The sequence below is a fragment of the Mesoplodon densirostris genome, chromosome 1, assembly GCF_025265405.1.
Source record: "Mesoplodon densirostris isolate mMesDen1 chromosome 1, mMesDen1 primary haplotype, whole genome shotgun sequence".
NCBI lineage: Eukaryota > Metazoa > Chordata > Mammalia > Artiodactyla > Ziphiidae > Mesoplodon > Mesoplodon densirostris.
The window spans coordinates 22,499,284-22,787,641 of NC_082661.1; the positions used below are offsets into that span (position 1 = coordinate 22,499,284).

General features: G+C 38.1%; 1 long non-coding RNA gene across 1 annotated transcript; it reads left to right on the forward strand.

Moving 5' to 3' along the window:
• The first annotated feature begins 12,395 nt into the window (after positions 1-12,395).
• Positions 12,396-27,034, forward strand: LOC132492960 (uncharacterized). The gene is made up of 3 exons (XR_009532944.1): positions 12,396-12,770; positions 18,025-18,160; positions 25,344-27,034. It is a non-coding gene; the product is annotated as an uncharacterized LOC132492960 (long non-coding RNA).
• Positions 27,035-288,358: the final 261,324 nt, after the last annotated feature.

Sequence of the window (288,358 nt, forward strand, 5' to 3'; positions counted from 1 at the left end):
TCAAAAACTTCACAGTGCATCTGAATCATCCTGAAGGCTTGTTAAACATGAATTGCAGGGATTTCCTCCCACCCTCAGCTCTGTAAGGTGTTACCTGACAATTTGCATCCCTAACAAAGTTTCCCAGTGATGCTAATGCTGCTGGTTCAGAATGCACTTTGAGAAGTGCTGACCTAACTGTTAGCTGGTTAAACTGATTTCCATGGGTTGTTGAATGACTAGTGGCTTTCGCCTTTCCTGAAGGCAGGAAGCGAATAGAAATGTCACTGCTCTGAATGAGGAATGGAGGAGTCATGGCTTGACAAGCAGCACAAGGTAGGGTAGGAACTAAATGTAGGCTGGGAGTTTGGAGTGATGGAAAGCAATGTGAGACTGCTGGGAGGCTGTGTGAATGGACACAAATGTATGATAGAATCTAGAAATGTGCATGGGTGGCCCTCAAAGTCAAGCTCACCCACAGGGTGTTTTAACCTAGAGCCAGGCATGTAGTGATTTGGGTCAAGGAGGACAGTGGAGATCAGTGTCCATTGTTTCTCTATTGTCCTTCTTGCTTTGCTTGTTAAGTTTCATTGATTGGATAGCTGTGTGAGGTCCTGAATCTCCAAAGTTCTCCTTTGATGGAACTCAGGCTTCTGAAATGACAAGAAAGGTAACACAATGCCACTTCCAGAGAAGTTCTCTGTGGTGCAGATTTGGGGTGATCACCTGGTTGGGGGAGTATTGTAATAAAAATTTCATAGATGGGAGGATTCTTCCTCACCTCCCAGCTGTTTGCTCTAATCCTGGGATGTAGTTCGTAAGCCTCTACCCTTCTATCTCAGCAACAATGAGGTCATCTCTGGATCCAAAATAATTCTGAGCTTTCTAATTAGAGAATTTCAAGGCAGGCAGGAAGAAAAGTACTTCCATTTCCCTCTCATATGGTCAAATTTTATTTCTATTGATGGCTTAGACTCCAGTATCCTGGGTCTCATCAGAAGCTAGAAATCTGAAAGTAAGGACTCTGAAGCCAATATTCTCTAAATATTGCAAGCAAAATGATGTCAGCTCCATTGACTGGTAGGGTTGCCTGGTTGAGTGTAATGGACTGTGGTTGAGAAATATAATATTAAAGCATATCTTTATAAGATTTTACATGGAAAAATTGGGAGGGACACTTCTGGGTAAGTATTCCAGGTTTTGTTTGTTTTATTTTTTCTTTTTGCCCTGATCCCTGTCTTTACAGCAGGCTGACATGGGTTGATTTATTTACCACTGCCTAAAACCCTAAAATGACCCTTTCTGTTTATCAAAGTGGCCCTTGTGTCTTCTGTACATCACTACTCATACAGTCTTCCAAAAGTGACAGTTACATATAAAGGGCTCATGCCTTCTCCATTTAGAGGCATCTCAATTTACAATCTATCAAACACCTGGGCTGCAAGAGATCTGACATTATTGAAACAGACCAAAGCTACATGCCATGTCTAAGTTTTATTTTCAAGACAAAGATTGCAATCTTGGAATTAGTCTTATAGGCCAAATTTTCTTTAAACAGAGAGCAGGATCAGTTCTGAAGACAGAACACTGGAGTCTACCTGGTGAGAGAAGATGACAAAGTTAGGAAAGTCAGGCATTTTAAGCTTGTATTTAAGTAAGTTTGAGGATAATTAGAACTCTATGCTGTGAATGAAGTCATCTGGGGGATGGGAGTCAGAATCAACTATAAAATAATTTTTAAAATGTCTTTTCTGTTTTATTTTGGGATATCTACCTTAAAATTTATACAACTGCCCTTCAACCCAGGTATACTACACACTGTGATGATAATAACAATTATAACAGGGATTAAGCTAAGGGCTTTACCTATGTTAACTCTAATATGTGCATAGCAGACAATCTATCGTAATGAATAAGTAATGACAGTGAGGAGAAATTAATTTCTTATACAAGGGGAAACACATGTTTATAACATTAACTCTGATGTTAGTGTTGTTCAAATGAATTTCTAAGCCCAAGATGGAGCTGCATGTGCCCAGGGTGCCATGTCAGCAAACTGAAACTTAGCTAAGTCTCACATCCCTGTAAATGCTCCACAGTGAGCCTCCTGCATGTTTGGTAGCCAGTCAGTAATGCAATAGGCTCCTTCCTTCAGTTTCTCTAGCTCCTGCCCCCTCCCTCCCTCCCTCCCTCCCTCTCTCCTTCTCATTTTCTTCCTTGTTTTCTATCTGTCTCTTGGTTTGGGCCATTAGTCCCCCCTTCACAGAATGATAGAATTTCCCTAATCCCTTCAAATGAAGAAGCTGAAAGAGTGAGAAAAAATAAACTTCCAAAGGGTGAATTTTATTTCAGGTTATACAAGTTAAATTGGATTTTAATGCTTATAGTATAAGGAAAATACTTGCAGTTTTGCCATCTGGAATGGCAGAGGTGTGAAATGATGAAAATAGACTGTGCTTGTAGGTGTGGAAGAAACGATGGTGTTTGGGAGGGGCTATTTTCTGCCTGAGCTAGAGTGAGAGAAATTATAAAGAGTTGCTTCAGCCCTTTATTCTATAGCTGAATTCCATTTATTATTCACTGTGTCTCCCAGGCATGATGTGGCTGAAACCAGGACTCCATGGTTGATTTCTGCAGCCACAAATCTGAACTTAAGGCTAGTTGAGTCAGGGACTTTTGGGAGGAGAAGAGATGCTTTTCCAAGGCTGACATCTCAGAAAATTGGAGCGCTCTTTACAAATATCTTTCTCATAACATGGAACGTTTGCCTTTGTTTCTGGCTTGGACAGAAAAGGAGAGAACAATGGAGAGGAAGGAAAAGAGTTGCAACATGAAGAAATCATTTTCAATTCTGTGATAACCTGGCTGTCTTTGAAGTCTGAGTGTAAATTCTAGTTATCCCCTTTGTTATCTGAATCTACATATTTATCCCTAACAAACAGATGACAATGTCCTGAGAAGTTCAGGGAGTTATTTCTTTTTGAACAGGTGAGCTAGTTCCTAATGGAAATCTTTTCTCATTTGCATTGGAGTGATGGTAGTCATGTTTGACTCTGACTCCCCACTACCTATTATGCTGTAATAAACAGTAAATGTTTATTAAGTTAGTAAATGAATGTACTGACTAGTTATTTAATGGTTTGTTAGTATCCTATTGCTGTGTAACCAATTACTGCAAACAGTGATTTAGACAACACCCATTTATTATCTTACAATTTCTATGGATTAGGAGTCCAAGTACATGTTGGCTGGGTACTTTGCTCAGGGAATCACCAGGCTGAAATCAAGATGTTGGCCAGGGATTCAATTCTCATCTGAGGCTCAGGATCCTTTTCCAAGGTCACAGATTGTTGGCAAAGTGCATTGCCTTGCAGCTCTATTACTAAGATCCCGTTTTCTTGCTAACTGTCAACCAGGGGTAGCTTTCAGCTCCTGGAAGTTGACCTCAATTTCTTGCCTCAACAACCTTGCCTCCATAGGTAGTTCACAACAAGGCCACTTGCTTTCTTCCAGTCATCAGGATTGCATCTCTCTGACTTCTTAATTCCTCTCTAGTCTGCTAGGAGGAGGTAATATAATACAACATAATAATGGGAGTGACTATTCTATCTCCATATGCCGTATATAAAATAACCGAATCAAGGCAGTAACTGTCCATCATATTAACAGGTTCTGCCTCAGAAGGGAAGAGGACTATACAAAGGGTTGGGGAACTTGGGGCCATCTGAGAATTCTGCTTATCACAGGTGGGAGATACCCATCCTCTTTTGTGATGAAAAATATGTATTTGATTTATGCATGAATTTCATGTGGCTTGTTTAAGACATGGCCAGGTTTGAATCAGCCATTGTGGTTCATCTACTTCTTACATTTTCAAAAAGTTCTCTTTGTCATTAGTATGGCAATAATTAGTAAAAATATTACTAGTAGCTTTACTAATTTAGTAAAAATTATCACCTTACCCTATGGCACAGAAGACACAGGCCAAACTTACCCAAATTTGCACTGGTCGTTTGGTTTCTCAGATAGTTCTATTCTTGGTCACAGGGAAGACACCTTCATACTGATCTTTTTGTTTGTTTGTTTGTTTTATTACCTGCTGAATTTTGGTAATCCTTTGGTAGAGAAATAAACTGTTCACATCACACACAGACACACACAAACACACACACACAGCTTTGCCATCTATGGTCTTCCCATGTGGCCCCAAACCTTTATCACTATTCACTGGACATTGACTGATCATCGGAACCAAGATAAGACAGCAAGGTTCCCTTGGAAATAGAATTTAATAAGTATACTTTGTGAAAAGGTCCCTGTGTGGTCATGTATGTACCAGCCAGCGTGAGAAACACACACTTAGATAAAAATAGTCCTTCCTACAGAGACAAATATAAAATGCCTAAATTTTCTGGGGAGAACAACACCAGACTTCATTAGTAGTAAGATGTAACGACATTCTCAGAACGTTTTTCCGTGTAGATTTTTATCAAACCTAGGGAATTATTGTTCTGTTACTGAAAGTAAGGGCCACTGGAAAAGTAGAAAGTAGCCTGGAAAGAGAATCTATATAGCATCATACCACTTGGTCCAGTCCTCCAAAGATATGATTTCTTGGAGGAGCTGAGGCCAGGCCATGTTCTTCCTCCAGTTTGTTCACCCTGACTTGGGAATTATTTGGAAACCTTCAAGGTCACCCCTTTATGTTTGTCCATAGTGGCAATATAGTCAAACGTTCCCAAGGTAGACACAATGATAATAATCAAAACTTCTGAGAGATGACATAAGACATAAAATAAAATGTACTTCTCTCTTCTAGAATAGAAGCTACAGAGGGAAAAATGCAATGAGAGAGATATTGTTTGTTGGACTAAAATAATTCAAAGTCATAAGTACAAGAGTCGAGGAAGACTCAGGTATATCAAAATTCTGGAGATCTAATGTCCAGATTTCCAAACTGACTGAGACGTGTACTATATAAAAGCATCCAGAGCTATATAAAAATATAAATGTGTTAGTTAAGCCATTATAGGTATTCTGAACCGATTGGTGGTCAATTTTCAATAGAAAAAATCATACCCTGAAAAATGGAATTTTACTACCGATACATAATACCTTAAATAACATAATTTTTTGTACATGCAATATCATTTATTATTTGTTTGCATTATGGATAGTTAATTTCATTTTATACTTTGAAGACATTTGCCTTAATTATTTGGGTAAATTTGAACAGACAGTCAAATAATAGGTGTTACCTAGAAACAAGAATTAAAAGTCATTTGACATAAGCTTGTAACTTGGTTAATGTGGAGATTTTTCAACACAGTAATGTTTGGTCACTTCACTGATGATAAAAATATTGTTGTTTGCATTTTGAACTCTTCTTGTTTAAAATGAAATAGATTTTTGAGAATCTAGATTTGGTATCTCTGGTTTTTTGATGAATATCTGTGCTTGTGATATTTAGGAAAAAGCATCCAGTTAAGGATAAGAATAGGGTGAGAAGGAAGAAACAGATATGCCTAATAACCTTTAGAGCACTTTAAACTTTTCAAAGACATTCACATATTAATATTTTTTGAGTACACACACTCTGTAGGAATATAGGGCAGTCATTTTAAGTATAAGACAATGACATTTAGAGAAAGTAACAACTTGCCAAAGATCATGTTACAAGTAAATGAACAGAAACAGGAATTCATATTTTATTCAGACATTACTACTCTTAGATAATTCTATAGAACTGCATCCCATCAATATTAAAAATCACCTAGACCAGCCATTTATTACACAATTCTATGGAATGTGTAATATGTTCCATATAACACGACTAATGTGTGGCCGACTTAGAATTTCAAAAAAGGACTTAGACTGAAAGGCAGAAAATCTTCACTCATTATACTGAATTGCTATTGCAAAATTATTCCATATCATTACAGAAGGTTTTAAAAATTAAACTCACAACTGATGTTGCCTTGAAAATCTGGCATTCATCAATGCACAGACTTGCTATTAGCTCAGCTTTGGCTCATTAAACATCTTGAATTTGAAACAAATTGTTTAAGATGCAAACATGTGTGAAATCAGTGTATTGACTAAACATGACTCATGACATAAAACAAAACTTTATCTCTCACTCTTCCTTTAAAATGTTTAAGATCAGATATTTCTCTGGCCCTGAGTGAAAATTCCCCAGGTCCATGACTTTTATATTCACTTTTTGGTAAGAGGGAATTCTACTTTAAGTCACAAAGCAATCTCACATCAGAAATTAGGATGTCCAATCCAATTTTAATCAAAAGTTTGAACTTAATTTAGCATTGAAATCTGTCTCTGCCCCCAGTTATAGACTATGTCAACTCAAAACCCACAGTGAGAAAGGGAATTCTATTCTGCCACTGTCATGACCACTACTCAACTTATACAGATATACTCTGTTGGAATAGAAAGGCCCCAAATCTACTGCATCTGCCTTCAATTAACCTCATTCATCTTTGGATAAGCTCCTTGAAGTTAGATGGGTAGAACCGATACCTTCTTTGTTGACATGGCCTGTCACTATTCCTTACAGAAACATTTGGAAAGATACCCATTTATCTTGCTGTGCTTCCTCAAGCTGATGATCCCAAATAACTTATAATGGACAATTTGGGCGTTCCAATTCATTCTTTTCATTTATACCTTTTAGAGTTGGCTTTTTGAATTCAGTACATCGTGTTCTCTTTAACCTGGGCTAGTACGTCAGAGAACTGTATGGGTTGGTTGAGGATGATCCATTTCAAGACCAATGTATGAAATGACAAGACTAAAAGTATGTTGAATGGTTTCAAGACTATGTGATCTAATAATTTTAAGACTTTGCCATAAAAGGAATATTCTGGAAAATCTCATAAAGTTGAGTTTCCTGGATGTGTAAAGTTTTTCGATAAATTTAGAAAGTTTTCTGCCATAATTTCTTTGAATATTTCATTTGCTCCTTTCTCGGACTCCTCCTTCTAGATCTCTTTTACATATATGTCCAGAGAGTTAGTTTCCCACATTTTTCTAAGGCTCTGTTCATTTTTCTTCATTCTTTTTCTCTCTGTTCTTTGAATTGCATAATCTCCATAGATCTGTCTAAAGTTTTTCAATGCTTTCTTTTGTCAGTTCAAATCTACCATTGTGCCCTCTAGTGAATTTTTATTTTAATTATATGTACTTTCCAACTTCAAAATTTCCATTTGGGTCTTTTTTATAATTTCTATCTCTTTTTTTATATTGACTATTTGATGAGATTTTGTCATCATTCCATTTTTTAACTTTAATTACAGTTTCCTTTAATTCTTTGAACATATTTATAATGACTACTTTTAAGTCTGTTAAATATGACATTTGATTGTTCCCACGGGCAGTTTCCATAATCTGTTGTTTTTGTTGTTCTTTTTTTGTTTGTTTGTTTCTGGTGTATGGATCATACTTTTCTGTCTCTTTGCTTGTCTCTCTCTTTTTTTTTTGGAATTGGACATTTTGGATAATATATTGTAGGAATTCTATGCACTACTCATAGAATTTCCAGCAATTCTATGCACTACTGCTTATTATTATTTCCTTGTTTGTTTAGTGATAGTCTGAATTATTTTAGTGTAAACTATCAGCCCACGCCACCCCTGCTCATAAACACACACACACACACACACACACACACACACACACACACACACACGGTGTGAAGCCTGATTTTGCTCCTCAGGGGACATAGACTTGGATATGACCACAGTCAGCCTAGGATGACAGTGATCATGGTAGATCTCTCCTTGGCTGTCTCTTTTCCTGATCACACACAGCTGTTAGCTCCATTAATTCTGGCCAATTACTCTGTTGTTTTCAACAATGCCTTGGGTCATAAATTCCTTTACAGACTAATCCAATCAAATTGGGACTCCTTTGAAGGGACAGTTCCTGAGGTCAGGGTTTGATATATGTCCCTCCCAAGAGAGATCATCCCAGCTGGCACTGTCCTTATTTCTCTCCACTGAAATGAGGACAATCACAACTCCCATGCAGCCTTTATCACCAATGAATCTACTGATCTTTTTCCAATTGCCTTTCATCATAATTTGTACTGATTTTCAGAGTGCCGTTAGGCTTGAACTTCTCCATACTTCATTGCAATTGAAATCAGTTCCTTAGGGGTTGGAGATAGGATTGGAGCTCTCTGTTCTCTGGCCTGCCTCTGCCTGTGAGCAAAATATCTGAACCACTGGTCTAGTTCTGGAGGTGGGGACAATGGTTGGCTTTTTTATGAGTGAAATTCCACCTTGAGTTGCTGAACGCTCAGTTGATACAGGGTGGGGAATACTAGCCCCAGATCTCCTCAGATCACCACCTTCACTGAGGAACTCCCACCTTAAGAACCCATTCTTTCTAGTACCTTCACAATTTTTTCTGTAAATCCACAACTGTACTAAAGTAGTTTGATTTTTAAATGTGTTGAAAAAAAATTGCCCAGCCTCAGTGAATTCCCATAAATTGACATAAATGAATCTCTTGGACCACCTCTTTAAGTGATCTAGGGAAATGTATCTGGAAGGTAGGGAAAAGTAACATTTATATGGAGGAAAAAAAATCCAAACCATCTGTATCCTCACCAAGTTTCTGTCTGGATATCCATTCTTTTCTTCTAGGAGGATGACAAACATCTAGGGCTAGAATATTAAGAACACTATTTCAAAATCAACATTAGTCCTTCCCCTTCAACGTTGGTTATGCCCTCTTTCCTCTTTCCTTTGCTTTATCCAGCTCTGTATTTTTATAGGGGCCTACTTGTATTTTGACATTTTAATCTAGTTTTCCACCTGTGGAATAATTTTCACACTCTCATCATGGCTAGAAAGGAGTTAGGAAGGTTTGTAGAAAAGATATTAAACAAATGCTTCTGCAAATTCTGAAACCAGAATTTGTGAGAGAAGAGAGAAACAGCTATTCTGGTCTTTAACAAATAGCATTTGTGGTTTGGGAAGGGAAGAGGACCACAGGTTCCTTTCTTCCATATACAAACCACAACTGGTGGGCGTGTTGCTTTATTAGTAGGGTACAGGTCAGTTTTCTAAGAATAAGTCCTTACTTATGGGTTTTAGAGACATTTTTGGAAGAATATTCCAGGTTTTTTAATGAGTGAACTAAGCTACCATTTAGGACGCTCTCTTGTTCATGAAACACTAAAATTTAATGGCTGAGATGGCTTCTTTGCTTGATTTTGCTCCTGTTTTAGATTGTTCTAAGGAATAACTCAGAAGATTATCCTAAAAACACATCTCACAAAAGAGCTTGTGTACAAGAACCTTCCATTAAACATGTTAGAAAAGGTTTAATTATTAATGAGTAAGAGTTACATTGTTATCTTCAAAGTGGCCCCATCACAGATCCAGACATTATATTTTTCAATGAAGTTACCATGGAAGAAACAAAATTTATATTTAGAAGAGGAACTTTTACATTTTGTTATAACAGCTATTATCTTTCTGGCACTCATTTATTGAATGTTGAGTACCTACATGTGCATACAGGAGTATTACTAGTTTTGTGAAGACTGCAAAGGAATCTGAAGACATTTCACCCTTCTAGAAATAAACTGTCTACTTGAAAAGGTTTGGATTTTAAGAAGTACTTTGCAATTTTCAAAGTCATTTTTCCTCCCTAAAATCTCCGTTTGAACTTTATAATAGCAGCAGCAGGAGAGCTGGCTTGGTAGATATTATAGTCATACAATTGAAGAATTCTAGTCTCAGAAAGGTTGTAAAGGTCATTTAATCCAAACCTTTTATTATTTTTTTTAAACATCTTTATTGGAGTATAATTGCTTTACAATGGTGTGTTAATTTCTGCTTTATAACAAAGTGAATCATTTATACATATACATATGTTCCCATATCTCTTCCCTCTTGCGTCTCCCTCCCTCCCACCCTCCCTGTCCCACCCCTCTAGGTAGTCACAAGGCACTGAACTGATCTCCCTGTGCTATGCAGCTGCTTCCCACTAGCTATCGGTTTTACATCTGGTAGTGTATATACGTCCATGCCACTGTTTCACTTTGTCCCAGCTTCCCCTTCCCCCTCCCTGTGTCCTCAAGTCCATTCTCTAGTAGGTCTGCATCTTTATTCCCGTCCTGCCCCTAGGTTCTTATCATACCAATTTTTTTTTCATTTTAAAACAGTACCAGATGACAAAATGTTGCAAAAATGAAATTCTTCTATACCTTTTGTTTAGCTGCCACACATATGAACATCTTGTATAACCTCAGTGGAATTTCAAAACTGGGAAATTAAATGTGATATGATACTGTCAACTGATTTTTAGAACTTATTTAAATTTTGCCAATTCATCCACTAATGTCCTTTTCCTAGGCTAGGATCCAATCCAGGATCACACCTTCTGTTTCCTTTTTTTAAAAAAAATAATAAATAATAATTATTATTTTGGCTGCGCTGGGTCTTCGTTGCTACGCACGGGCTTTCTCTAGTTGTGGCGAGCAGGGGCTACTCTTCTTTACAGTGCATGGGCTTCTCCTTGAGGTGGCTTCTCATTTTGGAGCATGGGCTCTAGGCGCGCGGGCTTCAGGAGTTGTGGCGTGTGGTCTCAGTAGTTGTGGCTCGTGGGCTCTAGAGCGCAGGCTCAGTAGTTGTGGTGCACGGGCTTAGTTGCTCTCCGTGGCATGTCGGATCTTCCCAGACCAGGGATCGAACCGGTGTCCTCTACATTGGCAGGCAGATTCTTAACCACTGCGCCACCAGGGAAATCTCACTGTTTCTTTGTTTCTTAAACCTTCTCTAATTAAGGGCAGTTCCTCAGTTTATTGTCCTTCACGATGCTGGTATTTTTTAATTGTACTGGTTCCTTATTTTGAGAATGTTCTCATTCGTAACCCATTCATTTTCAAGCTTAAGCAACCAAACATGGTTCTTCCCTGAGATCTCAAAGAAATTAGTGGCAGAGCACCTTGTACACAAATAAAAGACTGCTAGTTTTATGGAGAGTTCACCCCAAGGTTTCAGAAAGTATGTCTTCCTGCAAGAAGGGTGAGGGTTGATACAAGTAAATTGTATCAACAATTTGTATAATATATGTAAATTATATATATATTAGATTACTGATTTCCTATGGAGTCTTGGGTTTTATGCTAAGCCCTGGGACTATAATAGTGTGCAAAAACCAAAACGGTCCCAAGCCCACAGTTTTAGCTCCTTTTTGAGTCCCCCCAGGACTTTGTAGTGTTTTGGAGGACCTGGAAGTGTATGCCTATGTAAACACAAAGAACATTCAGAACATGGCTAGCAGCAAAGTGCTCTTTCAAATGAGATTATGCAAAAAGACTGGTTTTAGACAGAATGAGTTTTTTTTTTTTTTTTTTTTTTTTTTTTTTGCTGTACGCGGGCCTCTCACTGCTGTGGCCTCTCCCGTTGCGGAGCACAGGCTCCGGACACACAGGCCCCGCGGCCATGGCTCGCGGGCCCAGCCGCTCCGCGGCATGTGGGATCCTCCGGGATCGGGGCACGAACCCGTGTCCCCTGCATCGGCAGGCGGACTCTCAACCACTGCGCCACCAGGGAGGCCCCAGAATGAGTTTTATAGAAGGTGAAGGAAGGGGAGTAAAGCATGGTGACTGATGGAGAAACCCCTAAATACAAATACCATCACCATCATCGGAGAGATGGAGGGACAGGTAGGTAAGTAGGTGGTCGGTGGGTGGGTAGGTAGGTAGATAGATAGGAAGAAGAACTAATATATCTATGTTTATCTGTATTTATAGATATATCTAAGACAGATCAATCTGTTGATCTATCACACACACACAACCCCACCGCATGTCCTCTAGTAGCCTCCTGGCGTCTCTCCCAGGCCAAGAAACATAGGCTGTGCTCTGGGTTAGATCGAGGTGCCAATTCACAGAGACAAAGGGGTAAAAGTAGGACTCCCTCAATCCCTCTCTTCCCACAGACACTGGTGAGAGTTCTGACAGTTGAGGAAATCTGGGCAACTTGCAAAGAGAACAGAAGGAAACGAACAAAAGGAGAGCAAAGCAAGAGGCAGCGCGCGGGAGAGGGAGGGTCGGCAGTACTTGCCGGGGGTCTCCGCCAGCAGCCGTGCCCTCTCGGAGTGCGTGCCCCGCCCCTTGTGGCCCCATGCGTGGGCTCCGCAGGCGGCCGCGCCCCGGTCTCCGAGACTCCAGCCCGCGTGGTGGCGCCTTGCTCCTCGTCGGGGCCGCCACCTGCTCGTCAACCCCTCCGCCAGCCCCCACCGCGGCCCAACTTGACTGGAGTTGGGGTCCTGAGCGCCTGCCCGCTACAGCCGCCCGGCGGAGAGCCCCGCCCCGCCATCCCAGGTCCGAGACCCCTTTCCGCTCTCGCGATGGGAAAAGTTGGCGCCGGCGGCGGCTCCTCAGCCGGGCTGAGCGCGCTCCTCGCGGGCGCGGGGCGCGCGGTCCTCCAGGTACCGGGTACCTGTGGCGGCGGCTCCTGCTGGCTCCTGTGGTACCAGAATCCCGACCCCGGGGACCCCCTCACCCGTCGCCGCGAGGACGGGCTCCTACCATCCCCTCCCCTTCCCGAGCGGGGCGCCGTGAGCAGGAGCAGATGGAGCGGCAGTAGCCGCCCCTGGGGACTTCGGGAAGCCGGAGCGTAGGCTCCGGAGCGAGGAGAAGAAGAAGCTGCAGACTTCAGGGATGGAGGCGCGGAGGCTGACAGCCAGCCTGGGAGCGGTGGCAGGGACTCCACCACACCAAGGCTGCTCCGTTGTCCTGACCGCCCCAGCCGGTGAGTAGAGAAGTGCTGAGGGGGCGGGTCGAAGAGGTGAAGGGCGAGGGGTGGTGGGCTTTAAAGGGGGCTGGAGAAGCCGGTGTGAGGCTTCTGACTGGGGGAGTGTGCAAAATGGAGCCTCTGCCCACCTCCCTGAGGAACTGTATCACCTCAGAACGTGCCAGCGTCCCTCCCTCAGGGACTTCCATCTTCTACTCCCAGCACCAACCCTGAAGGAAACTGCCGAGTTAGCACCTAAATCCTACTTCCTGTCACAATGGCCGGTGGAGTCGAAGACCAGGCAAAGAGTAGGATATTATTAAGTATTTGGAGTGAGGGGGTCATAAGGTTAACTTTTAGGGCAGTCCGTCATTCCCTGGAGTGATTTTCCCTTTACTTGCTGCAAGCTTACTGATTTCTCTAGTTAAAGATGACATATTTATAGGCTCGATGAAAGGGAATGAGAACTGACATGGGCAATCATTGCTGTTTAGTGCCATCCTTATTTCTTGGCATTTAGGGGTTGCAAGTTACAGAGAGAGCCTGTATCAACTTCTAAAGGCCCCAGCGTATGCTTGTGTGTGTGTGTGTGTGTGTGTGTGTGTGTGTGTGTGTGTGTGTGTGTGTGTGTAGAGCCGGGGCTTTGTAATTTGTGTATTCTTGATTGTTCTCCAGTGTGATCCAGTCCTAGAAACATCAATACCCCAGTGATAACAACCCCTGATATCCACCACTGCCTGACTTTCTGCAGTGAAGAGCATGCACACAACAAAAAATGGACCTTTTCTTATGAGGTGAAAGAGGTTAATAGATTGCAGGCGGCTGACACTTAGGGACAGGGGGTATGTGATGGGCTTCTGCTGGACACAGAAAGGTCAGTACGGGTGAAAGTTGGTAATTTGGGGCCATGCCAGGAGAGGTTTTAGATTTGAGGTAATAAATGGGCACCTCTTCAATCTGTCAAAGCTGTCAACAGTGAACGGGGAAACTCTTATTGGCAGAAATAGTAAAACAATAGCTTTTCTGGTAATGATTAGAGACCATTGAAAAAGTATGTGAAAGTTCTCTAGGCTACCGTAAATCAGGGATTGAGAAATTATGACCAACAATAGACAAAAAGTAAACACATATATAAATAAGTGGGGATTCAGTCAGGAAACTGAGTGTTTACTCTTTGGAACATGCACAGGTTATCCAGCCCAGCTACTTCTACCATGCCTTCATTTATGAAAGAATCTCCAGAAACCGTCCCAGAGACATAACGTTGAGTTGTGCTCGTTGTTAGCTTTTGAAATAAATGTTTTGAACATTTTAGAATAAATATCTGCTCATTAGTAATTCTGTTGGTACATAGGTATAGATAGTATTGATGCAAATCATGATACCAGCACTCAGTACTGACAGCCCTATCCCAAGAGCATTCACCTGACCTAATGTCTGGCATTGAGGACACCATTTCTGGTTTGTATGTTGTTCATATACAAGTTTACTAAAATAATTGTGGTAGATATTCTCTCCATCAAGCTCCTGGAGACCTTTGCCCTCACTCCCTTCTTTAATAATTGCATCTTTAATATCATTATCACTAAACTTATTCATCCCAGTTAAATTTGAATTTCTAAAACTTTTGCACTTCTTCGGTTAGTTCCTTCAGAATTTCTGGCTTTAAAGGGAAGATTCAGACACATCAAAGGACTCTGAAAAAGAAACATATGCTGTTATCTAAGCTGCAGATTATCCCTTACCTAGTCCTGAAAGATTTTATATAGAATAAGAGAGAGAAAAAATACATCTTTGGCAAAGCAGATGCTTGTTCATTTAAGAAATGACTGAAATGTATTGTCAGATTGTGTGTGTGTGTGTGTGTGTGTTACATGCATGCTAATATGTTTGTGCTTACAAGCCAGATAATGACAGTGTGGGTCAAATCATGGATGGGTGGCATGTAGTAGTCCACTAAGGCTACTTATTGTAATAAATAATAGGAGTGGTGACTGTTAATGTTTGAGCACCCAAAATTTGCTAATTAGTGAGCTTTCTTTCTTGTCTGAAGTCTTCCATTTCTTAATGCCAACCCCCAACACACACACCTTTTTTAGTACGTGTGTACATGTCCTCATAAACAGAGCTAATCAATTGCATCTAGCCAAATTTATCTGTCTGAGCATGATGGAGAAAGTAACGTTTAAAGTTATTATTTTTGTCAGTTGGAGTATGGGGAATCAGAGGAAACAGATAGAGGTGACTTGAAATAGAAAGCAAGAATGGAGATTTGAATTCTAGTCCTGTTTATTTATCATGTACAATCAGCAAGTCGATATAATGATTTGAGTTTGAATTTCTTCATCTGTAAATTGGGGTCCATGCCAGTCGGGATTAGTTGACAGAATCATATATATTGATACAGATAAAAAGGGCATTGTTGTTGTAAAGTCATATACACGTGTGTGTCACTGCCATTTCTAACACTTTTTTCTCTCAAATCATTAAGAGGAATAGTTCATCAACCCTAAATCTGAAGACAAAGTCAGAAATTCATAATTTGCCACTTAGATTTCCTCCCCCAGAAAGAGGTGGGACGCAGGCACCACACATCTTTTGGACCTGTCTGATCTTTAGCTAAAAGCCAAGGCTAAGAAAGACTAATGATTATAATAACACCTGAGTTAAAAATATTAATTTATGGTAATTATAGGCTATCCATATAACTTGTCAAGAATTCTGAGTGGCTTCTTTGCCTCCCTCTCTCTCCTTTCTGTCTCCTTCCTGCTTGGAGCAGCCATTGGTAGATGTAATTTTTGCTGTGCACATGATGAGACCTTTCCCTATTCTGTGAGTGTGTGTTTGTGTGTTCAGAGGAATTCCCAAAATTTGAGAGCCATTATTTAAACCCAGGTACTGATATTTGCATCCTTGTCATACAGGACAGCCCTTCTTGATGGAAATGTGTGCAAGATCTGGATCAAATAAGGGAATCCCATGGCATCAGGGATGCTGAGTGCAGATAATTTGTCAGGGGAAGAACATGCTGCTTCTGCACAACTTATTTTATATGTGATCTAATTTTATAGGATGATATTTACTGTCTTGTGTGTGTGTGTGTGTTATTTTTTCTTCCATTGAGTTCCAAAATGGTAACCAGCATTAGCTCATTAATCCCTGTGAGATTCTTATTAGGTAGGTAGTAAGCATTAATATCTCTTTCTCACATTTTTACGCTGAATATGATTGAAATATTTTGTTTTCTCACCCCCGTCTCTTTCTTACTGGCAGTGTTTCTCAAAAACAGTCATCTGCAATATGCTATTTAACTTACATCATTATGATGGTATTAATGCTGCATATATCAAATGCTGCATGACTGTCTGATTGTTTGACATTGCATGTCTTCTCCTTCTGATATTTTTAGACTTGAGATGTAACCACACAACCTTGGTAATTAAGCTAGGTCATTTTTTGTTTTGGGGGTTTGAGGAGTTTTTTTGGTAAAATGCTTTATTGTCATCATTTATTTAATTTTCACAATAATCTTGTGAGGGACACATTCTCACACCCATTACACAGATCAGCAAACAGGTTAAGAAAGGGTAAGTAACTTGGCTAAGGTGTTAGGGAGGGTGAGGAACAGAGCATAATTTGGAACCTGCTTTGATCTGACTCCAAAATCTATCCTTGCCTTACAGATTTTAATGTAGAACTTAGAAATCAGGACCTTTTAAGATTGTAAAATTATTTATCTTGAGTGGATTTCAGAGGAGGTTGAGAAGAGGTAAATCCTGGTTAGGGAAGCTCTACCTACTTGTGAAAAAGGAATGTTTTTAACATGTGCCTGTCACATTTCATTCCTTAGTTCCAAAAGTGACTGCACTGTTCCCCCACTTCATCTTTAGAGAGTCTTAAAATGAACAATTGGGTGATATACTGAGCGTAGGGTCACAAGCAGATTTTGAGATCTGGTCTTGTTTAATACATTTCTGAGTTAACAACAAAATCTGATTTTATTTTGACATAGGCTGTGAAAACTGGGTTTAGTGATCATTTGTGTAAGATCTTTTCACCTGACCTTTTTTCTTTTTTAATAAATTTATTTGTTTTATTTATTTATTTTTGGCTGCGTTGGGTCCTTGTTGCTACCCGTGGGCTTTTCTCTAGTTGCAGAGAGCAGGGGCTACTCTTCTTTGCCATGCACAGGCTTCTCATTGAGGTGGCTTCTCTTGTTGCGGAGCACGGGCTCTAGGTGTGCAGGCTTCAGTAGTTGTGGCATGCAGGCTGAGTAGTTGCTCACAGGCTCTAGAGTGCAGGCTCAGTAGTTGTGGCGCATGGGCTTAGTTGCTCCACAGCATGTGGGATCTTCCTGGACCAGGGCTCGAACCCGTGTTCCCTGCATTGGCAGGCAGATTCTTAACCACTGTACCACCAGGGAAGCCCTCACCTGACCTTTTAAATTTTAATAGAATTGGCTTTCTTTAGCAAAACTTTAGCAAACTTATATTTTCCTTTTCTGATCAAGGCTCTGGTCCTGATCAAGAATGCAAATGCAGTGTGGCATGGAAGGCAATTTGCTATTGAGGAAAAAAAGCATAAAATGTGGAGGCAGATGGACTTAGGTTTGAATCTCAGATCTCCTTACTAGCTGTCTTTAATATAGGGAGACTGTCTGCTGTCTGCTTTCTGATGACGCATAGATGGTTGTTTCTCTGACTGTCCATCCAGGTCTGACACAGTGTTTTAGTGTCTTCAACTTGAGAGGGTTGAACACTTTGTACTTATAAGTCAAGTTCTGGGGAAATAAAGGTGACACACTCATCTATGCCCTTGACTTGAGGGTGAGCAAATCTTATATTTCACATGATTAGGTGTGTCCCTGTTGTTCATATACATATGTATTTATAGAAATGCCTGAAGTTTGAATGCCACTATTTAAATCAGGTATGGGTATTTGCAGTAAGATATAAAGGTGTAGTAGCTTGTTTTACATCATCTTTGTGTTGGCAAATATGGAATCTCTAGCTACAAAATGCATAATTTAAGAATAGAAATTAACCCCTTTTTGAAATTGCTAGTACCATCTAGAAAAGATAATTAAATATTGACTCTGGGAATGATTCACATTTTTAGAGTTATGAATAGAGTATAACTGGGCACAAAATACATGGGGTGTCTTCTTTATTTATGATGTTAATAATTGCTAACATTCAGGGAGTACAAACTGTGTGCCAGGGACAAGCCAGCAACCTTATATAAATTATCTTATCGACTTTTAATTCCACAGATATTTGCTGAGTGCCTAATTTGTTCCAGGCACTGATCAAAAGGTGTGTGTGAAGTGGTACAAAAAGTTATGAACATTCCTATGAGGCAGTAGAAGATCCTTGTCGTCTGATGACAAAACTGCTAAAGAAGTAAAGGTGAGATGGGAACCTTCTGGCTGGGATGGTTGTGAAGGCTCATGGCAAGGGTGATGCTTGCATTGGACCATGAATAGTAGTGAGAACTTTAAAAGGGGAGTTTTGAGATGACTCTAAGTACATGGTGGGCAAAAGAACTTGCAAGAGCAAGTGTGGAGAGGAAAGAGGTTACAATTTCTTAATCTGTGACCTCAATTTTGAATGATTATAGATATATTGCATGCCCAATGAGAAACTGAAAATCTATGCCAAGAAAAAAATCTGTGCCATCCCTTAAAGATTTGATTGCCCTTATTTGCACCTTTAAATCTCATCTTGGATGTTGTAGCTTTTTTTCTATTATGACTTCTTTCTCAAACACAGTTTTCAAAAAAAAATCTATAGACTGTCATTTATTTAGTAAACTCTGTCAGAGACATCCTCAGCCAGGCTGCCCAGACTGCCACGTTGCTTTATGTCTTTAAATTTATATGCAAATTCTGTGACCTGCCTTTTTGTGTATCTTAATTATTGTCCTATACCTCTAGGAAGTATGGAGACTACACCTTTGTCTCCAGAGGGGAAATTGGACAAAGAGCATCCCTGCAATGGCCAAAGGTGATGGCCTGAAAGAAGTGTGAGGAGGAGCCAGACTCCTCAGAATATAATGGTTTCTGCAGAGGGGGAGGGCTCTAATCAGATCAGATGGATGCAATAGTTAAAACCTTGGCGAGAAACAGAGGTGAAACCCTGCTGTTCAACGTTTACAGTGAAAGAACAGAGCTTATTTTAAAGTGTTGGTAGGGATAAAAGGACCTGAATGCTCTGACATGAACTTTTACATGTACATAAAAGGTCTCATATCTGTCTGCTGAGATCTGCTGAATGTTTTTTTTTTTTTTTTTTTTTTTTTTGCTGTACGCGGGCCTCTCACTGCTGTGGCCTCTCCCGTTGCGGAGCACAGGCTCCGCGGCCATGGCTCGCGGGCCCAGCCGCTCCGCGGCATGTGGAATCTTCCGGGATCAGGGCACGAACCCGTGTCCCCTGCATCGGCAGGCGGACTCTCAACCACTGCGCCACCAGGGAAGCCCTGAATGTTTTTATACTACTTAAATCAGTAATGTACCTTTGCACTGTTCGAAATGACTCACTTTTGAAGAATTTTGTCATGTTACTTCAGTTTTATTTTTATCATAGTCCTAAGAGATTAGAAGGACAGATATGATTATTACCTACTTTTTGTGGGAGATGAGACAGGCACCACTGGATTACCTGTGTGATTTGCACTTCAGTTGTTGGAGGAAGAGGGGCTAAACCTTAGGACACAGCATTCCACTGATCCCTGGACTTGCTCAGGCTTTTTCTGCCATGGGTTTGAGACAGAATTTATGTTTTGGCTGAAGCCTGCACTCCTGTCCATCAGGGACCTCGGTGGTTGGGGAAAAGCATGGAGATTGGGCACAGGAGAACCTATACAAATTACATGTGCTGAGCTTTAGAGCAAGTTGCTTGGTCCAGGTTGGTCTGTGGGTCATTATTAGCCTTTAAAAAGGGCATATACCCTGAGAAAATCATAATTCAAGAAGAGTCATGTACCACAATGTTCATTGCAGCTCTATTTACAGTAGCCAGGACATGGAAGCAACCTAAGTGTCCATCAACAGATGAATGGATAAAAAAGATGTGGCACATATATACAATGGAATATTACTCAGCCATAAAAAGGAATGAAATTGAGCTATTTGTAGTGAGGTGGATGGACCTAGAGTCTGTCATACAGAGTGAAGTAAGTCAGAAAGAGAAAAACAAATACCATATGCTAACACATATATATGGAATCTAAAAAAAATAATGGTTCTGAAGAACCTAGGGGCAGGACAGGAATAAAGATGCAGAAGTAGAGAATGGACTTGAGGACACGGGAAGGGGGAAGGGGAAGCTGGGATGAAGTAAGAGAGTAACATTGACATATATACACTACCAAATGTAAAATAGCTAGTGGGAAGCAGCCGCATAGCACGGGGAGATCAGCTTAGTGCTTTGTGATCACCTAGACGGGTGGGAAAAGGAGGGTGGAAGGGAGACGCAAGAGGAAGGAAATATATATATATATATATGTGTGTATATTATATATATATATCTGATTCACTTTGTTATACAGCAGAAATTAACACACCATTGTAAAGCAATTATACTCCAATAAAGATGTTAAAAAAAAGTGACCATGCACAGCATTGCCAAGATTTACTGCAACTGAGGTGCCATTGCCTGTTGATACAAAGGTTATTTTAAGTGCCCACCATTGTAAATGACTCATCAGTGCCTTCTTTTGCACTTGTATCTAATTGAGACAGGGTGGGGGGGTGGGGGGAGAGTTTACAGACAAAGCAGAGAGGAGTTTGCTGAACACTGACAACTGTGCTCCACCCAGATGTGCTATCTACATGATAACAGAAGCTGACTTTTAACAATAATAAAAATCGCTGTATCTTTTAAGCAATTCTCTGTAAGCACATTGCAGAATATCACTACATTATTTAATTGAGACCTCACAACAACCTTGTGAAGTAGGTATTATCTCTGTTCTAATACTGTGGAAACCCGAGGCTCAGAGGAGTTAAGAAAGCTGCCCTAAATTACCTAACCAGTGACATATCTGGGATTTGAGTTATGTTCTAACTTTGACACTAAAGTTCTTTCTACTGGATCACGCCGCCCCTGTGTATGGGTTTATTTTGGGGTTCCTTAGAGAATTTATAAGTCAATTCAGAGTGATGGTAGGGAGAAGTCTTGGCATGAGAGGAAAAATCTTAAGTGTGCCCCTTTCCAAGTCACCCTGTTCTCAGGTCCCTGGCCCGTTTTATTCCTTTCATGACCTCCGGTTATCCCTGCGAATGACTCCCACAGCATCACTAATGTGTATTGTCTCCAGCTTGTTATCCTGGAAGATGTGTGGAAGCTGCCACTTGCTTTCTCCCTGCTGGCTGCTGACCCTAGAGAGGCAGCATGGACACCATGGACACTTGCCTTAAGATAGGGCTACTGAGACATGTTATCAGGTATTTGGTGAACAATATTGAGTTGGCCAAGAAGTTCGTTCAGGCTTTTCCCAGAGCCAAAGTTTTGAGGGTTCTGGTCACCTTCCCTAACTAGAATGATGGAGGATGTGGGAACCCAAACTCATGGTCCATCTGATTCGGGGCTTGCCTATTTGGAAAGTAAAAGGTCTTTGGTTTAGTCCTTCACTTCCTACCACTCTCAATTAGAATTATGAAAAGGGCATTTGTCACCCGGACTTGGAAGTTCTGCCTCTAATCTCCACCTGACCTGCCCTGTATTTTGCCTAGTGGGTCAAGGGATTTTGAACTGGGCTCTCTTACTGACAACAAAACTACCTTCAGGTAAGATCCTGAGGCCCCTGCTTTTAAGTGACTATCCTTTACCCTTTGAATTGTCTTTGTAACATTCTTGGTAAACAATTGACCATATAATTGTAGGTCTACTTATGAACTTCCTATATTGTTAAAATTATCATTGTTTTTCTTAGGGAAAAACACACCATCTCGAGTCCTATTATTTTATAGGAAATCTTAGTTTCATATAATAAATAAACAAACATAAAGTTTTATTGGAACACAACCCCATTCATTCATTTTTACGTATCATCTGTTTTTGTGATACATGATGCAACAGCAGAGTTGAGTAGTTGTATTGGTTTGGCCAAAAAGTTTGTTCGGGATTTTCCGTACGGAAAACAGGGACCATATTTTCTATCTGACCCTTTACAAGAAAAGTTTGCTGACCACTGGTCTAGATCATGGGGAGGAGATTTTTAACCATTCCTTTCATATTTGTCTATGCTGTTTTAAAATTTTTTGCCATGTGTATGTATTCCTTTTGTGATAAAGCTATTAAAACATTTTAAATGATTGTGCTACATACTAAAATGTAGCCTTTGCCCTTGAGGTTGCATGTACTGGTGGGAATAGACAGCTACACAAACAGAAAAATTGCAGTTTAGAGTGATAAGTGCATAATAAGCATAATAAGAATCGTGAAAAGTACTATGAGGACAAAAATGGGTGGGAAGCCAACTAATAATCCTCCTGGGAGAAGGAAGGAATGATTTTATAAGAAATTGGTATTTGAGCTGGCCCTTATTAATCCAGGATTAGGAATTTGCAAAGCCAGGGATGATTGGGAAGACGAGAGGCTATCTATACCCAGTTTTCCCTCTTTTTTATGAGAATTAGGTCCACCTTAGTGGTTCTTAGTACATGTAACAATACGTGATCGATCATTCTTCCTTTAGACTCTCCTCCATCTCCATGCCATTTGGGACCCAGACTAACAGTCTTTAAATATCATGTTTGATTTCCTTTTTCCTTTTAAGCATCGTGTCTCTGAGTAGACCAAAGTATCTGAGCTCCCAAACAGATAAAGACTCGCTTTAAATCTTAAACATTTGCTCTCTCATCTCTTCACAGCAGAATGTCACTAGCATGGTTGTGACAGTTTCTGCTTGATATTTGTGATATTGCTGCTTCTGCACAAGATGGAAATGGGTGATCCTGTCATCTTCTTGGGCCTGTGGCCTGAATCAGTGTGGCTCTTGGGGTGATTATGACAAGTCGGTTGTCATTTTCTGTTAGTGCGATGTCGCTTCCCTAGGTGGTGTGACGGTATGTGAAAGAGGGAATGACATCGCCGTATCCACAGTCACCTTGATATATACGTGTAAATGTGAGGGATGGTGTACCTAAATTAGGTCAGTGCATAGCTCATGATTGTAATCTCAACAGTTTTCTCAAAGCTGCTCCCAGAGAAAAAAATTAACTCATAGAGGACTTTACATTTTTTTTCCCAAAGACTCCTGTCCATCTCTTCTTCCTACTATGGATATTTTAGTTTTTTAAAGGTAACTGTACATTAAAAAGTATCATCACTGTGCTGCTTATAGGATTTTCACAAATGAACACACACACGAGTGTAGCCAGCACTCATGTCACTGCAGTGTTCCAGAGGCCCCGCTAATACCCTTCGTAGTCAGTTCCCTCCCCTAGGATAACCTTTGATATGACTTCAAATAGCATAGGATGGTTTTAATTGCTTTTATACTTCATATAAAGCTTATATAGTGGAATTCAATTCTATGTCCTTTTTTATATCTGGCTTTTTAATTCAGCATTATGTTTTTTAATTTCTTCCAAATTGTTTTTATTTGTGAATTATTTGAACTCTGTAATTTGAGATTTATACTCATATGTGTCTTTTTGATGAACATATAAAAAATAAAATGGGGGAGCCATTCAGAATCCTCTGCCCCCCACCCCCCCACAGTAAACCAGCAGTCAGTCCTCTCTACCAACAAGTGTCCTAGGGATACTATGAAGTGAGAGGTTTGTTTATTTAATTTGTAAGGAATTAATGAATGAGAAATGAAGCCTGCCCCTTCATTACTGATTTTCTTCTCTCACGTCTTGCCTCCTCAGAGTTATCCTTCATTTAAGCATCTCAGGAGAGAACTTAAGATTGGAATGGGGTCTTGATGTGGGAGACTGAGAGGGTATAAGAAATGGTGTATAAAGAGCATAGAGAGTATGTGACTGTTCGTGATTTGACCAATGCCTCAGAGCACTGACTTTTAATGCTCCATTCCCTCTGGAAGTTATGAATGTGGCTAGTGGAAAAACGTAATTAAGAAACCAGCCTGACTGTAGAAAACACAACTTTTGATTGAATTTGGTGGGTTTCTATTAATAGCAATATTCAACTAAAAGTATCAGGGCTATTTAGGTAATGGCAGGGACTTTCTTTCACTGATGGATTATCTGAGGAGGTATTATTTTCTATTTCAGAATGTATGGTGAGGTTGTTCCAAGAGTTGGCACCTCTGTATCCCCAGTGTCTCTGTCTACTGAGCCCCTTGCCAATCTAGTATGTGTAGTTGGCTTCCAGCTCAAGTTCATTTCTTCTAAAAAAACTGCTGTTTTAGACTCTTGGTGTTACAGACTTCATGTTGCTGACTTCAGAGCTTCACTGAAAACATCTCTGGAATTGCTAATTCATAAGGGCTGGCTGAGTTCATTCCTACCATAGTGGCTGCTTGTGTGATACATATTCATTCTCTGTATAGATGTAGATATAGCTCTATCTCTATCTCCAAAGGCTCTGTTTGGAAAGGCTTGGCTCTACCAATTTTACCTAATCTCTGGGTTTTGGGTTCCTCATGGTCTATGAGAAGGTAACATGGAGACCAAACCTTAGAGATGTCAACTCGCTTCCTTGAGAAGGGCAGTTACTTTTGTGGAAAGTGATCGTAGAAATCAGTAAAATTATATGAGGGAGACTAAAATGCCTCATTATAGTAGAGTCAGGATTATCCTATTTATGAGCTCAATTAATTATTAAAGGCTAAGACGTTTAGAGAAAATTTTAACAGCATTCTATTAAGGTCAAAGTGGCTAAGATTCAAGTTTAAATGGTTTTAGCGATTGCGTTATTTCAAGAAGTCTCTTCCATTTGGGGAGGTAATCTAAGATGTGAAGTGGAGAGACCTGGGCTAAGGGTCAGAAGACTTACGTCAGATTCATCCTCTGCTATACACTGGCTCTGAGGTCTCAAATATGGCACTTACATTCCACAAATAAGGAGATAAAAATACCATTTCCCGAGTCAGCTTCCCATAAGCTATGAGAGCATCCAACGGTGTGAGGGCCTGACTCACTGTAGATGACCAGTGAACTTTTAGTTCAGTTATATATGTCCATCTTCTCAAAGAGAGTTTGTTCAAGAAGTTTCTATGAGCCAGGAAGTTTCATGAGATGCTAATGGTCATGATTTGTGAGCATTGGTCCAGGATATTCTTTTTAGTTAGGGGGAAGATCATCAGTCTTCTGATCTAGAAGATTGGAGTTTTAGTTCTGATTTGTCCTTCATTTGTTGTGAAATTTTGGGGCAAGTCACATAACCTTCCCTGAGCATTCAGTTTCCTCCCCTGGGCTATAAGAATAATACCTTGGACAATTTACTGCAATTTCTCTGTGTATTTCCTTATCTGAAAGTAAGCACAGTGATAGTAGCCACCTCAGAAGATCTTCCAGAGACTAACATGATTCAACACCTGGAAATGCTCTAGCAGAGTGCCTGTTGCATGATGTGTGCTCAATAAACGTTAACTGGAATGATTTTCACTTCTTCCTAGAACTCACTTGAATGAAATCACCAACCATGGAAATTGGAATGCTGAGTATGCTGTTAATACAGTGTTAATGCCATGATAGTTACCTGAAAAAAAAAAAAAAAAAAGAAAAAGAAAAAAAAATGAAAACCTGTCTACCTGTCTAATGCTCCCAGTTTTACTTTACTGGAATTTTCTCCTTCTCTTTCTCCCTCTCTCTGTCTGTCTCTCTCTTTTTTTCTCACCATGATGTCCATTTGTGGTAGAGCGGCAACAACAGCAATAACAACAACTACAGTCGGGGGCCAAACTGCCAGAAACCAAGGATGAGAAAGACTACCCCTCCTTGCCCAGTACTCTTCTGTGCCGCTGGGTTTTCTCTGGCAGGAATGCTTCACTTATTTCCTCAAGAGCTGTAGAGCTGGGAGCACAGCAGTTTTCCTAGAACCAGAGGCAGTAGGCGTCTGCTTCCCTTGCGGCTCATGTTCTCACTCAGCAACCAAGCATGTCTTTATCCCGGTGGAAGTTCAGACGGCCTTTCCCTTCCTGTCTCAGCAGCTGCTGCCCCAGCCTCAGACCCAGTCATGACAAGTATGGCTGCTGCGTGGAGCACATCTTCTGAGCCCCTCAGAAAATTCAGAGAGCCTCTCAGAGAATAAAGCTTTGGATTGGACTGTGGCTTCGGCCATGACTCTTTTTCCTAGCAAACTGGTGCTGGATGAAACAAGGTGCAAACTGTAATCCAGTCACAAAGGCCAAAGGTTGAGGAAGAAATTGCCATTTCTCCTTCCTGCTTGCACTCAAGAGTCTGTCTCCCGAATCCTTGTTAGAGTTATTGGTATCCTGGCTTTATACATACACCCTGGTATTTGAGTGCATAAACTGGTGCTCACAGCATTGGTTTGAAGTTAGTGGTTCTGTCACCACTCTAGCTGTATGACTTGGACATTCAGTTAATCTCTGTGAGTCTCAACCTTCTCACCTGTATGATGGGAGTAGTCCTGTCTGTCCTGCTTACCTGGTCAAATAAAATCTCAGCTTTGTAACTCTGAAACCTTAGGGTCCCATACCTGGGTAGGAAGCTTGCCTGTTATTTAACACAGCTTTTGTCTGCTGCATGTGACCATCCCCTCACCAGCCTCCTGCACAGATGATCCTCCAGATTCAGACTGAGGTCTGACTGGTGGGGGAGCTGCCCTCCTCAGGAGCTCTGACTGTGGGAAAGTTGTGCCAGGCTGAAATCTGAACCCTCCAATAACTTTTACCTGCTGGTTTCTGCTTCATCTCTGGATCCAACAGTTCATTTAATCTCAAAGTCTTTATATTGAAGACTACTGTAAAAAAATACAGTCAATTTTTTTAAACTGGGTATCAAGTCATTTTTTCAGTTCCTTTGCCTGCTCTGCCCTTGAGATTCTGATCTGGATTGACTACGTGGAACAGAACATGGTACCCAGTGTTCCTGAACATTCTCAAGGGTCCTTGTGGCATCGGTTATAAAATTTTTCCTGATGATCCCTAGAAGAAAGTGTGATTATTACTAATGATAGGTGTCCCCACACATAGTGGGTCTACTCAAATCCTAGAGCCATAATTGTAAAAGCAGGTTTCTTAACATGTTTTAAATTATTTTAACTTGGAAATAATTTCCCCCTCTATTACCTTGGATTATTTTTTATTCTGAAAAATAATAAAGATGAATTAAATTTAATAAAAGACCTAGAAAAAAAAATCTAAAGAATAAAATGAAAGTTATTTGTAACCCATCTATTTGTAAAAAAATAAAATATTTTTATACCTTACGCCTTGGTCATGTTTCCACATATATGATTGTATATTTATGTGTAATTGTTGAAATTATGTAACATGTGGTTATGTGGCTCTGCATTTTGTTTTGCTGTCTTATTGAACATTGTATTGTCTTACCCCGTGTCGTCATCAATTATTTATAAGTATCATCATAATGGTTGCATCATAATATTCTATTGAATGAATGCACTGTAATTTACTCAATGAACCCTCTGTTGTAATCCCTAATTTGTAGCCAATTTCCAGGAGCTTCAGGGCTATTCTTTGAGAAATGGAAATAAGGGAGAAGGCAACACCTCTGGATTCCCACAGCAGGATTTTATTTTCCAAGTGCTGGAGTAATCCCTTCACTCCTCTCTTCCTACGTAGGCAGAGTTAACAGGACATATAGATCAGATCCTGTCAGAGCTGGAAAGCTAAAAAAACAGGTTGATTTGTGCATATGTATTAGTGTGTTGTATCCTCACTTCACAAATTCAAGTTTAAAATGCTATACTGGTGATTTCTGTAATCAACAAGATGTTTGGATTTGTTTCATTTACTGATGCAAACGGGCCCAGCAAGGGCTTGAACTGCCTCTTTCCTCTGATATCAAGGATTTTCCCTTGGTCAAGGAAATTGAAGAAATCCAAGTACAGTATCAGGGAATTTCTGTCCTTCAATATCAGGAAGAAAACTTTTAATGAACTGGAACCCAGAGCTGGAAATCGAAGTATCACAGATTTGTCTTCCATTAATATGATTTGGGACGATGTTAGAGCATAGCTCTGGCAGCAGAAAGGCTCCATTCTCATATAATCAGCTCAGTCATCTGGAGTCATTATTAAGGGGGCAGTATCCCCACTCCTTTGTAAACTTGCAGAGCCAATCACCAAGATAAGGGAATAGGAATCTCTATTGTCTACAAACTTCCCAAGTGAATTTTGTTAGGTAAATTTAAGAAATGGATTCTGACCCATACACAGAAAAAGGTTTCTAGGCCGTCAACTTAGGCTGAAAGAGAATTGTCCTATCCCTACACCTGTATTTCCAACCAGTCGTAACACCTTAGATATTGAGCTTTACTTTGGATTTCATCTTTGGTGATTATCAAGATTACACAACTGGAAAATAGTAGCTGCATAAACCTATAGCAAGGGTGATAGAAGGGATTTTTTCCAATTAAAACGTAATCATTTTTGAAAGAGGCATCCCACATCTCCCCAAAGGCCCTGCCATTAGTAGAAAACCAGCTGCATTCCTCTATTGGGGCCAATTCCACCCTTGTGGAATGGGTAAAAACTGTGTGTCTTCACCTCTGGGGACTGACTGGCTTGAGGCAGTAGCATATGGTTGACTCTAAACAAATAAAATAAAACCAAACAGAAACTTCTGGTTGTTTAGCCCCAGTAGAATCTCAAAACCTAATAGAAAAGGCTAAGCCCAGACACAGCTTCACTCCATCTGTGCCTCGCCTCCAGGCCAGGGAAGCATTAACCTTACTGGGTCTGGTCGCTGGGGTGCTTCCAGCACTGTTCAGATTTTTCTGATGTCACTGGTTTCTGTTTGTGCAAATGAGAAACTGCAAATTTTGTATCTCGTGTGCTTATTAGGTAAGATGAAAAGTCAACCGACCAAGACGACCTCCTGGTGCCAGTAGTGAGGGCGCCCATATCTCATGGGCAGTTCCTCATGGTGCTGGGCTGTGGTGAAGAGGCATGAAAGTTTTATGTTATTCACTTTCCCGTGCTATGATGTCAACAGCCAGGAGAACCAGGTCTTAAAACCTCTAACTTGGGTCCTAACACAGACAAAGATAATAGATAGGAATTATCTTATGAAGAGCAGGGCAGGAAGAAGTTTATAAGAAGCGGAAGTGGGAGAGAGAGATGGCCAGTCTTTTCACATTAAAAAAAATGGGAAGCATGGGTATCCTGAGTCTGCAAGTTGTGGGCTGCTTGAAAATAAAAGTTTCTCTTTTCCTTGTTGGACCACTTGCAAGGGGCGTTCATGCTTCCTGTTCCCTGAGCACTGTGAGGCTGTTGGATTTCGTGGGTGGGAGATGTAGGCACCTGGTTCCAGCAGAGCAGGCACCACTGTAAACTAGGGCATCCCTCCGTTGAAGTGTTGTCTCCTTCAAAAATGCAGATGGACCTCAAGGCCATTGGTCCATTGTGTATATTTCCTGGAGCATTAAGGAAATGAGAAGCAGGTTTCTTAAGCGTCTGCCCATTTTTCCTGTGGAGGAGGAGAGAGGTGTAAATGGCCCCAGTGAGTTAACTAACTATGCTGGATCCATGAAAAGCCTTTACAAGAGCAGCTGGTCTCTCCCAGAGGCTGGGAGCCAGTCAAGCCCAGAGGGTTATAGGTCTTAAAGACCCTTTAGGTAAAGGGTATAAATGCTGAAGACATGGCAGGCTCAGTGCCCTGGAGCAGGGCCTGAGGGAACAGGTACATGTTCTAAGTAGGAGCAGAACCACGGGTCAAAACCAGTGTGGGCACGGCCAGCACAGGACAGACTACAGGGACCCAAAGAGGAGGATAGGAGCTAGTGGGACAAAAATCCAGAGGGAGAGCAAAGTAGGTGCTCCTAAGTCTCATAAAAAGCAAATGACTATTGGAAGTTGCAAGGGCAGGCCTAGCAAGGAGGGTGGGGCACAGAATAAGAGGTCTCTTTCAATCTGAGTAGCCACTTGTTTCATCCCAAGAGCCTTTGTGTACTTCATCAGGCAGGGGTACCGTTTGGAGCTTAGGGCACCTTTGGGCCTTACATGTGGTATTAAATAAAAGCATCCATGAGGGATGAGGGCTTCCCTGTCCTGAAGGAAGCACAGCTTGGGATTCCCCTCCTGGAAGCCCCACAGATGGTGGCAGAGCAAAGACTGCTGTCTCCCTGGAGTCTGTTCTTAATGTTTGTGACCATAGTGTCCCACTGTGCCCCTCACATGCAGGACTCTTTCAGGAAAGTTTTGCTCAGTGGATGTTGGGTCTGCCCCCTCTGCCCCTCTGAGCAAAGTGCTCAGAAAAGAATATGAAAAGTGGGGCATCAGGAAGCTCTTAACAAGGACCAGACCCACCTCCAAAGAGCACTGACATATTGCTACATTTTTTTTTTAATATGCCTTGGGGAAAAAAGGAAAAAAGTTAACATCTGACTCTTGATATCCTCTAATTTTTCTTTCCTTCCTCCCGAACTGTTTTGGGAAGTTTCATACTAAAAATGGCAACATAACAGCAACTAAAATACTTATTTCATATTTTCTTGCAAACTTTTCGCTCCTATTTTTCTTTTGTGATTGTTGAGTATGATCCAAGCATAAAATGACTACACCAATTGAATGCTCACTCAGGACTGAAAATTTGGATGGGGGCAGCCCCTTGGAAACCTTTTAACTCTGGCCAGTGGTGGAAAAAGAGTCCGTGCTCCCATGTGATGGTGATTACTCACGATGGCCTGGATCTCATGACACTGTGTCTGATCAGTAAACACAACAGAAGAGCTGTGCTCCCTCTCAGGCGTCTCTGCCCACAGTGCCGTCTCCCCCATTGTCAGACGAACTGGCCTCAAGCCCTGGAGGCTGTGCCTGTTGGAGAATTTGCCATTGATGGGGCTTTTGTGGCAGAAGTTTTGCAAGCGGAACACACCTCCCCAATCTGCCCTAACTTGAGGAGAAAACTCTGGCATCATCTCCTCAATCTGCCTGGCTTAACTAATTGCAAACCTTGTTTTCCTTTCTTATAGCACTTTTTTTGGCTGATTATAAAAGCAATATGTACTTGATATAATAAATATTAAGCAACATAAATTATAAAAATCTAACATGATGATGACCCATTAAGCTGCCACTTATGGATAATCAACATTAACTAGTACATATTCTTCCAGTTATCTTTTGAGGCTTTCAGGAACATACAGAATGACTGCATATGTATTTATAAAATAATGTTTAAACACAAACATACAGAGATCAGTTCATACAATGCATATTATACGCTTTGCCTTTTTTTCATTGGCAATAGATTGGAGTCATTTTTTCCTATCCATCCATGCAAATCTACCTCATCCTTTCTTTTTAAGTAATAGATCTTATTTTTCAGTTTTAGAGTCATAGAAAAATTGAGCAGAAAGAACAGAGTACCCAGGTAACCACTCTGCTCATGTACACAGCCTCCCCTGCATTCATCATCCCACAATGTAGTGGTACATTTGTTATAATCCATGAACAAACATTAACACACCGTTATCAACCATAGTTTACACTAGGAATCATTCATTGTGTTGTACATTCTGTGGGTTTTGATAAATGTGTAATGACATATACTCACTATTATAGCATCATACAGAGTAGTTTCTCTGCCCTAAAGATCCTCTATGCTCCACCTCTTCATCCCTTCTTATCATAAACTCTTGACAACCACTGATCTTTTAATTTCTTCATAGTTTTGCCCTTGCCAGAGTGTCATATAGTTGGAATTGTATATTATGTAGTCTTACCAATTGGCATCTTTCAGTTTGCAATATACATTTAAGGATCCTCTGTGCCTTAATTTGGCTTGATAGCTCATTTATTTTCAGTGCTTAATAATACTCCATTGTACAGATGTACCACAGTTTATTTGTCTATTCACCTACTGAAGGACATCTCCCTTGCTTCCACATTTTGGAAATCATGGATAAGGGTGCTATAAACATTTGTGGGCAGGTTTTTGTGTGTACCTGGACGTGATTTTTCAGCTCAGTTGGGTAAATACCAAGGAATATAAGGGCTGAACTATATAATAAAAATACATATAGTTTTGTAAAAACACAAAATGCCAAACTTTCTTTCAAAGCAAATTGAGCCTTTTATGAATCTTCCTTTGGTGATATATCTAAAAATTCATTTCCAAACTCAGTCATTTAGATTTTCTCCTCTTCTAGGAATTTTATAGTTTTGTGTTTTACGTTTAGGTCTATGATCCATTTTGAGTTAATTTTTATGAAAGGTGTAAGGTGTCATGTGGATTTGCAGTTGTCCCAGCCTCCTTTGTTGGGAGACTCCTATTTCCCTGGAATGGCCTTTGCTCCTTTATCAAAGATCAGTTGACTCTATGTGTGTGAATCTACTTCTGGACCCATTGATCTATTTGTTTAAACTTTTGCCAGTACCACACTGCCTTGATTATAGTAGCTTTGTAGAAACTCTTGAAGTCAAGTAGGGTCAATCCTCCAACTTTTTCTTTTCCTTCAATATTGTGTCAGCGATTCTGGTCTCTAGCCTCTCCACATAAACTTTAGGATCAATGCATTGATATCCACAAAATAACGTGCTGGGATTTTGACTGGGATTGCATTGAACCTATAGATCAAATCAGGAAGAACTGACATCTTAACACTGTTGAGTCCTCCTATTCATGAATGTGGATTATCTCTCTGTTGAGTTTTCCTTTGATTTCTTTCAACGGTTTTGTAATTTTCCTTATATAGCTCTTTAAACATGTTCTGTTCAATTTATACCTATTTCTTTTTTTTTTTTTGGATGCTAATGTTACCTCATCCTGTTTAATGGCTGCAAAATAGACTATTATATGGATGTGTTTAAGAACCCTCATTCATTCTTAAGTGCATCTTTTTTTTTTAATATGTATTTATTTATTTGGCTCTGCTGGGTCTTCGTTGCGGCATGTGGGGTCTTCAGTTGCGGCATGCAAACTCTTAGTTGTGGCATGTGGGATCTAGTTTCCTGATCAGGGATTGAATCCGGGCTCCCTGCATTGAGAGCATGAAGTCTTAGCCACTGGAACAGCAGGGAAGTCCCAAGTGCATCTTTAATTTGGATGATTTTAAAAAATGAACAAGCAAAAGCATAGTTCATTCACCACCCACCACCAAATCAGAGATGGTGATACATTACTTTGTCAAGCTGGAGGCCCAGATAATAAAGGAAACCAATCTATATTTATCACGCAGGGTGACAGTTGTCAAGTATACCAGCATAAATAGCAGCAAACTAGATTGTATGAAGTGGGTAAGCCTACTCTAAAATAAGTACTTAAAAACAACTTAGCCTGGTATATAGATAGATAGACAGATAGATGTGTGTGTATGTGTGTGTGTGTGTGTGTTTCTAAGAACAACTGATTCAAAATAGCATAGTGGAATCTTAACATTCTTCTACAGTAATTCTCAGCTTACATTTTTAACCAAGACAGGGAAACCTAAAACTGTGTTTCACAATAGTAGTCTAAATTTTGACCCATTAGAGACCATTTCAGGATACCTTTGATTTATACTTGCTCAGATCTCTAATGTACTTCATAAGGTTAGACTTTAAAGGAGGCTTTTCCTTGAACATTTAGGAAGAGTTTTAATTTATTATTTGTCTGGTGTCCCCTTTATAAGTCTGGAAACCTCCTCTTTAGGATTTAGGCAGTTGTCTCCATGACATCCTGAAGGCTCTTCTGTCCCACCTGCTCAGGAAATGTGAGCCCTGAGTTGTAGCTGATTTGAGGTTTAGACAGACTGTAACTCAAGTGTGATGGCAACTCTACTGTTTGTTCACCAGGCTGTTAAGCCTGTCATTTCCCAAGGCAGCCTACAGAGCAAAGTTTTATTTAATTGTTCAAGCACAAGAAATAAAAATATCCAAGTCTTCTGCTTGTCTGAAGCTTTTTTCCTGGACCTTGTCATCAATTGTTGTTTAAGTTAGAGAGAAATAAACTTGTTGAGATGGCCCCATGAAGACTGAAGACCACAATAAAATTGTAATACACAAGATTTCAAAAAAGATGGTTTGGAGATAAAAATGTGACATGTGAGAAATGTTCTTCCTCACTTTTATGTATATATTTGAAAAAAATATTTAGAGAAAACGATCAATAGGCTAAAATTACAAAATAAATCCAGATGAACAGACCCTGTATCTTTGACTAGCTACTTTATCCTTAAAGATTTATTTACAAGACCAGCAATTAGTATGGGTCTAGCACTAACAGTACAGTCTTCTAACAACTGTCAGTCATTCTCATCGGATTGATTCAGAATGAGGAATTTAGACAGGCTGATTTAAAAGAAAGTGCATGAACCTAGAGTCTGTCATACAGAATGAAGTAACCCAGAAAGAGAAAAACAAATATCATATATTAATGCATATATATGGAATATAGAAAGATGGTACAGATGAACCTGTTTGTAGGGCAGGAATAGAGACGCAGACATAGAGAACAGATGTGTGGACATGGGGTGGGGGGAAGAGGGGGTGGGATGAATTGGGAGATCAGGATTGACATATATACACTACCATGTATAAAATAAATAGCTAGTGGGCACATGCTATAAAGCACAGGAAGCTCTGCTCAGTGCTCTGTGACAACCTAGATGGGGGGAAATGGGGGGCAGTGGGAAGGAGGTCTAAGAAGGAGAGATAGAGATATGCATATAGCTGATTCACTTCATTGTACAGCAGAAGCTAACACAACATTGTAAAGCAATTATACTCCAATAAAAACGGGTAGTATGCAAAAAAATAAAGAAAGTGAGACTGTGATCACCAGTCTTAAACATGATCTTAGCCTTGGTATTCAACAGTTGGTGAGTTTCCAGTTCTTTGGGGGGATCTAAAGGAACTCCCACAAGGATCCTATATGAGTCACTTTGATATATTTTTTAGCAATAGTGCTAGCACTTTGGACTTTGTGGATGATGGATGATGTGTTTGAGAGGAAGATGTGTTTTGCTATTTCCAAAGCCCTACTGTAGTTTGTAATTACAATGATAGTTAAAGGTGTAGATGTTAAGAATTAAATAGGGTGCATCATCTGTAAGACCACAGATGTCAAGCAGATATGGCTCATGTGTTAGGTTGGCAGGATCAGGAGGTGGTAGGCTGAAAAGTGATCACCTAAAGGGAGCAGCAGATGTCTGTCTCCAGCTAAGTGTTACAATATGCTAAAGAGAGCTCAGGGGAAGAGCTGAACATCTTCAGGTTTGTTTTGGGGCTTAGGCAAATGACTTGGTTTGGCCAATAGAATGTTAAAAATGGTATTTATTATTCATGCAGAATCTTGAAAAAACTGCTTGCATGAGTTCATCTCCTCTTGGAATCCTGCTACCATGAGTACAAGCTTAGGCTAACCTGCCTGAGGCTGGAAGACCACAAGAGGAAGGAAATGTGTCCTAGACAACCAGCCCTGAGCCAGCTAATTTCTAAACATGAGGGAGCCCAACCAAGATCAGTAGAAACACAACTGAAGCTGACTGTAGACACATGGTGAGTCCAGCCGGGCTGGGCCTAGATCAGTAGAATTGCTTAATCACCTCACAGATTCATGAAAAATAATAAATGTTATTGTTGCACAACACTGAGGTTTTATGGTTGTTGGTTAGACAGCATTAATGTGGCCTCAGATAACTGGTACGCCAGCCCATGGAAGTGGTCAGTAAATGTTAGCTATATGTACTCATGTTTCATTGACTCTAAGGTGCTTAGATGATGGTGCCTTCTTGAGTTTTCCAGAAGCTGTCTATAGAAGGTTTTCACTCAATAGCACTATAATTGCCACCTGGCTGACAGTGACTGTTATATCCATCGATTCTAAGATGCATCTGAATTTCAAAGATGTCAAAATGCAAAAATTCTGCTTATTGTAGAAAACATGACCAAGACTCCTCAGGATAGTGATGATCTTGAGTGTAGCTGAAGCCCAGGTCCTTGGAGCCAGAGCATGTTGTAAAAATGGAGGTAGTCAGCATGATACAATATCGAATCAGAATTTCAGGTTCCTGGAGCACAGGGGGACCTGGGGAGCGTGTGGCAAAAGGCCATCTCCATTAAAGCAGGTCAGTGCTGTCCTCTTTGACCTCCTAGGTGACCAGAGGAGGAGCAGATTGGGTGACTCATGAATATTCTCCAAGTTGCCTAAACATTACAGGGACAAAGTCTTCAGAAACAAAGCTTTCTTTCACGCTTGTAGTTTGAAAGTATAAATTATGTCCCCTTAGGTCTCCTAATGCTGAATTAGGATAGTGTTTAATTAAGCTGACTATAAATGGTATTGGGACAGCCAGGGTGAGTTTAAATATTACAATTAAAGGCACTTATTTTATCTTTTGCTTTTTATGTTTCCTAAGGGCTTGTATGCTACATAGAGACAAATTAATATTTTATTCCATTATCTCAATCTTCCTTAGTTTTTAGTAGATTCTGGTAAATGGGGTTAATATTGGACATTTACACCTTTAATGGATGTTTACAAGTGTCACAAAAAATCAGTACTTTCATTTCATTGTTACATATCATTTTGGACCAAAACATCCCCTAGGTTGAGTCCCACCCTTGGCTCCAAGTAATCTTCACCTGCTGACAAAAAATCATATTCTTCAAAAAAACCCAAGACTCTGTAAATACCTTCTCTGAGAGTTACTACAACAGTCTCCCCAAACTGTTTGAAAAAATGGTGGTGCTACAGGGATCCTGATTGTCCCTTTCATAGCAAAAGCCCTGAAGAAAGCAGTTCTCAGTTGAGAGCAATTAGAATGCTGTAGCTGAGTGCTAAGCTTATTCTGAATGCTTGTTCTGCCAAGGGATTCGTGTTACTCTCTTGTGTCCGTGTCTAAGAGGGTACCTTTGGCATTATTAATTATCGGGCTTGGGAATCAGGCTACTGAGTTATTCTTCTTACCTAAAGTACAGCTTTGGTTTCCTGCCCAGACCTCTTGTGATTTCCACGGAAGGCAAACTCAAGTCTGGCTCCACCATGTACCAGGACTGTGACCTTTCCTAAGTTCTCTGGTTCTGAACCTCAGTTTCTTTCTTTTTTAAATGGTTGGCAGTGGTTAGTAATGCTGTCTTATAATGTGTGGTGGAATTTAGAAACAGTAAGATACAGAAAGCACCTGTATATAAAGACAATACATAAAGAGGTTACTTCCCATCTCCCATCTTTCTTTTCTTTTATGTTTTTTTTTGGTTTTTTTTTTGTTTTTTTTCCCGAATTTCTCTCTCTGGGCCTGGCTACAGATGCCTGCCATCTGCTTGAATGTCCAGATTTGCTCCCTCTCAAGTGACACAAGTCTCTGTTCCTCTCGTTTGGTGGGAGCTTTCCTTTTTGATGAATTTCCTTGAAGGGACCACCAGCCTAGATTACCACTGCTCATCTTACTCTATGACACAGTTTCTCTATCTCTGAACGTTTGTGTTGCTGACCATTCCAGTAGGCATACTGTGATCTCTTTCCCTCCCCAGGGAAGCCCTGAGACACACTGCCTCCCCCTTTGTAGCCCTGGACTCAGCAGCAACCAGGTAAGGGAGAGTGTGGATGCATCAGTGCAGCCTGTCACTATCCCTGGGAATCTTGTTCAAAGAGAATTTGGTATAGAAATTGAGGCACCCCTATCATCTTTATAGAACAGTAGCAAAAAGGTGACACTGCTGAGATTAGGGACATTTGTATCCACTAGGATCACTGTAAACACTGACCTCAAGGTCTCTGAAAGGTCATGTGTCAAAACAGAATAAAAGTGAGCATCTGTTGAATATGTTCTGTGCCAGACTTTCTTCTAAGTGCTATATATTTATCATTTCATGTAATATGCACAACAGACCCATGATATGGATGGTAAAATAGCTTTATTTTACATTTGTGGAAATTGAGGTTTAGAGAAACTAAGTAAATCACAGAAGGTTCTATAGCTACTGAGTGACAGAGCCAGTATGTAACCTCAGGCAGTGAGACTCCACAGTTCTCTCTGCTTCCCTCCCTCCTGAAGCCATTCTCAGGTGGGCATTGGTCATTTTCAGATTCAAACAGACTCTTGGGAACTGTATGTGTTGGAGAAGTTCTGGGGAGCTGAGGGGAAAGGGACATCCATGGTTCTGTTATTAAGGGAACTACATTTGCAGCCACAAGTCATCAAATTCGGAACCTAGTTAAGGTTTTAGGTGTCAAGGATCAGTAGAGTTTCAGGTGTACTGTGTCAAGTGCCCAATGGCAGGGAGGGGACTAAATTCCTGTAGTCAAGTCTTTGGGCACCAATGAATGAAATATCTTCTGGGTATAAAGGAAAAGACAGGTCCACATGCCCTTCCCTCTGTTGGACTCTACCCTCTGCCCTATGGCATATGGAATTAGAGGACATGCATATATGAGCCAGATCTGATACTAATCAGAAGAAACTTCCCTCCTTATTATGTGAACAAATGTATATTAATTTAAAGTGAATCCTCCCAGTGACTGTAAATTAAAGGGCATCAGGAATAGTATATCTTGAAGCAGAAACATAGTATATTTATTTATATTCTTGGACTTCAATATCAAAACTACATTATTTAAAAACATAACCATGCAAGGAGATTTAAAGATGCTTCTGTTTGCCTCTCTTCAGGAAATTTCATCTTTAGCTTTGAATTCTTCATCTCCAAGGTCATCTAATAGTTTTTCCTTCCTTTTGGCAATGTCAGGGTGTGAAAACTATTTTTTTCAAACACCTGCTTTATTACATGTAAAAGAAAATGTTTTTTACCTTTGAAAAATGAAAATGTATTAGGATACACATATGCTAAATAGCTTATGCCTCAGAAACTATTCTTGTTTGAAAGTCCACAGAAATAAACTGTATTTAAAAGGTGGGAGAGAGATTTATTGGAAAAATATCATTAGCTTGGGGATAAGGCAGCAAGAACCTCAACTAAGATTCTACCAAAACGACAGTATGGTTTATGCATGTCTGAGCTTCAGGCATTCTCTTACTCTTAGTATCATTTAATCAAGGTTCAAAGTCCTAAAAAAGAAGATCCAGTTGACCAAGATCAGGACACCAACCCACATCTTGGCTTTTCCAGGAGATGGAAGAGGAACAATATGGCCTCCTTTGCTCTCATCAGGGGGAGATGGCAGAGGGATGTTGGGCTTAGGTACTGCCAAGATCTCACACTTTGAAGAATTGCCCACATAGAAAATGGACATGCTATAGAAACAGAGGTGAAGTGTTGAGTACTAACCAGCCAGAAACAAACAAAATTTTTTTCTAGAAAACAATGCAAAGATGATATATAATGTGCGTGTATGTGTTTGTATCTTGCCTTATATTACAGGTAGGTTTCTGAAAAGCTTTATTTCTTATTTCAGTTGTAAATGGGTAACTATTTATTTGTAATAATTTGGGTGCTGCATCTTTTCACAGCTAGTACTGAAAAACGGAGCCTCAGATTGATTTTGTTTAAAAGTTGAATTGACCTGTAATGCCTTTCTCCAAGGGAAAGAGGCTGAATATGTAATTGAGATCCCTTGGGAAAGAGGATTCTGAATTCTGCCAGCAGGAAGCTCCTCTTTTGAATAGATCTTGATGGAAGATTCCATCACGGATCTCATTACTTCAACCAGACAATTATCATTTAGGAACTGAATGTTCTGTAATCCCTTTCTCTTTTCTTTTTCTTTGTGCGTATGAGCATGTGAGTGATTTTTCTTTGCAAGACGCATGTGATTTCAACCCTGGCTAGAATGATTGATTTTATCCTCTTCTTTAAGGAATCATGTTTGTTAGTTGAGTGCCTGCTAAGAGCCTCTACATTTTCTTTACAGTCTACTTATGGTGATGAGGCTTTCCTTGAGGGCCACCAGCCCAGGGCACATTTTCTCTTCTCCATAAACCTGGGACACAGAAATCTCATGCTTGATATCTTGGTTCTCTTGTCCTTTCCTACAAGTGGATCATGCACCTCCTCCTAGTCCACTGTTTCTGGCAATTCTAGAGGCCTTCTGATAGGACCTAATCTGACCTGGTACTTAGGGAAACTGATGCTGTTATTTGTTTTTTATGCACGTAGATTACAAGCATGAAAAATAGCTTCCTTTATGGCTCCCAAGAAAAATCAATAACTGGTAACTGGGATTTTTGTGGGCAACTCTGAGACTCTGCCCTTACGAGCTGACCATCGAATGTGGCTGTAACCAAAGCCCAAAGCCTCCAGCTGGCCTGTAAATCAGAGCCAAGAGACTTAGGGGGCTTCTAGCCCTAGGGAACCCATGCTTAGGGATTTCAAGGCCCAGTCAAATTTTACAGAGTTCTAAAACTTGGGGCTGTATTTGCTAAGTTAGCACATTAAAATAAAAACAAAACAAAAAATAAACAAAACACTAAAATCAAATTTCCAGCAGTTAACAATGGATTTCAAAAGGATGCAAGCACATAATCTCCAATGAAAGGATAATCATTTATTTTGTATAAATTTAGTTTTATGAAAAACATGCTCTATTTTCTTATTTTTTCTTATATCTAAAACATGCATCATTGAACCCTTCAATATTACACTCTACAACGAAGATAAATCACACAAATTTAACAGTGAGTGAAAGAAGCCAGACAAAATATTGCTCATACTTCATAGCTCCATTTATAAAAATGATATAAACAGGTGACATTGATCTCTGCTGACCTGGGTCAAGACAGTGGCTTATCATCAAGGAGTAGATGGAGATTATCTGGAAGGGAATGAGGGCGGGCACATTTCTAGAATATTAGTAATGCTTTGTTTCTTAATCCAGGTGATGTTACATACATCAGTTCATTTTGTGAAAATTAAGCAAGGTTTCCAGTGTTTTATATTTATTTTGTGGTATATTCTACATAAGTTAAAATAAAAAATAAAGGCTATGTCGTCAAAGCCCTGTATAGACCAACCTGGCATTTGGAAAGCACTGATCTGGTTTGGTTTCCTTTTTGACAGATGAGGAAACTGAGGACCTGAGAGGGAAACTATCTGATTCAAAGTCATGAAGCAAATTAGTGACCCAAGTGGGCGTGGAATCCAGGCTTCCTCAGCTTAGTCCAGGGTCCTTGCCATGCTGCAGGCTCCTTCATCCTGAGATAATCATTATGCTTGAGGCATCTCTACCAGGCAGGGCCGAACTTACAGGAGGGTGCATGTTCAGGTGCCTGCACTTGGCAGACACTCATTCTATGCTTATTGACTGAGACCTAGAATGCATATTGCTGTCACTCATCTTCAGCCAGGGAGCTGGGTACTTCTTAATAGATAGCTGTCTCTGTCATACTTTTGGCCATTTTATTATCTAAGAAAAATTTTTCTTCCTTTTTCAAGAAAAACTTCCCTCCTTGAACACTCGAAGCTTTCCAACCATTCTTGTTTTATTTTCTCCTCTCACACTTGCATCACCTATCTTTTTCTTTCTACTGGGTCCCCCACACCCTTCTACCTATAGATATGCTCAGTGTTCCCCTGTCTTAGAAAATGAGATAAACAAAAGCAAAGCAAAACAAACAAAAGTAGCCCCTTTCTTTGTCCCTGATAGTGATTCATATATATTGGGTATCCATCCTATGTCCACCTGCCAACCCAGCCCACAGTCAGGCAAGTCTAGCCTCCCTCTAGAATTATTTCTTTACATCTTCAAATTGTTTGAGGAAGACAAGTAATCATTAATTCTTCCTGCTCCTTATCTCCAAGTTTCCCCTCAATCCATGGTTGTCTGGCTTCCACTTGCACAGCTCTGTGGACACTGTTCTTTGGAGTGATGACCATGTCTCCTTGGTCAGGTGTCCCTATATCCTAATTTTCATCAGATAGTTATAGTGTGTGTCTGTGGTCCTGGAACTTATTTCAGTGGATCCCTGTTTTCAAATTCACAAAAATCTCACAGATTGGAGAATAAATTAAGTGGTCAAGACCACCTCTCCATCACCATATAAATGGTCATTACTAAGTCCTCATTCTCACTGACACGTCACATTGGGTGCATGTGTCTAACACTTTTGAGCATAAGCTTTGACACAGCACTCTGGATCTGTTTCCAGCTCTCTTGTGTAGGAGCTGTGTGATCCTACACAACTTATTTAATCATTCTGGTTCTCAGTTTCTTCATCTGTAAAAAAGAAACTAGTAATAATGTACTTGCATGGGATCAACAAGAAAGGTATTGAAAGTGTGTTGTACTGGCACGGAGTTAGCAGCTAGTAAGTCAGACCAGTTCTCATTCTGTCTTCCTTGTTGACTCCTCCTCAAGTTCCCCCCAGTGTCTTCTTGTCTCAGGTGATGTTTCTTGAGATCCTCTGTCCTCTCACCCTTTACTCACAGCACACTCACTATGGTTGCCATGTTTAGAGTTTCTGTGTTTGACACTACGCTGGTGCCTTATGGTTAAGCTGTGGGCTGAGCAGCCTGACTTCATGGGTTTATAATCCCAACTCTGTCACTCAATAGCTGGGTTTACTGGGCTGGCCAAAAATTTCGTTAGGGTTTTTCCAAAAGATGTAACGGAAAAATCAGAACGAACTTTTTGGCCAGTCCAATACTTGGACAAATTATTTTACCTTTTGTTGTTTCGGCTACTATCATTATAAAATGAGGTTTATAGCCATTATCTAACTTCATAGCTGCTACCTACTTCAAAGCAGTTATTATAAAGATCAGTGAGCTAAGGTGTATATCAGATGCTTAGCACTGTACCTGGAACAGAGCAAGGAACCACAGAATGTTAGCTATTGTTATCCTCATACACCAGATTAGCTATTTTGGCCCTGCATTCCACCCTTACCGTAGTTCAGATCCTTATTCCTTCTTTCTGAACTAGAATAACTTCATAATTAGTTTTCCTGCCTACAACCTGCCCTCCTTCCATCTACTGTCCTTGGGAAATGAATTGAATTTTCCTGAATCACATTTCTGATCGTGTGATTCTTTGATACTAAGAAATCCTGTGGTTCCCCATTGTGTACTGATTAAATTTCAAACTCTTAAGTCCTGCTATTCAAGCTCTCCCCTATCTAGACCCTACTTATCTTTCAAACATTATTTCTCCTTTGCATACATTGCTGTACCCAATGGCACACCCTAAAGGACCCTTTCTCTCCTCCTCATGTCTGACTGCAGTTACCTCATTGGGGACGTTGTTTCCATTGTTCCATCCATCTCAGTATTCTCCCCTCTGTAAATACCCAATTACTACCATCCCTTGAAGTTCAACTCAGATGTCATCTTCATTCTGACTGCCCTGATGTGTCCTCTACCCCTAAAATGGAAGGATTCTCTCCATCCCATGTACTCCTCTGAGGTATTGTCTGCCTCTTTCCAATAGGTGCAACACTTTCTGCTTTGTGTTCTGTCTGAAGACAGTTATTTTTCCCCACAAAATCAGTTTGCATCAGTATGTCCAGGGAAGTAGGTGAAGGTGGCTTGATTTAATTAACCCCAGTTTGCAGGAACTGAACCTTCTGTGGAGGTTACTGCAAAAACCATAAAGGGCTCGAATCCTGCCTTGCAAAAACGTAAATCTGAATTGAGGAGAAAGAGTGCACATACATGAAAATGACTTAAGAACATTCTCAGAGCAGCACATGAACAGGTGCAGATTAATGAAGTGCACATGGAGTTGATCAGTGCTGAGGGGATGCAGAGCAGGGAGAGCTCATAAACCTTGTAGTAAAATGTGTGAAGGCTCTTCAAAGAAGGGGAGTTTTCTGGAGAGAATAGAAAGAAGAAAGGCAAAAGTATTGTCAGAAAAGAGAGGGACAGTTATCCTGATGGGTAAGAGTGACTGAGCAGGGTTCAGAATGTCTATTTCTTCTACTGCCTGAGGGGCAAGGTGGTCTCTGTATTGGAGAATTTTAGGTCCCAATCAAGATATGCTCAGGCCCCAACTTAGAACATTGAGGAACTCAGTCCTTCATGTTGGTACCTTGGAGTCATATAGCTGGGTTATATCTTCTTTTACTTACTAAGCATATGATCCTTGGAGTCAGATATACTGGGTTACCTTCTTTTACTTACCAGATATATGATCCTGGGGCCATCATTCCACCTCCCTAAGCTTCAGTTTGTCCAAAAGTCTTCAGTACAGCTTGAAGTTCAGAACACAGGATCTGGTGGGAGATTAAATTCTACCTCTCCTAAGTATTGGCTGTGTGACCTTGGAAATGTCTCCTAACCTCTCTGAGATTCTTCATCTTAATGGGATGGCCATGAGGGTAACTGAAATAGTGTACATAAGAGTCTGCCATATGGTAAAAATCAATGCATTTTAGGTGATATTATAAACATTATTTGTTACATTCTTAGGGTCAGTATCTTTATCTATAAAATGGGAAAACTAATAATCATTTGCTGTCTGAGACTAACAAGAAAGATGCATCATCACTGTATTTAATCAATTGTATAATTTTGTGATTAATATCTATCTTCAATGCTAGAATGAAATCCCAAGAATTCAGAGCTTTGTCTGTCTTACCTACCACTGGGTGTCTGGTACTAAAGACTGTTTCTAATACAGTGTGAACGAATATACAGACAATAGGAGTGACTAGGGAGAAAAAGTTTTAGTGGTAATTATGGGACATGCACAGCTGGTATATGGTAGATTTCTATGGACTAATGAATTGTGCAAATTATTTCCAGAGTTGTTGAAATGAGGCCATTTGCATTAAATATGCAGAGTATTAGTAATTAAGCTGTAGATTCAAACTTTCTTCAGTCTATGTTCTTCTGTTTTATTTTTACCTTATTTGCAATAAATTCATCCTCTTGCCCCCATATTCTCTAACTTTGTCTAATGATGCTTCTAATTTTCTCTTATGGATTTTATCACTTACTATACAAATTGGAAGATTTATGAGCAAAGAATCATCTTGGTTTTGAGAAAGTGCTTACTGTTAGAATCTAAGGCATGGTGTGTCTTCTGACAACTATTATAATTATTGGAAAACCTCAATTAGATTATGGGAGGGGGAGCATTTCCATAGGGTAAGTTCCACAGGTGAGAGAGAGAGAGAGAAAACGAATGAAAGAGAAAAGCAAAGGGAAAAATGTTTAGTCATTAATCAGCTTAGTTAGACTTGAATTTGTCAACTTGCCATTAAAAGTGGCTAATAACTTCATTTGCAAATATTATTTAGCATCTACCATATGCAATGTTGTGAAGTGCTGTACTGGGTATTGTGGGGATTTAGAGAAAAGAATGGGACACAGTCTCTGCTCTCAGTGGTCTTCTGTCATACTTGTGGAGGGAAATATGAATCAATAAAACTTGAGTAAGCCTCTGGAGGACCTTGATTTTTGTCCAGAGATGTAGGCCAGGATGTTGAAGGAGTTTAGAAACTAGTCACCTGAGCAATGATGAGAAAACCTCAGAGATACTGTCTTAGAAAGATTAAGTAGGAGCAGACCAGAAGTTTCAAGGACTAAATGGAAGTTACATAGAGGAGTGTCAGATTAATTTCATATTGCTCCAAGAGGAAGGATTAAGATTGATCTATTTATTATCTCATTTATTCATTTATCTATTAAATAATACCAAACATCGTCTAAATGCCAGGCATTTTTGTAAGTGCCATAGGGAAAAGAATGCACAAAAATCTGTACCCTAATGGAGAGGAATGCCCTAAACTAAGATACAGAGAAGATCAGCTTCAGGAGCTGGACTTCTTCAAGACCAGGACTTTTAAAAAATGGGTCATCTATGGATAGGGTCGAAAATCTTTCATAGAACTTTCTAATTGTTAATGCACAGAAAGCACTTGACACATCCATTTATTGATTTATTCAGCAAATATTGATACTACTGTTTACTATAATCCATGAAACATGCTACATACATGTTGTGAATACAAGGTTAAATAAAACAGACAAGGTCTCTGTCTTCATGGAGTTTATATTCTAGATGGAGGGAGAGACACAAACAATTATACAAATAAACATGGCAGTTTCAGGTGATGATACATGTAAAAATTGTGAAGCATAATTTATAATTGTGATCAGGAGAGTCTGAATGGGATATATTAAATTGTATAGTCACCTTGAAGTTGAGTTTCCCCCTTTAGTGATTGCCTTCAGCTGAAGAGAACTGCTTCACCCAAGGTCATGTTTCCTTCCAGGGGGCCATTGAGGGAGTTTACATGTAATGAATCATCAAGTTGTCCAGTTGGCTTCCTGAAATCTGCTTTCCTGTGACCTGTCACAGATGTAATTGATAAGGAGCTGACCATGCAAAAATACATTGCATCTACCCAGCCATTAGAATAAAATAATAAAATTGATGACAGTATGGTACCATTATTGATACAAGGCAGTCCAGAAAGATATGGTTCCCAAACAAACATGATCCCAGCCAGCTGCCTTCTCATGGATGTTCTCTCCTGACCAGATTGCCTTAATATTCCCTTCAGCTTGACTAATCTTCACACAAGTTTGCTTTTGAACATAGTTCCCTAACTTCCATTTTCTTGGAGCATTTACTTTAGAAAACTTGAAATTATAAGTACTTTTTCTGCCCCTTTGAGATGTAAATCCTCCTAGCACTTGCCAGTTTTATAACCCAGGAATATCTTTCTCAAGGATAGGAGCTATTCCTTTAATTATCAAGAAAGATAGCAGCCTAATTTCGCAGTCTCTGTGGAAGGGTAGGAGGCTGACTTTGATAAGCACCAGTTAGCAAACAGAGCTGGTCTAATCACATTGAGCAAATTCCTCCCTAATGCCCTCCACTATTTTTCAATAGCTCACCAGGTACTTAAAAACTCTCCTGCCTTTTATTTCAGCAGAGTTGAGCTCATTCTGCCTCCTCTTTTGCAATAGTCTTGAATAAAGTCTCCCTTGCCTGTTAAACTCTGTCTAGTGCAATTTTTTTTTTGACACCCCCTTTCTCTATTAGATATTTTGACAAGCTGGGCAGCTGGCAGGGGAAAAGTGACTGGAGTTTACCAGAGCTTGATTCTGCCAGCAGTAAACTCATGTTCTGGATTATTCTTTTGAATTCCTCCTGCTTAGTACCACAGGAGACTATAAGAGTCCCCTTAGTTAGGCTTCTGGAAGGACAATAACATTATATCTGCTGATAACTCAGAAACCCAATTTGATAATGAGATGGCAGAGAGCTGGCCTGGGAGAGCCAAGCATGGGAACCTAGCCTGGCTCTGGCATGGCCTGAATGAGCAGTTGAGATTCAGGCCTTAAGATCTGCATTAGCAAGCTCTAAAATTGATATTGAGCATCTTAGAGTATGGTGAACTTGGCTATTTCTAAGGACTCTCTCCCTGCTATGATTTCATATCAACTTCTCTGAGAATCGACTTGGGCTTCAGAAAGCTTATTTGTTATGATTTTATAATGGTCTAGAGAGCTGACACACTGAAATTTACTTTACAAACTCCTGTTGTTATCTAGTTTTGCTATCTTTGTTTGCTTTACTATTATTTTTTCATTAGGATAAATTCCCAGCACTGAGATCACTAGGTCAAAGTGTGTATCATTTTTATGGCTCATGTTACCTGTTCAGAGTATTGCCCTTTTGAAAGATGGAAAAATTTTATTTTGCTGCCAGCACTGGCTGAGTGCACAAGTATTTCACAGTCTTGTCCAGTTCTTTTTACTAATTTAAATTTGTTTTTTTTATTTGTTTGATGGGGCCTGGTAATTATTTTTATATAATTGCATGTATTTAATTGTGATCTAGTCTATTTGTTCCCTCTCAGTAGCATGACAAAGACTCTGGAGATATGTTTCAGGTGTCTGTCCCTGGGCCCAATCCTCCCTTTTAATCTTTTCATTGATTTCTCATAATCTTCTCTAGGTTTAAGTAATTATTTCTGCAGTATTTAAGTACTGCAATGTGAAAAAAGGTAGAGGAGACATCTCAGTGGGATAAGCGCCAAGCATGGAGATGGTCTCTAAAGCAGGACTCATTCCTGGGCTATGAGAAAGTGTCCCTTTAGACCTGGGGAGATGCATGTTGAGCCAACTTCCTGTATTCCTTCCATCATAACCCAACCAACTATGAGACATTATATTAAAACCAACTAGGAGTAGCTCAAAAAGGTAAGAAGCTTCCTAGGATTGCTTCAGGATAAGGAAGTCAGATAAGAATGAGAAAAAGTATCTTGACTGGTGGTTCACAGGCTAACTGTGCATATATGCGACTTAGGTTATTATATTTAAAAAAAAAACTATTGAATTCAGCATTTTGCAAAAAGATTACACATATTTTGAAACAAATTTAAATAATATACAAAGGTGTAGATTTTTAAATGATGAGTATTTTTCATTTTTAAGTCTGGAAAGCACATTGTGTTAAGGTTTTATGTATTTATATAGATTTTTAAATATTATTTGAAATATTATTATGAGATATTATAAGCATACAAGAAACATTAGAGAATAGTCTATTGAACACTTCTTTACCTATTACTAGCCAGCTTTATCAAATTTATCAAATTCCCATATTTCATATTTTTCCATGTCTTTTTTCTATGCTCATATACATTACTAGATGGGCAAATGTTTCATTCTTTCTTTCTTTTTAGTGTAATAATAGTCTGCATAAATTCTTCTCCCTACACTGACATTTTCCCAAGTCAATACTTCTAGGATAGTAGTTTGCAATACATTATAATCATGTGGAGAACTTTATTTATTTATTTTTTTATTATTATTTTTTTTTTGCGGTATGCGGGCCTCTCACTGTTGTGGCCTCCCCCGTTGCGGAGCACAGGCTCCGGACGCGCAGGCCCAGCGGCCATGGCTCACGGGCCCAGCCGCTCCGCAGCATATGGGATCCTCCCAGACCGGGGCACGAACCCGTATCCCCTGCATCAGCAGGCGGACTCTCAACCACTTGCGCCACCAGGGAGGCCCAATGTGGAGAACTTTAAAAAAATATTCCCATATCTATGTCAAAATGTTTGAAAATATCATTTAGGACTACTGTGTTGTTGCTTCTACTATGTCGTTGTTGGATATCTACATAATCTCAAATTATTTTCCCCAAATTACCTGATTATCACAAAGAGGAAAAGGGTGACTTCATAGTGAAGAAAACTGTACACCATCTTAATCATATTATGAAAGCTAACATAACCAATATTGGGACAAAATGACATCAGTGTATCATCTGATATGATGCCCTGAAAGCACACAACATCCGTTTTCTGGCATTCTTATAACAAAATGCATAAACTGGGCCTAATCATGAGGAGAGCTAAGACAAACTTAGCTATTGAAGGGCATTTTACAAATTAACTGGCTTAATTTTCAGGGCCAAACTCTTTTTTGAAAAAGTACAATGAAAGAAATACAAAATCTTTCTCCCATTTAGTGAGTTCTCATAAGGTATTTACCGAACTGAAGGTTCAGTAAGGTCGAAACTAGTCCCCAGCTGGTCTCTACTCAGAGCATATTTGAGGAACCTGTGAGATTTTGAATCTGATGCTACAGAGCAAGATGCTCTCCTTCAAACCACCTCATGGTGCAATATTCAGGGTTGGATCTCTCCATCAAAAGGATACAGGACTGACCTAGAGAGAGGGGCAGAAGCCTGGGACCCAAAGTCTGAGATCAATCCCAGATTTGTCATCAATGTACTGTGACCTCAGGCAAGTCACAGTACAACTCTTTATTCATTGTCTTCCCTTTCTAGAGGAAATAAAAATAGCTGCCTAATATAAGGAGGTTGAATTGAAAACGAGATAAGATCATAGCTGTGGAACCCTTTGGGGTAAAATGTTAAAGTTTCTACAGGATCAAAAGAAAATAATGTCCTGTTATCAGGTGTGTTGCATTAAAAGATTAAAACTTACATTGACTGAGAACAAAGTGTTCTCACCTTGTTCCTTACTGATAACCCCTCCTGAAGTCAGAATCTCAGATCCTACTACCTCTTTCTCCTCTTACTGTCCATACCCTTCTTCACCCTCCTCCTCTGCCTGAAGCCCCAGCTTTATTACTGGAAGCACAATTATATAACTCTTCCATAAAAAGCCCCATAGTCTCCTGCAGATAAGTAAAGAGGTCTTGTCATCCTACAGCCATAGTATTGTCTCATCCTACAGTTTCACTCCCAGCATATCTTTGTTGTTGATATGTGTTTTACTTACACAATTTGAATGCTGCAGGTAGTATGTACAGTTGAGCTTCCAACAGAAGTAGTTGGTGGCATAAAATTGCCTGAAAAACTTTCTTCAAGATCACATTGTCTTTGATTCAGTGTTTCTCTAGCTTATCACCAGCAGTCAGGATTTTTTTATTCTTGGGCGCAAAGAACAAGGTAGTTTCAACTAACTCCCTCCACCTCCAAACATTTTCATTTTACTATTCATTGAAGTCCATTCGGGAGAAGACATATGACTCTGATCAAGGGCTGATTATGGACAGATTCTGGATTCCTCATCATTCTAACACTGGGCTCTTCACTCCCTAAAAGGAGAAGATGAAGCCAGTTCAAGATGAGAACAAAGAAGCTGCCAAAAACTAGCAGCATGGCTTTAGGCAAGTTGTTTGATCTGTCTGAGCCTCTGGTTCATTATCTAAAACAAATGATAGTTTTGTATTGTGAAATTACCTTCAACTCTGGCACTTCTAATTCTGGCTTCAATGGGAAAGGAAATAAAATTTCCTACAACCAATCTGCATACACTCTGATCATATTTCAAATTCTCCGTGTGCAAATTGAGAGGAAAGGAGTGCTGATGTGTCAAATCCTAACAGAGGGAGCCTGATAAACTCTAGGGGGAAAGTGTGATTGGTTGGCCTTGTTCTCTCTCGCATCTCCTGACCTGGAGGACTAAATGGAAAGGGAGATAACAAGAGGCCATTACAGTGATGCAAGAGAATAAGGAGGAGGGCATAGAGCAGAATAGGAGCAGCAGGCACCCCGGCCAGCACCTGCCTCACCATGGGAGTTGGATAAACGTTTACAAAAAGAATAAATGCCCCTTCCCTCCTCCCTCTAGTGGGAGGAATTCCAGCTTCCTTGTATAAAGTGTTGTAGTGAGCTCTTCCAGGCTCTTTGACATTTAGGGCTAGAGGGTATAGTATGGGCCTTGGACTGCAGCACCATATGCTGTCAGTCTATATTATTCATCCATCTTTTCCTTCATTCACCATTTACTGAGCAACTTAGTGTACCTCCTATTGCTGGACTTTATTCATGTTAAAGATATAACAGTAAACAAGACAGTTACAGTCCTTGTTCTCATGTAATTTATTGTCTGGATGGCTCACCCCATCTGTACTCCTCAAATCATGCAATCTCTCTTAAAACCCTCCAGACCAGTTCATGTGAAAATTTTCCTCCCTGAACTGTTTATTTGCCCATTGCATTTACCATAGGAATTCACATTGAGTCTGCTCAGGCTGCCATAACAAATACCGTAGCCTGGGTGGCTTAAATAACATAAATTTATTTCTCATAGTTCTGGAAGCTGAGAAATCCAAGATCAGGATGCCACCATTGTTAGGTTCTGGTGAGGGCTGTCTTTCTGGCTTGCAGGCAGTCATCTTCTCACTGTGTCATCACACAGCAGAAAGAGAGAGAATGAGAGCAGTTCTCTGGTTTATCTTCCTATAAGGGCACTAATTCTATTAAGAATGCCCCACCCTCATAACCTCATCTAAACCTAATTACTGTCTCTCAAAGGCCTCATCTCAAATACCATCGCATTGGGGGTTAGGGCTTCAACATACGAATTTGGGGGAGAATTCAGCCAATAACAGGTATAAAGTGAACTATTTAATCTGCAAAATGGGCATACAAATCTCTGCTCTACACAATACAAAGAATTATTGTAAAACAAAATTTCACTTGAATATTTTCAGATTAACCCACATATGTCAAGGTGGCATGGAGCTTTAAAGCATTGTCATTAACTTTCATTTCTGCACCTGCTTTATTTGAGCAAATAGAGTGCTTTTCCCCAAGAATATTAAAGTCTCCTTGAACACAAGGATAATTCTTTCCCCATAGTATCCTCAGTGACAGATAACACAGTGCAGGCACATAAGTCTGAAGAGCGTAGAAAGAGAGAGGCTTCCGAGGTCCTTTATCAGCGGGTCTCACTGTGTTGGTAGAATCTAGCACTCTCCATCCTTCTTATCATTTGTCACTAGGATTTAATTTTTCTGAAGAATTAATACCAACATTTTGAAGAATCCCAAAGTTCAAAAATACCACCAGGGTAGAGCATGTTCTTATTTCAGAAACATAGTAAATAGAAGAAGATAAGCAAACTAAATTTTAAACAATGCAATATTCCTGTTGGATAGTCAGATACACTCAATATCTAATACTAATCACTTTGAATCCACATTTCAAATGTGTGCCTCGGCAAAATGCTGTTTCTTCATATTCTGAAGCTTCAAGAGTCATTCTCTAATGATCAAAGTTGGATGTGTGAGACCCCCTACTACCTGAAGTTTGTCTTAACCGATGGCTCGGAAATGCTAGGTTGCCTTTTCTGAGTTCCTATAATTACTAGTGAGAACTATTAAAATTGTAACATGAAGTACCACCTGGGTCAATCTCTTACCTGATGGAGTATCTTCTACTATATTTTCTAATGATGATTTAGCCTCCAATTTGGAACTTCCTGCTTTATAAGGTACTACACCCCTTTGTTGGATGGTCTTATGCTTAGAAAGCTCTTTATCTTATTGAGATGAAAGTTTCTTCCCTCTGATCTTTGCCCTTTTATCCTAGTTCAGCCACACATAAGGTCACTTACAGTCAGTGATAAAACTTTTATTTCCAAATCATAAGAAGTCTTTAAAAATTTTATATACACACATAAACAAATGTAAAAGAAGGAGATAGTGGAATATATTAGGCATAATCTCACTCTCCAAACATAATTACTTTTAACTTTTCAGTATATGTTCTTGCAAGTTTAAAAAAGCAATTTGGCATTTTTAATGTTATTATACTGTAATATTCTTCTGCAGGTACCCCACACACACACAGAGTTATCAATACAGTATCATCATTTGGGGTATCAGTGCATTTTCTTCTAAAAGTGATTATTAAATGTTTCATCATATGGATGTATCATAATTACCTAAAGTTACTCATGCAGGTCTTATTAAATAATAAAAATATTTTATGAAATGCTATTCTATTTTGGGTAGCCTATATTCCAATGACATTTACTTAATTTTTGTTTTAGGATAAAATGCTGGAATTGGAATTACTGATCAAAAAAATTTTTTCTTGATTGTTATTCAATAGCTAGGGCATGTCACCTAAATTTTATATTATCTGTAAATGAGATTAAAGATTCTTTTGTGTATTTATCTAAGTCTATAAAAAATGTTGTACTAGAAGGATCCAAGTAAAAATATTTCTGGCAGAATTCTAGATACAAATATTTAGGTTGACCCATTGAACAATTGATGGCATCTGTCAAATGTGTATATATATCAAATAGTGTCCTTAACTGTCATTGATGTTCTTCCAAGGAGACTACTATTTTATAAAGAGTCACCATCAGACTCAACAATGAATAATTTCTATAATGGATTTTTGTCCTATTTTATAAAATTATAACAGCAACAGCATATTATTTTGAAATGCTAATGTAAGAATACATAGTTCATTTCCCTCCTTGGCTCTTCTTCCTTCCGTATTGGGTGCATTTCAAAATCTTGTGGTTGCACAGTATTGGGTGGCAAAGAAAGAGAAACATAACTTTTCATTTTAAGAGCGTAATTCATGCTGGCTCCTAAAGATCACATCTAATTTTTCTCCTTCCCTCTCTGAACTTCTTATGTCTTTCCTTCTTTCTTTTCTTCCTTCCTCCTGGCCTTCCCTCCTCCTTTCCTTCCTTCCTTCCATGAACTTTCAAACTATCTTCTTAATAATTAGCTGTGGAGTTTTGAGAACTGTGTTTGGACTGTACTAGGTGGAATAAGTCCATGTTTTATTATTAGAATTGCCTGATCATGGTATGTATCCATTTACATTCATTATTATTAGACTTGTATTTGTTTACTTGTTTTGGTTCTTGTTTAATAAAACATTGGATATCTCCTTTCTTTCGTAGGAGTAGAACCAAAATCATAGACCATCAGGGTTGAAAGGGGTTATAAAGCATCCCATCGAGTGTTGGAATTTTTATTTAATATGGAGCCCAGGGATGGATGTGGCTTAAGTAAGGTCACAGGTCAGCCAGTGGTAGAGCCTGGACCAGATTCCAGGTCATTTTGATGCTTAGCTTAATGCTTTTTCTCCACCCTTCCACCTCCTTTTTTTTTTTTTTTCCTTAATTACTCTTGGTTAAGTCAATGATTACGAATCCTTTATTGCATCTTCTAAAGAGTCTGTCTTTTTCCTTTCTTTCTTTTAATTTCTCCTTTTCTCTTTCCTTCACTGCAAAAAAACTTAAAAGGATCCAAAGAAAACCTCAGATCCTTCCATAACAAAACCTGTCTCAATTCTTTCCTCTTTGGATTATACACAGACTACTGTGTATAATAACCAAGACGGCTCTTGCCTAATTTGGATCCTAGGAATATACATGATCTGCAGAGCATTCCGTCAGTGCTCACTGTGCATCAGGCCCTATGCTAAGTTATATCTGCACACATTGTATCCTTAAATGCAATTTTTATAACAATCCCATTAAAGAGATGGTATTATACCTAATTTATAGATTGTAGAAAACTGAATCTCAGAGAGGAAAGAAACATCTAAATTTTACAGATAATGCATGATGGAACTAGAATCTGAGGAGCAGTCTGTCAGACTCAGAGCCAGCTTAATTTCTTCTCTCTAGAGTTTGGGGTGTGTGTGTGTGTGTGTGTTTATGTACGTACCCCCAAGTATGTGTGTGAATGCATGTGTCTGAGTCCACATATATGTGATGTTTATGTCTGGAATGTGTGCATGTGTGCATCCATACACACACCTAAACAGGCATGTTAGGACAATGGTGAGACAATCTTGTCATTTCAAGGGAGGTGGCTAGTGATAAGAAAAGGAAGTGCCCTTTAAATAGTCTGAGCACCTCTCAACCCAAGTAGAGTAATGCTTATTCTCAGTCTTTTCCGGAGGGGGGATGGCCTCTCATTTCATTTTGTTATAGGAACATCTATCCCTAGCCTGCAGTTTATGAGGAACATTCTGTCAGTGGGCAGCAGCATGGGCTCACTATAATTAATCTCTTTCTCACCCCACACTTCTGAGAGTGAGAAACGAAAGGGCACTAAAGGGAGTGCAGTTACAACCCAAGAAGGGACATAAAATGTTACCTTTTTGTTCAACACGCTGCTCTATTCATGAGTCCTAGTCCTGCCTTCTTACCTCAGCAGGACAGGCAGGGTGTATTGCTGGCTGAGACCCACTCTCTGTGATTTGGTAGGGGTATTAGCTAAAACTTTGCTGAAAGTTAAGATTTTGTGCCAAACGTTTGTTTCTTTGTTTGTTTGTTTTCCTTATTCCATGTGTGTTAGAAGTAAGATGAATAAAGGCAAAGAAAAGAGATGAATTATTGGTGGAATTTAAACTTTGGAGTCAGGGAGTGGAGTGTGAGTCCCCACATTTCCATGTAATAACCTAGAGTGAGGTTAAGTCCACTTAACCTTTCTGGGCTCAGTTCCCCCATTTGTAGCATAAATATCATGGCACGCCTCTCCTGAGGTTTGAGGGAACTTGCATGGGTTAAGTATATATGCTGCTTAACAGAGCACTTGGCATAGTGAGGTAGGGACATTAGATAGTTATCAATTATGGGGGATCAATGCCATGTAGACATACAGGGTGACATGAGATTGAATCACAGGGACAATGAGCCTAATCTGGAGAGACAAAGATATGTTCCCAGAAGAAGGAGATGTGATGGGTAAGTAGAGGATTGGCTAGGTAACAGATATCAGGGTAGCACTGGGGCACTTTGAGGGTTTACATTTTCTCCAGGCAGAACGATTTTAAGTTTAACTTTACAATAAATATATGGGTTTCACTGTATCAAACATGAAAGGCCAAAAAAAATTAATAAAACCAATCACCAGGATTCTTTTCATAGCTGTTTGTGGTGGTTCCTCAGTAAGGAACTAAGGTCCTTAGTCTTATAGCCTCTGAGGAACTTAAAGGCTCACAACGACCATATGAGTGAGAATGGAAGGGGACCTGCCCCTGGTGAACCTTAAGATGACCACAGCCCCAGCCCGCAGCTGGACTGCAGACTTAGGAAAGACCTTGAACCAGAGGGTCCCAGATAAACTATATCTAGATTCTTGCTCCATAGAAACTTTGAGAAAATTATTCACTGTTTGTTCACGCTGCTTGCTAGGGGGAAATTTGTTATGCAGCTGTAGATACTTAATACACTGTTTGTTGCTGGGATCTAGACATACTCAGCCTCATTTTTTAAATATCTTCTCTTGAAGTTTTTGTGCAAAGTCCTGAAAAAGAGGGTCATGAAATCTCACCTCATAATTTTTCTTAGTAAAGAGACAGATATATAAAAAAAAAGAAATCATTAACCACACAACTTGAGACTATTGGTCTTTTTCATAGTCATAGATGTCTGAATGGAGTCATAGAAGTCTGCTGAAGGTGATGGACAAGGAAGCATCCAGTTATTCAGAAATTATGCCTTAACACTGATAAGGTCTCATGTCCAAACAAGGCCCTTGGGGGTTCTCAGGCCTATGATGCGCTGCCCCTTAGGCTAAAGAGTACGAGCAGAAGATGAGAAGCTACCTCCAGGAGAGCAGAAGATGCTGCCGTATTGATCTCAACACAGCCTTTTCTACCACTGTGGCTCCAGAAGGTGTTGGTGGATGCCACATATTGTTCCCCATGAGTCTGTTTCCCTGGCTTCCTTTTGTTCTAGGGTCCCAAACGAACAGAGGAGAACTGTAACCTCCTGGAGGCCTGTGGATTAAAATAACATTATTTTAAATGTTTTAACATTATTTTAAAAGAATAACATTATTTTATGTTAATAACTAAGGAGACCCTCCTTCCCTTGGGGATTTCTGATCCTTCTCATGCCCTGCACCTCCCACTTCTCTAAGGGGAAGATATACTGCCCTTAGAGTCCAGTTGTTTGTTTTTTTTAAAAAGAACAAAAAGATTTGTTTACAACACAGCCCAGTCCCCATCACTTCATTACTGCATAGGAGTAGAAAAGAGTGGTGTGGTTGGGAGTGGGAGTGAGTAAAGAGTATAGATTAAAATAAATGAACTGATAATTGTGGAGGATGAGTTAAGGTACATAGAAGTTCATCATTATTCTCTTCTTTTCTGGATAACTTTGAAATATTCCATAATTAAAATATTAAAACAGAAAGAAAGAAAAAACTCTTGTTATGTAGGCCTCAACAATTGTGGGAGAAGCAGGAAATTTGTATAGGCTTGATTTTTCTTCTCTGCATACATTTCATATATTTTTGTCTAGAAATAGCCTATCCTCATTCTTGCCTTTATTTCTGCCAGGACATGTTACTGGATATGTATTTTTTAAAGCAGCTCTAAGAATATGCTTGGCAGTAATATTTTCCCTTTAGAGAATATTTCCCATTAGAGCCAACAGTGGATGTGGACTCTGGTCTAGTTTTTATGCATTTCCAAGACAGTATACCACTCGTCCGAAGGTATGTGTGTATATGTGTGTGTGTGTGTATGCACACACACATATATTCTTATGGTATTTCTTCTTTTCTAGTACCATGGTCAGAGCTGAGTCCATAGGTACTAAGTTAATATGACTTTGCCTAGGTCTTATTTTTGTTAAGCATTTTCTTAATGAATCCTCACAATAAGCTCTGAAGACTATACTACTGTTAATTCCATTTTATAGTTGTAGGAGCTGGTCTGGTGAAATGAAGTCACTTGCCCATGATTTGAAAGGAGATCTACCAGAAAACTGATCAGTACACTTTAACAAATAATTATGTCGTTTCCTCAAAAGTTTTCCTTTTTCTTAAAATTTCCTCAAAAAAAAAGTTTTCCTTTTTCTTAAAATAGGTTTGTTTTTTGTTTTCCATGCAAAAGAAAGCAAGATGAGCTCTTCTTTTTTTACTCTTTTCTGAAATAGGAAACTACTGTAAAATGCCCAAGGGTCTGACAGTGATTGTGCTGAAAGGATTTTGTGACCAGCAACTTTAGGTCAGCTCAGGATATCCATCTGAAATAATGGGGAATAAACATAGGGAAGGAGAAGTTTATTTCAGCTCCAATCAGAATAAGAGCAAGTGGATCAATGTTTACCAAAAGAAACTTGTCTAGAATAGCACTTATTTCCTACGTCCCATAGGTATTACAAACTGAAACAGGAAATGGAAAGCTATTAAAATAAATGATCCAATAGTGTTCTTTAAACAACTGTCAGCACTTTGACAAAAAAGGAAACCCATACCCTCCTATTCTTTTATATTCCCTAAGTTCAAACTCACGTATCTTTTTTGGTAGGTCAGCACTAAATTTGGGTAATGACTGCTAAGTCCTAGACACTACTTAAAGGAAAGTAGAAGTTAAAAAGAAAGAAAGAAAGAATTTTCAAAGTATGTGGATGTTAAGCTTATAGGTAATCTGTAATTGGACCTAAGGGCAGTTGAAAATGTGGCTCTTAAAAAATATGGGTCAAGTATTACATTTTAATTTAATGTGCTGGATAGAAATGATTAAGTGAGATTTCCAGAATTCCTCTTTCCCATTTCCCCACGAACTTTAAAGAAGATGTTGTGCTTCTCAGTGTTTTTTCTTGCCCATGCTTCATGAAAGTGTCTGTTACAAAGGGCAAGGGGAAGAGGACAATAGAGGTAAAGTAAAAAAAAAAAAAAGAAGTTTTTTTTCCACAATATTTAGTTTTCTAGGGCTGGGGGCTTTTTAAAGGGGTTTTAAGGAAGACAGAGTAAAGGTTACTGTAGTAGGTATTTTAAAAGTATATGAATAGGGCTTCCCTGGTGGCGCAGTGGTTGAGAGTCCACCTGCCGATGCAGGGGACGTGGGTTCGTGTCCCGGTCCAGGAAGATCCCACATGCCACGGAGCGGCTGGGCCCGTGAGCCATGGCCGCTGAGCCTGCATGTCCGGAGCCTGTGTTCCACAACGGGAGAAGCCACAACAGTGAGAGGCCTGCGTACTGCAAAAAAAAAAGTATATGAATACACTCACGAGTGTGTGTGTATCACATTTTCATTATCCATTCATCTGTTGATGGATGGATGTTTAGGTTGTTTCCAGGTCTAGACTATTGTGAATAGTGCTTCAGTGAACACTGGGTTGCTCATATCTCTTTAAGACCATGATTTCAATTCTTTTGAACAAATACCCGGAAGTGGATTGATGGATCATATGGTAATTCTATTTCTAATTTTTAAAAATCTCCATACTGTTTTCCATAGTGGCCCTACCAATTTGCACTTTTACCAACAGGGTACAAGGGTTCTAATTTCTCCACATCTTCACCAGCAGTTACTATCTTTTGTTTGTTTGTTTGTTTTTGATGAGAGACATCCTGACAAGTGTGAGGTGAAATCTCATTGTGGTTTTGATTTACATTTTCTGGAAATGAGGAGTTATTAATCCACAGGCATAAAGTTTCACTTATATAAGATGAATCAGTTCTAGAGCTCTGCTGTACAACATGGTAGCTGTAGTCAACAGTACTATATGGTACAGATGAAAATTGATTAGGCGGGTAGAGCCCATGTTAAATGTTCTTACCACAGTGAATAAAAAAAAAAAAAAGGAACAGAAAAAAAAAGTACATGAAGAGATCTGAGTCATTTTGTAATATTTTTGTATGTCTGGAGTATGAGTCTTTAGTTAGGGGTTGCATTAAAGTGTTCCAGGCCAGAACCATGTGTGTCACAGCTTTTACAAGCAATACATCCAGTCTGTAGGAAGAGGTAAGCTATATTTATCCTCTACATTCTTTCCTCCTCTGCTGACTTTTGCTGGCAGTAGGAAGGGTTGATTTAAATGCTTGCTTGGTGCAGCAGAAAAGTCCTGAACATACTAAAAGTAAAATTTGGTAAATTAAATCAGTGTAAAGAAGGACTAACAGTTTTGAAGGACTCTGGCTTCAGTTTTCAAAGTTCTGCTTGTGTTTTTTGCAATTAAGTTCCTGAATTAAGGACCGAATTCCTTCATTCTTTCAAATTTTTGTCTCCAAGGAGACTCAAAGCAGACTATTCCCTCAAATATCTTGTCTGATTTACCCTCAGAGAGGCTCATTCACAGGCACCAGGATTTACTCAAGAGGTGATCAGTGTATTTTCAGATTATTTGACACTCAAGCTTTTGTTTTAGGCTGAGCTGTTAGTGACCTTGGGAGAAGTTCAGTAGAAGTGGTTGTGGTCCAGGAAGGAAGCTGGGACCACACTTCAGCAATATTGACTGGGAACAAAAAGTGCTGTGTTCTCAGGGCCTGGCAATGCGTCTGCCTAACACATCATTTCTATTAATTACATCAACACACACGTGTACTTTTCATACTAGACTGAATGTAATTCTCATCATGAATCTCGCACTCCTATATATGCTCTTAAGAATGTGGTCGGCTTAAGAATTCACATGTTGACTGCTAAGCCATTTACCCAAATGTGACCACAATGTAGTGCAGAAACAGAGTCAGGACTTGGGAAGCCTGTTTACAAAATTTGAAAAAAAAAATTATTTCCCAGAACTTTTACCTAAATGACCTGAAACCTCTCATTTAGGGACTTCACTCTCAATAATTATTGATAATTCTCTTATTTTCTATTATCTTGCAAAATTTTCTATAGAGCTGAATGAGCTGAAACAGAATACCCTCACTTACTATACATATGTGTGTGTGTGTGTGTGTGTGTGTGTGTGTATCCAAACAGGTTGGTTCATGAAGATCTATCAAGGGTATGTCAGTGTGTTAATTGCTAGTATTACTAGAGGACTCAGCTTTAAACTATTACACTGCATGTTTTGAGTCTCCCTTTGTAAGAGAAATTCAATTTGCAAAAGCTCAATTTCTATAAGTAGCTTTATAAGAATATAGCTAGGTTGTAAAACACATTAGGCACATGACAATGCATCAAGCAGAAACTTGGGTGAAATAGGGCACAAGTCATCTCTAACCCTTAAGCAGCCTTTATGCTGTTAAAAAAAAGCTCATCCTTTTTCTCCAGACAAGACAGTTTACTTCTCTTTGGCAGAATAAACTGATTTGTTAAAGAAAAATAGACATCTTACTGCCAGCTGTGTGAATGATTCTTAATAAATATACAAATACCTGATGTTGGTGATGTGCTGGTACCCTTTAGACTGTTAATGTTCTACAGTACACAGCTTGCACAGTGTATGCAATGGCTTGGTGACTTGGTGAGTGGGTGTGGAGAGCTAATGAGAAGGCCTGCCTGCTGAGGATTGAGAGGTGCTGAACATTTGAGTGAACATGGGTGATGCTCACATATCTTCATCTGGCAGAGGTGTAGTTCCTGGAGGTTACAGTGGCCTCTACGGATCCACTGAAAACTGAAATATTGATAAAAATATAAAACATTTCCAGCTGTATCAGATATCATCTTATATTAGATCCAATATTAGCAAGATGAAACAAGCTTTGAGGATTAAATACTTATGAAAGAAAGATTTAAGCTTGAGAAAAAGTTAACCCAATAATTTAGTTTCTTTATGACAGTTGGATAAAATTCCCCTTTTAAATGCTATCGGCCGAATATCTCAGTCAAGTTTCCACATGAGTGGAGGTGGGTAACCTCCTTCCTCCTTTGAGGCAAGGTCAAAGGTCGGCATTTGACTTAACCAGGAGCTCCATTTTCACCATGGGAAGAAACCAAAAAGATGAAAGTAACTGTGGTTGTCCCTGGGGCTGTCCAGATATATTATTTTCCCTCTTCTTCAGGGCATGTTCTAGGATTGCACTAGAAATCAGGTGTGGCCATTCGACTTGCTTTGCCCAATGAAGTGGAAATGGAAGTAACATGTGTGCTGGAGAAGGCCCTGCATCCTGGGCCTCCCATTGAGGTTGATTTAGAACAGAGCTACCAGCTAATGCATGTACTGTGAGAGAAGGAGTCTTTTAAGCTACTGAGATTTGAGGGTGGCTTCTCAAATGTTAGTGTTCATCAGAATCACCCAGAAGAATTTTTAAACAGATTGCTGAGTCTACCTCCAGAGTTTGTGATTTAGCTGGTTGGTATGGGATCTGAAGGTCTCTAACAAGCTGTTAGGTGATGACAATGCTGCTGATCCAGAGTCCACATCTTGAAAACTACTGCCTTAGGTTTTCTTGACCCAGGCAGAGAGAGAGATTCAGAGAGAGAAAGTTGGGTGGGAGTGTGGGCAGAGAGGTTGCTCTGATTTACTTAACTGAACATGTGTTGGTCTTTTATTATATAGTAAGCATTATATTTATTAATAACAACTCTAAGAACTATGTTGCACTCATGTCATCCATTTTACAGATGGAAACCCCCAGATTTATAAAACCTAAACTATTTCCCATGGTCCTTTTGTTAGTAATTGTCAGATATGGAATCTAAGCCCACCTGATATTAAAGATTGTGTTGTCATTATTCTATTTTTCTATGACTCAGACTGTTTAGGTGGTGTTTAATCACCTAAATGATGCTGGCTATCATAATACTTAGTTTTGAACATAGTCTCATTTAGTAAGATTATATTGAATTACTCCTATTTCAATATAATCATATTTCAATAAATTATATTTTCAGTATAATTAGGCTCTTTCTAGATATGGTGGAGCCACGGAGGTGAACAAACTTTAATATGTTTTCGTGGAATTTGTAGTGTGTTAGAATAAGGATCTCTAAAGCAAGGCAAATTATAACTGCCAGAGGACAAGAATAAGCAAAGGACTATGGGAGTCTAGAGGGGCAAGGGATTCCTTCCAGAAAGTGGAAGAGATCTTGTGAGCTGGGCTATGCAGAATGAGGAGTCTCTGGAGAAAAGTAGGAAGGAAACAGTGCATTTAGAATACTGAGCTATAATTCACCACTGAGAAAATTGGTTTGATCAGTTTTTTTTTTAATTTAAAAATATCCTTGGGACACTCTAATTCTTCTAAAGGTTAATGAATTGATGCATTGAGTGTTATGATAAGGATTAATTGAGATGGTGCTGGAGGAATGATGAGAAATTAAAAGTATTATATGAATTTTCTGTTAGGTCACTTTCCCATGAGACAGCTAAATCCAATGGCAGTGAGAGTACCAAATTCAAAATGATATTTCTAAGTAAATTGTTTAAATCCTCATTTTAGTTGTTTTTAAATCTGAAAATGTAATAGCTAACAATTCTAGAGAGTGCATACAGATGAAAATGATCTGTATAGATTGTGATTTAAAATATGTTTGACCTCGGGCTATGCCCAGTGGAGTAGCTTAGTCACTCTAATCAGGAAAGGAATTGGAATTTCTTTTGAAGAAGGATCTCCTAGCATCTTGTGCCTTCCATAATATAGCTGGTACTTGTTAAAAAGCTAACCTTTGCCAGAAATAAATGGAGCTGTTTGCAGTGTTAATATTCTTCAATCCTCCAAATACACTTTGAGAGCTTATTCAGGTGAATTCACACGTGTATCAGTCAGCATGGGCTAGGTTATTCTGATGTAACATATGAGGCTTAACAACAATGTATTTCTCACTCATGCAAACCAAATATGGGAAAACATTAACAATGTGTATTCAGTGGTAGATGTTTTGAACCTGAGTAATGTCTACCCACAGCATACAAATGGAGCAGTGAGAGAGAAATGAAACAGCTACCTAGATGGCCAGATGAGCAGAACATCACCAGTAATCAGAGGGCTATCAAGTTTCAAATCAGTCTCATTTGGCATAGCTATTTCTCTTCTGTGTGTTTAGCTTTTGTAACTAATTTAACAGAATAATTTTTTTTTAACTTCGAATTAAAAAAAAATAAATGGAGCTGTTTTCATGATGCCTTTTTCACACAAACATGTCACAGTGAAGTCAATGTGTAAGCTGCCTCATAAATTTGATTGGGTTTTGAATCTCACTGTGTAGTAATCACCTGCTTGGGGAATGTCCAAAATGTTGGTTTGAAACTGCCAATAAAGCCACTAGTTGACATCTATAAAGACGTTACTGTGAGATGCCCAGAATTTTGTTTTCTTCTTCACATCTTCTCCACAGTATACCTCCCTTTGCTTCACCAACACTTCTGTGATTCTAGGTATGTGAATGCAGGCAGATTTTACTAAACAGTCTGACTACCAACCCCAGTGTGCTCTCTGCAGGCCCCAGAAATGAAGCCATTAAGGGTGTGGACCCTGCATTTAGACTATTTGGACCAGGATCTGCAGCTCCACCTCCTACTAGGAGAGCAGCATCAGAGAATTATTCCTGTTTGAGGAAAGTAAGAACATGGATAGACTTTGGAGTCAGACAGTTACACAAACCTTTGTTTAAATCTGAGCCTTTCTACTTAACAGCAGGGGCATCCTTGAATGAGTTCTTTAACTTCCCTGAGGCAAGGGCTAGGAGGGCAGGGTGGGGAGAGAGGAGGGAGGCTTATGAAAGAGACAGATGGGGAGGACCTGGAATATGGCAGGGATTCCAAGAAGATTTTGATGCTCTGAGGTTACATTTGATAAGATTAGAGGGAACGATAGGATTGATGTGGACATTCTGGTGGAGTAGAAATCAACATGAAAGTTGGCCACTTTCAGAGGAGTATTCCATTAAATTCTCTGCAGGATTTCCACTTCTGACCTGTGTCTGCTGGATCTCTCCCAGTCACCAAGGTTTCCATTGCTGTGTGTGATCTCCACTTAGCCTACAGCATCCAAGATAAGGTTGAGGGTAACACCCATCAGAGGGAAAGAGGAAAAGCAAGGAGAGCTTTGTGTGTGTGTGTGTGTGTGTGTGTGTGTAGTTTGTGTGCGTTTTAATAAATAAATCTGAACTGCAAAACTCAGGTGTATGTATTTTTCTTGCAGTTGGAATTCATGGTAAAATGCTGCCAGGTCTTGTCTTTGACTTTCCTCACAGCCAGTAGTTTTGAGTTTAACAGTCATATTTAAAGTGAGTTAAATGGAATTTTTATTTTAATAATTACAGCACATATTGTCTATTTCCACTTTTTCACAGTCTCAAATTTCATCACATAGTGCTTATTTTCCCATATTATAATTCAAGATGTCATATTTTAAAATTTCAGTTGACTTGCTAAAACCTATCTGGTTCTGTCAGAGACTTGTTAACTAAAGAATAATAAGACTTACTCAATCCAACTTGATCCAATTGCTTGAACTGAAAAAAATAAGGAAAAACAAACAATTTTGACAAGCGGCACTGTTAGCAATGAGCTGAAGTATCAGTGGATTTATTGAAAAATCCTCTGTAGAAAATTTTTGTCTGTAGAAAATAAGGGTTAGCCTTCCAAGTGTATGAGAGAAAGCTTATCAATATTCTCCAAATTAACTCTAAAGAATGGCTGTATTTGTTGCAAAAGTAGATTTGTGATTTGAGAAACACTGTATTCAACATATTTAACTTTAGCACTTGCCAGAATATTTTACATAAAACTGTGCACTAAGAATCTCCAATGTATTTGACAACAGGAGTCTTTTTGCTCTTGGTCCGTGTTTTAGAGCTAATCTTCAGGGGAGGACATTTGAGAAAGCTGATTTAGATGGCTTGCATTCATATTGATTGTTTCAACCTAATGAGTAGGATAAGGCACATAACTAACCTTTAAAGAAAGATATTATGAAGGCTCATCACAGGGCTATAATTTGCAACTTGGTGTCTTTGTCAGAGAGAATACTAGATGGATCAAGGGATTAAGCCTAAAAAATTAAAAAAAAAAAAAAAAGCCTTGGAATACACTCTTACTTGTTGCCTACCCTGTAATTCTTCTATCTAATAGGGCTTCTTCCTAATAGCTTTTTTTTTTTTTTTTTTTTTTGCTAGGGATTGGGGTAGCAGTGCAGTGTTAATTGTAATAATTCTGTTGCCCCTTTTACAGCTTCTCTTGCCTCTAAGCATGGCCAGGTAACTCATTTATGGTCAATGACACAGAATGGGTACACTGTTAGTAAAGGCTGAACATTCTGAAGGAGACAGAGTTCCCAGGTACAAGACCTTTGCATTTGTAGTTGCATTGAATGTGCTCAGCCTCCTTGTGAAGGTGAGGCGAGGACAATAGGATGAAGATAGCAGGGCAGGATAGGTGGGGAAAATGGTTTCTTACTGAGCTACTGCCCTGACTATGGAGGTGCTCATCTCCACACTGCTGTAAATCATGAATGTCTTTACAGTAGACGTGTCTATTTCTTAAGCAGCTTAAAATACCCAATATGTATATTTAAGTTATTGGTATTCCCTGATGTAAGCTACTTTATCTCATTTTCTTTTTTTTTTTTTTTTGCTGTACGCGGGCCTCTCACTGCTGTGGCCTCTCCCGTTGCGGAGCACAGGCTCCGGACACACAGGCTCCGCGGCCATGGCTCGCGGGCCCAGCCGCTCCGCTGCATGTGGGATCTTCCGGGATCGGGGCACGAACCCGTGTCCCCTGCATCGGCAGGCGGACTCTCAACCACTGCGCCACCAGGGAAGCCCTATCTCATTTTCTTTATGCAGCCTCTGTTCTTCATATTGTAAGTGTTCAAAGACAGCAAGGACCTTTCTTTGAATGTTTGAACCATGACCAGGAAAGGTGATAACTTTTTCTAATGTATGCAGCATTCAAATAGTTTTGACTTCTCTTTACTTTTCTTGGATGATGGCCATGCAGGCCAAAGGCCCCTAAGAAATTTACCCATGTTCTTCTAAGCCACCAGAGTAGGACCTATAATTTTTTAATAAAAGAAAGAAATATAAAGGAAAAATACAAAGCATCTACTGTACAATGCAGCTAATAAATTAGGGTCATCATTTACTTTAAAAAGGAATTATTATTGGTTAAAGTTTTGAATTTCCTGGGACTGTTTCAAGTAGGAGTGTTCAACTAAGTTGTTCAGAGTCCTCCCTCCCTCCAAAGGATATTCATGAGTCATTTTATATTTTGCCTGCCTCAGTCCTGAAAAGAACCACCTCTTCAAGAATATTGTTTGGTTGGAGCATGGTGTTTAGAAACTAAAGTCCAGCTGTTAGGTGTTCTCATTACTAATATGGTGTCACAGCTACTGAACTCACACAAATGCACACATGTATAATTATCTCTACATCTATTTGTATATATATTTTTTTAAGTAGTTTTTAATAATTTCTGATTCCAGTCTACCAACATAGGGTTTATTTATTCTAGTCTTTACTCTTTTCTTACTTTTAGCTTCTTTCTCTGACAGTGAGAACTAACTCTCATTGAATACATATAGAATTGCTAACTCTTAAACAAATTTACCAAGCAGAGTACAGTTTTCGTGAGTTTTCATATCTTAAGTCTTAACACTCCCCAGTCAAAACAAGGTTTGCAAAGTTGTTTAGGTCAGCTCCTTTCTTTCTCATCCCCTTCAGAGGGGTGAGATGATTCTTTGGCAACACAGAATCATTTGTCACAGTCCTCACTCTTTCTTGAGTTCCCTGCATATCCTGGTATATTAAGAAAAAATTTTCCACATGGTAATACTCATTCTTTATGGTATACAATTCTTTATCATGGAAAAAAAAATGTCTGAAGTTATGTACTTACCACCACCATATCCCATAGAACAATTCTGTCACCGCTAAAAGCCCCTTGTGCTACTCTTTTCTAGTCAGTAACCCACTGCATCAACACTCCTGACCACTATTGTTCTGTATTCTAGCTGTGTGATTTCTACTATTGCAAACTAAATCATATGTTGTGTAGTCTATTGGTTATGGCCTCTTTCACTTGGCAAATTTTTTTTTTTTTTTTTTTTTTTTTTTTTTTGCGGTATGCAGGCCTCTCACTGTTGTGGCCTCTCCTGTTGTGGAGCACAGGCTCCAGACGCGCAGGCTCAGCGGCCGTGGCTCAAGGGCCCAGCCGCTCTGCGGCATGTGGGATCTTCCCGGACCGGGGCAGGAACCCGTGTCCTCTGAATCGGCAGGCGGACTCTCAACCACTGCACCACCAGGGAAGCCCCAGGCAAAATATTTTTAAGATTTATTCATTTTATTATATATCTATTGTGTGTTTGCTTGCTTATCTTCTCTCTCTCTGTCTCCTATCTATCTATCTATCTATCTATCTATTCTATCTAGTTTGCTATTTTTATGGCTAGTATTTCATTGTATGTGTGTACCATAGTACTTCACCATTTGTAGTATATCTGGGTGAATGTCTTGGGAAACACAGTAGAAACTAGTTTTACTCTAGGTAACTAGCTAAATGGGCAAAACATTTCTTCTGCTAGAACTTTAGAGTGAGGTTTGAGTGATTCTAAATGGGAGTTGGGCTGCTTTGAAGTTTGTTGTTGATATGGTTATCCTCAGTTTGCCGCAGGCTTTGAATTCCTCTAGCAAAACTTTGTATCTAAAATAGAGGTGCATTTGCCAGATAGCTTTTCTCAATGCCTGTCCCTTGCTGAGTTTTTGTAATCTACCTTACAAAGTATCTTTTCCCCCACTCTTGCCCCTCTCCTACCCATGTCCAGCATTATTTCCTTGTTTCTTGTTATTTGATGCTTGTTATCTCAGCAGTGAGAGGCATGTGTGGGGCATGGACTGTTACTCTGATCAAGCCTCTGTCTAAGCTGATGGCCTGGCCCTGGGTTTGCGGTCTTGCCAGTGCTCCTAATGCTCCTTGGCTTTAGTTCTGGGTCCAGCACCTAAGCCTGCCCCTCCTCCAGGGGGAGCTTTTTTTCTGTTTCCCTCCTCCAGCTGCAGTAGGATTTCACTGTTGTCCTTAGGGTATTGGTGTTCCCCTTTTGTGTTAGTAGTGTGAGGATGCTGTGACAGTTGTCACAGACAGTGGTGGCTTGAAACAACATGAATTTAATCGCTCACAGTTTTGAATGCTATAAGTGTGAAAAGCCATGCTCCCTCCAGGGCCTCTATGGGAAGAATCCATTTCTTTCCTCTTCCAATTTCTGGGACTGCCCTGGCATTTCTGGGCTTGTGGTCACATCTCTGCCTCTATGTTCATATCACCCTCTCCTTCATGTGTCCTCTTTTCTGTGTTTCTACCTTATAAGAATATATGTTATTGCATTTAGGGCTCACCCAGATAATCCAAGATAAATTCCTCTTCTCAGAATCCTTAATCACGTCTTTGCAATATAAAGTAATCCTCAGAAGGACTAGGGATCAGAGTATGGACATATTTGGGGGAGTGGTACACCATACAACACACTACATCTTCTAACACAGATAAAGGATTCATTCAGCAGAAAAGATAGGTGAGTCGTGAACAGGTGGAGCTGTGTGCCTCACTAGTAGTGGTTGCTATTTTCTCTCCCAGGTCTCTGTGTACCACAAGGGGCATTTTCTTAGGACTCTACAGCCTTTGCATGAGCACCTGTTGCGATTACTATAGAGAAACCCAAAGAATGCTCTGACTTCTCTAGTTTCAGTCATCCCCAGGGGCTTTACACTTTCTCATCCATTCACACTTGTCCTGCACCAACTTTCCAATTAAACTCTCATTACCAGCATCCACTTGTGTCTGTTCCACCTAAGCTAATGTTTGCATCTTGTCTTTCTTTGAAGGTATCTCATATATATATAATATATATTATAGTATATCTCATATCATATTAAAAACATATAGATATAATATATCATATATATATATTTCTTGTACCAGTTAGTTGCCTTACAATCCCAGCTCTCTGATAGAATCAAGAAAAGTTGTGAACCTGCATAGGTTATCATCATTGAGAAATATGTTTTGCTAATTTACCCTTTATAAAATGACATCTTGCTGTTTTAATTTGCAAATCTCTGGTTACTAGTGAAAATGACAATGTTTCATATTTGTTTAAATAGTTGAGAATCCCACTTAAATGTTTGTTTCTGCAGAAGAAGCATCATAAGGACATTTAAAGAAGGAGTGAACTAATGAGCAAGGCCATACATTTAACATTCCAGCAGTTATTTAAACACAGGCTAAACAACTACTTGGTAGAATCTGTTAGAGACAACGAGTAATTTTTTTCCATTCATTTATTTACTTATTTTTGGCTGCTCTGTGCAGCTTGTGGGATCTCAGTTCCCTGACCAGGGATTGAATCTGGGCCTCACAGTGAAAGCCTGGAATCCTAACCTCTAGGCAACCAGGGGACTCCCCAAAGAGTAAGATTTGGAATAAAGGGCCTTCAAGTCTCTTTGAATAAAAGACCTTCAAGTCCCTTTGAATCCTGACAATGTAGTTGTGGATAAAAGACTACATAGAAATGAACTATACCTCAAAGTGCTAAGTTCAAAGTAGAAGCGTTTTTGAGAAATGTTTCCCCTTTTCGATGTTACCTCTGTTTCCTCATTTTCACTTTACTGTTCCTTTGTCTTTCCTTCTCAGGAGCAAAATGTTGATATCAGTTATCTAATAGCCACTTTCAGATTAGCACCTACTAAAACATGCTATTTTAACCTAAAATTTGCTGTCTCTCATCTCCTTTGTCTTAAGATCCTATTTTTTCTTTCCGAAGGAGATTTCTCATCAATAAGTTGAAGTTCATTCCATTTTAAAGTGAAATAACTAAAAGCAGTGTTAAATAGGGGAAACTGTTGACTGTGAGAGATAACAGAATATTGGTCAGAAAAAAAGCTGGATCGAATAGAAAATAGAATCAATATAGCAAATTGCTGTACTAATTTCTAATGATGGCCTAATTTAAAAGACTGCATAATACTGCATGAAAATCCTTAGGTTTTGGTTGTTTCTGGGAAGCTTTGGAGAAACCACAATTAGAAAAATCTTTTTGTTTGCTTTTTTGTTTTAACTTTTCTTGAGGACTGTGATGCAGAGACTTGATGTTGTTAGGGTATAAGGGTAAATATCCCTCCCAGTATTCCAGGAGTCTATCACTCTAAGTCAGAGGACAAAATAATGGCGGGGGCCATCCCAAAGGATTCATTCTAAGAAAAAGAATCGCATAATGTTTGTAACTATTTCCCCTGTTTTATAAATGCCAGGGTCTGGAGAAGAGGAAAGAATCCTTCTTGGTTCCCATTTTGAGAAAAAAATTGATCTTTCTATTAAGAATTTATTTTGGAACTCTCTCGGGGCTGTTTATTCAGAGACCAGTAAGGTCTATAAATCTGTCTTCCCACCTCTGAAATGTCTTAAGAGGATTAAGCATCAGAAATCATCAAAAGATCTGTAGCTAGGGTGTTGACAGAATTGAATTCTCATCCTAGTTTTACCACTCATCCAGTTTTCATACTGGAAAAATTTCTCCATGTCTATGGGCACCAGATTCCTCAACTACAAAATGATAGAGGGGCTTCCCTGGTGGCGCAGTGGTTGAGAATCTGCCTGCTAATGCAGGGGACACGGGTTCGAGCCCTGGTCTGGGAGGATCCCACATGCCACGGAGCAGCTGGGCCCGTGAGCCATGGCCGCTGAGCCTGTGCGTCACAACAAGAGAGGCCGCAACAGTGAGAGGCCTGCGCACTGCGATGAAGAGTGGCCCCCACTTGCCACAACTAGAGAAAGCCCTCGCACAGAAATGAAGACCCAACACAGCCAAAAATAAATAAATAAATAAATTAATTAATTAATTTAAAAAAAATGATAGAAATAGAACTGAATAGTCGCGAGGATTACTGTAGAATTCTATGGGACAGCCGTCTTTTCTATCTTAAAGATTGCCGAGGAAAGCAATATCATACCTTCCACAATGAGGTATCCCCAAACTTATGGAGACAATGTATGCCTTGTGCTGTACCTAATTGTCTTAGGATATAGTATTTAAGGGATGTGAATCATATACATTCAAAGTAGTCCCCATTCAAGCTCCTTTACCATGTACAGTAACTGTACTGTCAGTCAAGACGTCAGTCGTTGTGAGAATGGTTGGTACCTGGTACTGCTGTGATCAAAAAAAGGTAAATCAGGGCTTTCCTGGTGGCGCAGTGGTTGAGAGTCTGCCTGCCAATGCAGGGGACACGGGTTCGTGCCTCAGTCCAGGAAGATCCCACATGCCAGGGAGCGGCTGGGCCCGTGAGCCATGGCCGCTGAGCCTGCGCATCCGGAGCCTGTGCCCCACAACAGGAGAGGCCACAACAGTGAGAGGCCCGTGTACCACAAAAAAAAAAAAAAAAAAGAAAAAAAGAAAAAAGAAAAGAAAAGGTAAATCAAATAGTGTAGTAGTTAATCATATGGGTTCTGTAGTCAATGACCTGATTTAGAATTCTAGATTCCCTCCTGCTAGTCCTGTGAGCTTAGGCAAGTAATTTAACCTCTTGAGACTTAAATTTTCTCACCTGTGTGAAATTATGATATACTAAACTGACCTACTGAAGTAAATGAGAATATGAAATAAGACCTTCTGTGTAGATCATGATGCTTGTACATAATGGAGATTCAATAAAATTTAGCTATTATTTTTACCCATCCAACCACTTTTAACTGAGGAGTCATAAAGTAGTATTTACAATATGACTGAAATTTTCAGATAGAGTGTGGTATTAAGGCATTTTTCCCACATTATTTGTCTTTTGTAAGAATAAACACTGACTCATATTCTATGAGTCAGTGTTTATTCTTTACCCTATTATGCCTTTATCCTATTATGTTTTGGGTTTTTTTTAAGGAATACTTTATTTCACATAATATTTCACTTGTGAGAAATTTAGAGACCTAAAGGGAGTGTTCTTACTGATTATTTGCTTTCCATTCTGTTGAAGAGGCGACTTCTAGGTAGCCTATTCAGATCTATCAGATTGTTAAACCCAGACCTGTTGTGTATTTATTCTTCAAATGGTTATTGAGTACTTACTGTGTGTCATGTAAATTTCTAGTTGCAATAGTGAATGGTGAGAATAGTAGGGAATCTAACTTTTCTCTAGCCTCAGTGAATGAAAGTCTGCTACCTACCTCTATTCATCACTATGAATGCCAAAATTCAGATTCTTAGGACCTGAAAAAGCTCTCCATGAGCTTTTTTTCCTTCCCTCTTCTTGGATTCTCCCTCTCTTTTAATTTTAGATCTCTAATTTACACCACTCTTTGCATTTTCTTTTTCCTGACTCTCTTCATAGAAGGAATGTTGCAGAACATGCAATTTTTAAAAAATAAGATACTGTCTATTATACTAATAAATTCTCTTTGGGTTTGACAGATACTTTCAGTGGGTCTGGAGAATTTATATGGAAATCAGCGGAGCACTACATCTGTCTAATTAGACAGATGAACTCATAAAAGAAGACAAGTGTCTCTTGGAATAGGAGCAGGATTGAGCAGGAGGGGAACTCCTGCTGTTTTCATAGGTTAATTTAGGGGCTGTTACTGCACAGACTCCAGTCTCTTGGGACACTTCCTTGCTCCACAGGAAAGGGGAGGATACATTCTTTATCACATCCAATAAAGAGCTCAAATTAACCTCCCCCCCGCCATGCTGTGACATAATTAATGTCAAATTTAAGAAAAGCAGGTTGCAGATTTCCCGAAGAATGGCAAAGACCTAACTACTTTACCGTATAGAGGTTCTAAACCCTGGTTGCATGTTAGAATCACCAGGGGAACCTTTACAAGTTCTTATGACTAGGGCCCTACCTAGGACCAATCACTGGTCATTCAGATCCTCTCAAATTCTATTTGAAGAATAGGGTATAGATCTCAGTGTTAAAAATACCAGAATTTAAAACCATTGGCCAGTGTTTCCTACCATGCCTGCTTGAACAATTTAGTAACATTAATGGACCAAATTAAAGTTCTTCCACCTTCTGTTTTGTAACATAAATACTCATACAAATGCTTAAAACTGATATGGACTCACACAAACACACGGCATAGACCAGGCACAGAGACAAACACTAGCATGTTTAGCAACCTGCATGGCATAGGCACACTCAGGCATCCAGACTCATTCCTAAAACCTTACAAACAGGCTCATAGATATATACGTTCAGGTATAAACAAGCACTAAGATCCCATAAGAAAGAAATCCACAGACACAGGTTCACACAGACTTAAGTATTGGTACACAGAGACACAAACATATACAACCACATACATATTTTGGATGCATTCATGAGGATGTGTGTATAAACTTAGTCCCATACACACAGAAAGACCATCAGAGTTACTCAAAAAGAGATAAAGGAAAATCACAGGATGAAACTCATGGTTTGTAAATTATGTCTCAATAAAGCTGTTGACAAATTAAGAAAGAGAATCCATTGAGATGTACATAGATACCCAGCAAACAAAGATATAAGAGGAGACACGCATATTCAGAAATTCTCCTTCAGTAGTTTTTGGGTCTTTTTTACTTGCCTGTGTTTGTTTGGGCTCTTGAAGTGCCACTGACATGTTATTTGCTGCCTCTTGGTGGATGGGCTTTTGCTGAGCTCACTTGCAAAATCCCTGGCCCCTTGTCCAGGTGGATCATGTAGAAGATATGATTGGAATTATAGCCTCCAATGAGAGAATTAGACATATTTTTCTGGAAAAGGAGATTTTACTGAAAATATTCCTTTCATGGGAACCTGAAAATTGGAGAAGCAAGTAAACTCAGGTTTCGATGCTGACATAGTTCCAGAAAGCATAACAAACAGCCTGTAATAATGATAATTAATAAGTAATATCTCTGTGACCTTTTATAATATAATAAGTTCTCTTGTACTTACTAACTCAGTTGATCATATCAGAGCTGTTCAATGTGATCTCATTTGATCTTCAGAGCAACGAAGCAAATAAGGATTATTATTATAAACATTTTATAATTGTCAAAATTAATGCCAATAAAGGCTGTGTAATATTTTCGAGGTCATCCACCAGTAAGTTGCTTGTTTGGAAGTCAAATTCATGTCTGATGGACTCAGAGTCGGTGCTCTTGGCAATTTTGCGGCATGGCCTCTGCAAACACTGAGTTTGGGGTCATTCTTGTGGCTATTCTGACTTTGCATATGAGAAAACTGAAGATCAGGGTGGTTAAGTACTTTACATCAAGCTCCTAGGGGCACACACAAGACTTGAATCTAGTATTCTGAGGCCTGTTCCAGGGCTGATTTCACCAGAGAAATGAGCCTCTGGACCATTCTATGAACTATATATGAGCTAGACTAGGTGAGGAGATTGAAGCTTAGGAAATATGACTGAACTGAAAGGGCAATGGCCGTGCCTTAAACATCCTTAGAAGAGCCTGGATACCCCAGAAGACAATGAGGCCTCTCTCCTTCTCTCCGTGCTCCTGTGTTGCTGCTTTGAGGACTATGAAACTGCTCTCCCTGGCGTTCGGGCCAGTGACATCTCAATAATCTCTTGAAGGGGAGAGGCTTCCCTGGCAGTCCAGTGTTTAAGACTCCCTGCTTCTACTGCAGGGGGCGCGGTTTCAATCCCAGGTCTGGGAACTGGGATCCCTCATACCGCATGGTGTGGCCAAAAAACAAAACAAACAAACAAAATAACCTCTTGGAGGGGATTGCATCCTAGTCTCAAGAACGGAGGTATGACCTTGACTTCAGGAAGAGGTTTTGCCTGTTTGCCATTTTCTCAGGGTCTGTATCTGGCTGGAATGAAAAAGTGCTCAATAAGTGGGAAACCACCTTGATTATATTTTAGAATTTCCTCTAAATTCTCTTATCAGAATCTGAATGTGATTATGAAATTCCCTGTTATTCCATAATTATTGAGGATGTATCAAGTGTTTGATGCTATATTAGACTCTGGATACAGAGTAAGAGTTCCTGTTCCCAACAAGCATATGATTAATTGAGGGAAAAATAATGATTAGATGTTATGAATGATTAGAAACCATCACATCATTCTTAACAAGGCAAGAGTTGGTTCTTGGGGGGCATAAAATCCTTAGATATTACAATGATTTGTGACCCTTCCTTCAGATCTCAACCTTATCTGATAATTTCATATTCCTTAGTATTTAATTCCATGGGTAAGTGATTAGGACAAAAAAAATACCTAAGGCCCCTTAGGGAGGTGATAATGACAAAAAGGTTGAGAAACAGCATTAGACCACACATCCCAGATCTGCATGTTATTCACTTAAACATTTCAAATTGTTATTAACTTTAAATATCAAGAAATTTTATATAAAAATCTAAGTTCCTGGTTTTGTTTAAAAACAAAAATCAGAAGATCTGGCAACTCTGGGTCCATAGTTCCCGTGGAATTAATTGGCCAGACTTATGTAGGCACTGCATCCATGTCCACCACAATCTCCAACATTCTCCCTTCATTATATTTATTCTCACCCATTTCACTTATTTATGTTACCCTTCTGGATATTGTAAGTATCTATTTACATTCCCAGTATTCAGATAAAATTAGTTACAGTATCAGAGACAGATGTTTTAGCAGTCTAAGGAAGGCGAAGTTAGCAAAGGTTTGAGTTCATAGATGGCTTCATAAGGAAAGTGTGAAATAAGCTTTTTATAACAAATTAGAATTTAGTGAAGGAATAAAGGTGGGAGGGTCCTTTAGTGGAGGGTCCATAAGAAGAAAAACAAGAGATTATGCAAAATTAAAGTCTCATGGATGAAAGACCAATTGTGCAAGGTAATATTTTAAAAATTGAGAATAAAATGTAAAATATTATGTTTATAATCTTAAATTTGCAAGGAATTTCCTTTTTAAGTGACATAAAAACCAGACACACTGTAAAGGAGAAAGTGGATAATTTGAATCAGTCAATGAAAAACATCTGTTCATCTAAGGTGTCATAGGGTAAAAGGCAAGCAAAATATTTTGAGATGATATTTATGCATAAAACTGAAGAAAGATAAGTATGCAAAATTTATAGAGATTGTCTACAAATTGAAATGAAACAAGATAACCCACTGAAAAAAATGAGCAAAACTTATGAAAATGTCATTCATAAAAGATAAAAGACAGATGACCAATACATACATGAGGACATGCTCAATCTGACATGTCATCAGGGAAATGCAAACTAAAACAATAGTAAGGTATTATCCCAAACTGAATGATTCTCACATAAATCTAAAGTCAAGTAACTCCAAAGGGCTGGGTAAGAATGTGGCAAATTTGGAAACTTCATATAGTGTGGGAGTGGGAGTTGGTACATTCTTTTGGGGGGCAATAGACAATATTTAATAAATTGTATTATTTATAGACTTTTTAACCCAGCAATTCTATGCTAGGTACATACCTTGAAGAAATTTTCACACATGTACAAAAGAAGATGTATACTTAAATGCCCTTTATATTATTGTACATGGTTGGTAAAAAATGAAAACATCTTAAATGATCCTCAGTAGCAAAAGTGATAAATATTGAGCATCTTTTCATGTGCCTCTTGGCCATCTGTATGTCTTCTTTGGTGAAATGTCTATTTAGGTCTTCCACACATTTTTTGATTGGGTTGTTTGTTTTTTTGATATTGAGCTGCACGAACTGTTTGTATACTTTGTAGATTAATCCTTTGTTGCTTCATTTGCAAGTATTTTCTCCCATTCTGAGGGTGGTCTTTTCGTCTTGTTTATGGTTTCCTTTGCTGTGCAAAAGCTTTAAGTTTAATTAGGTCCCATTTGCTTATTTTTGTTTTTATTTTCATTTCTCTAGGAGGTGGGTCATAAAAGATCTTGCTGTGATTTATGTCAAAGTGTGTTTTTCCTGTGTTTTCCTCTACGAGTTTTATAGTGTCCAGTCTTACATTTAGGTCTTTAATTCATTTTGGGTTTATTTTTGTGTATGGTGTTAGTAGTGTTCTAATTTCATTATTTTACATATAGTTGTCCAGTTTTCTCAGCACCACTTACTGAAGAGGCTCTCTTTTCTCCACTGTATATTCTTGCCTCCTTTGTCATAGATTGGGTGACCATAGGTGCATGGGTTTATCTCTGGGCTTTCTAACCTGTACCATTGATCTATATTTCTGTTTTTGTGCCAGTACCACACTGTCCTGAAGTATCACCTCACACTGGTCAGAATGGCCATCATCAAAAAAATCTACAAACAGTCAATGCTGGAGAGTGTGTGGAGAAAAGAGAACCCTCTTGCACTGTTTGTGGGAATGTAAATTGATACAGCCACTGTGGAGAACAGTATGGAGGTTCCTTAAAAAACTAAAAATAGAACTACTGTATGACCCAGCAATCCCACTAGTGGGCATATACTCTGAGAAAACCATAATTCAAAAAACACATGTACCCCAGTGTTCATTGCAGCACTATTTACAATAGCCAGGACATGGAAGCAACCTAAGTGTCCATCGACAGATGAATGGATAAAGAAGATGTGGTACATATATATATAATGGAATATTACTCAGCCATAAAAAGAAATGAAAATGGGTCATTTGTAGAGATGTGGATGGACCTAGAGTCTGTCACAGAGTGAAGTAAGTCAGAAAGAGAAAACAAATATTGTATATTGATGCATATATGTGGAATCTAGAAAAATGGTACAGATGAACCTGTTTTCCAGGGCAAGAATAGAAAGGCAGACGTAGAGAACGGACGTGTGGGCACAGTGCGGGAAGTGGAGGGTGGGATGAATTATGAGATTAGGTTTGACATAAATGCACTAGCGTGAGTAAAATAGATAGCTGGGGGAGCCTTCTGTATAGCACAGGGAGCTTAGCTTGGTGCTCTGTTATGACCTAGATGGGTAGGATGGGGTGGGGAGGGAGGTCCACAAGGCAGGGTATATATGTATACATATAGTTGATTCATTTCATTGTACAGCAGAAACTAACACAACATTGTAAAGCAGTTATACTCCAATAAAAAAATTGGGTCTTCCCTGGTGGCGCAGTGGTTGAGAGTCTGCCTGCCGATGCAGGGGACACGGGTTCGTGCCCCAGTCCAGGAAGATCCCACATGCCGTGGAGCAGCTAGGCCTGTGAGCCATGGCCGCTGAGCCTGCGCGTCCGGAGCCTGTGCTCCGCAATGGGAGAGGCCACAACAGTGAGAGGCCCGCGTACCGTTAAAAAAAAAAAAAAAAAAAAAATTAAAGTAAATTAAAAAGAGGATAAAATTAAAAAGTGATAAATTGTGATAGAGTCACAAAATGAAAAGCTGTAAAACTGTTAAAATAAATGTACTAATACAACACATATCAAATTAGCTCAGTCTCTAAAAACCTTCTAAAATCAAAATGCAGAGGAATACACAATATTATAACTTTTACCAAATACAACAGCATGCAAGATAAAAGAGTGAATAACATGACTGGTAAGGAACCTGTAGGAAAAAAGTATGTTTATGTGAAGGGAGATAAGGTTGCCAACATCTGGCCCAGGGTGCGCTGGGGCCTGGAGTAGGGAGGTACATATGTGAAAAGCTGAACTTTGCTGTAGAAGCTTTGAATGTTGCTGTACTTTCATCGTCTGATCAAGCAACTACTGGCAAGGTTTCTTTTCAACGCCTGGGGGAAAATAGCCATCATAGATTCATATGGAAGATGGTAGTTTCTAGTTTCAAAAAATTTACCTGAAGAAACAAGGGTCTTTGCAGCCAGTACTGAGAGACAGAAAAATCAGCTGATGTTCTCTTTGGTGTGGACATGAGGTAGAGGAAAAGACTTGGGCTCCCACAGATCATTCACTAAAGTAGATCAACTTTACTTCTTTCTTCAGATGCTTAAAATGACCTTCCCTTAGTGAGAACTATCCACACCTGGCCACTGCCTCTTGCATACATATACACCTTCCAAAAGCAGAGCTTTGAAAATTATACTTCCCTTTTCAAAGTATCCCAGATCTTTATTATTCTGTGAATAGAGCCCAGAACCTGCATCCTATGACTTTTTTTCCCTATTAAATAGACTATATTTTAGAGCAGTTTTTGGTTCACAGCAAAACTGAGCAGAAAGTACAGAGTTCGCTTACACCCCCGCCCCACGAAAGCACAGCCAACCCCACTGTTAACATTACACACCAGAGTAGCACATTTATTACAAACGATGAACCCACATTAACACCTCATTAGCACCCAAAGTTCATAATCTGCATTAGGGTTAACTCTTGGTGTTGTATGTTCTATCGGTTTTGACAAATGTATGTCACATTATTCACCATTATGGCATCATGCAATGTAGTTTCCCTGTCCTAAAAATTCTCTGTGTTCTGCCTATTCATCTCTCTTCTCCAACCCCTGGCAACCACAGGTATTTTTACTGTTTTCATTTTTTTTCGTTTCCAGAAAGAGATATAATTGGAATTACACAGTGTGAAGACTGTTCAGATTGGCTTCTTTCACTTAGTAATACTTATTTAAGTTTCCTCCTTTTCTTTTCATGGCTTGATAGTTCATTTCTGTTATTACTGAATGATATTCCGTTGTCAGGATGTACTGTAGTTTATTTATCCATTCACCTACTGAAGGGCATCTTGGTTGCTTCCAAGTTTTGACAGTTATGAATGAAGTTGCTATAAATAATACATGTCCAAGTTTTTGTGTGGCTATAAGTTTTCCACTCATTTGGGTAAATACCAAGGAGCACGACTGCTGGATCATATGGTAGGAGTATGTTTAATTTTATAAGAAGCTGCCAAACTGGCTTCCAAAGTGGCTGTACCATTTTGCATTCCCACCAGCAATGCATGAGAGGGTTCCTATTGCTCCACATTCTTGTCAGCTTTTGGTGCTGTAAATGTCCTGGATTTTGACCATTCTAACAGGTGTGTAGTAGTATCTTACTGTTGTTTTATTGTTTTTTTATTTTTTTATTTTTTTGCGATATGCGGGCCTCTCAGTTGTGGTCTCTCCCGTTGCGGAGCACAGGCTCCGGACACGCAGGCCCAGTGGCCATGGCTCACGGGCCCAGCCGCTCCGCGGCATGTGGGATCCTCCCGGACCGGGGCACGAACCCGTGTCCCCTGCATCGGCAGGCGGACTCTCAACCACTGCGCCACCAGGGAAGCCCTCTTACTGTTGTTTTAATTTGCATTTCCCTAATGACAAATTATGTGAAGCATCTTTTCATATGCTTAATGCCATCTGTATATCTCCTTTGGTGAAGTGTCTGTTAAGATATTTTGCCGATTTTTAATCAGGTTGTTCATTTTCTTATTTTTGAGTTTTAAGAATTCTTTGTGTATAGTCTAGATACAAGTCCTTTATCAGATATGTATTTTGCAAATATTTCCTACCAAGGAGAAAATGGTTCTTCTTCTCATTCTCTAGATGTTGTCTTTTGCAGAGCAGACATTTTTAATATTAATGAAATCCAGCCTCTTAATTATTTCTTTAATGGATCATGCTTTTGGTGTTATACAGCCTCTGATTTTTGACTCCAGCTTTACTTTCTACCCTCCCTCACCTATTCACCTGTCATGTCAACAGATTTTTACTGTGAACTTTGTTGTGAACACTCGGAATTGAGAGAGAGCAATACAGACAAGGGTGTTGTTCTCATGGAGCTCATATACCAGGGTAGAGACAGACCATGAACACATTGACAAGCAAATGAGAGAATTTCAGAAAATATAAGTGCTATGAGACCTGTAAAACAAAAATACAGTTTAACTAGGGACATTAGGCAGTGTGCTCAGGCAAGGCCATATTGCAGAGATGAAATCTGAGCTGACAAAGTAGGGTATGAAAGAGTCAGTCATTTAAACTGTGGAAGGGATGGGTCAGTCTTCTCTCCTGTGCTCTGGTCCAACTGGCCTCCTTGCCCTGAATACGTGCTATTCTTTCACGTTATTTTATGACAAACTATTGGACCACTAAAATGGGCATAAGGGAAAAAATAGATGGCATATGTTGGGTTAGTAAGATGCCATTTAAAACTGATGACTACAAAATGACCGAATTTTGTTCCTTCTTATGACTAATATTCCACTGTATATATGTACCACATTTTCTTTATCCATTCATCTGTCATTGGACATTTAGGTTGCTTCCATGTCCTGGCTTTTGTAAGTAGTGCTGTAATGTGGAATCTAGAAAAATGGTACAGATGAACCTATTTGCAGGGCAGGAATAGAGGCACAGATGTAGAGAATGGTTGTGTGGACATGGGGTGGAGGTGGACGGGGAAGGGGTGTGGGATGAATTGGGAGACTGGGATTGATATATATACACTAGCATGTATAAAACAGATAGCTAGTGGGAACCTGCTGTATAGATCATGGAGCTCAGCTCGGTGCTCTGTGGTGACCTAGATGGGTGGGATTTGGGGGGCGGAGGAGGAGGTCCAAGAGGGAGGGGATATATGTATACATATGGCTGATTCACTTCATTATACAGCAGAAATTAACACAACATTGTAAAGCAACTATACCCCAATTAAAAAACAGAAACAAAAACCCGATGACTAGTAAGAGCTTCCTAACCCCATCTTCTAATTTTATTTTTTTAATTTTATTTATTTATTTTTTTTTTGCTGTACGCGGGCCTCTCACTGCTGTGGCCTCTCCCGTTGCGGAGCACAGGCTCCGGACACACAGGCTCCGCGGCCATGGCTCGCGGGCCCAGCCGCTCCGCGGCATGTGGGATCCTCCGGGATCGGGGCACGAACCCGTGTCCCCTGCATCGGCAGGCGGACTCTCAACCACTGCGCCACCAGGGAGGCCCCCCCATCTTCTAATTTTAGAACATATATTTTGAGGGCAGAAGTTCATTATCTCTGGCACAATCTATCACTGCGTCTTATACATATTAGGTGCTTATAAAATGTATGTTGAATAAATGTTTGTATTTCGTTAATCTTTTTTAAAATATTTTTTTGATGTGGACCATTTTTAAAGTCTTTATTGAATTTGTTACAATATTGCTTCTGTTTTATGTTTTGGTTTTTTGGCTGTGAGGCATATGGGATCTTAGCTCCCTGACCTGGGATCAAACCCGCACCCCCTGCATTGGAAGGTGAAGTCTTAACCACTGGACTGCCAGGAAAATCCCTCATTATTATTACTGACTAATATTTATCCAGAATTTATTATGTGTCAATGCGAAGAATTGCTTATGCATGGTCTTATTTAGTCCTGTATGTATCCTGTGAATTAGAGATTATGATTATTTCAACTTTATAGAAATGTTTTCAATAAAAATAATCACTACAACAATAAGACCAGGTATTAGTCTTTGGATTAGAACAATTTGGAGAAGCACTTCCCTTTTAAAAACTTTAACCTGCCATTTCCTGTTGATCTAATGAAACAAATCAATAGTGGCCAGGGCTAACCTGCTGGGTTATTTCAGTTGGTCCTCCTCAAGTCATCACAGCTCATAGGTTATGTTCAAGGTCATTTTATCGGCCTATATTCTTTATCTCTTATTTCATCTTTTTTTCTCCTTTTCTTTCTCACTCTCTCCTCTTTTTTTTTTTTTTTTTGCATTGCACACTTCCACACCTTTCCAAAAAATGGAGAATGGAGGGTGTATTTTTCCCTTCTGCTTGCCTTTATTCTTGGTGTTATGACCTGCTTTGGCCTGTGGAGCATGGGGGGAGGTGACAGGGCTCCATTTCTAAGTCTAGACCTTGAAAGACCTGATGTACTTCCACTTACCCTGTTGTACCCATGGCATCTCCCTGAGAAGGGTTTTCCCTGAGTATCTTTTACCCACTCTATCTGGGCCCCAGAGTGATCTCATGCAAATCAGGGCTGCCCCAAGTGACCATACACCTCACGCCGCAGCGCAGGGTAGGGCAGCAGCAGCCCCGCAGCTGAAGCTGAGCCATCCTGTGAGAAATAATGCATATTGTTTCATGTCATTGTTGATGCTTGTTGGTTATGCAGCAATAAAATTCAATATGCCTACCTAATTTTTTTTTATTAGGAGTGGAGGTAGAAGTGTGTGAGGGGAGTGACAGGAATTCATATTTTCTGTCATCACAGCCTGTTTATCCCAAGGCACAGTGTCATTAGGTTTCCTTTTTATTAGGTTTCCTTTTTCTTTCTCTAGCCTTTTTCTTTTGCCTAAATCAAGTTTAATAGTGTTGTTAATGTGAGCTAGCACCGTAAAGTTTTTTGCAATAAAGCACGTCACAGTGTGCTGAATTAAGCCACAGAAGGAACAACCAAGGCGACAAGACAGAAAGATAGAGCTAAGAGGAAGCCGGTGTGGATGAAAAGGTTTGATTTGCTATCTGAGAATAGATAAGGTGTAGGCACAGGTTACTTTCATTCATTCTCCACATTGGCTGGCTCTTCTGCTGGTTCCAAGAATAGAGCTTCAGAAAGTATTTTTGGCAAAGAAAGAAACATTCTGAGGCACTTGTATATTATAACATCTAGAGCAGGTCAAGATATTATCAGATGTTTGTCAAGTAAATGAACAAGAGAATATATGGATGAATGAACAAATAAACTAACTAATCAATGAATGCATAGAAAATTGTCCAGAGAGAAGGTTATCAGTGGTAACAACAGTACCACCAACATTATGGTTTATTACACATTTGCAGTGTGACAGGACCCAAGCTCAGTGTTCTTCTTCCTTTTCCCATCAATTCCTCAGAATGCCCTGTTGATGTAGGTGAGATTGATCCTACAAATGAGAGCATTGAGGGTTGAGCAATTAGGTCAAAATGAAATAGGTAGCAAATGCTAGGTTTGAGATGCAATTCCTAGTTTCTCTATTCCAAGTCTCAGGTTTACAGAAACCCACTCTTTGAATCGCTTTTATTGTTGTTGGCTTATTCCTATGTTACAGATGAGACAACTTATGCTTAAAAAGTTATGGGAGCCTCCTCTAAGCCACTTGAATGAATGACAGTGGAGAGTATGGAGATGAGGAGGACCTAGGACTTGCTCCACAGAAATAGCAAAATTAGGGGAAAGAGATGTAATTCGAAGACCAAGGGTCCCAGGATTGGAAACAACACCAATGCTACATTCTGAAATCAGATTTTGATAGCCACAGAAGGCTCAGCCACTGGCGATCTTTGCTCTGCCATGCTCACTCTCCCTTCCAAAGGTGAGAATCTAACTATATTCTGCTGCTTACTTAGACTGCCTCTCCAGGAGAATGTCATTGCCTTTATACATCATGATTCTTGTGAAGAAGGGCTTTGATTTCTTGTCAACAAATATTCTTTCTTAACTCTCCTCACTGCCAAGTATGCTGAGAATTATACTGCTTAGTGCTTTGTTCCCCTAGTCTGAGATTTCTCAACCTCATCAACCTCATCATTACTAACATTTGCACTCATATAATTCTTCTTCTTCTCTTTCCTCCTCTTCCTCCCCTCCTTCTTCGTCTCCTCCTTCTCCTTCTTCTTCTTCAAGGTTGGGGGGCTGCCCTGTGAATTGTAGGATTTTTAACAGCTTCACTGGACTCTCCTCATTGTTGCAAGAACCTCCTATCCACCACTTCTCAATTGTGGGTTGTGACAACAAAAAGTATCTAGCTCAATTAAGAATTTAATTCTTAAGATTCCAAGGTGGTTATTAAGTCAGCTCATCAGTCAATTACATCTTTCTGTTCATGGGGCAGTTTCCTTCATCCATCAATCCCTTCAATCATTTGCATCCACCCAAGAGCAGGATGACTGGTTGGCCCCACTTTCACTGCCAGTTGTTTTTCAGGACAGACTCTTTCACATTTCACAGGTTCTGTGGTGGGGAAAATGCCATTTTGACCATAGAGATATCATTCTTTGTCCATGTCACATTTCATTGATGGGTCCATTAACCACTGGAAATGATACCCAGGAGGGAAATTCTCCTTAGGAAAAGTGTGGGTGGGTGATTTGCCATTGACAGTGCTTTCCTCTGGATCAGAGAAGCTTACTTGTGATGAATATTCTAAGACATTCCAATAAATAAAAGAGCTTCTATATATTTACCCTATTGTGCCCTATGTGCCTTATTCTTCTTGTTCCTTTATATTTATCATCACATTTTCTTAAACATTTTTACATTTTTCTCTTTCATGTAGAATCATGAGGCTTGTTAATCATGTGTTATCTCCATTTTATAGATGAGGAAACTGGAGCTCAAAAGGGTTAAGGGACTTGCCCTCCTGCTTTAGTAACTCACTCCTCCCATTTATCAAATGATGGCCAGAAGGATTGTATTTGTTTCCTAGGGCTGCCCTAATGAAGTATCCAAAGTACCACTAACTGGGTAGCTTATAAAAACTGAAATTTATTGTCTTATAGTTCTAGAGGCTAGAGTCTGAAATCAAAGTATTGGCAGAGTTGGTTCCATCTGAGTGCTGTTAGGGAGGACCTGTTCCAGATCTTTGTCCTTGGCCTGTTGATGGCCTTCTTCATGTTCACATGAAGTGTACACATGATGTAATCCTTGTATATGAGTCTGTCTCCAAATATCCTTTTTTTTATAAGGACATTAGTTGACATTGAATTACAACCCACCCTAATGACCTCATTTTAACTTTAACTCTATGAAGACACTATCTCCAAAATAAGATTTCATTCTGAGGTACCAGGGATTAATGAAGACTCCAACACATGAATTTTGGGGGAAACAATTTAATCCATAATAGAGAAATTCATTGAAATAGATCTGATTAAACCACTCCTCACTGCCTCTAGAATAATGTATGCATTTTTTATGATGAGCCACAAGCCCCTTCTTGATGTGGCCCTTGGCTCTAGCCTCAGCCTAATCTTTTCTTTTTTTTCTGTGTGTAGATTTTTTTTAATTGAAGTATAGTTAATTTAAAATGTGTTAGTTTCAGGTGTACAGCAAAATGATTGTTATATATACATATGTATCTTTTTTTCAGATTAGTTTCCCTTATAGATTGTTATAAAATATTGAGTATAGTTCCCTGTGCTATACAGTAGATCCTTGTTGGTTATCTATTTTATATATAGTAGTGTGTGTATGTTAATCCCAAACTCCTAATTTATCCCTCCCCCTCTTTCCCCTTTGATAACCATAGCTTTGTTTTCTATGTCTGTTTCTGTTTTGTATATAAGTTCATTTTTTTTTTCAACTCCACAGATAAGGGATATCATATGATATTTGTTTTTCTCTGTCTGGCTTACTTCACTTAGTATGATAATCTGTAGGTCCATCCATGTTGCTGTAAATTCAGCCTAATCTCTTACTACTGCACAGCAGGAACTCTAGCAATGCTGAACTACTTGGTAAAAATAATTCATTCTTATCAAGTGCTTAAAGACAGTCTGCTAAGTGCTCATATGTGTGCATAATGTAAATATATTATGCTGATCCTGTTATTACCGCCATATCATGGATTTATTTATTCATTACTTCATTCAACCATTCATTTATTCAAAATACTATTTGGATGCCTGTTATTAAGAAGCTTTATTCAAGATGCTAAGTGTGCCACTGCCAATAAAATGGAAAAAGAAAATTCCCTAGCCTCACAAACTTATATTCTAGTGAAAGAAAGCAGATAATAATAAATTAAAACATTAAACAACAGGAAGTGCTGTAGAGAAAAATGGGACAGGGAGGAAGGTGCTTCAGGGGCAAGTTGCAAATTTTAAAAATTATGTGAAATAAATTTCTACTTATGGGAAAGTTGCATAAACTCTACATCCAGAATCCACAAATGTTATTCTGAAATAATTTCAATTGTGTAAAGAAGTTGCAGGAAAAATACAAAAAGTCATGTATCCCCTTAATCCAGAATTCCCTGTTGTTCATTTGTCAGCATTTACTCAATCTTTCCCCTCTCTCTCTCTCTCTCTCTCTCTCTTTCTCTCTCTACACTTCCATATTTCACACACATGTGATACCATAACGTTCTTCTTGCCAGATTATACTACTGATAACCTTTAAATAATATACATTTATTACTTCAACAAATAAGTATTCTTAAGAGTTTTTATTAGGGTAATATTAATCTTATCTTAGCAAGAACTTGGCTATGCTTTTACCTTATACTTCAACATAAAAGTTGAATTATTGTTCAAATTATTGAGCACTGCACTCCGCTCTTACAAATTAGATGCTAATTAACGCTCCTTCACTTGCTCATTTATTTGGAATCTTCTTTTTTTTCCTGTCAGGGCCAATGAAAGTATGTAACTTCCATTAATTGTTTTTACTAACTCACTAAATAGATTCTAGAACAAAATAGTAATTTTGAAAATTATAGCTATCCAACACCACATTTGAAAAAGTTGCAATATTCTAAAGGATATTGTTAACTAGACAGTAATTAAAAATTGCAAGGAGAATGCTTCACAGCAAGATTTGTGATAATTTTAATGAATTTCTGAAATAAGATAAACAGATTTTCTAAAGGACATGTCTAACCTTGAAATTCCATGAAATTACAACCAGTGAAATGGTGGAAAGGAATATATCATTAAGCATGTTTTCATATGAGGAGTATTAGAAGATATCTAAAATGTTTGAGCATATTTAGAGTAATTAAAATTTGAATTTACAATACTTGTATTTCATAGTTTTAACAACTCTAACGTTTTATTTCCATTTTAAACATGAGACAGCTGAGCCCTGTGGCTATTCAGTAACTTATGCTCCTCTAATGGGAGTATTCCAGGCAGAGAGACACATGTGAAAATGTGAAGCCAAAGGAACATGGGGTGTGGGTAACAAACCCCTGCCTTGTGTGTAAGGATGGGGGGAAAATGGTCTGAGCTGAAGCCCATGGGGTAGGAAGGATGGCACATGCAGGGTTTTCCAGGAAATGTTAAGGATCTGGGGCTTCAGCCATTGTGTTTTGAAAAATCACGCTTGCCACACTGAAGAATGGCTTGGATGGGATGAGTGGGTGACAAAATGCAAGGCAGCTGCAAAAGTCCTGGGGAGATAGATGATGATGATGATGATGGTGGTGGTGGTGGTGGTGATGTTGATGATGATAGTGATGATGATGGTGGTGATAATGATGACTGTGATGATGATAACAATGATGATGACAACAATGATGGTGATGATGATAGCATGGTCCGCGGAAAGGGGGAGCTCATTTGTGAGCAATTTAATAGGAAAGAGTGATAGGGATCACACATTGATTGCCAGGAAGGTTGATGATGAGGAAAAGAAAGATGTCAGGATGATCGCCAGGGTTTTCAGAACTGCTCAACTGTGTGGGAGATGGCAGAGGGCACTGGAGAAAGAGAAATGGGAAGATAATTTTCTAAATTTGTTCTAAGATGTAAGCGTTGAACTGAGACAGATAGAAAAGGTATTTGAATGTACAGATGAGTTCACAAGAGGTGTCTGGACTGAGGATGTAAGTGTGAAAGCAAAAGTAAGGAACCTATAAAAAATTTAGTGTTTCTCAAGGAGTTCTTCAGACTACTCAGAAACCCTTGCATATTTATCTCATAACTCAGTGGTTTTCAAGCTTTAATATGCATTGGAGTCACCTAGATACAGTGTAGTAAGGAAGATGGAAGCTCTGAATTTCCACTACTTTAGTTTGAATAAGCTTGGACACTTTCTAGAATAAACTTGAGCAACTTAGCCTCTGTGCTTCAGTTTTGTTTTGTTTTGTTTTTTCTCTGTAAAACTGGAGATAATGCTTACCTTATTGGGTTTCTTGAAAATTACGTAAGAAAATAATAAGTTGGTTTATATAACGTCCTTAGAACACTTAGTAGCAATTAGCAAATGGTCAAAAAAGGCTAAGTTAGCCATTATTATGGTCCAGATAATTTATTAAAATGCAGATTCATGGACCCTTAACTCAAGATTCTGATGTAAATGTCAAGTTACTGGGTAGTGTGGATATTTCAGTGTGGATTTGGTTGTGCTTCGAGTTGCAGATAGAGGTTGAATTGGAATTCAGTGGTTCTGGCCAGGATAATTCTGAACCCTAACACGCTTATGAAATTAGTGTCTTTGTTCACTGGCCAGGATCTTTATTTTTAAATAAACAGACAAAGTCTCAGTGATGCTGGTCTATAGGCATGCTTGAGAGGGATTATATTAGATATGGTCTTGTGGTTCTCATTATGTCAGGGCTGGATGTCTGCCACAATGTTCAGTCCCCCTTTTACAGCAGACGTTGTTTTGCTGGGAAACAACTGGTCAGCCAGTGAGCACATTGCATGCTAGGTATGAATATATGACTAGTACTGACCAATAGATCATAAATGGAAGCGATGTTGTCATGGCTGGCCCAAGGCTTCTAAGAAGCAGTCTAGTCCTTACCCTTTGGTTCACCTATGCAGAGAACAATAAGCCCTAGGTGATGCTAGAGCCCTAAGATGAAAGGAATCTAGGGCATTGAATTGATGACAGGTTGGTTTGTTGTTACATGAATAAGAAAAAAAGATTACACAAATGAGAAAAAAGTTTCTAATATGTTATGTTAGGGAAATGTTGGCAATTACTTCTTATAGTAGTTGGTGTTACCCTAGTAACTGCTCTTGAACGTGAGATTTCTCCTCGAAGACAGTATTTATCAAAAGCTCCTTGGTGAACAGTATCGCTCCTTCACAATCAATATGTTAGACTATTAAGATACAAAGAGTAAAAATCTCTCTTATTTGGTTCTTGGAACATAACTCTATGTCTGAACAATCTGTGTTTCAGTTGTCACTGGTTGCTTGTAATTTTTTTTGTTGATTTAGAGTATAGTTATTAGAAAAAAAGTGTGCATTCAGGGGAAACTTTTACATTTTTCTTAGTAGAATTTGAATATAAATTACTAACAATTGGTAGCCTTCTGTGTAGTATCACCACTCTTCTCTGTGAGCTCGGGAAACATTCCAGTGGTTTTGTTTTCTGCCTAAAAGTAGGAGATGGATCTGCATCTCTTCTGACAACCAACTGCTTGTTTTTATTAAAAAAACAATGTTGTTTGTATGTGGATCATTACTTAAAGTAATAAAAAAATTGCCAAGCAATGTAAAAATCAATACTTGTGAATTATTATTCTTTTAAGACTGTTGGCTAAATTTACATATAGATTAAACTTAGAATTTATGAAATGTGATTTTCTTTCAATCTGATGGTGTAATGCCACTGCTGTTTTATGGACAAGGTTCCTGCACAGAATGCTCTATGTTTTTCCATGGGACTGAGGACATGGAAGACGGCATCACTGGCAGACACCATGGCATTAAATTGCAAATTGAATTTGAGATGGCAGAAAAAGGACGTGTTGGAGAGTGACTGAGAGTTGGAAATTAGAACTATTGTACACGGAGCTAACACGTGTTCCTGGGAAACATAATGAAGCATCTTCCTCTCGAAAAGAGGTTTACAGGGAGCAGGTTTCATTATTGAGGCCGTATGTCTGCTGTCAGCTTGTGATCAGCACCAACACAATTTGTTCTATGGAGAAGATGTCAGTCTCCTTCCCTGGAGGCTTGTTACACACACACACACACACACACACACACACACACACACACACACACTTGGGCTGGGTCCTCTCTCCCACATAGCCTGATTGTGGATAGAAACAGAATCAGACCCACATGTTTCACCTTGATTTTTAGTGCTTCACACACTAATGACTTTTACTTGCAACTTTGGTGACAGAATCTAACTTCTTTGGCAGACCCTACAATATTAAATTGCAAATTGATTTTGAGACGCAGCAAAAAGATGTGGCAGAGTTACTGGGGACTGGAAATTAGAATGACATGGAGTTAATACATATGACCTGAGAAACTCATAATGATCCTTCCTGCTCTCTAATGTGGATTTATGAACAGCAGGTTTAATTATGGTTTTGATTTGATATCAACCTTTGATCAACACGGACTCAGCTTGTTCTCTGCATGGAGAAGTCGCTAATCTCCCTTCCTGATAGTCTTTTACACACACACACACACACAGATCTTTCACACATAGCCTGTGGTAAAAGGGAAACCAAATCTTCATGTTTTCTCCTTGATTCTTTCATGCTTTATATCCCAATGGCTTTCTCATTGTGACTTTGGTGACAAAACCTAACCTTCTGCTTCTTTATTATATTATTTTTTCCCAATGCTGTGTGATTTAACAGTCAGTTTCTGAATGATCTTTTTTTTTCTTGAAACAACCAGTGTCGTAGACCCACACATTTTGCGTTCTTCCTTCTTCTCCCACTCTTCTCTGACATTGGCTTTGTGCCTTTTTCTTTCCAAATAATAGTTTCCTCAACTGTTAAAAGGGCATCTGTAATAAATTGTATTATGGATCTTCTTGAATCGTTGGGATGATGAAACAATATCATTATGTCTCTTTTTCTAAGTCTGTGTCTGTTACTTTTACCTTTGTCACTTAATTGCTGAGAGAAGCAGGGATGGATGGGGGGACTTTTCTACCAGCCACCAGCTTAACCTTCCCAAATGGACAGTGGGAATAGGAGTTGGAGCCCGTGGGAGAAGAGAACAGGAATTGACCAGCAAGTGATACCCAGAATATTAACAAATCAATCAGCGAGTTTTGATTACTATGTGATTTCTCAAAATACAGGTCCCAGCCCAGCAGTCTCACCTTGTTAAATACTGAGATTCTTAGACCTGACTCCAGACTCATAGCAAAAGAAGGTCTGGAACTGGGGCCTGGGAAGCTGCTTTAAAAACAAGATTTCCAGGTGATCCTGGCAGTCATGTAAGTATAAGAACCACTGACCTAATGTATACCTACTGCAGTGGTAGTTTTAAATGGGAACAAATAAATCAAATTCTCAAAATAAATGTTTTTTTCATTATATTAATGAAAATCCCTTTCCTCTTCCGCTAACCACATCCATATCCAGAGCACTCTTTTGCTGGAACTAAACAGAAGCAGCTCTCACTCCTCCCTCAGAGCCAGGAGAGTGATAAAGCAGCTCTGCAAGGTATAGAAGCAAGTGTGCTTTAAACCATTGCAAATTCCTCTTGTAAGTAGAAAGGCATAAGTTATGAATAAATAAATTACAAAATCAACAACAACTCAGTAAGCTCTAAAAGGAGCCTTGGGCCTCTATTCATTGGATCCAAGAGTAGCTATGAAATTGGCAAAGTAAGTCACAGTCCTTGCAACCTGCCTCAGAATTATTGCCAACTCTACAAAGTAGGTATGAAACCAAACCCTTTCCTTGTGGGAGAGTATTCTGTCTTATCAGTTCCAAGCCAAAAGCTACAGTTAAAACACCTTATTTATTATCCCCAATTTTATATGTGTTTTAACACCTGCATGATGTGATTCTCTTTCATTCCAGGGTTCATGTTCATCAGTGCTGTATTACTGATTTTTGTTTTTCACTAAATTAGGAACAAGCATCACTATAGTCTATACATTTATTTTCTATCCCCAGAGTAAAGAGTAAAGTTTTGGGGGAGGTGAGGTGCAAAAAATACCTTCAAATTTCTTGATTTTTCTGATGATTCTAGGCCTCTAGATGGACTGTAAGAGAACCAGAGATTAACTTGTGTGGCTAATATACTCACCTAAGTCATGTTGCCCATTCACTCTACATGCATAATATCTATTCTATGTGTTTTGATGCACATATGTTTTTACATACACAGTACACGCAAACATACACACACCCTCACTCACTCCAGAAAATGTGGAAACTGGTAGATAATTATGAGAAAACAAAATTTATGACTGGACTGTCTGATATTTGGTTCTATGAAATAAAAGTCTAAATTCTAATTGCGCTCAGCATCAGCCTGAGTCTTATTATCTCATTAACTTTTACTGAGAGTCAGTCAGAAGTCTAAGATTTGTATTGTTGGTTTTGTTTTGTTTTGTTTTGCTTCCTTTTGTTTGTCTAAAACAGGGAAAGCACACTCACGAAAATGGAAATAAAGGATGGATAGTTTTGCTTTGTTTTGTCTTCTTATATTTAGTCCCCTCTACCTCTTTCTTGATGCCTATCTCCCTTTCTCTGAATTCTATGAGCTAATACTGATTGGACATTTAGTATATTCTAGTATATTCCCTGGACTATGTAGCTTTATGCACATTGTATGACTATGCACATAGTCATCCACATGACTACCCAGAAGTGTTACTTGAATTTAGAAAAGGAAATGATTTACTCAAGGTGATAAAGCTAGTAAATGAAAGCATTCATTCATTAATTCCATCAATATTTATGGCTCACTTACTATGTGCCACTGACCTTGGTCCAGAGATGCAGCAGTGAAATAAAGGGCATAGACTCTGCTTCATAGAACTTTCAATCTAAGCGGGAGAAACACACACACAAATGCATATATATGGACTATAAATACTGTGGAGAAAAAATAAAACAACATAAAAATTAGAAGCTGGTAAGGGTGGCCTGTTAGTTTATGAGAGTGTGACAGTAACATTTGAATTAAGGGAACTGAATGATATGAAGGAGTGAATTGTGGATGTTTGGAAGATTTGAAAATCTTAATGTGGCCAGTAAGTGGGTAGGATTACTTCCTTGCCCTTCCCCGTAATCTCATTTTTTCCTCTATTCTATCCCTTATTCTAAGTATTCCATAATTTCTCTTTGTTTCCAAATGCATTATGCACTCTCTTAATTTAGAATTTTTACCTGTGCCATTCCTTTCTTTCCTACTAGAATTCTGTATGCCCAAGTTCTGTCTGGCTATTTTGTGCTTCTCTGTCACAGGATATATGTCCTGGTAACACAGTATTCAACAGTTGTCACTTATCTGCCCTCTTTTTCCTGTTAGAGAGTAGGACCCATGAAAGAAATAGTTTTGTACCCAAAAGAATGGAAAGCAGAGTTTCAAACAGATGCTTGTACACCAGCAATCATAGTAGCATTATTCATGAGAGCCCAAAGGTGAAAACAACTTGTGCCCCTCCTCTTCCTTTTTTTGTGTTAACGTGAGCAAGAAACTTGAAGCTTAGGGCCTCCTATGGGCAGCAACACTTAGCTGGAATGCCATCATAAAATTTGTAGTGTTGTTGTTTTACTTTTTAAGTTTTAAAAGTGATACTGGCTTCTCATAGGTGGTTCTACTAAAAGGTTTACATAAAAAGCATTTAAAATGATCTGATTTAAAGAAAATATTAAGAACAATAATAATACAGATAGATCAAGGATATTGCAAACACCAGGAAGGTGTTCTAAGAATGACTGAGGTGAATGAAAAGTCACCCCTAACTCTGGGGCCTCTGAACATCCCTGAGCTTGGGTCTGCCTGTCTCTTTGTCTGCAACGGTGTGGTTGGTATCTACATCTCCCTCTCTGTGTCCATGTCTGCCCCCCCACCCCATGTGCTGTGCCTGCCTCTCTCTCTTTCTTGCCCCTGCTTTCTGTTTGTGGCCCCATCTTGCAACTCCACACCTTGGTGCATCTCAGACTCTGTCTTTGCGTAACTGTCACCCCCACGATGCCTGGGGATAGGAAAAAGTGTTGCTTTTTTCCTGTTCCAGATAGATCCCCAATGAAAAGTTCACAGCTGCTTGCTTTATTTACCACCTCCAACTTTTCCCTGAAAACTTCTGAACTTTCTTCCTTCCTTCTTTAATTTGCAATGTGGATTCAGAGTGAGTGGATTCTGAAAGACGTTATGAAAATAGGAAGGGGTGACAACCTGTATCAGAAAGGAAGTGCATTTACTGATTTTATCTCCCCCCCTCCTCCAAACACACACACACACACACACACACAGAGTCCCTCTTATGTTTTGGAATTTAGACCAAACCACAGTTATAGATACCACACCAGGGCGGATGAACTGTTGTAATTGGCTGGATGATTAACTGAGTCCTCCACTGCAAAAGAGCGTCAGGCCACTTCAGTTGGGGTGGGGACCTTGGGAATGGGACATGAGGGTTTTGCGTGTGTGTGTGTGTGTGTGTGTGTGTGTGTGTGTGTGTACCATTTTGGAATAAAAAGACATTAATAATTTTTCCTTCTTTTTTAACCTTTGGAATCGTATTTCCAGAACAACTCCCCAACTCCCTTCCTTCCCTGTATTCAGCAACAGGGTGACAAAATGGATTGCAGGGGAATGAGAGGACTTTGGCTTATCTAAACTCTGTTTCTACTTCCATGTCACTTTTCATCCAAAGACATCATGATAAAATTATTTTTAAAAGTATAAACTGCACAGAGGTTTACAAAGCCAGAGCAGAAATGCACAGAGGCAAGATGGGGGTCAGACACAGGGCACAAAAGGTCTAACCTCTGACATTTCCCCCAAAAGACTCACTTTCATAGAGACAGAAACTAACGCACAGATGCATTCTGAATTAATCTCCAAGGAGAAGCTGTTCAAGCCTCACTGCAGACAGCTCGATGCAACAGGCTTTACACTTCACAGAAATCAAGACAGTCAGTAAAGCTCTGAATGGAATAAATGCCCCCCTCTTCTCCAGCAAGAATGTTGTGATGAATGATAGGAGAGCAGTCCAGGCTGCCAGATCTGCCCTGTGTTCAGGTTATCTTCTGGTCTGCATCCTTCTTAATCCTTTCCTTTGGCCTCGCTTTAGTGAGACGTATATTCCTTGGCTCTGCTGTTCCCTAAATCTTGGCCTTGCCACACTACACCTGACATATGGTCCACTAATTCCAGTATTGTCTTTCTGTCAGAGATGATAAATGGAATGGCATATCTGTCACCCTTATAGTGTTAGGGCTATGTCCCACTGATGTCTAGTATCTTGTAATGTTGTGGCTCAGTGGTTCACTTATGTATTATTTAAAAGAATCTTAAAACAGTCTTCAATCACTTTGTATTTTCAACCTGTTTTAAATCCTAGGTTAGTGTCTCTGTGGGTAAAGATGGCTTTCTTTTCCTGTCACTTGCCATATAATCGTTTAGCTCTTGTGAATGGTCCTTGGAACATCCCCTTTATCAGGTGAAGGGCAGATGGGAAGAATGCCGACCTCCAAGTCAGGAACCTAGGTTTTGTCCTCATCACCAGGTCCCTGAGTAATCTTGAGTAATCTTGGAGGATTTCCTCACTATTTTTGAATCTCAATTTTTTTACTTGACAAATGGAGCAACAAACTTTGAACTCCCTATATTATTATTATTATTATTATTATTATTATCATTATTAGGTCTCAGGTAGAAAATAAGTGTGAAAATTTATATTATTATTTAATTAACTTAGTTCACATTCTATACAAAATCATGTTTTATTTTATAGCCATACTTTATAGTATCTTTAGTAATTACATTTATCAAAGTAATACATGGCATAGTTAAAAGAAACTATTGATTTATTATGAAAAGCAACAATTTCTCACCCCACTGCTTCTTGCCTATACCCCCCACTCCCTGGAAAGATTTATTTGAGTAATTTCTGGCTTTTAATTTTAATAATTTCTGTTTTTAAGTGTTTTGGTTGTTAATTCATGGGTCTTCAGCAATATTCTTAAAACTCTGTGTGTTAATTTGTTAAATTTAGACATATTTGTCTTTATTTTTTATAGTTTTCCATCTCATCTTCACAGCGCACTTCTAATTATTTTTCTATTCCAAACTTATGCCCCAAAGAGAAACCAAGTGAAAGACAAAGATAATCTTTCCTCTTCCTTTCCTACATCCCGAGATCTATAGCATTTTTGTCCCTGCCTCTAGAGAGCCCTCACCTGAGAACAAAGGTCAACCTGGAGGAGTCATAAATGGGTATCAAAGGAAATGTGTGGTCCGTGTATGACAGGTGTTAGTGGATTATTTATGTATTCAATGGTCATACATGGAAAATCATTGAGAATCCCCTTCATAGTCATTAATTTGCCAAGAACACAGAAAGTAGCTTGGTGTCCTACTCAGGCAAAATTTAGGTCCTTCAGCTGCCATGAGAGTTGCTTTGACAGTAACATGTCTTTTCCTTTTTGCCAGCCTCTGCCTGTAGTTTTAATAGCAGCACAATGGAACCTGGATTCTTGCAACTGTCAAAATGAATGAGATGAAGCATGAATTCTATTGCTTTATCCTGCTGCATTTTGGGTTGGTTTTCTAAAGTAATTATTCACAAGATATAGCCCTTCGCTTTGCTTCTCCACGGCAGTGGATGAAGACTCCCTATAAATCAATATCCTGATCTTATCTAGAATTACATAGGAAGAGAGCCCTGAAGATGATAGGAGATGTTTGGGAGACAGAGATTTCTTAAAAGGAAAAGTGAAAAGAACTGCTTAGCTTATAGTGGAAAAGTTTCAGGAGAAACAATGCCAAGGAATATAAATGAAGGACAACATGAGGAAAGCCATTAGGATATCCCTGTTCGCTGATGAGTAATAGCTACAAAAAATAATGTTGATAAAAGTAAAGCAGTTTTCTGGGCACAACACTTAATCTGTAAGAATCCTGTTCCACTTGGCTAGTTAACAAAAGTTATTGTACCAGAGTAAATAATAATAGTAGTGATAGGTAAGAAGAGAATGGAAATTGAAAGGTAAATTAGTTGGTTCAAAATGTTCATCACTGCACTCAAGTCAAAAGGATTCATCTGACACAAACCTTCTTCAATACACATTGTTTGCCAGTCCAGCTAAGTAACCTTTTAATGCGTGGCAGGGCTACCTTCATGATAGAACTACTGTGCATGTTTTGGACTGTTTTGTGGCCTGAAAAAGTCTGTGATAAAAGATGTGTCCTACTGCTTTTACTCTTGAGGGGAACATAATTGATTGTTTTTTCTTAGCAGCCCTCCTTCTCCCCCCACTGCCAGACTCTTTGCTGACTAAGAGGTAGTAAGCATAACGTTTGTTTCCTTTTGGATTAAAACCTAAAAGTTTGCTGCCAAGACTGAAATGTTTTTGCAAAAGTTTCTGTGAAGCTTAAGAGGGGTGTGTGTATATGTTAAGATGAGAAGATGTTTCCTTGTGTGCATCGTATGTGTGCATTCCCTGTGGCACCTGAAAATTCATAAGCTTAGAAGCCCATGAGTACACCCCCAATCAGTGCTAATGTCTGCAGTCCGTGTGGTAGACAGACCTTAAGGTGGCTCCATGTACCTCATAGCTCAACATTTACACCTTGTATGGTCCCCTTCCCTTGACTGTAGGAGGACCTGCTTCTTATCCATTGACCATAGCAAAAGTGGTGAGAGCTTACTTCTGTCATTCTGTTACATTATATAGGACTCCTCTTGCTAGCTGACTCACTCTTGCTCTTCTGCTGGCCAAAGGAAGCAAGCTGCCTTGTTGTGAACTGCCTGTAAAGAGGGCCACACGGGAGGGAACTGTGGGCAGCCTTTAGGAGCTGAGGGTGCCCTCCAGCTGGTAGTCAGTAAGAAACTAAAGCTCTCAGCCCTACAACCACATGGAAATGAAATATATTAACAACCTGAGTGATCATGGAAATGATTTCTTCTCCAGTCAAGAATTCAGATGAGAATACAGCCTGGCCAACTCCTTGATGCAGTCAGATAAGACCTTAAAGCAGAGATGCTAGCAAAGTGGGTCTGAATTCTTAGCCCATTGAACTTATGAGACAATAAAGCTATGTTTTCTTAAGCCACTAAGTTTTCAGTAATACATTATTCAGCAACAGATAACTGTTACCACAGACATCAAACTATAAATAGGATGTTACAATTTATATAATTTGTATAAAAGGGGGGTTTGCAGTCAGATCTTCCTGGTTTTGAATATTATTAGCAGCCTTTACTAGCTGTGTATGTTCTTCAGAAACTTATTTGATATCTCAAAGCTTAGCTCAGATCTCCTAAACTTTAAAAAAATAAGAAAAAGAAGAAGAAAGGCATACTGTGATATTGTGATTTATAATAAGAAATACATATTTGTTCTTTGTCCTCATTTCTGGCACATAGTTCCTAAAATCCTTGTCATTTCCTAAGTGATGTGAACCATAAAGGTGTCTTTTTTTTTTAATGTTAATCAGGTGACTTTGGACCACACCTGAGGATGGGGGCTGGTTGCCAGGAGAACCAACCATGTGATTCAGGGGTTGGAATTTTTAGTCCCACCCCCACCTTCCACCTCTGGGGAGGGGAGAGGGGCTGGAAACTGAATCAGTCACCAGTGGCCAATGATTTAATCAATTGAGTCTATGTAATGAAGCCTCCATAAAAATACAAAAGGATGGAGAGCTTCCCAGTTGGTGAACAAGTGGCAATCTGGGGAGAGTGGCAGCTTAGAGAGGAAGCTCTATGCCCTTCTACCATACCTTGCCCTAAGCATCTCTTCCATCTGGCTGTTCCTGAGTCGTATCATTTTATAATAAACTGGTTATCTACCAAGTAAAATATTTCTCTTGAGTTCTGTGAGCTGCTCTAGCAAATTAATTGAACCTGAAGAGGCGGGGATTGTCGGAGCCTCCAATATACAGGTGACAACATGGACTTCCAACTGGCCTCTGAAGTGGTGGGGCAGGGGCGTGGGGAAGAGTCTTCTAGCACTGAGCTCTTACCCTGTGGGATCTTTTGTTATCTCAAGGTAGAGTGTCACAATGTAGATGAATCATAGGAAACCCAGCTGGTGCCCAAGATTTGAATGGTATGTAAGGAAAACCACACACACACACACATTGGAATTGGGTGCTCAGAACCTGTATATAGCTATAGTTAGTCAACTCACACTATAAACTAAAAAATGAGCTAATTAATATATAAGCTTTTAAGGAACGTTACCTACTTCTTATCTTTTGGATAATCTCTGGTTAATGGCTAACCTCACTTCCCACAGTATTTTACTAATACCTTTATATTCAGCCTCATAACTGGACTGTGAGATCAAGAACTAGAAAATCCTTTTCTTGTTCACCTTAAAATCACTAGCAAAAGCATAGCCACCCTGGTTAACAAATAGCTTTAATAAATAATTCATGAATCTACATTAGGGGTTCTGAGTATATCAACATGGTGTTTGTTGGACTTGACAAAGTGATAATTTATGTTTGTGTTTACTCTTTCAATCCCGAGGCTAACTGATGTGCCAATAATTTAAATTAAAATGGATAAAAATATTAAAAGTTGAGTTTTTGCAAATATAGTTTATGGAATTGCTGACCACTAGATGACTCATTGATGGTTACTGACTGACCATCAGTGTTGTCTGATGAATAGAACATGGTGTTTATCTCAGAAAAGATCTATATTTAAAGATCTAGGAGAGATCTAAAATATAGTAAGTATTGACCAGGATGTCTTTTCTAAATCACTTTTTACCTGAATCTTGAAGTTTAGGGTATATGATAGATCAAAAAATATGGCCACAGATTCTTCCCATCCCAGTGTGCACCCAAGTCTTCAGTGTGACATTGTCAGTCCTTTCATTAAGGCAAAGAGTCTATTTACTCAACCTTGAAACAATACCTTATGACTTACGTTGACCGACAGACTTACCCTGAAGTGACTTTAGGAGACTTCCAAAGCCAAGTCTTAAAAGGACTTGCAGTGTCCACCTTTACACTCTTGGACACTTTCCTGAGACCAACACACAAAGAAGCTGGGATAGCTTCATGGAGGATGTGAGACCATGTGGAAAACTGAGCTTCCCAGCTAACTGCCTGCAACACTTCAACCACGTAAGTCAGACCTGGAAAAACCAACTTTGAAATCACCCAGTCAACCCACAGAATCATAAATGATGTTGATAAATCATTTTTTATTATTTATGTAAATAACAATAAATCATTGTAACTTAAACCATTGACTTTCAAGGTGATTTGTTACATAGCAAAAACTAACTTTGACCCCTCCTCCCTAAATTTGCACACACATGTAAAACACTCAGATTCATTGCTAGTTACTCAGTGACTCTGACAGATATGTTTTCTATCCTATAAACATATTTAAGTCAAGGAAAAATAAAACAAGCAAACAAAAAAGTAGTAAGAACCATAAACACATTTTCTGAGGCTATTTTTTTTGTTTGTAAAATAAATGTCAGTGTTGATGTTTTAGTGAGGAAAATTGTAGAGCCTGAAATACAGTAAGGGTTTACCTGGTTTCATTTGCTTCTGTCAATACTTACGTTTCTTAGTTTCCTGCTTTAATCCTGCTATCACGCCATCGTAAACATCTTCAGTTCCCAGTGTCTGCATTCTTTCTCCTTGTTTTTTTGTTTTTGTTTTTGTTTTTGTTTTTAACTTAAACCTGTTCCCAAGAAGGGATCAGAATGTTACTCAAACTCTAGTCTGAATGTCAATCATTGCCAAAGACTTGTTACTCATTTAGTCTTTTCTGCATCCCTTCATTTGGGGTGCTATGCCTCTCAGACACAATGTGATAAAGCAGGGGGGCAGCTCATCAAAGGGCCTTGCCTCCCAATCAGGGCCATTAGAGTCCTCTTTTATGAGATAGGCTTAGATTCCGGGAAAGGTAGGAGCTCTATTCTTCTGAGATTGCAAGCAGCCTGTGAACCTGGAAGGTTTATTGTCTTTCCCACCAAGAGAAGAGAAACTGCCAGAGAATGAAAGTGTCCCAGAGAAAAGCAGGAGAGAGAGAGAGAAAGATAATGTATGGAAATGTATTTCTACATTTCTTAACATAATTTGAACCCCTAGATCCAGCTATTTCTGATTTTTTTAAGTTTTCAGTAACATAGTCAAATGATATTTTTTTCCTTTCAACAAGTTTGAAATTATGTTTCCATCACTCCAAGTAAGAAACCTTGTGGTTAATATACTGACATAGACTTTTCAGGTGGATTTGCATTACATTTAAACCCTTGTCTATTATAATTGATACAAATGCTATTTTAAATTAAAAGTCATTTCAAATATGAAACTAATAAGGATATTTATTTGGGGGTGCATCAAGGATTTTCATGGGATTCCTAAAATTACATCTGTAGAGGTATTAGCTCAGTCTCTTATTTTGCTGTCATTTAATCTAAGATTGCTAAGTACAAGATAAAAAGGTTTGAATAGAGTGAGAAGGCTTACTTTCCCTCAAGTCAGAGGGAATTCCTCTGCCTGACTACCTTGAGTTGGGACACTGTTTGTTTTCCTGTCTTCAGACTGGAACTACACCATCAACTCTCCAGCTTGCTGTCTGCAGATCTTGGGAACTGTCAGCCTCCATAACCATGTAAATTAGTTCCTTATAATAAATCTCTGTCTCTCTGTCTTCTGTGTCTGTCTGTCTGGCTGTCTGTATGTCTCTATATATACATAAAATATAATAATATATATAACATAATATAATATTATATACACACATACACACACTCACACACATACACATACACACAAAATATTGATGCTCTGCACGTGGGCATGCTCCCCCACCTGCAGTAGACCTTTTACCACTTCTGGATGTGGGCCAGGGGTATCATGGATCCATAAAACAAGCTTCATCTCAACATATTCACCTTAAAAAGAGTCTCAGAGTGTTGGTCTCTCCTCCACGTGAACATTTCTGTGACCTCCAACAGGAATTGAAACATTTAATGGCAGAGCTTCAGGGAAAAGTTCCCCTGTTTTTATTGCTGAGGTCCTTGGAAATGTCCGGGTTCTGATGCTTCCCAAGAATTTATTATCCAATTATTTATTAGATTCAAATGCCCTTCCCTATTTGCTTAGGATGGTTTCTTTTGTGACCAAAGGAATTTACTGTGTATTCTTCAGTCCTCACAGCTTTTGAGCAGCTGCTGGAGATTTGAATCCAGAGCTAACTGACTCCAAGATTTGGAACTATTTTTTTTTACATCCCAAACAGTATTAATGATACATAATTCCTCAGCAAAAAATAATACTCTGTAGATACTTGGTTTGAAGAATAATGCTGACACTTTGCTAATTTATTCTTTATTAATTTTGTTGATTTAAATCAGTATATTCAATTCATTTTTAAATTTAATTTTAAGTGGAAAGGAAAGACATCGTAATCACTTAAGAACTTTTTGTTCTCACTTTCTCCACTCCCCGATTACCAATAACTACATAACTAAGTTTAAAAGACTTTCTTGAGAGTTTGAAGACTGCAGGCTTTTCTTTCCTGAGGTTTTCTAGAAAACGTAAAATTATCCAAACAGCACCAGTAGGCAAATGTTGTGGTCCCTCCCTTCCACATCGTTCAGAATGGAGCCAGTTCTCACACACGATTAGTCACGCAGTGTGTGGGAATTTCACAAAAGTGACTGATAACACTGGGCTTTTTTCTTTTTCAAAGATCATTTTACTCTTGTAATTAAAGTCACTGATCCCAGCTCACCAGCACACATCTGCTGTTCATTGATAGCACCACAGGCAAGCCTAACTCTGCTGTGAAAGCAGCTGTGTAGCCACCTCCCAAAAAGATGTTTATCCTGAAATGACATTCTGGAAGTACAGACCTAATAGTGTAGGTTTGATGAAACCGGCAAGCTAATTTGCTCTTTCCCTGTTCTTGAATGGATGGTTCTGATGCCTTCATCTGTTCGTGTTTGAAGTATATTTATTTATTATATTTGAGAAAATACATATTAATGTGCTTAGTGAGCAGCTTGAGAATAAATATGCTTATCAGCATTTTACCTGAAGCTAATGGGCATGTAATTCCTAATCGGAATAATTTATTTAGAAGGATGATTATGACAAGGTGGGTTGAGCTGCAGCTGTCACATGACCTTTGATAGTGCCTCTTAGAGAAGTGATACCTTTTAATGTATCCATAAATGTTGCCCATTCAATGAGTAGCTCCTTGCATTATTGATCAGACACTTAAACTTACTCAAGTGTCTTGATGTCTCAGTCCTGTTGCAGGAGCCAAATTAAAGTGGTAGGATAATTAACTAGCTGTGTGACCTTTAATAAAGCACTTGACCACACTGAGCCTCACTTTTTTCACTGTTAAATAAAATACCTGCCCCATCCTGCCTCTAGATTGTTGTGACACTTAAATAAGATAAGCTATATGAAAACGTGATGATAAGCATGAATAATATGTGTTTGATATTATTCACATATCTTTTATTTTAACATCAGAACTTGGTGAAATAGAGTGGGGTTCATTTTGTGATTTTGGAGAAAATTGATTATAGGTTTGTAGTGTGCATAACTACTATGTTATTATAGATACTTTATATCCACAGATATGCAGATATTTATAGATATTGAGTATTTTATGGACAAATTATCTCATTCCAGGTTATTCTCAGTAAATTACCACCTAAAGAGCAATATGTCTTCTGAAACTGTAAGCCCTTTATACTTTGAGCCACATAAATGCCCAAAGTGTTTCTTGGAAAGAGCACCATTATTTTAAGGTGTTGGTCTTGAGTCCCGCACTGTTTTATCATCTCAAGGGTAGAAACTATGGTATGCTTTCCTTCTGCATTTCAAGCAAAGAAATAGAAACATTTATATGGAAGCATAGCACATATTTTGATTATTTTATTGTCAAGGAAAAACAAAATTTAAAAACATCTTTAGTTTTGTTGACTGTATTTAAAACTACCAAAGTTGCAGTCATAGATTCATATCTGGTTTATATGGATACTAAGAACATTGATCATTTACTTCTAGGACACACACATTAAAAAAAAAATTGGGGGGAGCTTGTGGAGCCAAACAACGTAGACAGCTCATTTAAAAGATGAACATGTTTGAACTGAGACATTCCATTTGAGTCAAGACTCTAAGAATAAAGCTGTGCCCAGAAATCCTAGAGTGCCTGGGTCTCCTTTCTTAAAGGATCTGTGAAGAAGTTCAGAACTAGAAAATGGGGTTTCATTAGAACGTAGGGGTGGGGGATATAGCTGAAGAGCTTCCGTGCATGGGTCTTATGAGCAGAATATAAAAGTCACAGAAGAGTGGCCTGGAACACTTTCAACAATGTGAGGAATCAGAAGCCATTCATCTCGTGGTCAAGGAGAGGAGAGCAGAAGTGCAAAGTACACCACTGAGACCACATCTATGATTAGTTTCACAGGGAAATAACCTTAATTAAGATGCACTGAATTAGGTGAGGGTGGTAGTAGGAAAGCTGGATTATTTATTTATTTATTTTAAAATTTATTTTATTGAAGTACAGTTGATTAACAATGTTTTGTTAATTTCTGCTATACAGCAAAGTGATTCAGTTATATATGCATATATAATGATGTATATATATTCTTTTTCATATTTTTTTCCATTATGGTTTATCACAAGATATTGAATATAGTTCCCTGTGCTATATACAGTAGGACCTTGTTGTTTATCCATTCTATATATAATAGTTTGCATCTGCTAATTCCAAACTCCCAATCCATTCCTCCCCCACACCACTTCCCCCTTGGCAACCACAAGGCTCTTCTCTGTGTCTGGGAGTCTGTTTCTATTTCATAGATAAGTTTATTTGTGTCATCTTTTAGATTCCACATATAAGTGATATCATATGGTGTTTGTCTTTTTCTTTCTGGCTTATTTCACTTAGTATGATAATCTCTAGTTGCATCCAAGTTGAGGTAAATGGCATTATGTGATTCTTTTTTTTGTGGCTGAGTATTATTACATTGTATATATGTACTACATCTTCTTTATCCATTCAACTGTTGACGGACATTTAGGTTGTTTCCATGTCTTGGCTATTGTCAATAGTGCTGCTATGAACATAGGAGTGCATGTATCTTTTTAAAAATTAATTAATTAATTTTTTTTTGGCTGCGTTGGGTCTTTGTTGCTGCACACAGGCTTTCTCTAGTTGCAGTGAGCAGGGCCTACTTTTTGTTGCAGTGCATGGGCTTCTCATTGTGGTGGCTTCTCTTGTGTGGAGCACAGGCTCTAGGAATGTGGGCTTCAGTAGTTGCAATGCATGGGCTCAGTAGTTGTGGCATGCGGGCTTCAGTAGTTGAGGCATGCGGGCTTCAGTAGTTGTGGCACGCAGGCTTCAGTAGTTGTGGCTTGTGGTCTCTAGAGAGCAGGCTCAGTAGTTGTGGTGCATGGGCTTAGTTGCTCCATGGCATGGGGGATCTTCCCGGACCAGGGCTCGAATCCATGTCCCCTGCATTGGCAGGTGGATTCTTAACCACTGAGCCACCAGGGAAGCCCCATATATCTTTTTGAATTATAGTTTTGTCCAGATATATGCTCAGGAGTGGAATTGCTTTATCATATGGTAATTCTATTTGTAAATTTCCCAGTAACTTAGGAAAGAAAGAACAAATGAGAAAAATTCTTTGAGGAAAATAGATAAAATGTTCAAATTTTTTGAAAAATATCAAACTACATATCCAATGTACATATTCAAATCCTTGGAGTCAAAAAAGTCAAAATGAATAAATACAAAGATAATTTTATATAAGCACATCATAGTCTAACTGATGAAAATCAAAGATAAAGATAAAATCTTGAAAGCAATAAGATAACAACAGATATGTTACAGACAAGGAAGAACAATCGGAAAGCTAGTAGACTTCTCCTTAGGAAAAAGAATATAGAGATGAGTTCTATCAAATATTTAAGGGAGAAATAAAATCCATCTTACACAAAACCTTTTAGAAAATAGAAGAGAGAACACTTTGCAATTTGTTTTATGAGACCAGGACAGACTATTACCAAACCCTGACAAAAGTGGTTACAATAAAGAAAATAACAAATGTCTCTCATGAACATAGCTGCAAAAATATTAACAAAATATTAGAAAAATAAATCCAGCAGCATATAAAATAGATAATGTATTATTATCAAGTACGGTTTATTCTAGGAATACAAAAATCAATCAGTGCAACTCACCATATTAAGAGAATTAGAAAAACAGCAACAATAACTATACGATCATCTCAATACAAGTATCAAAAAATAAAATGGATCTATGATTGGATAAATTGATGGATAGAGAAGGAGATCTGTGATAAAGCTTATATATTGAAGATAGAAATTATTTACTGGTTATATAGGTATTTAAATATTCTGTAACTTTAGAAATGTTTACAATATATTGTTGAGAGGGGTCATTGTAAGCATTTTAGAACACAATTTTTCTTTCTACTTGAGAATTATTTTCTAAGAATAAATTCCAAGAAATGGGATTACTAGGTTAAAGGATCTGAATAGTAAATAAGATTTTTAAGGTGATAGAATTTTTGCTGTAACATGAGGCTCTAGTTCTTACACATGCCCAGTGAACTGAGCATGTCAACACGACTTTCTTATTTTATGGTTGTAGAAACTGAACCTTCTAAGGGAGATTGACTGACTTGCACAACATCCAATGAACACTATGTATCAGGGGCAGACCTAGAGGAAAATTCTTCTGGTCTCAGGATTTTTCTGTAAACTGGGAGAGCAAAGGGAGAGTATGTGTTTTCCTTTTGTTTTAAAAAAGTATTATTGATTACTTCCAGTTTGTATAGTACTTTTATGGTTAATTTCAAGATTTGAGGAATATGTCAAGAGAGGAGAGAGAAGAAATTCATTCATTGCCTTAGATATATAATCATTGAATTAAAATAAATATAAAATGGAATAATAAAACTTTGCTTTTATTGAGCACTAAAATATTATGTGAAGTGATTTCTGAATTACATCATTGAATTCTAACTAGAATCATATGATGTTTTCACTATAAGATTTGAGAAGGAAGAAGCCCGAAGAAGTAGTACAATTTCCCAATACCAGACAGTTAGTAGGTTTCAGAAATAGGGTTTAAAACAGGGTAGTTGAGACACCAAACAAAGCATTTAACTTAACCCCATATTTAACGTCTCCCCACTACCATAAACTAGCTCTAATAGATTAAGAATATTCCAGGATTATTAGTAACACATTCTGAATTGTGTTACTTTAGCTTTCTCTTTGTTTTCTTAACTACATGTGAATAATAAAGTTCAATGTTAGAACAATTATAATGTTTTCTCCTGTAATTCACCTAAGTCTATAAGATGGGTTAATGGCAAAATTTCTCATTTTTAATAAGGAGTCTAGTACCCTGAGAGGTTAGATAACTTGCCCAAGATTGCTAAGTATGTCCTCATTCATGCAGACAGTTGAGCTCTGCTTGTCCCATGATAAATGAGCTAACGGCCCCATGCTTGTGGACAGGTAAGCAATAGACATAACTGCTCAGACTGTTTCAGGAGTGAATTACCATGGAACTTCACCATAACTGAAAATAAGCAATCAGTATTTCCTTTAAGTAAAACTTTCCTCTCTCCTTTACTGATAGTGGGGTTTGTAACAGCACTGTCTGTGACATACCATATATTACAGTATCAGTTATTGAGAGCAGGATATTTTTTTTTGTCATCTCTCTTCTGGTTCCAGATGACTTCCATAATTGGTTTATTAACTTTGTGGATGCTGTAGGAAAATTTTAGGATGTAAGCCAATAAGGGATCACATCAGCTAATGAAAGAAAACTTTTGAACATTATATTTACTGTGTGAAAACAACTATATTATGTATGTTGAAGCAGAAAACATGGATGTTGAGCCCAGAGTATCAGATATTTTAACAACAAGTTGATCACTAAGACAGTAAAAGTACTGTTATCTTTTGGAAGACTAGGACTTATAAGTAGTGAATATACTAACCAAGAATCAGATCTTCCTCTCAGCAACCTTAGAGAAAAATTTTGCAATTATAATCCCTTGTGGTGGGAGATTGATTCAAGCTGGTGGAGTAGAAGGACGTGTGCTCACTCCCTCTTGCGAGAGCACCAGAATCACAATTAACAGCTGAGCAGTCATCGACAGGAAGACACTGGAACTCACCAAGAAAGGTACCCCACATCCAAAGACAAAGGAGAAGCTGCAGCGAGATGGTACGAGGGGTGCAATTACAATAAAATCAAATCCCATAACCACTGAGTGGGTGACTCACAAACTGGAGAACAATTACACCACAGAAATCCACCCACTGGAGTGAAGGTTCTGAGCCCCACATCAGACTTCCCAACCTCGGGGTCTGGCAACAGGAGGAGGAATTCACAGAGAATCAGACTTTGAAGGCTAGTGGGATGTGATTGCAGGACTTCAACAGGACTGGGGGAAACAGAGACTCCATTCTTAGAGGACACACAGAAAATAGTGTGCACATGAGGACCCAGGGGGAAGACGCAGTGACCCCATACGAGACTGAACCAGACGTACCTGCTAGTGTTGGAGGGTCTCCTGCAGAGGCAGCGGGCAGCTGTGGCTCACCACAGGGACGAGAACACTGGGAGCAGAAGTTCTGGGAAGTACTCCTTGGCATGAGCCCTTCTGGAGTCCACCATTAGCCCCACCAAAGAGCCTGTAGGCTCCAGTGCTGGGTTGCCTCAGGCCAAACAACCAACAGGGAGGGAACTCAGCCCCACCGAAGAGGATTAAAGTTTCACTGAGTTCTGCTCACCAGAGCAGCACCCAGCTCTACCCACCACTAGTCCCTCCCATGAGGAAACTTGCACACGCCTCTTAGCTAGCCTCATTCACCAGAGGACAGACAGCAGAAGCAAGAAGAACTACAATCCTGCAGCCTGTGGAACGAAAACTGCATTCACAGAAAGGTAAAATGAAAAGGCAGAGGACTATGTACCAGATGAAGGAAGAAGATAAAACCCCAGAATATCACTAAGTGAAGTGGAGATAGTCAACCTTCCAGAAAAAGAATGCAGAATAATGATAGTGAAGATGATCTGGGACCTTGGAAAAAAGAATAGAGTAAAAGATCGAGAAGATGCAAGAAATGTTTAACAAAGACCTAGAAGAATTAAAGAACAAACACCTAGAAGACTTAAAGAACAAACAAACAGACATGAACAATACAATAATTGAAATGAAAAATACACTAGACGGAATCAACAGAAGAATAACTGATTGGAAGAACGGATAAGTGACCTAGAAGAGAGAATGGTGGAATTCACTGTCACAGAACAGAATAAAGAAAAAAGAATGAAAAGAAATGAAGACAGACTAAGAGAGGTCTGAGAAAACAAATAATGCACGAACATTCACATTATAGGGATCCCAGAAAGAGAAGAGAGAGAGAAAAACGACCCGAGAAAATATTTGAAGAGATTATAGATGAAAACTTCGCTAACATGGGAATGGAAATAGCTACACAAGTCCAGGAAGCACAGAGAGTCCCAGGCAGGATAAACCCAGGGAGAAACACACTGAGACACACAGTAATCAAACTGAGAAAAATTAAAGACAAAGAAAAATTATTAAAAGCAACAAGTAAAAACTGACATATCACATACAAGGGCACTGGCATAAGGTTAACAGCTGATTTCTCAGCAGAAACTCTACAAGCCAGAAGGGAGTGGCACGACATATTTAAAGTGATGAAAGGGAAGAACCTAATACCAAGATTACTGTACCCAGCAAGGATCTCATTTAGAGTTGACAGAGAAATCAAAAGCTTTACAGACAAGCAGAAGTACAGAGAATTCAACACCACCAAACCAGTTCTACAATAAATGCTAAAGGAACTTCTCTAAGTGGGAAACACAGAGAGGAAAATGACCTACAAAAACAAACCCAAAACAATTAAGAAAATGGTCATAGGAACATACATATTAAAATTCCCTTCAATGTGAATGGATTAAATGCTCCAACCAAAAGAAACAAGCTTCCTGAGTGGATACAAAAACAAGACCCACATATATGCTGTCTACAAGATACCCACTTCAGACCTAGGGACACATACAGACTGAAAGTGAGGAGATGGAAAAATATTCCATGCAAATGGAAACCAAAAGAAAGCTGGAGTGGCAATATTCATATCAGATAAAATAGATTTTTAAATGAAGAATGTTACAAGAGACAGTGAAGGACACTACATAATGATCAAGGGATCAATCCAAGAAGAAGATATAACAATTATAAAGATATATGCACCCAACATAGGAACACCTCAGGAAATCAGGCAAATGCTAACAGCTATAGAAGAGGAAATTGACAGTAACACAATAATAATGGGGGACTTTTAACACCTCACTTACACCAGTGGACAGATCATCCAGACAGAAAATTAACAAGGAAACACAAACTTTAAATGAAACAACAGACCAGATAGATTTAACTGATATTTATAGGACATTCCATCCAAAAACAGCAGATTACACTTTCTTCTCAAATGCACATGGAACATTCTCCAGGATGTATCACATCTTGGGTCACAAATCAAGCCTCGGTAAATTTAAGAAAATTGAAATCATATCAAGCATCTTTTCCAACCACAATGCTATGAGACTACAAGTAAATTACAGGGGAAAAAGGTAAAAAACACAAACACATGGAGGCTAAACAATATGTTACTAAATAACCAAGAGATCACTGAAGAAATCAAAAAGGAAATCAAAAAATACCTACAGACAAATGACAATGAAAACATGATGATCCAAAACCTATGGGTTGCAGCAAAAGCAGTTCTAAGAGGGAAGCTTATAGCTATACAAGCCTATCTAAAGAAACAAAAAATATCTCAAATAAACAATCTAACCTTACACCTAAAGGAATTAGAGAAAGAAGAACAAATAAAACCCAAAGTTAGTAGAAGAAAAGAAATCATAAATATCAGAGCAGAAATAAATGAAATAGAAACAAACAAAAAGAAAACAATAGCAAAGATCAATAAAACTAAAAGCTGGTTCTTTGAGGAGATAAACAAAATTGATAAATCTTTAGCCAGACTCATCAAGAAAAAGAGGGAGAAGACTCAAATCAATATAATTAGAAATGAAAAAGAAGTTACAATGGACACCACAAAAATACAAAGCATCCTAAGAGACTACTACAAGCAACTCTATGCCAATAAAATGGACAATCTGGAAGAAATGGACATATTCTTAGAAAGGTATAACCTTCCAAAACTGAACCAGGAAGAAATAGAAAGTATGAACAGACAAATCACAAGTAATGAAATTGAAACTGTGATTAAAAATCTTCCAACAAACAAAAGTCCAGGACCAGAAGGCTTCACAGGTGAATTCTATCAAACATTTAGAGAAGAGCTAACACCCATCCTTCTCAAACTCTTCCAAAAAATTGCAGGGGAAGGAACACTCCCAAACTCATTCTATGAGGCCACCATCATGCTGATACCAAGAAAAGACAAAGATACTACAAAAAAAGAAAATTATAGACCAATATTACTGATGAATATAGATGCAAATATCCTCAACAAAATACTAGCAAACAGAATCCAACAGCACATTAAAAGGATCATACACCATGATCAAGTGGGATTTATCCCAGGGATTCAAGGATTCTTCAATATATGCAAATAAATCAATGTGATACACCACATTAACAAATTGAAGACTAAAAACCATATGATCTTCTCAGTAGATGCAGAAAAAGCTTCTGACAAAATTCAACACCCATTTATGATAAAAACTCTCCAAAAAGTGGGCATAGAGCGAACCTAACTCAACATAATAAAAGCCATATAGGACACACCCACAGCAAACATCATTCTCAATGGTGAAAAACTATAGGCATTTCCTCTGAGATCAGGAACAAGACAAGGATGTCCACTGTTGCCACTGTTATACAATAAAGTTTTGGAAGTCCTAACCACGGCAATCAGAGAAGAAAAAGAAATAAAAGGAATATAAATTGGGAAAGGAGAAGTAAAACTGTTACTGTTTGCAGATGACATGATACTATACATAAAGAATCTAAAGATGCCACCAGAAAACTACTAGAGCTAATCAATGAATTTGTTAAATTTGCAGGATACAAAATGAATGCACAGAAATCTCTTGCATTCCTATACACTAACAATGAAAGATCAGAAAGAGAAATTAGGGAAACAATCCCATTCACCATTGCAACAAAAAGAATAAAATACCTAGGAATAAAACTACCCAAGGAGGTAAAAGACCTGTACTCAGAAAACTATAAGACACTGATGAAAGAAATTAAAGATGACACAAACAGATGGAGAGATATACCATGTTCTTGGATTGGAAGAATCAATATTGTGAAAATGACTATACTACCCAAAGCAATGTACAGATTCAATGCAATCCCTGTCAAGTTACCAATGGCATTTTTTACAGAACTAGAAAAAAAAATCTTAAAATCTGTGTGGAGACACAAAAGACCCTGAATAGCTAAAGTAATCTTGAGGGAAAAAAACGGAGCTGGAAGAATCAGACTCCCTGACCTAGACTATAGTACAAAGCTACATTAATCAAGACAATATGGTACTGGCAAAAGGACAGAAATATAGATCAATGGAACAGGATAGAAAGCCCAGAGTTAAACCCACACACCTATGATCAACTAATCTATGAAAAAGGAGACAAGGATATACAATGGAGAAAAGACAGTCTCTTCAATAAGTGGTGCTGGGAAAACTGGACAGCTAAATGTAAAAGAATGAAATCAGAACACTCCCTATACCATACACAAAAATAAACTCAAAATGGATTAAAGACCTAAATGTAAGGCCAGACATTATCAAACTCTTAGAGGAAAACATAGGCAGAACACTGTGACATAAATCACAGCAAGATCCTTTTTGACCCACCTCCTAGAGAAATGGAAATAAAAACAAAAATAAACAAATGGGACCTAATGAAACTTAAAAGCCTTTGAACAGCAGAGAAAACTATAAACAAGATGAAAAGACAACCCTCAGAATGGGAGAAAATATTTGCAAACAAATCAACAAAGGATTAATCTCCAAAACATATAAACAGCTCATGCAGCTCAATATTAAATAAACAAACAACACAATCAAAAATGGGCAGAAGATCTAAATAGACATTTCACTGAAGAAGACATACAAATGGCCAAGAGGCACATGAAAACCTGCTCAACATCACTAATTCTTAGAGAAATGCAAATGAAAACTACAATGAGGTATCACCTCACACCAGTTAGAATGGGCATCATCAGAACATCTACAAACAAATGCTGGAGAGGATGTGGAGAAAATGGAACTGTCTTGCACTGCTGGTGGGAATGTAAATTGATACAGCCATTATGGAAAACAGTATGCAGGTTCCTTAAAAAAGTAAAAACAGAATTACCATATGGCCCATCAATCCCACTACTGGGCATAATACCCAGAGAAAAACATAACTGAAAAGGACACATGTACCCTAATGTTCATTGCAGCACTATTTACAATAGCCACATCATGGAAACAACCTAAATGTCCATCGACAGACAAATGGATAAAGAAGATGTAGTACCTATATACAATGGGATATTACTCAGCCATAAAAAGGAATGAGATTGAGTCTTTTGTAGAGACGTTGATGGACCCAGAGTCTGTCACACAGTTGAAGTAAGTCAGAAAGGGAAAAACAAATATCGTATATTAATGTGTATATGGATGTGGAATCTAGAAAAATGGTACAGATAAACTGGTTTGCAAGGGAGAAATAGAGACACACATGTAGAGAACAAATGTATTGACACCAAGGGGGGAAAGTGGGTGGGTGGGGTGGTGGTGGTATGAATTGGGAGATTGGGACTGACGTATATATACTAATATGTATAAAATAGATAACAATAAGAGCCTGCTGTGTAAAAATAAATAAATAAATAAAATATATACAATCCCTTGTATTTTTATACCATTTTTCCTTTTATAATTGTTTTGACCACATTCCTAAAGGCAATACAGCAATGTAATATTATCCCCATATTTCTGAAGAGTAAAGCTTAGGTGATGTGACAACTCAAGATCATACAGTTCTCTTGTGAAGGAAGAAATGAGGTCTGATGATCATAAATCTAGAAATGTTATTATATACATATATTCTATATATTTGTGTGTATATGTATACATATATATTTTATTATATATCATTACATCTCTTGGATGCAGAATCTCTGCTTGATGTATAGGAAATAGGTGTTTCTTTTCCTTCATAGGGCCCCTTTCTAACACAAGGTTTAACAGAAAGAAGTGCTTATTTTTGTAGATTTCTTTTTCATATGACTCTACATCACTTGTAGAGGGAGGGCATTAAGTGGGAGAGAATGGAATCCTATAAGTTAGGATAGGGACCCATTAGGAAGACCCTGAGTTAGCTGGGACATTGAACAGCTAAATTCTGATAAGTCTTCTTTGCTAGTGGAAGAGGACTTCCCACCCCTAATGGAAGCAGCTTCCCCACGACCAGCAGGGGAGGCTTCCTCACTCCCAGTGGTATCAGCCTCTTCACCTACAGTAGTATCAGCCTTTCCATGGCCATCTGAGGAAATTAACCCCACATTCCTGAGGAATATGTATTCACTAGTGAGATGATGCTGGTTCTCTTCAGGACTCGCTCCCAATGTCTCTTTGTCTCTAGACCTATAACTAGGCTAAAATCCCAGCAGGCCCCTAAAGGTGAGGTACGATGTGAGGTAACATGCATGGGATACTCCAGAAGAGCCACTTTAGTTTTCTAATTTATACAGACAAATCTGGAGTTTGTTTCCAAAACATGTTTAGGAACAAATACTAATAATGTGGGATAGTGATGGAAGGAACATAAAGTTGGATCAGGCCGAATTTATTGACATGAGCTCACTAAACAGAGATCCTGCATTTGATTGTAGGAGGTAGCTCAGGTAGTTAGAAAGGCTCTAGCAGTCTGGTTGTTTGGCTGAAGCATGGATCAAAAAGTGGTCCCTGGTGAGCAAATTAAAAATGCTGGACATGTCTTGGTTGAATGAAGAGTAAAGGATTCAAAGATGTAGGGAGATGTGAATGTTTAAGACCTCACTCCCACTAGGAAGGTCCAGAAGACAAACCTTTTTCTAATACTGTGAGAAATAAATTTGTGAGGGGAGCCCCAGCATCTTTGGAAAGCTTTGTGATCACTCTAGCCTTGATAATGTTAGTATAATATAAAAGTCCACTTATCCATGGAAATTATGTATAAAAAATAATTAGGAATGATGCAATCTGAAATTTAGCTTGCTCAATGTAGAGGAAAGAGCTAAGGAAGAATTTGGAAAAACTCCCCAAAGCAACGAAAATAAAAAGCCAAAACATCACCAAGTAATAAAAGATTTATATGCATCTGTGTGCTAAGAAACTTCTTAAATTTTGTACACATGCTAAATCTCCCAATGACTTTAGTTATACTCAGATAGGTAGTACACTAAATGTTTTGTTCTTACATATTTTTTCACATCATCTGACTGATGGCATTACTGCCTGAAAGGAAATGCTAGAGAAAAGAGTTTTATTAGTTTAAACTCCATGATTACAGGTATTTACAAGAAACGTACTTTCTTTTTTCATGACTCAGTTTCGAAAACACTTGTGTTGAAATTTAGCTCAGAGCAGGTGGTTAGTAATAATTCTTGTCCCCACTCTCACTCCCCATGACTGTCAATGGTTTTTAGAAAATAAGAGTACCAAATAATTAAGTCAAAATGTTCTCATAATTCATGCCTCAGAATGAAAACTGATGACATTTTTTGTTTACTCACCCAATGATTTTTATGCATACTTTACAAAATAGGGTCATACAACATCTGGTGTTTAACCTGCTTTCTTCCTTAATGGTTTGTGACTGTTTTCTCTTGCAGTTAATTATTCTTTTAAAACTTGATTTTTATTGGCTCAGTATTTTTATCCATCATTCTTAATTACTGATGTTTAGTTAGCCAATACCCTCTTATTGGAGTTTGAATTTTTTCAAGTTTTTCATAACTCATAATGTTTATAAATATTTTGTGTATTTGTAATTACATATACAAGATAATAAATTCCTATATGGAGAATTGTCAGGCTAAACTGTATGAATAATTTTAACTTTTGATAAATATTGATTAATGCCTAAGTCTCTTCTCTATGGGAAAGAGCAGTTATTAGCAACCACAACATACACTCATACACATTTTAGAATTTGGATAGACCAAAAGTGACATTTAATCTTGCTTCTTGTGACTACAAGTAGCCATAATATTTTCCCTTTTTTTAATTGAAGTATAGTTGATTTACAATGTCACGTTAGTTTTAGGTGTACAGCACAGTGATTCAGTTATACATATACATTATATATATAATATATAAAATATATTATATATATATAATTCCTTTCCAGATTCTTTTTCCATATAGGTTATTACAAAATATTGAGTGTAGTTCCCTGTGCTATACAGTAGGTCCTTGTTGGTTATCTGTTTTATACATAGTAGTATGTATATGTTGATCCCATCCTCCTAATTTATCCCTCCTCCCACTTCCCCTTTGGTAACCATAAGTTTGCTTTCTATGTCTGTAGGCCTATTTCTGTTTTGTAAATAAGTTCACTTGTATCTTTTTTTTCAGCTTCCACATATAAGCAATATCATATATTTGTCTTTCTTTGTCTGGCTTACTTCAATTAGTATAGTCATCTCCAGGTCCATCCATCTTGCTGCAAATGGCATTATTTCATTCTTTTTTATGGCTGAGTAACATTCCATTGTATATATGTACCATATCTTCTTTATCCATTCATCTCTTGATGTACATTTAGGTTGCTTCCATGTCTTGGTATTGTAAATAATGCTGAAGTGAACATTGGATTGCATGCATCTTTTCTTTTATCAATTTTTTTGTCACTTAGATCCCTTAAGAAATATTGTATATTTATCCTTTATTTTATATTTATAGCAAAAGAGTGAAAAATTGTGACTATGCTATAAACTTTTAAATGACCAACCCAGGATTCATCTTTAGTCAGTTATAATTGCAGTTGGTATACCTCTGACTAGAGACGGGATTCAATTCTCACATAAATTATGTAATTGCTGTATAACTTGGGCCAAGTTTTCCCTTTATCTCTGTGCCTTAATTTTGCCATTGGGGGAAAAATAGAGACAAGAATTAATTGCATGCTTTGAATTTCATCAAGATGCCATGGAATGAGTAAGATCATAATCCACATGCTATCATGACTTGTTCGGCTACTTGTGAAAAGTGAATTTACACTTTTTCATTTTATCATGCTATGTAATAGTGATATGAGAAAATTTTATTTTATGTATTAAAATAAGACCCTCACAGTTCTGAGCTACATTGCCTGTAACTTCCAAGTTAGCAGGAAGGAAGTGGTTTTAGAAGTTATTAAGCACTTATTATGTGCCAGGTAATATGCTAAAAACTTCACACACATCACTTCATTTAATCTTAGCAAAAATCTTGCATGGTAGTTACTGTAATCATCCTATATGTTAGATGAGGAACTGAGGCTAGCACATTTTAAATAACCTGCCCAAGAACATGCAGTTAATAAGTATTTAAAATGGGAGTGAATTCCTGGAAGTCTGAATAACACTACTATGTGATTTGTACTTGTGAGTCTTAGAATAAAAGCATGATTTGAATTCAATGTACTGTCAACTCTCAAATACACAGAGTAAAACTAATGGCAGGTTAATCTCTTTACAACATCCAACGTAAAGGTCATCTTTCTCCACTCTCAGTGAGTTCTCAGAATACCTAAAATAAATTTAATATTAGCCTAAATCAACTGTAATTGGCTGTAAATCAATGATTGAGAAAATAAAATAACCAAAAATAAGTCCCCTGAAAATGCATTACAGTGACCAGGTGTCAACAAGATGGTGGACCAGGAAGTTACAACCCCTTCTTCTTCAACAGAGACAGGGAGGTAACAAAATATAGAAAAGAATACCTCTGTGAGAACCCTAAAGACAGGTTGAAAAGCTACAGCACCGAAGCTATTGTAAAACCGAAAAGGGATTCCAGTGAAAGAGGTAGAAAAATGTGCAGTGTTTGGCAGGCCCTTCCATGCCTCTCTCCTTCTTCAGCCTAGTGCCGAGCAAATGGGAGGATCCCAGACCCCGAACTAGGGCACATCCTTCAAGATAGAAACAGAAGAGTGGACTGGACAGTGCATCCAAAGTTCTGGCTTGACTGGGGAATGCGCTAGGGACTGGTTTCTGTCTCACCTGAATCAGAGCACTGACTGGACTGACCCCAGAGTTTGCAAGCCGCTGAAAACAGAGGTGAGCAATACATTAGAGCTGCAGTCCTGAAAGCAGACACCAGGAGGAGCAAGAGACCAGATCAGGTCAAGTCATAGAAGCTCCAGCTGGGCTAGCTGGTGAAGGTGGTCCCTGCTGCAAAGCCACATCCAGGACTGCTCTTCATAAAAATTAGGGATGAAACAGATTTAGTGCCCAGCCTCCTGTCTCCATTCCCTCTGCTGTGCCTCATCTTTCTCTGCATGTTGCCTCTCATCTTCTCTTAGGGTCTCAGGGTCCTGCTTCTCTCTTCTAAGAATTATTTTCTGTGTATGTCATCAACTTTGCCAGATGCAGTCAAAAAATCAAAAAGCAAAAACCAAACAAACAAAAACCCAACTTTTCACCCTTATAAAAATGTTTCAGGAAATATTTAATCCTAGTAATGATGGCATAACTTGGATAGATTAAACCTCCTGTAGACACCGTTATAAAACTGAGAGGTGGGAGAAAAAGGAGTTTCTGGAGAACAGTCAAAGTAGGAATAAAGCGAAGGGATATCAACCCATGAAAAAGTACAAAGGGTGAGATTTGCACGTTTGAGGCTTTTTCCTGTGAGCTTTATTTGGAAATAAGTATACAGTTATGCAATTACTTTACCCATGACCACCCTTCTCTGCACTCCTCTACAATTTGAAAGGACCCAGAGAAAGCATGGTGCTCCAGTACATTCCAGGAAGAGATTTAACTAATAAAGCAGACTGCATAAAAGAGAAAATGTCTCCATTTCTGTTCATTATAATTAGATTCATCTGCTCGCGGAGACATTTTCATATACTCTTAAGCTTAATATGATTTGCCTTAATGCTGTAGAGTGTGTGGTAGGTGGAGTTGATGGTCAAAAATAAAATAAAAATAAAGCTCAACTGCATACTTAAGCGGATCCTCATGACCCAGAAAGGTGCGATATATTTTTAACAGGACATGGCTGAAAGCCATGTGTCCATAAAGAGCAAAGTGGATTCAAAAATAATAATAACATACTGTTAAAGAGAAAACCACAGGCCCAAAATAGTGTCATTGTACTAAAGCCCCTTATACCAAAATTAGACTTAATACTGACCTAATTGCAGTTTTGACCTTCCCCAGAAGTGTAACCTTAGTCAAGCAGTTTAGAATTTTCTTGTCAATACCAATGAGGTAATCTATCACATAGGCCCCCTCCATCCCCCAGAGGAAGAAGAGAAAAATCTCTGTGATAAAGAACGCTGCCATTCTCTTCCCCCAAAAAGAAGACATCCGGGTCCCAAATAACCCTTTTGTTTCTTTGCTAATGACTTCCTTGCTCCACCCTCCTTTCTGTAGAAGCCTTCCATTGTGTACAGTCCCTGGGAGGACACTTCCAATTGCTAGATGGGATGCTGCCAGATTCGCTAATCTTTGAATAAAACCTATTAGATCTTCACATTTACTCTGTTGAATTTTTTTTAACAATATTAAACTTCTGTTTTCAGTTTAATAAGTGAGGCCACTCCTCCAAGGCATTAGAGCCCTCAATTTCTTCTCAGAGCACTGCCCCTACTAGAGGATTCAGTTACTATTTTGACAAGGGAGCAGTGATAACAAAAAATGGCTTTGTTAGAGAAGAGCAGAGTGGATTAAAAGCATGGACTTTGAGATAATGCAGATCTGGGTATAAATCCTAGTTATAGAAATAAGTAACAGGGTGACCATGACCCCATTACTTAATACTTTGCAGCTCAATTTCTTCATCTTTATAATGAGGATAGTAATTCTCTGATAGGGCTGTTGTGAGGATTAAATGGTAGAAATTCTGCATAAAGTGCTAGTGCCTATGTCTAATAAAATTTGGTAAACAGAAGATACCTCTTCAGACTGGTGCTGAGGCCCTCAATCTTTCTGTCCTCTTTCTTCTTCAATTATATTTCCAGCCAACCTTCAAAAGTTATTTCTCTGTTGTGTATAACTCCAAAGTATTCCTATCACTTTTGAAAGGAGCCTGCGTTTACACTGTGTAACAGGACGGATTCTGCATTCTTGTTCAATTGAAGCTTCTTTTGACAGCTCAGCAGAGATGGGCACTTTACTCCAGCAGTGTTTTCAACTCTCCCAACCCCTAGAAATTATTATTCAAACTTTTTGTGTGTGTACAAACAGGACAGAGCTTCTGCCTTTCCCCAGATCTCGAGTCCATCTATTCTTACACTTCTATTCCAGGAAAGTGCTTCAGGCTCCCTGTTTACCTGCCTTTGTTTGGATTTTATGCAAGCCTACATCTGTGATCTTTACCATAACCACAACAGCACTAGACAGAGTTTTCTGAAGGCTTTGTCTCCTGATATAAGTCTATTCTAAATTCGGAAACCAGAAGCTCCCTCACCTCACTTTGAGTGAAAATGGAGGTGTCCATTATCCTCTCTTTAGAACACACACTTGGCTCCATGAATGATAAAGGATGGGAGGAAAATGTCTAATGGTCTGATGAAGAAGAAACAGCAAATGATGAATCAGGGATGACTCCTGAGGAAGGATTGATAGCTTGGGGAAAAGGAAGATGAAAGCAAAAAAGAAAGATAAGACTCCAAATCTCTGAAGGTCTTAAATAGTTGAGGGGTATTTCTGGTTTATGGCTTGGTATATAAGAAGCTTGGAAGTGGGCACTCCTATTTCTACAAGAAGAAAGCTGAACAAACTAAAACTCAACAACTCTTAGATTTATCAGAAAATTAAGGTCATAAGGGAAAATACTGCCCCCAAACTTGGAGAGACAAATAGGCAGATACATAGAATCACAGCTTATTGGAGTAGAATTCCAGGATCACAAGCCCACCACTTGAGCCAGTAATGGTGTACAAAAACGTAAACTTCAATTAATAAACTACTGGGAGCTCAGTAAGGATAAGCTTAAGAGTTAAAAACTCCTCGTTATAGAGAGACTCCACACTTTCCTGAGATTTACCTCCAGGAGTTCCATTGTTCTCAGGGTGATAATCAGAAAAAAAAAGTCACCTGCTTCAGGCAAGAGGTGGGGGAAAGTAGCCCTTTGGAAGTATATCCAATACATTACCTTACCAAAAGCATGCCTTTAAGGGAAAACATTTCATTAGAGCCTGATCACCTTGAGTTTAACCAGAGACAAATTGACTAGGGGAAGGGAAATACTGAACTCCAGCCTCCGCTAGTACCCCTGTCTCATTTAAAAGTGTGTGAGGACTTCCGGGGAAGATGGCGGAAGAGAAAGACGCGGATATCACCTTCCTCCTCACAGATACATCAGAAATACAGCTACACATGGAACAACACCTACAGAACACCTACTGAACGCTGGCAGAAGACCTCAGACCTCCCAAAAGGCAAGACACTCCCCACGTACCTGGGTAGGGCAAAGCGGAGAGATTACCGCACAGAGGATCGGTGCCGACCGGCACTCACCAGCCCGAGAGGCTTGTCTGCTCACCTGCTAGGGCAGGCGGTGCTGGAAGCTGAGGCTTGGGCTTCGGTCAGAGCACAGGGAAAGGACAGGGGCTGGCGGCGAGAACTCAGCCTGAAGGGGGCTAATGTGCCACAGCTAGCCGGGAGGGAGTCCAGGAAAACTCTGGAGCTGCCGAAGAGGCAAGAGACTTTTTCTTCCCTCTTGGTTTCCTGGTGCATGAGGAGAGGGGATTAAGAGCGCTGCTTAAAGGAGCTCCAGAGACGGGCACGAGCCGGGCTAAAAGCGCGGACCCCAGAGACAGGCGTGGGATGCTGGAGCTGCTGCTGCCGCCGCCAAGAGGCCTGTGTGCGAGCGCAGGTCACTGTCCACGGTGCCCTTCCGGGAGCCTGTGCAGCCCATCAGTGCCGGGGTCCCGGGATCCAGGGAAGGCTTTCCTGGGAGAACGCACAGTGCGCTTTGGGCTGGTGCAACGTCACGCCGGCCTCTGCCGCTGCAGGCTCGCCCCGCACCCCGTGCCTCTCCCTACCCCCTGGCCTGAGGGAGCCAGAGTCCCCGAAGCGGCTGCTCCTTTAACCCTGTCCTGTCTGAGCAAAGAACAGACGCCCTCCGGCGACCTACATGCAGAGGCGGGGCCAAATCCAACGCTGAGCCCCTGGAGCTGTGAGAACAAAGAAGACAAAGGGAAATCTCTCCCAGCAGCCTCAGAAACAGCAGATTAAAGCTCCACAATCAACTTGATGTACCCTGCATCTGTGGAATACATGAATAGACAACACATCATCCCAAATTGAGGAGCCAGGAGTCAGTGCTGTGCCTCTGAGGTGGGAGAGCCAACTTCAGGACACTGGTCCACAAGAGACCTCCCAGCTCCACATAATATCAAATGGTGAAAATCTGCCAGAGATCTCCATCTCAACACCAGCACCCAGCTTCACTCAACGACCAGCAAGCTACAGTGCTGGACACCCTATGCCAAACAACTAGCAAGACAGGAACACAACGCCACCCATTAGCAGAGAGGCTGCCTAAAATCATAAAAAGTCCGCAGACACCCCAAAACACACCACCAGATGTGGACCTGCCCACCATAAAGACAAGATCCAGCCTCACCCACCAGAACACAGGCACTAGTCCCCTCCACCAGGAATCCTACACAACCCACTAAACCAACCTTAGCCACTGGGGACAGACACCAAAAACAACGGGAACTACGAACCTGCAGCCTGCAAAAAGGAGACCCCAAACACAGTAACATAAGCAAAATGAGAAGACAGGAAAACACACAGGAGGAGAAGGAGCAAGATAAAAACCTACCAGACCTAACAAATGAAGAGGTAATAGGCAGTCTACTTGAAAAAGAATTCAGAATAATGATGGTAAAGATGATCCAAGATTCTATTTCCCAGATCCAAAATCTTGGAAATAGAATAGACAAAATGCAAGAAACAGTTAACAAGGACCTAGAAGAACTAAAGACGAATCAAGCATCGATTAAAAACACAATAAATGAAATAAAAAATACTCTAGATGGGATCAATAGCAGAATAACTGAGGCAGAAGAACGGATAAGTGAGGTGGAAGATAAAATAGTGGAAATAACTGCTGCAGAGCAAAATGAAGAAAAAAGAATGAAAAGAACAGAGGACAGCCTCAGAGACCTCTGGGACAACATTAAACGCACCAACATTCGAATTATAGGGGTTCCAGAAGAAGAAGAGAAAAAGAAAGGGACTGAGAAAATATTTGAAGAGATTATAGTTGAAAACTTCCCTAATATGGGAAAGGAAATAGTTAATCAAGTCCAGGAGGCACAGAGAGTCCCATACAGAATAAATCCAAGGAGAAATACACCAAGACACATATTAATCAAACTGTCAAAAATTAAACACAAAGAAATCATATTAAAAGCAGCAAGGCAAAAACAACAAATAACACACAAGGGAATCCCCATCAGGATAACAGCTGATCTCTCAGCAGAAACTCTACAAGCCAGAAGGGAGTGGCAGGACATACTTAAAGTGATGAAGGAGAAAAACCTGCAACCAAGATTACTCTACCCAGCAAGGATCTCATTCAGATTTGATGGAGAAATTAAAACCTTTACAGACAAGCAAAAGCTGAGAGAGTTCAGCACCACCAAACCAGCTTTACAACAAATGCTAAAGGAACTTCTCTAGGCAAGAAACACAACAGAAGGAAAAGAACTACAATAACGAACCCAAAACAATTAAGAAAATGGGAATAGGAACATACATATCGATAATTACCTTAAATGTAAATGGACTAAATGCTCCCACCAAAAGACACAGACTGGCTGAATGGATACAAAAACAAGACCCATATATATGCTGTCTACAAGAGACCCACTTCAGACCTAGAGACACATACAGACTGAAAGTAAGGGGATGGAAAAAGATATTCCATGCAAATGGAAACCAAAAGAAAGCTGGAGTAGCAATTCTCATATCAGACAAAATAGACTTTAAAATAAAGACTACTAGAAGAGACAAAGAAGGACACTACATAATGATCAAGGGATCGATCCAAGAAGAAGATATAACAATTGTAAATATTTATGCACCCAACATAGGAGCACCTCAATACATAAGGCAAATACTAACAGCCATAAAAGGAGAAATCGACAGTAACACACTCATAGTAGGGGACTCTAACACCCCACTTTCACCAATGGAAAGATTATCCAAAATGAAAATAAATAAGGAAACACAAGCTTTAAATGATACATTAAACAAGATGGACTTAATTGATTTTTATAGGACATTCCATCCAAAAACAACAGAATACACATTTTTCTCAAGTGCTCATGGAACATTCTCCAGGATAGATCATATCTTGGGTCACAAATCAAGCCTTGGTAAATTTAAGAAAATTGAAATTGTATCAAGTATCTTTTCCGACCACAATGCTATGAGACTAGATATCAATTACAGGAAAAGAGCTGTAAAAAATACAAACACATGGAGGCTAAACAATACACTACTTAATAACGAAGTGATCACTGAAGAAAACAAAGAGGAAATTAAAAAATACCTAGAAACAAATGACAGTGGAGACACGACGACCCAAAACCTATGGGATGCAGCAAAAGCAGCTCTAAGAGGGAAGTTTATAGCAATACAATCCTACCTTAAGAAACAGGAAACATCTCGAATAAACAACCTAACCTTCCACCTAAAGCAGTTAGAGATAGAAGAACAAAAACATCCCAAAGTTAGCAGAAGGAAAGAAATCATAAAAATCAGATCAGAAATAAATGAAAAAGAAATGAAACGATAGCAAAGTTCAATAAAACTAAAAGCTGGTTCTTTGAGAAGATAAACAAAATTGATAAACCATTAGCCAGACTCATCAAGAAAAAAAGGGAGAAGACTCAAATCAATAGAATTAGAAATGGAAAAGGAGAAGTAACAACTGACACTGCAGAAATACAAAAGATCATGAGAGATTACTATAAGCAACTCTATGCCAATAAAATGGACAACCTGGAAGAAATGGACAAATTCTTAGAAATGCACAACCTGCCAAGACTGAATCAGGAAGAAATAGAAAATATGAACAGACCAATCACAAGCACTGAAATTGAAACTGTGATAAAACATCTTCCAACAAACAAAAGCCCAGGACCAGATGGCTTCACAGGCGAATTCTATCAAGCATTTAGGGAAGAGCTAACACCTATCCTTCTCAAACTGTTCCAAAATATAGCAGAGGGAGGAACACTCCCAAACTCATTCTACGAGGCCACTATCACCTTGATACCAAAACCAGACAAGGATGTCACAAAGAAAGAAAACTACAGGCCAATATCACTGATGAACATAGATGCAAAAATCCTCAACAAAATACTAGCAAACAGAATCCAACAGCACATTAAAAGGATCATACACCATGATCAAGTGGGGTTTATTCCAGGAATGCAAGGATTCTTCAATATACGCAAATCAATCAACGTGATACACCATATTAACCAATTGAAGGAGAAAAACCATATGATCATCTCAATAGATGCAGAGAAAGCTTTCGACAAAATTCAACACCCATTTATGATAAAAACCCTGCAGAAAGTAGGCATAGAGGGAACTTTCCTCAACATAATAAAGGCCATATATGACAAACCCACAGCCAGCATCGTCCTCAATGGTGAAAAACTGAAAACATTTCCACTAAGATCAGAAACAAGACAAGGTTGCCCACTCTCACCACTCTTATTCAAGCTAGTTTTGGAAGTTTTAGCCACAGCAATCTGAGAAGAAAAGGAAATAAAAGGAATCCAAATTGGAAAAGAAGAAGTAAAGCTGTCACTGTTTGCAGATAACATGATACTATACATAGAGAATCCTAAAGATGGTACCAGAAAACTACTAGAGCTAATCAATGAATTTGGTAAAGTAGCAGGATACAAAATTAATGCACAGAAATCTCTGGCATTCCTATATATTAATGATGAAAAATCTGAAAGTGTAATCAAGGAAACACTCCCATTTACCATTGCAACAAAGAGAATAAAATATCTAGGAATAAACCTACCTAAGGAGACAAAAGACCTGTATGCAGAAAATTATAAGACACTGATGAAAGAAATTAAAGATGATACAAATAGATGGAGAGATGTACCATGTTCTTGGATTGGAAGAATCAACACTGTGAAAATGACGGTACTACCCAAAGCAATCTACAGATTCAATGCAATCCCTATCAAACTACCACTGGCATTTTTCACAGAACTAGAACAAAAAATTTCACAATTTGTATGGAAACACAAAAGACCCCGAATAGCCAAAGCAATCTTGAGACCGAAAAATGGAGCTGGAGGAATCAGGCTCCCTGACTTCAGACTATACTACAAAGCTACAGTAATCAAGACAGTATGGTACTGGCACAAAAACAGAAAGATAGATCAATGAAACAGGATAGAAAGCTCAGAGATAAACCCACGGACATATGGTCACCTTATCTTTGATAAAGGAGGCAGGAATGTACAGTGGAGAAAGGACAGTCTCTTCAATAAGTGGTGCTGGGAAAACTGGATAGGGACATATAAAAGTATGAGCTTAGGTCACTCCCTAACACCATACACAAAAATAAGCTCAAAATGGATTTAAGACCTAAATGTAAGGCCAGACACTATCAAACTCTTAGAGGAAAACATAGGCAGAACACTCTATGACACAAATCACAGCAAGATCCTTTTTGACCCACCTCCTAGAGAAATGGAAATAAAGACAAAAATAAACAAATGGGACCTAATGAAACTTAAAAGCTCTTGCACAGCAAAGGAAACCATAAACAAGACCAAAAGACAACCCTCAGAATGGGAGAAAATATTTTCAAATGAAGCAATTGACAAAGGATTAATCTCCAAAATTTATAAGCAGCTCATGCAGCTCAATAACAAAAAAACAAACAACCCAATCCAAAAATGGGCAGAAGACCTAAATAGACATTTCTCCACAGAAGATACACAGACTGCCAGGAAACACATGAAAGGATGCTCAACATCTTTACTCATTAGAGAGATGCAAATCAAAACTACAATGAGATATCATCTCACACCAGTCAGAATGGCCATCATCAAAAAATCTAGAAACAATAAATGCTGGAGAGGGTGTGGAAAAAATGGAACACTCTTGCACTGCTGGTGGGAATGTGAATTGGTACAGCCACTATGGAGAATGGTATGGAGATTCCTTCAAAAACTACAAATAGAACTACCATATGACGCAGCAATCCCACTACTGGGCATATACCCTGAGAAAACCATAATTCAAAAAGAGTCATGTACCAAAATGTTCATAGCAGCCCTATTTACAATAGCCCAGAGATGGAAACAACCTAAGTGTCCATCATCGGATGAATGGATAAAGAAGATGTGGCACATATATACAATGGAATATTACTCAGCCATAAAAAGAAATGAAATTGAGCTATTTGTAATGAGGTGGATGGACCTAGAGTCTGTCATACAGAGTGAAGTAAGTCAGAAAGAGAAAGACAAATACTGTATGCTGACACATATATATGGAATTTAAGGGAAAAAAATGTCATGAAGAACATAGGGGTAAGACAGGAATAAAGACACAGACCTACTAGAGAATGGACTTGAAGATATGGGGAGGGGGAAGGGTAAGCTGTGACAAAGCGAAAGAGCGGCATGGATATATATACACTACCAAACGTAAGGTAGATAGCTAGTGGGAAGCAGCTGCATAGCACAGGGAGATCAGCTCGGTGCTTTGTGACCGCCTGGAGGGGTGGGATAGGAAGGGTGGGAGGGAGACGCAAAAGGGAGGGGATATGGGAACATAATACATATGTATAACTGATTAAATTTGTTATAAAGCAGAAAAAATGTGTGAGTGTGTGTGTGTGTGTGTGTGTGTGCTGAGAAGTACTTGAGAAGGACACAATCAAGGGGCACAGTGTCACAAAATGACAGAGCTCTAATCAGAGGACTATAGACTGCTTCCCTCCCTCCCACATCTTACCTCCGTATCAACAGGGCTTCTGTATAGGGAGATTACAACGGAAAGAACTGCACATCTCAGAAATTATTTAAGAAGTCTCTAGAGAAATACAGACAACAGGGAAGACAAGAGCAACAGAGGAAACTTGAGCCTCTGACACCTACAGCTATGGCAATCAGTAGACATAGGCTAACCTATAGCCAGATAAATATAAGACTTCTAGCTAAAGTCCTATTCAGCTAAGTTCATTTTACCCATTATGTTCAGCTTTCATCCAAAAATTACAAAGCATACTAATAAACAGCACAGTTTGAAGAGTCAGAACACGTATCAGACATACATATGTCAGAGATCTTGGAGTTATAGATTAGTAATTTCAGATTCCTGTGATTAATAAACTAAGGACTCAGTGGAAAACGTGGACCAACATAAGAGTGATGGGTAATGTAATCCGAGGGATGAGGATTCTAAAGAAGAATCAAAAGGAAATGCTATAAATAAAAACAGTCTAACAGAAATTAAGAATGCGTTTAATGGACATATCCATAGACTGGACATGGCCAAGGAAAGGACCTTAAATATATGTCAATAGAAATGTCCCAAACTGAAATGCAAACAGATTAAAGAATGACAAAGATGGAACAGAATATATAAGAACTCTGGGATAATTACAGTAGGTGTAGTATATGTGCAGTGGTGATACCAGAAGGAGAAGAAACAGAACAGATGAAGAAGGAGCAAGGCAGCTAATACAGCAGTGTGTAGAGCATGCTAGAGATAACTCCTAACTCTGAAGCCAGAGAGACATGGGTTCACATCTCAGTACTGCTGCTTCTCTCTGGATCTTTATTTCTCTATATATAAAATTGGGGGAAATAATACTATCTTATAGACTTGTATTGAGGAATAAAGGAGGTACTGCATATGAAGAATTTGGCATAATATTTGAAGTATAGAACTTGTTTAATAGAGTTTAGCTAATATCCATGTTTTGAGGGCATATTCTATCATAGATACTAGACTAGACCTGTTCATACGTTAATATATTTGGTCCAGATATCATAATGTTCTTACCCCCATATTACAGACAAGAACACTGAATAAGCAGAGAATTAAACAACTTGGTCAGGTCATGTACTGAATAAAGAGCAGAACTTGGATTAAAATTTAGATCTGTCTTCTTTCAGCATGCGTTCATTCTCTTCCCCACTCCACCAATATATGTCATTCTGCATGCAATTTAAAATACATATATCTACGTTATACAATAGTTACTCAAATTTGCCTGTTTCCAAATTAAAAGTGAATAAAAACAGGAAGAACGAAGCAGGGATGTTAGGACTGGATTATTTAAATATGACCATCTTCAAATGCCATATATAGAATACTAAATTCAGGGTATGTAAACTCTTTAAAAGATTTGATTGGTAAAATGTGCCATGTTCCACTCTAGCAATCAGGGAGATCCTGAGGATTCTCTGCTTAGTTTTTACCTTTAGACAAATGCCCATCTAAATCATTTGGAACAGTTGCCTTATCCTTTCCTTAGGACTGTATTTGTCCAGATCTGGACCTTTTGTCTTTTAATGCAAGTATTAGAGCCTGGACTGTACTTTTCCATCTTTGAGTTTCATAATTTAGCACAATTTCTAGCATACAGAAGATTCCATTATGAATTTGCTGAATGTGTGCTAGAAAAAAGGTATATGTATGTCTGAACATTTCTGCAGTCCCAGAAGATTTTTTCTGTCATTTTTATAATCAAGATGATTCTCTCCCTCCTTCTCTCTCTCTTTCTGTCTCCCTCCCTCCATCCCTTCCTCCCTCTCTTTCTGTCTTTTCCTCCTTTAATTTCTAAAAGGCCACTCATATGTTGGCTGATGTTAAAGATGGCTCACTACTTCATTCCTAGTGCTTCTTTTCTCTGATGTTAACATCTTATAACTAGCTTGATGGCTTTATGAAACCTCCTTGGAAAATCATTTCGGTATTTGTTTACTCTATATGTTGCTCTTTCTTATCTCTGTTTCACAACTCTGCTGCATTGTTTTGGTTCTAGGTAGTTTTCTTTTAATTCATGTATGTTTTATAATATTTTGTTTTATTGCAGAATTTATTTTCTTCCCTTCTACTTCTTTCCCAAGTTTGGAGGTTAATGCAGTCTCTTCCTTCCCAAGGCTTCTGTTATGTAGGTCTGCACCATCATGGGAACATTCTTAAAAAGTTAGGGAAGGAAAACTATGTTGGCCTCAAAACAACAAGTTGAAATATACAAAAGTGGTTGATTATCTTGGCTTTTGCCACACTTGTGGAATATTTTACTTACATATAAAATATGTGTAAGTAAATATTTTACTTACACATCACTCTTTAACACCTAAGATATGCTATGCTCCCTATTTGGTAGAAAATATCACATGAGGAACTTATATCTGAGAATAGAAAAAAAATAGATCAAATTATCTTGGCCAAAATTCCCATTCTTTTTTTGTAGTAATATTTTAATTCAGAAATTTAAATATACACTTTCATAGCCAACATTTTTTTTAAAGTGGCATTTCCAAAAAAGGAGGTAGCCAAAAGCAATAGCAAAATTACATGATTACAGTAGGCTGAATCTGCACATAATATCCCTTAAACATCAGAAAGTAAAATAATTACACACACACCTGTTGTCAATTTATTTCAAAAATTCTAATATTGGTACTCTAATGAACAAAAGTATAATCATCTCTTTGTGAACAACTGCTCAGAAAAGCATAAACACTGCTTTCATTTCCTCAGCATTATTTCCCTGGCACTATTCTTTAGCTCTTACAGCAATTACTTTGTTGGGTCACTTTAAGAAAAGTCTAAAAAGTAAGGCTTTAATATGACTGGCCACTGGTTATTGTTATAAGCTCTTTGTTGTACTAGATAAGCTTTTCTAATATTCAATGAAATGAGGTTTTTAAAAATATATATCATGTAATTCTTCCCCCTGTTTTCATTCATTTCTGTCATTCATCATGTTCCTTATAGATTTCTGTATGTGAACATGGGTTGGCCCTTTTCTCCAAATTGCCCAGAGGTAGATGTTAATGAAAATATTGACAACAATATGGAAGTGACTTTGAGAAGCTGTTTTGACATTCGGAATACACAAGAGTTCATGTGAATTGTAAAGATACTAAAGTTCATGTATTTCTGCTATGGTTTCTGCCCATTTTTTAAAAATCAGAAGATTTTAAGCTGAATAGAATGATATAAATATAATGATCTTGAAAGACCATGAAGATGAACCTCCTTTTAGGGAAATGAACAAATTCCTTTTGAGTTAATATTCAAAGACAAGTACATTAATAATATGTAAACATAACCCTTAATTTCACTCAAAGCTAGACTTTTGATGGTGGATTGTTAAAAAAAATACAGGACTTGATTTATAATAAAAACTACCGTTAAAAGTTTAGAGTTAGCAGATTGATACTGATCCATTTAATGGGTAGTAACAGACTTATTTATTTTCATCAGGTTTGCATTTGCACATTTATCTGTTTCAGAGGCCAATCCAATAAAGCCTCTTATTTGACATTACTTTCCTGTATCATGAAGTATTTGCTTTAGTTGAATTAAACCCTGATTGTTGCTACAGTTTCCTGAGGGCATTGGTATACTTGCCATTGCAGAATGATTTCTTTCCCAAGACCTTTTTCTTTGTCCCTTGAGGCTGGTATCCTTTCCACTGTGAAATGACCTGGGTTTGCAAGCAGGGAGATAACCATGGTATCTGACCGTACCACCACCTGATAACACCTGCTATGCTTAAATAACTTTCCAATTATGTGACCCCATTCAATATTATGATGAGAGACCTGAATGACATTTTCTCAGTTATTTTATCCACTTCTAAGTAGAAGTTCTAATTTTGAATGAATAGCAAAATGAATCTTTTGCTAACACAAACACTGAAGCCCCAAATTTTGAAAAGGATGATACTGAGCTTTGGAAAGGACAAAGACTCCCAACTTCCAATTATAGGTGATAAATCGTTAAAAATGAAACCATTATGTATATGCCTGTGCATTTATAATTGCCTAGACTTTAGTGAATTTGCAACCATAAATTTGCCTGTTTTCTGAAATAAACGTTTGAAAATCTTTTGCATAAGCAGAATGAAATGGAACAATGAAACAGCTTAATGCATCCATGTCTTGGCTTTCCTTTGCTCCATTCTGCCTGGTCTGCTTCAACACTGTCGGACCTATAGTACACATTTGAGAGGCAGCATAGCATAGAAGTTCATAATGTAGACCGTTGACACAGATAATCTGTATTCAGATCCCAAATCTGCCTCTAAGTACTCTCTGTGTCACACTGACCTTAAATGTAAAATATGAATAAAGGCAGTACTTGCTTATAAGATTATTGTTAGGGTTAAATGAAATAAAAATATGTGAAAGGCTTACTCAAACATGTGTCAGTTATTATTAATATCCTGCCATTACCATATTTGGTAGCCATTGAATGTTTTGCCTGCAAACATCCCGCCTCCCTTCTTGGTGATAATTCTTTTAATTTCCTTGGGAAACTCCTCCTTAATGCGATTTTGTGAAATCTGTGCTCAAGGTACTCTGTCTTACCCAAGCCAAAGCCTCCTAGGCCAATCAGATCTTCATTACAAATAATTTAAAAGAAAACAAACAGAGAAACATGTTCATTGATGACTTATTCATACACAATAGAGTACACAAATATTAAGAGTCCAGACAGGTGAACTTTCACACTCTTATAAACACATGAAACCACACAAAGATAAAGATAAAAAAATATTTCCTATACCACAGAAACCTGCTTCATGCCCATTCCTAGTGACTGCTGATAAGGTAATCAGTATTCTGACTTCTATTAACATAGGATAGTTTTGTATATTTTTGAAGTACTTTGAGTGTGATCATAAAATATGTGCTCTTTATGTTGTTTTGTTGTTGTTGATTGTTTTTTGGCAGCCATGTGTCTGAGGGACAACCATATTGTATGTAGTATTATTTTTCATTGCTGTGTACTACCTGATTTTAGGAATGTACCATACTTTGTCCATCCTACTATTGATGAACATTCAGATTTGCTAATTTTAAATAAAGCTGTATGAGTGCTGTGGTACATATCTTTTGATGAGACAATGTATTCATCCCCGCTAGTGTATGAGTAGGAGTTGAAGCACTAGATCGTAGACCATTGTGTGTAGAAAATTATCTTTAATAAATACTTCCGGGCTTCCCTGGTGGCGCAGTGGTTGAGAGTCCGCCTGCCGATGCAGGGGACGTGGGTTCGTGCCACGGTCTGGGAGGATCCCACATGCCGCGGAGTGGCTGGGCCCGTGAGCCATGGCCGCTGAGCCTGCGAGTCCGGAGCCTGTGCTCCACAACGGGAGAGGCCACAACAGTGAGAGGCCCGCGTACCACAAACAAACAAATAAATACTTCCAAAGAGCTTTCCAATTAAAGTTGTTCCGTATCCCTGCCAATACTTGGTATTGTTAGTCTTTTTAATTGTTGCATATGAGTGCAAATTAATGATAGCTTATGATTTTACTTTGTTATTTTCCTTAAGACTTCTTATGTTGAGTTACTTTTCATATTATTTTTTTGCCATTTGGATATCTTCCTTTATGAAGTATCTGTTCAAGTATTTTGCAGTTTTTGTTGCATTGTCAACCATTGTCAGTAATTTCTAGGAATTCTTTATATAGTCTAGAAGTGAATCCATTGCTGAAACATTCATTGCAATTATTTTTACCAAATTGTGGTTGCATTTTCACTTTCATTGATGTCTTTTGAAGAACAGAAGTTCTCAGTTTTAATAACATCCATTTTATCTTTTTTTCACTAATATTTTGTGTACTGTATAAGAAATTCCCAAAGTCATGAAAGTAATTTCTTATGCTGACTTCTAGATTTCTTGTTTTACTCTCACATTTATATCTATGATCAATCTCAAATAATATTTTTTGTATACTGTTTAACCCAGTATCTTTTATTAAAAAGATACCTTTTCCATATTAAATTACAGTGGCACCTCTGTCACAAATCAAGTGATCTCATATATTGATTCTGTTTATCAACTTGCAAAAATTATATTAAATTGGGCTACTCTTCTATCCTTAGTCCAACATTTATACCAACTTAATTATTGTAACTTTATAATTTAACTTATTATTCAGTAGTTTAAAACCCATAATATTGACTTCTTTTTAAGAATGTCTTGGCTCTTCTAGTTTGTTTGTATTTTCATAGAGAGTTTAGTATCAATCTCTCAATTTCCATAAATATAAAATGCTGAGACTTTGGAACATTTTTTTAAAAAACTCTACAGACTAATAGAGAGGAATTGACGTAACAAAATATTGAGTCTTGCACACTATAAATATGATATATCCCTCTTTTTAGTTACCTCTTCTTTATTTTCTCTCTATATTTTGTAGTTTTCAGTAAAGCAGTCTTGCATATATTTTTCTGGACTTATTAATGGTTATCTGGTAGTATTTTAAATGGCATTTTATCTTTAATTTTCTATGGTTTATTGCTGCTATATAAAATACTATTGATCTTTTTATAATGAGTTTATAGCAAATAAATCTTTTAGATTTTCTATGTGTATATTTTTTAAAATTTACAATATTCACACCATTCCCCCTTATATCACATTATAGTGGCTGGCATATTTAAGAAAATATCAATTAAAACAGGTGTGAGTAAATATACTTGCTGTGTTACTAACCTCAAGAAGAAAGTAAAAATTTCTTTTTATTTCTAATTTGCTGAAAATTTTCATCACGTAGAGTATTAACTGTTAGTAAACATTTTTTGGCAACTGTTCAGATTGTCATATGTTTTTTCTTCTTCATTTCTTTAATGTGTTTTTCAATTAATTTACCTGGTTCACCTAAATTATCAAAATGATTAGAATAAAATTATTAATCATACATCTTCCTTGTATATTTTGATGTCTGTAGATTTGAGGCATATCCTCTTTTCTATTCCTGATATTAATAATTTGTATTTTTCCTCTTTTTTTAATTATTCCAACCAAGGGTTTAATAGTAGAAGAACAAGAACAAATTTTGTCTGTGTTGATTTTCCTTATTTCATGTTTGTTTTCTCTTTCAATAATATTTTTAATCCTTTTATTATTATTTAATCCCTCTATTCCCTTGAGTTTAATTTATTGTTCTTTTTATATCTTCTTGAGATGGAATCTTAGATACTTAATTTTCAGGCTGATATAATTCTAAACATGTCCCTCTAAGCACACCTTTAGCTATATCCAGTGGATTTTGATGGCATGCTTTTATTTTTATTTTGTTAAGAATACTTTCTAATTTTCATTGTTTTGTCCTCTTTGACCCATGCATTATTTAGAAGCATGTTTCTTAATTTGCAAGCAGTTTTTTGAGGAATTTTCATCTTGAAAAGAAAACCACAGGAAAATGGTCAAAAGTGATCAGACTAAGTATTGTGGCCTGATGAGGCTGTTTTTGAGTCTCTGCCACCAATATCTTCACAGCTGCCTGACCCTGTTCATTTCTCCCTTGATTTAATGAATTACTCCTTATCCATCCAATCAATTTTTTTTGCTTGTTACCCAGAGTTGCTTTCTATTTCTTTTAATTAAGAACTTGACTGACACTCTGTTTACAAAATACTCAGTACTGTAATTCTTTGTTACCATTCTGTTCAAATTTTGCCCAATAACCAAGGTCCAATTTAAGTTATACTTTATTTGAGAAAAGTCTACAACCTCTATACTTTTTCAAACTAATAACACTGTTTTTTCCGAATTTATTCATTATCAGCCAAAATTGAATTCAGAACAAAACATATCACCAGGGATTAAGGGGGCTGGTGTATCAAAAAATAATAAAATGTTGAAGTCAACAAGAGGATATAGCAATCCTAAATGGGTATGCACCTAACACCAAAGCTTCAAAATGTATAAAGCAAAAGTAGATAAAATGGAAAGGAAAAAGAGGCAGATACAAAATTATAGTTGGAATCTTTTACACCCTTCAGCCCTACATATTCAGTAATTAATAGAACCAGGAAATAGAAACTTAATAGAATATAGAAGACTTAAATGTCATCGTCAGTGCATGTGAACTAATTGACATTTATGAAACACTTCATCTAGTAACAGAAAACTACCCATTTTTTTTCAAGTGCACATGGAACATTCACCAAGATGCACCATATTCTGAGCCAACAGTCAGCAACCTTTTCCTATAAAGAGCAAAATAATAAATATTTTAGGCTTTGTGAGACATATAATCTCTCTCACCACAACTCATCTTTGCTGTTATCATGTGAAAGCACCTCTAAACAATACAGAAACAGCTTGATAATTTTTTATGAAGTCAAACATACACTTACTATTCATCACAGTAATCTCACTCCTCTCTAGATATTTACCCATGTGAAATAAAAATGTATGTTCATACACAAATCTGTACTCAGATGTTTTACTGGCTTTATTTATAATCACCAAAACATGGAAACAATCCAAATGTCCCACAACTAGAGAACAGGTTAATAAACTGTGGTACATCCGCACAATGGAAGAGTACTCAGCTCCACAAAGGAACGAATGGCTGTTATGTGCAACTGCATGGATGCATCTCAAATGCTGTATGCTAAAATGAAGGATGCCAGTTTAAAAAGTTCTATATACTATATGATTCCATTTATATAACATCTTGAAAAGACAACACTCTAGGGACTGTTGGCATATCAATGATTGCCAAGGGCTGGGTTTTGGGGAAAAGTTAACTACAAAGTACTAAGGAGAACATTTGGGCAGTAGTGGAACTGTTCCATATCTTTATTGTGACAGTGATTATGTTGATTAATGTGTTTTTTTACAACTTATAAAAACTATTTATCAGTAAACTCTACTATCTGTCAATGCTATGTTATATTCTAGAGAGTCCCTGAAAAGGACATAAGGACTGACACTGTGAGTGAGGAAATTGTGAAGGGTCCCACCATTCACCTTAAATACATCTTAATTCAACTTCAATTTCAAAGAGAAACTCCCTTTGCATCTGTTTTATGAATTAGAGTTCTTAAAAAATAGTTAACTTGAATGGCAGAGTATACTTTGTTATGTACTAGATTCTTTTTTATAAGAAAGAAAGCAACTTACTGTATAGTTCCTGGATCTTACTACCCTTAAAGGTTCAGAGAGTTTTCAGATAATTTTCCCTAAGAAGCTGTTCCTGCTGGATCTTTGTCACTTCTTGGATGGACTATTACATGACCTCTTCCTTCCTTGCATCTGTCAATGCTAGCTCCTTTAAATCTATCCCATGTAAATGATAGTATAATATTTAAAATATTTAAAACAGTAAAATATTTAAAGCCTGGTCATGTCATTGAAAGCACCTCACTAGCTCCCTGTATTCCAAAGTATGCATTCTGAGGATTTTCTCAAGGTGTCTTAGGGGCTGCCACTTGGAGTGAGCATAAGGTGAATAGTGGTCCCTCCTTTTTTCTAAATGCACTAATTTCAACAGAGAAACTCCTCTTATATTTGCTTTGTGAATTAAAATTCTTCCTCAGGTTATACAAATAAAATAGTCTACCTTTAGAAATAGTTTAAAACCACAAACTCTCCTGATAAAGGATGTTTTCTTAACATGACAAATACCTCTGTGGTGGTTTATTCTTTCCTCTCCAGCACATTTACCACTCCTGCTGTACTCTTCCTGTATCACTACTGAGTTTGCTCATTGTACTTCTGTCATCTGGGAATGACCTTCATCCTTTCCTTTCCTTGGTTAACTTTTAGGAATATATTTAGACTCACTTAAAGAGATATCTGTATGGAACTTCCTTGACACCCAAAACTGAGTTAGTTATTCCTTTTCATAATTCCATTTTATATATTGCTTTGAGCACATTTTCACATTTTATCAATTGCTTCTTAAGTGAGTCAGGTCTCAGCCTTTGGGTCTCTTTTGGTCTGTTCTCTTTCTGTCTACACCCACTCCCTTGGTGATATCATTCACTTCCATGCCTTTTTATATCATCTATATGCTGATGATTCACCAAATTATCTCCAGTTTTGACATCTCCACTGAAATAAAGACTTGTATAATGAATTTCTTACTTAAAATTTCCAGTTGTATGCATAATAGGTATTTCAATCTTGTTCAAACTGAACTCTTTGCACCCCCACTATAAATCTTTTCTCTACAAAATATTTCATTTTTAATCTAATAGCAATAATGTTAGCCCAGTTGTCAGGCCAAAATCCACAAATTCATTTCTGACTCCTTTCTCTTTAACAATCAATATCTGATATATAATATAATCCCTTTACCTTTATTATCAAAATATACTAATACAGTTCCAGTTCTAATATTTCAGTGTAATCCCCTTAAAGATGAGCCCTCCAGCTACTTACAAGTATAACTCTGGACAAAATTCAAAAGAAAAAGTAACTACCTGAAAGCTAAGTACAGCAAGCAAAAATAGGCAGATTGTTAGAGGGAATTTAAAATGTGGAGAAGTAATCAGCATGGTGTCAAATCGAGTTTATTACTTTCCCCTACTTGTAGCTTCATCACAAGGTATTCCCCAATAATGGAGCAGAGCAGTATGGCTAAAACTCCATTAGCAACCAAGCCATCTTTATGGCCAAAGCAAGCATACAGAGAAGATTATGTAAGCCACAGGGTGAGGAGAAACTGCAGGTGGGGGGAGCCAGAGACGATGACACGTAATTCTATGTGTGGATCTATACAATTTCAGTCTAATCACTGAAACTTGCAAATAAAGGTAGCCTCAAATCAGTACGTCAAAGGCTTTGAAAACTGAAGTGAGATTTATACCACTCTGCCCTGTCTGAACCTAACTAACTTGATAGTCTTCTAAGACATCAACATGTCATCATCAAAAACATCAACATCCTCTAGAGGGTTATAATAAAATCCAGAGTTTGTACAATATATCGTTTAAAACGTCTGACTTATTTCACTTAAGTTAAATGGCTGAATTTTATGTATATCTGTATATATATATATATATCCCGTCGTATCTATCCACTCATCTATTGATGGACTCTTAGGTTGTTTCCATGTCTTAGCTATTACAAATAATGCTGCAATAAACATGAGAATACAGATATTTCTTCAAGATACTGATTTCATCTTTGGATATACATCCAGAAGTGGAGTTGCTGGATTATCTAATAGTTCTATTTTTAACTTTTTGGAGACACTCCAAACTATTTCCCATAGTTCTTGTACCAATTTACATTCCCACCAAAGTGCGCAAGGATTCCCTTTTCTCCATATCCTAACCAACATTTGTTATTGCTTGTATTTTTGATGATAACCTTTCTAAGAGCTGTAAGGTGATATTTCATTGTGGTTTTGATCTGCATTTCCCTAATAATTAGTGATGTTGAGTACAGTTTCCTGTACCCATCTGATATGGATTTCACTTTTGTTGTTCATTTTATTCCTGATATTGTTGATTTTGTCTTCTCTCATTTTCTTTCCTTTGTTAAGTCTTCCTAGAAGTTTGTCAATTTTTGGAATTTTTCAAAAAGAAGCTTATTGTTTCATGTCCATTTATTTGTTGATGGACACTTAGGTTCTTCCATGTCTTGGCTATTATAAATAGTGCTGCTATGAACATTGGTGTGTATGTACCTTTTCATATTAGAGTTTTCATCTTTTCTGGGTATATGCCCAGGGTGGGATTGCTGGATCATATGGTAACTCTATTTTTAGGTTTTTAAGGAAGCTCCTTATACTGTTTCCTATAGTATCTGCACCAATTTACATTACCACCAACACAGTGCAGGAGGATTCTCAACAGGTGATTCTTATATTAATTGAATGTACTTAAAGAAAAATTATTAACATGTACTCTTTCATACATTTTACTTTGAAATTATCTCATAGGTTCTTGGTCATCATTTAGCACTTTATTCTCTCTGTGACTTAGTTTGGACATTTTATCTTTCTATGTCTTTAAGTTCACTAATCTGTTCTTACAGAAGTGCTGAATTTGCTTTAAAGCCCATCCTGTGTATGTTGGTATTTTTCAGCCTTCAAAATTTCATTTGTATATCTTCCATGTCTTTCTTTATTTAATCATGTTTTCCTTTAATTTCTTACACATATTAATAATGTCTCCTTTAAAGTTCTTTGTTTGCTAGCACCATTATATCTGTTCTTTGTGGTTCCTTTAAAACTTTTTTTCTACTAGTCATAGGGTTTTTTTCTGTTTCTTTGCATGTCTAGTAGTTTTTTATTGCATGCTGGATATTGTGACTACTGTTTTTAAATGGATTTTATTGTCTTTCTTTAAAGAGTGTTAGTTCTTTTGGCTAGCAGTTAAATTTCATGCTAATCAGTGTGATTTTTAAAAGCTCTTAAAAACTTTTTGTCTGGACTAACCTTTACTTTAAGGTTAATTTATCTATGCTAAAAATGTTTGAAACTTCTGGAGTCTCTTCTGAAACTCATGGGAGTTTTATGGGTTGTTTCCAGCCTGGCAGGTAGGACCTTGAAGTTCTCTTGTTATATCTTCTTAAGTGCACAGGTCCCTTGTTGTTCTTTTTCCAGAAATTGTCCTGTATGCAGTCAGAAAAGTAACTTCTAGAAAAATGTTAGGGATAATTGCAGGATTCAGATCATTTGCCCCTCATTTATTACTCTCAGGGGATCATTCCTGAGGTTCCTGTTGTGTGATAGCTATATGAGTTGTTTTGCATATTTTGTCCAGTTTTATTTATAACAAGAAAGCAAGTTCAGATTCAGTTATTTTGACATCTCTGGAAATGGAATTTTCCTGTATCTGCACTCGTCATTATTCAATATACTATGTATTTTTCTTATTTTATTTATTCACTTTCCTATGACAATTTGAGCTCTATGAGGACAGGTATATTTTTGTTTTGTTTTCTCTTCTGCTAGAAAAGTTCTTAGCACAGAGGAGTCATACAATAAAATATTTGTTGTTGACTAAGCTGCTTACTCTTTGAGGGGACAGCACTGTCAGCTGTTTACCTAAAAATCTCCTATGATTACAGTCAAACCTTATGGGCTGGTATCCTTTTTGAGTGAGTGGTGTCCAAACCCTTCGGCTGTTAAATACTTTAACTCTTATTCCTGATTATTTTCTCTGGAATGGGAAAAATAAAATTTTCAACATTCTTAAGATAAATCACAAATACTAATTACCATTTGGTACATTTTTCTTATATTTTAAACTCATTTAAAAAAAAATCCTGCTGCTACCTCATCATCAGAATGACTCATTTTCCTGGGCCATGCTTAAATATAACTGAAACCCTCATCACTTGGTAAAGTCATCTGCAGCCTTTCAACTTCTAACAGCTATTTTCAGTTATACCTAACTGCCACCTTCATCCTCAACACACACACAAAATTCTCTGTTAAAACACTTCATCTGTCACTCTTGGTTATGAAGCAGCAGCTTCTACCAGCCTATATCCCTAAGCTTGTTCCTTCCACAGTTATAATAACAAGGGGAAACTAATTAATGTGTTTCTATATTTATCATTATTCTTTTCTTGATTGTCCTGGGAACAAAAGCAGAGAATACCAAGGCTTATTTTGAGTTGGGAAATTTTGTTGAAGAGAGAAGGAGGAGACAATGAAGCAGGCCTGGGCTGAACCAGGGAGTGGGTGTGTGGGAGGTGCGGGGGGCGGGAGGAGCTTCATTTTTACTAACTGTGCTTCAGATTAGAACCATATAGCACAAGTCACCCATGATTACTTTTTTCAGGCTGTAAGTCTATCAAAATTTGTGACTGGGTGGCCATCAATTCCTTCAGTAGCCTCATTCATTTAGCTATAATTTAGGCACCTCTAGGCAAAGTAGAACTGAAATATATGGATCAGTAATTTGTGATATCACATTCTTCATATGTCTGTTCACCTACGTTTTATGGAGAGAGATGGAGTGCTGTGTGGGCAAGCATGTGGAATGAGGATGTAACCTAGGGATCAGCCACCCCTCTCCATTATTCTGAACAGTTCAGCTCTGTCCCAAATGTGCATTCCCTTCTCAGTAAGAGAAAAAAAAAAAAAAAAAAAAACAACCACAATAGCAGTCCTGTAGACATACCCTCTGTAGATGGCAGTTGAATGGCTCTCTGTTGTTAACATGAGTAGGCTTCCTGGGAATCTCAGGCCTCACCTGAAAATTCAATAAACTTAAAAAATGTCTCTATGTATATTTTTAAAACTATTCCCAGTCCTCTCCTTGAGCTAAATAAATAAGTAAATAAATAAAATAAAATCAGTTTTATTTACTTTGTTGCCTTTTAATGATATTTTTAATACCCAGGTAATATAAAGGCCCTTACATACAAATACTTTGGAAAACTGCCTGGCTTTGTTTTTTGGACTGACTTCAACCTCAAGATATCTATATTGATGACAAATCACATTTATTGAATTATTATTTTGTTGTTCTTTTCTTTGATTTCAAGAGATTCTTTTCTTCTTTCAGATGTGCAGTTTTTAGCCTGAATGCCATAAACATTACTGAGTTGGTGATTTTTACCCAAATAGCTGTTAGCAAATGGAAACAATTACTCTAGTTTCTGTGACTGAATCTCATTGTAGGGATGTGTACACATCTGATATACATTTAACATTTAATCTCTCATTCATCCATTAATACCTAATATAGAATTCTAACTTTGTACTAATTACTATGGTTAGTATGGGGATACTAAGAAAGATGGCAGGATCTTTGCTGTCAAAGAGCTTACTGTCTAGTAACAAAGATATATATTTGGTATGTTCCCAGTATGGCAAACTTCAAAGACAAAAAATATCATGTTAATATTTTATCTTGAAATTTCAGTGATGGCCAGCCCCCACCAACTTTCTAGTCATACTAGAGACTCTCTTGCTTAAAAATCACCTTGATTGATTTTAGAAGCCCTTGTCGGTGTTCATCACATGTGCCCTTAAACTATTTCTACATACACTGTCCACTAAATCATAGCACAATTCAAACACTTTAAAGGATGTATTCAAAAGTCTTTAAGTTCAGAATTTCAAAGTGAAACTTGTAAATGGTGATTTCTTCTCATGATGGATGTTGTCTACATTGCTTGTACGAGAAGATCAGTGATTCCTGATGCCTCTACACAGATTTCTCTCATCCCCTTTTTTCCTCCCTTCCTCTGTGTCCTCTTCCACACAGTAGAGACCAAAGATCTCAGTTTATCTGGTGGTGTTCACTGGGGTTGTGAGAAAGTGGGAGTTTAAAATCAGCTGAAGTTTATAGAAACAATTGAACTAAGTTATTCTGTTCTGGCAGTAGTGCCAGCAAGTACTAAATGAGGTAAGGAAATATTCACAGAAGGTGCCATGACCATGACTGGCATTTAAAAAGTCCTACTAGAAGACATTATGTCAAGCTCTGATATTTTTCCATAGTACTCTCTGGGTTTTTATTTTCCCAATGATTTAATTTCCAAGGCAGAGTAATTATGACTAACTTATGGCAGTGAATCTAAGTCACAATATGTGGAAGCCACAGTGGAGAACTTGATAGCAATTCCATTTTCTTCTCAAAGAGAAGTGGTCTTTTCCACAGGTAAGCCTCATGGACAGGTACACATCTCTTGGCATCATTTTAATGTCAAGGACCTTTCACACAGACCATACAAGCCACTTCTCAGGTCCTCAGGTTTCCCCTTATTGTCTCCCCTCCACTTTCAAATGCCTAAGGTGGAATAACAAAAGCATTTGTGCTACCTCAGGTATTGCCGTACTATAGCTAGGACCTGCGCACCATTTTTCCTTCATTCTTAGTTTCCTAAAATACTGCTTTCCTTTCACTTTTTAGTGAGAGAGAAAGGTTTGGTACAGTAGTCATTATTACAGTAGTTCCCCCTTACCCATGGTTTTGCTTTCCACAGTTTGTTACCCACAGTCAACTGCGGTCCAAAAATATTAAATACAAAATTACAGAAACAAGCAAATGATACATATTAAGCTGCCTGCTATTCTGAGTATCATGATGAACTCTCTCGCTGAACTTCTCCCTTCTGCCTTGGATGGCGGTGAAGGTGGTGGTTATTTGATCTACTGTCATGGTGTCACAGTCCTTGTGCTCAAGTAACCCTTGTTTTACTTAATAAAGTACAAGAGTAGTAACACTGGCAATTCGGATATGCCAAAGAAAAGTCATAAAGTGCTTCCTTTAAGTGACGAGGTGAAAGTTCTCCACTTAATAAGAAAAAAAAAATCATATGCTGAGGTTGCTAAGATCTACAGTTTAGAACAAATCTTTTATCCGTGAAATTGTGAAGAAGGAAAAATAAATCTGTGCTAGTTTTGCTATCACCCCTCAAACTGCAAAATTATGGCCACACTGTGGTAAGTGCTTAGTTAAGATGGAAAAGGCATTAAATTTGTACAGTAAGATAATTTAATAGAGAGAGAAAGCACATTCACATAAATTTTATTACAGTATACTGTTATAATTTTTCTATTTTATTTTGAGTCATTTTTATCTCTTACTATGCTAATTTATAAATTAAACTTTGTCATAGAGGTATACATCTGTATATTAAAAAAAACAGTATATATAAGGTTCAGTACTATCTATAGATTCAGGCATCCACTGGATGCCTGATGGATGGAACGTATCCCCCCATGAATAAGGGGTAGGGGTTGGGGGCTACGGTACTGTTTTCAAGTTAAAAATAATAAGGCCGTGAGATCTGGGAGTCTTACCAGTCAGGACAATGTCTTACAGATATTACTGAAGAGAACAGTTCCACATTATGTCAAGGGCTGAATCAATCCTTTTTCCCCTGTGCTCACTCCTAAGATCCTATTATGATGGAAATGGGATGCGAATGAATTCCAGTTGCATTCAAACTTCAAAAGCTATTTCAAAACTTCTTTTAATCTGACTATTTAAAAATATTATAACCTCCAGATAAGATTCTCAATCTATCTTCCTTCTAGAAATAGAAATTATTAATAAGAAAAAGGCATTATTCCCACATTCCCCTTATCATATGGATTTATGAAGTTATGCTTCTTTTGGGTGTTTAAGGTAGAGGGTGCATGTCACCATAATTAAAAACACACCCCTACCTCTCTTATTCATGCTGAAAAAATCAATCCAGAAGTTGCTTATTGATGGCTTACAATTAAATGTGCAAATAATATGCTTAGAGAACATTAAAACAGGTCTAATAGGGTGCTAATTCATTTATTTTTCAATATATATGAAAAGAAACCTTAATAGTGACTACCTTTAATGTATTCACCAAAGAATGAAAGTCCACACTAATGTAATTTTTAAATCTAGTGTTGTCTGCAAATTTCAGAGGAAGGATTAAAAAGAGCCAAAGCTTGTGTACCAGAGACCCAGGGCAGTGCTTTTCCCAAATATACAGACTAGATTATCAGCTCCTGCTAAACATTTTTTTTTCTCTTGCCGGTAACGCATACTTCTTCTCCTTTGTTGAATCCAATATAAAATATTACTGTAAAACCAATAAGGTTTGTGTTTGTTCTTGTGTGCTAGTTGTCAACCAGCTGAGACCATTGATGGGTTTGTGGGACCCAATTTTGAAGACAGCCTTCACTCTGCCTCTGTGGGTGACTATTTCAAAGCCCCAGTGATGTAGTGATGTGTTAGGCTAAGTATTGGATTATCTGAGGGCCTCAAGGCAATAGACCTAGCTTTTTCTCTTTCTCACCTGAACTTGGTCTTGCAGAGTCTGCAACATCCAAATTGCCCCTAGTACTAAGTAACACAGAGTTCTCTCTCTTTGGAAGGAAATTAAGGGTTAATATTTTATAGCACAGTGAGGACAGGGAAAATCGGCAAAGAACCATTTATTGGGTAACAACAAAAAAGTAAATCTTGAAGAGGTCTACTGTTTAAAATGTAGCTTGAATACCTCCACTGGCTTTTTTTTTTTTTTTTTTTTTTTGGTCAAGTCTTGTTGCACTGTGGAATATTATTGTTATAATGGAAAAAATATTTTTTTTATTTTAAAAATATTTCCCGGTTTTTAATATTTATTAATTTATTTTTAAATTTGTAAATAAAAATAGTGTATATGGAGGTGTACAATATGGTGTTTTGATATACATACACGTGAAATGATTACTACAGTCAAGCTAATTAACATATACATCTCATCACATACTTTTTTGTGGGATAATGAGCTTTTAAAATGAAAAATGCTAAATTAGGAAATCATCCTACCTTTCATTAAAAAATCATCAATGCTCAGTCTTCTGCCATGGTAATTAAAGACTAATATGGAATATTCATGATAGTTATAATTCCTTCATTACCTTTGCCAATGAGTCTGTGAGTGGCTATTGATATCCAAGGATTGGCTTCCACTTAATTATTATCATCTTCCCATTAATACATTTTTTTATCCCCAAAGCCTGCACAATATAACTATTCATGAGTCATTTCCCCTCTATATGAGATGTAGCCCAAGATGAATGACCTTCAGTTTCATTTTATCAAGGGCTTAATTTTAATGATCACCTGCTGTACAAATAAATAATGAAGCTCTCATTATTCATAAAAGTCACATGTGTTTTTGATACAAGTTATATTTAGTTACTCTCCTTGAAATTTTCTGTAAATTTTGGATGAGCTAGCTAGCATGGGGTAGGACAAAATCACAAAGACTACATAAGATGTAATTAAGAGCACACTGATATATTTGAATTGTAGTGTCTTGTTTTAAATTGTTTACAGTGGTTTTATTATTGCCCTTCTGTTATTTAATATTCATGTGCCTAGTTGTATAACTAGTTAGTAGTATTCTTGGAGGCATTTTGTAGGATGTCTCAGTGTCCAAAACCTAGTATGAACTCAAAACCAACTCCTTCCTAACATAAAGTTTAGGGAATGGGCCAATAAAATGGGTTAAGACAGGTAGGCTGAGACAAAACATTTTGCAAAAAAAAGAGAATGTTCAGGAGTGTTTAAAGGATTAGACAGGAATTAAACATGAGGACCTACCAGAACATCCAATCTTAAACATTTTGGATTTCTGGTTAAACATAAAGGAACATAAAGGGCCACTTACTTTGTAGACCTGAGTAAATAATTTATTTCAAAGTTAAGTATGCATGTAGTGTTTACCTTACGTACTTCTACTGACTGCCTCATGTTCCAAAATCTGTAGTAGTACTGGTAAGCATAATAAATGATGCTTATGGGATAAATGTCAGATGTTAGTTGGTAGCAAAAAGGGGAGATTTTCCATTGCATGCAAAATAATATTGCTTTATAAAAACAGAGGAAACAGTGAGTCTTACAGGATGATATACAATTATTCTAGCAATATTAAAAGCAAAATTCTTTTGGGACCAATGCATGATGGATGAAGGTGATGGTTTAAAGATTTGATTCTTTGTCATTTCTTGTTTCACAAATATTTTATGACACCTGAATTTCATGGCAACAAGAATTAAGCCTCTTGTTGGACTTCCCAGAATTGGTGACCTGGGAATGCATGTCTGTCACCCTGTAAGATAAGAATAAAATTAATGAAAATAAGACATAGACTTTCAGATTCTGTAAGAGTGTACTGTCACCTGAAGTTTCTTGCTAAGGATGGAGTTGAATTTCCCTGATGATGCACAGGATGATAAGAGGAGAGAGTTCTGCTGACTTTGTGGTTCTTTCTAATTGTCTATGGTAACCCTGAGGTTAACCCTGAGGTTTCCAATTAGTATAGAGAAATTGGAGAACATGAAATGCCCCATTAATTACTAACAAAATATGGAGATATAGTTCTAGGACACAGAATGGGTGGGGCACATTTTGCCACCCTTCTTACTTGAACACATCATTGTAGGACTTACTGCTGAGGCACCCCGAGACTTGTTATCTGGATTTCAATCTTTGTAAATAGGTAAGGAAAGGGGTGTGGTAAAAGGAGGAATGCTGTTGTAGTTGTAGCTCAAGAAAAGAAAAAGTCTCCATCTTTGCCATCATCATCTCTCAAGTAAGACTGAGCCAAAACTCCCAAAGTAGTAGAAGCTAGATTCTGGTGGCTATATGCTTGGCTATAATTACAATTTCTGACATCTGCTGTTTTGACCACTCTCCAAAAATTAATGAGACCTGATTTTGTGCCAGGAGTTGTGCTATGTCTTGGGATTATAGGAGAAAACAAATCAATCTAGTGTTTAAGAGCTCTGGAAACAGGTAAACCTTTTAAAACACCTAAGTCACTAACAAGAGTAGTGAATATGAACAAATTATTGTATTTTCTGTATCTCATTTTTCTTACTTAAAAACGTGAGCAAGAATAGTATGTTAGCAGAATGCAGTGAGTATAAATAATGAACATAAAGCACTTAGAAAAGTGTGATTAATGTTCATATATTGTCCAATGTCATTATATTGATGCTATTGTTTCAACAAGTGTTAACTCTATGTCAGGCACTATACTAAGTGCTGGATTATAAAATACATGCATCTGGTCTTTGTTTGTTATATGGGACAGAATCCAGGATCAAAAATGCTACTCTGTAGAATGAGCTTCTCCTTGCTAGGTCCCACCTGTAGGACCTTCCTCTGGTGACAAGCATCTGAGTCCTAAAGGGTCTCACTGATGAGACCAATGCTGGGTATCTTGGGCCGAGAGATCCTCATAGTTATCTAGGTGCTTTCAGAATGCCTGCCTTCATGGAGAGCTTTGTCTGCTAAGTAAATGAAGGATTCTGCCACTTACCCAACAATTCCATTGGCCAGACAATCAGCAGAGTCCTATATCCATTGTGAGATTCCTTCCCTCTAAGATGTGGTATCTGATTTCAAGATGCTTCAAGTGGGTCAGGTAGACACATAAATTAAAACAACGCAATGAAGAAAGAGGGAAAAGCTAGATGAGGATAAATGTGTAGTATGAAATTATTTACCTTCCTCATGACTGAACGGTGAATTAGTGTTAAGGGATGGGGTTTAAAAATCCATCTGTTTTCTTAGATCCCTGCTCTGCCATTTATAAGCTGTTTGGTGTAGGTAATTTACTACTCTTAACCTAGGTTTCCTCATCAGTGCAATGAAGATGGTCATAGCACCTCCACCTAAGGTTATTATGAGGTGATGTACCACATCTAGTATATAGCACATTGCTGACAAATAATAGGCTCTCATAAATGAAAGCAATTAGAACACAAACTGAATAGGTTAGGGACTTTTAAGGGTATTTTTCCCCCTTCCCAAAGGGGATGTTAAAATCCAGCACAGTGTCCAGGTACTTGTAGGATGAGTCTCATTAAGTGTCCAGATTGTTGATGGTTCCCTATTTAACAGGTTTCATGAAGCAACTACCTCTGTTAAGGATCACTGGCTTTTACAGCTCAAATCCGTTTTCTTTCTTTCCTTTCATTTTGATTCTTTAATTGAAACAAATTCGAAAGATAAGGACTTTTTGTTTTTTCAATTATTCTATTTTTGTCATCTACAGTGCCATCCTAAAATAAATGAAATAAACATTATTGAAATAATAAATATATAGATAAATACATATATAGATGATAGATAGATGTGACTTTATTATGGGAAGTGATTAAATTCTCCAATGCTTTATATCATCTTCATCTTGTGATAAAACAGTGAGAGCACAAAATGGAATTAATAATAAGAGCAAAACTGTACCAAAATTGCTTTAAGCTCAGGATGGCATAATAGTGCACTTATTCAAAAATTTATATTGTTTATAAAAAATAGAGGCAATGAAATGAAAAATATTGCTTGTTTCTCCACAGAAAGTCTCTTATGGTTGTTGAAATGTTAAATTCTCTCAAGCCTTATGAAGTGACTATTCTATGATAAAGAAGCCAGGGTTACAGGAGACTAATTACATTGTTGGTTTCAGTCCAACAGTGACTTATTTGTGCAAGTTACTAGTGTGTTTAAGGCTTGCTAAGTCAAGAACTTATTAAAATAATCTGTGTTTTCCTTAGTTTTGCCAAAGCATCAGTGTTATAAAGGAAAGTACATAAGGGTATAAAATGTTAAATAAAAGATCATAAGCTTGAGTTTCTAGCTGAAGTCAAACTAATTTCATTTAATACTAGAAGAGCTTTATCTTCATACTTGGCATTCTTAGCAAAATCATGCACTTTATGCCAGAAGTTCACACTTCAGTAAGAAATTTTGTCTTGAACTGGGGTGAAAAGACGGGGAATTTAGGGAAATCATCTACTGCCAACATGGAATAGAAAGTGGTGAGTTTCTTTTATATACCCCTGGCTTCTAAATGGCAGGTAATGTTTGCATCATTTGCCTGGGAACCATTCTCTTAATTCTCATGGGATTCCCATTTAAAGCTGCTTTTCACGTTAGATGAAATTTATCACTGGTGATGAGAACCCACCAGTAGAATCAGGATCAGTGAAAATTATTTGTAATATGAAACTGTCATTTCCTCCCTTGGAACAACCACCTCTCCCTCTAAGCAATTTCTGTTAGTATTTTAAGAGTCAGCTCTATTGCTTACCCTTGTGAATTTTTCCCATGGTTATTCTCATTCCCAGTGAATTTCTATGGTAAACTCTGTTCTAACAAATTAAGTCTTTGGTTTTGTGTTAACCACAGTTCTTGCTTAAAATCTCATGGTAACAAACTGTCACCCCAAGTAAACTGAAAACTACTCAGTAGCAGAGAAAGCCACATGATGAGTAAAATTGGCCTCAACTGAAGATCATGAATCCTTGGAAGGTTTGAAGAACACTCTATTTTCTATAAATGGTATCTGAATAAGAAATGTGACCCAGTCTGTGGGCCGTGGTCAGACCAGGCAGCTGAACTGAAGATGTTTGCTTCATTGGTGCCCCACATAGTAACCAAGTTAACTAGCCTTAGGTTTAAAATAGCAAAGTTAGGGTTTACGTAGGAAACAATGATAAAGGAAACGTAGTATTTGGTGACTAGGTAGTAGGGAAGTAGGTGTGCTGGAAGGTGGTGGGTGGTGGCATGGGTGAGCAATTGGAGGGAAGAGCAAGTGAGAATTACCTCTGGGTTAGAGTCATATGTGCCTCCCAACCTATGGCAGGGACTGCCAACATCTGTTACCATGAAGGCTTCAGAGGTTCCTTGGAGAGATCTGCAGGAAAGGAGGGATAATTCTATGTAGAGTATGGTGCCCATCACTTGGCTGTGTTCCTGGTCTACCCCCCACACAGCTTATCTCTAAATTGAATGTGAAACAAAGGTTTTCAAGTTAAAAACAACAATAGCATAAACAAAATAAAACAAAGCAGAAGGCATTATTGTACTGAAATCTCTGAAACACTTTGGGGCATAAGCAGCATTTCTTGAGAGCCCGTTTCAAAAAATATGGCCCAAGAGGAGAGAGGAAATATTTCCCTTCTCAGGGTAATACGCCCTACAGTTTCAGCTGTGCAAGAGACAGATTTGGGTCTTCTTAGGGGAAAGAGCAGCACCTGGTGGGCAAGTGCTAACTCACCAGGGTCCTAAAGGCACTTAGGAATTTCATGGAGCAGTAGCAGTGGGAGCCAGCAGAAAATGGCTTGTTTGTGAATACAAGTTTTTCATCTCCTTGGAGATACCAGATATGTTTGGCTGGGGAGGGGAAAGGACTTTCTGGAGGATTAGAAATCAGTCAATAAAGGTTGCTTTATTATTATTACTGTAATTCCACAGGTACCACAGTCTATTAAAGCATGAATAATTTTCAATTTAGGGCAAATCTTAGGCAAATCTTTCAAACTTTAGAAAAAGAATCAGAGTAAATGATATAAAACTCTTCTCTGAAGTATAGTTATTTATAACTTTTGAGTATGAAGTCAGTAAGAACTTGATTAACTCAGGCTCTTATTATAGAAATTAACAATTCTTCCAGATATGCCAGCAGTCATTAAAATGACATAATAATTCTTGGACAGTTATTTTATTTTATTTCATTTTTAATTTTTATTGGAGTATAGTTGATTTACAATGTTGTGTTAGCTTCTGCTGTACAAAAAGTGAATCAATTATACATATATCTACTCTTTTTTAGATTCTTTTCCCATATAGGTCATTACAGAGTATTGAGAAGAGTTCCCTGTGCTATACAGTAAGTTCTTATTAGTTATCTATTTTATATATAGTAGTGTGTATATGTCAATCCTGATTATTTTAAACATTTATAGTACTCAGACAATCATTTTGGGGTGTGTGATAAATATAGTGGGACTTTTTTTTTTTTTTTACATTTAGTAAGGCAAACATCTTTTGGACAATGAAGGAGAGTGAAACTAAAGAATGAAAGTACTTATGGAAAATACTCTTGCTTTTTAAGTGTGAAGTTTTAGACCAGATACAGAATTTTGGTAAATTTCCCATTAAACTCAGAGATTAAACTCTAAGATTTTTAGGAGGAACAGAATTTATTTTGAGCAGTCACTGGAAAGAGACGAACAGAGATACGAATGAACTCTTATAGATGCTCCTAGGAAGCCTGCATGATCTTGACTTCTTAAAGGCAACCATCTCTTTCCTTAATACCTCTGGGCAGAAAACACTGACTGAGAGATCTAGAGGCCTGGCTTCTATTTAGCCAACCATAATCATAATAGCATTTTCATGATCATTAGTGTCATGAACATTTAATTGAGTAGCTAGCATGTGCCAGGCACTATAATAACTGATCTGTTTATTCATTTATTTGAGTCTCTAAACAACCCAGTGAATAAAGTATTTTTAATCCCACTTTTCAGATGAGAAAATTACAAATAAGTAACATGTACAAGTTCACAGATATAAGTGGCAGAGCAAGGATCTGATCTCAGGTAGTCTGACCACAGAAACTACCTTATTAATGGTGGAATTCAGCCTTCTTGTTTTATATTTGCCTAGATAAGGGATCCTGCTGTCTCTCAAAGAGAGTTGTAGCCGAGCTGTTCGTGGATTTGCTTCAAGTGAGAAAAACAGTGATCAGTCAAAAACAGTTTGTCTCACTTTGCAAAATGATCAAACACATGCTTCCATATAACTGCAAAACTAGGATGCTTTCTGTTTGGGGCAGGATATCAACCTCTTTCATCCTCAGAATGAAGATCAGTATCCCCGTTTTTAAAAATGGTCTTTCCCATCCTGTTATTATTCACCAATTTGAAGGAAAATCTCTTACTTCCTCAATGACCATCATAATCTCCTCCCACCCTCACATTACCAGCCGTCCTTGTTTTTGAGAATCTAGCAGCCATATTAGTTTGGGGAACTAAAATACAATTCTACCTTAGGAACAACTTACTTAAGTTTTTTCATCACAATCTCAAATGCAGACTCACCCATATGCAACTGTCTTCCCTTTCTGCCTCATTCCCTCTCTACATAGTTCCTTTCATCCTTTCTTACTCCCTTCCTTCTGAAAGGAAAATATGTGCCAGAAACTGGGATTTTGATAAAAAGAGATAGATATTTTTGCATCTGACAACGTAATAGGAAAAGATCAATGTGGAGATCCATTATTATAGTAAAGCATAGAAATTGTGCAATGGAAGCTCAGAAAAGGTAGAAGCAGTGGAATCTTGGTGAACCAGATCTCAGAGGAAAAAAAGAAAAACAATATGTGATGTTTACCAATTTCCAGGTTGTGAACACCCCCACTCTGGAAGACAACAAGCTCCCAAAATCACATCACTGAATGTGAAGTTGGAAAGAATATATATCTTTTGCTCTCATAAGTGGGTATAAGCCACCTACAGCACTGTATTCACTATAAGTGATTAACCATGCACAGATTTGGAGGAAGTCGTCACGTTGGAATTGACATTTGATTTGCTTCTCGTGTCTCCTGAACTCTTAACTCCTTAATATGTGTCTTTACATCCTTTTATCCCCACCCCACTCATGTTTATTATAAACATATGATAAGTTCACTAGTTCAGTACAGACAGATAGATAATTACATATCACTAGGCTAAACTAGAAAACATACATAAATGTGGAAAGATAGATAGATATAGGGATTTGGATATAGATATGGATATTAATACAAATATATATTCCCAAGGGGCAAAATAACTACAAGCATACCTAAACTACTATATTGCTACATGACATCATAAAGCTTTTTCAATACCTACTTGTGAGTTCATATTAATTCACTTTATTTGGCCTCTCATTACTGCTCTGCCATCCTTTTGTTCATCCCTTCTTTATAATTGCTATTACAAATGTTTCCCACTATTCTTCAGTCATCAGTTCCACTTTTGAGCCCTTTATTCTCACAAAATAACCCCAATTCCTTCTCTTCCGGGATCAAGTTCAAACAACATGAAGCTCTTCTTCCTTTTCTTGTGCCTCAAAATGCTGCTTCTGCCTCGTTAACTACCTGCTAAACTTTCTCATATATGATCCTAGTCTTGTTTATTTCTGACTTCTTTGAAACCTTTTTCCAGCATTTGTCAATAGCATGTCCTATATCTTCATAACTCCATTTTATTAGCTATTTCCCCACACCTAGAAACAAATTTGTCTTTTTTTCTCCTATAAGAGATTTTCTTCAATTTCATATAATTTCAAGCTGTACTTTTAGCTTTCTTCTTTCCTGCAATGTATATTTTTCAGGAGAGTTTCTAAGCTATTTTCCTCTCATTGTCCTTTTAACATTAATCTCTTAGTTACTTTCACTTTAGCTTTTCTCCCCACTCCTCTGTGATAATTCATATCTTGAAGGTCACACTATGTGCCTAACGAGAAACTCCCAAGACTTTTTTTATCAGAGTACATATCGATTGGTCTCTTTGCCCCTGGTTTTCTTGAGATTTGCTCTATGCTACCATTTTGCTCTATGCTTCTCCTTCTCTGACCACTTTTCTGTCTCACTGTTGTGGCTTCTTTCCCCATGCCAACTCCATAAGCCTTTTCTCCTTTGGCTCCTTTTTGTGGCAATTGTGTCTACTCGATAATTCCAGCTAAGATAGCTAACTTACATCCTTTTGAATATTTGGTATTAGACATTTAACTGTAATCATTCTAGTGTGTGTGCAGCAGAATCACATTGTGTTTCCACTGATGACTAATGATGTTGAGTACCTTTTCATGCACTTTCTTGCCAATTTTATGTAGGAATATATAAATATTCCTCTTTAAATTGTCTTTTTGAGTTTTCTTCCATCTTTAATTCTGTGGGTTTTTTTCTCTATTGATGTGTAGAAGTGTTTTACATATGTCCTGGATGACAGCTTTTTGACAGATGTATATCCTCCTTTCTAGTGCCTTGCCTATTCATACTTAATAGTGTTTTTTGAAAAGCTGATGTTTTAATTTTGAAGTCCAATTTATTTTATTTAAATTTATGATGGTTCTGACTGTGTCTTATTAAGTAAATGTATCCCATCTCAGTGTTGTAAAATTAGCTTCCTATATTATTTTCTGGATGTTTGAAAATGTTAGCATTTATATTTACGTCTATTACGCACCACATGTTTTTTTAAAATACATGCCAATGTGTTTTTTTTGTTTGTTTTTTGTTTTTATTTTTGGCTGTGTTGGGTCTTCGTTGCTGCATGTGGACATCCTCCAGTTACAGCAAGTGGGGGCTACTCTTCGTTGTGGTGCGCGGGCTTCTCATTGCGGTGGCATCTCTTTGTTGCAGAGCATGGGCTCTAGGGCACACGGGCTTCAGTAGTGCTGGCACGCAGGCTTCAGTAGTTGTGGCTCGTGGGCTCTAGGGCGCAGGCTCAGTGTTTGTGGTGCACGGGCTTAGTTGCTCTGCAGCATGTGGGATCTTCCTGGACCAGGGCTTGAACCTGTGTCCCCTGCATTGGCAGGTGGATTCTTAACCACTGTGCCACCAGGGAAGCTCAGTGATGCACCACATGTTAATTTTGTATGAAATGTGAGGTAGTGGTTGAGGTTTACTCAGTTATTCTGGAACCACATGTTAAAAATACTTTCCTCCAAATTGTTGTTGGAAGAGATCGAAGTGACCACCAGTTGACCCAAGAGCTTGACCCAGGCAACTGGAGGCCCCTCACGCCCTCCCCTGTCCTTGTAATGTACATTCTGACCACTCTTCTCACAATGGGAGCCATTTTTAAGGACTTAGCCTTGAGAGAGTAAGGTGTTGTTGCACCCCTCTGAATACTTGACTGAACCCAGATGAGGCCTCTATACAGTCAACACTCTGTATCTGTGGGTTCTGCATCCTTGGATTCAACAAACTGCTGGTTGTAAACACTTTTTTAAAAATTCCAGAAAGTTTCAGAAAGCAAAACTTCAATTGCTGCATGTTGATAACTATTTACACAGTATTTACATAGTATTTACATTATATTACATGTTATAGGCAATCTAGAGATGATTCAAAGTATACAGGAGGTTATGCATAGGTTATGTGACAATACTGTGCCATTTTACGTAAGGGACTTAAGCATCCTCGGATTTTGGTGTCTGCAAGAGGTCCTGGAACCAATCCCCTGTGGATACTAGGGACAAATGTATAAACTTTTAAGATTCTTGTGGGCAGGGGCAGAGATCTCCTCTTGCGACCACCCAAGACAAACCTTGCAAGTTAAGTTCCCTTGCTTATAAATCTGCCACCTACCAATCTGGAGTAGCCTGTCTCTTTCTTTGGTCTACCCTTGCCCTTGGTGTATGGGAGCCAGTCTGCCAACCCACAATTGTTTGGCATCTTTTTAAAAATCAGATGACAGTGGGTTTATTCCCAGTGTTCCACTGATCGATTTTTCTATCCTTGCAATACTAGCAAATTATTTTGATTACTGTAGCATTACAGGAATCTTAGATACTGTAACTTCTCCAAATTTGTGCTTCTTTTTCAAGGTTAATTTGGGAGTTCTAGGTCCTTTATATATATATATATATATATATATATATATATATATATGAACAAACTTGTCAGTTTCTGACAAAAAAAATGCCTGCTGGGATCAAGATGGCAGAGTAGGAAGATTGTGATCTCACATCCTCCCACAGACACACCAAAACTACAACTACATATGGAACAACTATCTCTGAGAACAAACTGAAGACTAGTAAAACAGATTTTCTACAACTAAGGATATAAAGAAAAGGTCACATTGAGAGGGAATACGGGCAGAGATGCAGTCCAGTCAGACCCGCACCCCTGAGTGGATGACCTAGAATGGAAGAGATACCACAACCACAGAAGAACCCCTCTGAGGAGCAAGGGGTCTGAACATTGGGATCCCCTGCCCAGGATACCTGCAGCAGGAAGATGAGTCCCCATAATGTGTGGCTTTGAAAACCATCAAGGCTTATATCTGGAGGACTATAGGAAGCAGGGACTCCACTCTTGAAAGACACGCACACAAACTCACTTATTTCCAGTCCCAGCACAGAGATAGCAGCTTGAAAACAACTGGGTCACAGGAGGAGATTTACTGACAAATATTAGGGCATGTTCTAGAGGAGCAGTGATCTGGTTAAACTTTCTTCAGGGACGAAAGCACTGGTGGGTGCCATTTGTTTTTTACTCTCCATCCACCCAGCTAGACTGGAACTCATGGGCACCATTTCTTTCACTCTTAATCAACCTAGCTAACACTGTGTGCACCCCTCTAAAGTGGTTCCCACCCCACCCCACCCGACAGGAAGCCACCGCTGGTACCAGTGCCCTTTCAAAGTGGCTCTTGCTTCAAGGGGTCAGTCCTGTACACCATCATTCCCATAATAGTCATGGCCATATCATGCAGCCAGATGCACCAGGGGCCAGCTCTGTACATCAGTGCACCCACAGCAGTTACAGCCAGGCCTTATAAACAGCCAGGCCAGGGACCAGCCCTACCCGTCAGGATATCTGAAGCAATCAAGACCCAACCACAACAGGAAAGTGCTCACACAGGGGATACCCCTAGAGCACCTGGCTTTGTAACCAGGGGGGATTGTGCCACTGGACCCCACAGGACACCTTCTACATAAGGCCACTCTTCTAAGACCAGGATATATAGCTGAATACCTAATACATAGAAACAAACACAGAGAGTTAGGCAAAGTGAGAAGAGAAAGAATACCTTCCATGCAAAAGAACAAGAGAAAACCTCAGAAAAAGAACTGAAAAATTGGAGATAAGAAATTTACTAGAAAAAGAGTTCAAAGTAATAGTCGTAAATATGGTCACCAAACTCAGGAGAAGTATGAATGAACACAGTGAGAACTTCAATGAAAAGATAAAAAAGATGTTTAAAATATATATCTGAAGAATAAAAAACTGAAATGAATCAACAGCAGATTAGAGGATACAAAGTAATGGATTAGTGATCTGGAAGACAGAGTAGTGGAAATAGAAGAGAAAAAAGAAAACAAATTATTTTTAAATTGAAGGTGGTTAAAGGGACCTCTGGTACAAAATCAAGCGTACTAACATTCACATTATAGGGGTCCCAGAAAGAGAAGAGAAAGAGAAAATGGATTTGAAGAAATAATGGCTGAAAACTTCCCTAACCTGGTGAAGGAAACAGCGTCAAATCCAAGAATCACAGAATCTCAACAAGATGAACCCAATGAGACCCACACCAAGAGACATTATAATTAAAATGTCAAAAGTTAGGGCTTCCCTGGTGGCACAGTGGTTGAGAGTCTGCCTGCCGATGCAGGGGACATGGGTTCGTGCCCTTGTCTGGGAAAATCCCACATGCCGTGGAGCGGCTAGGCCCGTGAGCCATGGGCGCTGAGCCTGCACATCTGGAGCCTGTGCTCCACAACGGGAGAGGCCACAATGGTGAGAGGCCCGTGTACTGCAAAATAAATAAATAAATAAATAAATAATGTCAAAAGTTAAAGAGAGAATTTTAAAAGTGTCAAGAGACAAACAACTAGTTACATATAAGGGAGCTCCCATAAGACTATCATCTAATTTTCAACAGAAACTTTACAGGCTGGAAGGGACTGGCACCAAATATTCAAGTGCTGAAAGGGGAAAAACAACAAAAACAACAAGAAACAAACAAACCAAAACAAACTTACTACAAAGAATACACTACCTAGTAAAGTTATCATTCATAATTGAAGGAGAGATAGACTGGCCTTAAAAGAAATGTTAAGGGAAAGAATTGATGTCTTAACAAATAGAATCTTCCATTGCATTAATATGGATTATCTTTCCTTTTATTCCTATCTACTTTAGTTTTGTTCATCAGTGTTTTCTTCTTTCTCCAGTGCATAATACCTGCACATTTTTACTACAATTATCCCTAAGTATTTAATTTTTTCTAAATGATGACAAGTCATGTATTTTGATTTAATATCCCAATTATTTACCAGTCTACATATCTGTAAAGATGAATTTATATTGATTAATGATTTTGTTTCTTGTTCCTTTACTAAATTCACTTATTAAGGTGAGGATCTTTTTGTACTTTCCATAAGATTTTACACATACATAACTGTATCTGAAAAAAATACATATTACTTGTGTTTTTGCAATCTGTATGCTTTATATTTACTTATCTTGTTATAGATAAACCTTTTGTACAGCATTCAAAGACACGATGAAAGTGAACATGCTTGCTGGGTCTCTAATCATTTTTTTTTTACCATTAAGCATGATGGTGGCTTTAGGTCTTACATATGTGTGTTTTATAATATGGAGGAAGTTTCTTTTTATTCCAGTTTGCAGATTTCTTAAAAATTAAAATACTAAGTGTTGTTGAGAATGTAGAGAAACTGAAATCCTCAAGACAAAAAAATAATAGGTGTTGGTGAGGATGTAGAGAAATTGGAATCCTCAAAAAATGATCCAGGGCTTCCCTGGTGGTGCAGTGGTTGAGAGTCCGCCTGCCGATGCAGGGGACACTGGTTCGTGCCCTGGTCCAGGAAGATCCCACGTGCCGCGGAGAGGCTGGGCCCGTGAGCCATGGCCACTGAGCCTGCGTGTCTGGAGCCTGTGCTCCACAATGGGAGAGGCCACAACAGTGAGAGGCCCACTTAAAAAAAAAAAAAATGATCCAGTTGCTTTGGAAAACAATCTAGCAGTTCTTCAGAAGATTAAACATAGGTGTTACTATATAAATCAGCAATTCCACTCCTAAATATATATCCAAGAGAAATGAAAACCTACATTCACACAAAACATACAGACAAATGTTCAAAGCAGCATTATTTGTAATAGCCAAAAGGGGAAATAACCCAAATTTATTTATTCATTCATCAGTCCATCAAATGATGAATGGGTAAATAAAGTGTTGTCTAGTCCATACAACAGAATATTATTTGGCAATAAGAAGGAAGGATGTACTGATACATACGTCAGTCTGAATGACCTTTGAAAACATGCTAAATGAAAGAAGCCAGTCACAAAAGACCACATATTATGAGATTCCATTTATATGAAATGTCTGAAATAGACAAATCTGTAGAGACAGGAAGTAGATTAGTGGTTGCCCAGGGCTGGTGGGAGGGATTGAGGGAAATGGGAAGTGACTGCTAATCTGTACACTGTTTCTTCTGGGGGCAGGGGTGATGAAAATGTTCTAAAATTGATGGTGGTAATGGCGTGCACAATTCAATGAATATATTAAAAACCACTGAGTTGGGGGGACTTCCCTGGTGGTGCAGTGGTTGAGAGTCCGCCTGCCGATGCAGGGGATGCGGGTTCGTGCCCCGGTCCGGGAGGATCCCACGTGCTGCGGAGCAGCTGGGCCCGTGAGCCATGACCGCTGGGCCCGCGTGTCCCGAGCCTGTGCTCTGCAACGGGAGAAGCCACAACAGTGAAAGGCCTGCATACCACAAAAAAAAAAAGAAAAAAAACTGAGTTGCGTACTTTAAATGGGTGAATTTTGTGTTATATGAGTTATATTTCAGTAAAGCTGTTATGTTTCAAAAAAATAAATGAAATAAAATTATAAATGTGTGTTGACATTGTCAAGTCTTTTTCTACTTCTACTGAGCTGGTTATATTTTTATGTAGCCTTTATTCTATTAATATGGTAAACTATATTTATCTAATTATAAATATTAACTCAACTTTACATTCCTGGTTTGAACTTTCCCTGGGTTTTTTTTTTTTCATTTTTATATAATGTTAATTTGATTTGCTACTATTTTGTTAAGTATTCTGCATTTAAATTCACAATCAATATTGGTTTGTAATTTTATTTTTTGTAATGTTCTTGGTTCTGGTTGTGGTATCAGAATTATTTGATTATTCTGGCCTCATAAAATAAGTTAGAAATGCTGCCTCTATCTTCTGAAATAGTTTATGTTTAATTGGTATTATTTCTTCTTTAAAAGTTTAATACAAAGTTCTGGTGAAGCCATCCAAGCAGGAAATTGTAATTGTGGGAAGCTTTTGAATACAAGCTCAACTTCTTTAATAAGTATTAAGCTATTTGGATTGTGTGTTTTGTCAGTTTTGAAATTAAGGCATAGAGAGTATAACTGAGTTTTTCAAAACTTTACAGTTAACAAAAAAACCTCAATTTTAAAATGAACAAAATTTGTGCATTTTGCAAATGAAGACAATTTTGAAATGTATTTAGAGAGTCTTTATTGTGCCAGATAGACGTGAACACAGATAATGCCAAATTTCCCAAGGGGGGAGAAGTATATATAAAATGTAAAACTCCCCAGGGTTCCCAGAGGTAATCAGTCACTGACAGGCTGCCTACTTTGGACCGACCTCAATATGATTGTCAAGAAGCATCCAAGCTGTCTGTTGAGGCTTTAGCTGAGGCTGACAAATGCACATCCATATGGTTGAGACCCAGTCAAGTATCAGCATAGTAAAACAACAGAGGATGGAAAGAAAAATATGATGCACCTACTGCTTCTTTCAAAAACCAAATCACTGAACCAAATCATTGTAGCCTACCTGTGACTATTCACCTCAACATGAAGTCACTCTCCAACCACTAAGATCATCTGACAGCAGCACCTAAATATTTTTTTAACATCTTTATTGGAATATAATTGCTTTAACCTAAATTTTTTTAAGTTTATTTACACACTTAAAAAATTCAACTTTAATGCATGCATGATTATTGGAAATAATTTGGAAGATACAAAAAAGGAAAACAAAAACAAAAAAACCTCAGGAGCCTACTTTCAGAGTTAACCCCAGAATATTTACTTAATAAAAGTATGTTTTTATAATTCATAGTATCATACTATATATTTATCATATAAAATATATATTTATATAAATCATATACAATATAGCATTTATCAAATATAAATGTTATTCATTTGTATTAGTATGTTATCATGTTCCCATTCAAGTTATGCTTTTAAAAATTTCTTTATAGTAAAGCCATCCTGTAGCTTCACTTGAATTTGTTTAGCTATTACTTGCTTTGATTTTGATTTGCATAAAACCTATTTATTTTTTTGGTGGATTTTCTCATTCTTTGGGGTACATCCTATAAGATGAAATAATGAGTCAAATGGTAGAGACTTTCTTAAGGCTATTGATACTATATTCCTAATTTGTTTCTTACAGACCAATAGGAATATTTAAATTCACAGGATGGATGAATGAAAGTGTCATTTGCTTGCATACTTGCAAACACCTGATTTTTTAAAAATCTTTGAACATTTGCTAGATAAGTATTTTATTGTTTTGTTAATTTTAATTTCTTTAAATATTCATAAAATTAAACATTTTAAATAAATTTTATTTGTAAATACCTTTTTCTATAAATCACATTATTCCCTTTTCCTACTTACCTTTTGGGATTTTAGTATAATTCCTGTTAACATGTAAGCTCTTCAGAGAATAATATTAATTTTTTTCTGTAATATTTCACAGATATTCTCCTTGACTTTGTTTGCCTTTTAATTTGGTTTACATGTTTTGATATATAAAGAACTTTATTTGCATTTAAGCTTTTTAATTCCTTTCTGGTTTATTTAATTGCATGTATTTTTAGAAAAATCTCTTTTCATATTTATGAAAACTATTCCCTATACGTTTGTGAGTGTCTTACAGTTTATTACGCTCAAAATTTAATCCATTTCAAATTTATTTTGGTGTCCTAAGCCTTACTGTGAAGGAATCTACCTTTTCATTCTCGTTATTAAGTTTAAAACTTGCTAGGTAACGAAGCAGAACTTAATAGATAATGAAGTTGGCCAGTGTATCTTATGTTCATACTTTCATTACTCCAAAAATATCATTTGTAGTTTCCTGTATGTTAGAAAGGCACACATTTCTAGGCCTTCAACAGTGCATGGCAATTAGTGGCTATGCATATTTCTGTTGTACAAGATAAAGAAGACATCTTTCCACAGGGTGAGCTGAAGAATAATCATAGAAGAGGGAGAGAAAGAGAGAACAGTATTTGAGCTAATGAGCGAATAATAGAAAGTTTATTTTCAGAAGTGGCCTTTGAGCTGCTTTTCTAGGATGTTTAGAGCATTCCCCCAAACACGTATAATGTGTGATTATCTGAATGTCATCATTATGAAATTGTCAGCAAATCAAGTATGTGGAATAATTTTTAGGAGAACTGACCTGGAGTCACAAAGCATTCAATATTTTGAGAAATATAGGATGGTGGAGGGTCTAGTTTAAATTGTGAAGACTAAAAGGACATATCAGCCAAAATAATTGCATGAATTTTTACTAGATCCTGCCTTTAAAAGGAAATCATATGTATGCTTTTCAGACAACTGGAGATTGAAAATGGAAGGAATATGTAGGATATAGTTGAATTAATGTTGTATGATAGTAGTGTTGTGGTTGTGTAGGGGAACGTCTTTGTCACTGAGAAATGGATTCTTCACTGTTCTTGTTCTTGAGATACACATGTGGAAGTATTGCTACGGGTGCACTCTGTCTTCAAATGGTTTGGCATCCTGAGCCTGTGTGTGGGGAGAGAATGAAGCAGTTAGTGAAGGTGGGGATATTTACTGTAATTATTTTCTAACTTTTTTTTTTATTGGTCTGAAAATTTTCTGAATATATGCTTGCAAACATGCATATGACCATAAGGATAATAGTAGTTTCTACATCATAGGCTTTTTATTAGCACTAAATGTACTAGTCGATGTAAAGGAGTTATTACTATGTTTGATAAATTATTACTATTTAATCCATGTTAGTTAATATTAAGTCACAGAGAACTTTGGTACAAGAATACTGAGAATACACTTTCTAATGAATCATCATAATGATGGTATGATGATATTAATAATAATTTAGCCCAATCCTCCATGCGATGCCTATATCTTTCTAAAGTAACCTTGTCACATGGTTTCTCCATTCATGCTTGAATACCTCAAATAAAAGTACCTTACTATTTTAAAAATTTTATTCTTGCACAAACCCATTCTTCATGTGATTTTAAATACCTTTTCTTTCATGTTTATCAAGAGCATTCTTGTCAGTGGAGATTATCTTTTTTTTTCTTAATTACAAATTAACTTATTGCTTATATTACTGCTCTGGGCATTTATATGTGTACCTCTTGTTTTCCTTGCCTCTGACTACTCTAAAATACTTCACAGAATTCAGTGTAGTACTGATTTGTAGTATGAATCCAAATACAGTTTTAGAGCATAAAAAATATAGTTTAAGATAAAAGGAATAATTTATCCTATGGCAGGAGTTGGTGTTTAAGATTGTGCCCAATTGTAGAAGTAGTTTTCCTAAAAAGTCTGAAATTTAAAGTGAGAAAAACCGTATTTCTTTAAAGATTCCCATGATTGCATTATACAAGCTGCAGTACAAAGGACTAGATTATTCTATGGACTCGGAATTCTAGCATTCCCTTTTTATTTCCTAAATGCACAGATATTATCTGTAATAAAAATTGGCCCCTGAATAGGATTAATGTAGATGAGATTCCCTCAAGCACCATACCAACGGTGATCCCTTCAATTTCACTTTCTACTTCCATGGGCTTTGCAAGGAAAGAAATTTAATTAGTCCTTAAGACAAATGTATTAATATTTAATAAAAACAAAGTCAGATGACAGTGTTAGCAAAAAATAAGAAATGCACATAAAGCTTTTCTATATCTGAATAAGATGACTGAATTAAGCAGCATGAACCCCTAGACATGAAATAAGATGTGAGTGAGAAGAAAAATTTCAGGCAGAAAGAAATATTTGGTTATCAAGCTAAAATGTTGAACAGATTATGTATGGAAATAGACCACACAGCTTTATTCTCAGAAAGATTGTCTTTTCAGATACTGGTAGATATGGACGTGATTACTAATAGTCTAGTTAATTAGCAACTATGTTTATTATGGGTTACCTACCATAAGACAAAGACTGTAGAATACATAGTGGGCACAGTTTTTTCTCCCATCTCTGTTCCTTTGCATAACCATTTGGATTATTCTGAACTCTTGCATAGTACTTATTTCAGAGATTAGCATGTAAGACAATTTAGTCCACCAAGATTTATCTCTGAGACTTGCATAAATCAGGTATTGTATTAATCAGGATAGGTTAAAATATGCTGCAGTAACAAATTAACTCTGGCATTTCAGCAACTTAACAAAATAAAGATATATTTATAGGTCAAGGAAAATCCAGTTTGGTTTGGGCCATACTCTTGCTTGTGACTTCACCATATGAAACATGTCGCTGTCAAGGTCACTGCACCAGAGAAATGAGGCTGGACGACACGGAAAAAATATGTCTAAGAGCCAAACCTGAAAGGACTTAGACCTTTTCCTCCCACAACTCACTGGCAAGAGCTCAGTCACATGGCTCCAGCAATATGGAGATGAGGCTAGACAATGGGTCTTCCTGTGTGCCGAGGAGGAAGAATTGGCATGGTGACTTGGTATCCATTTCAGTGCTCTTTTTGTAGAGGCTAATGGGTCCATAACATATGAGCCCTGAATAATAGTGTCCACTTTTTTACCCAATATGGAAAAAAAGTCTTCATAAGAATGAAAGCAGAGAGGCATTGTCCTGATTACATCTTTTGAGCCTTTGCATGTGACTTCATAAGTGTTCCCCTCCTTTTTTCTAAGTATTCTTTAAGCTGGATTTCTCCTTCTTACAATCAAGAGTCATCACTAATGAAGAGCTTTTAGACTGTCTAGCCCAATGCTTCCTAAAATTGGCTTCATTAATCAATTACTCAGTCAATCAAAATCCACAGTAAATAATTTATTAATTAAAAATTGTATCCTTAACACTATAGTGCACCTGGCAAACTTCTACTCATCTATCAAACTTTGTTCTAGTGTCACCTGCTCAGTGAAGTGTCTTCATCACATTCTGTACACAGCTCCATCAATTCACATAATTCTCATTGGCAGCACAGCATGGAAGATAAAAGCACAGGCACTGAAGTTAGACTCCCTAAATTAGATGTAAATGCTGGCCCTTCCAATTATTAGCTTTGCACCATTGGGCACTGCGTTTCATCTCTTTGTGCCTCAGTTTCCACAACTGTAAAATGGGTTGATATAAAGTTATTTTAAAGAACAAAGGAATTAATATATAAAGATATCATACAACAGTGTCACACTTCAGGCAAAGTTCAACAGATGTTAGTTATTTTATTACTATAATTATTACTTTATTTTTAATAGACTGAACTCTTCAAGAACAAAGGCAGTGCTTATTAACTGAATTTTTCTACAGTGCTCAAGAACATGCTTAGTACCTAGTGAGTACTCATTAAATTCTAGTTGAAAGGATTACCTTAGTAGAAATATACTAGTAGTAGTAATTATAATGACAACTAGCATTATTAAGCATTTATTATTTGCCAAGCATGGTTCTAAGTGTTGAGCATGTATTAACTTGTATAATGAATAAATAGGGAAAGTAGTATATCACTCAGGGTAATTAACTTGCTATTGTAATAAAAAAACTTCAGTTATTTTAAAATGTGAGTTTATTTATTTAAACATCTTTATTGGAGTATAATTGCTTTACAACGGTGTGTTAGTTTCTGCTTTATAACAAAGTGAATCAGTTATACATATACATATGTTCTCATATCTCTTCCCTCTTGCATCTCCCTCCCTCCCACCCTCCCTATCCCACCCCTCTAGGTGGTCACAAACCAGCGAGCTGATCTCCCTGTGCTATGTGGCTGCTTCCCACTAGCTATCTATTTTGCATTTGGTAGTGTATATATGTCCATGCCGCTACACAGACATACTAGAGAATGGACTTGAGGATATGGGGAAGGGGAAGCTGTGACAAAGTGAGACAGTTTATTTTTCATTGACACAAAATGTAACTTTGATGTTGCTGGTTGGAGAGGTCTCCTAGGCAGCACTTCTAAAAGTACTGATGAGGGCTCCAGTCTTTGAACTTGGTACTACATATTCTTTACAAGTGCTTCCAATGTCACCGTGGAATGGAATAGATAAAAGAATCGTACATAGGATTTTGTTTTACCTTTTAATTAGGAACATGTCTAGAAATATGCCTATTACTTTCATGCCCATTCTGTCATTCTGTTGGCCAAACTTACAACATGATTGTACCGTAATGAAAAAAAAAAAAAAAACCTCCAGCTTCCTTTGTGATCATTAGTGTAATTAAAACACAAACAAGAAATTTAAAAAATCTGTTTGGGGGGAGGCAAGATTAACTCTCGAACACTTGACAAATAAAGATGCTTACCATTGGAGGAAACTCCACTAAAGAAGAACTTGAATGCGCCCTGAAGGACGAGAAAAAGTTGGATGGTTGGAAAAAAAGTTAAGTTATTCCAGGTGAGGGGACTGACACACCCAAAGGTGTGCAGGAAGACTCAACGGGAACAGTTCCTATTAGAGAGCTGTCAGGTGCGAAAGCCCCAGACTCAATGCAGATAAATCCAGCAACAAACACAGCACATGGTCACTACAATTATGTAGCAATTAATGCAGACATCTTTCTTTATAGAGAACCTTTTTGACATAGAACTAAGCATATTGCTGATTGCAGATTGAGATTGACTTTACTGAACCTGGTTGTCAGATAAATAGATTCTTTATATCTGAATTCACTCTTATTTTTTCAAACTACTATATTGCACATAAGATGATCTTAAGATGATGGCAGTGTTTTCTGACAATTTTAACCTATTGCACCAGTTCTGACTCCCATTTGTTTTCATCCAGTCTAGTCTTGCCTCCTCAACCTGACTATACTCCACTTGAAAATAGAGACTATTCCGTGTTCTAAGCACAGTGCAGAAAGCACAATAGTTGTTGTAAAAACACTTCTTTATCCTTCCTTCACTAGATATTTTTGTAGATATCTGGCACAACAATTCTTTTTTACTGTCTGTACACAGGCAACAACATAATCCCCAAATCCTATCTATCTATCTATCTATCTATCTAGTTTTTCTATTTTTTTCTTTTTCTCTACTGGACAGTGAACGAACAAAAAGCTACGTTGTGACATTTCGAGTCGTGGGCCCATCTTGGTCCCTGCAATCCATCTTGTGAGATATGGGGCACAGCTGGCCATTAGTAAATGATGGATACTTCCTACCTTGCCTTGTTTATGCAACCACCAGTAACCCATATTCTGTTGAATACGGTGTTCTCTGATATATTATTCTTTAACTCTTCTGCCACATTTGAAGGTTGGGTACCATGTCAGCTTGTGTGGGTATCCAAGCTTGGCTTAAAATTCTAGTGCCTTCTCTCTTTCAAGTTCTAAGGCATTTGGGGAAGTGTAAATGCTTCCTGGGAATGCCTCTGCCAAGTGAGGAGATTAAATAAGCAAAGAAATAGAAATGACATATCGTGTAAAGCCCAATTCAGGTCCAACTGGGGTGTCTCCAAGAAGCAACCTTTAAAAATAAGTTTCTAATACATATTAAATTTGTATTTTAAAGTAAATGGTTATGGAGATAAATGGTTCTCTGTATGTGAGAAAATAATTTACATAAACTAACTCTTAATCTGAAACATATTTTCTCTAAAGTTCAAAATACTTCGGTTCACAATGTTCTACCCTTCAAAGAATTGCATCTTTAGGCTTCTGGATAAAATATATATATATAAAATATGTATTTTCTATGTTGAGTCAATGAGGTCTGGCTGAAGACATCTGAATTGAATTTTGAGGCCAGGGGTTAATGATTTGTGTTGTAACAGAGGCTGTGTTTTGTCTTCACTAATGCAGGAAATAAACTGTCCCAAGGAGGAGATAACAAATTGGCAAAATGAGGCAGCTTTGTTGTTCCAAGAAATAAGATTTGACTACCAACCTAAGTAGGTGGGACTGAGAAGCCTATAAATGCAGGGCTTCTTGTAGGAGCCAGGAGATATGATTGTATTAATTGTCTTTATTACATCAGGGTTCAAAGTTGTAGAATTAGGCTAATGGATAAGTCAAGCAATGGACAAGAGGAAATGGTAGGAAAAGAGCAGGATTAGAATAAATTCTTGTTAAGGAAAAAGGGAAATGAAGTAAGGGGTTACTGAAGCTGGGTTTCTCTCTCTCTCTCTCTCTTTCTCTCACTGTGTGTATGTGTGTATATCTATTTACAGTACTTATGGTTTCTTTCAACCTTCAACTCAACCTAGCCCAACTATTTGTGAATAGAGCAGCAGGGTTAGTTTCATTCACTCAGTACATGCAGAAATAATAAGTCTCAACCACCTAGTCAGGAATAAACATGTCAGGGGTGCTTTTCTGATGCAACAAGTCCTCAACTTTTGTATATAAACTGTATAAAACTCAGAACTGAAGACTGAGGATCAATGATGAGGATGCTGACCAATCAGTCGATAGATAGATAATACTGCTGTGATGACTGTGATGGTAATCAGCATGATAATGGTAATGGGAGTGATCATTAATATTCAGATTTTATTTTCTCTCTCTCAGACTCTGTTTTAAATAAATGGCATATAACTCATTTAATCGTCACAGTAACACTTTGGAATAAATACTGTTATTATCCCATATTTTACAGAAATAAAAAGAAGCCAAATAAACATTAAATATTTTTTCTTAATTCACAGAGCTGATAGATATCAAGGAAGACTTAGTAGTGATGAAACCAAAAAACAGCTCTAAATTGAAATAGCTGAGGTTCTGTGGAAGAAAATAGCACCAACAAGCCTTATGCATTTCTGTAGGGTTTTTTCCCCTAGAGTAGCACAGATCTTCCCAGTGAATCTCTTTTAGAAGACATCCCTAACAAAGGGATGGAGTTTTCTGGAATCCCAGTATCTAAGATTATAATGCTAGAACCTGACTAATTCTGATTTTTCTTCTTGGTACCCTTTACCATTCAGTATAGAATGTAATTTTCACTAATTACAAAAGGATGTTGGTGGTTAAAGGATTCTGTTCTCCTTCAACTAGATTAGATATGTATCTAAATCCCAGTAATCAAGGTTGGATGGCTTAGACACTCTGCCGAAATACCTCGTTCCATTTTTTCACTCTCTCGTTTGATAATCCTTCAGTAAAGACTGAATGCAGGCACTGAGAGAAGTTATAAGTTTTACACCTTATTTGTGGTCGCTGTTCCTCTAAGACCACAGGGGATAAACTGCCAAGAAGCAGCACTCCTCAGGTTACTGATTCCTGCAACATGGGATTCCAAAATAATATGTAAATTACTGTTTTCAACATATATCCTTTCCTGCTATTTTCTTGCTCCTGTAGATTGGCATGTTAGAGGTTAGGATTTATCTCAACTCTAAATATAACATCCTGACATTAAGATAAATTATATGTCACTATGAAATCTGGCAAGAATGGTGCAATCCAATAAATCTGATGAGAAGAGTTAAATTTCTTTCCATGTACCAGCATTGGCAATTAGATTTGATTGAAAAATAAGTTGTTCTCACTTGCACTAGTAGCAGCAGATCTCAAGTATTCATATATTAATAAATAGCTAATAACAGGCATTGTATATATCATTAAATTACCATAACAATTATTCTTCTTCAGTAGGACTGGAGTACCTTGTGTACTGCTGCTGAGTAAATCATTGCATTTGATGGTTTCCTATTTTACTCTAAAAAACAAAGACTGTAAATAATGTAAGCTGTTAGCTGTCACACAACTCATATCATTAGTAGAAGGAATATTTATAGAATGCTAAGCAAACCTAATATGACAGAAAAAGGAAGAAAGGAAGAGAGCAAAGGCATGGATGAAAATATTAGTAGAAGTAGCAAGTAATACAGTAGATGAAATATAATAATATTCAAACTAATTTTGCAAAAGCATTCTTCCAATCAACTAATGTGTTGATGCCTGGAAGTTCATTTATACTTGGTCAGATTTTTTGGTGGAAAAACATGTCCTGAGTTTCAGTATTATCAGTTGTTGGCTGATGTACAAAAGTCTCTTTATATCAAAATAAGAATAAAATGTTTAGTTAAGTATTAATAGTTCTTTGAAATTGTATTCAGATATAACTTTCACTCAACTGTTCATAGCAGTGTATGGAAATAATAGTAACCTTAAGAATATGGAAGAGAAGAGCCAGAAACATAGACTCACATTCATTGGAAATCCAGTCTTCTTATGATTTTCTTTCCTTCAATTCATATCATATATCATCTATCTTTAAGATGCCTTATGTTTCAAAATGATTTTTTGAACTGTGGAAATCTTGCCTATGTACTAGGCAGCTAAAGGAGTAGGGCAAAGGGGCTAACTCAATATGTTTTGGGGGACCACTGTTCAGCCTACTTCAATCATCAACCAGATTCGGGGAAAAATCTCACTTATATGTTGCCTACAGTAGATTCATCTTAAGTGTAAAGTTGACAGAAAAGGAATTTAAAATAATAATATACAAACACTAAGAAAAAAAAGCTATAGGAAATTTATATCAGAGAATTCAGACTTTAAGATAAGAATTATTATTAAAGATAAACAGTGGTAATTTCATAATGATCAAAGAGTTCATTCACCAGGAAAATATAATAATTCTAAATACAAATGTATCTAATGAGACTGTATAAAAATTTACAAAGCAAAAGTATACAGAAATGAATAGCAAAATAGATATCTCCATGATTCCGGTAGAAAACTTTAACATAGCTTTCTCTTTAAGTGATAGAACAGTCCAGTAAATTCAGTGAAATATGGAAAATGTGAAAAATGAATGAGTCTACTTGATATACCTGGACAAACTTGATGATACTGAACCCAAGAATTTAAAAACACATACTGTTTTCAAATGCACATAGTATTTTTAACAAAATGGCCTGCGTTAAGCTATTGTTCAATTCTTAACAAATGTCAGATAGTTGAGATACAAAAGAGTAAGTTCTAGGATTATTTTAGAATTAAGCTAGAAGGCAATAATATGTAATTGCCAAAAATTTAGAAATTAAGCAATATGTGTCTAAATAACTCTTAGGTCAAACAAGATATCACAATCAAATTAAAAGTTACTTTTGATTGAAGACAATGAATATTATCATTACAACCCAACACACATTCAGTAATTAGGGAATGCAGGTAATGCTGTGAATAGAGGAAGTTTATAGTCTTAAAAGCCTACATTAGAAAGTAAATAAGCCTGAGAATAAATTAAGTATTCATTCCAAAAATTTTAGAAAGTGACATGAAATAAATGCTCCTGAAAGCGTAGAAGGAAGGAAATAATAATAATAGAAGCAGAAATTGACAAATGAAAGAATCAATAATTATCAAAAATCCCAAAGTTTGTTTCTTAACAAGGCTAATAATATGATGAATCCAAGGTAAAACTGAAAAAGAGACAGAGAGAGAGGTTATGAGAGGAGCCTCTTGGGTGCCAGGTGATGGGCAAGCAGGTAGGGATTAGCTCTGAGGTGTCCATTTCTGGACTCTTCCTTTCCACTCCAGGCTGATTGCTTATATCCTTAGATAGTTGTCATTTTCTTGCTGTTGATATGCCTCTAAGAGTCAGACTGGTTTCATAATGTTGGCCCAAACTGTTAATTTTTTTTTAATTTATTTATTTTTGCTGTGTTGGGTCTTTGTTTCTGTGCGAGGGCTTTCTCTAGTTGTGGCAAGTGGGGGCCACTCTTCATCGCGGTGCGTGGGCCTCTCACTATCACGGCCTCTCTTGTTGTGGAGCACAGGCTCCAGACGCGCAGGCTGAGTAGTTGTGGCTCACGGGCTTAGTTGCTCCATGGCATGTAGGATCCTCCCAGACCAGGGCTCGAACCCATGTCCCCTGTACTGGCAGGTGGACTCTCAACCACTGCACCACCAGGGAAGCCCCCAAGCTGTTAATTTTTAATATTGAGATAAAAAAGTAAAAGTATCCAAAGCAAAAATAATCTAAGTGAAAATGATACTTCTTTTAGATTCCTCAGATCTGAATAAGTTTCAGTAGCAGAATCTGTGTTTCTGCTGCAGATACTTGGGACAATTCTAGTTAGGAGGGGGGAAAATAAGGTTTATTAGAGATTTATAGGACTGAATAGTCTAAATACAGGGACAGAGGGAAAAAATGGGCAGAAAGAAACTGTTGGTATAGTGGATGTTGGGAATCCTGCAGGTCACATCTCCAGGTCAAACCTGTTAAACTACGTACATCCAGAGCTTACATTCTTTCTCTCTCAACAATTTCCTAAGTTTTAATGGCCAAAGCAATCCTAACTAGATCATGAGGACCATGTGGAATATGGGATAAAATATTGGTTTCATTCTAAATGTCAGGGGAAGTCATTGGAAGGGATTTTTTTGTCAAAGATCACTTTGGCTGTTGTGTGGAGAATGGATTTCATTAACATGAATGGAAGCACAGAGACTAGTCATGTAGCTGTAGCTACATGCACCTAACCAACAACTGGGAGATAATTGTGGTTGGAACTAGTGGGTCTAAATGACTCTGACCCATGGTTATGTCAGATATGGGGTTACTTCCTCAAGCTGTGTTAATTAACCATCCTCTTGCCTAATTAAGTTGGGGCAATCATTTTTCCCTGTGAAAATGATTTTTGGGAGAATACCTCTTCTTTTCTTTTTTCTTAAGCAGGGAGGAAGCTGAAAATCAAAAGTCTTCTGTTTATGGCCAAAAGTAATGTGAGAGACACTAGAAATCTTTCAGCTATAAAAATAATTACCCCAAATCAAAGACATGAAAATGCCATCTGGCTTTTATAACTATGTTTTCAGTCATGTAAGTCATGTTAAAAGTTGCAATTAGAGATGGATTTTCCCCCCAATTCACGCAATTTTCAGCTGCAGAAATGTCCTTTCTCTTTTGAGGTCTAGGCACCCATCCTTGCAAACTGTAATCTGTTCTCCTGTACTACATGTAAGAATTGTTGCCATGGTCAATGTCTTAGAGATATAAAATGTAGGAAGAATCACCTCTTGTGCCTGATATGTATTTTTCTGTTAGGAATATTAGGCTGAAATAGTTGAACAGCAGATATTATGGAACTAATTCTGTATCTCCGTTCTGATTTCTAGAAAATTGGTAACTCTCATCCATCAAAAATTATTTTCTAACATAATTTTTTCTCCAGTTCTGCTGTAGGGCTTTTAAGATTTTTTTAAGAAGCATCTTTCCTTCTACATTCATTATAGGATGTGAAAGAACAACCTACATTTTTTTGTCTGGAGTTCGTGGTCATTCTTTATTGTAAGCTTTTGGGTTATATTTTATTTGTGAAGTAAACTTTAAAGCAACTTTCAACAACCTCTAAGAAACATTCGGTTTTAGGACCTAGAAAGACCTTTTCCATATTCTTATTTTACAGACTTCTGATGTATCCATTATCAGTGCAATACTTTGTGAGCATGACTTTCATCCAGTCATTAGTAAACACTGAACAACATGTATGCAGCAGGCACTGTGTTAAGTTCTAGGCATGCGATAGCCAACAAAACGGATGGGATTCTTGCTCCCAAGGAGCCTTCAGTCTAGTATGAGCAAAAGTCCATTCATCCAAGTTCCCTCGCTCTGCTGAGCTCCAGTAAGATGTAGAGAAGACACCAGGTTCTGCACTTAAGAGTTTCTACTTTATTTTGAAGATGAAAGTCTGATATTTCCTCTGTGGCTTTAGACTTGCATGTGCATTGCCTGTGGGACGGGTGTCAAGGTTGTGTCTATGAGACATTGGCATCTAAATGGTTTTAAAAGAGTTTTAAAAGTAAGACCCACAGAGTTTGACTTTCAGTTCCTGTTTTGCCAGTGTCAGGCACTTTAACGTGTGTGTACCGATGCACATGTGTGTATGTATTTGATTACATCCTTTGTGCCTGTTCAGTGACCCCAAAAACCAGATAAGCATGATCCATTTACAAATGTGGGAGGTATTTTGAGTACACAAGATGTAACCTCAGAATGAATTTATTCTTTCTTAAAGCAGAAATCTCTGCTTATTTCCCTTCTCTGGGGACACAGTGAATAATGTGTGAAAGTGAAGGAGTAATTAAGAATAATGGCAGTGTCAACCTTAGGACAAGTGATAAATCTTAGTGTGTTTATGACTTGGAAACTTTATTAATGTTTAGTCAAAATGCTACTTCTGAGTTGTAGCTAAAATATGCTAGAGTGATTATTTAGAAATGGAGAAAGACTTTCAAAATATGCTCAAAACTTTCCTCTCAGGAAGCATGAAGTAAACTTTGATATTCCACAAATTATTTTAGAGCATGTGCAATTTCTAGGCTTTTCTACAATATTTCACTTACGTTTAAATATGCATATGTCCTGGGGGCCTACTGTCTGCACTGAAGTTTCAGTTCTTACTCTAGGTATCCATGGGGAGCTGGGGCGAAGACAATAAAACATAAATAATTACAAAAATGTGATCAGTACAAAAATAATAATGTTCTATACAAAGTGCTGTGGAGTTACAAAAGTTGTGATGCTCAAATTGGTCCTTCCAATAAAGGAAATACGATGTCCTCAGCCCTAGAGCATTTAGTTTAACTGTCCTGTTATGAGGCCCAGCTTAGGTATTTGTTTTGAAGTTTCAATGATTCTGTCTATGTGCAGCCAAGATTGGGACCCACCACCCAACAGGTATATGTCTTGCTGAGCTTCCTTGCTCTTGGCAATAGGAGCTTTAAGATCTCTCCCAGAGAAAAGGCAATGGAAAAAAAATTTTTTAAACATCTTTATTGGAGTATAATTGCTTTACAATGGTGTGTTAGTTTCTTCTGTGTAACAAAGTGAATCAGCTATACATATACATAGATCCCCATATCCCCTCCCTCTTACATCTCCCTCCCACCCTCCCTATCCCACCCCTCTAGGTGGTCACAAAGCACTGAGCTGATCTCCCTGTGCTATGTGGCTGCTTCCCACTAGCTGTCTATTTTACATTTGGTAGTGTATATATATTCTTTTTTATATTCAAACTTCAGGATTCACCATGATAGAACACTAGGTTCAATACCCCCTGTTCCTTGCATCTGCACAAAGCTACCCATTTGTCAGAAGGAAGGAAGGGGGCTAAAACTGGCCAAATATATTTAGAAACCAGGACTTTATCTTTCTGAATCTCAGTTCCTCACTCTAAGTTGAGAGAATTGAGCACTGCTTACCTATAAAGTTAACAAGTACAGACAGTGCTGGAGAGAAGAAGGCTGGACAATGGTTTTAAACTTAGATGGGTATAAGAATCATCTGGAGGGCTTGTTATAATGTGTAGTCCTGGGCATCTTCCCCAAGGACCTTGATTCAATATGTCTACAATGGGGCATAGAAATGTATATTTTTAATAAGCTATTTCTGTGATTTTTCTGTAGGGGATCTAAGAACATGCTTTGAAAAAAAAAAACTCCACTGGGGCTTGAGAAATCTCAAATAGTGCCAATTAAAGAGTTTCCTGGATTTTAGATATTTCTAAGAAGATAAAGAGGAGATGAACAGAAGAGAAGAAGTCTTTAGGAATAATAGAAGAGAGATTTTTTATATGTGCTAAAGCACATCTTGGTTTCAAAACAGTGCTTTAGTGTTGGAAAAAGGATTACAAGGTGATTTGGTCCAATTAAATGTATTAATATCACTTATGATATCACAAGTGAATGGCCCTGTAACCTTGGCTGAAATTCTCTCTGGGAGTTTCTTACATCTGTGTCCATTTGAGGATAACACCAGCTGTCCACTTAAGCTGACCATATGTACCAATTTATACCTTCTGCCCTTTTGCTTTTAGCAATAGCAAACAAGCCAGCTTCTTCATCCCTATGGCACCCTATATATATTTAATGACTGTCTTGTTAATGTCCTGTCATACCTCTCTTGTCCCTGAAGAGCCCTCTTCCTCTAATACTCTTCTTTCAGCAGTTTCCAGACCACTCACCATCTTGGTCACAGTATTTTGAAATCTGTAAGCCTCAGAAAGTGTCTTCTTAAACGCTCCCAGGAGAGCAGGATTACTGATATTTTATGCCCACATCTGCTGCCCCCTTCCATGAGTACACTTCCTGAGAACACTTCCTATTACTTATTTTAGTGTATTTACAGAATACTAGCAAATGAGCCTGAATTAGAACTTGAAGAAATGAGTGGTTTTCTGTGGATTCCTTCAAATCATTGCCCAACATGGGAAGGAGCAAACTCATTACAACAGAAAAGAAATTGAAAGATCCAGAATCATATAACCAAGTCTAACCAACCTGAAATCCTTCTCAGAATTGGTTTCCAAGTGTACTTGAACAAGATATGTCAGAATTCTGAAGGGGGCTCAGCGATAGAGGGAGCAGAGAAATTACAAAAGTTGTTTGCATGTATTAGGGCTTTACCTCTAGTCCACACCCAAAACCATGTGTCTGGATTGTCATATTCTGATTCCACAGAATTTGGCTTAGCACCAGAGGTCATAAATTTGTCATTTCATGGTAAATACTCTCTACTGGGTTGGCAAAGCAGAATCCTTGGTGAATCTTTGATTTGAAAAGTTGTATTTCTAACAACAACTATAGCAGGTTTTTTAATATACTATGCACAAACAAGGCTGAAGACAGTTTTTTAAGAGGCCAGGGGGACATGGGGGAAGGGAAGAGAGAATGTCTGTTCCTACCTATGGCTTGTGCAGTAAGAAAAGGTATTGCAAAAGAAAAACTGGGAACTGGGGTTAAATGATCTAAAACCTTCTAAGGGAAAAGCAAATGAAATATTCTATTCCTGGTGAAATTTTTATCATGTCGATCAGTCTACTAAGGTGGCTGGCAGTGGAGTGGGAGGTGGCAGTTGTGGGCAGACAATGACATAACTAGAAGACTTGGATGATCCTTCTTTCTATACTATGCATTTTATTTTTAAAAAGTCTGAATTTGTTTGGTAAGATGGTCAAGTATGCATTGCTGCACAAGTATCCATAATGATGTTTAATCCACTCAGTGCATGTCTCCACTTTACTTCATGAATTATTACCTTCTCATGGCACCCAAAGCCTCTGTGATGATGCTTCAAGGCACCTTCCTCCAAAGTCATGCCCCACTGGATACCTCAGGTCACCAGAGCCTCAGCAGTTGACATCTTTGCTGTGCCATGAACATGGTAATTTCATTCATACCTCCAGCTGTCGTTCTTGCTGATCTTTCGCCAGGCCTCTGATCTCCTTCTACTGAAGATCTACTTATTTTTCAAAGTCAACCTCCATGATACAATATCCATGAATCCCTGCTTGAATTTTTAATAATTGCATGATTTATAAAGGTTCTATTAGGTAACAGGCTTTGTACTAAGTGTTGAATATATTATTTATCTTCATCTTTATATCCATTCCATAAAGTGAAGTATTATCTTTATTATTTTAGGACAGGGACTGGAAGTTAGACAAGTTTTATTTGTTTACCCTTATTGTCACCAAGTTTATAAGGGGTGACTTGGAATTTGGACTTAATCTGCAGACAGAAGAATCAACATTGAGTCATCTGCAGACAAAAGAATCATCATCATTGTCCTCTATCACCTTTTATTATTACTATTACTTATTATTACTCCTCCCTCTATTTATATTTCCTGAAAAGTACTTTTGCCTCTATTGAATACACATCCAGTTTTGAATACAATCAGTTGGTTGCAGGTCCTCATCCTTCCTCTGCTATAAGCAGTTCTTTCTCATTTCGAATCCTCCCTCTCAGTGTGAGAAAGAGCTGTACCCAATAAATATTTATTGAACTCAAGATGAAGGACCAATGGCTGAGATTTTTGCTTCTGGCTATGATGTAGAAGCCTGTGTCAGAGTAACTCACATGAACAGAAATGCAAAGGGAAGTCATTTAGCCAGAAGAAAAATAATCCCAGATGAAAGATGAAGCAAGTTAAAAAAAAAAAAAAGGAAGAATGTAAGTAGATCTAAATAAATAGAAGCTATTTAAAACAATAAGGATAATGGTTTTTAAATTTTAATATATGCTGTGAGTAAGGGTTGTAAAAACATGTTCAGTGTTGGGAAAATAGTAAAAGTAATAATTTATTATATACTCTGATAAGACAAGGATAAACATGGAAATGAATTAAAGAAATGTATAGCTGTATAACAGGCAAGATATTATTAGAGGGGAAATTAAATGATTTTTTAAATTCTTAATTATTTTAAAAGAAAGCAAGACTATGAAAAATATGTAAACACACATAGAACAAAGATTAAGATGTAGATTTAAGCCAAAATTTATTATTAATTAAATTAAAACAGATTTAGTTTTATAATTAAAATAAGACTAGAAAAGATTTTAAAAAGAAGAAACTAAATTAGCTAAACTCTCATTATAAGAAATACCTTTAAATATAAGAACATAGAAAAGTTGAAAATTAAAGGAGGTAGAAAGACAAAAGATATAAATCCTAACCAAAGAGAAAGCTAATATTGCCTTACTACTATTAGAAAAGGAAATATTGGGCCTCCCTGGTGGCGCAAGTGGTTGAGAGTCCACCTGCCGATGCAGGGGATATGGGTTCGTGCCCCGGTCTGGGAGGATCCCATATGCCGCGGAGCGGCTGGGCCCGTGAGCCATGGCCGCTGAGCCTGCGCGTCCAGAGCCTGCGCGTCCGGAGCCTGTGCTCCGCAACGGGGGAGGCCACAACAGTGAGAGGCCCGCATACCGAAAAAAAAAAAAAAAAAAAAAAAAGGAAATATTTATGGTCAGAAATATTTCCACAGTTAGAGAGACCATTTAATGATGATGAAAGGGTCAACCCAACAGCAATATACATTCCTCCTAAACTTGAATGCCCTATTAATAAGTCCTGAAACAATATATAAAATGAATAGTGGTGATTAGATCATAGCATCTGATTTCTCCTTCTCCTGACTGTTTCAGTTTAAAAAGCATTCTTGTCATCAGGTCCATAGAAAAAGCCTAATTCTGAATGTTTCACAATCAGCGTGGCTTCTGTGACATTATTATTGCAATTAATATGAATATTTTATTGTATATTTATACATACAGAAATATATATGCACTCACATATATGGAAAATGTGTGTAGGTGTGTGTGTAATGCAACCAAATAAGGTGCTAAGGTTCATAAGCCAATAAAATGATCCCTATTTGCAAGAGAGCTAACCAATTTGCCCAACCTTAGACCATCCTATCTATGTCCAGATAATACACAGGATATGCAGGCCTATGTAATCCCTAGCTTCATTTGATTTTCTTGTGATGATGACACCAAATTAAGATGATCTGTTAATAATTGGATACTTTACCTTAATATTATTTTGTTTATTAATTGTTGAATAGGAAATGCATGCACATTGACCAAAATTAAAAAAAAAAAATGAGGTGAATGCAGTGAATATTATGCTTACCTACCTATTTTGTTCCCAGATTAACCAGTTATTTTCCTTGAAAGCAAACATAATGTCTTTCTTATTTATTTTCCAAAGATATTCTATGTATTTAATAATAACATTCAGTAATTATATATATAATTATATACTATATAAAACAAGGAATATATATATGTTTATATATGTATATGTATGTATTTCCCTTTTTTTTTTTACTCACATCACTCTATTGTGATGAAAAGCTGACTCTTTCATTCCCCATAATTTAAAAAAAATGCTTTTAAACCTCTCTCCTTTCCTCCCTCCCTTTTTCCCACTTCCCCTCCCTTCCTCTCCTAAGAATACTATTAAAATTCTCACAGGAAGGTGATTTCATTTGCTATCTTCACACAATTTTCACTTAGTTCCCCCATATAATCGTAGGTTTCTCAGGATGGTTGAGAAGCCTGCCTACAAGACTAGCCTATACACTCCCAAAGCTACCTATGTAATGGATTTTAAACCATCTAAGATCTAGGGCTTTTCCCCAGCTGGTTCAGACTTGCATATTTTCTCATCCTTGTACCCCTGTATGGAAGCAGTGCTCCTGGGTGTATTTATTACACTGGTCTAGGATCTACTCCACAGCTTGGTTTTCAGACCCCGGGAGGCCAGTATCTGAGTAAACTCAGCAGGAGTTCTCAATGGCAACTTGCAGAAATTTGCTGCCTACTGTGTGGCCACAAGAAGTTGAGAATATAGTATGGATGTGAAGGAAGGAGTGGAATTTCATTGAGAAAAACTCTGTTCATAGTTCATTTTTACCTTCTTAAAAGCCCTACGTCGTCATTAATCAAAAATATGTTGGGCCTCCCTGGTGGCGCAAGTGGTTGAGAGTCCGCCTGCCGATGCAGGGGATACGGGTTCGTGCCCCGGTCTGGGAGGATCCCATATGCCGCGGAGCGGCTGGGCCCGTGAGCCATGGCCGCTGAGCCTGCGCGTCCGGAGCCTGCGCGTCCGGAGCCTGTGCTCTGCAACGGGGGAGGCCACAACAGTGAGAGGCCCGCATACCGCAAAAAAAAAAAAAAAAAAAATATGTTAAGTAGAGGAAAGAAATCACTCTTACCCAAAGAGTAATCATGTTAAACCATTCAATTATATTCTCTTTTAGCCTTTTCTGTTTTAAACACGGTTTAGCATTTATTTATAGAATATCCATTAAGTGCCTGGTATTACGCTAGATGTAGTTGTGACAATGTCATGTAATCAGTTTTGGAGACTAAGATTTTTCATTTAATTTTGAAATTAAATATTTCTGTTATTACACATTCTTTTTATAAATAGTACCTATATTCTTACATAAAATTATTGTTTAGAGATATTTATAGTATTTTTATATTAAAAAGTACAGCATAATGATTAAGATAATGTTCTTTAGAATGAGAATGAACTCAAATCCTGACTCACTTCTTTATTAGCAATGTAAATGGGGCAAGATATTTAGTTATTCTGTTCTTCAATTTCCTCTTGGATAAACTGAAGCTAATCTGTGTACATAATGTACATAAGCATGCATCACATTGAGTTTTTGTGAACATAAATGTGTTTATCCTGGTCAAATTCTTCTACATCACCAGGCTGAACCTGACTCCTTGTCTTCCTGTTGGCGGCATCCGAGTTATTGATCAGAGCTGAGGAAAATCATCCAGCACGGATGATTGGGACCATACATTCATTGTCATCCCATGCAAGTGAGCCTTCACAAGGGCTGGCCACTATTGGTAGTTGCCTAGTTACAGTCCCCTCAACTTCCCACTCCCACATCTCAAATTGATGCACTTCATCCATTTCATCTTATATTTCATAAAGGACAATGCAGGAGCTGACCATCTCTTCAAACACAAACTGCTCTATCGATGCTCTGGATCCCAGCTCCCTTTCAGCTCTTAAGAATCTCCTCTATGTCCCATATCTTCAACTGCTGCCTCACCACTCCCCACATTTCACCAGCAGTAGGGCATGCAAAAATCTTTTCCAGTTTTTATTAAAAACAAAGAAACCACAGCCAAAACTAAAACCACAACAACTACTTTCAAGCCTATATTTCCCGCCAGCTACTTCCATCTCATTTTTTTATTCACAGGTGAATCTCTCAAATGAAGTGTCTTCACTCTCTTATTCTTCTTTTTCACCTTCTGTTCCCTATCCTACCCACTTGAATATGTATGTAACCCTTTCCACTCCAGTAAAACTGTTCTCACAAAGGCCAAACAGTGACCTTCCCTTTTATGAAGACAACATACACTTCTAGATCCTCATTTTAATTAATACCTCAAGAGCACTTGATGCATTTGAGCACATCTTCCTTTTAAAAACACTTTTCCGTTGGATTTTCTAATATCAAAAACTCTTGGTTTTCTTCTTTTCAAGCTGCTCCATTTCAGTCTCCATTTCTGACTTTTTTTCCTACTCACCTTTTAAACATATACTTTCTACATATTATCCTTACTTATTGATTTATTAATTACATACAGTCTGGGTTTAATTTTAACCCCTCAAAATTCATATGTTAAAGTTCTAACTCCCTGTACCTTGGAGGTGAGAGTAAAGTAAAATGTTGTAATATGGGTGGGTCTTAATCCAATATGACTGGTGTTCTTTTATAAGAAGAGAAATTTGGACACAGATACACATAGGCCTATAGGAAAGACCAGATGAGGTCACAGCAAGAAGGCAGTCATCTTTAAGCCAGGGAAAGAGGCATCAGAAGAAATCAACCCTGATAACACTTTGATCTTGGACTTCTAAGACTCCGGAATTATGGTTGATGTTTTAGTAAGGGTCAGGCCACTTCTGGTTTGTCCCTCTTCCTCATGCAGGAACTTCCCTGACTTTTCATTCCAATCCTGGTGTGTCTCTGTTTCCTCATCCCAAAAAAGAATAAAGGATATTCAGCTCCACCCTTTAGATGTTTTGAACTTTGCTCTTTAGCCCCTTTCTTTGAAGCTTCAGTAAGGCAAGAATCTGATGGAGATCCAAAATGTGTGCTTGAGATAGACCTCTCCCTCTGGCAAGCTTTTGCCTTTGAAGCACTGAAAGATTATAGAAGTTTTTCTTCTGCCTTTTAGAAGATGTTTTCTAGTCCTCAAGCCTAGTGAGCACATCCTCATGTGGAAAACTGGCTGCTCTTTCAAGGCTCTGTAAGTTTTCAGTCTGTTACCAAGGGTTTAGTTTGTCTGCTAAGGGTTTACTGATTTTTTTCAACCATTTTATTAAATCTGTGTGAACCCAAATTGGTACTAAGTCCATGATCAAACTCTACAAAGGCCTCAGTCTTGAACATGGCCAGTGATGGCCAACCCAACTTGGATGGGCTCCTGGGCCTCTGGGATTTCAGTTCATTTGCCCCTATTGCTTACATGGTGCTCTGATTTCTTTGAAAAATGATTTGTGTGGTTTATACAGCTTCTGGTTGTTGCAGGGAGTATATTAGGTGGATGATCCATCATACTACATCTACATGGAAGCAGAAGGCATCTCTCAGGATATTAAAATTTGGAGCTTCTTGGGACTTAAGTGTAGGTGCTCTTTTGCCTCTACAGTTTTCCCGGATGATCACATCTTTACAAGACTTTTACATTTATTTTGCCAGACGAGACCTATCTTCTGAGCTCAATATAGTTATATAAAATGGCCTCTATAGCATGCTTATGTTGATATTACAAAGCACCTTAAACTCTACAAGTCCAAAACTAAGCACATGCTTATCTCCCCCAAGAGGGCTCATGCACATTTTGGTGAACAGTGACATCATGCAGCTGTAGCGTTTCCATTCACTGCCCAAAAACCTGGGAGTCTTCTTTGACTTCTCCCTCCCTTACACCCCCAATCTGGGGCACCACAAGCCTTTATTTTATCATTTGTATATTTCTTCACTGCATCCAGTTCTCTATATGCATAATACCTTCCTCCTGGTCCTTGCCTTCACCATTGCTCACTTCAACTTTTGCAGTAGCCACATAGTTCTCCCTGCCTCTGTTCTTGCCCTTCACAATGGTGACAAGTGTTTGTTTTTTTCTGTTCAGGCTGCTATAACAGAATGCTATAGACTGGGTGGCTAATAAACAGCAGAACTTTACTTCTCACTGTTCTGGAGCCTGGAAAATCCAAGATCAAGTTGATGGTAGTTTTGGTGTCTAGTGAAAGCCCACTTCCTGGTTCTCACTGTGTTCTTACAAGGCTTGGGGGGTGAAAGAGCTCTCTAGGGTCTGATTTATAAGGGCACTAATCCCTTATAATCTAATCATGTCCCAAAGGCCCCACATCCTAAGACTATTACATTGGGGATTAGGTTTCAACATATGAATTTTGGTAGGGAACACAAACATTCAGTCTATAGCAGTATTCATTTAATACCCCATATGTAATGTTTTTACTTGCTACATTTTATTTATGGCTCCCCATTTTTCATAATAATATGTCTATAATATTTTTAAAAGGCATTAAGACTCTGTGTGATTCAGCAGATATCTGTATAGGCTGATGAGCAGCACTCATTGCTTTACCGTGCTTTATTCAGTTTCAGTTTGAGTGTTTTGGGATTTTTTTTGTTGATAATCCACTTAACTTCTCTCCACTTCAAAGATTTTCATATATGTTATACCCTGACTTAAACACTTTTCTCTACCCTATATGGCATGTGGATAACTCCTACTTATTTTTTAGTTTTAAATGTAAATGTCACTTTCTTGGAAGAGCCTTTCATGAGTCTCCATTCTAAGGTTAATATTTCTCTCTCATACATATTATACTCCCCTTTACTCCTCTATTGCACTATCAAGAAAGGGTTTCTTTTTTTAAAAAAGTAAATTCCCAACATAAACAAAAGAGAAAATACTGTAGTATAATATACCCCCATATACTCATCATCCAGATTCAAAAACTGCCAACTCATGGCCAATTTTGTTTCATCTATATGTATAGCCCCCCTCCCTCACTTCGATTATTTTGAAATAAATTTACAAATATTGCAATATGTATCTTTAAAAGATCCTTACCTTATGCCATTGGTCACATATAAAAATATTTTCCAGTATTTTCATAACATTATGAAATACCTAGTCATTATTTCTGTGTCTCTGGCCTCTCTCTCTCTCACTTATACCAGTTTGTTCATTTGAATCAGAATTCAAGTCATGAACCAGAGAACAAGAACACATTACAACAGATTGGTGTCTCTCTTAAATATGTTTTTATAGATGATTCTTTTATTTTGTTATTTGTTTTGCCATTTATTTTTTGAACAATCATGAGTTATTTGCCCTGTCAATTTCTCTGCACTGTGGATTTTTTTTTATTGCACCCTTATGATGACACTTAACATATTTCTCTCTCTTTGTTTTTGATATTTTGGGAAAACTGTGGCCTAAGTGGTCTCATGTGCTTTCATCAGGAGGTACATTATTTTGTTTTACCTTTTTTGTGAGCTCAATTTTCATTGATTTCTGCAACCATTACCCTAGGCTATTTTTCCATGTATATTCCACAAGGGCAGAAAATATTCCCATCCTGTGCCTGGTAGAATGCCTGTCATTAATAATGTGTTCAGTGTATCTTTAATTGACTGAGTGAATGAGAATATATAGCCTGCTCTTTTAATTTATTGCATTATCATGTAGTGTTTGCCTCCATATGGATTTTGGGTTGCTACAGTGACAGACCCTTTTAGGTTACTTCCTGGGCTGGACTAAAATTTTTGTCATATTATATATCAATGAACTATTGAACAGATACTTCAGTCAACTATACAATGTCAGATTCTATAGAGAACTGTCAGCTGATGAAGGATCTCAAAGCGTATAAACCTCCACAGTTTGATCACTGTAAATCTGAGAATGTTGGTCAAGAAAGTGACTGACTCCATACATTTTTCAGCTGTAACATTTTTCATCCAAACTGCTCCTAGTTAAACCATGCTGCTGTTGTGGCCTCTAAATCTAAACTGACTGGAACCACTTGGAACTAAGTTTATGACATGAGATGTCACTTTGTTAACTCTAATGGTGCTTTTTTCTTTCTGCAGTAGACATAAAGAACTTCCATGATTGAAGATAAAGGTAAACTTTGTGTGTCTTTATTGCTTCTGTTGTCTGATCCATATGCTGCCAACTGAACACAGACGTAATGTTTTTTCAACCTCTTCTTAGGTATGTTTTATTTTTTACCTTTCTCCTCTTTGTCTACAAAGACAGGACCAAGTGCAAAAGAATCCTACTACTCTACTGTTTTAGTCCCATTTCACATTAAGTTGATAAATCATGTGAGCAGAAGTCATTTGTCAAAAATACATTTATTGGAACCAGAATTACTTTATGTGCAGAGACTGCTGAATCATTTTGCCAACTCTTACTAAGTAATTCATCAAATCTTGATTTGCTAGAAATATAATGCAAAGGGAACACATAATAAAATTAAACAAAGTTCTTCTATCTTCATAGTACTTTGAAGGATATATAATTACACCACATTGCCATACCAGAAATACCATTATGTTGAATTCAGTAGTCAAATATGCACAGACATATTTCAAAATAGACATAATAATCAGTGGTTATATGTATATTTTTAATTTTTTTTGATGTGGACCATTTTTAAAGGCTTTATTGAATTTGTTACAATATTTCTTCTGTTTTATGTTTTGGTTTTTTGGCCACGAGGCATGTGGGGTCTTAGCTCCCTAACCAGGGATCGAACCTACACCCCCTGCATTGGAAGGCAAAGTCTTAACTGCTGGACCCCCAGGGAAGTTCCAATCAATAGTTATATTTTATGACTACTCTTTATTTCAAAATAGTGAGTGTTTTCAATCAAACCCATAACCCCTTCCCACATCTCTCTCATTCTGATGAAGACAAAATAATAAAAATAATCCTCTTTGATAAAGACAGAACCTTTGTTTGTCTCCTAATTGAACTCCAGGTATTGAGGAACCATGTTTTGCTTACCTCTGAAATGCTGCATTAAGCAATATTTTATTCTGTGTTTCTGTAAAAGCCACTGGGATCTCCTTCTAACCTAACCCTTGAAATTAAAATTCATTAGTCTCCCTGAAAATTAAAGAAGAAAAAGTAAAGTGCTTTCAAAAATTATTATAATTCCTGCCACTGAGGAACATAATAACAAACCTTTCTGTTAATAAATTTGTTACATTAATTTAAGAAATAGTGATGAGCACATCCACTTTGTAAAAATTCATTGGGAAATTTTCTTGCAGCTTCCCTTATGAGACCTACTTCTAAATCTCTTAAATGTTGTTCAACTTGTGAATTCTATAATTCACAAGCTAATCATATTTTCTCTTTTCTTTGGTTATTAGGCAAATTTAAAGTCAAGTTGTAGCCCATCTAGTATTTGAGCATGATTTTTCACCTATCTTTTGAATATTTACCACCACCCTTAACTTGGACTTGGATTTAGTTTCCTATATTTATGTTTGTTTGTTTTAAAAATCTAATATCCTTTAGTTTTAGGAAAATTAGAAATGTAAATCCCAAGATGTCTTATCTTATTGTACATAATCACTGTCTTTGAACTAGTTATAAGAGTATTATATTTTTATTCTATGTTCCATTTCAATTTATTCTATCAAGTCTCTTTTTTTAGAAATTTATTTTTCTATTTATCGAGTTTGATATTTCAGTTTCGTGACTTGTATTTTCCTTATTGCTTGGTAATTTTTAGTGCTTTTTGTTCATTTATTCATTTGTTTTGTTTTTAAAATCACTTCCAGAGTAGTCTCTTGCATAATTTCTTTAGTTGTTTTTCTGTAGATCTCATTTCTTATGCTGTCTTACTTTCAGAATCGCCTTAATTTTTTGTATGCTTTTGGCAGCTATGATTTTCATTGTTTGTCTCGCATGTTTTCTATAATTGCATAAATTTTTGTAATTTCATGTATGAGAAGGACATATGAGCTCAGTTTTCCATCTTAATTTAGTTTCTCTCAATCATCACTTTTTATTCTGTTGGAGGAGGGGGTTTTTCATTTGAAGATGTGTATGGATCTATCTCTAGACTATCTATTCTCTTCCATTAGTCTCTGTGTTTATTCTTTCACTAATGCCACACTCTATGATTGCTTTAGGTTTATAGTAAGTCTTGAAATTGAGTAATGTCTGTCCTTCAACATTGTTATTCTTCTTCCAGGTATTTTGTTTGTTAGTTTACTTTGTTTTTTTTCCCTTTCCATACAAATTTTAGTAACAGTTTATTGACATCTACAAAAGAGCTTGATGAGATGTTGATTGTGATTGAATTGAAGCCATAGATCAAGGTGGGAATAATTGAAATCTTGACAACATTGAGTGTTACAATCAATGAATATGGAATATCTCTCCATTTATTTAGCTCTTCTTTGGTTTATTCACCAGAGTTTTATGGTTTCCTACATACTGATCCTAAAAATAGTGCGTTAAATTTATACCTAAATATTTCATTTTGGATACTAATGTAAATGATATTGTGTGTTTTAATTTCAAGTTCCAATTAGTGTTTGCTGATAAAAAGCAATAGACTTTTTAATAATAATTGTGTGTCCTGTAGCCTTGCTATAAGCTTTTATTAATTTCAGGAATTATTCCTTGATTCTCTGGGATTTTCAACATAGACAATCACGCCATCTGCAAACAAGAACAGTTGAATTTGTTCATTTGCAATTTGTATATTGTTTATTTCCTGTTCTTTTCTTAGTGAAGTAGCTAGGACTTCCACCTACAATGTTCATCACAAGTCATAAAAGAGTACGTTCTTACCTTGTCCCCGGTCTTAGGGAGAAAGCATTCAGTTTATCACCATTAAGCATAGTATTAGCTGAATGTTTCTATAGATGTTACTTACAAATTAAGGAAATTCCCCTCTATTCCTACTTTGTTGAGAGTTTTTATCATGAATGGGTGTTGGACTTTGTCAAACGATTTTCCTGCATCACATAACATCAGTACCTTTTTTTCTTCTTCAGCCTGTTGAAGTGTTGGATTTTGAACCAGTCTTGTATACCTGGAATAAATCACACTTGATCATAATGTGTAATTATTATAATACATTATTAGATGCAATTTAACAATATTTTGTTGAGATTTTGGCATCTATGTTTAAGAGATATTGGTATATAATTTTTATTCTTATAATGCCTTTATCAGTTTTGGTATTAGAATAATGCTGGCATCATAGAATGGGTTAGGAAATATTCCTTTCTGCTTATATTTTTGGGAAGAAACTAGAGAATTTTTTTTTCACACACACACACACTGTATTTTATTTTTATAAGAGATAAATAGACTGACACCAAGCATTGTAAATGGATGACCACAAAAAAAACAATGATGATTGCAATTAAACACAAAACACACTCATACTATGTCATAATATTGACATTCAGTCCAGTAATCCTCCACTATAACAGCTCTTTACTTTGCAGTGAAAATTCATTTGTATATTTTTTGCCTCTGAGTCCTTGTGGGATTTTATTTTTTTTTATACAAACAGAAAGTCACGTTGATGAGCACATCACGAAAATGACATAATGGTATAATTTTTTGCCCGAAGACAAGGAAAAAGATGTATTGGAAATCAAAAAAAGAAAAAAGAAAAAAAAAAGAAAGTCACAAAAATTATAATCATCCTCATCAGTTCACTCAGTCCCATGTAATTAATTTTTTTTTCATCTTGATCTTTTGTTAGCACTTTTATGAGTTTATCAGTTTTCCATTAGAGTTCTGAAAAGGCCTATTCATTCAGTTCAGCAGTATAGTCAGTTACCAGAAACCTGTACTTGTCAGAGTCTTTTCCAAGAATTCCTTATAGGAACATATTTGCAAAAGCGTCAGAGTACACCCAGAACTGTCTGTAAATGACAAAAGACATAAAAATGACCACAGTTAAAGGTTTGATGAAAGTTCATTATAATGCAATTGACAAGGGAAATTTAGTTATTTCTGAGATATACATTTTAAAGTAATAACTAGAATTATGACTTAAAATACCAGAACATATAAGATTTTTAGAAATTTCATGTAATGTCTGAAACATTTATAATAACATATTTCCAGACAAATAACCCAAAGAAAGTTTAGTATTAGTTATTTCATTTGTTTGTTTCTTTATATTGCAGGTTCTTAGTAGTCATCAATTTTATACACATCAGTGTATACATGTCAATCCCAAACGCCCAATTCAGCACACCACCATCCCCACCACACCGTGGTTTTCCCTCCTTGGTGTCCATATGTCTGATCTCTACATGTGTGTCTTAACTTCTGCCCTGCAAACCAGCTCATCTGTACTGTTATTCTAGGTTCCACATACATGCATTAATATACAATATTTGTTTTTCTCTTTCCGACTTATTTCACTCTGTACAACAGTCTCTATGTCTGTCCATGTCTCAATAAATGACTCAATTTCTTCCTTTTTATGGCTGAGTAATATTCCACTGTATATATGTACCACATCTTCTTTATCCATTCGTCTGTCGATGGGCATTTAGGTTGCTTCCATGACCTGGCTATTGTAAATAGTGCTGCAATGAACATTGGGGGCCATGTGTCTTTTTGAATTATGGTTTTCTGTGGGTACATGCCCAGTAGTGGGTGCTGGATCATACAGTAATTCGAGTTTTTAGTTTTTTAAGGAACCTCCGTACTGTTCTCCATAGTGGCTGTATCAATTTATATTCCCACCAACAGTGCAAGAGGGTTCCCTTTTCTCTGCACCCTGTCCAGCATTTGTTGTTTGTAGATTTTCTGATGATGCCCATTCTAACTGGTGTGAGGTGATACCTCATCGTAGTTTTGATTTGCATTTCTCTAATAATTAGTGATGTTGAGAAGCTTTTCATGTGCTTCTTGGCCATCTGTATGTCTTCTTTGGAGAAATGTCTATTTAGGTCTTCTGCCATTTTTGGATTGGGTTCTTTGTTTCTTTAATATTGAGCTGCATGAGCGGTTTATATATTTTGGAGGTTAATCCTTTGTCCGTTGATTTGTTTGCAAATATTTTCTCCCACTGTGAGGGTTGTCTTTTCATCTTGTTTATGGTTTCTTTTGCTGTGCAAAAGCTTTTAAGTTTCATTATGTCCCATTTGTTTATTTTTGGTTTTATTTCCATTACTCTAGAAGGTGGATCAAAAAAGATCTTGCTGTGATTTATGTCAAAGAGTGTTCTTCCTATGTTTTCCTCTAAGAGTTTTATACTGTCTGGTCCTACATTTAGGTATCGAATCCATTTTGAGTTTATTTTTGTGTATGGTGTTAGGGAGTATTCTAATTTCATTCTTTTATATGCAGCTATACAGTTTTCCGAGCACTGTTTTTTTTAACATCTTTATTGGAGTATAATTGCTTTACAATGGTGTGTTAGTTTCTGCTTTATAACAAAGTGAATCAGTAATAAATATACATATGTTCCCATATCTCTTCCCTCTTGGCGCCTCCCACCCTCCCACCCTCCTTATCCCACCCCTCTAGGTGGTCACAAACCACCTAGCTGATCTCCCTGTGCAATGCGGCTGCTTCCCACTAGGTATCTATTTTACGTTTGGTAGTGTATATATGTCCATGCCACTCTCTCACTTTGTAACAGCTTACCCTTCCCCGTCCCCATATCCTCAAGTCCATTCTCTAGTAAGTCTGTGTCTTTATTCCCATCTTACCCCTAGCTTTTTCATGACCTTTTTTTTCCCCTTAGATTCCATATATATGTGTTAGCATACAGTATTTGTTTTACTCTTTCTGACTTACTTCACTCTGTTTGACAGACTCTAGGTCCATCGACCTCATTACAAAAAATTCACTTTGGTTTCTTTTTAAGGCTGAGTAATATTGCATTCTATATATGTGCCACATCTTCTTTATCCATTCATCTGATGATGGACACTTCGGTAGCTTCCATGTCCTGGCTTTTGTAAATAGAGCTGCAGTGAACATTGTGGTACATGACTCCTTTTGAATTATGGTTTTCTCAGGGTATATGCCCAGTAGTGGGATTGCTGGGTCATATGATAGTTCTATTTGTAGTTTTTTAAGGAACCTCCATACTGTTCTCCATAGTAGCTCTATCAATTTTCATTCCCACCAACAGTGCAAGAGTGTTCCCTTTTCTCCACACCCTCTCCAGCATTTATTGTTTCTAGATTTTTTGATGATGGCCATTCTGACCGGTGTGAGATGATATCTCATTGTAAATTTGATTTGCATTTCTCTAAAAATTAATGATGTTGAACATTCTTTCATGTGTTTGTTGGCAATCTGTATATCTTCTTTGGAGAAATGTCTATTTAAGTCTTCAGCCCATTTTTGTATTCGGTTGTTTCTTTTTTTGTTACTGAGCTGCATGAGCTGCTTGTAAATTTTGGAGATAATCCTTGCTCCGTTGCTTCATTTGCAAATATTTTCTCCCATTCTGAGGGTTGTCTTTCAGTCTTGTTTATGGTTTCCTTTGCTGTGCAAAAGCTTTGAAGTTTCATTATGTCCCATTTGTTTATTTTTGTCTTTATTTCCATTTCTCTAGGAGGTGGGTCAAAAAGGATCTTGCTGTGATTTATGTCATAGAGTGTTCTGCTTATGTTTTCCTCTAAGAGTTTGATAGTGTCTGGCCTTACATTTAGGTCTTTAATCCATTTTGAGCTTATTTTTGTGTATGGTGTTAGGGAGTGATCTAATCTCATACTTTTACATGTCCCTGTGCAGTTTTCCAGGCACCACTTATTGAAGAGACTGTCCTTTCTCCACTGTACATTCCTGCCTCCTTTATCAAAGATAAGGTGACCATATCTGTGTGGGTTTATCTCTGGGCTTTCTATCCTGTTCCATTGATCTATCTTTCTGTTTTTGTGCCAGTACCACACTGTCTTGATTACTGTAGCTTTGTAGTATAGTCTGAAGTCAGGGAGCCTGATTCCTCCAGCTCCATTTTTCATTCTCAAGATTGCTTTGGCTATTCGGGGTTTTTTGTGTTTCCATACAAATTGTGAAATTTTTTCTTCTAGTTCTGTGAAAAATGCCAGTGGTAGTTTGATAGGGATTGCATTGAATCTGTAGATTGCTTTGGGTAGTACCGTCATTTTCACAGTGTTGATTCTTCCAATCCAAGAACATGGTACATCTCTCCAAATATTTGTATCATCTTTAATTTCTTTCATCAGTGTCTTACAATTTTCTGCATACAGGTCTTTTGTCTCCTTAGGTAGATTTATTCCTAGATATTTTATTCTTTTTGTTGCAATGGTAAATGGGAGTGTTTCCTTGATTTCACTTTCAGATTTTTCATCATTACTATATAGGAATGCCAGAGATTTCTGTGCATTAATTTTGTATCTTTCTACTTTACCAAATTCATGGATTAGCTCTAGTAGTTTTCTGGTAGCATCTTTAGGATTCCTTATGTATAGTATCATGTCATCTGCAAACAGTGACAGCTTTACTTCTTCTTTTCCAATTTGGATTCCTTTTATTTCCTTTTCTTCTCTGATTGCTGTGGCTAAAACTTCCAAAACTAGGTTGAATAAGAGTGGTGAGAGTGGGCAGCCTTGTCTTGTTCCTGATCTTAGTGGAAATGGTTTCAGTTTTTCACCATTGAGGACGATGCTGGCTGTGGGTTTGTCATATATGGCCTTTATTATGTTGAAGAAAGTTCCCTCTATCCCTACTTTCTGCAGGGTTTTTATCATAAATGGGTGTTGAATTTTGTCAAAAGCTTTCTCTGCATCTATTGAGATGATCATATGGTTTTTCTCCTTCAATTTGTTAATATGGTGTATCACGTTGACTGATTTGTGTATATTGAAGAATCCTTGCATTCCTGGAATAAACCCCACTTGATCATGGTGTATGATCCTTTTAATGTGCTGTTGGATTCTGTTTGCTAGTATTTTGTTGAGGATTTTTGCATCTATGTTCATCAGTGATATTGGCCTGTAGTTTTCTTTCTTTGTGACATCCTTGTCTGGTTTTGGTATCAAGGTGATGGTGGCCTCGTAGAATGAGTTTGGGAGTGTTCCACCCTCTGCTATATTTTGGAAGAGTTTGAGAAAGATAAGTGTTAGCTCTTCTCTAAATGCTTGATAGAATTCGCCTGTGAAGCCATCTGGTCCTGGGCTTCTGTTTGTTGGAAGATTTTTTATCACAGTTTCAATTTCAGTGCTTGTGATTGGTCAGTTCATATTTTCTATTTCTTCCTGATTCAGTCTTGGCAGGTTGTGCATTTCTAAGAATTTGTCCATTTCTTCCAGGTTGTCCATTTTATTGGCATAGAGTTGCTTGTAGTAATCTCTCATGATCTTTTGTATTTCTGCAGTGTCAGTTGTTACTTCCCTTTTTCATTTCTAATTCTATTGATTTGAGTCTTCTCCCTTTTTTTCTTGATGAGTCTGGCTAATGGTTTATCAATTTTGTTTATCTTCTCAAAGAACCAGCTTTTAGTTTTATTGATCTTTGCTATCATTTTCTTCATTTCTTTTTCATTTATTTCTGATCTGATTTTTATGATTTCTTTCCTTCTAACTTTGGGATGTTTTTGTTCTTCTTTCTCTAATTGGTTTAGGTGCAAGGTTAGGTTGTTTATTCGAGATGTTTCCTGTTTCTTAAGGTAGGATTGTATTGCTATAAACTTCCCTCTTAGAACTGCTTTTGCTGCATCCCATAGTTTTTGGGTCATCGTGTCTTCATTGTCATTTGTTTCTAAGTATTTTTTAATTTCCTCTTTGATTTCTTCAGTGATCACTTCGTTATTAAGTAGTGTATTGTTTAGCCTCCATGTGTTTGTATGTTTTACAGCTCTTTTCCTGTAATTGATATCTAGTCTCATAGCATTGTGGTCGGAAAAGATACTTGATACAATTTCAATTTTCTTAAATTTACCAAGGCTTGATTTGTGACCCAAGATATGATCTATCCTGGAGAATGTTCCATGAGCACTTGAGAAAAATGTGTATTCTGTTGTTTTTGGATGGAATGTCCTATAAAAATCAATTAAGTCCATCTTGTTTAATGTATCATTTAAAGCTTGTGTTTCCTTATTTATTTTCATTTTGGATGATCTGTCCATTGGTGAAAGTGGGGTGTTAAAGTCCCCTACTATGATTGTGTTACTGTCGATTTCTCCTTTTATGGCTGTTAGTATTTGCCTTATGTATTGAGGTGCTCCTATGTTGGGTGCATAAATATTTATAATTGTTATATCTTCTTCTTCGATCGATCCCTTGATCATTCTGTAGTGTCCTTCTTTGTCTCTTCTAATAGTCTTTATTTTAAAGTCTATTTTGTCTGATATGAGAATTGCTACTCCAGCTTTCTTTTGGTTTCCATTTGCATGGAATATCTTTTTCCATCCCCTTACTTTCAGTCTGTATGTGTCTCTAGGTCTGAAGTGGCTCTCTTGTAGACAGCATATATATGGGTCTTGTTTGGTTTTTTTTTCCGGTATGCGGGCCTCTCACTGTTGTGGCCTCTCCCGTTGCGGAGCACAGGCTCCGGACGCGCAGGCTCAGCGGCCATGGCTCACGGTCCCAGCCGCTCCGCGGCATATGGGATCCTCCCAGACCGGGGCACGAACCCGTATCCCCTGCATCGGCAGGCGGACTCTCAACCACTGCGCCACCAGGGAGGCCCTATGGGTCTTGTTTTTGTATCCATTCAGCCAATCTGTGTCTTTTGGTGGGAGCATTTAGTCCATTTACATTGAAGGTAAATATCGATATGTATGTTCCTATTCCCCTTTTCTTAATTGTTTTGGGTTCGTTATTGTAGGTCTTTTCCTTCATTGTGTTTCTTGCCTAGAGAAGTTCCTTTAGCATTTGTTGTAAAGCTGGTTTGGTGGTGCCAACTCTCTCAGCTTTTGCTTGTCTGTAAAGGTTTTAATTTCTCCATCAAATCTGAATGAGATCCTTGCTGGGTAGAGTAATCTTGGTTGCAGGTTTTTCTCCTTCATCACTTTAATTATGTCCTGCCACTCCCTTCTGGCTTGTAGAGTTTCTGCTGAGAGATCAGCTGTTATCCAGATGGGGATTCCCTTGCGTGTTATTTGTTGTTTTTCCCTTGCTGTTTTTAATATGATTTCTTTGTGTTTAATTTTTGACAGTTTCATTAATATGTGTCTTGGCATATTTCTCCTTGGATTTATTCTGTATGGGACTCTCTGTGCCTCCTGGACTTGATTAACTATTTCCTTTCCCATATTAGGGAAATTTTCAACTATAATCTCTTCAAATATTTTCTCAGTCCCTTTCTTTTTCTCTTCTTCTTCTGGAACCCCTATAATTCGAATGTTGGTGCGTTTAATGTTGTCCCAGAGGTCTCTGAGACTGTCCTCTGTTCTTTTCACTCTTTTTTCTTTATTTTGCTCTGCAGCAGTTATTTCCACTATTTTATCTTCCACCTCACTTATCCATTCTTCTGCCTCAGTTATTCTGCTATTGATCCCATCTAGAGTATTTTTCATTTCATTTATTGTGTTTTTAATTGATGCTTGATTCATCTTTAGTTCTTCTAGGTCCTTGTTAACTGTTTCTTGCATTTTGTCTATTCTATTTCCAAGATTATGGATCATGGAAATAGATTCTTGGATCATCTTTACTATCATTATTCTCAATTCTTTTTCAGGTAGACTGCCTATTACCTCTTCATTTGTTAGGTCTGGTAGGTTTTTATCTTGCCCCTTCTCCCGCTGTGTGTTTTTCTGTCTTCTCATTTTGCTTATGTTACTGTGTTTGGGGTCTCCTTTTTGCAGGCTGCAGGTTCTTAGTTCCCGTTGTTTTTGGTGTCTGTCCCCAGTGGCTAAGGTTGGTTTAGTGGGTTGTGTAGGCTTCTTGGTGGAGGGGACTACTGCCTGTGTTCTGTTGGATGAATCTGGATCTTGTCTTTCTGGTGGGCAGGTCCACGTCTGGTGGTGTGTTTTGGGGTGTCTGCAGACTTTTTATGATTTTAGGCAGCCTCTCTGCTAATGGGTGGCATTGTGTTCCTGTCTTGCTAGTTGTTTGGTGTAGGGTGTTCAGCACTGTAGCTTTCTGGTCGTTGAGTGAAGCTTGGTGCTGGTGTTGAGATGGAGATCTCTGGAAGATATTCGCCGTTTGATATTATGTGGATTTGGGAGGTCTCTTGTGGACCAGTGTCCTGAAGTTGGCTCTCCCACCTCAGAGGCACAGCACTGACTCCTGGCTCCTCAATTTGGGATGATTTGTTGTCTATTCATGTATTCCACAGATGCAGGGTACATCAAGTTGATTGTGGAGATTGAATCCGCTGTTTCTGAGGCTGCTGGGAGAGGTTTCCCTTTCTCTTCTTTGTTCTCACAGCTCCTGGGTCTCAGCTCTTGATTTGGCCCCGCCTCTGCATGTAGGTCACCAGAGGGCATCTGTTCTTCGCTCAGACAGGACAGGGTTAAAGTAGCAGCTGCTTCGGGGACTCTGGCTCACTCAGGCTGAGGTTGAGGGAGGGGCACGGAGTTCGGGCAAGCCTGCAGCAGCAGAGGCTGGCGTGACGTTGCACCAGCCCGAGGCGCGCTGTGCATTCTCCCAGGGAAGCCATCTCTGGATCCCGGGACCCCGGCAGTGACGGGCTGTACAGGCTCCCGGAAGGGTGGCGTGGACAGTGACCTATGCTCGCACACAGGCCTCTTGGTGGCGGCAGCAGCAGCCCCAGCATCCCACGCCCATCTCTGGGCTCCGCGCTTTCAGCCACAGCTTGCGCCCGTCTGTGGGGCTCCTTTAAGCAGCGCTCTTAATCCCCTCTCCTCGCGCACCAGGAAACCAAGAGGGAAGAAATAGTCTCTTGCCTCTTCGGCAGCTCCAGAATTTTCCCGGACTCCCTCCTGGCTAGCTGTGGCACATTAGCCCCCTTCAGGCTGAGTTCTTGCCGCCAGTCCCAGTCCTCTCCCTGCGCTCTGACCGAAGCCCGAGCCTCAGCTTCCAGCGCCGCCCGCCCCGGCGGGCGAGCAGACAAGTCTCTCGAGCTGGTCGGCACCGATCCTCTCCTCCAGCTCCGTTCTTTTCCCTCAAGACTGCTTTGGCTATTCGGGGTCTTTTGTGTCTCCATACAAATTTTAAGACGATTTGTTCTTGTTCTGTACAAACTGCCATTGGTAATTTGATACGGATTTCATTGAATCTGTAGATTGCTTTTGGTAGTATAGTCATTTTCACAATATTGATTCTTCCAATCCAAGAAAATGGTATATCTCTCCATCTGTTGGTATCATCTTTAATTTCTTTCATCTTTGTCATATAGTTTTCTGCATACAGGTCTTTTGCTCCCTAGGTAACTTTATTCCTAGGTATTTTATTCTTTTTGTTGCAATGGTAAATGGGAGTAGTTCCTTAATTCTCTTTCAGATTTTTCATCATTAGTATATAGAAATGCAAGAGATTTCTGTGCATTAATTTTGTATCTTGCAACTTTACCAGATTCATTGATTAGCTCTAGTAGTTTTCTGGTGGCATTTTTAGGATTCTCTATGTATAGTATCATGTCATCTGCAAACAGTGACAGTTTTTCTTCTTCTTTTCCAATTTGTATTCCTTTTATTTCTTTTTCTTCTCTGATTGCCATGGCTAGGACTTCCAAAACTATGTTGAATCATAGTGGTGAGATTGGACATCCTTGTCGCATTCCTGATCTTAGAGGAAAGATCTAAGATATAAAAACTGAAAGTTTTTCCCCATTGAGAATGATGTTTGCTGTGGGTGTGTTGTATATGGCCTTTTATTATGTTGAGGTAGGTTCCCTCTATGCCCACTTTCTGGAGAGTTTTTATTATAAATGGGTGTTGAATTATGTCAAAATCTTTTTCTGCATCTATTGAGATGATCATATCGTTTTTATTCTTCAATTTGTTAATATGGTGTATCACATTGATTGATTTGCATATATTGAAGAATCCTTGCATCCCTGGTATATATCCCACTTGATCGGGGTATATGATCCTTCTAATGTGTTTTTGGATTCTGTTTACTAGTATTTTGTTGAGGATTTTTGCATCTGTATTTATCAGTGATATTGGTCGATAATTTTCTTTTTTTGTACTATCTTTGTCTGGTTTTGGTATCAGGGTGACGATGGCCTCATAGAATGAGTTTGGGAGTGTTCCTTCCTCTGCAATTTTTTGGAAGAGTTTGAGAAGGATGGGTGTTAGCTCTTCTCTAACTGTTTGAAAGAATTCACCTGTGAAACCTTCTGGTCCTGGACTTTTGTTTGTTGGAAGATTTTTAAGCACAGTTTCAATTTCATTACTTGTGTTTGGTGTGTTCATATTTTCTGTTTCTTCCTGGTTCAGTCTTGGAAGGTTATACCTTTCTAAATGTTTTTCCATTTCTTCCAGGTTGTCCATTTTATTGGCATAGTATTGGTTGTAGTAGTCTCTTATGATGCTTTGTATTTCTGTGGTGTCTGTTGTAACTTATCCTTTTTCATTTCTAATTTTATTGATTTGAGTCCTCTCCCTCTTTTTCTTGATGAGTCTGGCTAATGGTTTATCAATTTTGTTTATCTTTTCAAAGAACCACCTTTTAGTTTTATTGATCCTTGCTATTGTTTTCTTTGTTTCTATTTCATTTATTTCTGCTCTGATCTTTCTGATTTCTTTCCTTCTGCTAACTTTGGGTTTTGTTCTTCTTTTTCTAGTTCCTTTAGGTGTAAGTTTAGATTGTTTACTTGAGGTTTTTCCTGTTTCTTGAGGTAGGCTTGTACAGGTATAAACTTCCCTCTTAGAACTACTTTTGCTGCATCCCATAGGTTTTGGATCATCGTGTTTTCCTTGTCATTTGTCTCTAGGTATTTTTTGATTTCCTCTTTGATTTCTTCAGTGATCTCTTGGTTATTTAGTAACATATTGTTTAGCCTCCATGTGTTTGTGTTTTTTATGATTTTTTTTCCCTGTAATTCATTTCTAATCTCATAGCGTTGTGGTCAGAAAAGATGCTTGGTATGATTTCAATTTTCTTAAATTTTACTGAGGCTTGATTTGTGAACCAAGATGTGATCTATCCGGGAGAATGTTCCGTGCACACATGAGAAGTGTAATCTGCTGTTTTTGAATGGAATGTCCTATAAATATCAAATAAATCTATCTGGTCTGTTGTGTCATTTAAGGCTTCTCTTTCCTTATTTATTTTCATTTTGAATGATCTGTCCATTGGTGTAAGTGAGGTGTTAAAGTCCCACACTATTATTGTGTTATTTTTGATTTCCTCTTTTATAGCTGTTAGCAGTTGCCTTATGTGTTGAGGTGCTCCTATGTTGGGCACATATATATTTATAATTGTTGTATCTTCTTCTTTGATCCCTTGATCATTATGTAGTGTCTTTCCTTGTCTCTTGCAACATTCTTTATTTTAAAGTCTATTTTATCTGATATTAGTATAGCTACTCCAGCTTTCTTTTGATTTCCATTTGCATGGAATATCTTTTTCCATCCCCTCTCTTTCAGTCTCTATGTGTCCCTAGGTCTGAAGTGGGTCTCTTGTTAGACCGCATCTATATGGGTCTTGTTTTTGTATCCATTCAGCAAGCCTGTGTCTTTTGCTTGGAACATTTAATCCATTCACGTTTAAGGTAATTATCGATATGTATGTTCCTCTGAACATTTTCTTAATTGTTTTGGGTTTGTTTTTGTAGGTTCTTTGCTTCTCTTGTGTTTCCCACTTAGAGAAGTTCCTTTAGCATTTGTTGTAGAGCTGGTTTGGTGGTGCTGAATTCTCTTAGCTTTTACTTGTCTGTAAAGCTTTTGATTTCTCCATTGAATCTGAATGAGATCCTTGCTGGGTAGAGTAATCTTGGTTGTAGGTTCTTCCCTTTCATCACTTTAAGTATATCATGCCACTCCCTCCTGGCTTTCAGAGTTTCTGCTGAGCAATCAGCTGTTAACCTTATGGGAGTTCCCTTGTATGTTATTTGTCATTTTTCCCTTGCTGCTTTCAATAATTTTTCTTTGTCTTTAATTTTTGCCAATTTGATTACTATGTATCTCGGCGTGTTTCTCCTTGGGTTTATCCTGTATGGGACTTGCTGCATTTCCTGGACTTGGGTGGCTATTTCCTTTCTCATGTTAGGGAAGTTTTTGACTATAATCTCTTCAAATATTTTCTCTGGTCCTTTCTCTCTCTCTTCTCCTTCTGGGACCCCTATAATGAAAATATTGTTGTGTTTAATATTGTCCCAGAAGTCTCTTAGGCTGTCTTCATTTCTTTTCACTCTTTTTTCTTTAGTCTGTTCCGCAGCAGTGAATTCTACCATTCTGTCTTCCAGGTCACTTATCCGTTCTTCTGCCTCAGTTATTCTGCTATTGATTCCTTCTAGTGTAGTTTTCATTTCAGTTATTGTATTGTCCATTTCTGATTGTTTGTTCTTTAATTCTTCTAGGTCTTTTTAAAACATTTCTTGCATCTTCTCGATCTTTGCCTCCATTCTTTTTCCGAGGTCCTGGATCATCTTCTTATCATTATTCTGAATTCTTTTTCTGGAAGGTTGCCTATCTCCACTTCATTTATTTGTTTTTCTGGGGTTTATCTTGTTCCTTCATCTGGTATATAGCCCTCTGCCTTTTCATCTTTTCTGTCATCTGTGAATGTTGTTTTTGTTCCACAGGCTGCAGGATTGTAGTTCTTCTTGCTTCTGCTGTCTGCCCTCTGGTGGATGAGGCTATCTAAGAGGCTTGATGGGAGGGACTTGTGGTGGGTAGAGCTGACTGTTGCTCTGGTGGGCAGAGCTCAGTAAAACTTTAATCCACTTGACTGTTGATGGGTGGGGCTGGGTTCCCTCCCTGTTGGTTGTTTGGCCTGAGGCAACCCAACACTGGAGCCTACCTGGGCTCTTTGGTGGGGCCAATGACAGACTCTAGGAGGTCTCATGCCAAGGAGCATCTCCCAGAACCTCCACCACCAGCATCCCTGTCCCCACAGTGAAACAGAGCCACCCCCTGCTTCTGCAGGAGACCCTCCAACACCAGCCGGTAGGTCTGCTCAGTCTCCCCTGGGGTCAGTGCTCCTTCCCCTGGGTTCTGATGTGCACCTTACTTTGTGTGTGCCCTCCAAGAGTGTAGTCTCTGTTTCCCCCAGTCTTTTCGAAGTCCTGCAATCAATTCCCACTAGGCTTCAAAGTCTGATTCTCTAAGAATTCCTCCTCTCATTGCTGGACCCTCAGGTTCGGAAGCCTAACGTGGGTGGGGCTCAGAACTTTCACTCCAGTGGGTGGACCTCTGTGGTATAAGTGTTTGCCAGTCTGTGAGTCACCAACCCACCAGTTAGGGGTTTTGATTTTACTGTGATTGTGCCCCTCCTATTGTCTCATTGTGGCTTCTCCTTTGTCTTTGGATGTGGGGTATCTTTTTTGGTGAGTTCCAGTGTCTTCCTGTCGATGGTTGTCCAGCAGCTAGTTGTGATTCTGGTGTTCTTGCAAGAGGGAGTGAGAGCACATCCTTCTACTCCACCATCTTGGTTCCTCCAATATGAGAATTTCTTAAATGTTTCTTATTTAACGTTTGGTAGAATTCACCAGTGAAATCATTTGTTCATGGTACTTTCTTTTATGAGAGATTATTATTTATCAATTAAGTTGATTTAATAGTTGGAGGCTTACTCAGATGATCAGTTTTTCCTTTTGTTGAGTTTTTTTTTTTCTTTCAAGGAATAAATTTATTTCATCTGTTTTCAAATTTGCGGGCATTGAGTTGTTCTTATTTTTTTAATGGCCATGGGATACATATTTTTATTTGGCATTCAATTATAAAGACACACTGTCCTTTCTCCATTATTTATTTTTTGTTTGTTTATTTTTGAAAATTCTTTTTCCCACTCATGATCTTTCAACAACCTTTTTTTTTCCCCAGAGTCAACCACTTTTATCAGTTTCTTTTGTATCTTTTCAGAAACATTTTGTAAATAAATCAAAACTAGACATATATTATTTTCTCTCTTTTTGCACAAGTAAACATTGCTTTGCACTTCTTTTTCATTTAACAGTAAATCTTGGAGATTATTCCATATCAGTTCATGGAGTGATTACCCATTCTTCTTACACCTTTTCTATTTTTAAATTTAACAGCATTTGTTTAATCAGTCCACTATGGATTGACATTTGTTTTTAGTCAAGTTTTTTTACAAATGACAATACAGTAAATAGTCTTCCACTGATATCATTTAGAAGGAATCTCTAGGCTAAACTCACAGAAGTGAATTTGCTACCTAAAATAGTATGTGCATTTTAATTTTGTTGCATGTTTGGTTATATAACATGCTGTATAGAATTGTACAGATATATACTTCTACCAGCAATGTAAAAGATTATCCATTTCACCTGAACCTTGACAATACAACATGACTTTTTTTTTAAGTTTGACAATCTTATAAGTGAACAATAGTTATAGTATAATTTTATTTTGCATGTATTTTATATTGTGTGAAATTAAGTATTTTTCACATGTTTAATGTCATTCCAATTCCTATTCTGATGAACTTTAATTATATTTAATTTAAATATTTTCAATATCTTTTTTATTTTTAATAAAATATTTGGTATTTTTCTTATAAAGATTATTTCCATGTTGGGCACATTGGCTGTTTGCTTGAAATATGAGTTTTAGTTTTGTTTCCAATTTGTCATTCATCCTTTTCTTTGTCTATGGTAGTTTCTGACATTCAAACTTATTATTATTTTTACATTAGAATTAAACAGACTCTTCTAAATGTGACAGAAAATTCAGAAGTCCAAATTTTTTTATAAATCTAAGATTAAAAAATAATTTTAATTATCCTCTCATCTTTTTTTTTACTGGTAATAACTAGGCTTCATTGTTTACATTTAAACCTTGGATCATTTGAGGATTCATTCCGGTATGACACATAAATCCAGATTTATTTGATTTTAGATAGGCATCCAGTTACTCCAACCCCAGTTCACTATTAAAAAAAATCCTCCCTATGCTACAGCTTACTCTTTACTTAAATATTATGATTGATTTGGATCCATATAGAATTCTTCTTTCTGAAATTCTGGCCACTATACTTTCCTAATTTATACTTCTCCCTAGGATCGGAGGGAATCTAGAGCAAACTGGATGTATTTAGAAGCCTTCTGAACTCTTGCTTCTTGGGCTTGTCATGTTGATTTTAATCCATCATTTAATAAAATTTAGTATTTATTGGACCCTGGAACATACTGAATGTTATTGTACTTCAATGATTTCTGTATTCATTAAACTCTGTATGGAATGCAGCTATTTATTCCTACTTTTAAATTCAGTCAATTCTACAAGAATATCTATATCTACTATGAGCAAGGCACTCTGCTTGACATTGTATGACATACAAAAATATTTAAGACCAACCACAGCCTTCAAGGAACTTAGAGACAAGCATAGAGATAAAATAGTATGTCAATACTTATAATAAAATCAGGAGAAAATATTTTTCTCAGTAATACACAGAGTGCTAATATTATGGGAGTACAAAAGAAGGAATGATCTCATATGTATGTGAGAGGGTTAGGCAGGAAAGGATTCATGGAAAGAGGAATATTTGAGGTGGTTCCTAGTAGGTTGGGAGGTCCTATATAAAGGTCATTCTAGGATACAAAAATCTGGGGAAAAATAATGAAAAGGTGGAGTGGTCAGAAAACTGTTCCCACACAGGGAGAAGTCTAGTTTAACTGGGAGCAAGGAGAAGTGAATTTAGAAAGGTACATCAGCATCAAATTAACAATGGCATTTCCTCAGAGTTTCCAGGTAGTAGGGAACCATTAAAAGTTTGAAGAGGTGGAAGGTAACATAATCTCTGCTTCAGAAAAATTAACCAAGTAGACAGATAAGGGTATTAACACAGTTTTCATTTATTCATGAAGCATTTAAGAAGCAGTAATTAGTCCTGCTGTAGGAAATCAATTCCCTTGCCCTTAGGAGCTTCTACCCTTGTATTTTTATCAGCATGTGGTGAATGGAGGTGGGGTATGATGCTGAATATGGGGATCCCTCCTAAAACCTGGGAGATACTCGGAGTAAAATAATCAGTAAATGGTAGCTTTGGCGTTTTCTCTTTGATTTCATACCTCACATAACAAGAAAAGACTTTGAAGTTTCTGTTACTCTATGGGGCAGTTTAGGCAAGTGAAGGTGCTTGAGGTGAAAGTCTTCATCTGTGTTGAATGTGCTTTGGGGACTGGTAGAAAAGCATATAATGTCTTCAGGTGAAAACAAGAAGAGTATGCTGGGATACTTTGTATGTTTGCCTAGCTTTTTTCTGAAACTTCCTGGAAGATTTCTAGCCACTAATGCATTAAAAAAATCTGTCATGTAAATTTAATTTGCTAAAAAGCTTATGAATAAATAACCAAACCACATTCTAATCAGTATTTTAAACTGGCATAATTATGTGATGCTAGCTTGAAGAGGGGGGTGGAGAGTTGGACCTGAATGTTTCCTGCCCTGCACCCATCCACACACCTTCCTCCCTTCCATGAGGCTTCAATTTATAAAAATGTTTTCTTTACCTGTGAGGGCTGAAAGACCTTTGAAGGTTCTGACCCCCAAAGGTCAGGGTTGACATTTTAATTTAGCACCTGCATGTCCATATTCATTTCTTTTCATTTGATATCATCAGAATAGCTTTCCTGGGGAAGCAGGATTTCTAATAGCTAAGCCCTTTGAGTAACAGATGATATCTAGGGTTCTTTTAGAGTGATGTAGCTGGGGCTTCTATTTCTACCCCAGTCCATGAGGGAGAAAGCCATATTTCATATTTCACCCTGCTGGAGATTACAATAGACAAATGAAAGAGAGAGAGAGAGAAGTAAGAGAGATCACTGAATAATAATAGATACGAAGGAAAGGGAGTTTGAAAGCAAATGCAGGAGTTGTAAAAAGAAGAGACACCGGGAATATAAGAAGTCAGACTGACAAGGAAATGGGGAAGGGTGCCCAAGATAGCAGCTCTTATCATATCTTAAACTGCAGAATTTCTTCTGCCATTGATCTGGTAACTGCCTTCAGTCAAAGACCAAAGACATTTCCTTGTTCCCTCAGCAGTAACATGTAGCTGTTCAACAAGAACATACATATCCACTGCCATTCTTTACTAAGTACATGGTAAGCGCCAGGATCTCAGGACTTCTATAAACTACTTTATAAGCACATGATTTAACCCTCACTGTGATCCTATATACTGATAGGATCATGAACCTGTGATCCTATCATGATCACTATGGTACTATTATCAATCTAGTTGAAAGAAAGGAAACTGAGCCTTAGAATTTAACCACAAATGTCTATTAGTGGCAGTGTTTGAATCCAGATCTATATTAACAGAACTGTCTTACTCCTTTTTTTTTATTGGAGTATAGTTGCTTTACAATGTCATGTTAGTTTCTGCTGTACAACAAAGTGAATCAGCTATACATATACATATATACCCTCTTTTTTGGATATCTTTCCCATTTAGGTTACCACAGAACATTGAGTAGAGTTCCCTGTGCTATACAGTAGGTTCTCATTAGTTATCTATTTTATACATAGTAGTGTATATATGTCAATCCCAATCTCCCAGTTCATCCCACCCCATCTTCCCACCCTTGGTATCCATACATTTGTTCTCTACATCTGTATCTCTACTTCTTGGGCTGTATAAATAAGATCTTGTTATTATTGGGCTACTTTTGAGACAATTGGAACCAAAGAAGTACTTTCTCATAATTAGAGTGAGTGCCTTCTGTGGAAGAGAGTGGGGGCAGGCACTCCAGGGTTATATTTTATCCTGTCAAGGAGAGCCTTTGGCTTCCCATCAAATGTAAGCACCCTACAATTAACCGAGCATTATTGAAGTGAACTCTGGCTTGGAAACTTAGAAATATGCTTTTGAAAGCAATTGTAGGAAAGAAAGTTTTTTAAAAATCAGCATTTTTGAAGCAGAAACAAAAAGGTTTATAAAGAAAACTCTATTAAAGTCATCAACTTTCCCTTGCTTAAGGTCAAAAACGTATTGTATGCTGGAATACTATAATATTTCAAATGCGTTCCAACAATCATCTCTTTTCTTGATCTTGTCAGGTCTCTGCCTGGGGTCTTTCTATTTGATCACTGTTGTGTTAATAACTGTGAACCAATGAATAAGCTATGATACATACAAATAGCGAGGAGGGAGAGGAAATATGTGGTTAGATACTGTTTTACATCATGGAAGTCAATCTGATATAGAAACTATTGATCTATAGTTGAAGACAAAGAAATTTGTCAGGAAAGTAAACACAAGCACATTAACCCTTCTTGAAGGGCAAAAGACTCAAAGAAATGAGTATGTGGGGCAAGCCCCTCTCCAGTATGTGTTTGGCCACATCACTGAGATCAAAGTTCTGTTCCCAGAAGATTATTTTTCAAGACAAATTAGCCTCTGTCATTTCCATAATGCATCAAGGTTGGAAAATAACTTTTTAAACCACTTAGTGAAACAAACACATGGCTAGAATTTGAATCTCATCAAAAATAGAGACTTCAGCCAGAATATGGGTGCTTAATTCAAGACAGGTATGTATGGCATATTTTTGAACTTCCCTAGGGTAAGTACACACAGAGCAAGCATTTAATAACTATATAAATATATGAAAGAATAGAAAGAAAAGAAGGGAAGGTGGGGGGAAATGAACAGTCAAGTGTCAGGATTTATAAGCATGTTCTATAACTCTAGAGCAATCATCATGTATCAGAATTTTGATCTGTGAAATGATAGTAGCTTGGGGTGGCATCATCCTTGGGTCTGTGGGGTTAGTTCTATACAGGATTTCAGTAATCACCTACTCTGATATTTACAGTAAGAAATCTGAGGATCAGAGAAATGTAGTAATTAACCAAAGTTTTAACTCTGGTCAATGCCCAAGCTAAAATTAAAATATAGATTTCCTGATATTCTCTTTGGTGAACATTTGGACCCTCTATTATTTTGAACCCAGGGTCAAGGTCAATAAAGTTTTCATTTTATTTGCATTTTCTCCTGTTCTACTTGCATTATGTATTACCTATTAGTGTTCATTTTTGTCAAATATATATTGAGTACCTTTTTTAAATTTTTATTTTATTTTATTTTTTGTGTGTGTGGTACGCGGACCTCTCACTGTCATGGCCTTTCCCGTTGTGGAGCACAGGCTCCGGACACGCAGGCTCAGTGGCCATGGCTCACGGGCCTAGCCGCTCTGCGGCATGTGGGATCTTCCCGGACCGGGGCACGAACCCGTGTCCCCTGCATCGGCAGGCGGACTCTCAACTACTGCGCTACCAGGGAAGCCCCTTGAGTACCTTTTGAATGCCAAGTACTCTGCTCCGGACTAGGATTCAGCAATGAATTAAAGCAAGTGTAGTCTCTGATCTCATTGAGTGTCCAGTCTAATGGAAGCCAGATGTTAAACAAGTATTTATAAGTGTAAATGGTGTTGGAAATATGGAGCCTAGTAGGATCCTTGTCAGAGCAGTCTTTATTATTTCTACTTTGCAAATGGGGAAATAAAACTCTCCAGACTCTAATACACAGCTCAACCCAAAAGAAGACAAGATGGGGCTGAGGACAATGAACTTTCATGCATACTTGAGTCCACTTAAGGACATTAGTCCTTTCAGTCATCTTCCGGAGTATCCCTCTGCTTCCTACTTTGTGCTACCAGGCAGAGCCAATTGTTCTCCCATAGCAACCCCAGGCCTCCAATTAGACTTTGACAGCAGTGAGCTGGGAGAGCTCAGACCAAGATGTCATTATGATGATGGACTGTTCCCCATGCCCAGCCCTCCTTGTGGAAAGGAGATGATCCACTACCACCGAGTTCCCAGAGCTCAATGGTCACCTGCCTACAGCCTCAAAACACTCCCCCTTCGTTATGTTCTAACAAGATGTGTATCCTCTGATACAGAATAATCAGGACAGTGTTGGGTAGCACTTTCAGTGTGTTCTATTCAGGTGCAGTAAAGTGAGACGGTTCCATAGAAACTTCTTCCATTTGCTTGGGTGAGTCTACCCAAAACCATGGGCGATAACTCTTTATCTGTTTCCAGGTATTGTTCCAATTCTTTTAAAGTATTTTGCCAATCAATTTTAGTCACTTATTTAACAAGTTCCCCAAATGTGATTTGGAGCCCAATACATGGCTTAAGGGCTTTATTTTTCCAGATACCCAAACTTTATTCAGTCCTTAAAAGAGGAAGTATAATAAATACATTTTTTTAGATCTTTACATTTAATATTCCCAGAAACTCTATGATGGAATTGCTGTTATTATCCCTATTTTAAAGAAGAAGAAGTCATGGCTCAGAAAATGTAAATGCTCATCCCAAAGTCACACAGCGAATAATTGGGAGCAGTGGGATTCAGCCGTGGGCAGCATCCTTCCAGAGCCCAAGTTCTTACCCACTGATACTTTGATGCCTCTATGAAAGTTCTGAGCATTTAGGGGCTTATATTAGTTTTTTTAAATTGCTGCTGTAAAAAATTACCATAAACACAGTGGCTTTTAAAAACACAAATTTAGGGTGTGCGAGGAGAGGGCATTAAAAGGGCTGCTTAGGGAAGCGCCAGAGACAGGCGCGAGCCGCGGGTAAGGCGTGGACCTCGGAGACAGGCGTGGGCCACGCCGCCGCTGCCGCTGCCCACCGCCCGCCGCCGCCCGCCGCCGCCGCGGCCCGCCGCCGCTGCCGCCGCCGCCGCGGCCCGCCACCGCCGCCGCCTGCCGCCGCCCGCCGCCGCCGCAGCCGCGGGGCCTGTGTGCGAGCACGGGTCACTGTCCGCCCCGCCTTCCGGGGGACCTGTGCACCCCGCCACTGCCAGGGTCCCGAGACCCGGGGACGGCTTTCCCGGGAAAGCGCACGGAGCGCCACGGGCTGCTGCAACGTCACGCCGGCCTCTGCCGCCGCAGGCCCGCCCCACACTGCGCGCCCCTCCCTCCCCTCTGCATGAGTGAGCCAGAGCCCCCGAATCAGCGGCTCCTTTAAACCCGTCCTGTCTGAGCGAAGAACGGACGCCCTCCGGCGACCTACACACAGAGGCGGGGCCAGGTCCAAGGCTGAGACCCGGGAGCTGTGAGAGCAGAGCCAGGGAAATCTCTCTGTGCAGCCTCGGAGGCAGCGGATTAAAGCTCCACGGTCCATTTGATGTGCCCTGCGTCTGTGGAGTGCATGAATGGACAGCGAATCATCCCAAATTGAGGAAGTGGACTTTGAGGACAAGATTTAAGACTTTCCCCCCTTTTCCTCTTTTTACAATGAATTATTCCAAAGTAAGGAGGTGGACTTAGAGAGCAAGATTTCAGACTTCTTGCCCTTTTCCTCTTTTTACAACGAATTATCCCAAATTGAGGAGGTGGGCTTGGAGAGCAAGATTTTTGATTTTTCCCCCTGCTCTCTTTTTGTGAATGTGTATGTGTAATCTTCTGTGTAAGATTCTCTCTGTATAGCTTTGCTTCCACCATATGTCCCAGGGTTCTATCGGTCCGTTTTTTATTTTTCTTTCAATAATTACTTTCTAATTTTAATAACGCTACTATATTTCATACTTTATTCTATTTTACTTTACCTGCTCTTTCTTTTTTTCCTACCTTCCCTTCCTCCCTCCCTCCCTCCGCTCTTCCTTTCCTTCTTTCTTTTTCTTTCCTCCCTCCCTCCCACCCTTCTTCTTTCCACTTTCTTTTTCTTTCCTTCCTCCCTCCCTCCCTCCTGTCTTTCTTTCTTTCTTTCCTTCCTCCCTCCCTCCCTTCTTCCATTCACTCTTCCTTTTGCTTTCATTGCTCCCTCCCTCCCTCCTTTCTTTCCTTCTTTCTTTCCATCCTTCCTCACTCCCTCCCTCCTTTCTTTCTTCCTTCCTTCCTTCCTTTCTTCCCTTCTTCCTTTCTTTCCCTCTCTCTTTCTTTCTTCTACTAATTCTTTCTTTCTGCTTTTTCTCCCTGTTATTCTGAGCTGGGTGGATGAAAGGCTCTTGGTGCTGCAGCCAGGAGCCAGTGCTGTGCCTCTGAAGTGGGAGAGCCAACTTCAGGACACGGGTCCATAAGAGACCTCCCAGCTCCACATAATATCAAGCAGCGAAAATCTCCCAGAGATCTCCATCCCAACACCAGCACCCAGCTTCAGTCAACGACCAGCAAGCTACAGTGCTGGTCACCCTATGCCAAGCAACTAGCAAGGCAGGAACACAACCCCACCCATTAGCAGAGAAGCTACCTAAAAACATAATAAGGCCATAGGCACCCGAAAACACACCACCAGACGTGGACCTGTCCACCAGAAAGACAAGATCGAGCCTCAACCACCAGAACACAGGCATTAGTCCCCCCCACCAGGAAGCCTATACAACCTACTGAAACAACCTTAGCCACTGGGGTCAGACACGAAAAACAACGGGAACTACGAATCTGCAGCCTGCAAAAAGGAGACCCCAAACACAGTAACATAAGCAAAATGAGAAGACAAAAAAACACACAGCAGGTGAAGGAGCAAGATAAAAACCTACCAGACCTAACAAATGAAGAGGTAATAGGCAGTCTACCTGAAAAAGAATTCAGAATAATGATGGTAAAGATGATCCAAAATCTTGGAAATAGAATAGACAAAATGCAAGAAACAGTTAACAAGGACCTAGAAGAACTAAACATGAATCAAGCATCGATTAAAAACACAATACATGAAATAAAAAATACTCTAGATGGGATCAATAGCAGAATAACTGAGGCAGAAGAACGGATAAGTGAGGTGGAAGATAAAATAGTGGAAATAACTGCTGCAGAGCAAAATAAAGAAAAAAGAATGAAAAGAACAGAGGACAGTCTCAGAGACCTCTGGGACAACATTAAACGCACCAACATTCGAATTATAGGGGTTCCAGAAGAAGAAGAGAAAAAGAAAGGGACTGAGAAAATATTTGAAGAGATTATAGTTGAAAACTTCCCCAATATGGGAAAGGAAATAGTTAATCAAGTCCAGGAGGCACAGAGAGTCCCATACAGAATAAATCCAAGGAGAAATACACCAAGACACATATTAATCAAACTGTCAAAAATTAAACACAAAGAAATCATATTAAAAGCAGCAAGGCAAAAACAACAAATAACACACAAGGGAATCCCCATCAGGATAACAGCTGATCTCTCAGCAGAAACTCTACAAGCCAGAAGGGAGTGGCAGGACATAATTAAAGTGATGAAGGAGAGAAACCTGCAACCAAGATTACTCTACCCAGCAAGGATCTCATTCAGATTTGATGGAGAAATTAAAACCTTTACAGACAAGCAAAAGCTGAGAGAGTTCAGCACCACCAAACCAGCTTTACAACAAATGCTAAAGGAACTTCTCTAGGCAAGAAACACAACAGAAGGAATATACCTACAATAACGAACCCAAAGCAATTAAGGAAATGGGAATAGGAACATACATATCAATAATTACCTTAAATGTAAATGGACTAAATGCTCCCACCAAAAGACACAGAGTGGCTGAATGGATACAAAAACAAGACCCATATATATGCTGTCTACAAGAGACCCACTTCAGACCTAAAGACACATACAGATTGAAAGTAAGGGGATGGAAAAAGATATTCCATGCAAATGGAAATCAAAAGAAAGCTGGAGTAGCAATTCTTATATCAGACAAAATAGACTTTAAAATAAAGACTATTAGAAGAGACAAAGAAGGACACTACATAATGATCAAGGGATCGATCCAAGAAGAAGATATAACAATTGTAAATATTTATGCACCCAACATAGGAGCACCTCAATACATAAGGCAAATACTAACAGCCATAAAAGGGGAAATCGACAGTAACACAATCATAGTAGGGGACTTTAACACCCCACTTTCACCAATGGACAGATCGTCCAAAATGAAAATAAATAAGGAAACACAAGCTTTAAATGATACATTAAACAAGATGGACTTAGTTGATATTTATAGGACATTTCATCCAAAAACAACAGAATACACATTTTTCTCAAGTGCTCATGGAACATTCTCCAGGATAGATCATATCTTGGGTCACAAATCAAGCCTTGGTAAATTTAAGAAAATTGAAATTGTATCAAGTATCTTTTCTGACCACAATGCTATGAGACTAGACATCAATTACAGGAAAAGATCTGTAAAAAATACAAACACATGGAGGCTAAACAATACACTACTCAATAACGAAGTGATCACTGAAGAAATCAGAGAGGAAATTAAAAAATACCTAGAAACAAATGACAATGGAGACACGACAACCCAAAACCTATGGGATGCAGCAAAAGCAGTTCTAAGGGGGAAGTTTATAGCAATACAATCCCACCTTAAGAAACAGGAAACATTTCGAGTAAACAACCTGACCCTGCACCTAGAGCAATTAGAGAAAGAAGAACAAAAAACCCCCAAAGCTAGCAGAAGGAAAGAAATCATAAAGATCAGATCAGAAATAAATGAAAAAGAAATGAAGGAAACGATAGCAAAGATCAACCAAACTAAAAGCTGGTTCTTTGAGAAGATAAACAAAATTGACAAACCATTAGCCAGACTCATCAAGAAAAGAAGGGAGAAGACTCAAATCAATAGAATTAGAAATGAAAAAGGAGAAGTAACAACTGACACTGCAGAAATACAAAAGATCATGAGAGATTACTACAAGCAACTCTATGCCAATAAAATGGACAACCTGGAAGAAATGGACAAATTCTTAGAAATGCACAACCTGCCAAGACTGACTCAGGAAGAAATAGAAAATATGAATAGACCAATCACAAGCACTGAAATTGAAACTGTGATAAAAAATCTTCCATCAAACAAAAGCCCAGGACCAGATGGCTTCACAGGCGAATTCTATCAAACATTTAGAGAAGAGCTAACACCCATCCTTCTCAAACTCTTCCAAACAATTTCAGAGGAAGGAACACTCCCAAACTCATTCTACAAGGCCACCATCACCTTGATACCAAAACCAGGCAAGGATGTCACAAAGAAATAAAACTACAGGCCAATATCACTGATGAACATAGATGCAAAAATCCTCAACAAAATACTAGCAAACAGAATCCAACAGCACATTAAAAGGATCATACACCATGATCAAGTGGGGTTTATTCCAGGAATGCAAGGATTCTTCAATATACGCAAATCAATCAATGTGATACACTATATTAACAAGTTGAAGGAGAAAAACCATATGATCATCTCAATAGATGCAGAGAAAGCTTTCGACAAAATTCAACACCCATTTATGGTGTTGTAAAAACCCTGCAGAAAGTAGGCATAGAGGGATCTTTCCTCAACATAATAAAGGCCATATATGACAAACCCACAGCCAACATTGTCCTCAATGGTGAAAAACTGAAACCATTTCCACTAAGATCAGGAACAAGACAAGGTTGCCCACTCTCACCACTCTTATTCAAGCTAGTTTTGGAAGTTTTAGCCACAGCAATCAGAGAAGAAAAGGAAATAAAAGGAATCCAAATCGGAAAAGAAGAAGTAAAGCTGTCATTGTTTGCAGATGACATGATACTATACATAGAGAATCCTAAAGATGCTACCGAAAAACTACTAGAGCTAATCAATGAATTTGGTAAAGTAGCAGGTTACAAAATTAATGTACAGAAATCTCTGGCATTCCTGTACACTAATGATGAAAAATCTGAAAATGAAATCAAGAAAACACTCCCATTTACCATTGCAACAAAAAGAATAAAATATCTAGGAATAAACCTACCTAAGGAGACAAAAGACCTGTATGCAGAAAATTATAAGACACTGATGAAAGAAATTAAAGATGATACAAACAGATGGATAGATATACCATGCTCCTGGATTGGAAGAATCAATATTGTGAAAATGACTCTACTACCCAAAGCAATCTACAGATTCAATGCAATCCCTATCAAACTACCACTGGCATTTTTCACAGAACTAGAACAAAAAATTTCAAAATTTGTTTGGAAAAACAAAAGACCCCGAATAGCCAAAGCAATCTTGAGAACGAAAAAAGGAGCTGGAGGAATCAGGCTCCCTGACTTCAGACTATACTACAAAGCTACAGTAATTACGACAGTGTGGTACTGGCATAAAAACAGAAAGATAGATCAGTGGATCAGGATAGAAAGCCCAGAGATAAACCCACGCACATATGGGCAACTTATCTTTGATAAAGGAGGCAGGAATGTACAGTGGAGAAAGGACAGCCTCTTCAATAAGTGGTGCTGGGAAAACTGGACAGGGACATGTAAAAGTATGAGATTAGATCATTCCCTAACACCATACACAAAAATAAGCTCAAAATGGATTAAAGACTTAAATGTAAGGCCAGAAACTATCAAACTCTTAGAGGAAAACATAGGTAGAACACTCTATGACATAAATCACAGCAAGATCCTTTTGGACCCACCTCCTAGAGAAATGGAAATAAAAACAAAGATAAACACATGGGACCTAATGAAACTTCAAAGCTTTTGCACAGCAAAGGAAACCATAAACAAGACCAAAAGACAACCCTCAGAATGGGAGAAAATATTTGCAAATGAAGCAACTGACAAAGGATTAATCTCCAAAATTTATAAACAGCTCATGCAGCTCAATAGCAAAAAAAAAAAACAACCCAATCCAAAAATGGGCAGAAGAGTTAAATAGGCATTTCTCCAAAGAAGATATACAGACTGCCAAGAAACACATGAAAGGATGCTCAACATCTTTACTCATTAGAGAGATGCAAATCAAAACTACAATGAGATATCATCTCACACCAGTCAGAATGGCCATCATCAAGAAATCTAGAAACAATAAATGCTGGAGAGGGTGTGGAGAAAAGGGAACACTCTTGCACTGCTGGTGGGAATGTGAATTGGTACAGCCACTATGGAGAACAGTATGGAGGTCCCTTAAAAAACTAAAAATAGAACTACCATATGATCCAGCAATCCCACTACTAGGCATATACCCTGAGAAAGCCATAATTCAAAAAGAGACATGTACCAAAATGTTCATTGCAGCTCTATTCACAATAGCCCGGAGCTGGAAACAACCTAAGTGTCCATCATCGGATGAATGGATAAAGAAGATGTGGCACATATATACAATGGAATATTACTCAGCCATAAAAAGAAACGAAACTGAGCTATTTGTAATGAGGTGGATAGACCTAGAGTCTGTCATACAGAGTGAAGTAAGTCAGAAAGAGAAAGACAAATACCGTATGCTAACACATATATATGGAATATAAGAAAAAAAATGTCATGAAGAACCTTGGGGTAAAACGGGAATAAAGACACAGACCTACTTGAGAATGGACTTGAGGATATGGGGAGGGGGAAGGGTAAGCTGTGACAAAGCGAAAGAGAGGCATGGACATATATACACTACCAAACGTAGGGTAGATAGATAGTGGGAAGCAGCCGCAGAGCACAGGGAGATCAGCTCGGTGCTTTGTGACTGCCTGGAGGGGAGGGATGGGGAGGGTGGGAGGGAGGGAGATGCATGAGGGAGGGGATGTGGGAACAGATGTATATGTATGACTGATTCACTTTGTTATAAAGCAGAAACTAATAAAAAAAATGGGAAAAAAAACAAAAAAAAAAAGAATCCATGAGATAATACACATAAAACGTGAAGCCAGTTTAAACGTACTTGTATTCCTATCATTGTTATCATCACCATTTTCACTATTATTGTAGGCAGACTTCTGTGGTCATTTAATAATAGTTAAGACCTTGAGGGCATTTAATAAATGTTGGTAATTTATTAGTTTCCTATTATTATTTATGTCCTCATCTAACTACACAGGGATTGTACACAGAACGTGTTCAATAAACACTTGTTGAGTCAAGGATGCCTGCTCTGGAGCCAGAGTGCTCAATTTCCCACCACTTAAAAAAAATAAAAATAAAAAAAATAAAATAAATAAAAACACAAATTTATTAGCTTGCAATTTTAAAGGTCAGAATCCAAAATTGGTCTTACTGGGCTAAAGTCAAGGTTTTGGCAGGACTGTGTTCCCTGTGGAGGCTTTGGTGGAGAGTCCATTTCTCTAAGTTTTCCAGTTTCTAGAGGCTGCTTACATTCCCTGGCTTGTGGCCCCTTTGATTTTCAAAGCCAGCAGTGGGCAGCCCATTCTTTCTCATATCACATCTTTCTGACACTTTTGCCTCCCTTTCCCACTTTTTTTTCACCCTATCAACCCATACAGTTATTGCTGTGCATGAGCATGTGAGTGGTGAGAATATTTAAGGAATCACCTGCGATGCTTATTTTTAAAAGAAGTTTCTGAGGCTCTAACTCAGACTGATCTTGGGCAGGAGAAGAAGAACAGGAATGAAACTTGAAAAAAATTCTCCAAGTGATTTTTATGCAGATGGTCCACGGGCCTCACTTTGAGAAACATAGAGACACTCTCAACCTTCTCCACATTTAAGGACCCTCGTGATTATGTTGAGCCCACCTGGATACTCTGAGATAATGTCCCCATCTGAAATTCAGCTAATTAGTGACCTTAATCCATTTGCAACCTTAATTTCTCTTTGCCAGAGAATTTAACACGTTCACAGGTTGAAGGGACTATGACATGAGCACCTTAGGCAGGTTGTTATTCTGTCCACTTGTAGCCTCAAGACCTAGAGATACTGTAGTGATCAGTTCTCACCTCCTGGGAAACCCCTGGTTCTGAAGACACAGAACATAGAAAAGCTTTTCCTGGGGCAAGTGTTGGTGCCCTTTGAATTATTTAAAGTAACTGGCCCCTAAAATACAATGAGGTAGCACTCCTTTTTCCCTAAAGTGAAAGTAGTTCAGGGATGGGAGAAACAAGTACAATGTAAGAATAAAAAAAGAAAAATAAAGTGGAATGTGGCAGAGGGGATTTATCCCTCTCCTCTTCATTCCTGAGGTTTGGATCATCTGAACTGAGAATTTAATACAAGAAGGCATGATGTATAGACACGTGGTACAACACAAGTACCCTTCTCACAGCAGATGTCCTGTCCTAGGAACTGTTTGCTGCATATTCGTGGACGCAAATCAAGTCCCAGGGCTACAAGTTTTCTGCAAATTCTACGGATTATATTTACCTGGAGGAGGATGGAAAACAAACAGTGAGCCCTGGGGAAACCAATCTTCCTTCCTTTTAGAGAGATGGATATTTCTGGGTAGTACTTCCCACACTTAGACCTTTTTGATCTGAGGCAGTTATAAAGCTTGAAAAGTGCAGAAGCACCCTGTACCACAAACTCCTACAGAGTTGCTATCTCCACTAGACAATAAGAGCTGTGAGGATCAGAATGCCCATTTCGCTCTAAGATCGGCATAATGCCATCTTAGGGATGCTCTGTTCATCACAGGAAGCACTCCAGTGCTTTTCATGACTTCCTCTAATCTTGAGAATTTACCATTTTGTATCTTTATCTATATCTATGTCTATGTCTATATCTATATCTATATATATGACTAGAGAGAGCAAGACAAAGAGACACAGAGACAGAAAGTATTCTTAAGATATGTCAGACTCTGTGCTACAGTCTTTTTCTAGGGAGTCTCACTTAATATTCATAATAATTCTATGAGGTGTGTTGTACTAGTATCTCCATTTTAAAGATATGGAAACTGAGGCTCCAGAAATACAAATAACTTGGCCAGTGTCACAGTTATGATGCATACAACGGTGTCCATACATTTGCTTTTTTGTTCCTGCTGCCTAATTTGGGCAAAATACTTCAATACAGAAAATGACTTAATGGTAGGCCTACCATAATTTATTACATTTGAAAGTTAAGTAGGTGACTCTTATTAATTATGCTTGGACAAGAGGAATAAACTGGAACTGTCCGAGGCAAAACAGGACATGTTGTCATTGTACTTAGAGGTCACTCTTTTTTTTTTTTTTTTTTTTTTTTTTTTTCTTTTTGCAGTATGTGGGCCTCTCACTGTTGTGGCCTCTCCCGTTGCGGAGCACAGGCTCCGGATGCGCAGGCCCAGCGGCCATGGCTCACGGGCCCAGCCGCTCCGCGGCATATGGGATCCTCCCAGACCAGGGCACGAACCCGTATCCCCTGCATCTGCAGGCGGACTCTTAACCACTTGTGCCACCAGGGAGGCCCTAGAGGTCACTCTTTTAACCATACTCTGCATTAATGTCAGGCTTTATGAGCTGAAAAACTTTTCTCATGTAGTCTCTCCTTTCACCTTCCCACCAACCTTCTGAAGAAGAAGAAGCACTAGGCTCAAAATGTTCAAGAGACGTTCAGGCTGTTGCAGGCCCAGACAAGGACTGAGTCCCTTACTCTGAATGGAATGCTCTGCCAACTACGTCAAACTACCTCTCTGAAGCCACATGCTTGGAGGGACATTTCCCCCATCAGTAACCAAAGGTGGAAATTACAGACCTTGAAGTAGGTTTGTATAGGAGACACTGGGGGCAGGGGAACGTCTTTGGTACTCCTTCAGTGGCAGCACCAAGGCTACCTGCCTCCTTCTAGCTAAAGGCAGACCTCTCTTTAATCTAAGTCATACTGAATGAACTGGAGTCATGTCAGAATGGGATTGGGTCTGCAGCGTTGCAGGACCCTGGAGATTTGGGGAGCAGGAGCTCATCTTACTGTGATGAAGAAGTATTTATTTGAAATTTAAAATTTCCTTCAATTTCACAATAGTTTCTTTTTGTCTGATAAGTAAAACTTTATATACATATATTATGTATATAAATATGTATGCGTGTATATATAAATACATCTTTGTGTATCGTTCATTATATATAATTTAAAATAACTGTGCTATGTGATCCTACTGTCATAAAATTATTCACTCTATGTACACATCCATTCATTCATCTATCCATTTATTCATTCTGAACAAAGTGATGGCTAGAATAATTTTCATCAAACTAAAATACTAATATTTTCCCCCTGGTTGGGAAAAACTATTTTGAGTACATTTTTCTGTTTGTTTTTTTACTTTTCTACGTAGCTTAAAAGTTCCTAATGAACATATGAACTTTTGGCCACGCTGTGTGGCTTGTGAGATCTTAGTCCCCCCAACCAGGGACTGAACCCCAGCCTTTGGCAGTGAAAGCACGGAGTCCTAACCACTGGACTGCCAGGGAGTTCCCTTAACATTTTTAAAGATGTAAAATTTTTAAAAGACAAGACTTAAGGTTGTTTTCAAAGGCAAAAGGTTAATTAATGAAGGGCCCATACCATGCTCCCTCTGGGTTTCCAGTATGAAACCTTAACCAAATTCATTCCCCGCTTCAGCCATGGTAAGTTGGGGTTACCATAAGTTTCTCTTTGCCAAGAGCAGTATTCGTTTTTCTGTTGTCACAGCAAAATTATTAACAGCATGCTTCCCCTCTAAAGTGTCCTTGCTTGGAAAATAAATATGTGGTCGCTGTAGTGGGTTGGGTTCTTCTGGAGATGAACTCTGATAAAAGGTTTAGTGTACAAGATATTTATATGGATGTTCGCTTGAAATCACCACCTGTGGAAAAAGGAAATAAGAAGGACTAGGCAGAAACTGAGCTGGGATAGACTTGGCTGATCCCACGGGGAGCTCTGGAGTTAGAATGGCCTTTGGAGTCATCCAAGGGGCTGAGATGCACTGACCAGTCCTCAGATATGAGCCATCTTGAAAGGGGCATGACTCGAATGGGGCAGCTGTCTCCTGCTGAAGGAATTACTGAAGGGTCCCTCTGCTGACAGCACTCATAGCAGTTGAGCAACACAATCTTAATTAAAAGGAGATCTGGGTGGCATCTTAGAGTTTCTCTACCCTCACTGAAATGTAGTTTTATGAGGTCCAAGCACCTCTCTGGGGACCAAACTAGTTGTCACATTTCACTTCAATGGAGAGAAGAGCTGCCTCTAAAAGTAGCTACCTAATGAGAAGGGATCCCAGCAGACCCAAGTTGGAGTAAGATACTTTTCCTAATGGTTTTCAAGATATGCGTTGTCATAGTGGTTAATAGAGGTCACTTAAGTTGCATTAGGCTCCTTTGTTGTAAATTCCTCAGTAATTATGCCTTGCAATTGCACAAAAAGGACGAAGCCTTTCTCTGAAGTCCTTCCAGCTGAAGACTTTTTCTGCTGGAGAGAATAGCCAAGGTTCCACGTCCCCATTCCTTTCTCTGGGGAGGTTAATGTTTTTTAAACACACACATGCACACACACACAAACACACACACACACGCAAGACTAACACCCTCAGCACCAATATACCAACATCAATAAAAAAGTGGATTGTTGTTACCCTGATCGCCTTTGGGGTTCAGGACCCTAGAAGGTGGTTTTTATCTCTTTCAAATTCACATTTTCCTTGAGACATTTTCAATTAGATTCAAGAAGGAGACCTCAGATTATGGGAAGGATTCTTTCAGACTATTCTGTCTCAAATCTTTTATTAAAAGATGTGTCTGGATTTTTCTTTTCTTTCTTTACATTCTATCTTTTTTCTTCTCATTCTGAATTTATTCATTTGTTGCCAAGAATCAACACTATGGCCAATAACTCTAAAAGTAGATAGTATTGTCACATCCATTTGAAACATGAAGACTCCTAGACTCAAATATATTAAGTAACCTGCCCAAAGGTTATGCACCCTGAGATGAAGCTGTGTTCAAACCAGGGCTTTCTGGCTCCAGGGCTCATTCCCTTCACCATTAAGATACACTCTGTTCTGTGATGAAAGAGTCACAATTTTTTTTTACCATCTTTATTGTAGTATAATTGCGTTACAATGGTGTGTTACTTTCTGCTGTATAACAAAGTGAATCAGCTATACATATACATATAACCCCATATCTCCTCCCTCTTACATCTGCCATCCCACGCCTCTAGGTGGTCACAAAGCACCGAGCTGATCTCCCTGTGCTATGTGGCTGCTTCCCACTAGCTATCTGTTTTGCATTTGGTAGTGTATATATGTCAGTGCTACTCTCTTACTTCATCCCAGCTTACCTTCCCCCTCCCCAAGTCACAATTTTAAAAATGGGCAACCTCGCAGAGTAGAAGCTCTCCCTCCTTATCTTGTTTCGTTGACACTTGGAAAATAGCTGATTCAGCTTGTAAAGAGTGATTGAAACGTGAATACTTTAGAGGAGGCTTTTGAAGGATCCAGGTTCATTCTGGGTAGTGGCAATGTGTTGGGTCATCCAACTGAAAATAATTGATCGTTGTGATAATAATCAGTTCTTTTCAGGGTGGATTGTGCAGTGGTTAAAATAGGGTTCAGGGAAATATGTGTTATTTAGCAAAAGATCATTAGAGCTTTAGAGAAAAATGAACCATCATTTGTCTTTAATTTCAGTTTTTTTCCTCTGGATCCTAATTTGGACACAGGGTTTCCTCATTAATGGTACAAATGGGATTAATGACTTCATACCAGAAGAGAACATAAGGTACTTAAGAACTCCAGCCACATGACACATTATTGTAGTAGCAAATGGTGAGGTATTTAGCATTTATTTAGTACTTTATTTGCAGTGTGCCTATTCTGATCGCATATTCACACACATTATAACCCTAATGATCACTTTGTGCTTTTCTATTTGTTATACTTGTATGTATTTGCAGCCATTTAAAATGTGTAATATTAAGCAAAATTAATGCTCATGAAAGCCTGCAGCTGCCTTCCCTGTGTGGTCTGATGATTCATTTATCATAGAGCCTTTGCCTCCCCTGCTGAGGATTTTAACCCAAGTCTCCCAACTGGCTGGGTGGGCTGTTTGAGATCAGGGACTCTATATCAGTCATCTTCTGTTTATGGAGACTTGAATGATGCCCTAAGGTTATTTGGTTCACTGAGGGGTCTCTATGTTTGGCAGCAAATTCCATAGGCTGCAATCTCTTTAAATAGACTTTTCTTGGGTGCCCAAGTTCTAGTTGACCAACTCCCGGATAACAGCTATCTAGAAAAATGCAGAATAGATTTTATGGTGCTTTTTCACACCTTTCCATTGAAGGCCATGCATGGCTCTTCCAGTTTCTGTGTTTAAGTGATGATGATGATGATATAATAATAATATTAACAGCAGTAATAACAATAGAATAATAAATATGACTCAGGCAGCTGGGTACATACTCTAGATATACTGTCTTATTTACTCCTCAGAAAGCCTTTTGGGTTCATTACTAATATTATTTCAATGTTAACGAGGAGGAAGCAGAAACTTGGAGAGTTCAGTTGACTTGCCTGTGGTTCCATATCTAGGAAGTCCTCTTCTAGTATTCGGTCCCAGGCAAAATGGACTCCAAAACAGCTAACTATGGACCTTTAATTCCACCTCAAATCACTTGAATCTCAATCAAGAAGAGGCTTTCATGCTGGTCATTGAAAACAGGCAGTACCATCTCTGATGCACTTTGTGCACTCAAATTGTTCTGACGCTTAACGGTAAAAAGTCAAGAAATTACACTTAGGGATACATTTCTCTCTGTCTCTCCATTTCTTCCCCCACCCCTCATTTTTTTCCTTTTAAGAGTGATTACCACTTTCTCATCATTGTGCTTTTCCTGCTCAGTTTAGAATTCAGAATTTATAATTCATCTCTTTCTACCCCATATTTTAATAGGATTTGTGTCTTGGGAGTGTTGCTGTTTAATGACATATTTGCGATAATGTACTATCTGACAAGCGGCCTCATATTTTTCTATAAAGAATGTGAATTTCATTGACATTTGGGAAATCACCACCTCTTGTTTATTTGTCTTTCCTCTACCCTCTTACCTCTGGCTATTCTAGCTCTCCTAAGAAATTTGAAATTCTTCTGTTGTCAGAAGGTGATCTGGGGTATAGATTCATACCTGGTGTGGTAACTTAGCGGGGTAACTCTGTCGGGGGAATTGGCACTGATATGACTGCATGTAGGTGGAGGGAGGGTGGTGTTTGAGTTAAAGACATGTTTCTCTAGCAGTAGAGTTTTAAGTAAAAGTAGTAATATCTTTTTTTTTTTAAATATGCTTACTCGTTTTCAGACAAGATAATAAAATCTCTCCACAATATCTCAAACTCTGATCTGTTTGCTTCTACCTACTGCACCTAGGACCTAACCATTGAAATCTACCTGTGTGGAAGGCCACGTTGACAGGAACGTCTCCCATGCCATGGTCAGCCAGAGGTACCACACCCTCTGCCTACAGGCAAAGGTGACTTAGAAAGAATTGACCCCTCACTCTCAGGGTAACATTTCCTCCCATTGAGGTGAGAATTTACCTGGCTTCTAGAGATGAGGCGGCAGAAGGGGAGGGGGATTCCTAAACCCTAGCTGTTTCTGAGGGAGCAGTTTTCTGTCACAGACTCAGGGAATATGCTGGTGCAGCTCATCTTTGGGCAGAATTAACTTTTTCCTTCTTCAGTTCTACTAGAAGACCAGTGTGTCCTTTGTGAGAAAGGAGGGAAGACCCCTTTGTGAGCACTTACTGTGTACTAGGCACTTTTAGACCTATGAAAAACCCATTACTTTTTTCTTGCTTAGTGGGTGCTGAAACACTGCTTTATGAGGCAGACAGATGAAAAGAAACCCTAGAGAACTGACTTTGCAGAAACATTGCCATCCTTGCCTTTCTCATGGCTTTCATTGCCCAAGGGCAGGTTTTAGATGGAAGCCTCCTGAACCTCTTCACTCTAGAATACTTCCACACACACAGCTGGGGGTTGCCAACTCTAGAGTAAAGATGTTGCCCTGGCTTTTTCTCCCAAATGATATTTCTAAATTCGCACCATGGACTTGGTGCTCTCTTTTTATTAATTACTGTCCCTTTTGATCTGGAGGTGAGAGGATCTCATGGCTCTGAATTCTTTTTACTATCACCCCCAGCCCATGAAAAAATCAAAAGAGAACACAGTGTGGCTGAGCAATGTCCTCAGTGTCTGTGGTTTGTGTCACAAGCCTGTTTTATAGTGTTGACCCCTGTAAATGCCATATGGAAAAGTCTGTGTCACTTTTAGAGCTGCTGCGACTCAGTCTCAGACAGCTACCATTTGTAGCATCAAATCAGAGTGAATAAGTTCCTCAGATTTAAAGTCTGTTGAGACCCAGAGAAAGATCATCCAAAGGGCCTGAAGATTAACCAATCTTCCTGTCTCAATAGAAAATGAGTAAAAATGTCAGTGAGTGAAAAGTGTCAGCATGTTGAATTTCATAAATCTGTCAGCAACCTTAACTCTGCATGTACATAACAGAAAACAAACTGTTTTTTCCTCTGATTTTAATATGAATTATATACTCTGCACTATAAACTACTTCCCAGCTGGTAGCCTCACTGATAGAAGACATGGATGTGTTTTATTTTAATTTTAACCTGCTTCTGATTCAGTGGTTCAGGTGACAAGTGGCCAAGCATCAGGTTAGGAAAATAACCTGTAATAGGTGAGTGCAAACCACTTTTGATTATACCTAATGAGACATAATTGGTGATATTGACAACACCTTGAATTGCACTGATTTTCCAATCCAGCTGAAAACCTTGATGACACTTTTATTTTCACCTATGCTATTCCTCTTTTTTTATGAAACAATATGTACAGTGAAAAAAATACTAGTTACATACAAGTTCCAAGCATGTATCCATGCTGTTTTCCTGAAGGAAATACACTTGGATATATGCCATCTGCAAAGGCATCAGAATAGTGGTCAGCTAATGATTACTGGCTACACAGGGCCTCCATATACTGTTGTGCAGCTTGTGTATCACACAAGTGCACCCAGCCAAGGAGAAAAATAGCATCTGGAATCCTGCCCATAATCTATTCGCCAAGTTGGCCACCCAAAGGAAGGGGCTTCTTTTTCTAGTTTACACAAAAATACCACTGTATGAGCAAACAGAAGTCAGCTACCATGTGCCAGGAACAGACTAGATGCTCCATAGACTGGCTGTATTATGTTTAATGTGTACAAAGCTCATGCAAGATAGTTACTCATTTACTCACACCAGCGATATGGGAAGTGAAGCTCAGAGAAGTGGAACAACTACCTGGAGCCACATGGCTAGTAGGTGGATGTGTTGAATTTCAGTTCCTGGTCAAGCCACTGCAGAGCTCTGGACTTATTCCAGTGGGTTCTGAGGCCTCTACTGACCTCAGAAATAGTTTCCTAGGGAAAGGTGCTGTGTCATGCCTGAGATGAACTGGATAAAAGGTAGTTTCTCTGTGACTGCCCCAGCCAGTTGTAGATTTTTTTTTTCTCCAAATCACTCTCATTAGCATCAAACACTGTGTATTGGCTCTTCAAATTAAAAAAAAAAAAAAAGTTTACTGCTCAAACTCTGCTTTCAGAATGAACAAAGGGCCACTCTTCTAGTCAGGAATCATTTTGTGCCAAGAAAGACAAAGAAATTCAGATGCAGAGAAGGGACCACAATGATGTCTCAAGGGAACACAAGGAAAGCTGAGTGTCAAGCCTCAGGAAGATTAAGACTTGAATTTCTCTTCTTCTTATATGACTTCTATGGATGTCTTCCCTCACATGTTCCATTCTGTTTTCCTCATCTGCTTCCTCTGGTCTCTAGTCCTTTGTAAATATATGTGCACTTGTTCTGATACTGGGAGCCCGGTCTTGACTTTGCAGCCACCCTGCCATCCACTGTTTGAAACTTGAGTGCCCTGATTCAAATTCCCAACCTTGGGGATCCCCTTGACTTACTTTTCTTTCTATCTTTCCAACCTTCTAAGGTATCTTCTCCTGTTATATTTGGATGGACCTGGTTTCTGTAGAGATATGGTTGGGGACGGGATTTAGGATTGGGGTTCATGATAAAACACACACTTCAAGGTGTCAAGAGTTGGGAGCCCACATTAGTGGGCATAGATTGGCAGTTTCCTAAAATAAATTTAATGTACTTTCCAGATTCTCAAGCTGATGTTACTCTTAGGAAGGGTCATTAACAGATCCAATCCATGGCAAAGGCTACAATAGCTAAAGTCGTATTCCAATGATAATGTTTGACAAGGTAAAAGAGTAAATAAGTCGTAGGGTACAAACAAAGAGAATGGAGAGGCTGTTAGATTTGGGGGGAGAATTTGGCCGTCTGTCTTTATTTTTGGTGCCCATACTAATACCACCCCTTTAAATACTATCAGTGGCTGGGGACCAATATTGCCTTCAGTCACCTGCTTATCAGATCTTATATCATGCTAAACTCTGATTCCAACCCTCTGCTTAAAACCTCCCTTGTTATCTGGTTCCCTTAGTTACAGATGTCTCCAGCTTCACTGGAGTGACCCGTTTAAATTTTACTTCTTGATTGACCATCAATTTTCAGATGATCTTCTTGGCACACCCTTAAGATGCAGCTTCTCATTTGGATCCTTGAGCTCCATCTAGTCATACACAGGCTTACCATTTTACCTTTCTTTATCTAACATATTATCCCACATTTACTTAATTCAGCCACTGTCTAGTTCTTCTCTTGCACTAGCTCATTTTATCTTTAAAAAGACCCCCTGTGGTGGCTAATACCATTATCCCTATTTTACAGAGAGTAAAATAAAGTTTTGGAGAGCTATAATATTCAAGATAACCAAGAAACTGGAAGGCTTACATGAGATTTAAATCCAAACTCTGGAACCTATACTCTGATGTACCACACTACCTTGGTCAGTGACAAAATACCAGATGAGGGCCCCTAACACTGAATCTCCTGTATGTGAGGAACACACTTGTTCCTCCAGTTGTTACATGTCTAAGAGTTGTCTACCCTCTTAGACTTATTCCTTGTGAGCTTAGGCTATTTGGAGATAAAAATCAAGTTTTCAAATTCTTGTCTGATGGGAGATGTCAGCTTTCATCACCATCAAAGGGAAGCTGTTACTGTAATGAGTGTGTGTGTGTGTGTGTGTGTTATATGTACATGTTCGTATATGTGTTTTCTGCTTAGCTTCAAGTCTCTTTTCCTAGGAGGAGACTTGGAGCTGTTTCTCTGTGCTTTAGACTAACTGTAAATGATTGGACTCCCCCAAAGCCTAGCTTTTATTCTGAAGCAATTAGCACTTGTACAAGTTAAGTGTGATTACATGGTTTATTGATTTCTTCTGATGATTTATCTAATTAAGGCATTTGATGCTGATGATCACGATAATGACAATTTGGTGTTGATAATAATAATAATATATTATTTTTATTATTTGACCCTGTCAAAAATCTCTAAATTCCTGCTCCCATATAAATGGAACTCTGTGTAGTGAAAAACCTGGCACCTGTCACTTCCATCATAAAATACTGATCATTTTAAGCCATTTAATTCAAAAACAGATGTTAATAACATGGGGGTTTTTTTGTCACTGATGGGTGATTTAAAACAAAAACAAAAAAGCAAGGCAAACTTCTTTGCCTCTGCCTAATCCCCTAAAAACTACTCAGGTGATCTGAAAACTACTCAGGCCATTCTGGACTATAGTGGCCAAGATGCATGAGAAGAGGAAACCAAGGACGGCTCTGTGCCACATTCTAAAAACAAAATGATGGCATATCTCCAGCTCCTTTAAGCCAGTTTCTGTGACTGAGATGAAAGCATCAGGATTACCTGTACCTCTGTATCCCAACACTCACACACGTGCACACGCACACATACACACACACACGTTGTTCCAGGCATCTATTGCTGCTACTCAGAAATTGAGTAGCTTGAAATGACAACCACGTAATTATAGGTCACACTTTTGTAGACCATGAAATCAGGCACCCTTGGCTAAGTGATTCTTCTGTACCATGTGGCATCAGTGGAAATCACTTCTGGTATACAGCTGGCAGACAGTCTGATCTAACAAGTTCATAATGGTTTAACTCACATGTCTGGCACCTTAGAAAGGTGGCTGCAATGTTGAGCTTGGTGGAACTGCATCCTGGAGAGCCCACATGTGGTCTTTCCAGATGGTGATGTCAGGGTAGTCAGATTTATGTATCTTGGGGTATCTCAGGGCTCTGAGAGGGATTTTGTCAATGAACAAGAAAGACATTGTACAGTCTTATGTGACCTAGACATGGAAGTCATATAATGTCACTTCTGCCCACTCAATTGGTTGAAGCAGTTACAAGTCTATCCATATTTCAGGACACAGACCTCACCTCCTAATGGGAGGAATATCAAAGAATGTGTGGCTGTGTTTTGAAATTATCACAATTATGTAGACACATTCTTTTATTTCCCCAATCCCAAGATCTAAATATAAACAGGAAAAGTGTCCCAGGCATAAAGGCATCAAAGTTCACATCTTTCTCCAATTTCTTGCTTTCAGAGGTGACTTCTATCTGCTACAGTTTCCTGGGCTATAAGTTTAAAAAAACATTTATAGCTAAATATCCAGTCTGGACCTGGCTCTGCTAGTTTTGGATTATGCAACAAAATATGAGACATTTACTATGCTCATAGAAGGGAAATGAAAATACCCACCCTTCTTTTCTCACATGTTTTTCTAGGAACAGAATGGGATAACATGTCAAAATGCTCAGCAGCTACATGGATACTACTGTGTTTACTGTTGTTGTACTTATTAGATATAAATTATATGAATAGTATGCCTGGACTTTAAAAGCAATTTAAGGTGGAAGAGAGGTGGCTTTCCCTTTAATCAACTAAGACAAATCTTGACTTTCTGGAAACTCAAGAAGTAACAAACCTGCCCTTTTCACATTTGCATTTCACTTAATGCTATGAGCTATGCACTTTCCCTTCCTCAGTGCTGTTTTGCCTATTTCAAACTTGTTAGGTAGTACGTAATATCAGGGAACAGTCCAAAGAAGCAGTTCACCTCTGTTGATGGTTAAATGAGTCACCTCTCTCTTTTTCTTACCATTTCTTCATGCCCATACCCATCACAGGTTGAATTTGAACACGGTCTTCCATGGCAACTCAAAGGGATCTTGGGTCTATAGAAAACATGTAGGATAGATTTAAGACCAAGAGAAATGTTGATATTTCCCCAAATCTTATTAGTAACTAGCTGCTGATTATTTTGTGTATGGGACAGGGTCCCAAACAGCAAAGAGACTGGTTTATCTGAAAATGGTTCAACTATATTCCATTAATGTGGGTTAGTAGATCAGGGAACTAGCAGGCTTTCACACAATGTTAAGATCATGGACTTTAGAATAAGAAAAACCTGGGCTTAAATTCAGGTCCCACCAATTACTAGTCATATTGCCCTGCATGGTCACTAATTTTCTATGTTTCAATTTCTTTATCCAAACAAATGACATTGGAATAATATCCTTCTCACAAGACAGTTGTAGGATTAAGTGAAATCACTTAGTGCAGTGCCTGGCACTAAGGACTTACCCTCCAAATCACAGCTAATACAATAATGTTACTCTCCTCAGCAGATAGAATTAGTAATATTGTTTACATTGTAATAAAGATCTTTCTCTGTCCGGAACACCCAACTAACTCCCATCTTTCATTTAGCTCCATATGAGCTTTGTCTTATTCAGTTTCTGTCACCCAGTTTCCCCAGGGACTTCCTGAAGGTCAGAACTGGACTTGTAGGGAGCTGTCCCCCTCAGTGAGTCAGGCTGAGCTGGGGATATTGTGATTGCATTAGATCGGTGCCTGGATCAGCAAAGTCAAATCTGATCATTGGCTAACTCAGAAAGCCTGTCCCTCCAGAGGCATAACCTGGCTGATCTCTGCCACCACAGGACCCATCTTGTTTTTTTCAAACAACAGCTTATTCATAATTGATAAGATACAAGGACATCTCCATCATCTACCACCCTAATTTAACGAAATATATTGTTACCTAAAACAATAGTGCTTGAAATGGCTATTGGTTCCAACTTTCATCTGGGGACAAACTAATTTCCTTTGAATGGGGATTTTACTGACAAAATGAGATGAACATCCAAGCATCTGTCTTCCTGGTTCATCTGAAGCATAATGTCACAATTGCTTAAAGCAACCAGACATTGACAACTTAAGCACCAGCCAATCAAGGAAATATTCCTGGGCTTCCCTGGTGGCGCAGTGGTTGAGAGTCCGCCTGCCGATGCAGGGAACACGGTTTCGTGCCCCGGTCCAAGAGGATCCCGCACGCCGTGGAGCGGCTGGGCCCGTGAGCCGTGGCCGCTGAGCCTGTGCGTCCGGAGCCTGTGCTCCGCAGCGGGAGAGGCCACAACAGTGAGAGGCCCGCGTACCGAAAAAAAAAAAAAAAAAAAAAGAAAATATTCCTTATGAGACTTCTTTCTGCAAAAGGGAAAATGGGCAGATACTCAGTTTTGTGGTTCCTAGTTGGAACCAACATCCTCCTACCATTGTCAGACTTAATGTGTTGCTGAGGAAGAAAGGAGAGGGACTGAGTTTATCTAATTGCTTCTCAAGTATCATTAGAAAATAATTTTTTTTGATAGACCTGGGGAGAAGCAAAATGTAACTTCAGTGGGCACTTAGCCAAGAAACCAGTGTGTTAATCTGTTGCTGTGTAACAAATTACCATAAATTTAGCAACTTAAAATAAGATTCATTTATTAGCTCACAGTTCTGAAGGTCAGACATTCAGACACAGTGTAACTAGTTTCTCTGTTCAGGCTGAAATCAAGGTGTCAGGCTGCATTCTGATCTGGAGGCACTTCCCATTCACACAGGTTGTTGGCAGAATTCAGTTCTTTGCAGCTGTAAGACTGAGGTGCTGGTTTCCTTGTTGACTGTCAGCAGAGATCCACTCTTAGCTCCTAGAGGTCACCCATATTCCTTGACACATAGCACTCTCCATCTTCAAAACCAGCAGAAAAATTTTTCATGTGTTATAATCCCTCTTATATTTCTAATTTCTGACTTCTTTTGTCTCTGACTTCTAGACTTAGATTTAAGGGGCTCATGTGATTTTGTCAGGCTCACCTAGATAATTTTCCTATCTTAAAGTCAACTGATTGAGGGCCATAATTACATCTATCATATCTCTTTATGTTATTCCCTATATTAGTGTTTGGCTGGATATCTGGGAAAAGATGTACACCAGGTATTGGGAATCTTAGAATCCTGCCTGCCACATCAGGGCTAAGGATTATATGAATGCCAGGGTTAGAAGGCCTTTTATGTCATCTTAGCTAGGGAAAAGAACTTTTGAAGAAGGTTAGCAGACATTTGGTCTTGTCCAAAATGTCCATAAGACATTTGGTTCATGAGACATAAGATATTTAATCCATCCCAAAATGTCCTGGATATTTTAACCTGTCCAAAAGCATTTATCATGGACCAAATATGCTTGTGGATGTTTTAGACAGGACTAGATTTCATGAACCTTTTGGTGTGTATTATGGATGTTTCTGACAGGACCAAATGCCCTGTGAAGCTTGCAGAAGTATCAGCTGCAGACTTTTGGCAAATGTTTCCAGTAACCACTACTTCAGAAGTTAAATAAATGCTTTTCAGGGCCTCCCTGGTGGCGCAGTGGTTGAGAGTCCGCCTGCCGATGCAGGGGATACGGGTTCGTGCCCCGGTCTGGGAGGATCCCATATGCCGCGGAGCGGCTGGGACCGTGAGCCATGGCCGCTGGGCCTGCGCATCCAGAGCCTGTGCTCTGCAACGGGAGAGGCCACAACAGTGAGAGGCCCGCATACCGCAAAAAGAAAAAAATAAAAAATAAATAAAAATAAATAAATAAATAAATAAATAAATGCTTTTCAGTTCATTTGAATGGTCATGAAATACTATGTGTATTGAATATATGACTTAGACATTTTTGAACCAAATGAAGACAAGAGAATTTCCTTCAAAAGCATAATTATTTTGTGAACTAGAATGTAAGCAGTATCACAATTCAATGAACTAATAACAACAGTAGCTATAATAAATAACTATGTAATTATATATTTCATTTTCCATTACCTTATTAGTTCTTCCTTCAAAAAAAGATATCTGAAATCAGCAACATGAGGTTGTTTATGGTCTCTAAAAATGTGGTCCAAAAGCCAGTAATAATAGATGACTCAAGGTTAGTGAGGGAGGTGAATGTTAAAAATATAAATTCATGAGCTATATCCCAGAATCTACTGAATGAGAATCTCTGTGGGTTTGGCTTACAAACCCTTTTAAACAAGCTTCAAAAGTAATTTTTTTGAGTTGAGGATGGCTGATATTTCTTTCCCTATGATAAGAACTCAGTGTAATTTTTGAACTCTTTTTCCCTGCCCATTTACTCCCTCTACCACAAGGCATATATAATAATATGTCTTTCGGGTAAGTTGTAAAGTTGCAGAGAATAAACTAGGCATGCTTGACTTACCTCGTTTTCTTCTTTTTGGGAGAACCTGCCTGTAGGGAGGAGGTGTCTTCTGCTGTTCTGGTGCAGGCTTTTTCTCCATGCCCCATATAAACACTGAGGCCATCCTGTTCCAAAGTGACTGGCTTATAAGTCTGCCTAATTCTTTTATTTATGTGGTTATTTGTCCTAATCGTTAGGTTCCTATATCAAGCTATACCCTCTTATTTAGCCTGTTTTATAATGAAGATAACATTTTGAGCTCTTATCTGCCTTGCTATTTTCCTTCTTTGCTCAATTCTTTCAGAACCCAGGTAGGGCAGAAGGCCGTTTTTTATTTTATTTATTTATTTTTTTTGCGGTACGCGGGCCTCTCACTGTCGTGGCCTCTCCCGTTGCAGGACACAGGCTCCAGACGCGCAGGCTCAGCGGCCATGGCTCACGGGCCCAGCCGCTCCGCGGCATGTGGGATCTTCCCGGATCGGGGCACGAACCCGTGTCCTCTGCATTGGCAGGCGGACTCTCAACCGCTGCGCCACCAGGGAAGCCCAGAAGGCCGTTTTTTATTGAACCTCCCGAAATCCCTAACACCTTTTATTGGCCCTTCCTACCATCACCAAGTTCACTCATCATAAAAAAGCATTCCTCAAAAACATGTTTTATTTGATGTATTTACCTCCACCCATTCACTCTGCTTGGAAGAAAACCTACTTTATTAGATACTGATAACTTTCTTTTTCCCCCAGAGAAAGAGTAAACTGGCATATTTTCCTATAACTCATAAACTCTCTTTCCTCTGCTGACTCTCCCTTCCCAGCCTAGACCCCTCAAAATTCTTCTTTTTTTTTTTGGATTCTAGTATAGAATGTGTTCTTCAAGCAAAAGATGATTTTTCTTCTCCTTTGATCTTACTTTAAATCAGGAATGCCTTCATTTATTTATGTCAAGGTAGAAGACATAAACTTTCATAAAGTTTGTACACTATTCAAAGGTCAGAGCTCCCCAGCTGACCCTACCATAGGGGACATGGCAGCCAGGAGTTCACCCTTTAAGGCCCTGAACACATAGAATTTCTTCCATGGAGTATTACTGTTTCTTTGACCAGTCAACAGCTTCCACTCACCTCCCAGAACATGCTACATGAAAATTCTTTTGAAAATTAAGATTTTGTTTTTAATCATCAAATTGTTAATTCCTTAAAGGCAAGAAACATGTTTTTCCCTTTAATCTTTTGAGAATCTAGCAGAATGCCAGGGAAAGAGTAGTTGTATAATAAATGTATATTTACCATGAAATCACTTGGGATCTCTTACTATTATTTTCAATAATTCAAACAATACATACAAGTGTAGAAAATATCGAAATATGAAAATAAAAATAATATAATATCATACTTGCTGTTGTATTTTAACACATTTAAAAATAAGTTAGATAACACTACTATATATAAAATAGATAACCAACAAGGACCTACTGTATAGCACAGGGAACTATACTCAATATTTTATAATAACCTATAAGGGAAAAGAATCTGAAAAAGAAAAAAAAATTATATATATATATATATTATATATAGAAACTGAATCACTTTGCTGTACACCTGAAATTAACATAACATTATAAATCAGTTATACTTCAATTTTTTAAGTTATATAAATACAATTTTTTAGTTAAATAAAACATAATTTGAACATTTCTTAATGTTATTAAAAACAAAATGTAAAAATGTTAATATTTGAATTACATTCCAATGGATTTACTAATAAATATTTTATCACTTCCAATCTAACTATAGACTACCCTGAACATCTTTATGTATAATAGCTTTTTGAAGTTTACAGAAAGCATTTCCTTAGGATTTACTCCCATACCAGAGTTACTGGGTTAAAATTACTACTAACCTTATAATTATTTTTTATAAACTTTTACCACAATGTTTGCGGCCACTTCCTTTCCTTGCTCTTTGATGAAGGTTTCATCACATTTGAGCATGGATATCTATCAGTAATCTTTGTAAGTATATAAATTATATAAATCTTTGCAAATTTGTAGGACAACTTTTATAAAGCTTTTCTTTGAGATCAGTGCTATTCTGCACAGTTTCATAAAGTTTCTACAGTATTCAAAGGCTCCTGGGTGAGGGAGTAAGTAGGGTTTACCGTCTAGTGTTGCACTCACCAAGCTCTTCACTCTGGGCTGTTTCTGCTCAGTGGTGTTCCTTTTTCTAATTTGTACAGGGGCATCCCATCCTCACCAAGCCATTTGCCCATCTGCAGATGGTATTTTTTCTAATTAGCACAACAGTTCTTGTAGGGCAGAGGGACCCTGACCTAGATTTTTAAGGCTAGTGGGTCCAATTTTGTACATTGGGTTTTGCTGGTAATGTTACTTTCTGAAAGAAAGGGTGACCAACCTGTGGAGTTTAGCCTTGGGCGGGGTGCCAGGTAAACACTGTGAAGAGCTTGGATTACAAGAATATCTAAGTTTTGTCTTGTTTTGTTCTTCAGCATGGCAGTTGAAGTATTCCACAGGAGATCTGTCCAGCTTTTTCTTTCATTCTGATACATAGGGGAATGTCACTCACACTAAATCATGTTTGCTACTGTCTTTATGCTGATTTTTCTCACTCTGCTCTCCTCATTTCCTTCCCTTTGTTTATATAAATCTGTCTCATCTTTTAAGACTCAGTTGACTCTATACCTGGCTTATTAGGAGGCAGTTCTCTGAAGGTCTCTTGTGTTTCTGCTTGCCTTGTGAGCAGAGTTATTGATTGCCTTTTTTTCTGGACTATATTTTCAAAGATTCTTTATAATGAACAGCTTTGGAATATACAAATAGCAGAGAAAGGTTTACTTACAGCTTTGGAAGACAAAGATACTATCTCCCACTGAAGCAAAAGGGCTGGTTTGCTTACTGCCCATTATAAAAGATTTTCACTCCCCAAACTTAAGGTTCCCCTTCTGTACTGTGCTTTTGTACACCTATACATATTGGGAATCGAAGAACCAATGTAAATGCTGATTGCTGTAATGAACTGTCCATTGTCTCTGACCCAGAAGTTTCATATCCTCTACCAGTGCCCATTAAACTGTGGCTGGACACCTCATTACCTTGCAAGTAGGGTAAAACCTCAGATCCTTTACAGTTTTTAACATTTCTATTAAACTTTTTTAGTCACTACAGTTCTTAAAGATCAATGACCTTTTCCTCCTTTGAATACAAAACATCTATGTTTTTTTTTGTTTTTGGTTTTTTTTTTGCGGTATATGGGCCTCTCACTGTTGTGGCCTCTCCCGTTGCGGAGCACAGGCTCCGGACGCGCAGGCTCAGCGGCCATGGCTCACGGGCCCAGCCGCTCTGCAGCATGTGGGATCTTCCCAGACTGGGGCACGAACCCGTGTCCCCTGCATCGGCAGGCGGACTCTCAACCACTGCACCACCAGGGAAGCCCCATCTATGTTTTTGACAATTATATTATGTAGCAGTTAGTGTGTAGGCTCTGGAAGCAGATTACCTTATTTAGAAAACAGGCTCCATTGCTTATGCTCTGAGAGGCCTTGGGGAAATTTCTTAAATTCTTCATACCTCAGTTTCATTATCTATAAAAAGGTAATGACAATAGTACCTATTGCCTGGGTTTACAGTGAGGAGAAACACATTCATATGATTACTGCTGCAGTGATTGGCAAGTAATTTTGCTGTTTGTTTTGTGTGTATTAACCTTGTTTTGTCCAATGAACTCTAAGTTATCAGGGGCAGAATTTTCTTTACCTCTCTTTCTCTCTTTCTCTCTCTCTCTCTCTCCCTCTCATGCACGTGCACATGTGTGTTTAACACTCTCTTTTAATTCTTATAGATCTCTGCACAGGCCAGACACTATTTAAAAAAAAATTTTTTTTTAATACAAATGGACAAGGAGTGATTTGACAGAACTACAGGTTATATTCTGTTACTTTCTTCCTCCCTCCCTCCCTCTCTCCTTCCTTCCCTTCCTTTCTTCCTTCCTTCAATGAATTAAAGTTTATTGAACACCCAGTGTATTATTCCAACATCTGGGGATATAAGAGAATTATGATACAGATCACAGAAGCCCACATAACCAGACCCATGAGCAGATGATTGGGATGTGGTGAGAACAGTGCTATAAAGCTATACACAGAAGGATTTTTAGTGCATAGAAGGGAGACAACTGACCTGAATGAAACCAGGAGAGGTTTACACATAGCTAGAACCATGGGGCCAGTTGTATGTGATTCTTGACTATAGAGTGACACTTATACTGTTAAGGAATAGATGATGGATGAAACTGAATAACTTGGAAGCAATCACCTCTTGGAGAGAGGTTGTCAGCATTGACAGTGTTTCTTCCACGAAAGAGGGCCTAGCCCAGGTTGACCAACTTGTACTAATAATGCTTTCTCTAGGCAGATGCATATCCTAAAAGAAAAAACAAACAGACAAGGTAATTCTTTTGCAAATAATTAATATTCCCACCAATTTCCACCCTAATGAAAGAAAAAGTTTGGAGATACATTCACAAACATTTTAGCTGAGTCAAATACTTTTGTTTGGTTCCTTTTCAGACAAGAACCAGGCAGCAAGCTACTTGTGGCTTAATTACTAGATCATATTAAAACAAGGTGATTTAATTGCAATTAGTGTTAGAATAATTTATTTATAAAATGCCAATATATGTATTTATTTCCTATAGTCCATTACTTTCAACTTGCTACTATGTGTACTCCATTAGATTATCAAGTACAAGGTCATTAACCTACAATTCTGCTGCCATGATGTTTTTAGATTGCATTCTGTTTTCTCTTTGGTTGGGATTAAATTGTTAACCCTCCTAGGTTACTTATCTTTAGCTATTTAATTACTCTGTAATCATCTAAAGGCTCTGATTATTGCTTATTAAACAGGTGTGACCCTCTCAGAAAACAGTTGGCTTTCCTGGAACACCTGGTAGGGATCCAAAATCTAGTCAGCTCTCTTCAGCTTCCATTGTTCCTCATAATTTACTCCCATCGTTAGTGATTCTAAAATTGTAATACATGTCTGCATGTTCTGGATTATTAAAGTTTTGGTGGCCTTAATGAAGATCATGTGGCAAATGGAAAAGTGTACACATGTAGGCTTTTTTTTTTTTTTTTCTGAGTCCAAGCTAGGACTTACCTTTGGTTGCTCAGGGGTGATCAGCTGAGCAGCCAGATAGTGAATCTGGAGTTGTGGAGGGAGGTTTCCCAGGCAAATAGTTTCACACAGAGGAAAAAACAAATAAACAAACAAACAAACTTATTTCACCAGCACAGAATGCTTGCACCCCTAGTCAAAACAAGTCTTCTACGTTCTTTCTGAGTATACTTGTTTGACAGGGAGTAGATAGTTCAATCCAAGCCCACTCACGCTATTGGCAGATTGACTGCTTGTTGATAGGAGCAGGGAGAGAAATCCAATTTATTAAGTCCCTCCTCCCGAAGTAGCAGGGAATGTGGAGATAGAGATTTTTCAGATCCACAGCCCTAGGCAAATTTTCTAACTCTCTAAGAGAAGTACTACTGCAAACACCATCTGGTATAGAGGGAGAAACTGATACCTAGAGATACGGTTACTTGCCCAATATATCTGGCATGGAATTCAAACCTAGGTTACCAAGATTCTGAGGCTCAATATATATCAAACCTAGGTTACCAAGATTCTGAGGCTCAATATATAATAACATACCACATTCTATTTTTCCTTTAGCATTACCGTGTATAGAACAATCAATATTTCAGGAACTAGTTAAACTGTTTAAGAATTAACCACATTTTGGCTTTATTTTTTTTCTTTCTATTCCACATTCTTGCTGCCCTCTGCTAAGCATGAGATTTCCAGAGAAGTAGGGAAGAAAAATGTAAGGTGGTCTATTTTGCATACTGCTGGTGTGTCACTGAGGTCACCCCTTCAGGACAAGGATATTCACTATCCCAACTTCAGGGAATGTTGCTGCTGATGTACCTCAGCTGAGTTTCTCCCCAGAAAATGCTCTTAGCCAAAGGAAGCTGCTTCACCCAGGTTTAAACCCCCTTTCTACAGCACCCCTCATCTAAAAGCAGATTGATGTAGAGAAATAAAGGACTGGCCCTTGCCTCAATTAAGGATATCTCTAGCTATTCTAAATACAGAGCTTCCTGTGTAATTAGCTGAGGCTTCTATTGCAACTGAATCACAGTTCAACTTCTTCCTTTGTCTCTTCCTGCATCCCTCACTCCCATATAGGTGTTCTAGTTAAAATGCAATCCCAAATAAAACACCAGCATGCCAGTCTACATCTCAAACTCTATTTTCTGACTTCGATACTTGAAGTAAAAGGAGTCAGAAGTGGTCCTAGGGAACATTCTAAAATGGCGTTTTGGGGGACTTCCCTGGTGGTCCAGTGGTTAAGACTTCACCTTCCAATGAAGGGGGTGCAGGTTTGATCCCTGGTCAGGGAGCTAGGATCCCACATACCTCAGGGCCAAAAAACCAAAACATAAAACAGAAGCAACGTTGTAACAAATTCAATAAAGACTTTAAAAATGGTCCACATCAAAAAAGAAAAAATCTTAAAAAAATAAAATAAATAAAATGGTGTTTTGGAACAGGTATACCACCAGCAGGCAGTGAGAAGTCATCACTGATGGAAGGTGGAATGTTGATAGTCTCTTTGCTGCCTTTGCAGTGCATGTATTTAACATTCACCAGTGGTGAAATGGGATAGGATAATTGTGACAGGGAATGCACTGGCAGGTTAAATACGTTTGGTGTTTGAGAAATACAAAGTAGTTACTATAGGAACAGTGAGACAGGGTGCTTGTGGCTAGGGCTGATCAACGTATTGTAGAAAGACAGTGAAATGAAATGCCGAGGGCAATTAATCACCAGTTTGAAGATAAGGATGATTGGGTTTTCAATTAGAGGACAAAAAAAAACTAAGGATCAAGTCTGCTACTCAATTATAAGGGAAGCAGGAGGTTCCAGAGAAGGTTGAATTCTCAAAAATATCAAGTCTGCTATGCTGGGGCAAAGCCCTGACTACAAAAGATTGGTGAGACTCTGAGTCTCACCAATTGGTGAGACTCTGAGGCTTGGGTTATCTGGATACGTAAACTCATAAACATGGATCCACACAAGTACCTAAACTACAGAAGTAGAACACCTTTCTCTGGTAAAAGCCAGTGCACCCCATCATTTAAAGGCAAAGATGAGTCCTCTGCCTTACAAGATAATATAAATACCCTCTGAGAATTGAACTTCACCACCCTTAATGGCCACAGGACCAATGTGTAGTGTTAATCACAACACACACTAGTCACGGAAGTCTGAGCTAAAAGTAGGAAAAGTACTTTACCCCATTGAGCTAAAGGAGTTGCAGAACCAAGTCAGCTCAAACTGGCAGTAGCCAGGAAATTATATGAGGGACTAGAACCTGAGGATTCTTCATCTAGGGACAGAAACACATAGTTGGACAGGAATGTTTTACTGAACAATGGGCACCATCCCAGATACAGGCTTTAACACCCTAACAAGGACTCTGGGAGACAGTGCTCATGTGCTGCTAGTATGGCTCTTGAAAGTTTTAAGAATGTAATAGCTCACAATAATGGAAGTAGAAATGTCAGGGCTGCTGAGGTAGATGTTGGAAAATAAGATTAAAAGGTTCAGAGATGTGGAAATACTAGAGTGTGTATACTGTGAAAGGCCACCATAAAAAAAAAGAAAAAAAAAAAGCAGCTGGCTTTGTTCTGTGAGAGAGCTAAAGGATTTTGTGTTCCAAAGAGATAAGGGATGTGCTGGTGAAAGGAGCCCCGGCATCACTGAAAAGTTCATACCGGCTGTCTTCTGTTGGTTGAAGCTATGATAGGAGACACTATTGTAGAACTGACCTGCCTAATAGCAATGGAATTATAGGATATCAAAATCACAAGGATCAGGTTGATGCAGTGCTGAAACATTAGAAAGGTAGATACAATGATCATAATGAGTTATGAGGTCTGAATGACAGCCAGTGCAGCCTAACTCATAGAGAGGTATGGAGGAAGTTAATAAAACACAGTATTTTGGGGGTGAGAGGGTTAGGCAGGATAGAAGAGTAATGCCCAACCTATACAATTGAGAGAGATCAAAGGCAATCAAGGGGCTAAGGGAAGACACCCTAATAATAAAACCTCAATTATTTGCCCAGTTTATGAAACTGAGTCATTTTCAGGTATATTACACATTGGTGAAGAGGTTGAGTCCTCAGGAAGAAGGATCATGTAACATCACAAATATATACAGTAACGGGAGTCCCTTGTTCTCAAAGAGACTTAAGATCATAAATTTGGAAAACTTTTCACATGGAAATGGGAATTCCAAGGCTTTTTGAGGAGTGTTAGATGCAGGATCTGCTTTGACATTAAAGCCCAAGGATCAAAAATGTCATTATGGTACCCCTGGTAGAGTAGGGTATGACCCATTCCCACTGACCATTCCCCAATTCTCAAATGTATGGATGGAATGAACAATGTGGTTGTTGGCAGGACCTTCTATTGTTTTATTAGCCTGTGGCATAAGGCCAAGTAGATCAAGATTTTAAATTAAAAATAATATTGTGTTCCAAGTTGGGCCAGGACTAGGGTGAAGCAAATAAAGCACCTAGGGAACAAAATTTAAGAAAACACTCACTTTCAAGATTGTGTACCCTAGCCCTGACCATGATCCTGAGTAGCAAAGATTAGTGGCATAATTAAAGAACTAAAGAATGCAGGGGAGATGGTCACAATGTTATCCATATTTAATGACCCCATCAAAAATCAGGTGGATAAGAAAATGTGGCAGTGAATTATTCCAACTCCACAAAGTAATAGGTCCAATTGCAGATGCTATGCCAGAATAGGTACCTTTGCTGAAGCAGATTGACAAAGTCTCGTAGTATGAGGTCATTGATCTGGAAAATGCACTCTTCCCCATCCCTGCCAAGAAGTAGTGTCAGAAACGTTTTGCATTCATGCAGGGTAAATAACAGTATACATTTACCTTTATCCCTTAGGGCTACATTCATCCTCTTGTCCTTTGGTATAAATGATCTTCACTGTCTGGATATTCTACAGAACATCATGTTGTCCTGCTATATTAATAACATTATGTTAACCATATCAGATGAACAAGAGGTAGCAAAAATGTTGGAAACTTTGGTAGACACATGCACTCCAAACTAGGTAAGCTCTATGAGTTTACAGACCATGACACAAAATTAGAGTTTTTAGGGGTCTAGTGTTCTGGACATGACAGGATATCTGCTCTAAATTAAAGTACAAAAAATTGCTTCTTGCACCTCCCACCACTAAGAAAGACTCACAACCTGATAATACTCTTCAGGTACTGCAGGAAGCATATTTCACACTTAAAATTATTTCAATGCGTTTACCAAGTGACATAAAACTACAGTGGGTCCTAGAGTGTACAAAGGTTCTGAATAAAATTCAGGATGTTGTGTAAGTTCTACCATATGACCTATCCTATCTTCTGGTATTACATTTATCTGCGATAGGAAAAGATGCCGTGTGGACTTTTTAGTCAGATTCAGTAAAAGAACCAGAATGTAGATCCCCTATATTTCTTGAGTCAGGCCATGACATGACATGACCATGTGGTCATAACTACTGGTCATTAGCTGATTTCCCTCCCACCTGGCAATTCACAAGCCTGGGCATCATTAGATAGAAATGGTATATCCAAGATCAGGCAGGAGTAAGGCACAAGTAAGCAGATCAATCAGGTTTCCCAGATACCCATGTTATCTACCACTTTTGCTATAGTATCTCACTCTCTGCTAATACCTATGGTGACCAGCCAACAAATAAAGAAAAGTACTGAGCTTTATCCACAGTGAGTTAGCTCAGTATATTGAGGCATACTGAAATGCTTGGTAAATACATTACAGATTAACAACAGTGAACTTGAAAGACATAAGTGAGGGGGAATTATTCCTGTTGACAAAGTTTCAAGAGCTATACCTTAGAATCCAGTTTTTAAAATTAAGACTTCCTATTTTTTGGAGTAGTTTTAGGTTCCAGCAAAATCGAGAGGAAGGCACAGAGATTTTCCATATAGCACTGCCCCCCACATGCACAGCCTCCCTATCACAACATTCCCACCAGAGTAGTGTGTTTCTTAAAATTGATGAACCCGCAGTGACACATTATAATCACCTGAAGTCTATAGTTTACATTATGGTTTACTCTTAGTGTTATACATTCTAAGAGTTTGTTCAAATGTATAATGACATTTACCCATTATTATAGTATCATATAGAGTATTTTCACTGCCCTAAAAATCCTCTGTGTTCTACCTATTTATCCCTCCCCATACCCCCAACACCTAGCAACCACTGATCATTTTACTTTATCACTTATCCATAGTTTTGCCTTGTCCAAAATGTCATTTAGTTGGAATTATGTAGTATGTAGCCATTTCAGATTGGCTCCTTTCACTTAAGTAATAATGCTTTTAAAGGTTCATCCATGTCTTTTCATGGCTTGATAGTTCATTTCTTTTTATCATGAATAACATTTCATTGTCTGGATGTACCAGTTTATCCATTCACCTACTAAAGAACGTCTTGGCTGTTTGCAAGTTTTGGAAATTATGAATAAAGTTACTATAAACATCCATGTGCAGGTTTTTGTGTGCACATATGTTTTTAACTCCTTTGGGTAAATTCCAAAGACCACAATTGCTAGATCATTTGGTAAGAGTATATTTTGTTCTGTAAGAAACCACCAAACTGTCTCTCAAAGTGGCTGCACCATTTTGAATTTCCACCAGCAATGAGGGAGTTTCCTGTTACTCCACATCTTTGCCAGCATTTGGTGTTAGCATTCCAGATTTTGGCTGTTGTAATAAGTGTGTAGTGTCATAATACACCTTTGGTGAAAAGATGTGGCCTGAGATGTGGTTGTATGAGCTCATGGACCAAATGGTTGGTCAGGGGCCTAGAAGGAGAAAGAGTGGAGAATTAGAGAGAAAGAAGTCTGGGGAAGAGGTCTGTGGATAGACCTTGTAAGATGGAAAAGAAATGTGCATCTGTTGGAATGCACCCATCATAGAAAACTCACTAAACAATCAAGTGGACAAAATAACTCAGCTGGTTGATCACACTATTGCGGGCATAAAGGCTACATGAGTTGAGTAGTTATAATGACAGAAATGAAGACTACACAGGCCCAACTTCATGGGCTTGTACTCACCAAATCCCATCTAGCTATTGCCACTGCAACAGATGTCCAACTTGCAACAGAAACAAATGCCTAGCTCCAATATCATACCATCCCTCAAGGATATAAGTCATTCAGTTGGTGGCAATTTGAATACATTGAGTTCCTTCCATCCTGGAGAGTGCATCAGTTCATTGTGATGAATTGAATACACAGTCTGGGTATGGTTTGTCGCTTCTTGCCTACAGAACCTTAGCAAGCACAGCTATCCAAAAGTCTTACAGAGCAATGACCATTATATGATGCGATGTCTCCTAAATGCTGAACATAAAAATCTAGGAATCAAGGGGCATGTAAGAGTGGCCCAGTGATACATGAGTCCCAGTGACCCACTTGGGGAATTTGCACTTCCCATCTCTGTAACTCTATGTCTGTAGATCTAGATGTCCCTAATAATCCCACTAGCCTTACATTGTTGCTGTGAGCACACAAATGACTGAGATAATTTCTAAAAAGTGATTTTCATGGTGTTCAAAATATAGTGAACACTTCATGCAATGTTACTTATCATTTAGACATTTGACTAAGCAGAAATAAAATTTCTATTTGTCACGGTCTTAGGTTAAGCAGAGATAAAATCTTTTTCACAGCTAAATGCAACTTATCATTTAAAAGGCAAAACTTCATTCACTTAAATTTGTATTTAAGAAAAACATTTATATTTAAGTACTTAAATTTATTTGAATAAAATTCACACTAAGATGAAGATGACTAAAAGCTGCATTTGATGACATCCTCATACTTTGTTAATGATCCAATGTAAAAGAAGAAAACTAGTATATGGGCTGAATTGTGCCCCCCCCAAAAGTTTATGTTGAAGTCCTAACTCCCAGTAACTCACAATGTGACTTTATTTGGATATGGGGCATTTATAGAGGTTATTAGATTAAAGTGAGGTCATCAGGATGGCTCCTAATTCAAAATGATTTTTGTCCTTACAAGAAGAGAAAATTTGGACACAGACATACACAGAGGGGAGATGATGTGAAGGCACAGGGAAAAGACACTGTCTACATGCCAAGGAGAGAAGCCTGGAACAGGTCCTTCCTTCCCTCATAGCCTCAGAAAGAACCATCTTGATCATGGACTTTTAACCTCCGGAATCCTGAGGCAAATTTCTGTCTTTTAAGTCACCCAGTCTGGGGTACTTCGTTATAGCAGCCCTAGCCAACTTAGACTAAATTAGGGAGGCATTTCATCTATTGGGCTTGCTCTTTCCTGCTTTTCTGATAAGAACCATTTTTCATTTTGCCTTGTGAAGGGAACTAGGATCATTGGATTCCTATTAGCTGTACTTTAAGGAATTAAAGTCAGGACTCATAAGGATCACACTTTTGGAGGCACAACAAAGATCTCTCCTGGATGATCAGAATTAAGTATTGGACCAAGCAGGAAAATAAGGAAGAAAAAATGTTTCCTCAGCAGAGAAAGACACTATCTTTCATCAAGTGACAGATAGATCCATTGATCTCTTATTATATTTATGTTGCTGTTGATGTTTACACAATATTAAAGTGGTCTATTTTTAGTGTAAAATTCTGGTTTAAAAAATGTTTTCACTTGCTATTACTTATTTACCATAATCTTAGGTACTTTGGTGACATTTCAATTAAGCAACATAATCACAGAATGTAAAGGAACCAATCTGTTGTTTTGTTTTGCTTTGCTTTCTTCCAAATTGGCTTTGCTCTCTTCTGACTTAGGAGATGAGTAGGAAAACAAACGATTTATCTGCCCCATGTGTCGAACTAGTCTGGTCACTTCACTTATAATTTAGACAAATGAAGCAGGTGTCATTATAACCATTTTAAAAATGAGAAAATAAAAGTTCAGAGATATTTGAAAGTTTCCAATGGCTGTAGGTAGTAAATGATAGTGACCACTGGATTCCAAGCCGTGGTTTCCCTCCTGTCTGCTCTCAGTGTAAACTAGATGCTGCTGCTCCTGTTATAACAGCAGGAGGGCTTCAAGCTTCTACACTACCCAAATTTATTTCATTTATTTAGGCAAACAAGCAAATAAATTACTTGTTACATTAGGAGGAAGCCATTTTTCTGCAAGTTTTTGCTTTTTTCTCAAGCAAGGGGAAAAAAAGTATCAATATTTTATATTTCTGCACAGGATCTTTTCCTTCTCATCATCAATAAGCAGACAGATTTTTTCTCATAGACGCGAGTAAACCAGTTTTGTGTTTTGCTTTTTCCCATTAATATTGCATTATCAATGTTTATTCTTTCTTTCACCTGTTCATCCCTTTTGAGAACTTACTATAGGCCAGCTCTCTGCTAGTTCTTCGAGATGTAGAGGAAGATTAAACATACTCTTTGCCCTTGCAAATCTCACACTCTATAGGGTAAAGAGATATGGAGACCAAAAATGACAATATGGGGAGACAAATATTACAAGTGATACCTCTGTCAGCTTAAGTCAAGGAGAATTAGGATACAATGAAGGAATGTCTCCTTCACAAAAGTGGGAAGGAGTATGGGACAGCAATTCTAAGTGGCTGGAATATATGTGTGGGAGGGATGCCATGTGGCACAATTTGAGAGGAAAACAAGGATTAGATCATTAAGTTGAACATCAAAGAATTTGAATTTAAACAGTAAGCAAGAATTCTTGCTTAATATCTCCATAATGGGCAGTCAGTGAAAGTAGCCATCTTTCCACATTGCCCTGTTCTGACATGGGGAGGAAAGTCATACCACCACAGGGAGCAATAGAATGATTTACCAGATGTGTAGGAATTTGATGATCTGTTTTCAGAACAATTCGGGATTAATGTCTGACCACAAGCCAGCATATTTTAAATTAAAATAATTAGAGGAAATCTAGGATAATTTACTACCTCTTAATGTTTTCTAGGGAGAGTGAATTGGATTATTCTTTCCTTGTCATTCTGTCCAGCAGATTCTGTTCCATTCAAGTAATTTGAATCTGCATTTATTTGGCTCTAAAGTCTGAGTGCTTCATAATATTGCTGCAATTCTGACATGGTTTCTAGGTCTAATATTATATGGTTCTGTAGGGTTATTCTTTCCTGGCCTCTCCATTCACAAAGTATGTGTTTTCATCACCACAGTCCTTGACAAATGACCTCCCTGGGGCTTGTCTACAATTTTGGCTGGACATCAGAATCACCTGGCAGTGCTTAAAAGCCCTGACACTCAAGCCAAAACCCATGACAAATTAAATCAGAATATCTGATATCTGGAGCTGTGATCAAGATGTGTGTGTGTGTGTGTATGTGTGTAATTTTTCAGGTTATTCTAATAGATAGTTAAGGTTAAGAATGACTTCTGTGTGGTCATCAGCATGAATCATTTATATTGCTTTAAACTTACATGCTAGGTATTCACTGTGTACCTGCTAGCAGAGTGTTAAGCAATGATTGGAACAACAAAAGGGATAATACAGGGTATTTGTTCTCTAGGAGGTGACATTTTAGATTGAGGCCCAAATCAAGCATATGTGAAATGGTTAATCAAAAATCAAGAGATCATAGAAATAAGTTGGCACACATATATGTCCGTATATATGTGCTCTTTTCTATGGAAAGTGGTGACCATACATTTCAGTTTGTCCAGAGACCATAATGGTTTACCCTTGTTTCCTTGGAGTAATTATTAATAACACCTCATGCACTGTCAAGCTTCCTAGTTTAGCTAATGAATTATATGATTACCCTAAATGTTAAATAATGAAGCTTTGGGAAATCATGGGATGGACCCATGGAAGAGGCAAACGTGATGGACAGATATAGAGGAATTGGCCAGGAGAGAAAGAGAAAAAGATAGAGGGACTCACATGAGCAAGAAAATACTCAGATTAGAATCGCTTTGTATATTCACAGCAATAAAAATTCATTTTGCACAAATGCAATGGCAGCTTTGGCCTCTGCTTTGATTTTTTTTCCTCTTCCTGTAATAACTTTCTTGTGATGAGACTGTCACTTCCCTCAGTGCCCACAGCCTACTCTGAATTTGTTTTGGTTTGTTCAGCATCGATTGGCCCACCAAGGCTTTTAGAGGATTTTTCTGTAATATGATTGTCAACCCCCAAATAATATGATTTGTTGAGAGATATTTCAGCTCTTACCACTGATGATAAAATGGCCACATTTGTAATATGGTGACATCAAGCAGTATTGTGGATAAAGTTGGTAGAGGGGAACAAAGTATCTACACATAACAATTTTTTCAGGGTCAATACCTCTCCCTTACAGAGTCAAAGCCACCACAGGAAGTTAATACAACTTATAATTATTAAATACCAATAGAGTGCTCAGCTATGTGCTCAATCCTAAGCACCCAACATGGACCCCTAATTCCTGTTGAACTTCGTGGTCTATCAGCCTCATAATCTGCACAGAGGCCTACATGGATTTGTTAAATAAATTATGAAACTAAGATAAGTATTTCCTACTCTGTACCATAGCATACTCTCTTCACTGGCCCCAGGATCAGCACTCCATCTGATATGAAGCAGCTAAGAGATGCTACACCCATAACGCTGGAGCTATATTCTATTTATAAACAGAAATCCATTCCTCAGCGACTTTTGCAGCCCATGAAAATGTGGAGCTCTGTGTTCAAGGACTAGCTCTATGTTAACATGTCCAAGGAAGCTTACTGAAATCATTGACTTCAATCTGAAATTTTCCTAGCAGTTTGAGAAGCTAGCTGGCTGGAAGACTCTGTAACTAGGTAAAATAGAAGAATACTGGGTGTCTTACTTGTCACAGAACCTCTTCCTCAGGAAAGGATTGTCCCTGGGGTGGGCTAGGTGGGTGTCTTAGATGATAATTTAGCTGAATTCCTCCAAGCCAGTGAGTAAATAATTTATCACAAACATGTGTGTGCTCCAGTGGTATATTTAGATGGCAGAGTCAGCTCAATCTTTTAGCTTCTTTTTGAATTATTTTTCCTTCCTTCCTTCCTCCCTTCCTTTCTTTCTTTCTCTTTTTCCTTGTAAGCCTCTCATCATCTCTCTAACTTTACTTTTGTTTGCATTTTTAACCAAACTATCAGCTGAACATATAATTGGTGGGCAAGTGATTATTGTGCATTGATGGTATAGATTCACTTGAAACTCAAGGCAGAGAAAAGCAGAAATGATATTAGGCAGAGCATGAAGTCGTTTACTTCTTGGATATTCTTCCCTACAACTGATGTTTTTTAAACCTTTTTGCTGTGGAGCGGGGCTTAATGACCAGGCTTACACTCTACCTAACAATCACATCAATAGCAATTTATTTTCTGTTAACACCTATTGAAATGAATAGCAGAATGGGATAGAGGGTGCGAAGAACCCCAGTCAATTAGAAATTACAGGAGCAATAAAGCAGTAAAAACATAATTTATTCATATGCATTGTGTCTTCTGTATTTTGGGCAGCCACCTAAACTGGGGGATACAAGGATGTGTGACACAGCATCCTGTGTACTCCAGGAGCTCACAGACCTCTGGTTTGTGTTCACCTCACAGACCAGAGGTGAACACAAACACACCATTACAAAAGACATAAGTGGGAATGTGACCTTACCTAAGGAAATTAGAGAAGATTTCTAGGAAGAGGAGACCTTGGAGCTCAGATTGGAAGGAAGTATGATGAAGATTGAGAAACACCAAGGGGTGAGTTGGAGAAAGTGTTCTTTGTAGAAGTGTAAAACACAGAGATGAAGGAGATTATAACACAATGGGAAGCTTTAAGTAGCTCAGTGTGTCAGGAGCATAGAGTTTAAGAGGGACAAGGGAGAGACTTAGCTAGAGATGTCTGAAGGGCCAAGATGATAGAGACCACAAGAGGGGCCTCTCTATGCCTACTTATGGAGAGCCACAACACCTTCAGAGGCTCATGGCAGTCAATACAGACTTTCCCACAGAGAGAATTATCAGCATATATATTATAAACAACAATACCCATTGTCCACTTTTCTCAGCCAGCAAGTGTGCAGAAAAGGAGGTGAGGGTTGCAAAGGTCAAGCCTGGAGCAAGGGTGCCTTTTAGCCAAAGCTGTGCAGTTTCAGAGCATGTAAAAAAACAAAAACTAAGCAGAGAGTGGATCAAGTCTGGCAAGAGAGAAGAGTCTGTATGAGTCATCAAAGTCAGATGGAAGTTAGAAGTACATATCATAAAATGAAATTCCTAAGCAGGGAATCATATAGAAAGAAATAGTGGATGGAATCAATAGTTTAGAGGACACATCTGGGCAATTCCTGACTCATGGATTAATGCCTGTTGTTGATAGCCATGTGCCTTCTGCTTTGGAATGCTTGCTAATGTCAAAAGTTCAAGAGTGGAGGTGACTATTGAACCCCTTGATATTACTTAGTTACATTCTAGGCCAGATTCTTCACTTTGGACCCAGCCTGCTTTATGACTTGCAGAATTCCAGGAGCTCCAGGATTGCAGCATATCACATATCAGCTGCAGAGGCTGGCAGGAGAGGCCATGTGGTCTATGCCTTCAGCTAGCAGGGGGACTGAATTATATTCTTTAAAGGTTCTAGAAGCTGTAGACCCAGTGCACAATATTGTCCTTGTGGAGAGAAGAGGTGTTTAGGCACTCAAGCACCTTCCTAGGTAGCAAAGAACAAAATGAAAGACCTGTTGTGGCAGAATTTGTTCAAGGGCCTGTGAAGCCCCTGCTGGGAATTTCAAGATACAAATGAATGAAACTTGGAGAGGAACTGACATTTTTGTCTATGTCAATGAGTGGGGACGAGAGCTAATGAAATCCTATTGATTGCTGTGTTTATCTTATTTTTAACCCCATCCTGGTATGATCTGGAGAAACACAGTTTGGATCAAAACTATTGAATCCCTAAAATAATCACAGATATTAAAAAAAAAGAATCTCATACAAGATCTTCAGATAGAATTTAGATTAGAAAAATGTTTCTGTTTCTCTGTATCTATTTTGAAAGGATAAACTTGCTTCTGCAAGTCACATTTTTCTAAGGCCCATATGTAAACATATTCATTCATAAAAACACAAAAAGTGAGTTGTATATGAAAAGTTTTCTTAGGTGTGGGGTATGGTTTTGATTTTAGTACCCCACTAACCCCTTGGCTTAGGGATCCCTTATTTTGTGAAAGAACCAAATGTTCCTCCCTAAATATCTAGTACCTCAAGATGTGGTAAACTGTGAAAGACAAATGTATTCTTGATGATTGAGAAGTATCTGCTATGACACAATCAGGCTTAAAAATGCTTCTCCTTTTTTTCTTCTTCCTCAAATTCCTCCTATATCATACATTTGATGGTGCCCCCCAAACTACTGTCTCTCGAAGGTTTCTTTATGGCTCCCTCTTGAATGTCAAGAGATCTCTATCATGTATTGCATTTTATGATGCATTCAGAATTGATTTATGGGTTTAAATTTCTGATAAGTCTGTCTGTGTCTAGAGACATGAAAGTGGGTAATACTATGAAATTATGAAGTTTGTTTATTCCTTTATTAAGAAAGTATTATTGAGGGCTAAGTAGGACCCACATGCTATGGTAGATACAAGGGATACATAGGAGAATAAGCATGGTTTGCTTTCTTAATATCCTAAAATATAGGAGGATAAAGAGAGTTGTTACAGTGGTTGTGGGGCATTGACCAAACTGTTATAATGTAGATTTAGTGACTTGATGGATTATAAATACAGTCAATTGTTTAGTGAACACAGTAATGCACTAAGTAGGGGAAATATCACAGTTTAGTGTAAAGAAAACCATTTGGGACACTGGATTTTTCCTATGCTTGGAGAATCTCATAGTATGTTAGGATTCAAAGGCATATAAAATGTTATCCAGCTTTACTCTATCTTGTAATTTGTTCTGGGACACATTTAACAGTATTTAAAAATTTTTTTAGCTGTTATAGTTTCTGCTTGAGGAAGATTTCCATTTTTTTTTGTTTCTTTAGATTAAGATTAATTTTTATCTGAGAAATAGAGTCCTATGATGTTATTTAAATAGATTCAGGCATGCCTGACAAATCTACTTGCTGTCTAAGCATTGTAGATGAAAATTTGATCTGAAACAGAATGTCCGCATAGAATCAAAAATATCTTCCCACAGATCATTTACCTTAAATAAAATGCAGGAAAATAAGACCTTTCAAATGGGAAAAAAAGTTGTGAAAACCATCTGAATCAATGTAATGTCACCAAAAATCGTATCAGATACCTCCTGATATGGTGCACTGAAAATGACAATCATTACCAACATGGTTTTTTAGTCCAAAATGCATAATAGGGATCTATTTATGAGTGGAACATCAAACACAAATTAACAGATATTCTACAAAATAACTACACTATTCTCTTCAAATAAAAGTCAAGTTTGGTAATTCCCTGGTGGCGCAGTGGTTAAGAATCCACCTGCCAATGCAGGGGACACAGGTTTGAGCCCTGGTCCAGAAAGATCCCACATGCCACGGAGCAACTAAGCCCCCGTGTGCCACACTACTGAGCCTGCACTCTAGAGTCAACGAGCCACAACTACTGAGACTGCGTGACACAATTACTGAAGCCCCTGCACCTAGAGGCCGTGCTCTGCAACCAAGAGTATCCCCCACTGCCACAACTAGAGAAAGCCCGTGTGCAGCAACAAAGAACCAAAACAGCCAAAAAAAAAACCAGTCAAGTTTATGAAAGACAAGAGTAGAGTGAAGAATTTTGCAGAATGATGGAGACTGAAGAGCCATGTCAACTAAATGCTATTTGTGATCATGGCTTATATGCTGGACCAGGAAACAAGCATATAGACAAAGTTATAAAGAAAATCATTGTAAAAGTTGAAGATACTTGAATATGGACTGAATTTGCATAATATAATATTATATAATAATACATTTCATTATTGTGCTAATTATGCTTTGGTTATGTGACAGAATGTCCCTCTTTTAAGAAATATTGATATATTCTGATGCATTTAAAGGTAAAAGGAAATATCTCCGAATTCCTGTAAAGTACTTCAGAAAAAAAATTGTGCCTGCATGTGCATATGTGAGAGAGGGAAAGAGAGATTGAGAAAGACTGACAGACATTGCTCTCCTCTGATTTCCATGCCTTTGTTATGTTCATGATCCAAAACTAAGACTTGATAGTGTGAAGAAACCCATATTTTGATGAGGATATGAAATCATAACTAAGCCACTGAGGGTCACGCCACTAGCAAGTATCAAAGTCAGGCTACAAATCCAGGTTATGTTATTCCCAAATCCACTCTCTTAATCACTAAATTATTTGATATTAAGATGTAGACCTTGATATTTTAACCTTAAAGACAGTCTCAGCTCCTTTGGCCTGACAACGATCCCACATGGCAAACAGGGAAAAAGCACCAGTCTTTTGCATTGATTTTGGATATGTAACGATCCCACTGCCCTGCTCTTCCATGTTGGTAGTATCAAGGGCTTTGAACCTCACAAGATGTTGGCCATAGACTCACACCATTTCACCACACACAGAGATGACTGGCCGTCCTGAATGCCCAAGTCCTCAGGTCCCTCAGAGTTGTAAGAACTGTGATGTGACTTGATGCATCTCCCCTCCCAGGTCACCTGCCATGCACCTGAGTTAACAGGGAGGACACCTGCAATGTTATGGTCAGCTTTATTCTATGTCTTTTCCTAGGGATATTGTCTTTGTGTCTTTGTGTAAGTGATTTCCTTTTCTAAGTTCAAGAAACCTATTCTCATCTCTCTACCTTCTTGGTCTCACTTTTCATCAACTATTTAATTGAATATGTAGATCAGCTTCCTTCTTATGGTTGTTTGTTTTTGTGTTTTGTGACTAGAAGTGTTAGCTGCTGGTAAAATATGGTGAAGGGAAGCCAGGACACAGTAGAAGTGAGGTGGAACCCTGGTGAGGACCTCCAGAACCTGATTGGTCCTGACTCTGGTGCCAATAATTCAGGTATCCCCAGGCCTCAGACTGCACATTAGTAATAAAGCAGGAGACCATACTCCTTGTTGGCTCAGGACAGTCCTTTTTATGCCTGTTTTCCCAGAATAGTTATTCATAGTGCTCAGTTTCACTCTCAAAAACTGTCCCCATTTGACTGACAAATTATACGCTCAACCAAATATTAGAGAGAAAAAGTGTGTTGATATGAGGCTCAAATGGAATAATGCAACATGGGGTGGAGATTACCAGCACAGACCCTGAACCCAGATTGTTGAGGTTTGAATACAGACTTGGCCACTTATTAGCTGTGTGACTATGGACAAGTAACATGGTAAGTTTGGCCTCCCCATCCAGGAACTTCATGTGTATCATGAAGTGATACACATATATAAAGCAATGTACTTTCTGAGATGGTCCTTTTAATGAACATTCCTCTTGAACGTGTAGGAGTCAGGTATTAGGTTATCTTGACACTCATTAATACATAAACTCTTGGGATTAATATAGCTAAACCAATTCCTGGTGTTGACTGAAAAAAAAATGTACAACATGAGAGTTGCAAGTTAAGTTTTATTTAGTGCAAAATGAGGACTATAGCCAGGGAGCCAGAACTTCGGATACCTCTGTGTAACTGCTCTGAAGAGGTAGGGGGAAAGGTCAGTATATATGTGATTTTGGTGAAGGGAGATATATGCAACTAAATGCACATTTTGCAAAAGGTTACTGCTGGTCATGAGAAGAAGATGACTCCTTCTTCTAAGAATTGATTGTAGTGCTTTTCTAGATATAAGGAGATGCAAGAATCAGGCACATAAAATCTTCTCCTAAAATATCTAGCTATCTGAAGACTTGTTCTGCCAGTTTTTCCCAGAGTACAGAGCACCTCATTCTTGATATCCACCCTGAATTCCTTTCAGGGTGTGTTGAAGGTCAGTAGCTGCAGTGGCTTAATCCTTGTACAAGCAGATACAAGTGTCAATTTTTAGTTGGCATTGAAAAAGTTCACATAACCACCATTTCTACTTTCAGGGCAATACATATCAATACATACATAGTCTTGACTAGCTCTGGGGAAAAGGCCTACCGACGTTTTGTTTATTAAAAAGAGGATGCCAAGGTCCCACTGGCAGTAGAACTTTCCTTTGAAGATTTCCCCTAACAGTATGGATGGGATTGCTCTGAATAATCTGTACTGTCTAGACTAGGTTTCTCTGTCAGAGAGCTGAGTAGGACACTATCTGTACAGACTGTGTTTATTCCCAAAACTGATCCCATTGCCCCTTGACTGACCCTGTTGATACCCCTTATGGTCCTGAGAGATGTAGCATGTCCTCCTCTCTTGGGAACTGTGTTCAACAAACTATTGTTTAATGGCAATAGTCTCCTGATCTGTTGACCTGACCATATCTGAATCTAAAATCTACATTTTAAAACAGGTCCTGGTGCTCAGAGTCACCCATTTGCCTGGTCTTTGACGTTTGACTTTGGTTCCTTACAGAATCAATCACAGTGATGATTTGCTTTTCCACTGAAATGTCATGGACTTACTTATGCCTTTAGAAAACCCCATTCACATTCACAACATATTTGCAAGAGGTAAGAAAAAGGGACTATTAGTTAACAAAAATTATCACTACCTTAGGAAGAATTTTAATATATGGAACAAAATCTCCTTGTACTATAGTTTAAAATAACTTCAGAAGGAATACCTTTGCTCAAAACTATTTTGTAATCAATGGCTTATGATTTTTACCTTTTAAAGCACATCATGTATGTTTCCTCATTTGATCACTGTGGTTACAGTCTTATTTCCACTTTCTAGATGAAAGACATCAAGTTTAGAGAAGTTGTGACTCAGTAGGCAGCAAAGCTAACATTAGAACTCTGGTTGGCTTGGTCCCAGCCTTGTGTTCCTTCCTTTCTATCACACTGTTTCCTGTTAATGACATTACTTTTCATGATGAGATAGAGATAATAATGATAATAATGTTGATGAGATGTACTCAAAGTGTTTCATGTCTGTCTTTTTAATCTTTATTTCTTTAAATGCAGCCTTTCCTTTATGCCCAAACATAAATAAGAGGTCATATTTCATGACTAGAGAAAAGAAATTGTTCTTCCAGTTTTCCCTAGGCTTTTTCCTTCCATGTTTAGAACTAGTTTTTCATGCTGTTTTCTTAACTGTAAATAAGCTTACAAGAGGGAGTATTCAACCAAAACAATTATAATTGGCTACAAACATAATCCAATAACTTCATTTCATTTTAACACATATTGTTAAAAGAGTTAATTGAACCTGCACAGACAGCCGCCAGCTAAATATACTGCTGTATGCACACAGTAAATCTGATTTCCTCCATAAACATCCCCCTGCAAAAGTGATGTACATAAAAGGGGAAGGAGGGAGGATTCTTCAGTGTAATTCCTAAAGTTTATGCATTTGTCCATGTGGTTCCAAATATGTAATCCTGTCAATTCAGGAAGGAGAGAGAGAGGAGGAGGGAGAGAGAAAGAGGAAGAAAGAGAGAGTATGTATCTGTGTATCTATCATCTATATATCTACAAGCAAAACAGGTGAACAATAAAAAGACTCAACTTTCACATTACAGCCAAGCTCAGGCCAAATCTGAGAGGCTCTTTGCCTCTTTTCTGCCCCAAACACTGCATCTAACATTTATGTGCGTTAATCTGGAGGAGGTGAGGTGTCTTTTGTCTGGGTAGTTGTTTCCCCTCTGGGCACATCAGCATACATTTTTCTCTTTAAAAACTCAAAATATAGTAAAATCTTATTTTTTCAGACCTTACTGACTTGGAAGTGTGCTGTCCAGGTCGGCAGTTACCCCATCAGAGATATTTGAAAGACATCTTGTGTCTATGAATTTCTGGTCCCACTACTCTCTTTATTCACACTGCAACCTGGGGCAAGCCAGGAAGCATTTAAACTTACATTGTTCACTTTTGAAAAGGAGTCCTAATCACTTTTCATTTTACTAATTGAGTCATGAATAAATGTGAATAGATTTTTAAAATGTGAAATACAGGTGTGAGAAAATAGTCAATAAATGAATTCAAGAAAAAATAGTGTAAACAACTATAAAAGAAATTTTCTCTTACTTCCAAATGAAGTTGTTTTTAGTCATTCTTAGAACATAAATTATACCCTAAAAATGAATTTCCAAATGGAAATATCCATCTTTAGTTCACTAAGGAAGGTTTCCTCTTTGAATGTTCTTTGGTCATACTTTGTTAATGCAGATTTTAGTTTTCGTGGCTTTTAAATTAAATACACCTCATCATTGGGGCTTTCCCCAGTTCAATTGCTGGTCATTTCAGTTAGTCCAAATTAGTAAGCTTGTATGCCAGCCATTTTCATGGTCTGAGTTGACAAGCCTCAGACTTGGAATTTTGTGTTAAGGTGTAATCTCTGTTTTTCTTCTAGAAAATAAATGAGTTATCTCTGTAAATTTTATTAACTACCTCTGCTTAATAAGGAAGAGGAATACTAGTTTCTCACTCTAAGCTCATTGCTAGTGGAACATTTTACCAGTTCCATGTGTTTATCTCTTAACAATATTATCCGGTATTTATTAGCTGTTTATGTCTCAAGAAAGAGATCATGCCCTTGCCATCTGTACTGCTTGCTTTTAGGATCTTCAACGTACTTTGTACAATTAGTGCTAACCTTACCTTCCCCAAATTTGTTCCTATTCATGTGTTTACCAAGAGTACACTCAGCGTTGTGCTGTAAGCTGCAGGAGCCAGAACAAAGGTAATTTTAGTTCTTAGTGTGCCAATAATAGTCATTGTAAAAGACTTATGGAGTTCACAGTCCTGTAGGAGAGTTGAACCACAATCCCACAGTTAATGAACAATATGAGACAGTCTATGATTAAGGAAAGCGATTTGGGAATCTAGCTGTTAGTGTTATGGGAATGGAGAAATGATAGAATATAATATTTGGAGGAGATGAGACATGAATTGAGCCTGGGGGTGGGGGTGACTAGGATATAAATAGGATAAAAGGTAAAAAGAGAGATTTCAGATTAGGTTTCAAAGTGGGACTTTAAGGGCCAAAGCTATTGATGTCTTTGGGTGAGTGAGTATAGCAGGCTACTCTTTCTTCTCCTTTGCTTAATGGAAGTCAATCCATGGTTGTCAGTGATTTGGGCTTTTCCTAATTAATGCAGCTTCAGTGGTATTTAATTGTTTTGTCTGATCTTTAATCTTTATTGGAATAGCAATCTACTTCTTCTTGGAATGTTCTTCCTTAGCTCAAGTTGTATATTTTCTAAAGAGATTTTTTCCCCTAGAACTCTACTGATATATATATATATCAGCAGGTATATATATATATGTATGTGTGTGTGTGTGTCTGTGTGTGTGTGTATATATATATATATATATATATATATATATATATATATATATATACCTGCTGTCCATATTTGATTGGTTCTGGACAGGACCTTGACCTAAACTTAATAAAAGAGTCACCTATTCAAGATTTTTGGCCTTGGATCATTAGGTCAGTTTTTCCATTTACATCTGTTAAGATGTGAAACTTGGAAGCTCTAATCAATCTGGGATTGGCCATGTGTAAAAAGCTCCTTTGAGGTAGGAGAGAAGAATGAGGCTGACACACAGAGGGAAATGGGGATGTGTGTGTGCAGGTGTGTGTGTGTATGTGTGTGTGTGTGTGAGAGAGAGAGAGAGAGACAAATCATCTTGAGCAGCTTGATGCTTCTGTTTTGCCTAAGACCTAACCACAATCTTGTTCTCAGTTTACTTTTTTAGTGCTCACAAATACAAAAATACTAAATTATTATTCAGTAAATGCTATTGTCTGAAGGTTTGTGTCTCCCCCAAAATTTATATGTTGAAATCTTAACCTACCAGGATGATGATATTAGGAGGTGGGGATTGTGAGAGATGATTAGGTCAGGAGGGCAGAGTCCTCATGAATGGAATTCAAGCATTTATAAAAGAGGCCCCACAGAGCCCCCAGCCCCTTTTTCCAAGTGAGGATATAAGAAGTCTGCCACAGGGAACAGGGCCCTCTCCTGGCAATGCTGGCACCCTGATCTTGGATTTGCAGTCTCTACAACTGTGAGAAGTACATTTCTGTTGTTTACAAACCACCTCATCTCTGGTATTTGTTTGAGTGGCCCAAAAGGACTAAGACAGCAAATTAACAACTGATTTGGAAATACAGACTTTAGCCTGTGCATATCCATATAGTACCATTATGCAAATTAAAATAAAGATATCGACTCTGGTCGTTGCATAATCGTAGGGCTTATCAAGCGGATTACAGAATGCCTTACAGCACCTACTCACCAAGCCCTTAACCTGTTGTCTTTGTGCAGTAAATAACCTATATAACCATTTACAGCAATCTTAGAGAGGTGCTGGATCTTTAGCCTTGGCTGTAAATCCTATGTTGGTTTAATGATTCCCCTCTATTTCCTTAACAGTCTATTAATTTACTTGCTTCTACCCAAAATATCCTGGGGTACCCACCGGGCACTTAGACCACTTATACGGAGCTTTCTAATTATCAGGAAATGATTTGTGATTACCTTCTTTTCCCAATAAACTCTGCAATAACAGAAACAGAACTTTTTTTCAATGAGAGTATAGGGTAGCAATAGATATGAGTGAAAAATGTAGACAAAGGAGACCCAATTCTATTTGCCTTTAGTTTTATTATTTGAATACTCTAAGCAGGAAGCTGTAACTTGGTTCCTGAATTGTTAATACCTTTGACAGTTACACTAAGCTTGGGCACCATATAATGTTCCCAGAGAAGTTGAAAATTGGTGTGTACATAATATATTGCAGCAACAAATGAAGTTATAATGCAAAGAGAATGCTCACAGCAAGAATAGTTATTCCTCGGCAGGTCTAGTCATGTCCCAAGGCCTCTAAAATCAGGGGAAACCCTCCCCAAGGCTTGGGAAAAGGCCAGGACATTTTATTTGCATGTGTTGGGGAGGGCCTTAATGGGGTAAATTCTTCAGCATAAATTATTGCACAATTTGTAAGTATTTTTATAGAGAATACTATTTCTCTTATCAGCTCAGAGATAGAAGAATCCATTTTACAGATAAAGGAGATATCTTGCAGTTCCTTTATGTATAAAGGGACTAAGAGGGAATGATCTTACTCAGGACAGAAATTATTCAGCAATAGATTAAAGATAAAAAAAAAATCTCAGAGGAGCTTCAAGGTGGCAGAAGAGTAAGACATGGAGATCACTTTCCTCCCCACAAATACATCAGAAATACATGTACATGTGGAACAACTCTTACAGAACACCTACTGAACGCTGGCAGAAGATCTCAGGCCTCCCAAAAGGCAAGAAACTCCCCACGTACCTGGGTAGGGCAAAAGACAAAACAGAGACAAAAGAATAGGAATGGCACCTGCACCAGTGGGAGGGAGCTGTGAAGGAGGAAAGGTTTCCATACACTAGGAAGCCCCTTTGCGGGCGGAGACAGGGATGGCAGGGGGGAAGCTTCGGGGTCACGGAAGAGAGTGCAGCAACAGGGGTTCGGAGTGCAAAGTGGAGAGATTGCCGCACAGAGGATCAGTGCCGACCAGCACTCACCAGCCCGAGAGGCTTGTCTGCTCACCTGCCAGGGCAGGCGGGGGCTGGGAGCTGAGGCTTGGGCTTCGGTCAGATCACAGGGAGAGGACTGGGGTTGGCTGCGTGAATGCAGCCTGAAGGGGTTAGTGCACCACGGCTGGCCAGGAGGGAGTCCAGGGAAAAAGTCTGGAGCTGCCCAAGAAGCAAGAGACTTTTCCTTCCCTTTGTTTTCTGGTGCACGAGGAGAGAGGATTCAGAGTGCTGCTTAAAGGAGCTCCAGAGACGGGCGCGAGCCGCGGCTATCAGTGTGGACCCCAGAGACGGGCATGAGACGCTAAGCCTGCTGCTACAGCCAACACGATGCCGGTGTGCCAGCCCAGGTCACTGGCCACACCTCCCCTCCCAGGAGCCGGCGCAGCCCACCACTGCCAGGGTCCCGTGATCCAGAGAAAGCTTCCCTGGGAGAACACACAGCGCGCCTCAGGCTGGTGCAATGTCACGCCGTCCTCTGCCACCGCAGGCTCATCCTGCATCCGTGCCCCTCCCTCCCCCCAGCCTGAGTGAGCCAGAGACCCCAGATCAGCTGCTCCTTTAACCCCGTCCTGTCTGTGCGAAGAACAGGTGCACTCAGGCGACGTACATGTACAGGTGGGGCCAAATCCAAAGCTGAACCCAGGAGCTGTGTGAACAAAGAAGAGAAAGGGAAATCTCTCCCAGCAGCCTCAGGAGCAGTGGATTAAATCTCCACAATCAGCTTGATGTACCTTGTATCTGTGGAATACCTGAATAGACAACGAGTCATTCCAAATTGAGGAGGTGGACTTTGGAAGCAACGATATATTTTTTCCCCCTTTTCTCTTTTTGTGAGTATGTATGTGTATGCTTCTGTGTGTGATTTTGTCTGTAAAGCATTGCTTTTACCATCTGTCCTAGGGTTCTGTTTTTTTCTTTTTTTGTTTTTGTTTTTAGTATAGTTTTTAGCAGTGTTGTCATTGGTGGATTTGTTTTTTGGCTTGGTTGCTCTCTTCTTTCTTTCTTTTTGTAATTACTTTAAAAATTTTTTTAATAATTATTTTTTATTTTAATAACTGTTTTATTTTACTTTATTTTATATTATTTTATTTTATCTTCTTTCTTTCTTTCTTTCTTTCTTTCTTTCTTTCTTTCTTTCTTTTATTTCTCCCTTTTATTCTGAGCCGTGTGGATGACAGGCTCTTGGTGCTCCAGCCAGGCGTCAGGGCTGTGCCTCTAAGGTGGGAGAGACAAGTTCAGGACACTGATCCACAAGAAACCTCCCAGCTCCATGTAATGTCAAATGGCAAATATCTCCCAGAGATCTCCATCTCAACACTCAGCAAGCTACAGTGCTGGACACCCTATGCCAAACAACTAGGAAGACAGGAACACAACCCCACCCATTAGAAGAGAGGCTGCCTAAAATCATCATAAGGTCACAGACACCCTAAAACACACCACCAGATGTGGACCTGCCCATCAGAAAGACAAGATCCAGCCTCATCCACCAAAACACAGGCACTAGGCCCCTCCACCAGGAAGCCTACACAACCGACTGAACCAAACTTAGCCACAGGGGACAGACACCAAAAACAATGGGAACTACGAACTTGCAGCCTGTGAAAAGGAGACCCCAAACACAGTAAGTTAAGCAAAATGAGAAGAAAGAGAAACACACAGCAGATGTAGGAGCAAGGGAAAAACCCACCAGACCTAACAAATGAAGAGGAAATAGGTAGTCTACCTGAAAAACAATTCAGAATAATGATAGTAAAGATGATACAAAATCTTGGAAATAGAATGGAGAAAATACAAGAAACGTTTAACAAGGACCTAGAAGAACAAAAGATAAAACAAGCAATGATGAACAACACAATAAATGAAATTAAAAATACTCTAGATGGGATCAATAGCAGAATAACTGAGGCAGAAGAACGGATAAGTGACCTGGAAGATAAAATAGTAGAAATAACTACTGCAGAGCAGAATAAAGAAAAAAGAATGAAATGAATTGAGGACAGTCTCAGAGGCCTCTGGGACAACATTAAATGCACCAACATTCAAATTATAGGGGTCCCAGAAGAAGAAGAGAAAAAGAAAGGGACTGAGAAAATATCTGAAGAGATTATAGTTGAAAACTTCCCTAATATGGGAAAGGAAATAGTTAATCAAGTCCAGGAAGCACAGAGAGTCCCATAAAGGGTAAATCCAAGGAGAAACACTCAAAGACACATATTAATGAAACTATCAAAAATTAAATACAAAGAAAAAATATTAAAAGCAGCGAGGGAAAAACAACAAATAACACACAGGGAATCCCATATGCTTAACAGCTGATCTTTCAGCAGAAACTCTACAAGCCAGAAGGGAGTGGCAGGACATATTTAAAGTGATGAAGGAGAAAAACCTACAACCAAGTTTACTCTACCCAGCAAGGATCTCATTCAGATTTGATGGAGAAATTAAAAACTTTACAGACAAGCAAAAGCTCAGAGAATTCACCACCACCAAACCAGCTTTACAACAAATGCTAAAGGAACTTCTCTAGGCAGGAAACACAAGAGAAGGAAAAGACCTACAATAACAAACCCCAAACAGTTAAGGAAATCATAATAGGAATATACGTATTGATAAATACCTTAAATGTAAATGGATTAAATGCTCCAACCTAAAGACATAGACTGGCTGAATGGATACAAAAACAAGACCTGTACATATGCTGTCTACAAGAGACCCACTTCAGATCTAGGGACACATACAGACTGAAAGTGAGGGGATGGAAAAAGATATTCCATACAAATGGGAATCAAAAGAAAGCTGGAGTAGCAATTCTTAAATCAGAAAAAAACAGACTTTAAAACAAAGACTAGTACAAGACACAAGAGAAGAACACTACATAATGATCAAGGGATCAATCCAAGAAGAAGATATAACAGTTGTAAATATTTATGCACCCAACATAGGAGCACCTCAATACACAAGGCAAATACTAACAGCTATACAAGGGGAAATTGACAGTAACACAATCATAGTAGAGGACTTTAAAACCCCACTTTCACCAATGGACATATCATCAAACATGAAAATAAATAAGGAAACACAAGCTTTAAATAATACAAGATGGACTTAACTGATATTTATAGGACATTCCATCCAAAAACAACAAAGTACACTTTCTTCTCAAGTGCTCATGGAACATTCTCCAGGATAAATCATATCTTAGGTCACAAATCAAGCCTTGGTAAATTTAAGAAAATTGAAATCATGTCAAGTATCTTTTCTGACCACAATGCTATGAGACTAGATATCAATTACAGGAAAATATCTGTAAAAAAATACATACACATGGAGGCTAAACAATACACTACTTAATAACCAAGAGATCACTGAAGAAATCAAAGAGGAAATCAAAAAATAGGTAGAAACAAACGACAGTGAAAACATGATGACCCAAAACGTATGGGATGCAGCAAAAGCAGTTCTAAGAGGGAAGTTTATAGCAATACAATACTACCTTAAGAAACAAGAAACATCTCAAATAAACAACCTAACCATACACCTAAAGAAATTAGAGAAAGAAGAACAAAAAAAACCCCAAAGGTAGCAGAAGGAAAGAAATCATAAAGATCATATCAGAAGTAAATGAAAAAGAAATGAAGGAAATGATAGCAAACCTCAATAAAACTAAAAGATGGTTGTTTGAGAAGATAAACAAAATTGATAAACCTTAGCCAGACTCATCAAGAAAAAGAGGGAGAAGACTCAAATCAATAGAGTTAGAAATGAAAAAGGAGAAGTAACAACTGACACTGCAGAAATACATAGGATCATGAGAGATTACTACAAGCAACTCTATGCCAATAAAATGGACAACCTGGAAGAAATGGACAAATTCTTAGAAATGCACAACCTCCCGAGACTGAACCAGGAAGAAATAGAATATATGAACAGACCAATCAAAAGCACTGAAATTGAAACTGTGATTAAAAATCTTCCAACTAACAAAAGCCCAGGACCAGATGGCTTCACAGGTGAATTCTATCCACCATTTAGAGAAGAGCTGACATGTGTCCTTCTCAAACTCTTCCAAAATATAGCAGAGGGAGGAACACTCCCAAACTCATTCTACTAGGCCACCATTACCCTGATACCAAAACCAGACAAAGATGTCACAAAGAAAGAAAACTACAGACCAATATCACTGATGAACATACATGCAAAAATCCTCAACAAAATACTAGCAAACAGAATCCAACAGCACATTAAAAGGATCATACCATGATTAAGTGGGGTTTATCCCAGGAATTGAAGGATTCTTCAATATACACAAATCAATCAATGTGATACACCATATTAACAAATTGAAAGAGAAAAACGATATGGTCATCTCAATAGATGCAGAGAAAGCTTTCGACAAAATTTGACACCCATTTATGATAAAAACCCTGCAGAAAGTAGGCATAGCGGGAACTTTCCTCAACATAATAAAGGCCATATATGACAAATCCACAGCCAACATCGTCCTCAGTGGTGTAAAATTGAAACCATTTCCACTAAGATCAGGAACAAGACAAGGTTGTCCACTCTCACCACTATTATTCAACATAGTTTTGGAAGTTTTAGCCACAGTAATCAGTGAAGAAAAAGAAATAAAAGGAATCCAACTTGGAAAAGAAGAAGTAAAGCTGTCACTGTTTGCAGATGACATGATACTATACATAGAGAATCCTAAAGATGCTACCAGAAAACTACTAGAGCTACTCAATGAATTTTGTAAAGTAGCAGGATACAAAATTAATGCACAGAAATCTCTTACATTCCTATACACTAATGATGAAAAATCTGAAAGTGAAATTAAGCAAACACTCCCATTTACCATTGCAACAAAAAGAATAAAATATCTAGGAATAAAAGTACCTAAGGAAACAAAAGACCTGTATTCAGAAAACTATAAGACACTGATGAAAGTAATTAAAGTTGATACAAATAGATGGAGAGATATACCATGTTCTTGGATTGGAAGAATCAACATTGTGAAAATGACTCTACTACCCAAAGCAATCTACAGATTCAATGCAATCCCTATCAAACTACCACTGGCATTTTTCACAGAATGAGAGCAATAAGTTTCACAATTTGTATGGATACACAAAAGACCCCGAATAGCCAAAGCAATCTTGAGAATGAAAAATGAAGCTGAAGGAATCAGGCTGCCAGACTTCATACTGTACGACAAAGCTAGAGTAATCAAGACAGTATGGTACTGGCACAAAAACAGAAATATAGATCAATGGAACAGGATAGAAAGTTCAGAGATAAACCCACACACATATGGTCACCTTATCTTTGATAATGGAAGCAAGAATATACAATGGAGAAAAGACAGCCTCTTCAATAAGTGGTGCTGGGAAAACTGGACAGCTACATGTCAAAGAATGAAATTAGAACACTCCCTAATACCATACACAAAAATAAACTCAAAATGGATTAAAGACATAAATGTAAGGCCAGACACTATCAAACTCTTAGAGGAAAGCATAGGCAGAACACTGTATGACATAAATCACAGCAAGATCCTTTTTGACCCATCTCCTAGAGAAATGGAAATGAAAACAAAAATAAGCAAATGGGACCTAATGAAACTTAAAAGCTTTTGCACAGCAAAGGAAACCATAAGCAAGAAGAAAACACAACCCTCTGAATGGGAGAAAATATTTGCAAATGAAACAACGGACAAAGGATTAATCTCTAAAATATACAAGCAGCTCATGCAGCTCAATATCCAAAAAACAAACATCCCAATCCAAAAATGGGCAGAAGACCTAAATGGACATTTCTCCAAAGAAGATATACAGATTGCCAACAAACACATGAAAGAATGCTCAACATCATTGATCATTAGAGAAATACAAATCAAAACTACGATGAGATATCATCTCACACTGGTCAGAATGGCCATCATCAAAAAATCTACAACAATAAATCCTGGAGAGGGTGTGGAGAAAAGGGAACCCTCTTGTACTGTTGGTGGGAATGTATATTGATACAGCCACTATGGAGAACAGTATGGAGGTTCCTTAAAAAACTAAAAATAGAACTACCATATGACCCAGCAATCCCACTACTGGCCATATATCCTGAGAAAACCATAATTCAAAAAGAGACGTTCCAAAATGTTCATTGCAGCTCTATTTCCAATAGCCAGGACATGGAAGCAACCTAATTGTCCATCAACAGATGAATGGATAAAGAAGATGTGGCACATATATACAATGGAATATTACTCAGCCTTAAAAAGAAACGAAATTGAGTTAATTTCAGTGAGGTGGATGGACCTAGAATCTGTCATACAAAGTGATGTTAAGTCAGAAAGAGAAAAACAAACACTGTATGCTAACAGATATATATGGAATCCAAAAAAAAAAAAGAAGAAGAAAGAAAGAAAATGGTCATGAAGAACCTAGGGGCAAGATGGGAATAAAGACACAGACCTACTAGAGAATGGACTTGAGGATAAGGGGAGGGGGAAGGGTAAGCTCGATAAAGTGAGAGTGGCATGGGCATATATACACTACCAAACATAAAATAGATAGCTAGTGGGAAGCAGCCGCATAACACAGGGAGATCAGCTAGGTGCTTTGTGACCACCTAGAGGGGTGAGATACGGAGGGTGCGAGGGAGGGAGATGCAAGAGGGAAGAGATATGAGAACATATGTATATGTATAACTGATTCACTTTGTTATAAAGCAGAAACTAACATACCATTGTAAAGCAATTATACTCCAATAAAGATGTTTAAAAAAAAAGAAAGATGCCAGGAATGAGGAAAAAAAAAAGAAAATCTCATTGGGAAGTTGGCAGCTTGTGATTTATGAAACCAATCAATCAATCAGTCAAAATTTATGTGAAGGACAAGTAGGAAATATAGTTGAAGACACAATTCCTGCCTCTTATTGAGTATAATTTCTTTCCATCCTCAGAGCAGCCTAATTTTCTCTTATCCAGATTATGATAAAAGCTTTCCAATATCTCTGCTCTTAACATTATCCCCCTTTAGCTCTGTGGCCAAAGTTAATTTGCTCAGTCATGAGAGGCATGTATCTCTACAGTCAGTCTGCCTTAGTTCAAATCTTGGCTCTGTCACTTTCCACATATGATCTTAATCAATCTACCTATCTTTTCAAGATCTTGTTTTCTTCATCCATGAAATGGAAATTCAGATAGCACCTACCTGCATGGTTGTTATGAAGCTACAGTGATTGTATATGTCTGTTTCTGACTTAGACTGTAATCTGCCTGAATGCAGGGGACCATGTCTTAGTCATAGGCACAGTCTGGTATAAAGCACAGTTACTTGGAAATAGTGGGAAAGATGCCTAAATGTGATGGCAGTATATGCTGAGTGTGTAAAAGATTATATACAGACTCCATGCTGTAGCTTTTGGAAGAGACAAAGAACTCTGTGTAGCAGAGAATACAGGGAATTTTTTTGTCTCATAAGGAAGGCATCAGTTGACCTTGGCTAAAAGGATTGGTTAGGTTCAGGTAGGTGGAGAGGGCATTCTTTTACAGAAATAGAGTGATTCATTTAAATATAATAATACTTGTTACACAAATCCAGTCAGCTCTCAATTAATTGGGGAGTTAGGCTGGTCTGAAAATTATGATTAAATTCAAATCATAGTTACAAGAAATAATAAAAATATGTTTAATACAAATGTAGTTAAATATAGCAAACACTATTTAGGACACATTTTATTACTGATCAATCTATATACAATTTATGCACAATCACTGGGTGATCTTAGTGTTCCAGCATAGGTCTGGGGTGTATTAACTAGGATAGGCCATTTGGTGTAACAAATAGTTCCCCAAATGCATAAAAGCTCATATACCATGGAAGAAGTACTTCTTGCTTAGATAACAGTCTGAAGAATGAGAGCCTATTGTACCTTCAAATAAATCAAGATAAATGTAGAAAAGTTCCATTATAACAAAAATTCTCTGTAAAAGAAATTCTATACCCCTTATCACTCACTATCCATTCCCCCTCCTGCCAGCCCATGGCAACCACTATTCTACTTTCTTTATCTACAGATTTGCCTATTCTGGAATTTCAAGTAAATGTGATCATACAATTTATTGTATTTTGTGTATGGTTTCTTTCAGTTAGCATAATGCTTTCAAGGTTCATTCATGTTGAAGCATTTATTTTTATGACTGGATAATATTCCAATGTATAGTTATAACACATATGTTGAGCAATGAACAAACTGATGAATATTTGTGATATTTCAGCTTTGGCTATTATGAGTAATACTGTGATGAACATTTATGTATAGGTTTTTATGTTGACATACATTTTATTTATTTATTTATTTATTTTTTTTTTTTTTTTTGCGGTATGCGGGCCTCTCACTGTTGTGGCCTCCCCCGTTGCGGAGCACAGGCTCCGGACGCGCAGGCTCCGGACGCGCAGGCTCAGCGGCCATGGCTCACGGGCCCAGCCGCTCCGCAGCATATGGGATCCTCCCAGACCGGGGCACGAACCCGTATCCCCTGCATCGGCAGGCGGACTCTCAACCACTTGCGCCACCAGGGAGGCCCCATTTTATTTATTTTTAAAAAATATTCATTTGTGCTTTTGGTGGCACATCTAAGAAATTGTTGTCTAATGCACTGTCACTAAGATTTATGCCTATATTTTCTTCTAAGAGTTTCATAATTATAGAGCTCTTAATTGGGATTTTGATTAATTTAGAGCAAATTTTTATATGGTGTGAGGTAGGAGTTCAACATTACTGTTTTGTTTATGGTCATTTAATGTTTATATGTTCCCAACACCATTTGTAGAAAGGACTATTGAATTTTTTGACACTATTGTCAAAAATCAATGGACTAAAAATATAAGGATTTATTTCTAAACTCTCATTTCTATATCTATATATCTATCGCTATGCCTTATGCCAGTATGCCAGTCTTGATTATTATGATTTTGTATTAAATTTTGAAATCAGGAAGTGTGAGTCCTACAACTTTGTTCTTTTTCAAGATTGTTTTGGCTATTCTTAGTCCCTTGCATTTCTACATGAATTTTAAGATTATCTTCTCAATTTCTGGGGAAAAATAAAAGGCACCTAGGGTTTTTTTTTATAGCTTTTTTTTTGTCTGTATGTGGGCCTCTCACTGTTGTGGCCTCTCCCGTTGCGGAGCACAGGCTCCGGACACGCAGGCTCAGTGGCCATGGCTCACGGGCCCAGCTGCTCCGAGGCATATGGGATCTTCCCGGACTGGGGCACGAACCCATGTCCCCTGCATCGGCAGGCGGACTCTCAACCACTGCACCACCAGGGAAGCCCCACCTAGGGTTTTGATAAGCATCACATTAAGTCTGTAGATAAATTTGGAGACTATTGTCATCTTAACAACATTGTCTTCTAGTACATGAACATGGTATGTCTTCTCATTTATTTATGTCTTTAACTTCTTTTAACAAAGTGTTATAAATTACATAATATAAGTCTTGTGGTTTGGGTGCATTGTGTCTGGGAATTTTTGCATGTCACTTAGTTTAACTAATTTGGAACATTTAATTGTTGAGAATATTCCCTTTTAATTCTTTTAGTTTCTGTAAGGTTAGTAGCAATGTTTCCTCTTTTATTTCTGATTTTAATAATTTGAGTCTTTTCTATTTTTTTATTCCTTAGTCTAGTTAATGGTTTATCAATTTTGTCGATCTTTTCAAAGAGCAAACTTTTGGTTTACTAATTTTCTGTATGTTTTTTTATTTATTTTATTTACTTCCACTCTAATCTTTATTATTGCCTTCCTTTTACTTGCTTTGGATTTAGTATGCTCTTCCTTTTCTAGTTTCTTAAGGTACAGGTAAAGAATTGATTTTGATTATTATTTTTTAATGTACACATTTATAGCTATAAATTTATTTCTAAGGACCACTTTTGCAGCATCAAATAAGTTTTGCTATGTTGTATCTTTGCTTTCATTTATCTCAAAGTATTCTGATTTCCCTTTTGATTCACTTTTTAAATTTTTTGGTTCCATAAGAATGTGTTGTTTGACTTCCTCATATTTGTGAATTTTTCAAATATCCTTTCATTTTTGTTTCTTAATTACATTTCACTGTGGTTAGAGAACATACTACATATTTGTTTTCAGTCCTTTTAAATTTACTGAGTTTGTTTTATGGCCTAATATATGGTTCATCGTGGAGAATCCTGCTGTTGTCAGGTAGAATGTCTTATAGGTGTCCGTTAGGTCTAGTTGGTCTATAGTGAGGTCTTAGTCCTCTTTGCCTTATTGATCTTCTGTCTAGGTGTACCACACATTATTGAAAGTAGAGCACTGAAGACTGTAATAATCCTACTAGTCTTTGCCAAACAGTTCTTTATGTGTCTTGGTGCACGTCTTCAATGCTTAGGCAGGAAGTTTGCAACTCTGCCTTAGCTTTAACTTCTTGATTGCATGGAGTCTCAAGGTTAGCCAGAAGTGAAAGGGTAGAGCCTTCTCAGGTATTTTCTTACATATGTGCACAGCCCTGGGCATGAGAAGAGCCCTGTGTATGTGTGTGGCCTTCTATATTCCCAAAAATATATCAGAGATTTCCAAAGCCTCCTTGGAACATCTATTCATCTATTTCACCAACATTCCCCTTTATTATAATTACTTCATTTTAATATTTTAGTGAGAGCTTATTTTGTGCCCCAACTCTTACCTCCACCTCAGGCAGATGTAACATTACATGACTGATGCAGACTTTTCTTTTCCTTTTTTTTTTTTTTTTAACAAATACCCCTGGGGGAAAGTGTGTTGACACAGTGTGAACTTTGAGTTAGGTCAAATTTTAAAAAGTGAGTGAAATTTAACAGGGCATTTCCAGACAGATCAAATAACAGTTCTTTGGGAATGGGGCTTTGGAGGAGCTCCAACCCTATTCTGCTCCTTCCAGGGCTGCTGAGATCCTGGTTTTCACCATGATTGTGTGGCTATTGATTTCAAGACTACTACAGAGCTGGAGAGAAGGAGATGGCAGTGGAGCAAGTTAAATGCAATAAAGTTTACTATTATTACTAAATTTCAGTCATTTCTCTCCAATATATGCTTCTCAGATTGTAATAAGCCTTTGCTTAATTTCCAGAATTCTGAAAATTTTGATTTTCACAATTTTTGCCACTGTTCTTATTACTTCAGGGAGGAAAGATTTTCAGAGGTCCTTACTCTGCCATTCTCACTGATTTCACCCAGATGTAATTTTTATTTTTATCCTACTATAAATAATTATTTTATTCCCCCTCAAGCTTCTTTTAAGTTTTTATCTTTATTTATTTATTTTTTCAGTGTTATTAGGAAATGCCCCCTTTTTGGTGATTTTCTTGATTCAGATTTTAGTTTCCTGATTATGGAGATTAGAGTTTTATTCAGTAAATTTGGGAAAAGTTAGCTCAATCTTTCTTTCTTTCTTTCTTTCTTTCTTACTACCCCAATTGTTCTCTCTTTCTTGGACTCCAATTATACATATGTAGAAAATCTGCTACTGTCATGGGTTCTTTTGTTGGTTTTAATCCTTATTTATTTTTCCTGATTGCTTCAATTCATGTAGTTTCTGTAACTATGAAGTCAGGTTTATTGTTCTCTCTGTTGTGTCTAATCTGATGTGCTAGTGGTTTTTTAAAATTTTAAGATACATCTATAATTTCTGGAAATTCTATTAGGTTACTTTCTTCTTCTTTTTTTTTTTTTTTTTTTTTTGCGGTATGCAGGCCTCACACTGTTGTGGCCTCTCCCATTGCAGAGCACAGGCTCCAGACACACAGGCTCAGTGGCCATAGCTCACGGGCGTAGCCACTCCTTGGTATGTGGGATCTTCCCGGACCGGGGCACGAACCCATGTCCCCTGCATTGGTAGGCAGACTCTCAACCACTGAGCCACCAGGGAAGCCCTAGGTTACTTTCTTAATCATTCATTTCCATTTGTATTTTCCCTTTAATTCCTTGAGTATATTATAATAGATAGGGCAAATCCCTCTTTACATGTCCGAGTCATATATCTCATTCTCAGTTGATTTCTAATGATTGGTTTTTCTCCTTGTTATGAGTAACATTTTTTATTTCTTCTCATGTCTAGTCATTTTTAAATTAATTTTCTTATTGAAGTATTGTTGATTTACAATACCATGTTAGTTTCAGGTGTACAGCACTGCCCAAAAATTCAATTATATATCTATAACTTCTTCAGATTCTTCTTCAGATTCTTTTCCCCTATATGTTATTACAAAATATTGAGTATAGTTCCCTGTGCTATACAGTTGGTCCTTGTTGGTTATCTATTTTATATATAGTAGTATATATATATTAATAGAACATTGGGATGTCTAGTCATTTTTGATTAGTTGTTGTGTAGCATGAGTTTTCTGAAGTTTTGTGTTTGATTTTATTTTCTATCAATGTTTACATGTTATTGGACTTTGACCTAGAAGCCAATTAAATTACTTGTGGTACAACAATATATTCAAGATTAATTTTTAAGTTTTATTAAGATAAGTTTAGGGTAACCTGTATTTTCTTGCTAGTTTGACACTTAATACGCTTCTTGGGTTTCTATTAAATGTGCTAGATATTTAACAATGACTTCTCTCTCTGGCTGATTGGAACTTGAAAGCATCCAGCCCTGTGTACAAGCTAGGAATTGTTCAGGTTGTGGCTGTTTAATAGTTCTTTACCCAGTATTATGGAGTTTCACATATGTTTCTTAGTATTTAATCCAAAGCTCAAAGGGACTTGAATATAGATTTCTGATATTATTTGTCTAAAAATAAATCTCTCAAGCATTCAGCTCCTCAGATTCTACTTGCCTCAACTACCCTGAATTCTAAACTCTATCTCAGAGTTCAACACTGCAACACTGCCATGTATCACACTCAAACTGTGATCCACAGAATATTTCTGGCCAGGACAATTGTAGAACTGACATTGTTATTTTCCCTTCTATCAGAGATCATAGTTTTGCACTGCCTGTTGGTCAATATCTGAAAACAGTTATTTCACAGGTTTTGTCCTGCTTTTTCATTAGTAAAAGTAAGAGTGTAAGTGCAGTTCCAGCTACAGAATCAAGGTTGGAATCAGAAGGTCCCATCCCTCCTAGCTGATTTTTAATTCCTTAGTATTTTTTTCCAAAAATACTTCATGTAATTAGCAATTTTAAAATGCACTGATTTATTAACAGCAATAATAGCAAAAGCATCAGTATCTTGCTTAATCCTCCCCCCTGTCCTATCAAGCCTACCAAAAACAATTACTTTTCTCTCTTTTATCTGTTTCTTAAAACAGATTAGCTATCAGTTCCCTGGACTTTCCTTCCAGTGTAGACACTGATTTGTTACTTTCGGTTAAGAAAATTTCTTCTGTGCATTAATAAGCAAATCTTACTCTCTATACATTAATGCTATCATATTCAAGGAAAAAAACATGAAGCTAATTCATCACTTTAGCATGTATGATGGAAGCCCTCTGCATCAAAGGTTTCAGAAATTCTTTCAGATAAGCAGTGGCATAGAATAATGATTAAAGATCCAGGCTCTAGATTTAGAAAGACAGCTCCATCTCTGGCATTGGCTAACATTTTAGCCTTCTGCAAGTTGCAGAGCTCTGTAATTTTCATTTTTATAATGGCTATAGTAGGCTGTAGTAATGCTTACTTCATAGTAATTTTTCTGAGAAGTAAATGAGATAATATCAGTTAAGTGCTTAGCCTAGTATATGTTATATCTAGTATATGGTGCACACTTACATTTTATCACTGTTAGAGAAGTAGAAGGAGGAGATGGGGGAAAGAGGAGTAGGAAGAGGAAGAGAAAGAATAGCAAGGAAAAGAAGGGAAAGGGAAGAAGATATGAAGTACTAAAAACTATCAAGAAGTATTATATGAAGCCTTAGGTGGGATCTTGAAAACTTAAATTTTTTTTAATTTATTTATTTATTTTTGGCTGTGTTGGGTCTTCACCGCTGCCTGCGGGCTTTCTCTAGTTGCAGCGAGTGGGGGCTACTCTTCGCTGTGGTGCGCGGGCTTCTCATTGTGGTGGCTTCTCCCATTGCAGAGCATGGGATCTAGGAGCACGGGCTCCAGTAGTTGTGGCTCGCGGGCTCTAGATCACAGGCTCAGTGGCTGTGGCACACAGGTCCAACTGCTCCATGGCATGTGGGATCTTCCCAGACCAGGGCTCGAACTCGTGTCCCCTGAATTGGCAGCCAGATTCCTAACCACTGCACCACCAAGAAAGTCCCCTTAATTTTTAATGAGAGTTACCCTCTGCCATTGCAGTGGACATTTATTCAGCCCAAAGCTATTGAGCTGTATAACTTCACTTCTCCACCAGAGGAAAAACTTAATCTGTTAATTACATTAGTTAAATACCTTAAAAGGTGGTACGAGTAACTCACTGGGGGTAGTATCAACCACACTATTCTGACATATTTGTGTGGATAGAGTTAATAATAGCTTCCTTAAAAATTTAGTCACATGTAAATATATACTGTGGCCTCAGGGACTCCAACCAAAATTAAACCACAGGAAAATGACAGTACAAAAAATAAAGGAGATGAATGCTTTCAGTAGCTCCTTTAAAAGTAATCTTCAGGGAGTACAATCAGAAAGTTTTCCAAACCAGACTGATTATGAGGGTAGACAAATATCATTAACTTTAGGTGCACTAGTGATTTTCTTCCTCTATCTTCAGGCCCCTCTTCTTTCCTTAAGGGTGTTGTTACAGCCATAATGTATGACACAGAGTCACCTGCTCCCAGAGCTCAGATATTCTGTGGCCATGGTATGTGTACCCCACAACCCAGCTCGAAGGTAAATTACAGCCAAAGGTAGTTATGCAGCTACACTGTTCCTGGGGCTCCCAGAAAATTTCCAGATAATTCTTCAGACTTCTCCTGACAAAGAGTCAGATACAGAACCTCTCCTGTTCCCAAAGACACCTTGGCCCTGAGTATATGTTGTATTTAGTATACAGTATACATACCGAGTAATAGAATCAAGGCATCATACTGGTGGACAACTATAAAATAACTATAAGCATAGCAATTGCTGGCAACTCAGAGAAGCGTTTCAGCTCTTAACACACAGTAGATATTCAACATATGAATGTTGAACTGAACTAAGTAATCTGTAAAAAAATATAATGACCAGGCTTATTCCACCAACACCCAACATAGTCCTGGTCAAACACCACAGCACAATTTGATGTCCTAGAAATAGTGGTTCCTTTCACAATAACTGGGATAAAATTTACTTAGGAAAACAACCTGCTATAAATAAAAATATAAAGCCATGTAGAGATGATATTATAATTTAACTATTTCTTTGTTTTTCCTTCTGAGCAAAATTGGCCTGCTGCATTACACCTGTCCAATTTAGAGTTAATTACTTACACAAAATCAGCATGATAACTTTGGGGTCATTATCATAACCAAATAATTTACTTTGGTTTTCAAATCACACACATATATATGCATACATGTGTGCATATGTATATACGACTATGTGTATATGTATATGTACTTATATATGTATATATTGTATATATGTGTATATAAATATATAATATTTAAACACACACATATATATGTATACACACTTAGGCGGAGTAAAATACAGCATAAACAAAACACTAGACAGAAGCCCAATTTTATTTGGGACAAGTGTGTTATTAACCACAGTTGTATAACTTCTACATGATATTCAGATAATAAGGCAATGCTCACTCCAGACAATACATCTTTTTTAAAAAATAGATCTTTATTGGAGTATAATTGCTTCACAATACTTTGATAGTTTCTGTTGTACACCAAAGTGAATCAGCCATATGTATACATATGTCCCCATATCCCCTCCATCTTAAGCCTCCCTCTCATCCTTCCTATCCCACCCCTCTAAGTGGTCACAAAGCACCGAGCTGATCTCCCCGTGTGATGCAGCTGCTTCCCACTAGCTAGCTATTTTATATTCAGTAGTGTATATATGTCAATGCTACTCTCACTTCGCCCCAGCTTCCCCCTCCCACCCCGTGTCCTCAAGTCCGTTCTCTAGGTCTACATCTTTATTCTGACCCTACAACTAGGTTCATTAGTACCTTTTTTTTTTAGATTCCATATATATGCATTAGCATACAGTATTTGTTTTTCTCGTTCTGACTTACTTCACTCTGTACGACAGACTCTAGGTCCATCCACCTCACTACAAATAACTCAATTTCGTTTCCTTTTATGACTAATAGTCCATTGTATATATGTACCACATCTTTATCCATTCATATGTCGATGGATATTTAGTTTGGTTCCATGTCCTGGCTATTGTAAATAGTGCTGCAATGAACATTGGGTTGCATGTGTCTTTTGGAATTATGGATTTCTCTGGGTATATGCCCAGTAGTGGGATTGCTGGGTCATATGGTAGTTCTATTTTTAGATTTTTAAGGAACCTCCATACTGTTCTCCATAGTGTTGTATCAATTTACATTCCCACCAACAGTGCAGGAGGGTTCCCTTTTCACCACGCCCTTTCCAGCATTTATTGTTTCTAGATATTTTGATAATGGCCATTCTCACTGGCGTGAGGTGATACCTCATTGTAGTTTTGATTTGCATTTCTCTAATAATTAGTAATGTTGAGTATCTTCTCATGTCCCTCTTGGCCATCTCTATGTCTTCTTTGGTAAAATGTCTATTTGGGTCTTCTGCCCATTTTTTAATTGGATTGTTTGTTTTTTTTGATATTGAGCACCATAAGCTGTTTGTATATTTTGGAGATTAATCCTTTGTTGTTTCATTTGAAAATATTTTCTCCCATTTTGAGAGCTGTCTTTTTGTCTTGTTTATGGTTTCCTTTGCTGTGCAAATCTTTTAAGTTTCATTAGGTCCAATTTGCTTATTGTTGTTTTTATTTCCATTTCTCTAGGAGGTGGGTCAAAAAGGATCTTGCTGTGATTTATGTCATAGAGTGTTCTGCCTATGCTTTCCTCTAAGAGTTTGATAGTGTCTGGCCTTACATTTATGTCTTTAATCCATTTTGAGTTTATTTTTGTGTATGGTATTAGGGAGTGTTCTAATTTCATTCTTTGACCTGTAGCTGTCCAGTTTTCCCAGCACCACTTATTGAAGAGGCTGTCTTTTCTCCATTGTATGTTCTTGCTTCCTTTGTCGTATATTAGGTGACCATGTGTGCGTGGGTTTATCTCTGGGCATTCTATCCTGTACCATTGATCTATATTTCTCTTTTTGTGCCAGTACCATACTGTCTTGATTACTGTAGCTTTGTGGTATAATTTGAAGTCAGGGAGCCTCATTCCTCCAACTCCATTTTTCTTAAGGTTGCTTTGGCTATTTGGGGTCTTTTGTGTTTCCATAAGGATTGTAATTTTTTTTGTTCTAATTCTGTGAAGAATGCCACTGGTAGTTTGATAAGGATTGCATTGAATCTGTAGATTGCTTTGGGTAGTATAGTCATTTTCACAATATTTGTTCTTCCAATCCAGGAACATGGTATATTTCTCCATCTCTTTATGTCATCTTTGATTTCTTTCATCAGTATCTTATAGTTTTTGGCATACGGGTCTTTTGCCTCCTTAGGTAGGTTTATTTCTAGGTATTTTATTATTTTTTGTTGCAATGGTGAATGAGACTGTTTCCTTAATTTCTCTTTCTGATTTTTCATAGTAGGTGCATAGGAATGCCAGAGATTTCTGTGCATTAATTTTGAATCCTGAAACCTTAACAAATTCATTGATTAGTTCTAGTAGTTTTCTGGTGGCGTCTTTATGATTTTCTATGTATAGTATCATGTCATCTGTAAACAGCGACAGCTTTACTTCTTCTTTTCCAGTTTGTATTCCTTTTATTTCTTTTTCTTCTCTGTTTGCCGTGGCTAGGACTTCCAAAACTATGTTGAATAAGAGTGGCAAGAGTGGTCATCCTTGTCTTGTTCCTTGTCTAGTGGAAATGCTTTCAGTTTTTCACCATTGAGTATGATGCTTGCTGTGGGTTTGTTATATATGGCCTTTATTATGTTGAGGTAGGTTCCCTCTGTGCTCATTTCCTTGAAAGTTTTTATCATAAATGGGTGTTGAATTTTGTCAAAAGCTTTTTCTACATCTATTGAGATGATCATATGGTTTTTATTCCTTAATTTGTTAATGAGGTGTATCACATTGATTGATTTACATATATTGAAGAATCCTTTAATCCCTGGGATAAATCCCAGTTGATTATGGTATATGATCCTTTTAATGTGTTGTTGGATTCTGTTTGCTAGTATTTTGTTCAGGATTTTTGCATCTACGTTCATCAGTGATATAATTTTCTTTTTTTGTAGTATCTTTGTCTGGTTTTAGTATCAGGGTGATGGTGGCTTCATAGAATGAGTTTGGGAGTGTTTCTCCCTCTGCAACTTTTTTGAAGAGTTTGAGAAGGATCAGTGTTAGCTCTTCTCTAAATGTTTGACAGAATTTGCTTGTGAAGCCATCTGATCCTGGACTTTTGTTTGTTGGAAGATTTTTAATCACAGTTTCAATTTCATTACTTGTGATAGGTCTGTTTATATTTTCTAATTCTTCCTTGTTCAGTATTGGAAAATTGTACCTTTCCAAGAATTTGTCCATTTCTTCATGGTTGTCCATTTCATTGGCATATAGTTGTTTGTAGTAGACTCTTATAATCTTTTGTATTTCTGTGGTGTCTGTTGTGATTTCTCCTTTTTCATTTCTATTTTTATTGATTTGCATCCTCTCCCTTTTTTTCTTGATGAGTCTGGCTAAGGGTTTATCAATTTTGTTTTTCTTCTCAAAGAACCAGTTTTTAGTTTTATTGATCTTCACTATTGTTTTCTTCATTTCTATTTCATTTATTTCTGCTCTGATGCTTATGATTTCTTTCTTTCTAGTGACTTTGGATTTTCTTTATCCTTCTTTCTCTAGTTGTTTTAAGTGTAGTGTTAGATTGTTTATTTGCTATTTTTCTTGTTTCTTGAGGTGACATTGAATTGCTATAAAATTCTGCTTAGAACTGCTTTTGCTGTGTCCCGTAGCTTTTGGGTCATCATGTTTTCATTGTCATTTGTTTCTATGTATTTTTTTATTTCTTCTTTGATTTCTTTGGTGATCTCTTGGTTATTTAGTAGTGCACTGTTTAAACTCCATGTATTTGTGCTTTTTACTGTTTTTCTCCTGTGATTTATTTCCAGTCTCATAACATTGTGGTCAGAAAAGATGCTTGATATGATATCAATTTTTAAAAATTTTCCGAGGCTTGATTTGTGACCCAAGATGTGATCTCTCCTGGAGAATGTTCTGTGTGCACTTGAGAAGAAAGTGTATTCTGACACTTTTGGGTGGAATGTTCTATAAATATCAATTAAATCTGTCTGGTCTATTGTGTCATTTAAAGCTTGTTTCCATATTTATTTTCTGTTTGGATTATCTGCCCATTGGTGTATGTACGGTGTTAAAGTCCCCTACTATTATTGTGTTACTGTTGATTTTTCCTTTCATGGTTGTTAGCACTTGCCTTATGTATTAAGGTGCTCCTATGTTGGGTGCATCAACAGTTATAATTGTTATATCTTCTTCATGGATTGATCCTTTGATCATTATGTAGTGTCCCTCCTTATCTCTTGTAACATTCTTTATCTTAAAGTCTATTTTATCTGATATGAGTATTGCTACTCCAGCTTTCTTTTGATTTCCATTTGCATGGAATATCTTTTCCCATTCCCTCACCTTCAGTCTGTATGTGTCCCTAGGTCTGAAGTGGGTCTCGTTTAGACAGCATATATATGAGTCTTGTCTTTGTATCCATTCAGCCAGTCTTTGTCTTTTGGTTGGGGCATTTAATCCATTTAAATTCAAGGTTATTATTGATATATATGTTCCTATTACCATTTTATTAATTGTTTTGGTTTTGTTTTTTGTGGGTCTTTTCTTCTCTTGTGTTTCCTGCCTAGAGAAGTTTCTTTAGCATTTGTGGTAAAGCTGGTTTGGTGGTGCTGAATTCTCTTAGTTTTTGCTTGTCTGAAAAGCTTTTGATTTCTCCATCAAATCTGTATGAGATGCTTGCTGGGTAGAGTAATATTGCTTGTAGGTTTTTTCTCTTTCATCACTTTAAGTATATCCTGTCACTCCCTTCTGGCCTGCAGAGTTTCTGCTGAAAAATCATCTGATAACATTATGGGGATTTCTTTGTATATTATTTTTTGTTTTTCCCCTGCTGCTTTTAATATTTTTTTCTTTCAATTTAATTTTGGTTAGTTTGATTAATATGTGTCTTGGTGTGCTTTTCCTAGGGTTTATCCTGTGTGGGACTCTGTGCTTCCTGGACTTGGGTGGCTATTTCCTTTCCCATGTTAGGGAAGTTTTCAACTATAATCTCTTCAAATATTTTCTCAGACCCTTTCTTTTTCTCTTCTTCTTCTAGGACCCCTGGAATTTGAATGTTTAGTGTTGTCCTATAAGTCTCTGAGATTGTCTTCAATTCTTTTCATTCTTTTTTCTTTACTCTGCTCCTCGGCAGTTATTTCCACCATTTTGTCTTAGAGCTCATTTGTTCTTCTGCCTCAGTTATTCTGTTATTGATTCCTTCTAGTGTATTTTTAATTTCAGTCATTGTGTTGCTCATCTCTGTTTGTTTGTTCTCTAGTTCTTCTAGATATTTGTTAAACATTTCTTTTATTTTTCAATCCATGCCTCCAATCTATTTCTGAGATCCTGGATCACCTTTACTATCATTATTCTGAATTGTTTTTCAGGTAGATTGCCTATTTTCTCTTCATTTATTTGGTTTTGTAGGTTTTTACCTTGCTTCTTCATCTGGGACATAACTTTTGCCTTCTCAATGTTTTTTTTTTTATGAGTGGGAATTGTGTTCCTGTCTTGCTGGTTGTTTGGCCTGAGGCTTCCAACACTGGAGTTTGTAGCCTGTTGTGTAGAGCTGGGTCTTTCTGCTGAGTTGAGGACCTCCATGAGACCTCACTCTGATGAACATTCCCTGGCGTCTGAGGTTCTCTGTTAGTCCAGTGGTTCAGACTTGGAGCTCCCACCACAGGAGCTTTGGCCTGACCCCTGGCTCATGAACCATGATCCTGCAAGCTGTGTGTGGTGGCAAAAACAAAAAAAAAGGGATAGAAAACAATAAAAAACTAAAAAATAAAATTAGACTAGAAAACTAACTGATATGTTAGAAAGAATGTAAAAATAAAAATATAGATGAATCAACAATCAGAAGGTAAAACAGTACCACAATAGTAAAAAAGAGGAGGAGGGAAAAGAAAATAAAAAAGTGGTGGGGGAAGGCCTTGCCTGTGGAGGGCGGGGCCTAAGCAAGGGCGAGGTTTGAGTGGTGGGTGGGGCCTATGCTCAGGACTCACAGGGCTGGAAAAAGCCCTGGGGGCTGTTGGGGGTGGAGATTAGGCTTAACGGAACAGAAGGGGCCTGCACGTGCCCCCACCACTGGCCTCAGAGGGCAGGGTACCTCACCCGGGAGCACAGCAGGCTTCCTGGCCTCAAGTGGGTGGGGCAAATGCCTCCCTCTTATGTTCCCAGGACCCATGTGGCCTGGAAGGGGCTTCAGAGGGGGGGTACTGGCCTGGGGGCTCTGCAGGCTCCCTGTGCCCAAGTGGGTTTGACAAACGCCCTTTGGTCCTCTCCTGCTCCTTCCAGAGGGCCCCCCCCACCTGCCTCTCCTGATCTCCTCAGCCTCACGTGTGCCGATCCTGTCTAACTTCCACTTATCCTCCCCCTTCAGTCCTCCTATGTCCTACCGGTGCACTTGGGGTTCCTCCTGTCTCCTTGGGCATCAGGGTCCCCCACCAGTAGCCAGCAGGCACCCTAATTGTGGGGAGATGCTAACTCAGCATCTTCCCACACCACCATCTTTGTAGCTTGCTTCAGACAGTACATCTTAAAACTGCATCTATTCTATAATTTTCTTTTTTTGTAGTATCTTTTTCTGGTTTTGGTATCAGGGTGATGGTGGCCTCATAGAATGAGTTTGGGAGTGTTCCTTCCCCTGCAATTTTTTGTAAGAGTTTGAGAAGGATGGGTGTTAGCTCTTCTCTAAATGTTTGATGGCATTCACCTGTGAAGCCATCTGGTCCTGGACTTTTGTTGGTTGGAAGATTTTTAATCACAGTTTCAATTTCATTACTTGTGATTTGTCTGTTTATATTTTTTATTTCTTCCTGGTTCAGTCTTGGAAGGTTATACCTTTCTAAAAATTTGTCCATTTCTTCCAGGTTATCCATTTTATTGGCATAGAGTTGCCTGTAGTAGTCTCTTACAATGCTTTGTATTTCTGCAGTGTCTGTTATAACTTCTCCTTTTTCATTTCTAATTTTATAGATTTGAGTCCTCTCCCTCTTTTTCTTGATGAGTCTGGCTAAAGTTTTATCAATTTTGTTTTTCTCAAAGAACCAGCTTTTAGTATTATTGATGTTTGCTATCATTTCCTTCATTTCTTTTTCATTTACTTATGATATGATCTTTATGATTTCTTTCCTTCTGCTAACTTTGTGTTTTGTTTGTTCCTCTTTCTCTAATTTCTTTAGATGTAAGGTTAGATTGTTTATTTGAGATTTCTCTTGTTTCTTGAGGTAGGCTTGTATAGCTATAAACTTCCCTCTTAGAACTGCTTTTGCTGCATCCCATAGGTTTTGGATCATCGTGTTTTCATTGTACTTTGTCTCTAGGTATTTTTTGATTTCCTCTTTGATTTCTTCAGTGATCTCTTGGTTATTTAGTAACGTATTGTTTAGTCTCCATGTGTTTGTATTTTTTAGGTTTTTTCCCTGTAATTCATTTCTAATCTCATAGCGTTGTGGTCAGAAAAGATGCTTGATATGACTTCAATTTTCTTAAATTTACTGAGGCTTGATTTGTGACCCAAGATGTGATCTATCCTTGAGAATGTTCCATGCACAATTGAGAAGAAAGTGTAATCTGCTGTTTTTGGATGGAATGTCCTATAAATATCAAATAAATCTGTCTGGTCTGTTGTGTCATTTAAAACTTCTGTTTCCTTATTTATTTTCATTTTGGATGATCTGTCTATTGGTGTAAGTGAGGTGTTAAAGTCCCCCACTATTATTGTGTTACTGTCTATTTACTCTTTTATAGCTGTTAGCAGTTGCTGTATGGAGGTGCTCCTATGTTGGGTGCATATATATTTATAATTTTTATATCTTTTTCTTGGATTGATCCCTTGATCAGTATGTAGTGTCCTTCCTTGTCTCTTGTAACATTCTTTATTTTAAAGTCTACTTTATCTGATATGAGTATTGCTACTCCAGCTTTCTTTTTGATTTCCATTTGCATGGAATATCTTTTTCCATCCCCTCATTTTCAGTCTGTATGTGTCCCTAGGTCTGAATTGGGTCTCTTGCAGACAACATGTGTATGGGTCTTGTTTTTGTATCCATTCAGCAAGCCTGTGTGTTTTGGTTGGAGCATTTAATCCATTCACGTTTAAGGTAATTATTGATATGTATGTTCCTCTGACCATTTTTTCAATTGTTTTGGGTTTGTTTTTGTAGGTCCTTTTCTTCTCTTGTCTTTTCCACATAGAGAAGTTCCTTTAGCATTTGTTGTAGAGCTGGTTTGGTGGTGCTGAATTCTCTTAGCTTTTGCTTGTCTGTAAAGCTTTTGATTTCTCCATCGAATCTGAATGAGATCCTTGCCAGGTAGAGTAATCTTGGTTGTAGTTTCTTCCCTTTCATCACTTTAAGTATATCATGCCACTGCCTTCTGGTTTGTAGAGTTTCTGCTGGGAAATCCGCTGTTAATCTTATGGGAGTTCCCTTGTGTGTTATTTGTCATTTTTCCCTTGCTGCTTTCAATAATTTTTCTTTTTCTTTAATGTTTGCAATTTTATTACTATGTGTCTTATTACTATGTGTTTCTCCTTGGGTTTATCCTGCCTGGGACTCTCTGTGCTTCCTGGACTTGGATGGCTGTTTCCTTTCCCATGTTAGAGAAGTTTTTGACTATAATCTCTTCAAATATTTTCTCTGGTCCTTTCTCTCTCCTCCTTCTGGGACCCCTACAATAAGAATGTTGTTGAATATAATGTTATCCCAGAAGTCTCTTAGGCGCTCTTCATTTCTTTTCATTCTTTTTTCTTTATTCTGTTCCACAGCAGTGAATTCCACCATTCTGTCTTCCAAGTCACTTATCCGTTCTTCTGCTTCAGTTATTCTGCTATTGATTCCTTCTAGTGTAGTTTTCATTTCAGTTATTGTATTGTTCATCTCTGTTTGTTTGTTCTTTAATTCTTCTAGGTCTTTGTTAAACATTTCTTGCATTTTCTCGGTCTTTGCCTCCATTCTTTTTCCGAGGTCCTGGATCATCTTCACTATCATTATTCTGAATTCTTTTTCTTGAAAGTTGCCTACCTCCACTTCATTTAGGTTTTTTTCTGGGGTTTTATCTTGTTCCTTCATCTGGTACATAGCCCTCTGCCTTTTCATCTTGTCTCCTGCATATATTCTAATACCAGAAAAGACAACATCCCTTGAAGAATGTGTATATTTTCTTTCAATTAACCTCTGTTGTCAGCATATGCTTCACTGACATCACCAACACCAAAAGATACTTATGAAGAATTACATGTAAAACATGTTCTTAGGCAGACTTCCCTGGTGGTCCAGTGGTATAAAGAATCTGCCTTCCAGTACAGGGTATGTGGGTTCGATCTCTGGGCAGCGAACAAAGATCCCATGTGCCACAGGGAAACTAAGCCCGTGTGCCACAACTACTGTGCTTGTGTGCCTCAACTAGAGAGCCCAAGTGCTGCAAACTAAAGAGCCCATGTGCCCTGGAGCCCTCAAACCACAACACAGAGAGAAAACCCGCATGCCACAACTAGAGAGAAACCCGAGTACCACAGCAAAGAGACCATGCTCTGTAACGAAAGATCCCATACCTCAACAAAGATCCTGTGTGCCGCAACTAAGACCTGACACAGCGAAAAAAATAAGGAAAATTTAAAAATAAATAAATAAAAATCTATGTGTATAAAAAAAATATGTGCTTGGAGCACAGTTTCTGAATGAAGAGAGAGCTGGGATCTGTTTATTGATTGTGACTGGAATTTTACATTTATTCTTTTTTTTTTTTTTTTTTTTTTTTTTTTTTTGCAATATGCGGGCCTCTCACTATTGTGGCCTCTCCCACTGCGTAGCACAGGCTCTGGACGTGCAGGCCCAGCAGCCATGGCTCACGGGCCCAGCCTCTCCGTGGCATATGGGATCTTCCCAGACCAGGGCACAAACCCGTGCCCCCTGCATCAGTAGGCGGACTCTCAACCACTGCGCCACCAGGGAAGCCCTACATTTATTCTTATAAAAACACTGAAAGGTAGTTTATTTTATGAATTAAG